Source organism: Drosophila sulfurigaster, chromosome X (assembly GCF_023558435.1).
Source record: "Drosophila sulfurigaster albostrigata strain 15112-1811.04 chromosome X, ASM2355843v2, whole genome shotgun sequence".
Classification (NCBI taxonomy): domain Eukaryota; kingdom Metazoa; phylum Arthropoda; class Insecta; order Diptera; family Drosophilidae; genus Drosophila; species Drosophila sulfurigaster.
Window position 1 is genome coordinate 13,118,642 of NC_084885.1, and position 288,358 is coordinate 13,406,999.

Below are 288,358 nucleotides of genomic sequence, written 5' to 3' on the forward strand. Positions count from 1 at the left end.
AGCGTCGAATGTTGCTACTAAGTAAGTAATCCGACAAAACTCCCGGGAAAGAAATGCCATATATAAATTCGGACCGATCACGTGTGTGTCTCTCCTTCCCCCTTCACCTGGCTTTGGCTCCCCTCTCGCTCTCCCCTCTCTCTGGCTGACATTCTTGTTGTTGCCGTTTGGCGTTGCCATTCAATGCATCATTGCTGTGGTAATTGCTTCCAAATGCTTAAATGCTTTCATTGTTGTTGCTGCGCCTCCGTTTCAATTTGTGGCAGTTGCCTTCGCCTGCCACTCAGTTTCAGTTTCTTTCAAGTTGTTGTCGTTGTTGTTGCTGCTGCTGCTGCTGTTGCTGTTGCATGTCCAACATGTGTCGTCGTCATTGATTTGTCGTTGATGGGCGGCTCTTGTTGCCTTGCCATGGGAGTTGAGTGCGGCGATTGAAGAATGTGTGCTTGTTGCCACAGAGGAAAGAAAGGCAGCCGCTGCTGTTGCTGCTGTTGCTGCTGTTGCTGTTGCTGTTGCAGCACGTTTGCCCCGATGGCCAAGAACACACACACTATTGACATTTGTTTGTCACAACCGCCGCATCCACATTGTACCCCCCCTCCCCACTCTTCTCAAAAAATCCCCATCAAGCGCAGCGTCGTCATTTTTGGGGCGACCCTCGTGTTTTTAAGGGGCGTTGCTCGTAAATTGTGTTGATACTGCCATATGGTGGGTCATAGAGGGGGGGCGAAGAAGAGTATGGGCATGAAAACAATTTGCACATGGAAACCTGGCCTCCAGCTGGAGTGTGAGAGAAAGAGAGAGCGAGAGAGAGAGAGAGACGCTTGCATTCTGGGCCACTCTCGAAGCGTTTTAATTATGAGGCGGCAACTGTTTGCCGTTGTTATTGTTATTGTTCCTCTCGCTGTTGCCGCTGTTGTTGTTATTCTTATTATTATCATTGTTATTGTTAGTTTGTACGTTCTTTGTTTTCTCTCTCTCTCTCTGTCTCTGTCTCTGTCTCTGTCTCAGTCTTTGCAACATCATCTTGAATGTCGTTGCGTCGTCGCTTTGCTTTGCTTTGCTTTGCTTTCATCTTGTTCACAACATGTTTGTGCCAATTTTTGCATGCGCATTTTATTCAAATTCTTTTAGCCTCATTCTCAATCGACAACAACAACAACAACAACAACAACACTGCAAAGAAGAAGATCAACAACTGTGCATTGTCAATATTCAAGTTCCTCGAACCGATTCGAGGGCGTGCTTCATTTGCTCTGCTCTGTCACGGGCTGTGTGAATTAGTCACATCTGCAGAGCTGATCGCAAACTCGCGATCACTGCGAATCACAGTTACGAATCACTGTATTGTATAATAATCACTGTATATACTATATAATACTGTGAAATATTTCCAACACAAAGTTGTATTTCAACTCATTCATTAATAAATTGTGAAATGACATTGTAAAAATAATTATAAAATATTAAATATATTTGAATAAAAAATATGTGAAAAAACCTAAAAAGGCCTTAAGCTAAACGCTCATGAAAATTAATAATTACTACAGATACAAATATCTCCAAGTTTGATACAGTTAATCATAACTACAATATTTATGAATCATAAAAATTTGATTGAGATTGCATAAAAAATTTGAAAGTTGTATAAGAAATTATTTTGTATCGCAAAAAAAATACTCATTAAATACGGGTTTTAGTTGCTTTGGCAGACAATCTGGTATATTTTGCACTCTATGGTATATTTTAAATGTAGTATGTCAATATACCAAATACAGACTTTGGTATATTTTAAATATATAGATATATAAATGTACAAATTTTAGCATTCGGTATATTTTTTAAGTATTTTTGTGGTATATTATTTTGGTATATTTTGAAATTAATACTGGAATTTTTAGCTATCGGGTATCTCATAATCGAGCAAAGTTGTCTGTAGATTTCTTACTTGTTTTATTTGCAATTATGCTTAATTTCTATTTAATTTAATATGTATTTTTTGAAAATAATGTGAATATTAAATGAAAATAATATGTATTATATAAAGCTAATCAAAAAAATTTTTTCTCCTAACCATATATAACAAAAGCATTTAAGGTATTTGTTTTATGAACTTTTTTAAGATGAATCAAGAAAAACGAATTCGTTGCCATCTAAAATGTGGAATAATAATCTTTATTTATAATATTTAATATTTAAAAATATAATAATACTGTGTTAAAGTAAAAGCTGTAAAAGTTCTTTGAGAAATATTCATTTACATTTTTTTAAAATTTAGTTAAAGTTAAAGAAATATACGTAGTTAATGAAATGACTTAAAAAGTCATTAGGCTTACAGCTAGCTATATAAAATTAGCTATATATGTACATATAGAGGAGTTCAATACAGTCTCTAGAAATCGTCAGAGTCATCGCTTTCTTTGGAACAGTTAAGTTAGTGACTTGAACGTTGTGGCTCATCACTGCGATGCGAGTCTTGGGGAATGCTTTCGTATTCTTCTTCGTCTTCAGTCAGCATAAAATATTTGTTCTCTTCCAGTTGTGCCAGTTGCATGCATTTTGTATGCGCCAGAGTTCCCATTCCCATTCCCATATAACACTTTCACAGCGTGCGATCGGCCATCGATGCGGCTTCCCTTCCTCCTCTTCCCCCTCTTGGCTCACACTCTGCAAACACCTTGAAAGCCGAAGTGGAGAGGAGAAGAGGGAGCAAGTTAGCTGGCTGTCACTTTGGACGCTTCCGGCTGCTGTTGCATCTGCTGCCCACCAATCAAGAGCAAATGCGTGGGTGTGTCAAGGGAACGATGTGTGTGCGTGCGTTTTTGTGCGCAAGGGAATGAGGCAGCAACAGCAACAGCAACAGAAGCAGCAACAGCCAGCGTCTGGCTAATTTATGCTTGTATATAATATCACTTAAGCTGACTCGCTGCCGTTGCCGTTGTTGCTGCTGCTGCCGTTGCTGCTGTTGTTGATATTTATGAAGCAGCGCGTCTGTTATTAAGGGGGGACCCTTAACACATTCCAGCTCTCTGTTATCATGTGCTGCTGCTGTTGCTGTTATCCTACTGTTAATGCAATATGCATACACGAGTGAACAACAGCAGACACGAGGGCACGAAGACAACGACCTGGTTTCCCCACATAAAGCAATCGTTGCTGTCGCAGTTCCTCGTACACACACACAAGCAGACGGACGCTCACTCGTTGTCTGTTCGTCTTCGTGTGTTCGGCTTTGTCGTCGTGTCGCGCCTTCGTGTCGTGTCATTTTTAGTACAAATGTTCTGGAGAGCGACAATGCGACGGCGTCGCTATTTTTAGCATCAACTGACGACGCAGCAGCAGCAGCAGCAGCAGAAGCAGAAGCACGCGACGGTTTTTGCCGCTGGGAACAGTTTTTGCTGCGCGTGCCGTTTTGCGCTGTTGCTGTTAACGCCAGCGTCGCAGCCGGCGTCGGCGTCGTCGTTAGTCGCTGCGCTCTTGGACACATAGCACAGCACAGCACAGCAGCGTAGCGTAGCGCGCGCGTTGGAAACAAGTTTTAGTACGTGTTCCGCCGTGTTAGCAAACAGTCGTCGCCCCCCACAAGAAATCCACAAGAAAGCGAGGCCCAAAACACCAAAAACCGTTTTTGGCCACTGCGATTGCGATTGCGATTACGATTACGATTGTGAGGCGAACAACGACAACAACAACAACAACGACGACGACGACGACGACGGCAACGACTATAACTTTTTTGTTGTTTTTTGACTACTACTCAAAAAAGAAAAACAAACGGGAGTGCAGAACGTAAACGGAGGCGTCTCAGACAATTCGACAACAGTTACTACCCCCCGCTCCCCTCCGGTTGACTGCTGCCTGTCTCCCCACCAAAACAAAATACATGATTAATCGCCAGTTATAAAGATCCTATAAACAAAAGCAAACAACAACTCGCTTTTTTCGTTCTTTTTTTTTTGCAAGTGTTTTGTTTTCCTGCTTGTTGTCGTAGGTTCAACAACGGCAACAACAACAACCCAACAACAACAACAACAACATCGCAATCACATATCATATCAAGAAAAGCAAAGGATTTGGTTCCAAGTGAATTTCGTGTCAATTTGCAAAGCAAAGCAAAAATTCTTAAGAAAATTGCTAGACAAATCTGCTATATATATATCCATATCCATATATATAGATGATTATATTTTTTTGTTCTTGTGTGTGCGCGTTTAAGTGCTAAACCAATATACAAAAAGAGAGTGTGCGGTGCTGTGTGTGTGTGTGTGTATGTGTTCGTGCGGTATCAGTGTATGCGTGCAGCTTCCTGTGCAACCGGTCCAAGGCTCAGGCGACAAGTAACAAGCAAGCTCTGCACCTGCAGAAGAAATATAAGAAAAATATTGCTTAAAGAAAAACCCGTTTTGTTGTTATTTCTTTTTTTTTGTTGTATTTCGGGAAGCTGCTAAACTCGAACAAGCAACAAAGCAACAACAACAACTCCAAGCTGAGCCACAGGCAGCCCAAGGCCGCCCAACAACAACTGCAACTGCAACAGCAACAGCACCAACAACAACAACAACAACAACAAGCGGAAAATTGTGTTGTTGTTGTGCGCTTTTCCTTCAACGGTGCTGCTGCTGATTTTTCTTCAGCCTCAACTGTGGACATTTCCTTTATGGTAAGTTATTTATTTTTAAACCTGCCTCAAGCTTAACGTATTAGCAAGCCACGGCCCCACCGGGGGGGGGCGAGGAGAAAGGAGAGGAGGTTTGCATCTAACTCGAATGCAGTTTTAAACAGCTCAAAGTGAGCTGCAAATTTGTTGCGCTCAAAAGTATGCTACACTTTATTTGTCATGCTTTATTTGCACTGTGTGCGTGTGTGTGTGTGTGTGTGTGTGTGTGTGTGTGTGTGTGTGTGTGTGTGTGTGTGTGTTTGCAAATCATTTAGAGTTTTGTTTGATTATCAATCGGCAGAGGGGCATCAATCAGTCAATTAATCAATCAGTGGCAACATCTGCACCAATTAAACCAATTTACAATTTTGCACTTCATTCCACCTCCCTCCCCCTCCTCGCGTGGCATTTTAATCGTTGCGTCGCCCCGAATATCGTACAAACATACAATTTTAATGATTTTATAATCAAGCACAGTGGGCATAAATCTATTAACTATGCAATTCGATTTGCCGAAAGGAAAGCCCATCAAAGGCGCAAAGCAATTTGAACTTTGCCCAAAACCACTCAACGCTTTATTCGATTAACTCGACTAGAATTACTAAGCTCTCTCTCTGTGTGTGTGTGTGTGTGTGTGTGCATGTGTGGGTGTAAGTGCTCTATTAATTGTGGTGCATAACCAATTGGTGTTAATCTCTGATGCATTCTAATTGCCCTTCAAGCCATATTTGATACGCTTATCGGACAACTAATTGGATAATCCCAAGGAATCTATTATTGCCAAATGGAAATGGAATTCCAACTGAGTTACTTTCTCAACAGCAGCAGCAAATGATGGAAATTAATTAGCCAATTTCTTGTTATGTACAATTTTTCACTTGAACATTTCACCAAAGTTCACAAAGCATTTAAGTTGATTTACAATTTTGAGCTGAGTTCTAGTTAAAATATTTTAAGTATGTTCACTGATTTCAGCATTGAGTTATGGAATTTATATTGTATTTATGTTTTACATTACAACTTGTGAAGCATATTAATGCATTCAACTAATGAAATACAAAATTTGTATCTTATAAGTATCTAATTTAAATATTTTCAACATTTCATGCACAACTTTTGAAACATTTTCATTCAGCTATTTAAAAACAGAATTTATGTTTTATTTGCAAAAACATTCTTAAATTATGGTTTTAAAGTTAACTCGCAATTAAAGCTGTTCTGGTGAAATATATTTGTGAAGCTTATTAAGCAACTTCTGATACATTTCAAGTGAATTAACTATGAAAATAATAAACTTCTAAGACATTAACTAATTCCACGCTAATATCATTATTAAAAACAAATAAGAAAGCTGGAGTCGAGTTTGCTCGACTTTGAGATACCCGGTAGCCATATTTAATAAAAACATATTCTAAAAATATATACCAAATTAATATACCGCAAAATACTGAAAGCTATACTTGGTATTTTTAATATAGTACTACATTCAAAAGTTTGCTTGACTGTGAGATACTTTAAATTATACCAAATTAATATACCGCAAAAATACCGAATCCAATATTTGGTATTTTTAATATAGTACTACATTCAAAAGATTGCTGGACTGTGAAATACTTTAAATTATACCAAATTAATATACCTCAAAAATACTGAATCCTATATTTGGTATTTTTAATATAGTACTACATTCAGAAGATTGCTTGACTGTGAGATACTTTAAATTATGCCAAATTAATATACCGCAAAGAATACTAAAATATACCGAAAGTTGTATTTGGTATATTTTTATACAGCTGCATTAAAAATATACCAAAATATACCAGCAATAACCCGATTGTAGTTATTCTTACATAACTTTCTTAACGCAGTTTTATAACTATTGAAATTCATATTCGATTTTTCAAAGGCTTAGATTTTTCATTGTAAGCTCGCATTAATAATAAACTTAAATCTTCTGAGGCAGTGAAGAAAAACTTGTACTTCAAAATGCTGTTCGCATTTTGCTGCTTTTGCTAATCTCTTAAAGTTTATCATGCAAGACAAATATGCCATTTAGGGTGCTAATAAAAAGAGAGAGAGCTTTTTACATCAAAGTGAACTGATATAAATAAGTTAGTAAATGTTGCACATCAAGCTTTGCAACATACAACAATATTTTGACGACTTGAAAACTGAGTTTTTACAGCAGCATTTCATTTTGTTTGCTAGCAATTTTGATGTTCATATATTTCTTTTGACTACTATTTTGTGAATTGGACAGCAAAAGTTGTGTGTGTGTGTGTTGTTTGTCTTTAGCATTGAATGATACAATTTAAACCCGAAGCAAATTGGCCCACTTCTCTCAATGGGAGAGTGTACACGCGTGTGTATTCAAGTGTGTGTGAGTGTGTGTGTATTGAAGTGTGTGTGTGTGTTGGCCAATTGTCAATGACAAAGTTGTTTGTTGTTACTCTTGCTGTTGGCACACTAAAAACGTTGCCAATCAAATTTGCGTGTCTGATATGACTGCCAGCTAACCCCCCTCCAGCTCCCTCCCCCTCTCACTCAGCAATGCTCTCTGTCTCGCTTGCACTAACAAACGCTGTTTTTGGCTTTCAACTATCCGCGTGCAGAATGTGGCTTAGACCACAACAAAGCAGCGCTAGCGGATAAAGAGAGCATGGAGCATGTAGATTGTGATGTGGCGCAATGGAGAGAGAGACAGAAAGAGAGAGGGAGAGAGAGAGAAGAGTGGAGAAGGAAGGTGGAAGCGGCAACCAAAGTGCAAACCTCAAAAAAGCAACGAGGACGAAAAACAGAAAACATTTTGTTTTGGGACCGACGCAGGCTAAAAAGCACTGAAAATGCTTTTCAAGTGCGCCCTCAGCTAGCACACACTTGATAGACAGATACACACACACACACACACACAACCATACATATATATATTTTATATAATATATATAGAGTATAGCAAAGATTTATATAGCAACACAAAAAGCCGTCCAATTGCCGCTGGGTTGATACCAAAAACGAAAAAAATGAAAAAAAAAACGAAAAATATAAAAAACAAGAAGCAAACTTTCGAGTGCTTAAAAAATTTGGAACATTTGCGCTTCATAAATGCGAAAACGGAGCAAAAGATGGCGGCGGAACGGAATGGAATGGAATGAGAACGGAAGGGAATGGAACGGAACAGAGCGAAGAGCGTGGCATGCGAAAACTTTTCTAATCAAATTAACAAGAGAATTTGAATCTGTTGCTGTTGCTGCTGCCTGGGTAACTAGGCAACAACAATAAGTGAAAATTATCAAAGTCAATTATGTAGCCACATAAACCAAGTGCCTAAAGAAGCTCAGCCCACACACACACACACACACACACACACGCGCTCGCTAACAAAGTATAAATAATGCTCATCATTTGTTGGCTGTGTATTTGCGAACGCGCAACGCGGCGAATGGCAAAACTTTTGCCATAGCCCAAGCGATTTAAAGTGCGCCACACACACATACACAGAGATAGACACGCACAGACACGCACAGACATGTACAAACAGAGTGAACTGACCTTGGCAGCTTTGGCCAGGAATCGTGATCTGAGGACCAACGTTCTTGTTGTTGCTGTTGTTGTTGCTGCTGGCATCATATTTATTTATAAATACAAACGCAAAAAGTTCCTGCATAAAACTGAATTACCGGAAATTGGCCAAAAGCAGCAAAAGCAGCAAACGAAATGCGAAATAACAGCGAAAAGTAGGTGGCCGAAAACTTTTTACCTACTTTTTGCCTGCCTCCTTTTTCCCCTCTCTCTCTCTCTCTCTTTCTAGATATATACACAACACATACTACATATGTATGTATATAGCATATATATATTTTTTTATTTAATGTTTTATTCGGCCAACAAAAAAAAAAAAACACCAACTAAAGGCGCAGCGTGTGAAGCAAATAAAAGGCAAGAAACTAGCGCAAAAAACTTTTGTCAAAGCGAGCACAGACAGAGACAGAGCGGGAGTGAGAGCGAGAGAGAGAGAGAGAGAGGGAGAGGGAGACAGGGCATAGAGAATAGAAATAGGAATAGAATGGAGCAGCAGGCACAACAATGCAACCTTAACAAACGACGAGACTCTGTGCAAAAGGCGCATTAAAGCAGGCAACCAAAAAGCGAGCGAGAGAGACAGAGAGTGCATGCTAGAGCGAGACAACAACAATGGGAATTGCAAAAGGCAGCAGGCAGAGAGCTCCACTTGATGCCAGCTCCCAAGCTCCCAAAAAAATACAACAACAACAACAACAAAAATTTAGGTAGCAATGACACAGTTCAGAACACAAGTCGAGGACCGAAGAGAAAGCGGAGAAGGGAGGAAGGGAAGAAGAAGAGGAGGAAGAGGAAGAGGAATGGTTATCTTACATGGATTTCCAATTGCTTTAATTTGTGCTCCACAAATGCCAGGCAAACACTTGTACGCTGTGGCATTTAAAAGTTGCATTGCAAATAAATAAATAATTACTCGAAATCAATTCGGGCAAAAAGCATTCCAAGCACACGAATATCGCATTCATTATAAATGTTACGTTCCTTTTCCCTTTCTTTATCATTTAATCAAATGTGCAATGTCTTTCGCAAGTGAATTTTGATAGCTTAAGGCAATTAAGAAAATTACAAAAACATATTTGTTAAATAAGTTCACTTCATATTTTCTTCTTCATAGTTTCAAAATGAACGAAAGAATATTCAATATACTAAAATCGTATTTGGTATTAATTTAATTTGTTCCTCTTAAAATTTAAAATACTAAAAGCCTATTTGGTATATATTCTTCAAATTTAAAATACGAATCACAATTATAGTATTAATTCATAAAAGTTCAAACTGAACGCATATTTAGTCTTAATTATTAAAATCTTGAATACTAAACGTTCTTCTTTTCCTCAACGCATATTTAGTATTAATTTTATTGTTCTTTTTGCAAGTTTAAAATACTAAAATCGTATTTAGTATATATTGTTGTCGAACTCTTTGGATTTAGTTTTTGTATTATAAGCGATTTTAATTATGAACTTTATTAGCAACATTAAGGATACTTACTTTTCAAAATGAATTCGAAATTTTTCAAATACAAAATTCTATCTTCTTGAAATACTTCTAACAAAGAGATTGAAATTTCGAATGTCAATGAATAAAATACTTCATTATACAAATGAATATTGTCTTAAACAGTTTGATTTTCAATACCCAAAAGAACTATGAAAATCAAAAGTAAAATAGATAAATCAAAAACAAAATGTTGAATGTTTTAAACTTAAATATTTAATTGCAGCAATTGATTCGAATTACTTACAAGAATTCCGAAAATCATAAACAAAATATGCAGATCGAAAAGAACATTTTTTTAATATGCATAAACAAAATATTCTTATTAATATTTGTATTGTTAGAAAAGTTCACTATAATACGTTAGAAGATGTAAAACTAAACTTTATGCAAAACTACTTAATTTCAAGTGATTCCATAAAATAGAATAGAATAAATTTGTTGGAACAATTATACATATATGTATATAAACAATGTGTTAAATGAAAATGTTTATTTTAATGTTTATTTGTATTGCAATTGAGCTCGTTAAGAGTCAACAGCAGCAAAACATGGCTAAAGTATTTAATTTCTTTAACAGTTTTGTTCGCAACTTCTCTGAGAAATCTCCCCCCTCGGAGTCTTTCTCCCATTCTCAGTCGCGTTTCTCTGCAGCTCTCTGTATTGAGTTGTCCATTCGGGCAAGTTGCGGCAAACTCAAATTGAAGTCTTAAGCTGCTCACTTGAGGGTCGAAGCAATGCGAGAGAAGCGGCAAGAACTTGGTTCAGGCAGTTGCAAAAACTCAAATCTCAAGTTATACCGCACACACACACACACACACACACACACACACACACACACACACAGACACACATAGAGAAAGAGAGAAGTGCACTTGCCCCATGCAGCTGCAACTCGAGCTGAGGTTTGAAGTTGCTGCTTTTGCCGGCCAGACAATGTCCCCGAAGCTGACCAAAAACTTTAGCCAGGACTTTACACACACACACCAAGAGACCAAGACACCAACACACAGATACACACAGATACACACAGTTTGTGGGTCAGGGGCTTCAAGTTGCTGGCAACTTTTGCTGCATAGGCGCGTTGGCCATATAAACAATGTCAAGCCAACCAAAACCAAAGCAAAACAGCAACAACGACAAACTTTTCTAATCTAAAAAAGCACAAAGCCAAACACAGCTGAAAAAGTAGCTGAAGGAATAGTCGCAACTCTCGCAGTTCAAGAAATAAGCCAGAAAATGTTAAAACAGAACAAAAAAAAAAAACAAATTGAAAATTATGCCATTAAATTTTCATGTCAATTACAAACTGCGACAAAGCAAAGCAAAAATAAAAATAATAATCATGAAGTGAACTGCAAAAAAAACAAAAGCAAGAACAAAGGAGTTGCGAGTCCGCTCTTTATAGGTGTCAAAAGCAATTGTAAGGAGAAGAGTTAAAGTTTTCAAAACGAAAAATATTGCAACCAATTTTTGTAGCTACCAATTGTAAAAGTAGTTGCAAAACTGCAAAATGCATTTAATTTTAACCTAGCCTTTTATTTAATTTGAAAAAAATATACTTCAAATATATCCAAAATTATATTAAAATAATAATATGATAAAGAGGGCAACCAAAGGCTTGAAAACATTGTAATATTAAAGTAAAAAGTAGCTGCATTATTTATCTTATATATTTATTAGAAAAAATCATTTAATCGTATACTCAACACTAACTTCACCTTAATGATTTTCTTTCATAGTTTGAGGATAAAGAAAAGAAATCATTTTTATTGATTTCAATGTTAAGCATACTTGAAATTTTTTAAAAATATCAATGCAATAAAATATTTGTTACAATTAAAAGAAATCGGAAATGAAAAGAGTTAACTAAGGTCTTGCAAAAATATGTTGTATCAGAAATATTTGCAGCAAATTAAAAAAAAAAAATATTTCAGTTGCTAGTTGAACTTATTTGTTTTCTATTTGGATTTGAACATCAGATTGGTTATTTAAGAAAAATATATGTAAAAGGTTTAAGGAAACTAGAGAAATTCATATTTATTTATAGCTATTTCTTTACAATATTTTTTAAATAAAGAAATAGCTACAACAAATGTGAATTTCAAAACGATTTCTTAAGCCGCATATGTGAAGCTTTTCAATTTTATTTCTTGTCCAAAAATAATTACATTTTGAGCTGTTAAAACAATACCCATGAGGGGATAATACAAGTTTCATGAACAGTTTTATAAATAACTATGAAATACAATTGGGAATGCAAAAGAAAAGCATAATTCTGGCACATTTTCTAATACTAGATTGTAAATGTCTTTGTTCTTTTTTTTTTGATTGGCGTGTGAATGTGAGTGAATGTATTTTTTCACGAGTCATGTCCAAGCACTTGTGATTGATTATTCTCAGCTAAGTGTTTGATACAATATATAGTATACTATATATAGTACAAGTATATGATAGATGGCTATTAAGTGGCCAAGTGCTTAGATACATTTATCGCATATCGCATATCGCATGCGAGAGTTAATTGCAAGTGTGTATTCACTTTTGTTTGGCCAGTTCGAATGGTTAATGATGGTGAAACTATACAAATACAATAAATTGTTTTATAACCAACATTTTGACACGATTTGCCATCAATTCGAAAAGAACATATAATTGAGTTATAGTCTATGATATACCCATTAAACCATATTTTACAAGTATACCAAATATATACTACAAAAATACTAAATTATTCAAAAGACTTCATCAATGCTATGCCAGTTTCTCACTTTCAGTAAAATCAGATTTTATAAATATACCAAATATATACCGCAAAAATACTAAAATATATACCAAAAGCTACAACAATGCTGTATCCATTTCTCATTTTCAATAAAGCCATATTCCATAAATATACCAAATATATACCACAAAAATACTAAAATATACCAAAGGCTATAACAAATCTCTACCCTCCACTCATTTCCAATAAAACCATATTCTAGAAATATATCAAATATATACCGAAAAAAATACTAAATTATACCAAATGGTATACAAATTCTTTACCCTTCACACATTTTCAATAGCACTATATTCTATAATTATACTTAAAAATATACTAATATATACCAAATGATATATTTCGTATATCGATATTGTACTTCATTCGAAATATACCACAGAGCTTAAAATATACCAAAGCAGTTAAGATTATATAAACTTGATGGTATCGGAGATGCCTCCTTCTGCCTTCTGTTACCTACACAACGTTATAATACCCTTCTACCCTTTAGGTAGCGGGTATAAAAATGTTTTAGTTAGCTAGTTAAATATTTACACTTGTGCATATAGTACATAGTATATTTCACTTTATTACACTTAATGTCTGTGCTTCGTCACTTGTTTCCTTATCGCAGCAACAGCTTTAATCAATTAAATGCTTGCCGCAATATTTCGCTTGCCGAAAACCAATTTTGCGCCCATTAAACTTTCAAGCGTTTAAAATCGCGTGTGAAACGCGCGCGCATTTCCTCGATTTTTACTCAAAAACAAAAAAAACAAAAAAAACAGCAAAAAAAAAAATATTTTTGCATTTATGATTAAAGCGATTTGCTATCGTTGTAGCTGCTGCTGCTGTTGCTGTTGCTGCTTAAGCGGCTTAGGCATAAAGTAGCCTTGCCCCTCTCTGCCGATTTCCCCCTCTCCCGCTCTCTTTTACTCCCACTCCTTCAGCTGCTTTCTCTGTCTTTCTCTAGCGCTTTTCACTCTGCTGCTTTATGCTCGCTGCGGCATTACAAATACAATGGCGCACTTTTCATTGTATGTCCTTTAGCTGGACACATTGTTTTGGACGGACGGTGGGGGGTTGGGGGTCTGGTCCTCCTTCTCCACCCTACGAAACTCCCTCTGCCACTTGGCATTCTCATCCAGCGCAACGCTTTGGAACGCATTCTTCTCTGTGCTCAATTTGGCCCCACACTCTATTCGCCTTTACGCTGCGCATTCGAATGACCTGCTCAATGTGTCACGCCCCCACCCACTCACACACACACACACACACACACTAGCACACACACAGACACTCACACTCACTCATACTCACTCGCATACTCATACTACTTAATAATTCAATTCATAGGCTCAGTCACGGGCTGAGCGTCGCATTCGCATTCGCAGTCGCAGTCACGAATACCAAATTTCACTGGAGAATCTTTCACTCTACTTCCTCCCCCTCTGCCTCTCCCACTTTTCTTCATCTCACTTCACAGACTCGTTTCTTGGTTCCTTTGGCCATCTTCGAGTCTTGACTGTCCGTGCACAGGAAGTCGCGTTTTTGGCCAGGACACACACACATACACAGGTAGCTCTGTGTCATCGGAGTGGGTCAGCAGCAGCGGCTAAGGAAACAAACAAAATGAACGCAAAAAAAATACAAAAAAAAAACCACAACACAAAAATTGAGCAAAATTTCTGTTGACTTTTATGTATTCTGTGTGTGTGTTGTTTTTCTTTCTTTTTCGTTTTTGTTGCCGTTTGCCTTCATTTGCATATAAAATTTTTATGTTGCGCCCGAGAGCGTTTATTTGCTTTGGCTCTGGACGCCGAAGCCGAAGCTGATGCTGATGCTGATGTTGATGCTGTGGCAAGTTGCAGCCAGCCGCTATCAGAGACTCTGCTCTACTCTCTTATTGCGCAACGCATTCGCTTGGTTTGACGGACTTGCCACATTCATTTTGCGGTCATGTCTAATACAAATAAACGTGCCACAGACCGACAGAGAAAAAGAGAGAGAGAGAGTAGTTGTAGTTTCGTCAATGTTTGATGTATCTCTCTCTCTCTCTCTCTTTCTCTCGGAACAGGCTCATGTTTTATTTTGCACACATTATGGCAAATCATTTTATTTGATGGCAACAAAACAAAACAAAACGAAGCGAAACGCAACGCAACGCAACGGCAACACAAACAAACATCGAAAAGAAAAGCGCACAACATATAACAGAGCAAATAAAAGAAAATCGTTAATGTCCCAAAATGTTCACACACACTTTATCTCCCTCTCTCTCACTCTCTGTTTGTTGACCTGGCCAACAGAAAAAGCAGTTTCTCAAACTATTAGATCATTTTTTTTATTTTTTCGTTGTTGAAGCACACGTGTTTGCATGACAATTTTGGCATTAAAATACGACAAAGTTTTATTGCATTATTAAGCAAATAATTTATGAGAAATTTTTACTCAGAATATGCTATTTAATGCAAATATTATTTATAAATACATGTTATATATTTAAATATATACATTCAATCTTTTTGTATGTAACATTTCAAAATGAATTCATCGCAATTTGGCAAAGTTGAATCAAGTTTGTTACGTTCTGGTATATTTTATGGTATATATTGAGTGAAACAGTATACCGATATACCAAATATAGCATTTGGTATATGTGTTTGGTATATTTGATATATTTTAATGTATTGACATTTATATTTTTGCTATTTATATTTATAGTTTTATTCATCAGTTGCTTTAGTTTACAACCTCGTAATTTTCTAGTATATTTTATGATATATTTTTCATGTCATAGTATATCTATATACCAAATATATCGTTTAATATATTTAAGTAATTAAGAAGTCGCGCAATTTCAATTATTTATCGCAATTTTTTGGAATTTGGTCAATTTTTGTACTGTAATTAATATGTGGCTCGCTATGAAAATATTTCTATTTGGACAACTTTTTGCTGTTGTGGTTATTATGTGCAATTAAAATGTTGTGCTTTATATTAAGTAGGTCACATATGGTGTGTGTGTGTGTGTGAGTGTGGAGAGTGTATTGATACGATATTTGTGCAGTTTGTCAGCTGCCAAAAGCATATCGCATGAAATATGATTTGCTACGAAAGTTTGTTGCAACTTTTCTTTTGGCAAAGCATGCGAGTCTGTGTACTATATACTAGATGTATTTTTAATGGATTGCAAACTCCGGCAGAATCTAATTACCTAGCCCACACACACATGCACACATACACGGACCACGGTTTTATTCACTTGCTGCGCCCACAACATTATATGTAGCCATTTAATTGGCTTATCAAAAAGTGCTGCATACTTTGCGGCGCACAACATTTTCATTCCGCTTTTATTTAGATATTTGCCGCCCCAACTTGTTGTTGGTGTTGCGGCCATCGCAGCAAATTGCATGTGCACACAGCTTAACTAAGCCACAACCAGCCACGCCCACACACACATAGACACACATGTGAAGGGCGCTGAAAGGTCTTCGCGGAGCCATCGAAAAGCGTCGAATTGGTTTACAACATACAACAAATTAAATTTGCACAAAAATTGTTAAATGCTCCGCCTCCTTGGCAACCACACACACACACGCACACACACACATACTTTGGCATGTTAATTTAGTTATGCTTAAGTATTAAAAAGAGATTTTTGAGCTCATTGAGTCAAAAAACTTTCGGCAAGGCCGTAGCTTAAAAACTTTTTACCACCAACAGCAAAGGCTGAAGCGAGATGGCTGCTGCGGCTGCTTCTTCTTCTGTCAAGCTGTGCAGATAGCTGAAGAAAACTATTTAGGAAATTTGTTTTAAGTTTGATTAAAATTATAACAAGCAAGCAGGCAAGAGCGAACGAGCGAACGAGCTCGCAACTCAGCTCAGCTCAGCCAAAATTAGTTGCCCATGTGGCATTGAAAGAGACGCCTGCATAGTTCAGCTGACAGGCAGACAGAGATTTTAGCTGACCCAGCACGCGGTCTGGCTGACAAACATAGCGCACATATTCACTCATTCATTCAGTCAGTCAGTCAGTCAGTCAGTCAGTCATTCATTCATTTCGTTCATTCGTCCGTTCGTCAGACTTTGTGGTTCGAGTTGTCTGCATTTAAATCAATTTAAGCATTTACAGTCAGTTGAACCTTTTGTGTGCCCCACATTACAGCACACACACACACAGAATACTCACTCACACTCACTCACTCACACTTACACACACACACTTACACGCACACACTCACATACACCCACAAGACTCGCCCACATTCATTGAGGCTGAGCGCGTGAGAATATTTTGGATGCCACATTTAATCTATGCAGCATCCATGTGTGTGTACCCTAGAAAGCTAAGCCCAAGCTAAATGGTAGCTTAAATGGCATCAGCATTAGCTATGAATAGGCGACCGGCATTTCTATTCAATCGATAAATGTATCGATTAATCTCTCTCTGTGTGTAAGCATTTTTTTCTTCTGCTCTAGCTTAGCATAATATTTTTTGAATGTTATTTCTAAAATACGAATAGCTAGCGATACATTTGCTTGAAATTGTAGTATCAGAGCACTTCCGATAAATATATCGATTAATGTTATAGCTTGCCATAGTCTTCAGATGTCCGGGTATATGGTAATCCAATAAATATGTGCTAAGAATTTAGCTGATATCCTCCTAAAATATTTTATTAGTATTTCCGATGAATATATCGATTGATCTAAATGATTATCAATATTTATAATGAAGAATGAAATGTTATAAGTTTTCTCATCCAATAAATAATTGCACAAGATTTTCTTAGAAATGTAATTTGGCTTCTTTCGATAACAAAAACATCGATTAAGCTGCATATAAAAATTTAAGCTGAATGAAATGCTTTTCAATTTTATGTTATAGAACATTTTGTTAAAGATTTCGCTTAATGCTTTTGTGTGTTCTCTTTGTTATACGATGAATATCGCAAACACGAACACGAAGTTTGGCTCATCCCAAGTAGGCAAACAAATTATGCAGACATTTAAATATGCCATAAAATTATTTGAGTTCTGCATCAATTCTTTGGCATTTCATATTACACTCTTGTTTTTTATCTTTCTTTCTCTATACTAAAAAGTTGGTCAGCAGCTGACTGAATGTGTGTGTGTGTGTGTGTAAAAAGGGGCGTTGCTTTTGGTTTTGCTTTTTTATTTATTTGTTTGTTTGTTTGTGTTGTTAGTTTTGCCGCTTTTAGCAGTTGTGTTTATAATAAATTCATATTCATTCGCAATCAGCGTCTGGCTTTTAGTTTTCCTTTTTTTTTTCCCTGCCATTTGCCATTTTGTTTTCAGCTTTTATTCCGACTCCATTCTTGCTCTGTCATTTCACATTTTGCTCACCCTGCAATATGTTTATATAAACATAATTGCATACGCTTCTTTTTTTATTCTTTTTACATAATTATTCGCCCATCTGCTAAAGTTGTAGAAAGTAATCCTTTAGTCGCGAAAATAATTTTCTACTTCTTGTAGGGCAGAGAGATATTATAAGTTTGTTCCGATCCCTTTATCAATCTAGTATATTTTGTACTCTATGGTATATTGAAAATGTAGTACTATAGCAATATACCAAATAAAGCTTTTGGTATATTTTAGTATTTTATATTTCAGCAGACTCGGCTGAACTTAATGGTATATTGTTGTAATATATAAACATACCAAATATAGCTTTTGGTATATTTTAGTATTTTTTCGGTATATTAATTTGGTATATTTAAAGATTAATACCACACGGTTTTGATTTTGCACCATAGAGTACAAAATATACAACCAAACAAATGTAGTTTTTTGTATATATTTTAGTATTTTTTCGGTATATTAATTTGGTATATTTAAAAATAAATACCACACGGTATTGCTTTTGCACCATAGAGTACAAAATATATATTCGGTATATTTTAGTATTTTTTTGGGTATATTAATATGGTATATTCAAGAATAATACCGCATTGAAGCTGGTATCTCACAGTCGACCACACTCGACTGTGGCTTTCTTACTTGTTTCTTTTTGCTGTCATTTGCTGTGCTTCAACTAATCCATTATGAAAATTATAAAGGTAAATGCTTAAAGCTAATGAGTGTCGGTTGCAGTCATAAGGATTGTCAGAAGACAATCCGTTAATCCTTTAAAAGCGTTGCATTTGAGGTATTGTGCACCTCACTTCAAAAAAGCAAATTTTGAAATGAGAAAATATTTATTTCAAAATTGTATTTAACTTGAAATAATAATGCAACTTATATTACCAAAATTGGAGCTCATAAATGTTAAAGTGTTATTTATCACGAAAGATGCGTAATTATATTAAGTGCAATTTTATTTATATTAAACTATATTATTATTCACTTATATTATTAATAACACTGCTTGAGAAAAATAAATTCATAAATGTGGACATCTTTTTCCAAATTTTATTTAACTTGAAAAAATTATGCATATTTATATTTAGTTTAATTTTATTTATATTAAATTATATTATTAAAATGAGTGTAAAAAGAAAACGGTAATTTAATAAGTGTGGAAATGTTTTTCCAAGTTTCTGTTAACTTGAAACAATTATGAAACTTATTTTTATCAATATTTTTGCGCATTTATAATCAGCTTGCTCTCGCTTCTTCTCTTTTGTATTTATCTGCTTAACATTCGCTTAGCTGCACATTTTTTTTTAATCTTAATAGACAAGTAGAAAACACAATTCTCTGGGCAATAACTCTGACAGCTGTTGCGGCCCCTTTGCTGATTGTTGAATGCTGAATGCTGAATGCTGAATGCTTAGTCCTCTGGCAGTTGATGATGTTGTTGACTCTTTTGTGTTTTTTTTTTGTCGTCGTTGCTGTGTGCCACAAAATATGTTGTACATAAAATATACAAATTCATTAAAACAAACCGACAACAACCACAACAGACAACAGTCAAGTTTATTTTCATCAAGCAACAACTATGGCAAATTAAAATTTTGTTGCGGGGCGTAAAACTCGATAGCAACAACAGCAACAAATATGGCAATGTGTTGACACGTTTGTAGTTGTTGTTGTTGTTGTTGTTGCGGCTGCGACGCAGAAAAAAAAAACACACACACAATTGAAATGCAAATAAAGTTTGTATAAAAAAAAAGTATATATAAATAATTGCAACAATAACAACAACAAAATGTGTCAAGCCGCAACAAAAAAAATTAAAGTAAAGAAATGCAAAATTTCAAAAAATTATACAGCAAAAAAAAAAAATGCTGGTAAATTTATTAAAAAAATAAAAAAAGAAATGTTGACGCATTTAAGCAAATAAATGTTTTTCAATTTGTTGCCGCATGCTGCATGGGCGTGGCACAAACTGCCGCCTGGCTGCTGCTGTGTAATAAGCAGCAACAGCAACAGCAGCAGCAGCAACAAAAGAAGCAACAGCACCGGAAATGCGCCATTGTGCACGGCTGGCCGCCTGCGTCCTGCCTCTTGCCACTTGCCACTGCCACTTGCCACATCGTGTGCTGCTGCTGCCTCCATTTTGAGCTGTCGCATAAGCGCGCTTAATATTTTACATGGCCACAGCAATAAAAACTCTATTATTATAAATATTTAACAATTGTGACAATTGTTGTTGGGAACGCGCGACACGCTTAACGCTCATTGTCCTTGTTATCCTCGCTGCCTGCCGGTCTGGCCTTCCTGCCAACCTGCCTCGTCTCCTTGCCCCCCCTGCTCTGTGTGGGGAAAGTGCAACGCGTGCAACGTGCAACAGCAGCTGCAATTTTCACGCTGCACGCTCGTTGCGTTTTAAACGAGTTAATGCGACACTGTGCCACACACTGTTGCACACACACACACACACGCACGCATACACACCTTCAGTCTCGATTACATTTTTGAACTAATTTAAACAATTTGTTAACGCTTCGCTTCAATGAAGCCAAAGAGTTTCAGTTAACAACAATTGTTTGCTATTGCGTGAATCACTCATTTCTTTCTCTCTCTCTCTCTCTCTCTCTCTCTCTCTCTCTCTCTCTTTTGTTTGATGGAGAATCGTAATCATGCATTTGATATATCCGCATATATAGTATATGTATGTGTGTGTATATCACTATAATCCTTATGTATCCATTTTTAATATCATGTTAATGTGCTAGGTAAACCTTTAATAGTCATTACGCATTTTAATTGGCAGCATTAAAGTATCACAATTTGTGGCAAGATGGTCTGGGGCAAATGTGGCAGCTGTTGGCGAGGGGAGCGGGGAAAAAAAAACTGTTGCAAGTTTCACACGACTTCTTAAGCGAATTCAAAAGGGAGGCACTAAGTTTTGTACTAAGCTTAAGCTGCGATAATAATTTATTTATTCAATAATTTAACTTTTTTTTATTATACAGTAATAAATACCATAAAATCAGATATACCAAAATTGTACCAAATCAAATACTAAAAGTAATGCATATAATAAAATTCGGCAAAATTCAATAATAAATATAACAAAATCATATCAAATAAAATATATAATAGTATAAATTCCCAAAATTCTACCAAATAAAATACTACAAATTGTCGAAATTTGAAGTAATATTAATAAGTATATAAAAGTACTATAATTTTAAATATTAAATATACCAACATTTTATCAAATAAAAATACTGCATATAATGAAATAATAGAAAATGAAATATTATTAATGCCAAAATTTTGTCAAGTAAAATACTATAAAAATATACCAACATTATACCAAATAAAATATAAAGAAAATATTTTTATTTAATAAATTTAATAAATACTAATAAAATACTACAACGTGATATACAAGATATACCAACATACTAGCAAAAAATATTACATATGCTGTGATACAAATAAAATACTATATATAACAAGATTATATCCAATAAAATACTACCAAAAATACTACATACCATAATCTACTACCGAATAAAATACTACTTATAACAAAAAATACAAAACTATAACCATATTTTACAATTTCTGTGAAATTCAATGCGAATGTATTTTTTCTCCTTTTTGTAAACTTGAATTTTGTCCATACTCAAGGATAAAATTTGCAGTTTTAGTTTTCGATTATCACAGCCTTGGCTGGATTTTGCATTGCAGATTGAATTGTGTCAAGAGGCGAATGAAGTTTGCTATATATACTATATGCAGATAACTCCTCAACTGGGTCATACATGGGGCGTATGCGCAATTTTTGCGCTTACTCTCGTATCTCGTATCTCGCTGCTTTTGCTCTTTATCGATATACCAATTAAGCCAAAATTGAATCAATGCCTGAGCAGCAAAAGCATCAAAAGCAGCAAAATCTGCATAGGCTGATGGGTCATTGGCTTGGCATATGCTCTGAGTACAAAAACGAGTACTCGCAACTCGCACACTCACGCACTCACACACTCGCATTCATACGAGTATGCATACTTTTAGCCAGGCGAAACAAGATTTTCATTTTCATTATCGTTTTGATTTTCATTGCCGCTTCTCGTGCGTGTGCAGAGCATAAAATGCGATGTGAACCGAAATTGAATTTAATGTGCCTGCATTAATTGCATAGCCAACGAACGTCTCCCCCTCTCCCCTCTGTCTGGCACCTATCGCGTTTGGTCTGGTCATGCAATATGCAAAATGACGGCTGATTATTTTCGTGCGGCTCATCAGAGTCCATTGCAATTTGGCAGCGCTAAGGAATATGCTGCAGGACAATGCAACAACTAACTGAATTGCCATTTCGCCATGATGATGATGATTAATATGCGTGGTGACATCGCTGGGTGTTAGCTGGGGGAGCTGGGGGCGTGGAGGGGGCGTGGCAACGCATCAAATTGAAAACCCCATAAAACACTCAATTTATTTAAATTGCATGTGATTGACAATCGAACGCCATCGCCATCCACATCCACATCCACATCGTCATCGTCATCGCTCTTTTGCCCTCGCTCATTGCAACAATAACAAATTTCGCTGGCTCAGTTGCGTTTCCTCTACTCACTTTTCTTCTTCTTTTTTTTTCAATTGCTCGCGGGTGGTGAATGTGGCACATGGCAAAGTGGGGAGAGAGTGTGGGGAGAGGGGCTGATTAGCCAAGCAGGACACGTAACGCGTGGCAAAGCAAAAGGCGACAAAGGCGACAACAATAAAAAATTGAATATGAATGAGAATCAGAATCAGCATCAGCTTCAGCTTCAGCGTCAAGCAGCGCATCACATACGTCACTTCAATCTAGCCGATGGATTGTATACACTTTCCACTCGCTATACGATACTATTTGCGACAGCTTCAGCTTATGTTCAATTCTTGTCGAGTTTTGGAGTATTTTTGTTTCAATGATGATTCTTAATATTTTAGTTTAGTTTTTTAGTCCTAAATAAGTAATAAATTTGTTATGATTGATATTTATATATGATGATTTTATTTCTTTATTTTTTTTTTTTTTTTGCTTTTCATGCTTTATCGTTGTCATTATTCTTCTTGTCTTATTTGTTTATTCTATATTCCCTTATTGGTTGCCCCAAAAATCATGCTATATTTATTTTCAAATGAGTTAACTACATTAAATTTCGAACTTGGAATATATATTGAAATTTAAATTTATACTATAATCTTTGTATTTTACAATTTTATAATTATTTTTAGTTTTTCTATAAGGATTATGTGTTTTTCTTTAGGTTTTTTTTTTTTAGTTTTTTCATTTATAAGTTTAAAAATAAATATTTTCTAGGCAATTTTATTATATTTATTTATGTTATTATTTTCTTCTTTGTTTTATTTTTACGCTTAATAACAAATATTGTTAAAACGATCGAATTCTGAATATTTTAGTTTAGTTTTTTAGTCCTAAATAAGTGATAAATTTGTTACACCATATGATTTTATTTATTTATTTTGTCGTTGTCATTATTCTTCTTGTCTTATTTAGACAACTAAGGATAAATGTTAGCAAAACCATGTTATTTAAGCATAAATCAGAATAAATCTTTAAAATTTTCTTTACTTTTCAAAATGATCTTATTCTTTTTTTTCACTATGAATCAGAATCTTTAATCACACATGCTTACAAATTAGAACTCCCATGCGCAATCAATAGCTTTTCAAAGTGTTTGGCATAGTGAATGGTCTCTAACGATTGCATATAGTCGAATCAAGAGATATAGCGAGGGAGACAAAGTACTATGAACCGTTTTGGTGGAGGGGGAGTGGGGTATAAAGGAAGGAGGCGTGTTCTGAGCATCATCATCCGCCCCCCAACTGATGTCGCGTGGAGCCGAGCCGAGCCAAGCCGCGCTGCGCATCGCATTTGTCATAAACATAACTCAGCAATTGCCCACGCCCCAATGCGCCCACGTACGCCCATCAATTGTCGTTTTTATCAGCGTTCCATGTCGCGTTCGTAATTTTTTGGCTTCGCTTCGCGTTACGTTGCGTTGCGTTGCGTCGCGTCGCGACGCGTGTTCCGGCGGACAAAGTACCCAAAAAGCGCGCATCTACAGTAGTCTCTCCATATCGTATGCCGTTTTTCGTATTTCGTATTTCGTATTATTGACATCCTCACACTTCTCTTCTCATGAGTTCCATAGTCAGTGCTTAGTCAGCGTATCGCCTCTGCTGCTGCTGCTGCTCTTGGCGTTAGCAGCGCCGCATTAAAATTTTAAAATGCGTACGCAATTTTTGTTGTTACATTCTTTTTTTTCTCTCTCTCGTTCTTTCATTTTGCGCTGTGTTATTTTATTTTATTTTTTTCTTTCTTTTGCTTTAGCTTCATTCGCCGCTTCTTACGTATTACGCCTTCGCTTTTGTTGTTGCCGTTTGCCTTTGTTATAACGGTTGACGTCGTCGTTGTTGTTGTTTTTATTATTCTTGTTGCTGTTGGCGCAACAATTGCCAGGCGAAAGGCATTGCATGCTGAGCAACAACCGAACAACCGACCGAAAGTCGCCTTAAACTTAAAGCTTAAAAAAAATACGCAAGCTTGCGTGGGTAATTAAAGCTCTTCCGCTGTCGCTGCGGTCGCTGTTGCTGTTGCTGTTGCTGTTGTTGTTGTTCTTGTTGTTGTTGCTCTACTCTTCTCTTTGCTTCTCTTCTCTTCTTGTTGACCATGAGACGGCGTCGCTGCAAAGCTTCAAGTTAAATACAAAATGCCAAACACTGTTGCTTTGTTTGTGTTGCTGTGCGTGTGTCGATGCTGCTGCTGCTGCTGCTGCTCACCTAATCTCACTCTCTCTCTCTTTTCTACTATCCTCAAATGTGTATGTGCGTGCGTGCGTGCGTATGTGTGTGTGTGTGTGTGCATAAGTTAAAGTCAAACGATTTCAACTTCAAAGCTTTCGCCGAGTTTTGTTTTTGTTTCATTTGTAGCATTTGCTTATGAGCCCAAGACAAGAGATCAGACAGCAAATATATGTATGTATATGTACTCGTATGTATGTGTGTGAGTTTGTATGTGTTCATGTGAATTTGTCTGCGGATTTACATTGTGCACAGTTAGTTGGTTAGTTGCCTGCTAGCAAGTGTCATAAACAGACAATGATTATTTTTTGATTATTTTCTCTCATACGCATTTAAATCGACAATAATCAAAGCAAAACTTTACGAAATACCATTTATTATCTACACAATAAAATGTAACTATTAGGGAGGCGTATAGGAAATGGTAAAGTCAAGAATTTATAGATTTTCTAAATACTTGAAATTAGTGAAATAATTAAATTTGTTATACTCTTATTAGAGTATTGTTAAAAGTATTATATTTGTTCGTAATTCTTTATTTAATATATGATAATTACATTTATTTGCATTCAAACCTTTTTAATGAATTTGATGCTCTATAATTTATTAAATTTAGAATTACCAAAATCATCTTAAATTTATATGAAATATTAAGCTTTAATTGATTACAAATTTAATATTAAAATTCCAGTTAGTTCAAAAATTTCATAGCTCTTATCAAGCAAGTTTTTTTTGTTGTTGCATAAAAATTCCCAAAATTCTACCAAATAAAATACTACAAATTGTCGAAATTTGAAATAATATTAATAAGTATATAAAAGTACTATAATTTTAAATACCAAATATACCAACATTTTATCAAATAAAAATACTGCATATAATAATGAAAAAATAGAACATGAAATATTATTAATGCCAAAATTCTGTCAAATAAAATACTATAAAAATATACCAAACAATTGATTTTAAATTTAATATTAAAATTCCAGTTAGTTCAAAAATTTCATAGCTCTTATTAAGCAAGTTTTTTTTGTAGTTGTTGCAATTAGATGGTAGCAAACCGCATTTGGACCACATTAAATTGGTAAAAGAGCGGCCCACAATTTTGTAGCTAACAAGGTTAAAGTCTTTTCGCTCCACAGAGCCGTAACAAATTGTGTAACAGTTAAAACATTCGCCAGGATTTTGGCCATTTTCACATTTTAACTTCGAAGTTGCACTTTTCCGGCTTGCTTAATACCCAAAAAGTAATTGACAAATATATATGAGTTTCTGTTTTTTTTTTTTTGGGTTTTGTGGTTGACTACGAAGATGCTGCTGAGGGAGAGGGAGAGTGAAAGAGAGAGAGAGAAAGGTGAATTGCATTTATCGTCTGTGGCAATATGCTTGAGGTTAAGGAGACGTAAAAAGTGCTGGCCATGTATGTATTTGCAACTGTTTTGAGCCATCTTGCTATCGAGTGTGCATTCATTGGCATTTTATATTTGCATTGCTTTATTGGGGCAAAAACTGTCAACTGCAAAAATTGAGCGAGCATGAAAATTTCATTGCCTGCTTTTAGGCCGCCTTCGTCTGCGTCTCCGCCTCTGCCTCCCTCTTTAGCCAAGCACTTTTCAAAACGAATAATGCACACAACATTTTGAGCCAAACACACACACACCCACACACACATACACATACACAGTGAGAGAAGATGGCACACAACCCTCAAAGGGTTGATAAAAGCCAGCCCAGCAAGCAAGCAAACAAACCGGAGCCATTGCCCGGTTGCCCCTTCCATCCCCTTCCGTTCCGTTCCGTTCCGTTTTGGGGCAGCCAACGGAGGCGCATAAATTTGTCGAGCAATCCAAAAAGCATGTGCCTCCGTCCCCCTTCCCTCCCCTCCCACTCGAGAGAGAGAGAGAGAGAGAGAGCATGTTGCTCTATTTGTCAGCTCGTGAAACAATCATAACTTCCTCTGCCGCTTGGCTACTGTTTTTTTGGTTTTTTTGGCAGTCATCCTGCCTGCCTCCATCGTAAACACGCATGTAACACGCCGAGGCAGCAACGTATTGCGTGCTGCATACATTTGTTAGGCTATTTGGTCACGCCCACTCAGCTCAGTTGAGGATGCAGCGCAGTGCTGTGAAAAATTCATTGAATCATGCGAGCCAGCAGCAGCAAGCGCCTAGATACCAACAGCAACAGCAACAGCAACAACAGCAACAACGGCATCGTCATCAACAAGACAACAAACATTTTAGCTTACAGAATGCTAACCAACACACGCCCCCTTCCCTCCCCTCACTTCTCTCTGCTCATCAGTTGTTGGTGCGTGCCTCTTGTGCTGCATTACTTTGTCTGCTGAAATATTGCGTATACGCAACGCATTTGCGTGCCTGGCCAGAATTCCCTAGCTCCAGCTCTTGCTCACTCTGGGCGACAGAAGCGACAACAAAACTAACGACACTGGCACGCCGTTGCCTTATCAGCAGCACTCTATGTGTTGGTGTGCGTGTGTGTCTGTGTGTGTGTGTGTGTGTGTGCAGTAGAAACGAGCGAAACACCACAAACAATTTTGATTTCCTTGGCATGGTCTCAATTATTAATGAGCCACAGATACATAAAATTACTTTGCTAGTGCTCTGGACACAGCTCTCTCTCTATGTGTGTGTGTGTGTGTGTGTGTGTGTGTGTGTGTGTGTGTGTGTGTGTGTGTGTGTGTGTGTTTGTGTTGAGCTAAAATGTTATCCACGCAGTTAATGCTAAGACCAAAACACCAAGCAAAGTAAACGCAAAACGCATATTCTTAAAAAAAAAAAAAAAAAATAGCAAAAAAAAAACCGAAAATGAATGTTATTTTTAGTAGCGAAATATTATTTTTTGAGTCTTAAAAAGAATTGCTTTAATGGAATTGCTTAGTTGGCAATATTTTACCATGTTGAGTGAATTTAATGTGACGCAAAAGAGCTTTTCATTTATTATACGATATTTAGTTAAAAATGATAATAGAGCGTAAAATATTTAATGAAATATTTGAACTTCAAAATTTGTAGCATCAATTAAAACCTTTTTAATAATATATACTACAATAAAGCGCAAAAAAGAATTTAGAGCGTAACAATTCCAGAATTTTCATACAATATTTAGTTAAATGTGTAAAAAAAACGAATTTTGAGAGTAATAATTGAAACTTTTTCTGTAGTCAAATGTGTAAAAAGAATTTCAAAATTTGTAGTAAAGTCTTTTAACATTAAAATTTGTAACATTTATGGAAAATGTGTAAAAAGAATTAAGATCCTAATAAGTTAACCATTTTTTAATATACTTTATTTAGTCAAATGTGTAAAAAAAAGAAGAGAAAACAAAAGAGAAAAATAAAATACAAAAGAAGAGATTTGTAGTAAAGTATTTTAACATTAAAATTTGTAGCATCAATTTTATAATATTTAATAATAATATTTATAATTTAGAGCATAAAATTTGCAGCTTATTTTTTATACTTCCATATATAGTCAAATTTATAAAAAGCATTTACAGAGTAAAATATATATATCTTTTTTATAATAGAATATTTAGTCAAGTGTGTAAAAGAAATTCAGAGTATAATAATTGAAAATTTTTATTTTTATAGGATAGTTAGTCAAATATTTAAAATGATGTTTAGAAGGTAAAAACATGAAGTGAAGTATTTTAACTTTACAATTGATAACAACAATTGAAACTTTTGTTTTATAATACGATATTTAGACAAAGGTGTAAAAAGAATTCAAGGCTAAGTAATTGAAGCCTTAATTTTGTAAATACGATATTTAGTGAAATGTGTAAGAAGCATTTAAAATATATAAGCTTTAAAAGTTGTAAGAACAATTAAACCTTTTTTATTATTATACGATAGTAAAATGTGTAAAAAGAATTTCTACAACAATTGAAACTTATTTCACTTCATTGTATGTGTATAATAACCGTAATCACGTGGAATGTGTTTATAAATAATTTAGTTATTCTATTATGTATAGGAAAATACAAAATTAATTTCAAATTGGGGGGTAATAAAGCATGTTGTTAAATAAATGAACGAAACTAAACTAAACTATAAACTAGATAAAACATTCAAAATTTGGCACAATGTAAACGAATTTTATGGAGTGCACAAAAGATGCAATAAAAAAATAATTTGTAATATAATTTCGAGTTCACAATGCGCATAAATCAATCAAGCAAGTTTTTTTCTGTCGATTTTATTATTATATTTTTGATTGGGCAGATTGGCAGACTTAAAGAGCGAGAGTTTGTCTATTAGACAAAATGCGAGCATCAAAATTAATAATTCATTCGGCAGCAAAAACTTTGGTGACGCCCAACGGCCGTTTGTTTTGGCATTTGTATTCATTAAAATATATTTTCATTGCCTTATTTTCCGCACGGTATTTTTTATTTATCTCTCTCTCTCTCTCTCTCTCTCTCTCTGTGTCTGCTCATTTCACTGGTAGCGACGTGACATAATTAGCTAGGCGTGGCTTGGTGGGCGTCAAATATTAATTTCCACTTAAATGAAAAATAATGTTCAATTTCAGTTAAATTTATGTGGTAAGAACAATGAAATGAATTTTGGCCACAAAATAGAGCATGACCGACTGCCTAGATACCTCTTATATCATTTCTTGGCAATTATGACAATCTTATAACCTGTTTATAATGAGTACAGGGTATCATCGAGAAGGAAAAAAAAAATAATAATGAATGTGTGGGAATATGAAGCGCCGTGAGCAAATAAATTTTTGCACATAAATCTCGAAGCGCTAATAACAATAACAATAATAATCATCAGCCAGAATGGCTAAGGGCGGCGACAAACATTTATGATGATATTAGCCAAGCCCACACAATCTACCAAACTCGCTCTCTCTCGCTCTCGCTCTCACTCTCTCTGGCTCCTCTGGAGAGACGAAACCTGAGGGCTAAAGGAATGCGATTGTGTATGTGTGTGTGTGTGTGTGTGTGTGTGGGGGGGGGGAGGCGGAATTTAGTAATGCACGGCTATCGTTGGGCGATTAAAATTTATTTATTAATTAGATGCACGACGGTGAAATATTTCACAGCTCTTGAAACCTGTGTGTGTGTGTGCTTGAGCTGTTAATGTGTTTGGGATTTGTGCATTTAGAAATGCATTTAAATCACTTACATTTGACATTTAAACGATTGCGAATTGTGATAGGAATTTCAACACAAAAACACAGCATAGATAATCCGGAATAAAAAACTAAATGCATTCATTAAAGTGCAGATAACTGAATTTAAAACTTCCTACTAATGTAATTAATTAAAAAATAAAATTAAGTAAGATTAATCCGACTAAAGTTGTAATCAAGTAAAGGCCCGTAATATTTATTGAATTTAAAATAAAGCTTACGATTAAGTTAAAAGCGCGTATAAGAGCTTTTGATTAATCCAACGAACAATTTACTTTAACTTTCAATCAAGTAATAATATCAGCTATTTAAATTACTTCAAATTAATTAACTGTACCTGAAAAGCTTTCAATAATGAGAATAGTTTCAAAGAGATTAATATATGAGAGCTTAAGATTAATCCGACAAACTATTTATGCTAACTTTTAATCAAATAATAGCTAAAACTATTTGCTTTATTTAAATTTAAAAAATTCACTTAAATAATTGAAAAACTTTCATTATTACGATTAGTTTTAAAGCACATATGTAATCGTGAGATTAATCCGTTATGTTAACTTGTAATCCATTTTTTTAATATATTTTATACTTTAAAATTCAACTTAAACGAAAAGTATTTACAATAAGATTTATTTGAAAGCATATGTCAAAGCTTGCGAACAATTTCATGAAACTGAGCAAAAATAAGACTTAAGCTTTAAAAATTAGAATTAATGCCAATGCACTCATAAAAACTTGAGCACAATTTAATAAGAGTGATTTTTAGGAATAACAGAGAGTCAGAGAGAGGTAAAGAGAGAGAGAGAGAGAGAGATTGAACTAGAGTTATAAATAACTCGAAAGCTTTCAACACTAGGATTAATGCCAAAGCACTCATAAAAGCTTACGCACGATTTGACAAGAGTAATTTTTATTAATAAGAGGAACAGAAAGAAAGAGAAGGAGAGTGAGTGAGTGAGTGAGTGAGGGAGGAGGGAGGAGGGAGGTAAGGGATAGAGATATAACTAGCTACATACACACTCTCTTTGGTTCAGCCAATTAAAGCACATTAATGTGCTTGATGCCATAATTCACAATGCTGAACTTGCACTCACTCCTTCTCCTTGACGCACATCTTTGATTTGTTGTTCTTGTTGTTGTTGTGCTTGAATGTGTGTGTGAGTGTGTGTGTGTGTGTAATTTACATTTGCCTCTGGCTGCTTTTGGCCTGTTTGCATTAAGTTGTCGCCCCACTGACCCAGGTCAAAAAGCACGCCCCACAACCCACGCACCTCATAATCATTATCATTATCATCATCATGGTCATCATCATAGTCATCATCATCATCTGGTGATAGCTGATGCTCATGCTAGCAAACGAATACCCGTAATTGCAATGTGCAAATCATTTCACACTTGCTTTCATACTTGTATTTTTTTTTGTTTCTCTTGTTTTTACAACCACTCAAATTTCTGTAGTACTTCACACTTTACCCTCTGCTCCATATTTGCTTGTCATAATTATTTATTATACTTTTTGGTGAGAAAAGCACAAAATTTTGCGCTGTTTGTGCACTTTTTGAATGCTTGTTGTTCATTAGTTTTGTGTGAATACCCTGTACTCATAAAACGCCAACTAAAGGGAGTGTTAAATTAGCTAATAAAGAGAGAGAGTGAGCAGCATAAAAGTTTAGTTCAATCAACTGAAGTGTATAGCTAATTTATTGCTCAAATAAATATTGTATAAAAATGTTGTGTGCAGAGAAATTCTACAAATTTCATAGAAATCCATAGAACACAAAAAAAAAAAAAAAAAAACTCAGTGCAGTGTTCCGCTGTCGTGCACACTCATACGAGTTGTGACAGTTTTGTCTGTCCGAAAAACATTTGCAATTTTCGTTTTGTATTTTCGCAATTGTCGATGGCAAATTAAATAAATTTTTGGTTTGTCTCTCTCTCTCTCTCGTTTGTATTTTGTGCATTTTGTTGTAATTGCAGGGTTGTCAATTGCTTTGCCAGTTATATTTGAAGTTGGGTAGTTGTATTTTTTTAATACCACTCGCTTTTTGTGTGATGTTTTTTTCGGTTAGTACTTGTGGCAACATTTTTGCCAACCAACTAAACCACCAATATACATATGTATGTGCATTTATAAACATTGATTTTAACCTGATGATTTCTCTCTCTTTACTTTTTTTCCAGGTGAGTTCTTACACACAGTCACAGATCTGGTCACAGATAAGCTCTGGCTATATATACTATGTATGTATGTATTATCTTTATCTGAAATTGAACAAAAATATATGTATATGCTAAAAGTGGTGCAATAAAAAGAAAAAACTTGCAATTGCATTTAATTGAAATCTGATTTCTGAATTGCAACTGACATATTGCATATAGAGATGTTGAATACATTATTATCAAATGGCCAGCGACCGTAAAAAATAGGAAAAGGAAAAAAAACTCTAAAAATAATTCTAGCATTCAATCAATAATTAACAATTGCCTAGCAACAATTTGGTTTTGTTTTTTTTTTGGTTATAATACAAAGTAAATTTCAGATTTTCTTTTGTTGGCTCGACTAATTGCAAATTAATTGAATCCAGTTTTTATAAAGTTTTTGTTTTTTTTTTTTGCTAAGAATTTTCACTCTTTATAGATTTCTCTCCGGTTTTTTTTTTTTGACTGTGGTTCAGAGTAATGGCAAATCATATTTACTATTGTGAGTCAAATGCAGTGTAGGTGAAATTTTAATTAAAGTGCCACGCCCAGAGGCCACAAACTAATAGAAGAGGCGTGGCTGGCAAACCCAATTTCATGGAAAATGCTAACCATCAAGGGGAAGGGGAAGGGGAGGAGAGGAGAGACGACTGTCAAATTCGTACAAAAATTCCATTCGAGTCATCAGCTTGCCACATTTTTTGTTGCACATTTCTTTTGCTGCTGCGTTTTTTCGCCTCTCTTCCCTTACGTTTCGTTTTTTTTTTTTTGTTGTATTTTTGTGGGCCACGGCCCTTTCAAGAACATTCTGAGCGAACCGACGGGAGGAACAGGTGGAGGGAGTGAAAAGGGTTTGCTCATTGAAGCACTTTCTGGCTTAATGCCTTCCTAATTGAAAGTTGCACAAAATTACAGGTGAAAATGCGGATTTGAGCTGGGGCAGCAACTTTGCGCAGCAAACCGCAAATAATAAAGGGTAGAAGAAAATGAACAAGAATGAAATGAAACGAAACGGAGATGAAGTGAGAGAAAGAAGAGGACGAGCCGATAGCAAAAGCAACACCATCAGCAAAAGTTGAAGCACAAAATGCGAGTCTGCTCGACTGCAAAAATACCCGGTAACATACTTTATAATAAATCTTAAAAGTTGCAGCCTCACATATGACACACAAATATACTTTACGAGTACAAGTATATAAGTTAGTTGTATGTATTTTGTTGTCTATGTAATTTTCAGCAAATACCCTTTTGGCTATTTGTGTAACGGGTATAAGGCGCATCGAACAAAGCAGAGAAAAACAGAAAGCTGAACAGGCAAAGGCATTGAAAGCCTATGCTTCAGTCCACTAGTGTCCGTTGGTTCGTTCTATTGACTAGAAAAATGCCAAGGCTACAACGACAACAACAAGTGCAACAAATGTACACACTCTCACACTCGCCTTGCTCTCTTTCTCGCTCGCTCTCTCTCACACTTATTCGTGTCTTCACACACTTGCCTGCCTATTCTCTGACTACTTTTACACGTGCGTATTTGAGTGCTGGCATGGGCTCGTTAAAAGTGCCGAGCATTCGTCGTGCTTTTGGTCATCGTGACACGAATGCACAAGTACAAAGTCTTCAGTCGTGCATCGTGCTGGGCACCAAAAAGGTCACGCGCTCAACTCTGAAGCTTACAGTGACATGCATAAAAGAAGAAGCAGGAGAAATAGAATAAGGAAAGAAGACGGTTTTGCTTTTTGCTTAGTTTGAGCTTCAGTTTTATTTTTGTTGTATTTTTTTTTTTTTGTTTTTCGTTGTTTTGTTTTTGCCTTAGCTTCTTGGGCTTATCTACAGTAAAATGCATTGGGCAGCAGCAGTAGCAGCAACTCATTCAGGTCACTTCAGCATGCGAGCAGCTGCTGGCATAGAGTTGTGCTAGCATTGGGTGTGAGCGAAAGAGAGAGAGAGAGAGAGAGAGATGGTGGAGCAGAAACGTTTTGTGGTTGGGCTTCATCTCAAGGTTAAGTACGAATTAGCCTGGGCATTTAATTAAGTGGGCGTGCCACATTTGGGCTGGCACACACACCGACACACATAGAGACAGACAAACACGAGTTGCTGTTGCTGTTGCTCTTCCCCTCGCTCGCTCCCCCTTCGGCAAGCTATCGCTGACTTGCCGGACAGGCGATGATAATCGAACAATGGCGCATAGCAAAACTATGGCAGCTACTAAATCGAAATTGATTGCGCCAACTGACCCCAAAACACACACACACACTCACACACACGTACACATGCAACGAAGAGTGGGGGAGAGTGATGGGAGAGGGGAAGGAGGAGGAGGTTAGTTTAGCCACACGCACAGTCTTGTCAGCCATTTTGTTGGTTTAGTTGTTTCCGACTGTAGCTTCACATATTGCATGTATTTATTGCTTTTGGCCAGGCTAAAACAAAGCAAAGTGCCAGCAAAACATTCACATCAATTATTAAGCCGATTTTGCACGTGTAAATCGTGTTTGAGCATTCTCCAACTTTTATACATCAACAACAACAACAAAACTAATTAGTTGTCAGCGACACGTCACTACACAAAGCTAGAGCGAGAGCGAGAGCGAAAGAGACAGCCAACAGCTGTCCAAGTAGCGAGTACAGTTTGTTTGCACAACTTTGAACTGTCAGCTTTTCGATTAGCGACAGAGAGAACACAATCAGAACAATCATGAAATTAACTCGAATTCCGTAAGCGTAACCGTAACGTCAACGTAAAGCTAACCGTAATTGTAACGGTAACTGCCAGCCCAGCGGCTATATGAACAGATCAGATCACAGAGCTGCCTGCCAACTGCACGCACTTCTTCTTCTTCTTGCCAATGCTTCACAATTGATTAAAACCCTCAAGCAACGCAAGCTTAAGACGGCAGCTCATTTGCAAATTGCAAAGTCGACAAGTTACATTTCAAACTTGGGAAGTTGTTTTTGTTTTTATTCTTCATCTAGAGAGTAGCCTAGAATAAAAATTGTTTAGTATAAAAATATACTAAAAGCTGCACTGCACATTTATTTCGACCGATTTAACATTATTTTGCAATACGATTTTATCCGATGTTCATCTCAAAATTATTCAAATATTTAGTTAAAATAAAATAATCGTATTTAAAAAATTGATACTTTAAAATATTTGTTCATTTTTTGGAATATTTACATTCTAAACTAAAAACTACATAGTGATTGTTTCTTTTTATTAAACTCACCAATATTATATTTAAGATTTTTACTTGTCATTTGATATTTCACAATCTTACTAGTACAAAAGCAATTTAAAATATTTTACAACAAAATGTATATATCGAAACAATATAATATTTATATATTTTACATTCTTATGTGTTTTCTAACATTTATTTTTATTTAATTACTTTAACTAAATGCATTTGCAATTGAAACTGAAGCAAACTTAAACAAGTATTAAAGAAAAGCGTCGAAATCTTTTAGATGATTCTCAAATTAATTAGTTATATAGTTATTTCCACACACACACACGAGTTCTTTGAAGTGAAGTCTACTAAAGGTAGCTTTCACTAATACCTTTAGCTTGCATTAAGTAATTGTACTTTAATCAGCAAAAAAGGAAAAAAGGAAAAAAAAACATTAAAGGTCTGCTCATCAGCAAATTGCCCATTGATTTTGGTTGACAATCAATGCTAGTGTCTAATGTATTCACCAGTCGAGCCTTTCGTTTTCATCGACCCAACTCACTTAACAAGCGACAGACAGACACAGTCACAGAAAGAGAGAGAGAGAGAGAGAGAGAAAATGTCTCGATATGCCATGGAAGTTTCTTTTTGTCGTTTAACCAGTGATTTTCCTACCTTATCATTGACTTTTCCGGGCACTCTCTCTCAACACTTTCCGTTCTCATTCTTTGGTTGCTAATTAAGCAATTTATTGTTGACACATGCCACACAATTGTTGTTGTTGTTGTTATTATTGATGTTGCTGTTGTTGTTGCTGTTGTTGTTGTGGTGGCAATCAGCTAAGCTAAGCTCATTATTGGGGCAGTCAGTCAGTTGACAGAAAACTTTTCAATTGTCATAATTATTCAAAATGCCAACGAGATTTTCGGCAAAATGTGCGCTAATTGCGCACAGAGTTGGAATGGTGAGGCGATTGTTAAATGCAGGTGAGGAGGAGGGACACAAAGGAGTGTCTATCTGTCTGTCTGTCTGTCTGTCCGTCCGTCTGTCCGTCTGTCCGTCTATCTGTCTGTCTGTCCGTCTGTCCGTCTGTCTGACTGTCGTTTAACCTATTGGCCAGCAGCTGGTTGGTTGTGCAAAAAACACGACTGAGAGTCGCCATCGTGTGGCAAGCAAGTCTCTCAAAATAGACCGAAAGAAATGTGTGTCTGTGTGTGTGAGTGTGTGAGTGTGACCAAAGTGCCTAAAGTGCGTCTGCCATTGATTAATGGGCAACGACACGATGTCGCTCTGCGGCTGCCAATCGACGAGACTGGGGCCCAGCGACATTCCCCACACTCGACTCTGTCGCCCCACCTCTGTCCTCCTCCCTCTCTCCCTCTATCTGTCTCTGTTGGCGCTTTGTTGCCAAGAATTTCACTGTGGCTGCGACAATGAGACAAAAAACAACAACAACCAAAAAAAGTGCCAAAGCCAAAGCCTGTCGCAGATTTTCTTTGCCTTGCTCTAAATTATTTGCACTTGTTGTCATTTTTCCAGTCTACCCTACAAATCGAGTGCTCAAGGAGTTTATGCTGTTGCATTAAAGTATCATATTGTTAAGTATACATCGCAATTTACAATTTAAGTTTTACAGTTTGAAATTAAAGTTTTAAATTTAAAATTTAGCACTAATATAATAATAATAAAAGATTATATTTTATTAGAAATTTTAGCAAAAGTTTCGTATACTTAATATCGACCTATTTATTAGTAAAATTTTGTATTACTTTTGCTACAAATTCGAGCTAAGAAGTAGAAAATTATATTGCTACATTTGAAATTAAAAAACCTACATTTTAAATATACAAATCTATAAAATCTATGTTTATACTTTAAATAAAATAGTACAAAAGTATAGTGCCAAATTTTAAATTGAAAAATCTCAAATTTTTCAACGTTAATTAAAAATTTTGTTCAAGTTCAATATAAAATTGTATTTATACATGGGTCGAAATTTAGTATGCGTCACTTTTGGTTAAATTTCTAAGAAAATCGTACAATATCATATATTATTACTAAATTGTAAATTACAAAACTTAAATTTCAAATTTTAAAATATAAATTCTCATAAAAGTCAATACATAATTGTAGTTATAAATTCAAAATTAAAATATATTAATTTTATTATGTGAATATTATCTTTAATATTGCCTCAAAGATTCGAAATGAAATTCATATGAAAATATGTACAACTACAGGGTAGCGGGCAGTCGATCAGCGCAGCCTCTGTTGTGGCGTCCCTTTGCTCCCTTTGCTGTGCTGCTGAAATATGCAACAGAGCAGCAGACTCTGAGGAATCTGCGGGACGCTTTTGGGGCTGCAGCCAAAGGTAGCTGCCAATTTATTTTGCATTTTCCCCCAACGCCTTTTTCCTTTTAGCCGGTATTTTTGTGCACTCGGCAAGCGCTGCTTTTTATCGTGCTATCTTTGTCTTTACGTGAGTGAGTGTGTGTGTGTGTGTGTGTTGCTCCCATTTTGTCGCTGCATAAATCGCATTGATACGTTTAAAAGTTTTGCTTTGTTTCGCCACGTTTTATGACCGAAAAAAGGCAGCTGCGATTCCGTCTCCAACTGAGACTGAGACTGAAACTGAGGCACGTGATGTGCCCGAAAAATGCCCCAGCTGGGGGCATGGCCCCACAGCATCAACATCAGCATCAGCATCAGCATCACATGCAGCCAAGACGTGCCCGCAGCAGCAGAGGCAACAACTGAGGCAAAGGCAGAGGCAGAGGCAGCGACAGCATCAAGCGCCTGCTCAGCCTTAATGACATATTGAAGTCGCTCGCCTCTCTCTCTCCCTCTCTCTCTCTCTCTGGTCTCTGGCATATGCACATGCATGTGCATGCTTTATAAGTATGTATGTGTGTGTGTGTGTGTGTAAGTAGCATAGCATACCATACTTCGTCTAGGTGGAGTTCGAGTACTCGAAGCACATCCTGGCTGAGTGTCAAAGCAACTTGGAGTTGAGTTGGATTTCAGCTTCATCGATGTTCAAAGACCTTCTTTGCTTTGGCTTTGGCTTTGGCTTGGGCTTCATCTACTTCGTCTTCCCCTCTTCCCCCCTACGCTGCAACGAAATGCCGTTAACTACATAGATATGTGTGTAATCTGCACAACTCGCAGTGGAATATGCGAAGTGAACGCGAGTATTGATGCGGCAAGAAGTGCGATAAATATTTGAGTCGCAGGCAGCACACAACGCAGAGCAGAGCAGAGAGCGGAGAGTAGAGAGTAGAGAGTAGAGCAAAGTGAAGCTCAAACTTAAGCGAGAAGTTCGAGAAGCAAAGGAAGTGGCAGCGAAACGAGAAGTTTGCAAATGATACGCGAATAACATTTAAGTGAAAAGCAAGACCCGAAAAGGGAATATTTGATAGAAGCGACAGCAATCGATGCGATAACTCCAAGGGAACAAATAAATAAAGAGCAGCAATGAAAAAGGATTAACAAATATGGAACGCATAGAAATAAATATCCTAAGGAAGACACGCTACAAAATTTAGAGCGAATCCTAGTGATGCATAGAGAGAAGTCTAAAAAGAAGCCCTAAGAAGACCAAACCGCAAAGTTTAGTGGAAGCCGTAAGAAGAGACGTAAAAGAGGAATAAGGAAAGAAGCCTTGAGAAGACGATGACAAAGTTTAAAACAAATCGTAGCGAAAGATGCGTAAAGAGAAATATGTACTATATATAAAGAAGCCTTGAGAGATTCGCAATGAAAGAAGCATAGAAGAAAGAAGAGAAATAATTGAAGAAGTCTTGAGAAGACAGACGACTGAGGAAATTAAAGCGAATCGTAGTGAAAGAAACACACATAGAAATAGAGAAAGAAGCCTAGCAAAGGACGCAAAAATAGAAGTAAAGAAAGAAACATAGAAAGCAAGCAGTTATAGAGAAGTTAAGAAAGAAAAGAATTTTAGCAAATGAAGCAAAAAGCCGTTAAGAATGAGGCACAAAGAAAAGCAAGAAAGAAGGAAGAGAAGCTTAGAGCGAATCCTAGCGAAAGGAGCTTTGAAATAAAAGAGAAGTAAAGAAAAAGAACAAACCTGAGAAGACAGAAAAAGTTAAGAGCGAATCATAGTAAAAAATAGAGAGAAGTAACATTAGAAAAAAGAAAATAAAAGACATAGAAAAGTAAAAAAGATGCAACAAAAAAAAGCATATAGAAAAGTAAAAGAGAAGTTAAGTTTTCTTCGTATAGCGAAATAACGAAGATGAAAGAAGAAGAAAGTATTAAAAGAAGATAAGAAGGAACTCTTTAAGAAGAGAGACAATAAAGCCTAGACCGAGTCCTAGCTAAAGAAACTTAAAAATAAAAGAGAAGTGAAGAAAGAAAAGACAGACGACAAAGTTTAGAGCGAATTGTAGTGAAAGAAAAGATAAAAATAACGAAGGAAGCATAGAAAAGGTATGTTACATAAGTGAATGAGAAGTAAAGAAAGGATCATACAGAAAAAATAAAGGGAAGTAAAAAAAGACGCATAAAGAAAAGTATAAGAGAAGAAGGGAAGAAGGAGAAAAAGGAGAAGAAGGAGAAGAACAAGAAGAAGAACAAGAAGAAGAACAAGAAGAAGAAGGAGAAGAAGGAGAAGAACAAGAAGAAGAAGAAGGAGAAGAAGGAGAAGAAGGAGAAGAAGGAGAAGAAGGAGAAGAAGGAGAAGAAGAAGAAGAAAAAGAAGAAGAAGAAGAAGAAGAAGAAGAAGGAGGAGGAGAAGAAGAAGAAGAAGAAGAAGAAGAAGGAGAAGAAGAAGGAGAAGTAGAAGAAGAAGAAGAAGAAGTAGAAGAAGAAGAAGAAAAGAAGAAGATGAAGAAGAAGAAGAAGAAGAAGAAGTAGAAGTAGAAGAAGAAGAAACCTTTGAAACGATCAAACCGCAAAGTTAAGAACGATTCGCAACGAAAGAAGCATAGAGAGAGAAGTTTAAGCAAGTTCAAATCCAGTTCATAATCAAAGCAGGTAGCATGTGGCATGTAGTTCAGCTAGAAGCAAGTCGTGGCAAGGAGTTAAGGTGGCAAGCAAGCGATGGGAAAGCGGCAAGTGCGGCAAGTGTAAAGTGTAAAGTGTCGTTTTGAGAGCCGTTGAGCTGTAATGCCGCACAAATCTTTTGCGCACATACTTTATCTCGTTAATGCAACACTTTGCGGCACTTTGCAACACGCTGCCGCACGAAAAACACACACAACACACACACACTGGCCTGCCTACCGACCAAAAAAAAACCCCATTGCTAAAGTATTATTTATTTATTCGTTGTTGGCATTATTAAAGCAATGCTCTTTTATCTTTATCTACTTCCTGCGTTTTTTTTTTTTTTTTTTTGTTTTGTTTTTTTTTTACATCTAGATATGCAGACAAAACGCGCCGCCAACTACAGCGAACAGCTGTCTCGCTCTCGCTCTCAGTGGCTCTCCCTCTCCCTCTCCCACACACACACTAGCTGTCTGTCTTGTTCACACGCTTGCGAGTGTCTCAGTCAATCCGTATTACGATTGAGTGCCAAAATCGCATAATTCAACTTGCTGCGCTCAGCACTTGTTATATAAATGTATATGTTTTGTAAATGTGTGAGAGTCTGTATGTGTGTTAGTGTGTGAGTGCTTGTTGCTTAGTATTTGCCGTTGTTGGTGTTTTATTTTTTATGACTCACGCACTTTTGCGGCTTCCGGCTGGCCATCAAAATGGAGCCATCAACACCTGCTTCGCTCGGTCCAGTGCTGTATAACGCTGTATAACGAAAATATATATTTCCAAAAGCTACTGCTACAGCTGCTTCTTCTTCTTCTTCTTCGTTTTTTGAATGTTGTTCGAAGTTCGCTTTGAGTTATGGCTGCAGTCGCAAACTCAATTTGAATAAATTGCTGCAAACAAAACACAACGGAAAGAAAAAAGAACAACAACAACACACAGACCAAGAGAGCAAAGAGAGAGAGAGAGAGAGCGCAAGTGGATAAAGGCACAGATGGAGAGCAGGAGCAGGAGTAGGTGGAAGTTAAAAGTGGAGGTGGAGCACATACTACACTCTCTCTCTCAAAAGGAAGCGAAAGCAAAAGCGAAGCGTAGAAACAAAGAGCGGCGCCCATAAAGCAGAACAGTCTATCGAGGCCGCCAAAAAACTTTATTCGCGCGCGCCTTTTAAACGAAATTTACAGCAGGCAATACACAACAACAACAAACAAAAACGAAAACGAATACGAAAAAACTTTTTCTTTTTTTTTTTACAATTTTCAGCTTTTCCGCAGCAGTTGTTGAAGCGGTGGTGCGGGGTGAGAAGCGGAGGGGGGAGTGTTGTTGGCATGGCAACTGAAATCCTGCATGTGTGAAGAATCAAGACGCATAAATTGCCAGCTGGCCCAGCAGAGATGCCTTTCCTTACGGCTTTTAAGCTTATTTACTGCTTATATATTTTAACACCCCCCCTCCCTCAGTGTCGACAACAACAACAACAATTGCGATTACATATTTATTTTTTTTGATATTTTTCGAGACAGCACTTCCGGCCCCCCCACCACCCCCCGAAACATGACAAATAGCTGCAAATCGTCTTCCTTTCGCGGCCAACGCGTGTTGACAACCAAAAAAAATGCCAACTGCCTTGTCTTCTCCCTTCTCCCTTCTCCATCTCTTCTGCTCTGTTCAGGTTTTTTTTTTTATCGACATTTTTCATTATTTATTTATGTGACACTTCTGGGCAAAAAAGCGTTCCATATCGTCGCAAGTAAGCAACATAACAAACAATAACAGCTCAGCCTCTAGATTGATATTGAATTAATTGCCTAGTTCAGATCTGTTGGCGTTACAATCAAAAGTTACAAGCGACAAACTCATAAATTATTTGCCAAAGATATATAGATCTTTAAATCTTGCCAAAAATTAGCTGGACTTGGCTTTTTGATTTGAAAATAAATTAGCAATGGATTTTGAAACGTTTAATATTCAATATTTCATGTTCAATACTAAATTATCACTTTATAAATCTTTCTCTTCGATTTCAACTCCACTATTTTGATACTTTAATGTAAGTTGAAAATGGGGAAACATATTTTTTCTATTCTTTTCATTTATTTTCAAATATAAATATTTGATTTTATTAACATGTTCATTTTAAACTATATCAGTAATGTAGTTTGATAATATAAAATGAAAACATTTTGTCATCTATTTCAATTTATTTAAAAATATTAATATTTTTTTCGAAATATTAAAAAAATGAAGTAAAAAAAACTACAGACGAGTGTGCTCGATTGTCATATACCCACTCCCATTTTGAATCAAAGCAAAACAGTGCGGTATTCGTATAATATACTGCCAAAATATACCAAAGGTATATTGACATATTCATTTCGTAAGACATTTAAAATATACCATAGAGTCAGAAATATACCAAAGTAATTATTTCAAAATATACCAAATGAATATAACGCAAAATACCAAAATATACCAAAAATCTATACATATAGTACTACATTCAAAATATACCATAGATTTCAAAATATACCAAATTGTCAACCAAAGTAACTAAAGTATTCCTTTAACAAAACATAAACATTAACATTGAAAATACTAAAAAAAAAAAATATGTGGACCTATTTCGTTATTTAAAACTACATTAATAATGAAATTCATAAAAATGAAAATTGATTTTTCTATCAAGTGTTTATGAAGCATGCATATTTAATACTTAATAATGACATTGTAAACCTTTTTGTATGCAAACAGCACTCGAATTTCATGTGGTAGCAACAAATGCAACCTAAATGTTTAATGCACGACAATCGAGAAGTCTACAAAATTGTTTTCAAAGTTGAAATAAAAAGTGTGCCAAGCAAGGCAAACTTATTAACTAGGACTTTGCCTCGAATTGATTTTAAAAAAGTAATGAACGATGTCAGCATGTCAGCGACAGTCAAACATTCCCACACTCCAATTAAAAAAAAAAAAAACGAAAAAAAAAATCTGTTTTCAATTGCTCGCCGACGAGTGGAAAATGCTTGAGGGGACATTTGATGACGCCGCATAGTTTCTTATCACTGCGACCACCCGCCCCCCAGCCCCGCCCCTTGTCATATAATAACTGCTGTGAAGTGTTCACTTATTTATGCAGCAGTTTCTCGAGTCGTTTTAAAACAGTGAAAAACATTTTTCCATTCCGTCGTCACACGCCATCATCGTTTTGATTTTTATTTTCTTGTATTTTTTTTTATTTGGTCGCTGTTCGAAAAAGCGTTGAAAACTTTCGCTGGCCAAGTTGGAAAATTATTATTGCCAACTTAATTGTCGCAATTAAGTTACGGGCCTCGCCTCGCCTCGCCTCGCCTCGGTCTTGGTTTGAGTTTGGGCCAAGTCTTCTTGGTCTTAGGACTCTTTGCCTGCCGCCTCGCTTTTGGTCATTGTTTGGCACTTGACGTCTTGCGTTTGTTCTATAAATGTTTTAAACATTTTAATTAGTTTTAATAAACGCTTCGTCGTCATCATCATCATCATCATCATCAGCAGCAGCAGCAGCAGCAACAACAACAAAAAAAACCGTTTGAAGTGCCTGACAGTCGACAATTCAGTTTCATTACCCTGCTATCGTCCTCCCACTCACTCCCCCATACTCTGTATTTGCTGTCTCTTTTGAGCACACTCAAGTGGCAGGACAGCTCAGTCTGTGTGTGTGTGTGTGTGTGTGTGTGTGCCAGGCTTTTGACAATGAATTCATGAAAAGGTCGCTCCTCGCGCTTCTCCCCTTCTTGTGAGAGAGTTGCCAGCTGCTGTCGCTGCCGCTGCTTGCTCCCCTTCCACACACACCCCCTTGAGTTTTGGCATATCAGACGATTGTAGTACTTGGTATACTCACCGTTGGAAAAACGCCACCGCATTGCCACATAATACACACAGTTGTGCGGCCAACCGGGCGTATGCGTAATGTTTAGTTGGCGGTCGCCTCTCTCTCCCTCTCTCTCTCTCTGCTTCAGCTGTGTGGGTCGCGGTCGCGCTCTGGGTCGCTGCGGTCGCGCAAGTTTCCCGTCTCTGAACTTAGTGGTTCACTAACAAACCAACCAAGCCAACCAATCTTCCACTTCCACTTCCTCCTCCTCTCTCTCTGGTGTGTGCTATCGCTTAACCCTCGCGGCCATTTGTCGACGCTTCGGCCTTTGGTCCGTTTTGCCTTGTTGCTCGGTTGTTGGTCGCGTGTCGCCAGTGCATTGTTTTTATGTACTCGTGTCACATGTGTGTATAAGTGTATGTGTGTGTGTGTGTGTGTGTGTTGGTGTGTGTCTTGTGGCAAAGTGGCAACAGCTACCACAATGCGGCTTTAAACGAAACTGGCCACAAAAATATATATGTATGTGTATGGTCGAGGAGGATGAGGAAAGGGTGGTGGGGAAGGAGGGGAAGGAGGAGGAGGGGGCCACGTACTTTATACGAATTCCGAATGCCAATTAGAATATCTTTGCTTGCCTTTGGCATCAGTTATTCGCCTTGATTTCATCAACCTTCGTGGAATCCTAGATATGATGTTAATGTCAGCCCCTCAGCTACCTTTCGTTGTTTTCCTTTTCCTTTTCCTTTTCGTTTTCTATTTCTTTTTTTTTTTTTTTTGGTTGCACGCTTTGACCTTCATTATGGCACAGCGTGTAAAGGGTAAAACTGATTCAGATAGACTCAAGAGTGGCACTTCCTTAGCCTGTTATTGTAGCTGTTTAAGATGTCTTTGAGAGCCGCATTTCCATTTCTTAAACTAGCTGGAAGGCACTGCGATTACATTGAATTGCCTTTGCATTAGCTAAATTCGAAAATTTCTTTGGTATTTCGATCGTAATAATGTACTTTCACATAATTAAGCTTTAAGCTGTTTGTTAGTTTTCAATTAAGCTTTAAGCGATTTCTAAGCTTTGCATGTTTAAAGAATTTCATGAATTGAGTAACTTTAAAAGATTAGATCCTAAATAAAGCATATGTTATAGGTCAAGTTTGAGTTTATAACTATTTAATACTATAAACAACAATCTCTTAGCAGATCCGATTTGAATTGAGTGGATAGTGGATGAAAAAGTACAAATATGTTCTATTTATTATTTGTTTAAAAAATCCAAGTTAGAAAGCTAGAGTCAAGTGTGTTCGACTGTGAAATATTCAATTGTATGCGGTTAGCAATCTTAAAATATACCAAATTAATACGCCGAAAAATACTCAAATATACCGTTAGCTATATTTGGTATATCTATAAACTGTAAAATAAAAGAAAATAAAATAAATCCATTTTCAGTGCGGTTAGTAGTCTCAAAATATACCATATTGCTATACTGAAGAAAATGCTAAAATATACCGCAGGCCATATTTGGTATATTTATAAAATGTATAATACGCATAGCCAATTTTCAATAAAATCAAATCAGTGTCAGTTAGTAGTCTTAAAATATACCAAATTATTACACCGAAAATACTGATATATACTGCAAGCTAAATTTAATATATCCCTAAACTGTAAAATTTGTACTTCCCATTTTCAATAAAATCAAAGCAGTGCGGTTAGTGGTCTCAAAATATACCATATTGCTATACTGAAGAAAATACTAAAATATACCGTAGTCCATATTTGGTATATTTATAATTTTCAATTGTCAATTTTCAATAAAATCAAATCAGTACGGTTAGCAATCATATTACCATACCATATTAATATACCAAAATGACAAATTATACTGTAACCTATATTTGGTATACTATTAACGTCAATGATACACACTTACTTTAAAAACATGTTTGAATAACATAAACACATTAAAATTAACATGATTAAGCACATTCAACAACTCTTTCAAGAATATTAAATATCATTATTTGTAGTTTTCCAATTACAATTGAACATATAGAAAAGCCATTTAAAGTGCTTTAAACACTTTCGTGTATTAATTTCATTGATGCTTAAAGTTGTTAAGAAGAATGGTTTGCTGTTAATATTCCCAGACTTTAGCTTCAATCTCATTGGCAATTCGATAGTTGCCTTTAAATATGCGTAAATTTCATTTTATGCACAAGCGATCATTTTTTATTGTTTCGCTTTAAGCGATTTTCCTATTGATTTCTTTTCATCGTTGCCCCTTTTCCGTTTATTTATTTTATTTTTTTCGCTCTTCTTGTTTTTTTTTTTGTTGTTTGCCAAAAGCGTTTCGTTACGTTTCGTTTCCTTTGCCTTGCCATTGCTTTCCTTTCCTTTCCTTTAACTCTGCTCTGCTCTGCTCTGCTTTCCTTTTCGTTTTCGTTTCGTTCGTTGAGTATCTTTCGTTTTTCTCTTCTTTTTTTTTTGGCATTTAATGTGCTGTTTGATGAAAGTTTTCCGGGCGTGCTGATGGCGGTGAGGGGAGAGTCGCATAATATTTCAATAATTTATTGATTAGTTATCTTTGGCGCGCGCTCCTTCAATCAATTTAAATGCATTTTGTCCTTGCGCATGAGTGGACGCCGTCGCTGCAAGGACAACAACAACAACAATAAGAACAAAGCGACATCGTCGATGGCATTTTCGCTGTTATTGGAAATTCAGTAAATAATAGAGAGTGCATCGGCATGTACAATAAATATGTATATATGTCGTATATAAGGCACACACACACACACACACACACACACACACACACACACACACACACACACACACACAGACATCCATATTGCATTGCATATCGGATGAAAAATATAGATAAAGAGAGCGAGAGAGAAAATGGGGCTCCTCTTTGGGTTTTGCTGATACTCTATCTCTCTCTCTCACTCTCTCACTCTTTCGATACATGCGGCTTCATGCGGGCTTTTGCAAATGTCGCGTCGCGATATGCAAACACCACGAAAAGAAAAACAACAAGAGCGAACAAAAAATATGCCAGATATATGAAAAATATAAAAACAGCGAGAGCGAAAGAAAGGCAAAAGAAGAAGGAATACTGAGTGTGTGTGCACTTGAAAAGCAGCCAAATCGATGAGCGAAGCACACACACAGATAAAATTCTCCACGCATCCAATTCAGACAGCAGATAGGCAAAGCGTGAAAGGGAAAGACAGAGAGAGAAAGAGAGAGAGGTAGCTTCTATACAGTGTCAGCCTAAGGCTGATCGATTTATCGTCAGATATTCTTAGAAGACTTGCCACAGCTTTGCAGCCGATTAGCGATTGCTGAGTTATCGATAAGCATCAAGAATAAAAGTCTTATCAAAGATGTTGCTTGAGATCTTCTGCATTATTGAAACGAATTAAGTCAGACTTACTTTCGTTTAAAAATCAGTGTAAAAATAAATAAATAATTCAATTATGGTGATATATTTCAAATATGTAAGCTATTTAATACCACGAAATAGGTAAGAAAATCAATTTCAATTAAATCTTAGTCAAGCTGAATTTAAAAATACACATTATTAAATCGTAATAAGCGAAAAGCAGTCTATGAAATATGTGACAGACGCGACAAATACCAAATTAAAACGTTATACGCAGATTAGAGAAATAACAATAAATAATTTAATTTAAGGCATGCAAAAAAAGGCCAAGGTAGAAAAATGGGTTGTCAGTTTCAATAAAAAAAATTGTAAATAATTTAAATTTAGACAAGTGGACAAAGCTAAAGAAATTTTAAAAATTAAGTTGCCATATTAATGTAATAAAAATAAATCAAATAATCACCTTTTAATCAAAGCTAAATCAGCAGAATTTGAAATTAAAATAAAGCATGAAATTTTAGACGAAGCAATAGTTAGTAAAATTAGTATTATAACATACTAAAATGTAGTCAACAGTATTCGAAAAGAAATATCAAATTAGATATTGCGTATACGCAATACTGCATACAATATGAAATATAGAAATATGCCATTGCAAACTCTACTTTTTTATAGTCCATATATTGTTCTAGAAATTGTATATTATGTTGCTTACAATATTTTGTTAACGCTTCGCTAAGCTGTTTATGTAAAAAGTACAAAATTCTGTTCTGTGCTCTTTTTATGTGCTTCTCTTTACACCACGTAAATAAATTGTTATATCTACAATATTGCTTAACACAAGCTAAACCGTAGCTTATGAAATTTTTATTTATATAAAGCAATCATGAAATGCAACTTCTTGGAACCGTTTGCAAAATCAATCAGCTCGATAAGATTGTAAATGAAAGAATGAACAGCAAGAGGAGCAAAAGTAATTAAGACGTAACAATGCAATATGCATTTGGTGAAACTCATTAAGTAGAAACTGTGCGTATTTACTTCATGTAAACCAATTGTTATTTATGTAGGATGGCACTCAAATTTAATTAAATCAATAGAAGAAAAGCTAACACACACACACACGCAATGGTTGGTTGTGTTGACTCGCAATTGTGTTGCATACTTTAAGGCGTCGTCCGACAAAATGAATTAAATTTCGTTTAATGTGATGTTGAACAAATTTTGAAAATGCAAAAAAAAACAAAAATCATAGAATCGTTATTGAAAAGCACTTTGCTAATTGCAATGAGTATGGCAAATAAATAAAAAATATACTACAAACTAAAGTTGTGTAAATAGTTGCAAAGTTTCACACAATTTAGTGCACATTGTTGCCACTTGTTACCATTGTTGTTGTTGTTGTCGTTGTCATTTCTAATGCGTGTTGTTGTTTCGTATAGTTTTTTACTCCTTTCTTCTCTGTGTTTTTATACCCGATACCAATAGGGTAGAAAGGTATTATAACTTAATACAGTCAGGAAACGTATGTAGCAGACAGAAGAAGGCATCATTGATCCCATATGGTATATTTTGACATCTATGGTATATTTCGAATGTAGAAAATATATAGCAAATATACTAAAATATTTTGGTATATTTTGCTATATTTTAGTATTTTTATGGTATAGTTTTAGATTATTTTCAGAACATGGTTTTATTGAAAATGGGTAGCGCCCATATCTCTGATGTAGTCTTTAGCATATTTCAGTATTTTTGTGGTATACACTTAGTATATTTATAGAATATTGAAACTGTGTAGCATCCCATATGATATATTCTGACCTCCATGGTATATTTCGAAGGCAGCACTATATTGATATACCAAATATAGCCTTTGGTATATTTTAGTATTTTTGTGGTATATTTTTAAAATATTTGCAGAGCATGGTTGTATTGAAAATTGATAGTGTCCATATTTCTGATGTAGCCTTTAGTATATTTTAGTATTTTTGTGATATAAATTTAGTATATTTATAGAATATTATGTTATTAATACTATGTAGTGGGCGTTGCTTTGTTGTATCCTTTAGTATTATATGTTATATATTATTTTAGTATTTTTGAGGTATAAATTTTAGTATATTTTTAAAATATGGTTTTATTGAAAATGTGTAGCAGACACAGATTTGTTGTATCCTTTAGTATATTTTAGAATTTCATGGTATATTTTTAGTATATTTAGAGAATACGGGCTTATTGAAAATGGCTAGCGGGTATCTCACAGTCGAGCACACTCGACTGTAGCTCTTGTAATTTTTTTGTATGTTGTTGTTGTGTTATTGCTGCAAAATTGACTTAACTGCAACAGCAAAAGCAACCACAACAACCTCGCATGCATCTAAACTAAACCTGGCCACGCCCCCTCACCTCGCCTCGCCTCGCCACCCCCCCGTTACTAAGTCTACACATTCCATATATCTGCCCTCCTCCGACAGTAAACGGACTTGGTAAACGTTTTGCCACATACGACGACGCGAATACAACGAACCCCTTTTTCTAGATGGCAACTTTGTGCCCGTTATTGATCCACACACAAAGGCAACCAACAACCAGCAACCAGCAACAAAGTAATGGCAACAATAGCAAAACATATGTGCTACGTTGCTAGTTGTAGGCTGGCCCCTGACACACCTCACTCTCCCTATCTCCCTACCCCCTACCTCTCCCTCTCCCCCTCTCTGTGTGTGTCTGAGTTGTAAGGGCATGCCTAATATGGGTCTTTATTTAATTTAATGCTATTTTGTGTTGCTTTATAGCAGCAGCAAGCCAAAGGCAGCAAAACTCCCCAAAGAAGAAAGGGGAGAAAAAGAAGGAAAAATGTTGCGCTGCAAATGAAAGCGAGACATCGCATAAATTGCATGCTGAATTTTAGCTAATGCATTTACTGTTTTCCTTCTTTGCCTTTGCTCTCGCCTTTGCTATCTAAATTCTCCAACTTATCGTTATTCCATTTTTGGAAGTTGTGCACTTGTTTGTCAGCTTTGCAAAAACGTTCACAGATAATATTGCAGCTTTGCTTTCAACTGACTTCCAACAACGTTTATTAACTTGTGTGTGACTGCACATTCACTTTGGCTGCAACATTCGTAAACGTTGTAAGGTTTCTGTTTACTTTATGTGTTTACTTTATCGCACATATTTGTGTCTCTTTTCTTTTGGGGACTTGTCAGAGTTTTAAGCGTTGCCACTCACTTTTCTAGATAACAACTGTGGCTCGCTCAACGTTTGTGAATTTAATTCACCATTCTTTTTTAGCAACATTCGTAAACGTTTTGACATGCACTTTTGTTTACTTTAGGGTGTCTAGTTTTGACTTTTTTCTAATAGTTTTCTCATCTGCCTCTCTTCTCTATTCCTTCTTCTTATTTTTCGATCTATTTTATCTTGCTTATTTTGGTTACATTCTCTTTCGCTGCAGTATTCGTAAACGTTGCAACGTTTCTTTTTATATACTTTATGTCACATAAAGCGCGTTTTAAACGTTGCATTGACTTCCTCAACGTTTATCAATTTTACTCCATAGTCCATTATTTCGCTTTTCCTTTTGCTTCAGCATTCGTAAATGTTTTGAGTATTTGTTTACTTCTTGACATCTACTTTTGTCTTCTTTCTTCTTGGTATATTCATCGTTTCCTGTCTCTATGCTCACTCTTTATTTCCTTCAGCTTTGTCTTGCCTTGTTTTTTCTACATTCTCTTTTGCTCTGGCCTTCGTAAACGTTTAGATTCTTATAATAGCATGCTTCTTGTTGTTTTCAGTATGCCATTTACTTCTAACTCATTTTCTCAGTTCGTTTTTAGTCAATCTCTTGTGCCTTTGCACTCACTCTTGTTTTTCCATTTTGCTGCCACATCCGTTAACGTTGCGGCAGCGTATTCGCTAGTCTAGTCAAGCAACTTACCTGCATCCCTCATGCATTATCGATGTGTGCCACAACACACACACACACACAAACACACACGAAGAGAAAAAGGTGCACAAATGAGTTTGAAAATTCCCCAAAAGCGACTAGCTACAAATTTCTGGGTTCTGGCAGCAAAAAGGAAATGCAAGCGAAAAGCAAAGCGAGAGCGCAATACCCAAAAGGAAAACCCGAAAAAGGAAAATATAAATAAAACAAAACGAAACAAGAACAAAAAGTGCAGAAACTTTAAACGTTTTAAAAATGTGCAGCGAGGCAAGCAAAGTGATGGCTTCGAGTGGGGCTCCAGTTGGGGAGTTGCATGTGAAGTTGCATGTGTGTGAGTGTGTATGTGTGTCTATTCATGTGCAACAAGGCGCCATCTGCCTAGCAGAGGCAGGACGAAGGCGACGCCATGGCGAAGGGAGGGACAAAGGGAAGAAGGGACGAAGGGACATGTGTTCGCTCCGTTGTTGCAGCTGCATGTGAAATCCAGCACATGTGCAAGAGGAGTCGCCTCTGCTTGCTGCTGTTGCTGTTGCTGTTGCTGCTGCTGCTGCTGCTGCATAATAAACAATTTCTTTTTTAAACACAACTCAGAGCAGCAAACAGCAGCGAAAGATACAACAAAGAGAGAGAGAGAGCAGGAGAAAGAGAAAGAGAGAGAGAGCGAACAAGCGCCATGAAACATGAATGAATGAGGACGCGCAGTCAGCGTTGAATGAATGAATCATTCACGCAGAAATGAATACAAGCGCGACATATGAATACATGTGAGTGTGTGTGTGTGTGTGTGTGTGAGTGCGGCCTGGTTACAAATGAGTGTTGGCACAGCTTGTGAATCAATGAATGTCAACATATTGCCATAATTAAGAAACTCGAAACCAAGATGAATACACGAAGCGAGCGCAAGTGAATACATGCTTTGTATTCATATACAATTCTATATGAATACATTGATTATAGATGCATGAGTACTCAATAATTGAATAAGTTAATGCAAGAAGTAGTTTGCGTAATGGGAATGAATATTTTCTGCGATTTGCAAAGCATTCGTTCATTCATACAATATTTATTCACAATTTCATATTATGAATTTGTTTGCTAAAAATACATTCATTTTTTTTATATGCATTCGCTCATTTATAAATTTATATTTCTACTTACTTCAAATTTAATTTACTAAAAGTACATTCATTCATTTTTTGCTTTCCTTGATTCATATTTATTCACAATATTACATTTTAGCTTGCTTTGCATTTTATTTGCTTAAAATGAATTCATTATTTTCATTCGTTCATTCATTTTTATTCACAAATTTATATTATAACTTCCTATGAATTCCATTTGCTTAAAATACATTCACTCATTCATTAGTTTCACTCGTTTATTCATTTTTATTCACATTTTCATATTATAACTTCCTATGAATCTGTTAGCTAAAAATACAATTATTCATTCATTCATAATTATTCACAATTCCATATAATAATTTGGCAAGAATTTTATTTGCTAAAAATACATTCATTCATTTATTATTCATATTTATTCACAAATTTATATTATAATTCGCTATAAATGTCATTTACTAAAAATACATTCAAGAAACTATTTTGGTACTTTTTTTTTTGCTTGGCACTTAACATTAATTAATTTAAATGGACACAACTCGCAGTGAATATGAATACCTGGGCATGCACTCATACTACTCAAAAAGACTGAAACTGAAACCAAGAATGAAACGACAAAAAACAAAAAAAAAGGAAAAATACAACTACAACTAGAAATTGCGTGTAATAAATGACTCCACACATTCACTCTGAATGAGTGTGTGAATGAGTGCATATGAGTGTTTCGTGAGTGCTGGCGTGTTGTTGTTGTACTACACTGCGTTCTTACATTGTATTCAATTTTGCACTAGCTTTCGCTCTCTCTCTCTCTCTCTCTCTCTCTCTCTCTCTCTCTTTGCTGTTGCTGTCTCGCTCTGCGTTTTTTTCGTTTAATGTTTTTGCATATGACGTTGCCGGCTAAATAACAGACAAGCACCCCCAACTGTCCCCTTAGGGGTGTGCCACGCCCCCTCCCCTATCCCCTCCCCCCGTCCACCTCCGCCCCTCGTCATATGTGTGTGTGGGGCTTTGCTCTGCGGCAGCTCGCAATTAAATCGATAATAACGCGACCAGCGGAGCCTCGCGTCTCGTGAAGCCTAAGCCTGAAGCCCCGTCGAAGCACCTCCCCCTCCCACCCCCTCCCCCGCTTCATCTCTTCTGCTCACCTTTGTCCCGTTGCGCAGCTCAAAGTCTGCCTAATTGCGGATGACATGAAATTGTTTGCGCTATAACAATAAACCAAAGCGTTGCCGACTGCGACGCCAGCAGCGACGTCAGCGTCAACGTCGACTGCGACTATATGTAGTATGTTTATAGCCAACAATAGAAACAACAGCAACAACAACAACAACAACAACAAACTGAGCTCAGCTCAGCTCAGCCAAAGTGCGAGCTGACAAATATTTACCATAGATGGCGCTTAGGTGCAAGGTTTATGTTTGCAAATGCAACCGATAAGAATCATTCGAGGTGAGCTAATAACAATTGCGATGAACTCACCCGATACAACGCTCTATGCAATGCCACGCCCCTTCTCCTATTTCTCCTCCTCCTCTAGCCATAAGCCAAACAGCCACAATGTAAAACTTGGTCGCATTCACACGCCCACTTTATTTCAAATTAATATACTGCAGTTAAACTTAGTATATTTCATGTGGAACTTGGAGCATTTCTCAGTTCATTTCATAAATAAGTTTATTCATTATATTTGCTATATTAAGAAATTAAGCAAGAGAGGCTCAAGCGACATTTATTATATTATTAAATAAATTAATATACTAAATACTGAATATACTGAAAATAATGTTGGTTGCATTTCTTAATTCAATCTTCAATTTCTTAAGCTATTATTGAATAATGAAATGCAGTATTCAGTAGATTTCTGGTATATTTTACTTAAATTCTTAATCTATTTAGACCATTCAATTACTTTATTGAATAATTAAATTCAGTATTAGTAGTGTATTCAGTATATTTCTGGTATATTTTACTTAAATTCTTAATCAATTTAGACCATTCAATTACTTTATTGAATAATTAAATTCAGTTTTAATGTTTTCGGTATATTTCTTGTATATTTTTGACTCGCATTTACTCAATTTTATTGTTACTGCATTGTAATGGTTTGCTTCTAGAGCATTCAGTATATTTATAGTATATTTTTGCTAGCACATACTGCATATACCATATTTTTCATTGTTACTAAGCTTTGTCCGATGCTTGTGCCGATTCAATCTCATCAAAACTTATTATAATTGAATAATTAAATTCATTTTAAATGTTTTTAGTATATTTCTGTTATATTTTTTGTTGTTAACATACTTTATTTTATATTTACTGTGCTTTAATTTCAGCTTCTAGTACATACATAGTACATTTATAGTATATTTTAAAGACATATATTGCATATAACATATTTTATTGAAACTTTTTGCTGCTTGTACCTTTGGAATCTCATAATTAATCAATTTTAAAAGTAGGAGTATTTAATACTACATATATCATAATTCCCAATTCATAGTACTTTCAACTCTATTAACGCTTGAATCAGTATTTTCTTTGGTATTTTTGCTGTTCATCATTCAATGCACTGAAATGCTAAAGTGAATTTTAAGAATAATTCAAACACTCTTTTGATATTTGTTTGTTTTCATAGCAATTGTTTGACTAATATATACCCTTTAAAAAAAGTTCATAAACTTAAAGCTGAATAAAATGTTTAGATAGAAAGATAGAAATATTGAAAGATAGATAGATAGAAAGATAGAGAAATGGAAAGATAGTAAAATAAAAAAAATAGATTGATAGTTAGATATTTTGATAGAAAATTTAAAGATAGAAATATGGAAAGATAGAAAGATAGAAAGATAGAGAGATGGAAAGATAGTAAGATACAAAAATAGATTGATAGTTAGATAGAAAGATAGAATGATATATAAATAAAAAGAAAGAATGATAGAAAGATAGTAAGATAGACAGATAGAAAGATGGAAAGATGGAAAGATGGGAAAAATAGATTGATAGTTAGATATTTAGACAGTTAGATAGACAGATAGATTATAATAAAGAAATATGAATACATTAAGTTGAATACTCGACAAGGATATACCCTGCACATTTATAATAAACGATAACTGCAACATTATATTAAATTATGCTATAAATTGCAATTTATACCCTCTATAAAAATGATTTTGTTCATTTCTTTGGCACATTTAGCCAAGTTGCTCGCCAATAATTGCACGCCATTAAGGTCATTTATTTTGTTTATATTACTTTTTTTTTTGGGTGGTGGATGCATAGTACTTATACATATAGATATATATAGTATATACCCTGTAGTTTGCACATTTTGGTATCGTTTGCACTGATAATTGAATGTAATTAGTGGCATTTCTTTGCTCTGCCTTCGAGTGGGCAATGTTTGCCATTGAGTGCTCTGCTCTACTCCAGCGCAGCTTCCCTTTTGCGCCCTTTTTCTTCATTTCCTCCATTTTCCATTTGCTTTTACTCCCCCTTCCCCCCCCGCATGAAACGGAAGAGCCGTTAGCATTTGCTGCGTTTTGTTTTGTTTATTGTAATTGCAGGCATTGTCAACATTGTTGTTGTTGTTGTTGTTGTAACTAGAAGGTAAGCAATTCTGTTCGCAGTTGTTGTTGCTGTTGTTGTTGTTGTTGTTGTTGCTGCTGTTGTTGTTGTTGTTGTGGCAACGCACGTGCGGAAAATGCCGCCGCAAAAAAGCAACTGCGGCAGCGGCAGCGGAAAAACTGAAACACATGGCACGAAAACGCTAATGACACACAAACACAAACAAACACGCACACTTGCAGTATGTGTGTGTGTGTGTGTGTGTGTGTTCGCTGACTGTCTGCTGGGGGCCTTTGCCTGCTTGTCATGTGTTTATTATCCTTTGGCAGCGGAAGTTTACAACAAAAGTTGAAGGCAAAACCGCAGCACGTTGAGCGACAAAAGATGCTGGCACGCCCCCTCCCCTTTCCCCTTTACCCTTTACCCTTTACCCACTCCCTCCTTGCCCCAGAAGAGTTGATGCTAGAGGCGACTGCTTGTTGCACTGAATAAACAATTAGAAAATCGCATAAACGGCCCATTAAATTGTTTTTCCACACTTTTCCCCAAAAACGAAATTCTAATCAAATTTTCCAACGATTTTTGTTGTTCTTTTATGTGTGTGCGAGTGTGTGCGAGTGTGTGTGTGTGTGTGCCATAAATTAGAGGCACTCTGCCACATGACGCTGACAAGATGTTGGAGGAGGCTAAAGACGTTTTGGAAGAGCTTTTGGGGGGGAGCTTGGGGGCGTGACCCAATAAATTCATCAAGCATTTTCCCAAGACTGCCAAAGCGACAAAACTCTTTTTATACCCGACAATCAAGCGAAAAAATTTAATTTAGGGTTTTATCCACTAAAGAAATTACAAATTAACTTGTTGGACATCAAAAGAAAAGGCGATAAGATCGTATTACAGAGACTCGAATTTTAGTTTAACAACATTCAATAAAAATTCTGAATTTCAATTTAACAACACTCTAAATAAATTCTACATTTTTGTTTAACAGCCTTAAAAAATGATTTCTTAATTTTAGCTTAACAACATTCTATAAAAATTCTGAATTTTTGTTTAACAATATTCTAAATAAATTCTGAATTTTAGTTTAACAGCCTTTAAAATGAATTTTTAATTTTTGTTTCACAACATTCTAAATAAATTCTGAATTTTTGTTTAACAACATTCTAAATTAGCTCTGAATTTTACTTTAAAGACATTTTGAAAAATTTGGCAATTTTAGTTTAACAACATTCTTATTAAATTCTGAAAATTTCACAGTAATCGAATGCTATGAAGAAATTCATTTTATTGCTCAACTTAAAAATAACATAAAATATACTAAATATAAAAAAAAAAAAACTGTTCGTCATAAAAATAGCACTTATCTTTATTTTTAACTTTTCTTGTTGATATACCGAAATTTTTTGTATAATAAATATGCCAAAAACGAATTTCTTATATTATATATGTTCTTTATTAATTTTTTGTTAATTTTTTTGGTTTGCGTATGAATTATTTTTGAATTTATTTTAAGACAGAAAAATAATCTTAAAATCATTCTTAGCCCAAATTAAAGTGGTAATCAAGAGCTATAATATTAATCTTTACTGAAAATAAAAAAATGTTTTAGTATATGTTTTTTTTTTTACTTTATATAGATAATTTCCCAAATAGCACTTCATTTTTATTTTCTACCAATTTTTGTTGATATATCATCAACTTTGTTGTAATAAATCTGCCAAAAACTAGTTTTTTATATATAGAATTTATTTATACCTCAATATAATAATAGTTAAATGAACATATATCATATTATATAGCTCATAGATATAATATGTAATAAACATTTATTTAACTAACAAGTTTTCTATCTCAATAATATTTGAAAGTGTTGCTACGGGTATTTCAGAGTTGAGCATGCTCATCAGTAGTCAGCTTTGTTATATGAGTTTGCCTTAATATTGAAGGAGATGAAGGTGAAGGAGTAGGAGGTGGAGGAGGAGAAGGAGGAGGTGGAGGAGAAGGAGAGAACGACCCTTTAATTGAATATTAATAACAAAATCCTGCATATTATAAGCAGCAGTGCCCAGCGCCGAACGAATAACGAATAACGAAAACCGAATAACGTATAACGAATAAAGAATAACGAATAAAGAAGAGAAAGGATCAGCTAAGCAAAGGTTCGTCTCCGCTTAATATATGCGCATATCCGTGTGTCGTAGCTGCGATTGTATTGGTGTGTGCTGTCTCTTTCCTTTGCCTTTGCCTTTGCCTTTGTGTTTGTGCACACGCGCAGCGAAGAGCGAGAGAGAGATAGAGATAGAGAGAGTTAAGAGAGGGGACGGGCGGGCAAGTGGCAATTGGCAAGGTCCTGCCACTAAAGTTGTATGTCCTGACATGTCAAATGTTAATATCATTATACGCAACTCGATTCCCAGCAATTCAATTCGCCCCAATTCGCCTCAATTCGTCTCAATTCGCTTCAACTCGCTGCGACTGCTGCAACTACAGTTCTAGTGTGTGTGTGTGTGTGTGTGTGTGTGTGTGTGTGTGTGTGTGTGTGTGTGTGTGTGTGTGTGTGTGTGTGTCTGTGTGTGTGTGTGTGCCGCAAACTCTGCAGACTTTAACTCAATTTTCAAGTGGCACGCAGTTGTCCGGACTTCAGTTTTGCAAGCGGAAAACTGTTGCAAAAAAACACACACAAAAATGATAAAAAATAAAAAGAAGAAGAAGAAGGTTGTTTCCATTTGCAGTATCGCCTGCAAAACGCCCATTAAAGCAGTTACTTTATGTGAAATCAAATGACATATATTTAATGAAATCAATTTGCAATTCATCAACTTGATCGCGAATCTTTTACATCCAAGTGCATCAGACTTTAAATTACTAAAAAATCTTATTTCAATTTATGAATGTATGAAAATTATCATCAATTCACAATTGAATTTATGAAATCATGAAAATCATAATTTTTATCTTTTTTATTTTCTTCAATTTCTTATTTCAATTTATGAAAGTATGAAAATCATCAAGTTTGTCTTTAATAATAATAGTAGTAGTAATAAAATTATTATTTCAATTTATGAAATCATGAAAATCATTATTTTTATGTTTTTTATTTTACTTAAAAATTCTTTGTTTGCTTTTCTTAAAATTCTGTTTTTAATTCAAGTAAAAAAAATGGCATTACATTTTAAATTACTAAAATTCTTATAAAAATCATCAAGTTTGTCTTTAATAATAAAAATTGTAGTAATAGTAGTAGTAATGAAAATCATCAACTTAATCTTTTTTTGCTTTTGCCTGAAATTCTGTTTTTAATTCAAGTAAAAAAAATGGCATTACATTTTAAATTACTAAAATTTCTTATTTCAATTTATGGAAGCATGAAAATGATCAACTTTATCTTTATTTTCCTTACTTTAAATTTCTTTGTTTGCTTTTTCTGAAATTCCGATTTTAATTCAAGTAAAAAAATGACATTAAATTGAATGTGGATTAATTGGTAAAGAACAGAACTTTAATCTGTTAGTCATCAACAGCTAATAATAATCGCAATTCTTTCTTAATGATTCCATTATTTTATTAACCAATAACTCGCGATATCTTTGACATTAATTGGCTTTTACACTCGTATGCTTTTTATGCATACTTATTAATTGGCCATAACTATAACGAAAAGTTGAAGCTAATGAGAAGGCGACATCGAGTCTTCTAGGAAGTCGAATGGATGAAATAGGAAGTTGCTCAAAGGAGGGAGGGAGGGAGGAAGGAATGCGTATTGGGAATGGGAATGGGAACGGAAACCCATTGAGCCCAGAATAGAGGTTCAGTTAACTAACCAAAAGACCTAAAGCAGCTAAAAGCAAAAGTTATGTGTGTGTGTGTGTGTGTGTGTGTGTATAAAATCATGTCGAGTCATTTCCTGTACAACTTTTCGCCGCACACACACACACACACACACTCACAGGACTAAGGCCACTAAAAGCAGGCAAAACCAACAAACACACAAAAAATTGAAATAAAATAAACCGAGGAACGCGACGAACGAACGAACAAAAAAAAAGAAGTAGAAGTAGTAGCAGAATAATAAATATATATTTAAGTATATATTAAAATGGTATAAGCTCGAGTCAGACAAGAGAGAGAGAGAGAGAGAGAGAGAGTTTGCTCTCTCTAAGCATGCTGGCCCTTTAATGGTCATAAAAATTTTATTATAATTTTTAATAATTTAGACGAGCATATTGCGGGTGGCACTCCAGTAGGGAGAAGGGGGGGTGTGTGTTTGCTATCACATGCTGGCCAACGCGATGCGAATGCGAATCCAGGTCTGTGGCTTGGCCATAGACGAAGTCCGACTCAGACCGAGACCGGCACGCACACACACAGAGATATATATGTATATATACACGCGAAAGTGCAAATGCCGTAAATCATGGGCCAGGTAAACAAGCAGCAGCAAAAGTGGAAGAAGCAACAACAAACACACACAAAAAGCAAAAAAAAAGGCAACTCAAAATAGAAGCAGCAGCAAAAACGAGAAACAAAAATGAAATGAAATGAAATGAAGGCAAGCGCCACACTTTGAGTGTGTGTGTGTGTGTGTGTGGCAAGGAGGATGTGCCCCAAACTGAATGAGGAGTGGGGGACAGGGGCAGAGGCAGAGGCAGAGGCAGAGAGACAGTTTGCCCGGGTCAGCTGGTGCACAAGCTGGTTGCGATGTCCTTCAGCGTTTTGTGCCGCGACTCGGCGATAACTTGATGAAATCGTTAGCATTACCGTTAGACGTGCCACGTTAACGCCACTGCAACAACACAGTGCAACATATGTTCTTCGCTCTACACCTGTGCATGTGTGTGTGTGTGTGTGTGTGTGTGTGCTAAGTGAGTAAAAGAGTGTGCGAGGTAAAGGAAGAGAGAGGGAGGTGGGACAGCTAACCAAATCAAGTCATGAAAAATGATACAGCAAACGAACCACTTTTGCAGCTCCTCGAGCAGCAGCAGCAGCACCACCTTCCTTCCACACCCACCTCCCCCCTCAATTTTAATGGTGTTTAAGCCATTTTAAAATGTCACCTTGACTAAAACGTAGTACAGAGGCAACTGCTATTTGTATGGCTGAAATATAATCACTAATTGCCTCTCAAAGCGTATACAAATAATTTCGTTTTCGCTAACTTATTTAGTTGCACACCTAATAACACAAACTAACTAAAGTTCGTTATTTAATAAATTCAAATGTGTAACATTTAAATTGAAGCCCAAATGTATGCTACACTTTTGAGTAAACACAACTTGTTAACTGACTGAGTCACTGCCAAGTGTTGTTGTCCAATATGTATAAATATGTACAATGCAAGTCAAGTAAACCATGCCCAAAATAACTACTGTATTTAACCTTTGCGTGCGTGAATGCCAATTCTATGGAACAACTCTACTGGGTCAAAATCGCGTCTCGCGTCTCAAGTACTAATTGATTTCAAGTGGACAGCCCAAAAGTATGCTTTGCTTTTTAATGAAGCAACTGCTTTCACAGCAGGCATGTGCACTGCTTGGACAAGCTGCTTGCCACTGCAGTGTGTGGTTGTGTGTTTATTAAATATCTTTTGTGTGTTTTGATTGACATTAAAAATATATATGCATACACATATTAAAGAAAGCAAAAACAAGTGCTTGCTGCTGCTGCTGTTGCTGCAGTGCGAGTAATAGTCGCAAAAGCCACAAATGCCAAGGCCAAACCACACAGGGCGCACATGACATGTGCTGGGAGAGGGGTAGAGAAGGGGGCAGACCGTGTGTTTTCGAGTGGGTGCAGCTGCAAATGCCCGTGTGGCATGTGACCATGTTGAACTGATGAATCGGACCACTGTGCAAGTGTATGTACGTATGTGTGTGTGTGTTTTCGTGTATATGTTTCAATTTCACGGCGGAACCATTCACAGTTACAGTTACAGTTGCAGTTTCATTTGCTACTTGCCTGCACTTGATTGCTTGACTGACACACACACACACACACGCAGAGATTTCTAGCTGTTATTTGTTTGCATTGCTTGCGCTGCTTTTCACAATTTTCGCGCATTTCCCTTTCATTTGACTAAACTTGACCCACAAATTGTGAGCCAGCAGGCTGGCAGCAATTCAACCAAAATTATTCAGCTGCTGTAGAATTTGACATGCCACAACTTTAACTGCATATTTTACCATTGCAATGGGATAAACAAACAGCAAAAAGAGTGATTAGAAAATTGTGCAAGCGAGAGGGAAAATGCAAGTGCTGTTAAAGCAATTTTAAATGAACTCCATGTGCGCTGCAGCAAGCAGTAACGAAACTGCTTGGCGCAGAACAACTGACAAAGCAGTATACTGCTTGGTAATCGTTCACTACTTGCTTATGGTGTGTGTCCCAGCTAAGCCTGCCAACAACCAACTGTTGGTGAAATTAAATTGGAATTTACTTTTACACCAACTACAGTGAATATTGACTAGTTTAAAACATTAGAGAAAAATCATGAATTTACTTTAAATAAACCGTTTTGTTGTTTCTTTCTACTTGCAGCACGAATAAAGGCGACTTGCAACGCGCCTAATCACGATGTTGCCATATCGTCAGCCCCTGCTGACTCTGCTCCTGCTTGCCACGCTGCTCGTCCTGCCAAATGCCACGCTGGCCAAGTCAAAGAAGGGCAACAAATCGAACCAGAACTCACACTACAGCGACTCCTCCTCCTCCTCGAGTGGCAGCAGCAACAGCAACAACAATGCGGGCAACAGCGACGAAACGACAAAAATCAAAGGACACGGCGATGGAGGCCAACACTTTGCCATGGAGCCACAGGATCAGACCGCTGTCGTCGGCTCACGCGTCACGCTGCCGTGTCGCGTCATGCAAAAGGTCGGTGCACTGCAATGGACCAAGGATGACTTTGGCCTCGGCCAACATCGCAATCTCAGCGGCTTCGAGCGCTACTCGATGGTGGGCAGCGATGAGGAGGGCGATTTCTCGCTCGACATTTATCCGCTGATGCTCGACGACGATGCCAAATACCAATGCCAGGTGGGACCCGGGCCACAGGGTGAGCAGGGCATACGATCGCGATTCGCCAATCTGACGGTCCTTGTGCCACCCGAGGCGCCAAAGATACTACAGGGTGACTATCTGGTGACCACCGAGGATCGTGAAATTGAACTCGAATGCGTGTCGGTGGGCGGCAAACCAGCTGCGGAAATCACCTGGATCGATGGCCTGGGCAATGTCCTCACCGCCGAGAGTTTCTTTGAACCGCTCGCCGATTCCAGACGCGTCACCACCAAATCCGTCCTCAAGCTGGCGCCCAAAAAGAAATATCACAATACGACAATCACGTGTCAGGCGCAAAACACCGCCGATCGCACATATCGCTCAGCCAAGGTGCTGCTTGAGGTGAAGTATGCGCCCAAGGTGTCCGTTTCAGTGGTGGGCGGTGCTCTCGCCGAGGGACGCATCCTGGAGGGCTCTGAGGTCATTCTCGGCTGCCAGGCGGATGCGAATCCGCACGAGGTCAACTATCGCTGGTTCATCAATGACGAGCTCATGACTGGTGACTTTACCACCAAAATGGTAAGTATGTGACTTGAAATTAGGGAATTGGAAATTAAGTCGAGACTGTTAAACGAATATTTCATAAATGATTTGACACCTTTTCTGATATTCCCAATGAAAAGTTCTACATAACTTTATGGGTAGATTGAAAAATTCAATTTCGTTAAATAGAACATTATTGAGCAAATAATTATTTATACAATACCTACATATGTATCTCTTTATGGGGTACTTAATCCATATGATGACATTTTATAAAATATACCATAACAATGAAGTTTAAGTCAAAAATAAAATCATTATATTTGATTTAAATAGAAATGCCGAAAAGTTCTTTAAAGTTTTCTAGAATATCTCTTTATACTTAATTTAATAAAATTTCATTCAAATATATAAAATGAATCTAAATAAAGCTAAACCTGAAATCTAAGAGATTTGATTAAAATGATTCCATTTGAAAGAACATTTTGCAGAAAATTTATTTTTTAACTTAATAATTGAAATATGAATAAAAACCCCGATTTTTCTTTTACATCACTCTATTCCAAAAAGTAATTTAAAGTATAACATTAAAGAAACGAAACTTGATAAAGTTGTAAATTGAATTTAAGCGATTTGATTAATGTGTTACATAATTCAGATTTGATTTAAAGAAAAATGTTCAGACAATTTGTTCATTAACATAAAATTGAAGTATGCCAAAAAAAAAAGCGATTTCTCATTAACTCATTTACGTTCACTCTTTTAAAATTAATAATTTTAAAATATATAAATATCAAAAGTGCAGATAATAATTTAAAGGTTTACAAAACCAAATTGGGATACAATCAATTTTGTTGCAAGGAAAATTTGAATTAAAATTAATGATTTCTTGACAGTAGTCAACAGTTTAGTGAACAAGAAGCTAGCTAAATATTTGTTTTCTCTCCTAATTAATCCCTGTTTGCTTCTTCCATAGATCATACACAATGTAACGCGACAATATGACGAGGCGATCGTCAAATGCGAAGTGGTCAATGCCGTTGGCAAGAGCGAGGAAACCGAAACACTCGACATCAGCTGTAAGTTGGCTGCATTCTTTGACACCTTCAAAAAACCTTTACTAAAGAACTTTCTATTTGTTTGTGCAGATGGTCCCGTGTTTCGACAACGACCCGCCAGCAAGGAGGCGGACTTGGGCGCCACTGTAACGATGCGCTGTGAAGTGGCCGGAAATCCTGCGCCGAAGATCGAATGGATCAGCGAGAACTCCGATCGGGTAAGTTCAATAAAATACCAAGCGATAAACTCGAGCTAAATTCCTCTCTCTCGCTCTCTCTCTTAAGGTTGTGGGAAACTCACCGGAACTGAAGATCAAGGTGAGCAGCAATACGGCGGGACGTTACTTCTGTAAGGCGACGGTCGAGGGTTTTTCCGAGATCGGTGCCGAGGCCACGATCTATGTGAAACGTGCACCGATCATCACCTCACAAAAGGTGCAATTCGGTGCCGTTGGCTCGCGGGCAAAGATCGATTGTCTGGCCTTTAGCATACCGAAGGCAGAGCATATCCTCTGGTCCTTTGAGGGGAAGTTGATTAACATGAGCAGCGCCGATCCGGATATCTACATATTCGAGGAGCATCATCTGCCCGAGGGCGTGCGTGCTGCACTGATCATCAAGGAGAGCCGATCGACGCATTATGGCAAATACAATTGCACCGTACTGAATTCGTATGGCGGTGATTCGCTGATGATTACACTTGTTCCCGAACCGGGCAGCATACCCGTTGTCCTCGTCGTCTTGGGATCGATCTCAACGGTGGCCATTGTGCTGCTGATCGTGATGATTGTGATCGTGTATGGCAAGCGACGCAGTCGCAAGAAGCCAATGCCAGCCGATGTTATACCGGAGGCATCGCGTGGCGGCGATAAGCTCAACGAACTGAAGAGCGAACTGCGCTCCAAGGCCTACGATGTGGAGTACTCCGAGGCGGGCAACGATGGCCTCGCCATCAATCTCACCCAGACGCCAATGCCGGATGTGCAAATGAAGGGCGCCACCTTGGGTGTTCCACTCGCTGGTCCCGTTAAGTTCGACGAACGCTTCTCGGGCGATTATGGCGAGCGTTACAATCGCCAGTGTCACATCAAGAATCTGAAGAATCAACAGGAGCAGGCCTACAAGGAGAGCACCACCAATGGCTATGCGCCGTACTTTGAATACGCTCTCGACTACAGTCCGCCCACCGACAGTGGCAAGCCGAAAGCCGGCGGCGTCGGTGTCGGCGGTGGCGGTGGCGGTGGCATCAACTCAGCCACCTTGCCCCACTATGCAGCCAATGTGGCAACCTCAGCGGCTGGCGGCGGTGGTGTTGTCACATCGACCACCATGGGCGGAAGTGGGGCCAGCTTGCCACGCAATCAGCGTCACGAGCTGCACCAGCAGCAGCCACAGACATCGCAGGCCAACGGATTTCTGGGTAAGTTTCAAAACCAACAAAAGAACTAGTTCATTAAACTAGTTCAACACTGACTACATTCAACTTATAGCCTTGAGAATGATTATTTTCCATAATAGTTTGAATAAGCTTCTTAAATTATCTGTGAAAAAGAATTGCTTCAAAAGAACTAGTTCCATCTCATATTCATATTCTTATATAAAATGCGAAAGCAAGCTTAGGATAGAAAAAAAAACTACCAAAAATAGATTACGAAAAAAACAAATACAGTCAAATTTGGAAATCAGAACTATAAAGAAAATCAAATACAGAAAACGCTCCCAATTCAAAAAAACACTTTGCTTTTAAAGTAATTCTAATTTCCAACAAATATTGAAATATCTTGACAATGTTTTTTACCCAACATGGAAAAAAGCCTTTAAAAAAAATGTTTAATGAAATTTGTGTTTTAATTTTATTTTTGATTTCATTGCATTTAACAAAAATAAGTAACTTAAACTAAACAATTCAGTGCAATACATGTAACACACTCAAAGTACTTAAAAAAAACATAAATTTAATTTTGTGGCATGTTCAAATATTAAAGAATATCAATTCGTTAGCTGCTACTGCGTTTTGTTCTTCAAATAAGTTACCTAAAAGAACTACTTCTTCAACGATTACACTCTTAAGATAACATTAATTAAGATTGTTAAAAAAAAACTAGTTCCAAAACCTGAGTCATTTTTTTGTTTAGGTTTGTTCAACAAATTCCTTTTAAAATATGAGCAAAATAAGCTAAACTAGTTCCAAAACATGAGTCATTTTTATGATATTCAATTAATTAGGTTTGTTTAAGAGATTCCTTTCAATAAGTTAAAATCAAAACATGCCGGAACTAGTTCAAGAACTAGCTTGGCTAATCGTTACAACTAGTTCTTAATTCAACTATGCGAACAAATCGATTAATCATTGTTCTCTTTTCTCCTCGCTCTCTCTCTCTTTTTAGGTCAACCGCTGTTGCAGAACGGCATCGATAGTCGCTTTAGCGCCATCTACGGCAATCCGTATCTACGCACAAATTCATCCATTTTGCCACCGCTACCGCCGCCGAGCACCGCCAATCCAGCGGCCACGCCCGCCCCACCGCCCTACCATGCTGCCCGGCATGCCAACAGCAACGGGGGCCTGAAGCACTTCATTGGCAGCGGCTACGGGGCGAGTGCCAGCCTCAGCATGGGTTCTGCAACCGGAACCGGAGTCGGCGGTGGAGTTGGAGTTGGAGTCGGTGGCGGAGTTGGAGCTGGGAGCAGTGCGAGTGGCGGACCTGGCAGCGTCAGTGGCAGCAGCTCCAATTTGACGGCGAGCAGTAATACGCTGGCGGCCACGCCTCTCACACAGCCCTCGCTCTGCGGTGGCCCCTTAGGAGGCGTGGGCGTGGCTGGGTCACAGCAGAGTGCACAAAGTCCCTCCGGGCAGTTCATACTGCCCACCAATGGCAAGGGCGTTACACAAAAGGGGCCGCTGGCCACGCATGTTTAAGCGAGTAGCGGAGCCGGAACTGGAACTGGAACTCGAGACGGAGCCGGAACCGGAACCGGAACTGCAATTGGAGCTCGCATTAGCCGAGTGTAGCGCATATTTATTCGATCTGTATTTGTATTTGTAATGTCTAGACTCTAGACTCCCCCTAGGAAACTAAGCGCAGTTCTAATGTGTGTGTAATATTTTTTTTTTGTTTTTTTTTCGAACATAATTCGATCATATATAAAAAAAACCGTATTGTGATTTATAGCGTTAATTATTTTATGGCAAACTCAAGCAAAGAAAACATTTAACAAGAAAATGCAACAAAAAAAAAGAAACGAAAAAAAAAACAAATCGAATGAAAACGAATATGAAAATGAAAAGAGAAAAACAGAAAAAAAAAAAAACAGTCAGTAAGGCAAATATATATATATATATATATAGTGCAAATTTTAAGATCGATGAGATTATCGATTGAACAAATGAAATGAAATCTATATCAATTATCGAAAACGTATCGAAATGCGAAACTTGAAAAGTTCATTTTAACCGCGAGTTGAAAGCAAAACCACAAAACATTGCAAACTATTCACAAAACAAAAACGAAAAACAAATTATAATATGAAAAAAAAATAAATAAATAAATGAACATAAATAATAATATTGCCTGTAGTTAGTTCCAAAGTAAAACGCAGCAGCATCCGCAACATTTTCTAAGCCAAAATTTATTACATTTTTAGACTTACAAAACGGACTAAAATACATGCTAGAAAATACTTCAAAACGACTGCGGCAAAAGCCGTTGTTATTATTACAATTTGGTCAAGTTACGGCACTGTATAAAATGAACTAGTTCCAAGTCAAATATAATCCAACACAAAAAAAATAAGAATCTTGTAAGGATCTAAATTAATTATTTCACTGCCCAATATCTTTATTTTTTTTCTTTATGTTTACGTATATTATCCGATTGTTATACAATTTTCGACAAAAAGGTCTCTTAACTACCACCCAAATTCATTACAGGGTATACAGTGTATCAGCTTGACCGAATTGCGATAGCACAGCGTCAATGTGAAACCATTTCAATTTTAGCCACTAAGACATAAAACCTAAAATAAATTATGTATTTATATGTAAATTACAAATTGATATATTACATATCTATATACGTATATATATCATAATGTATATGGATCGTATATATATATAGCGCATTTGTGTATGTAGGCCAGATGGTTTAACGCTTAACTTAATTTACTAAATAGCTGTAAAAGAAAAGTAATGAAATATTTAATCGTAATTCGATATACATACGAGTATAAGTAGTACATAAAAAAGAAAACAAAATTATATATATATATATACATATATATCTACATAAAAGCAAGTGTAATACACTGCAATTTTTTTTTCTGCATAGTAAAAATACACAAAAAAGTAAAATTAGAATAAGAATTTAAACATTTTAAACATAATCTAGAAACCGAAATGAAAACAAAACAGCTTAGCGAAATTTGTAAAACATATTTGAGAGATCTACCAAAAAAGGAAAACAACAAAAGAAACCAAAAAAAAAAAAAAATATGAAAAACATCAACAACTGAAATTATTGTAAAAACAAATTTTAAAGCATAAAAATGAAAACAAACAAAAAAATATATAATGAAAGAAAAAAACGAAATGCTGCCTTATGATTCCTTGTGAAATTTGTTGGGTTCTTAAATTACTTGTGTATTTAAGCCAATACTAATTAAATTTTTTTTATTAAATATATATTAATATATAGAAATATATTAATACAAGTCTAGTGAATGAAAGTCGCTTTAAACGTTTATTGTTTAAACTTTTTAACTAGATGACGATGCTATTTGATTTTTGTTGTGCTATTTGCAGAGCTTTTACGTAAGTTCATAAGGAGGTAATGAATCGAAAAGTTTAAATAAAAAAAGAAGAAAATTAAAAAATTAACATTAATAAAAAGTAAAAGAAACTTTTGGGTAAAATGTCAAGCGATTCAATTAAAAGTTCAATTAAGTGCAGAGAAAGAAATACAATTACAAAATAATAAACGTCAAATGAAAAAAAAAATATATCGAAAAGAAATCCTATTAAGCCAAGTAAATATGATAATTATACATTACGAAATATGCATGTGAAATGCAAGTAAAGTTAAAGCAAATAGCAAATGATAAGAATGAGATGCAAAAAGTTTGTAGAACAACAAAGCAGAAGAACTAAGCAAAGTGTGAAATTTCGTGTAATATGAAAATTAATTCAATTAAAACCTAAGTCAACAAACTCAAATTAGTTGAAATAAAAACCTAAAATGAAATAAAACTCAAGCTATTGGTAATTTTACGCAATTACATTACAGGGTATGTACGGGTCGAATATTAAACAACTGCTTCGTAACAGGGTATTTGCAAGTCGACTTCGAGTATCGTCCACCGAAAATGATTGCGAAACCAATGTTTGATTGGGATTATCCATTTTATGTGATCTACAGAGTTCCCTAGTGACTGAACCAGTTCAGTAGTTCAAGCGTGAACTTGTTCTGAACTAAACGACAACAATTTTAGCTGTCATAGCCGGAGCAGATCGTCGCACCGTCGCGCAATGAAAAAAGGAAAAAACAAGTATTTAATTTTTGCAGCCATTTTGAAATTGAAAAGAAATAACGACACAGCCAACATCAACAACAACTACAACAACAGCAGCAACAACAAGAATGCAAGCCAGCCCAGCGACGCAGGCGCAGTAGCTGTCGCTGAGAGCACGATCTGCGCTCTCTAAGGAGCACCACCAAAAAGTAAAGAGTAATGTTTGTTCGCTCAATCAAACAGGTTAGTAAAATGCTTTATTGTACTGAGTGGTTAAGTCAATGGGTTTCAAAATATGTTTTCAGTAGCAATTCTGTATTTTCTAAATTTGAAGTAAGTATAATTTAAATGTGAATTAAATTAATATTAATTCCTGACTCTGAACGTTGCAACTTGCAAGCGACACTGTAATATGTTGCTTACAGTGTCCCAACGCGGCGCGCATTAACTTAAGCAGCGAGCATATTACTGCTCTATCATACACTACTGTGTTTGCTCTCACTTATGAGCGCGCGTTGAGCGTCCGGTTTGCAAATGGATCTCGGCTCACTGTGGCCTGTTCGGAGAGCGCAAAAGAGCGCGAAATAAGAGAGCGTGAGCGCAAGAGCGTAAAGAGGAGAGAGCCGGTTATCATCGTCGTTGTCGTTGTCTTTTTCCGGGGTTCAGGCAAAGCGACGCTCGTGAGCGCGGCTCAAAGTGTTGCGAGTCGTGAAACGAAACGGATATCGAGGCGGACAGTCTGCATGAGCAGTCAGCACAAATTGCAATTGCATGGGATATTTTTTTTTTGTTTGAGTGCCTCGCTTCAATTGTGTGTGTGCATGTCTGTGCGTCTATGTGTATGTGAAGTGCAAAAGCGACGCAAAATTTAACTCGCACCACAGGCAAAGAAACGAAAACAACAACAACAGCATCGAGAGCAATTCAAAGAGGCAACAACAATATGGCGTTTAATGCCGCCGCATGCGAAAATGTGCAGCATGCGAATGCGTTGCGGCGACTAATATAATAATCGCTATCGCGTTCGGTATCGGTATCGTCTAACGCTCATCGTCATCGAAATATTCAAATATTCTTTTTTTGATTATTTTTTTTGTCCACGTTGTGTGGTGTCCTCTGTGTTTTTGTGTTCGTTCTGTGCATGTGCAAACAAATCAAGTAAAAGCTAATTTCGCGATAGTGAGATAGAGAAAAGCACAGAAACAACAGCAGCAACAACAACAACAACGCGACTCCAATACGCATTTGCGTATATGTGTTTAAGTGTCAGTGTGTGTATGTGAGCAAAGGAAGCAACGCGTTCTGTCTTTGTCTTCTACAGTCGATCAATTTCAAAGTTAGTTGCGGTTGCGCGTGGAAATGTCGCCGTCGCCAGCGTCGACGTCGGCGTCGCTGCATACAACCAACGGCAACGGGCGGCCCTTAATTGTTCTATTCGCTTGGCTGCAAAATACATAAAAGTGCATTAGGAATTACACAAGAAAATATAAAAGAGAAAAGAAACAAAAATAAAAACCCCAAAGTCAAAGTGAGACAACAACAACAAAACTGCATACATAAAAATTACAACACATACTTCTACACAACTACCATAACAAAATCAACGACTAGCAAAAAAAAACTCAAATCATAAAAACGCAAATCTTAAACTGGATTACAATGCAGTTACAGCGCAGCAGACGTCGCTGTCGCGTCGCCGCACACAGAATTTGGATTAACGAAATGCTTGCGGGCGTCGCGCTGCTGCTGCTGGCGCTTGCTAACTTAAGCTGCGCACAAGCGACGGGTAAGTGTAATATTAAAAACAAAAAAAAAAACGCAAAGTACATGCATTCTAAATGCAAAACAAAGAATAAAGCATAAAACAATAATCGAATCAAATACAATAATATTTTTTATATTTTTTTTTTTGCATGCATTTTGAATTCGTCTGCATTTTCGTTCACTCGTTTTCGTTTCCCTTTCTATTTGCCTCTCGTATTCCTTTTCGCCTCGCTGTTCGTTGCTGTCGCTCCTGTGTGCGCCTGCTTGCCATGCCTTGCCTGCGCTCTCAGAGCACGGACAGGTGGTCGCTGGATCGCTCTCTCTCTCTGGGCTGCGCACGCTCTTTCGCTCGCATTGTGCATGCTTGCCCTCTCTCTGTCTGCCTTGCTCAGATTTCTGTGTGCGCAGCTTGAGCATATTTTTGTTGTTGTATTTGTATTGTATTTTACCGTCGGCAGCCTTTCGTTTCGTTTCATGCCATTTTGTCTCATTGCGATATGTACACACGGTTTGCTGTGCTCTGCTGTGCTGTATGTGTGTGTATGACAGTTGACACTGTTATACTTGCTAGCATATTATTTCTTTTGTCAACTTCCTGTAGTTCAGCTCTCGATGTCGATGTCGATGTCACTGCTGTCTCTGTCTTTGGGCTTTTGTGTGTGGACCCCCAATAATAATTAGTCTCACTTGTCAAACTTTTGTGCGTCGCTATTTGCACTCACAACACAAAGAGAGCGAGACACAGAGAGAGAGAGAGAGGAACAACTTCACTCCAAATCGAGCTCTAGAGGGTCTGGGTCTGGGGGTCTGTAGAATATGCAGACATCATGCATGAAAATACAATATTTGCATATGCGCCCCTTGTCTAATCATTGTGTCAACAGTCGTCTTCTTACTTATACACATACAAAGTGTGTGTACTTAGGTGTAGGTGTTGTAGTTGTATCTACTCTCATTGCCCTTACAAACTTGTTAAACTTTCCAGGAATTATAAAAAAAAAACACCTTATTTTTCACTGGAATACATAAAAAAAAAGAAACGAAGGTAATATTATCGGCCATTAGACGACGTTCCTTTTTTTATGGACACAGCGCGATATGTGAATTAAGCAGAAATATCTTTAATCTAATGATGCCTTACGTTGAAAGCTAAATTAATCATTCCCAGCTCAGTTTAAATGCCACAAACCCGATAGCTCTGACTTGCTGTGGCAAATCTAGTTTTTTGTTGTTGTTGTTACATTTTGCATCATATTTGTCGCTTTTAGCGATTTCCTCGACTCGGTTTCCTTCATTAGCCCCCGTTCACCTAGCGACCGATCGTCTATGATATTGACAGCGCTGAACGTTTTGCATATCAGATCCGCTCTCCATTAAGGCGCCATTAAATGCTGCGACAAATTAGTGGCAACCAAAAGGAGCAAGACAACAGATGAAAAAAAAAGGTAGACGTAAAGCGACTTTCCCATTCATTTTCATTCACATTGACATTTAAGCTCGGCTGTTTAATATTATGCATAATCGACAACAACCACAACAAGTTGGTAACATTTGCATGCATTTTAATAATTTACGCCCGGCATTGAAGCAGAAGAGAACCACGCCCCGTTGGCGCAGCATCTTGGAGAGCATTCAACTTTCGCTTGGCGTCTCTCAGATTTTTTGTTGCTTGGTGCTGCTGCAGCTGACAAATCATGTTGCTTCCCCCCTCACCAGTTTGGAGCCTGCTGGACTTGAGCGTAACGGTTTTTCTGTAGCGAGCGGCTGCAACCACCGAAACAGCAAAAAAAAATATATATATATAATGAAAAGGAAAAAAACCACCGAGCGAAAAGCGACAGCTGCCATACAGAGTTAGAGGGATCTCAACAACAACAACAAGAACAACAACAACAAACGACACTCTGCTGTGTTCCTGTGTGTGTGCAACTGCAACCCCTAAGCATATTGCACAGGCGCGTCCTTTTTACTGTTTGCTCTGCTGATCAAATTACGGATAAACAGCAGGGCGAACAAAACAGAGACAGCTACAGACAGAGAGCGAGAGAGTGAGCGGGATAACACATGCTACCTCTCTACCTAGGCACATACACGAGACACGACGATCCGCACCGAAGCGATCCGAAGTCGAGCCGAACCTCGCTCGCAGCCACAAAACAAGTTCTCCGTCTACTTTTGTATCGCGTCGTTCGTATTTTCAATGTCGCGCATTCTCCCTGTTGTGCCTGCACTTTTAGCCAGCAACTGCAAAAGTATTTCCTGTCTGCTGCTGCCTTTTCTCTCTTCTCTGCTCTTCTCTGCTCTGCTTCTGCTTCTCCTCTATCCTTATCCTTAGCCGAACTGTGCGCACCCTAAAAAACATTCAACATTTCTTGACTCTGCCCCGAAATGTGCTCTTCCCGAAAATTATTGTAAGTCACGCACATACAAAACTGGCTGCTAGATCTTCTCCTTAATTATCCCAGTTTGCCGTTGATTTCGGCATATGGGAATTATAAATAACGATAGTGTCTTGCCCATAGGAAAATCATATATGTACACGTAATTCCAATGCGACCCGTAGAGTGCAAAATTAGCTAAGGGATCGTTAATGATGCCCCAGTAATCGTAATAACAGCTATAAGATTAAGGAAAGCAGTTTCATATATTTTGAGATTAAAGTAAACTTGATTTCCATTCTTTAATTAAAGAGGAAGTTTAGATGAAGCTATAAGAATGAATAAGCAAACTGTAGAACTGTATAAAGAAATATTTAGGTTTTTAAAATCTAGAAAATACATTTTGTATTGCAACATTGTTGCCAAAAAAGAAAAGCATCAAAATGCTTGCTGATTAAGTTCTTGATACCCAACACATGTCAACACTTTGACTTGCTTGAAATCGAGTAAAGCTTATAATATGTAGATGAAAGTAAAGCAGGTAAAAAACAATGTCGAGGCCAAGAAAGAAAGAAAGAAAGAAGACATAAGTGTTTTAAGCCTTTCTTTTGATTCACACAATTAGTCTGGATATAATTAAGTGCCTTCCGGCGATAACCGAGTCTCAACGCAACACAGGAGCGCAATGGAGCAATGTCAACTTGTGTGAAAGTTGTTGCCCAATTGAAGCCTGTCCGTCTTTTTGGCCGTCTTGTTGCCTGCTTGAATATCATCAGCAGCAAAGGCGATGGAGTTGTTGTTGTCCGTTCCCCCCCTCCTCGAGACTTCTTCTCTCTTTGCTTTGGGTGCCTGTTTTTTTTCATACGGGGCACTTATCGCCCATTTGCTGTCACATTTATTAATTAATCGATGCCGCCTTTTGGTAACTTTCTCAGCACTTAAGCGATTGGTAACTTAAGACTTAATTAAAAAAAACGGAATATGTAAGCTTGCTAATTTTGTGATGCGTTAAATCTGAAACAAATACCGAAAGTCGATCGGAAAGAACAAAAAAAACTAAAATAAAAAGAAGTAGAAGAAAATGGTAGCAAAGTGTTGTGTAGTGAAGTGAAGTAAAGTAAATGCAGCAGTTGGTCTGAACCGAAAACGAAATAAACCCGTTTAAAGGAATGCTTGCATATTGATTATAATGCTGTGTTACTTGATACCACCTCAAGATGATGATGATGATCATCATCATCATTGTGTTGATGTTGCAGAGCAGTTCCGTTTAGACAGGCGATCCTGTTTTTGTTTGCAAAAAAATACACACACACACACAGCTCTTTATAACGTAGAGAAGAGAGTGAGAAAAATTTGGATTTATTTTTTTTGGTTTGGTTTGGCAGGTAGAATTTTGCGATGCTCCGGAAATCACAGACAGTAAAGTAATGCTGTTGATGATGTTAATGCTTTTGGCGGGGGGTGGGGTGCGGAGTGGGGGGCAACATAGAATGCAAGTTGTAACATTAGTAGTTGCAAGTCGCTTTCCCATCACATCAGACGGAGCGAGCGAGAGACTCGAGACTCGAGACTCGATTGGATGGACATATTGGACATTGCATAAACATGACTCTCTGTCATTGTTCCCATCATCAACAACATCAACAGCAGCATCAGTATCTATCAACAACAACAACAACAATAACAACGACAACAACAGGAGAGTTGGCATTGCCATAGATGAGCTTGGTCCAAACAACTTTCCAAGGCGGTTGCTGCTGCGATGCTGAGATGCTGGGAAAATGCCGCAAATGGTTAGACAAAACTGTTTGGAATCAGTTGGGGAAGTTGGGATGCATGTTTCCAGCTCAATTTGGCTTAAACTAATTATGAAAGCAGCTAGCTAGCCAAACCAATCGCTCAATCCTTCACTTCTATTGTAGCTTCGCTTTGCTTCATTTTTTCATTCGTTTTTCTTTCGTTTTTTTTTGGTGTTTGCTGTAATTAAATCTCGAAAAAATCAACGATTAGGCCAAGAAGTTGCTGCAGTCTGTTTATTGACTTTTAATGATGGTCAGGCGAATTAGTGCGCACACACACACACACACACACACACACGCACGCATTCACCTCTCTGGTTTTTGTTGTCTTTACCCTTTGTTCTCTTTCCTTAGACTTGGCTTAGCCCATCAACTTTTGCCTCGAACAACTTGGCCAACGACTTGGTCTTCTACTTCTTGCCTGACTTGCTGCCTGTTTAATGAGTTTTCTTTATGGCCAGGGCGCAGCACACACACACACACACACACACACAAACACATACACATAGAGAGATACTCTCACACAGAGAAGTATCTGCTGTCTGATACGCACTGACCGAACAAGTTTTTAGTATTTTTTTCATCTTTCTTCTTCTTTTTCTTCTGTGTTGTGTTTCTCTTCTCTTTGCTGCTGCTCGGTTTTCGTGCTAAGTGTGTGTGTGTGTGTGTTTGTAGTTGTTGTTTTCTTCTGTTCTCTGCTTTGTGTGTCTTATTCTTATAACCACTTCATGGCCTGGGCCCGGCTTGGGCTTGGGCTTGGGTCCAAAAAGGCTGACAACCTCGGCTAAAGAAAACGACAAACGACGACGACGAAGACGAGAACAAATGAACGGGGCAAAACAGCTCTTCGGTGTCTTCTTCGGGCCTTCTTTTGCCTCTCGGACTTGAGACTCGGTTTCGGTCTCGGTCTCGATCTGTGATTCGGCTTCGGGTTCGGAGTACAACAATTTTTATAGATATTACCCAAAGTGTCTTGTCTTGTCTTGTCTGGTGTGTTGTGTTGTGTTGTGTTTTGTTGTGTTGTGTGTTGTCTTCTGTTTTCTTGATGTATGTGTGTGTGTGTATTTGTTGTCTTTGCTGCTGTCTCTTGGCCACGGCCAGGCCCAGACCCGATACCAACCAAGCCCAAGCCCAAGCCCAGGCCCAGGGGCCGCATTGCACGCGATGCTAGAGCGAGACAAGCAGCCATATAGCGCTGCTATTGCTGTCGCACTCGCACGCAGGCAGACAGACAGACGGACGGAGAAAACTCGCTTGAATGCTGCCTGCCAACTCATTCAGCTGGACATAGAAATTCTTTCTAAGTTTCAAACTTACAACAAAATGTGGCAAGTTCTCGAACTCTGTCTGTATGCATGGGTGTATGTGTGTGTGTGCGTGTGTGTGTGTGTTTGTGTGCAATGAGAAATGACAATCATCATTATGTACACTTGAGCGATGCGACGGCGATCAAACGGATCGCATATTGAGCAGAGACTCGTATTTTGCCTCAAGTTGAAACTGAAATCGACGAGTCTTCATCTTCTTCTTCGCTTGGGTGTGAGAATCCAGCTGCTGTGTAAGTAGATCAGCCCAAGATCAACAACACACACACACACACACACACACACTTGTGAAGAGATAAAAAATGCTTTGGAGTAGATAAAAAGTCATAAAATAGATAAAAATACATATACAATGGATGTCTTTAATTACACAGATCTCTAGAGAGATGGCCAAACAAGGAGCATTATTATAGAATATTGAGTGTATATTTTGAACAAGGAAGTCAAATGTAGTCAAATAGATGCAAAAGTATCTGCATCATTATCGTGGCATTAACATCGCACAAATTCATTTATAACAATCACTTTTTTTTTTCTCGAGCAGCTTCAAACTAATTAATGCATCGGTTAATGATCGTTGTGATCTTTGAAGTATCTTTTTCATTTTTCGAATCCATTAAAATCGAATGCAAAACATATTGGAAAATGCAGTTACACATTTATGATCGATCAAACCAGCTCTTAACTATGAGTGTGTGTGAGTGAGTGTGAGTGTGTTGACTGTTTGCATTTGCATTTGGAATGTCAAGTTAACGGCTAAAATGAGCTACCAGTTAGCTGCCCTCAAAGATCACTTAGCAACCAAGATCGAAACGAGACGAGACGAGACGAGAAACTCTCTATTTTGTATGTTATCGACAGGTGGCGCCACATTGATGTTGTCTCCAGCTTTTGTGGCATCAATTAACAATGCGCAGCCAGCTCCTCTCTGGTTGCAAAGAGCAAAAAAGCCCTAAATCCTCGTTTAAACTTGACGCTAATCTAAACATTCACACGCTGTCGAATGTTTAAGAGTAGCTTTCGTATTGTTGTTGTTGTCTGCCGGAAGTGTTAAATGCTTCACTTTATTTAAAGTACACACAACGACAACGACAGACAGAGAAAGGGAGAGGGAGAGAGAGAGAGCAAGGCATAATATCACTCATATGCCACATTATTATTATGGTCTTTAAACTTCATGCAACTTTATGTATAAAGCAACCCTTTCTGCTTACACTGTGTATGTGTGAGTGTTCGTGTACATGTGCATGTGTGTGTGTGTGTGTGTGTGTGTGTGTAGTTTGTGCGTCTGCGCAGCCATTTGCCTTTCGTCGTTGGCTTTGGCGCGCATTTGTCGACGACCTCATGAGGGTGTCTTCTCTCTGTTCTCTCTGTTCCCACGTTCACACAGCGTCGCTCTCTCCCTCTCTCTCTCTCTCTCTCTCTCTCGCTCTCTTCTGTCCTTGCAGGGTTGCTGCTCTTGGGGTTGGGGGTGTTGATGATGCCATGTAAAGTGTCGCATGTGTTTTCAAGTGCACTCTTCAATTACCCAAAACCGGGGCAACGGGAAGGAAGGAAGGAATGAAAAACCTCCCGACTTCAACGCATTACCAACTACTCGGCAGCTGGCCCATTTGAGCCCGTTTACTTTATCATTTATATTATGTTATTCTTGTTGTTGTTGCGGTTATCATTCGCTCAATTACGTAGCATTTCATTAAGGGCGCCTTAGGGTAGGTCTTGCATACGGACGGACAGACAGAAAGACAGAAAGATAAACGCACACAGATGCACACTCAACATATGCTCTGTCAAATGATTTGTGATCAAAATAAGATGCATAAGAGTCCAGGGGTAAAAACAGTTTAAAATAGATCTATGTAGATCTACAAAAGGAAAGAAAACCTCAAACAGATGCATGACTAAACAAGTTTCTAGCGAGTTGAATTTTAAAGTCAGTCTTTATAATTTGTAATTACAAGTTAGTTCCTTGCTTTAATAGGAAAGAAAGTTTTATTGGAGTTGAAATTATTTCATTATTAGAAATTCAAAGTAAGTTCTTCCTTGCTTGATTAGCTCAAGATTAAGATCTTATAGTATGTGTTTGTTTGGCATTATTTGAAGAGTTAATTGAAAACGAAGCTTGGCACATTTAACAACTGAGCTGAGCTGCTTATCAATTTGTAACCAAAATGAATAAGAAAGAGAGAAGAGCGGAGAAAAGCAAGTAAAGAATGTAACCACAAAAACCACAACATCCTCCCCGAAATTTGCTGCGCCACCCAACCGTTGATCCAATTACTGAGTACGAGTATTTCGAGTGCTGCTGCTCCATCAACTGACAGATAGATAGAGTCGAGACAAGTCAAGTCAAGTCGACTCGACGAGACCGATTACCGATTAACCGACTCGAGTCGAGTCGAGTCGAGTCGAGTTGAGTTGAGTTGAGAACGCTTCTTGGGCGGCTTAGATATCGCTGGCTGGCAGTAAGTTGACTGTGGCCTATTAATCTATCAGTCAGGCGACGTCGAAATCGGTGGAAGCTAACATACATGTACAATACTATATAAGACAAGAGACCGCAAAAGATGCACACGACAGAGAGACAGAAGAGAGAGAGAGAGAGAGAAAGAGATGTAACCTAAAAATCTACAGAAATCAAATGGAAGAAGAAGAAGAAGGCAAAAACCGAACCAAAAACCAAAAAACCGAACCGAACCGTTGCGATCTGTTGAACGTTCCCACACTCGTTTTTCGTTTTACAACAAGAGACAGAGAGAGACGGAACAAGAGAGAGAGAGAGAGGGAGAGACACGGAGCAGACAGAGGCACTTGGAGCTACTTTTTCATTAACACTTTACAATCTTTCCGCATTTTGTTGCCCCCACCCCTCGACTGTTATTACAACGTTCACGTTTACTGGACGACGCCTCTGCAGCGAGAAGTGTCTTTTGTTGTTGTTCGTCGTTCGTTCGTTTCGTTTTCTATTTGCCATTACACATTATTTATGGGGCGACTATTTATTTTTATTTAGCTTTTCATTGTTGTAGCTGCGGCTGCGGCACGGTGCGCTGTGTTGTGTTGTGTTGTGCCACCTCCACACCACAGCAAACGACTTGCCACCGCCCCCGCAACAATTTGTCAGCACTTGCCTGGCCTGTGAAACAGTTTGAAGAGCTCTCCCATTGGCATCTCGTCGGCTCGGCGACTTATCAAACAAACACACACTGAACACAGAAGACAGAAGAGAGACAAAGAACACAGGCAGAGGAAAGATACGCCAGAAGAAGCTGAACACAAAAAAAGAGAGCGAAGGAAGAATTCATGCAACAACATTTGCGTCGCAATTTGCAAGCCAAAGTTTTCTGCCTCCTCCTCCTATTTTATCAAACTTGCAAAGTGCAGCGCCGCAGCAGATAATCGGAAATTGGAGCTGCAAGCAGCGAGCGAACTGAACTTTGAAGAAGATTGATCTTGAGCTCTTAATTTGTAGATTAACTTAAGTGCGAACAAGAAGAAGAAGAAGAAGAGACAAGATGCAGCAGGAGGATTACTTCCTCCTCCAAAGATCGAAGACCGAAATTTGTTGCTGTTGCTGTTGCTGTGATTTGCAAAACATGATGAAATGTTTCTGCTGCTGCTGTTCCAGATAAAGCTCTCGCATGGGACAATTTTGAACATGCTGAAACATGCACATTGCTGTCGCGTTGTGTTATGTTTTTGTTTATTTATTTATTTATTTATTCATATGCTCGCACGATTAAAGCCTGAGAACAACGAACGTCAGCGTATCGAAGTTTTCGGTAGCAGAATTTATGACGCTGACTGAACAAACGATAAGTTTGTAAGATTATTCAATGAGTGGGATAGAGAGAGACAGAGAGAGAGAGAGATGTGTGCCACTGCCACACGAGGCAAGTTTGCTATGCCACTCACACACACACACACACACATTGCTATTGTTGGGGGCAGATAAAAACTGAATGGAAACGAAAGGAGGCAACATCACACACAGCAGACACTTTGCATGACTTTGCCCGGCTGTATGTGTGTGTGTGTGTGTGTGTGTGTGGCAAGTTAACGACTTAAATGCATTTTATGATAGAAGAATTGGGTTTTCCTCAGCAACAACAAAAAATTTGCAAGCGCATTCGGATTCGGATTGCATGACTGCCAGATGCCCTGTAAACACGCAAAGTTGAATTTCTAAATGAATTAAGCTATGCAACATCATTCAACTTGTCTTGTTGCCTAATTAACAAATTGAGGGCGCCTCACTTAGTTCATTGATTATTATTATTTTTTTTTTTTATTATTCCGATCGCTAATCCAGGATATCAACATCTCCTTTACTCTATTTTTGCGTCTCTCTCTCTCTATCTCTCTCTCTCTCTCTCTCTCTTTCTGCCGCTTCAAAGCTTCATTGCTGACTGATTTTATTTTTTTTGGGGCAATCGTTGGCATTATTTTTTCTTTATAAATTGTTATTTTATGATGTGTTTTTTGTTGTTGTTGTTGCTGTTGCTGTTGCTGTTGCTTTATATCTGCGCTATGAACAACTTTGCGGTTATTTTTTGATAGTTTTATACATTTTTATACACATTTATATATACATAGATGTATGTCTGTATGTATGTATATATTTACTTATTTTGTGCGCTGTTGTGTGGTGGAGAAAAGCGTGAGAAATTTTTGGCCGTGGTTTGTTGTTTTTTGTTGTTGTTCAGCTTGTTGTAGTTGTTGTTGTTGCTGTTTTACTTGTCGCTGTCGACGTTGTTTGTTGTTGTTTTTAGTTGTTTTTTTTTTTTGCCTTTGTTTTAGTTTCAGTTTCGTCAATGTTGTTGTTGTTATTGCTGTTGTTGCTGTGTTGCTTATTATGCTGATAGCGTTTTTGGGTGGCTTTTGTTTGTGGTTCGCTCTCTGTCCACTTGTCTCTGTATATATGTGTGTGTGTATGTCTGTGTAAGTAATGCGAAAAATTTAAATTCGATAAGCGCCATTTATAACGGCCAGTGACATTTGTCTGCACCTACTTGCCGCACACACACGCCCCCTTCCACTTCACGTTGAGCGGTAGTTAAAAAAAAAAGACATTACAAATTATCATAGAGTTTGGAAAATTTTACGACCTGAACATGTACAAACCACAAAAACTGTAAAATATATGTCAAAATTGCCGTGTTTGAAATATTGAATTATTTTTGAGTATTACTGCTTCTCATTTATTGTGACTTAAATTTTAAATTTAATATAGAAATCGCATTTAAAAACATATTTATTTTTGGTTTTTATTATTTCACTTTAATCTTTATTTTTCATGTCTATTATAACAATAAAAAATGTATTACACAAACAAATAAGAAAAATCAAGCTTGCTCAACTGTCCAATATTCCAAATAAATATACTGCAAATTTACTAAAATACAGCAGAGTGTAAATTTAATATATTAATATACTATTACGTTCAACATTTACTATAGACTACAAAATATACTAGATTCGACATAATATTACATTCAAAATATACCACAGATTACACTATATACTATTACATTCATAATATACTAAAAACTAGACAACATATTGGTTTAAATATATACAAAATATACTATGGACTACGAAATATACTGGATTATACATTCGAAATATTTTTATAGATTACAAAATATACCCGATTTGGTATAACTACATTCAAAAATATACTAAAGCCTACAAAATATACTAGATTTTCAACTAAAACAACTAAAAACCAACTGATCATTACTTAGACAATCTTGTGATATCAGCTCAAAAAATCTGTTCAACTTGCGCCTACTTAGTAACAGTTTAGCAGCGCATTAAATGACTTGGCTAATTAACAGCTCATTTGTCTAAACAACACGTCGAAGCTCATGTAAAAGCACTCGGAGGAGGCGAACTCAATTGCGAGGGTGATCTTCACGTTACACTTGCCTGCATCGGCAAGCGTCCGACTAAACGCCGTACCAAAAAAAAAAAAGGAAAAATGAAAAAATACCTCAACAGATTTGTACAGCAAGTTTTTGTTGTTCATTGTGCGGTAAATCACACGCAATAAAAAGAGGAAAATTGAAAAAGAAAAAAAAAAACTAAGCGAAAAATGAAAAACTGAAAACTAAAAGCGTTCACGCTCTGTTGATGAAGCGTTGAATCGCCAAGCGCGCTGCTGTTAATTCATTTAAGCCACGCCCACAGCGCCCAACTTGCCGAATTAACAGAAGGTGGAAAACCCAACTTAGACAAGTTGACAAGTTTTTTTTTGGGCCAACAGAAGCTGGAATAGAACTGAAATAGGTATTAATTATGTTTATTACATTTTACGAGACAGCTGTCTGCAATTAAACTAACGATTTCAAAAGCTTACCCGAAATCTTTGAAACCTTGATTTATGGTCTGTGAATAAAATTGAAAAGTTGTATTTTATTTGTATTTATTTTTGTTGTGTTTACCGCCCGCAATTGAATTTGCAATTTCAGCTCGTGTCATTTGAGTTCGCTTTAACAAATTATTATTGCTTACTTGTGAGAGATTGTTCGTATAAAAGACGACGACGATAATGTGGTTAAAAGACACATATATTCGCACACTTTATTTTGAAGTATACTTAATATTCGTAAGCGCAGAGTTGTTTGTTCTTTCGGAGAATCGCAGAATCGAACCGCACCTTAACAAAAGCGAATAAACATTTTTTATAGTAGTTTATAATGTTGTTGTTGTTATTATTGCCTTTTTATTTTATTTCATTTCATTTTGTTGTTTCTGTTGCTGTTGCTTTATGCGCTGCACTAATTGAGGTCAATTAGTTTACACACAGTCCGCAGGAGAGGCGATCGAGTGGGAGATTGAAAGAGCAAGAGAGCAAGAGTGGGAGAGCGGGAGACGGAGAGGGAGAGGGAGAGGGCAAAGGCGCAAGCAGGCAACGCAGCTGGCGACATAAAATGTTGCAAAAAATTAAGACAATCAGCAAAATGTATAGCAACATGTTGCTCTTGTTATTGCCGTTGTTGCTGTGTCGCATATTGCTTTTGCTTTTGCTTTGCTCGCATAAATTTCGCAATATTATGCATACGCCGTGTATGACTCAACACAACGCAAACTCAAACTCAAACTCGACTTGATTGTCTGCTTTGCAGATATGTACATATGCATGTTTGTTTGTTTGTGTCTCCATCGCCATCGCCTCGACTCCATCTATATTTCAGCGAAAGATTTATGCCCATCGATCATTTAAATGCTAAATTTATGTTTGCGCGATACGCGATAATTTCGCAGTTGCATTTGCTTATTTCGAATGCCGCGCGCGCAACGCACAACTCGCAACACACAACGAATGCCCATTGAAATCAAATGAAAAGGGTGGCCAAAAACTCCAACGAAAGGGGGGCTAAAAAATACAACAACAAAAAAAAAGTGTCATAGCCATAGAGATATTACTTTTATACGACGCGCAACGGGCAACGAGTCTCTCGCTTTGCGAAGACAAAGCTATTTATTTATTGTGCTGGGCAATCAAAACTTATTGTCGCCGTCTGCGGTCGTCTTCGCCCCTTCCCCTCTTCCCGTTCCCCACTTACCCTGCACATCTCCTTTTTCCCCCCTTCTCCCGTTGACGGGCAGGAAATCGCCACACGCCCAATTAGCAAACATTGGGGCGCTTTGGCGCGCGGCTCGTTTGTTTAATTTGTGTGCCATTTTTACAATGAAAAAAAAAAAAAAACAGAAAAAAAAAGAAATAAGCATATTCCGAGTTTTATTCATATACATACATTTATGTCTTTTTTTCCTTCGCTTGTTGCTTTCTCGCGATTTCGCTTTTTGCTCGTAGCAAATTGCACAAGTTTGTATATTGTTATTGTTATTGTAGTTTTGAATTCTTCTTTTTTTTTTTTTTGGCGCCCCTTTATCTGCAGTGCTGGACAGTTCAAGTGCACTGAACTTTATTCGTTGTAGCTGTGACTGTTAGTGTTGCTTTTTGCTTGCTTTGATATGCCGACCGAGCGCCCTTAAAATCAACACTGAATTCACGCATAGAATGTGTAACTGGATATAGAGATCTATCCGTCAGATGACGGTGATGATCAAATCAGTAGCAGCTTCAAATGATTGCTGATGTATAGTATTTTAAAGCTCAGCAATATCATGAATATTAAATTACCAGTTGAACGCATTGAACTCAAGCGATAATTGAATTAGATTCACCCGTATTTGATTGGATCGTACTATATATGCGAAAATATACTGAAAATGTCTAACAAAAATATACTGAAAGTATGTAACGAAAATATACTGAAAGTATGTAACGAAAATATACTAAAAGTATATAATGAAAATATACTGAAAGTATATAATGAAAATATACCGAAAGTGTGTGACAGAACCATACTGAAAGTATAGCACGAAAATCTACTGAAAGTATGTAACGAAAATATACTAAAAGTATATAATGAAAATATACTGAAAGTTTATAAGGAAAATATACTGAAAGTATATAATGAAAATATGTTCTGAAAATATACTAAAAGTATATAACAAAAATGTATTGAAAGTGTATGACAAAAATATACTGAAAGTATGTAACGAAAATATACTTGTAGCATGTAACGAGAATATACTTGTAGTATATAATAAAAATATACTGAAAACATATAACAAAAGTATATTGAAATATGTAACGAAAATATACTCAATACATTTTTATATTATTTCTCCATCCATTTACTATATTACTATGAATATTTATAGCAGCTACATTTAATGAATATTTATTAACACCTCTTTTTGCATATTTACAGAAACTGGCGTCGCTTTGGCGGTCTCCTGCACCACAATCGGTTGCAAGAATGGCGGCACATGCATCACACAGTCCAATGGCAAATCCTACTGCTCGTAAGTACAACCAAAGTCCAAAAACTCTTGAAACACACATCCCAAAATTGATATGCAAATGTCAAAACAAATTAGACATGTGTAAACTAGTCCATATGGGAGAATGTGATTAGGAAACCAGTTTATGGAGCGGAAGGAAGCATTCATTAATTGGGCCCCAGCTTACAACATTTTGGGCTCTCATCGCTGTCGCAGCCGCAGTCGCTGTCTCTGTCTCTGCCTCTCTAGAGGCCTGTCAATTTATGCAAATTGATTCAACTTGCCGCCAAAGTAGTGCTGTGTATTGTGTTGTGTGTGTGTGTGGTGAGGAGGGAAGGGGAGGAGAGGGCACAAATATTTGCCATAAACTTGAATTGATTTACTCAATTATTAGCATAAGTTTTGGGCTGCCGAAAATGACAGCAGCCAGCAGCGAAATTTGCATATGTCAATCAATTGCCTGCCTGCCCAGTGGCAAAATATCATTTCCAAGGACACACACACACGCACACAAATGTACTCTTCAAGAAATATCTGGCGACTGCATTCACAATACTCGAATGCGGTTTAGCTTGAAATTTGTCTAGACAGACAACGATGAGAGATGATGAAAGAAAGAGGAGGAGGACGGCAAGAAAGATTCACAAAACGCAGTTCTCTCAAATCAGAATTTCATTTAAGACGCACAGAGACAATAGCGCCCGCACAATTCTTTTTGGCAAAAAGATGCCTGCTTTTTGTTGTTGCAGCAGCTGAAGAGAACTCAGCTTGTTGTTGGCAAATCTTGTCAAACGATGACGAACGACTCTGGTTCGTGTCTTTGGTTCGGTTTACCGATTTTTTCTTGCAGATTTCGTTTAGATTTTTCCCGTGCCGTGCGGCTTTCCTCTTTTCGTTTCGGTTTTTTTTTTTTTGTCTATTTTGAGTTGTTGGCATTGTTTTTATTGCATTGCGGTGCTGGTCTTTCTTTGTAATAAATCAAATGCGAATGCGGCTCAAACGAATGGCACGTACGCAACGCATAACTTTGACTGAGTTATGATACGATGATGATGATGCGACGAGCGTACTTGTGTTCCAAGTACTCGCACTCGCAATCGAAGTGGCTTTATTTTTGACAGAGTCTGTCAAAATTTTACGAGTCTGCTGCGAGTTGGCCATTGAAGCGAACGTGGCATAATTAAAAAGTCTTGCGGGGCGTGCATTTGAAAGCGAGGCAAGATCGTTAGAAGATCACATTGCAGCAGTCGAAGTTTACACAACTTTGTCTCTCTTTTTCTCTCTCTTTCTCGCTCTTGAGCTGCTGCAGCCGTGATGATCAATGATCTGGGCATCAGTGTGATCTACGGCACGATCGAGGACGCGCTTTCATTCAAGAGCTACGTAGCTCTGATCTTTAGCCCAGACATTGATGCTATTGCTGCAGCGATCATTTCGAATTTCTGGCATTTTTTCATCACATTTTTAGCCCACATATAAGGTTGTTGTTTTTTTTTATGTTTTTTGTTTCCTCTTGATCGTGAGTGATCTATGGTAGCTTCAACTACCAATCAACGGTAGCCAGTTGACACACACTCACACACACACACACACACTAGCTGGCTAAACTCAGTTTAGTTGCTATCACTATCTTTAGCAGGCAATTACATAAAAGCGCTTTAGCTTTTAGCCTAAAAATGCGACCGCTTTTTTTTTTTATTTTGTCGTTGTCGCTGTGGCTTTTACGACATTTTCTCTGGACTAACTGCTGCGATCGTTTTGCTGATGATCAAGCCATGTGGCAGGCAGCATAGCACAGCATTTGCCTCGTCTCGTCTCGTCTTGTCTCGACTCTTTGTCTATATTGGCACTCAAATGTGCTCAACGAGCCAACGAGAGCTGCCCCCGGTTGCCTCTGATCATCAACGGCACGATCAAGCTATAGAGGCCTGCTCCATTGCAGTCTTTACATATGTAAGCAAGCATCTCTCTCTCTCTCTCTCTCTCTCTCGCTCTCTTTTAGTTAGTTGCCCTCTCTTTTTGAATGTGCGATAACATCGCTTGAACTTTGTCAGCCAAAACAGACTCGGAAATGGTAACTGTAGCTAAAAGTTTTGTGGTTGCTGCTGCTTCTGCTGCTGCAACTCTGGAGATCTCAGCTCTGAGGCGGAGTCGAAGTCGAAGTCAAAGACGGAGTCGAAGTCGGAGTCGGGAGGCTGAGCTATTTTGTTGGTGGTGATCGCGCGTAGCTTAGCTCTAAGTTTTGTCTTGATTTCGAATTTGGTGCAGAGCGCCGCGCTCAGTGATTATTTTGCAAATTTGAAAATTTCACGAGTGCTTTTTTTCATTCTGTTTTTGGTTTTTTGGTTTTCCAAACTGTGTTTACCGATCAATTCGATACGATCAGCAATCTTTGCTTTTGGCTCTGTGAGCCCTCGATGCACTCGCGTCTTGTTGTTTGTTTAATTGACTTGATTGCCAGACTTTGATGGCCTGTGCAGGACACGACAACGAAAAAAGAGATCTCTCTCTCTCTCTCCTTCTCTCTGTCTCAAAGTTTATGTCAGGCAAACCTCGATTCGCTTTGACTTTGCTTGATCTGCTTTGGATTGTCTGCTTTTTTCCTACAACTCCAACTCCTCCTCCTCCTCCCACTTCAATGGCCATGTCAAATGTCATGTTTTGTAAAGAAGTCCATTTTTGGGCTGAATGCATCGCCCACTACTGGCGGAGGCTTCTGCAATTATGCACTTGAACACTGGCCCCCAAACAGAACAATGAATTTGATTTACAATCAGGCTTGTGGATCAATAAAAGTCGCGTTCGCTTTGGCTCCTAACTGTCTTTTTTGTGGTCAAAAAGTTTTGCTCTCCGCTTTTGCCATAAATTGTTTCTTCATTTTTATTATAGTATTTGGCTCTGTTTTTTTTATAGGCAACAACAAAAGCGCTTTTTACTTGCGGTTTATGACATGTTAATGAGCAGCTGAAACGTCTCCCACCACAAAAAAAAAAAATCAACAAAAAACAAGAAATAAACAAAAAGCAAATCAACAAAAAGTAAAACAAAATTGACATTGCCAGCAGATGCGGCACATTGAAAAGTTTACTTTGAAGTGCGAGCGATCAGCAATCTTTCTCAAAAAAAAGAAAAAACTGAAAGAAAAAGAAAAAACTCAAAACTGCGTGATGATGGGTTGATGTTCATGCCGATGCTGATGAGTCATCTAACTGCCGGCCAATTCTCTTACTGTACCAAGTATTTGGCAACAACACAAAAAATTTATGATTTTCGAAATCAAAGCCTCAACAAAAAGCACAAAAAACAATAATAATAAACTGGGTGGGGAGGAAAGCAAACTGACTTTGCATGCAGCGGCAACGTTGCAATTTGTCAATTGAGGTTTGGGAACGAAGACTCTCGACTGGCAGCGTATCGTATTTCGATAGTTACTTCCTACATAACAGCAGCACAGCTGTTTTAGTTGCTGATGATGTGAACTACTTTCGTAAGAGCAAATAATTCAAATATTTTGTCGTGTTGGGAAAGCATTAACGAGTAAAAAGTGAGATACCTTCTACCCATTGCGAAGAAAAGCAAAACAATGTGGTGTTATTCAAATACACCGAGTCAATGTACAACAAAAATACTAAAAAACATACCAAATAACTAAATATACCGAATATATATATTGGTATATTCACACCATAATGAGCAAAATATACTATAGAGTACAAAAAATACTATAGAGTACAAAATATACCAGATTGTGTTCCGAAGCAGACGTTTTTCTCCATACAAAAGTATTTATTGAAACACTTAATTTTTCATCTTCATTTTTTAACTGATCGCAACCAAATTTTCATTTATTTTTCATGCACCTAATAGAATGAATTTCTAGAAATTTTTCACAATTTGTTTAAACACATTTTCGAAAGCTTTTTTATTGCAGTTCAATTCTGCGCTGTGCTTAACAAGTGGCGATAAACAGTGACAGTTCCTTTGCAGAGTCACTGAATTTGCTGACCCGAATCAAAGAATTTTGTTGGTTTATTTTTCTTTTTGTATTTTGCTTTTCTTCGTCTGATTGTCGTTGTTGTTGTCGTTGTTGTTGTTATTTTGAAAGCCCTTGGCAAGTTCGTTGCCTAAGTCTTTTGTTTGTGGGGACGTCAGTTCATTGTTTCACACACAGCCAAAAGAGCACACACATGTGTGTATGTGTGTGTGTGTGTGTGTATGTTGTTTAATACCCATGTTGTATATTTCCATTTAATTTCATTTCCCCACACACACACACACACACTCACACACGGCCAGCAAGAACAGAAGAGAGCCAAGAGACAGAGAGAAGACAACTTTGGTTTTTATTTCAACTCTCGGCTCACACGCTTTGCACTTGAAATGTTCTTTTTGGCTTTCCTTCTGCCTTTTGTATTCAGTTTAGCTCGCGTTCTCTGCGTCTTACCTGAGTCTTAGCCTTGCTGCTAGCTGCTTACCTGCTGCTGCTTTTGCTGCTGTTGCTGTTGCTTCTTGTGTTTTGCTGCCACGACGAAAAAAGTGAAAAATTTCAAGCTCTCTGTGCAATTACTTTAATTAACTCATCATTAAGCACGACAGCAGCAAAACAGTCGGGTGCCCAGCCAACACATGGGTGTAGCTCTCCATGTGTGTGTGTGTTGTGTGTTGTGTGTGTGTGTCTAATGCTGGGCTGGGCCAAAAGGAAATGACAATGAAAATGCCCAACAGCTAAAGAAAAACACATCACGTCAAAAAGCAAATGCCGCGGCGCTAATCTCTTAAGCGTCTCAAGACTTGTATGTTATTTCTTTCTTTTTTTTGTTATGCTTGGTCCAGTTACAGTTAGCAGACACTGTGATGATGATGACACATTTAGTTGAGCGTCGTCGTTGTCGTCGTCAGCTGGCGGCCATTTTGTGGCGCATCCTTCGATTTTTATCTCCTCGCCCAGGGCCCAGGCTGAGCTTGAGAGATTCAGAGTTTCCCCCTTTGCCAGATCTCAATCCGCAGTCGGAAACTTGTTTGCAACCTGCTTTGATTGCTTTTCTGTGTTGCTGCTACTCCGGCTGCTGATTTGTTATAGCAACAGCAGTGGCAGTCCCCCTCTCCCTGTCTCCCCGTCTCCCCTTGTCCGCTGCTGCAGCTGAGCTGAGCTGCCCATTCCCAAAGCCAAAGTGCGCGGATCGGTCGCCGCCTCAGCGAGCGTAGCGAATGTTTATTGTGCATTCCGCTTGCATTTTACATTCTTGCCTTATACAGCAAACAGCAATGGCCATAAATTGTTGCTACACACACACACACACACTCTCGCACACACACACACGCACAGTTGAAGCCTGAACCTGAATCCCAATCGCAAACCCTTCTGCTCCTCATTTTGCGCGCCCTTTTTTGCGGCCAAGGCGTTGGCGTACAAAATTCCTTTAAGCAAGCTTTTTTTTTTTTTTTGTGTTGCTATGTTTACCTTCCTTTTTTTCTTCTTATATTATTTCATCTCGAAGTCGCCCGATTTCATTTCGTTTTATTCCGTTGCGTTCGCGTTCGCTTCTCTCGTCAAAATTAAAACGTTTTATTGAAACTCAATTAAGTTGGGCATTCTCACGACTCACGCGACGAGGACAACGACAACCACAACAACAACAACAACAGCAACAACAACTGCCACACCAAAATTTTAATTATGACTCTCGGTCTCAGTCAGACTTGGAATCTGTAGCTGTATCTGTATCTGTATCTTTTTTAGTTTCTTGTGACGAAGTCGAAGTTGAAACTAAAGTCACAGGCAGCGCATCACATTACATAAATCTAGCATTGTTTTGGGCCATGTCATAACTCCCTTCATCATATGAGAGACGACGACGACGATGACGACGACGATGATGATGACAGCAGCTGCTTGCCAGCCTGCCATCTTTCCCATGCTATATTACACTTTATGCTGCGGTCTTCGTGGTGGTTTATTGCACTTCTTTGGCATTTTAATGATGATGACAACGACAATACAATACAATTCATTCATTCTTCCAATTAGTAGTTTTGTTGCACATTGATTTGCATAATATATATTGAATGATGCAAGCAACAAGTGCAAGCTTCAATTTGCAATCGACTTTAGATTGTGAGCTAATTAATTTCTGAAGTCGATAGCTAATAACTTTATGAAGTCTGAAAACAATGTTCGATAGATTTCAATATAAATGGAGATCGTTTTTTTGGGGATTATAATATGTAAAGTTTCAAATCTGTTGTGCCTCATAATTAACCAGATATCGTTCGATAAGTTAAAGCTCCTTGGCAACAATGTTGCGCAACATGTCGAGTGTTGACAACTGATCGCTGAATGAATACAACGACGGATCGATCGATCGCTGGATGGATCGATGGATGGGTGCATTGTAAATAAAGGTCGCTGCATATTTACCTGTAAAGCATTTGACGAGCCGGTGTCGATATATTGGAATTGAGATTGGGATGAGAGCGTAAAATATGCTGTTTTTTCTGTTACCTGCTTCTCTCTCTCTTCCCCCAGACAAAGAAAAGCAAACGAAACGAAATGAAAACGCACAGCTGAAAATGTGGCATGGCATGTAACTCATACGTTGCTTAGATGGATGAATAGATGCCTGACTGAATGAGTGACTGACAACAAAAACAAAAAGCGGAAAGAAATTTGGTGTAAAATTTGTAGTTGAGCCGTGGGGTCACGCATTTGTCGGTCGCTGACGAAAAACAAAAAAAACACTAAAGAGAAAAATAATAAAAATAGAAATAAAACGGGTCTCAGAGTTGAAGTCGTAGCTGAAGCTGAGTTGAGCTCAGCTCTCTGGTTCAGCTGCTAAGCAAATACCAAGTACATAAATACATAAATGCCTGCGGTGAAATGCAGAGGCAAAGGCGGACAGTCGGAGACGGACGGACGGACGGACAGACGGACAGCTAGCTAGTTTGCTAGAAAGATAGAGATAGCGAGAAGCAAAAGAGTCTTTTCACTGACGAAGGGAGGTGACTCAAAATGGCACATTGACATAGTACGACAACAACAACGTCGACAACTCTGTTTTCTGTTTTGGCTGTTGCTGTTGCACCTGCCCAACTCCAGCTCTCCAGGTTTATGTAGAATGTCCGCCGCTTTGGCTTTTCACGTGAAAGACACGACAGCAGAACAGAACAGAACAGAACTGAACAGAACAAGCAAAACCAAGCTGCCACGTTGGTAATGCGAGAAGTGTGCGCTGTTTACCCAAGAAACTGAAAAATCAACAGACATCTTAGAACTGCATTTGTGGCATCGTGGCTGTGATTCAACCAAAACAGATCATGGATCAGCGGTTGACAACAGACAATTGCGTCTCATTCATTCTCAGTTGATAAGCCACAATTTAGTTTGACTTATCACAAGCTATAGCTAAATAGGTTTTGCCCTCTGACATTTGGCATTTGGCAAAGTTAATTATCATTGGCAAGTGCGCTCTTTTGAACTGTATTTCCCCGAATGAATAGCTCAGCTTTGTTATTGCATAAAATGTGTGCAACAATGTTACGCACTTGTGTCATTCGACTACAAAACTGCAGCTCATCAGTTGCAATGCATTGATCGTTATCAATTTCCCCCCGAGAAAACACGAGAGTTGTCGTTGTCGTCGTCGTCTTTGTCGTTGTTGTTGTTATTGTTGTTGTTGTTGTTGTTTTTCGGCCAAATACAAGAGAATTATGCTTTAATTGGGCGCTTTTGTCAACGACGACAACGACGACGATCCTCTCGACTTCGAACCGAGCCTTTAATTGCAGCCTCAGACATTGACAGCGATGTTAACTGGGCGATAAGCACATTTTGTTTTGTTTTTTTTTTTTTTTGGCACTGCTCCCCCAGGCTTCCCTCTCTCTCTCTCTCTCTCTGTCTCTGGCTGCAATCTTGATATTTGCCAGCTGTGCGAGACTGCAGCGTGTGAATTGCATTGCTCGGCAGAAATTAGATATCCAGAGAGGCGTTGTACACAGCAACTGTGCACACAACATGATCGTAGAAGCCATAGACTGAGAGCTGAGAGTTGAGAGCGACTACTAGAGAACTAGTGACTGATCATCGCTTGCCGAAGACATTAAATCATTCGCAATGTTACCAATACCACATTTGATATGGCCCCAAGTGGAAGATGCTACCGATGTCGATGCTGATGTCGATGTTGATGTTGATGTTGATGCTGTGGTTACACGCTCGTGAGAAGAAGCCAAGCTAAAGTTTTATAAAGTTATGATTATGAGCATTTCACTCGCTCAACCGCAAATTGAAATCGCAGACAGACAGTCGGACAAATAGAATGGATAGACAGTCGGTCAGTCAACTAGATGGATGGGGATGGGGAGAACAAAATGTTCTCACACACTGTGGAAGGCGACCCCGGTTAATTTTTGTTGTTGTTGTTGTTGTTGCTGTATTTGCACAGCGATATTTAGATTAGTTCGAAATAGTCAACGTCATATAGATCGTGAGATGATCATTTCAAATGTGCAGCGTTTAATTGAAGCAGAGCAAGGGAGTGAGGGAAGTCTGTCAACTCACCACAGCGAGCGAGCGCGTGTTGAGTTTGGAGCTTGGAGTTTGGAGCTTTGGAGCGTGACTCACGCTAACGCCGTTCTCACGCGGTCATCTCTAGCCAGCAGCATAAGGCTTAAACACACCCTGTCCAAGCTGCCGCTGGATACTTTGCTTTATTTGCCAATGCGAGTCACGTTTTCATTTATTTTTTTCCTCCTCGTCGTCGTCGTCTCTCCTGTGTTGTTTTTTTTTTTTTTTTTTTTTTCTTCTGTTTGTTGTTTCCCCAACAATTTTTCTGTGTCTCTCGCGAGCGCGAGTTTCATTTGAAAACACAACACGAAACAAGTTACCAACCGAAGCAGGCAAAACTCTCAGCTCACTACCAACTACGTTGGTAACTGGGCTCAGTTCAGTTCAACTGGCTCGTGTATAATTTATATTACATTAATTTTTCAAGCACTGCAACGGTGCAAGTCAAATGTGCTCGACTTTTAAGTACCCAAAAATTGCAATCTCCAAAATAATCAGGAATTTCAAAGAATAGAAATTTAACAAAATTTCAATAATCGATCACAAGTTACTTGTATCTTGTATTAAGCAACTATTTCGTTTTACATTAAACGAGCATACCCTTTCCGTTCTTTGCCTGGCCGGGTATACGAAAAAAAAAACATAGAAAAACGGCTGACACCTCATTTGAATGGGGAGTTTTGCTGTCTTATCAGCCACATCGCCACTGGCCGTCCACTTGGTTTGTTTCAGTTTTGTTCGGGGCCCCAACTTCTCTACTTACCCCTTCTCCTTCTCCCCTCAACACTCGGCTCACTTGCAACGCAGCAGCCGATCAGCAGCAAAACATCGATTTCTCAAGCAGCATCCGAGCAGCAGCAACAACAAGATGTTGCTAACTGTTTTGCCTACCGCCATTTAATTTTCCCAATGGCTTCGATTACGATCAACAATCGGCAGCAGCAACACACACACACACATATGTACGTACAAAGAGTTGAAAAGTGAGGTTAGGTTGGGCATTTAGTGAGGTTATGTGTGTTACAAATTAATGCTAAATCTAAAGCATTTTCACACACTTGTAACGGTATGTGGCAAAGCCGCAGTCGAAGCCAAAGAAAAGCCGTTCCGATCAAGTCTTCTCTCTATTTCTTCTTCTCCCTCTCTCTCTCTCTCGCTCTTTTGTCTCTATGGAGCTAGCCGTTGGCCAAAGAAGTCGCGCCTTAATGATTATTCATTGCTTCTGCGTCTTCATCTCTCATCGCTGTTGTTGTTGTTGTTGCTGATGCTGATGCTGCAGTTGCTGCCGCCTGTTGATGTTGCTGTTGCAATGCGTGTAATTTTCTCATTGCTGGCTTTGACTTTGGCTTCGATGAAAATTTAATATGCAATCAAGATCGCGCACAAATTACCGTACATAAAAATTGTTTTCTCAAGGGAAAACAACAATGTGCAAGTTGTCGTTCGACTTTAGCTCCAAGTCGGGAGTCATCATCAGCAACCACTACATACAACAGCAACCAGTCAACACCAACCAAACTTGACAAAACATCATCATCATCATCACAACGTCATCGGCATCGTCATCGTCATCGTCATCGACATCAACATCGGCAATCGAAGTGCGCCGCATTCGATGACTGCAATTACTTTGCTAATTTGCTGTTGTTGCAGTATTATGTTTGCTCTATCATTGTTGTTGTTGTTGTACTATGCTTATTGGTTTTTTAATGAGACGAAAAACGCATTAATTGATCGACTCGAGTTGAGCTTACCTATGTCAAGGATATGAAACACTTTAAGAGACTTTTTGATTGATAATGTGTTCGACTGAAGTATTTTAATTATGAAAACGTTGATTGATTTAACAAGTAAATAGAAATCTGCTTAGCAATGCCAAGTTATTAACTTTATCCCAGGCTTGACTATTGACACACTTTTTTTTCTGTGGCAGCTTTATCTTTTGTCGATTTGCATCTCGGCGAGCTGTGAAAGCTCCAAAGTTGTTTGGCCGGAGCAGCTTGTCGCCTGTCTTTGTCTTTGGCGGAAATGAGGCAAGTTTGTCAGTTAGTGTCAGGCGCTTTTCGCACTTTTGCCGCGCTTATCGTTAGACACAAATCTGCCGCCGATTGCATTTGCTGTGCCAGAGCGTGTGTCCATAAACTAGATATTTGTTTCGTGTAATGCGCGTTGTTCATTATCGGCAACGCGATCGCCAATCGCCGATCGCCGATCACAAAATGTATCTCATAGTTTTTGAAACCCGTATGAATCTAAATATGTATCTCATATGCATCTTTATTTTTTTTTGTTTCGTTGCAGTTGTTATACGCGTTTCGTTGGCGACTACTGTGAACATCGGAATCCATGTCTGACGGGCCATGGACGCTGCCAGAATGGTGGCACCTGTCAGGTGGCCTTTCGGAATGGACGGCCGAGCATCTCGTGCCTGTGTCCGCTCGGCTTTGAGGAGTCGCTCTGCGAGATTGCTGTGGCCAATGCCTGCGATCAGACGCGTTGCTTCAACGGCGGCACTTGCCAGCTGAAAACGTTGCAAGAATACACCTGCATCTGTGCCAATGGCTATACGGGTAAGTAAATCTAGTCTTCTTGATTGCTAATCGCGTTTAACGAACGCTTCTCTTCTCTTTTCTCTTCTCTTCTCTCTTTTATTCGTTACACAGGCGATCACTGCCAGACACAGAATCTCTGCGCCAGTTCCCCATGTCGCAATGGCGGCACCTGCTCCGCCTTGGCTGGCAGCAGCAGCTTTAGTTGCAACTGCCCGCCTGGCTTCACCGGTCACACTTGCTCCGAGGATGTCGAGGAATGCCAATCGAATCCCTGCCAATACGGCGGCACCTGTGTGAACACGCATGGCTCCTATCAGTAAGTATTTTTTGTATTTGATTTATCACACCGTTGCAACTTAATTCACAAAGTCTGATTGACGCCAGCCAATTGAGATGAAAGCGCGGATAACTGAAGCTGTCTTTGAGCCATGAGATCAAATTGATTAAGTTGCTTATTTTAGAGCAAAAGTATTGTAGAACTAGTTGATGTTATTTTAGAATATTTTAGCAGGAGAAAACTTTGCTAATATCTAAAGGTTTATCAAAAGACTACAAATTAGTTAAGCACTTTATCCTCAGCTTACTTTACTTAATGGAGTTTTTCATATTAGAATTGAAAAGTGCATAAAATGAACTATTAAACAAACAGCAAAATGGGAAAAGTATTATTACAATTCGTTGGTTTTCTTTGGGAAGTTTGAGAAAGATGGAAATTTAGTTGATCACTTGATCTGCTCCACAAATTGTTTCTCAGTTTACTTCTATTAGAATTTAAATATATATTATATATTAATAATCCTCTATTAAACGAACAGTAAAAATGGTATAAAGATTTATTAGCCATGCAACTGCTTTAGAAATATTTCAATAAAACTAAGATTGTATGGAAAAGGAGCACAAAAGTTTGATCAAGTTACCCACCTTAACATCTATTAGACGAACATCAAAAAAAGAATAAAGATGTGAAATATTTTAGAGAACTATGAATATATGAAAAAGTATCAAATGTAGTACTTTAAGTTTTAATAAGAATGAGAACTATAGTTGTAAGTCAGAATTAAAGTATCTATGAAACTACAGGAAAACCTTATCTATACAAAGGACTAAAAGTTGGCTAAGCACTAAATCTTCCTCGCTGTTTCTCACCTTGACTTCGACTGCTCTCAAAAGTTTACTCATCACTTTAAGCTGGTGCCATTTGTTGAATCTAGTTCATATTTCAACGCATGACAAGTGCAAATTTGGCCGCTTGTTCGACAAAAGATCAGACACATTCCGATTGATGAGCTTGTCTCGAAGAGATGAGAGAGAGGGGGAGGAGGAGGGGAGAAAAACGGTTGACGGAGAAGAAAACAAATCGTTAGATTTGCATATTTATCTAATTTATCGAAAAACTGTTTGCGGCTGTGCGCCAAATTAATGACAATTTAAAACTAATAATTTATAAAATCGAATTCGGTCTCCATTGTTGCGGTGCTCGAATGGATCGTTACTAAATATTTGCATATGAAATCGATTAAGATTGTTTATGGATTTTTGTTCATTTTTTTTTTTTCGTTTTTGCTCAAACACTGGTCAACAAATTGGCAATTGGCCAAGTTACCAAGTCAGCAGCGACAACAACGCAACGTTTCCACTCTAATTAAAATATACAAAAAACAGTCAAACGAAAACTATTCAAAATAAATCACACACAACTGATCATTCAATAGACTCCGCCTGTTGCCTTTTGCCTTTTGCTGCCCCCGCGTTTCGTTTTCTCCCCCCTTCCCCATCAACGAATGAACGAACGAACGAAGCCAACTGAAATTTCCGGCGCTTTGTGTTTGCGTCTCCGGCTCTGAACTGGTCACAAAGTAAATTAAATTATTTCGTTGGCATCATTTGCATTTTTAATTTGAAATACACAAATTACCAAGAGGCTTGGCAGAGGCGGCCAGCGTTTGAGGGGAGGCGAAGGTATTTAACTCTTTTGTTAAGCTTAAACGGCAACTTCTAACAACCCAAATACAAAACACAAAAAAAATAATAATGACTAAAATCCGAACTGAAAAGTGCGAGGTGAACATGTGTTGCGATCGATAATTAGCATATGCTGCGATCGCTAACTAATTGATAATTTGTTGAATTGTCGCGCTGTTGAATTACTGCTTTGAAAGTCTTTACTGATTATGCCAAATGAAAGCAAACATCCTGCAAAGTTAAACTCTTCACTACTTCCGTTTGCCTAAACTCATAAATTGCAATTAGAATTTGAATACGAATCGCATTTGAGTACTCGTTAAATTGACGTTTTAATGCCTTTTGAGTATCGATATCGATATCGAATCGATCGATATTCAGTATTCTTTGCATTTTCTGAATGGGATTCAGTTTTTTGGATTTCAGTTTAATGTCTGCCACTGTTGATAAATTCGCATTAATTTCCCATTCAATGGCTGATTTTGATTGTGTTTATGCGTAAATAAAACGTTATTTAAATTTTCGCCAAATAAAATTGTTAATTTAGTGGACTCGATCGATCGATGCGAAGCGATAGATACAGATACAGATACAGATACTGCCAGCCGATACACTAGCTTAGTCATGCTCGATGCCACAATGAATATGAATGAGTGAGTGAATGCTGCATATGAATAACATTAGATTAGATTCTAAGCTTGTCAGTTTGGCAATATTTACGGCTGCAAACAACATGAATAGCTCAATGAATACATTTCGTGTTCTTTCGATTTATGTGTTAGACAATATGAGTGTATTCATGAGTCTCAAGTGAGAGTCAAAATTGTATTACTTTTTTTGTGAAGTGAGTGTATTCATGAGTATCAAGTGCGAGTCAAAATTGTACTCCTTTTAGAATACAGTAGGAGTACAAATTGTATAGCAAAGTGAGTGTATTCATGAGTATAAAGTGATAGGTAGAATAGTATTCCTTTTAGCTTAGTGAGTGTATTCATCAAGATTAAGTGAGAGTAGAAATTGTATTTCTTTCACCCAAGTCAGATTATTCAGTAAGTATCAAGTGGAACTAAAAATTGTATTCACTTTAGTGAAGTGAGTGTATTCATGAGTATCAAGTGAGAGTGGGAATTGTAGTCCTTTTATAATTAAGTTGGAGTACCAAGTGAGTGTATTCATGAGTATCAAGTTAGAGTAGAAATTGCATTTCTTTTACCCAAGTGAGTGTATTCATGAATATCAAGTGAGCCTTAAAAAGGGGGGTTTCTCTTAGCCAACTGAGTGTATTCATGAATAGTGATGTATTTGCAACCATTTGCTAATCATCTTCAGCAGCTTCGAATACACTCGTGAATAAATTAATACTTATGAATACATTGAGTCACACGTTCGAGTATACTCAATTGGCCGGACTCTAACGATTATCGCACACGCGATCCGAGGTGATGCGATGCGATGCGATGCGATCCAATCCGATCCGATCCGATGAGTGCATTCACTACGTGAACTTAATGATCCAACAACGATCATCGGCCCTTTACCTTCGCCTTTACCTTTGCGGTGGGTCTGATCTTCTGCTTCTCTCTTCCGCCATGAACAACCCAACACAACGAAAAACGAAAAATGAGGGGGAAAAAAAAGCAAATGCCGGGTATAAAAATGTTTGGCCCGCGGCCATTTGCCCGCTGAGTTTCACATGTCAATCAAAAATCAATTTTGAATTTCGTTCGTTAGTTTTGCCCAAAGCGAAGGTGAAGCAATTTTCGATGTGTAATTTGGTCAGCAAAGCCGCTAAGGCGGCTAAGGGGGCAAAGAGAGTGAGAGAGGGGGGATGTAAGGTAGTTCGGTTCATTGGCCAGAGTTACACAGGTCCCTAAAGACTATTGCGGCACTCGAGGCCTGTTGCCTATTTAAGCGTTTTTGTGCCATTTAATTGTTTAATTTAATTAAATGCGTTTAATGGTCTTAATTAGCCGCTGTCTACCGTGAGACGAGGGAGAGCACGACGAGGAGGAGGAGGAGAGGGAGGTGGAAGCTAAATAGCAGCTGCCTTTTATGGTCAAAGTGCACACACAAACACAACACCACCACCACCACCACCACTGTGCACAGTGGGCCAAAAACAAGAGCCAAGCAAACCAGTTCTCGAATTCTCAAGAAATTCTCTTTACCAGTAAATTAAGTTTTCATATAATAAACATAAACAATTAGAGGAATTGTGTCCAACAAAAAACAAAAATCAATGTACACTCACACACACACCAAAAAAGAGGACAGCGAGAGAAAGAGAGAGAAAAATACTAATAAAAATACAAATACAAAATGGGAAAAAAATGAAAAACTAGCTACCAACATTGTTATGGCCCTCTTTGTAGTTTACCCAGCCCCAAAGAACCGGTTAATGCCTGCCTAGCTCAAAGCAATTGTAACAGGCAACAAACCGAAATAGAGAGGGAAGAATGAGTGAGCGAGAGAGAGAGAGACTAAGAAAGAGAGTGAGTGATAGAGAGGAGGCCAAAGTATAGATCAGACTCTGATCCAACACAGCAGCAGCAGCTGTGTCGGATGAGGCGCATGCCATGTCCATCCATCAGCATTTCGCTTCAAACGGAAGTTGCACGTTGCGCGTTGCACGTTGCAATTAACTTATTCGTGTGATGCTGCTGTTGCTGTTGCCGTTGCCACCAAAATTCCCGTTGCTAATATTATTGCTATTCTTGATAACTCATTGCAGATGCATGTGCCCCGCTGGCTACACTGGCAAGGATTGCGATACCAAGTACAAGCCCTGCTCCCCCTCGCCCTGCCAAAATGGTGGCACATGTCGGGCCAACGGACTCACCTACGACTGCAAGTGTCCCCGTGGTAAGTGTACATTTTTATTGCTCCGATTTGCAACTATCGATAAGCGTAGAACAACTACAAACATTCTTGAATGTTATTTCTAAACTCTACATATTTACTACTATAATATCAAGTCTTACATTTCTATCGATGGATTGATCAGTGTGTTATCGATCAACGGTAAACAGCAGTTAATATGGAAACAAGATATTCTTACTATACTATTATATTATAACAATATTTCGAACTCAGATATTTGTCATATTCCCTACAATTAGATCTCAGTTTCTATCGTTTTTATCGATCAGTGTGTTATCGATCAACGGTAAACAGCAGTTAATATGCAAACAAGATATTCTTACTATACTATTATATTATAACAATATTTTGTACTCAGATATGTTATTGATCTGCGCAAAGCAACAGACACTATTCAAGCAAGATGTTCTTAAAATGTATTTATTACTTTTGTATTTAGGAGATTATGCATAATCAGTATAAGAAACACAAAATGATCGATATGTTAGTTGTCGCTATACTTAATATATCGATCGATATAAATAGTCAGCTTTTGTTTTCGAAGTCAGTGTCAATGGTTGGTTAATGTGACATCTGCCGCTGTTTAATAACAAATGTTCTGTCCTCCCCCTCATCTGCTGCTCCACTCCACACATTTGATGTCAATTGTCGCCCCATTCAATTTGAGCATGTAAATTGCCAACATTTACATATATTTATGACTCTGTGTGTGCGTGAGTGTGTGTGTGTGCAATTTAATTCGCTCAATTGATGAAGAGACTTGCGTTGCATTTTCGATGCAATGAGAATGGACGCGACGCGGGGTTAGTTACTATCATAAATTGCAATGGAAAGTCTGAATACAGTTTGAGAGCGATTGAAGCGGGTTTGGCGACGGGGAAGCGGAGGTTTGTTGCTTATTTTAATTGCGCCCAATCAAAAATTCTAATGAGCCGAGCGTGTGAAAGTGTGACCAAAGGCGGCGGCGGCGGCGGCCATTTTGAAGGAATTTTTGCACACAAACACAGACAGAGAGACAGACGGGGAGAATAATGCAATGGCAATGTTATAACGCCTTTTGTGTGCGCCAGTGTTGGGCAACACAAAACAAATTACAGATATAACAAAAGCAAAAGCGACAGCAATAGCAACAGCAACAATAAACGAGTCGAAACTAACAACACAACACAACACAAGACAACACGACACGAAGCGCCCTGTGGACATCACGATGGGAGAGCGCGGGAGACGCCAATGGGAATTTGTTGTTGTAGCCGTTGTTGTTGTGGTTGTTGTTATTGTTGAAGGAGGGGCGGAGTTGCACTCATTATGCAAAACGGGCGGCACAAACCGCAGTCGTCGCAATTGCAACAACAGAAAAAATACTGTTTGCAACTTGTTTCCCAGGTGCCGCCTTCAACCCTTCCACATTCCCTTGGACAGCGGATGACGACGATGACTTCAATCAGGACAAGTCGATGCACAGTCAAAGGCATCAAAATCGAGCTTAATTTGCTCTGCTGCCCAAGCAAATTACAAATAAATCAGCCACGGACCATGAGATGATGTACGATCGACATCGTTGCACGTTGCACGTTGCACGTTGCGATGCTTAAGCGCAGTTACGCCCTAAGGAGGTCATGCCACAAAAGAGCGAGCGAGAAAGCCACAGTGTGTGAGAGAGAGAGAGAAATGTTGAATGCTGTGGAAAATGGGATGCGTTGCTTTTGGGGTAAAAGTTGCAACTTGCAGCTGATGAATGATGCATAATGCAATTGGTAGCAGCAGCAACTTTACTGTGGAAGGGGAGGGTGGGGGGGGGGGGGGGGGGAAAGGGACCGCGACTTTAGCTAGCAAACGAGTTTGACTTCGCGTGGGCAGCAGCAGCAGCAGCAACAAAAGTAAACTTGGACCAGCGCTTGGCTCGTGGCGAGTCATGACTCAGAAGAACAACTCTACACACACACACACACACACACACACTCTCCAACACACAGATAATATATTGCATTAATCGATAACTGTTTTAGCTGGCAATTCATTTGGCAACATTGTTGCTTAACTTTTCAGAATATTTTTTTGTGTATTTGCATGCGGATGGGAAAGGAATTCCATTTGCTCTTAATTGCTTTGCAACATTGTTGCTAAGCTTTTGCCACAGGTCGCCGATTGACCCAACGGACCAACAACTCATGCAAATTGTTGCAAGCCAATTGACTTAAATGGACACACACACACACATACATAAGTACATTTGTGCATGCAACAAAAGAAGAAATGAGCAAATTACATTGTAGCAGGCATTTAATTAAATGTTTGCTCTTTGGCGTGGTTTGAGAGCCACTGGAGCAACTGCTGCTGCTGTTGTTGTTGTTGTCGCTGGCTAGAGAGTTCAAAGTGCCACTAAGTGACTCGGTAACCATCAACGAATGTGGCATGCAACGGACGTATGTATGTATGTATGTATACACACATATACAGATATACATATTTGTAGTTGAAACACATGTGCAACAGATGCTGTTGTTGCCCTGCCTTGGTTTATTTTTAAAAAGTATGCATTGAAAATGCCACTCTCCAATCCACAGGCAACAAGTTGCAGTCTCCCCAGTCAGACACACACACATACACACACACATAATCATAATAATAATAACAACAACAAAATGCCCACAAAAAAAACTGTGCACAGCAACAACAACAAAATCGATCAGCTCCAACAACAATGACAATAACTGGGCTGGTACAACAAGCTCTTCGTATTTATGTATGTCTGTGTGTGTGTGTGTGTGTGTGTATATATGTGTTTTGGGCCCTTCTTTTAAGACCAAAACGAAGCGAAACCCGACCTAGCCAGGCAAAGCCATTAAAATAAGCTGTGGGCGAGCAGCAAGCACTGAGCGCAAAGAGAGAGAAAGAGCCAGTTAACCTAACCAGCAGTTAGAGAGAGTGAGGGCGAGCATATATGTATGTGTGTATGTATGTATGTATGCACGTAAAAGAAGGTGCTTGCGGAGTGCGGAGTGGGGAGGAGGGAGAACAGCGAGCCGTTGAGTGGGGAGAGGTCGACATAAAGTGCGATTTAATTCCTCGAATGAAGCACAAAGTAAAGCGCAATGAACAAAGTCGAAGTCCGAACATAAAAGTAGAAAACTCGATCGAGCCACGAACCACGATCTGAACCAAGCCGAGCGCAGTCGAGCCGAAGTGAGCCGAAGACAAACCGCGCCAAGCCAAGCCGAGCGATGAGGCGTGCCGACAACTGAACGAACGAACGAGCAAACGAAGCAAAGTCGCAGTCGCAGCATAAGCAACATTTCTTGTTGTTGTTGTTGTTGCTCTTGCTGTTATGCTTCCACAAACGCGAGCTCACTCTCTCTCTCGCTTACACTCGCTGTGCTTTGTGGATGGCAAAAGAGGGGAAAACGAGCGCGCTCGTGGACGACGCTCGTTGCGCTCGTTTGCTTGGCGCGCATTCAGATAGCTGCCTGGCCAGATATGAGACCGTGGGAAAGAACAACCAAAGACGTGTTGTACACACACACACACACACACTCGCTCATGTATACATGCATACTTATACACATGCGCATGCGAGCGTCGGTTTTACTTCTTCTTCTTTGCATTTTGTTTGCTCATTCGCTTCGCATGCGCAGCGGCGCGACGGCTTTATTGTTGTTGTTTGTCTGTATGAATGTGAATATGTATGAATATTTTTTGTGTGCGTGTGTGTGTGTATGTATGAACATTGCCGCAGGCGCAACCTTTTGAGAGAGTAAAAGAGCGCCGGCTGTTGTTCTTGGTTTACCTGTCTTCGCTCTTTCAGCTCTCTCTCTCTCTCTTCTTCTATCTCTCTTGGTTGCCTCCCTCATGCTGTGCTCTGTACGCTCACTAAACTCTATCCATCTGGCTGCCTAAACATGTGCAACACAGCTGCATACGCACACATTGTCAGACATACTTATGTATTTGTAGACATATTTTAAGCGTTGTCTGCGCTTTGTGCGCCTTCTTCGCATTGCCTGGCAACCACTTTTTATATCAGCCCTGGCCAGTGGTTGTTGTTGTTATTATTACTGCTGTTGTTGTTGTTGTTGCTGGAAACGTTTTCGTTTATTGAAGCATTTTATGATGCTGTGTGTTGTTGTCCATAAATCTGTTTATGCACTTCATTGAGCACACATACACACATGTCTGACATATCCACACACTCACACATGTGTACCCAACTCCCACATCTCCACATGAAAGTGTGACCCTTTTTTAAGTGGACACTACATACTTTTTGCTAGTATATTTAAGGTTTTTACGCAACTTCAAATTTCAATAGAATTTGTTTTCGGACAACTTTCCCTAGCTTGAAGCGCCAATCCTTATGCGATTACATACATTTTTGTACAGTCAAACGTCTTAAAAACGAACGTTTTCCCTATCCTTCTTATCGCACTGCAAAATCAATGTTTACACATGAACAAGTTGTAAACTCTCCAACTTCAACATCAATTGCATTATCTTGTCTTGCTTATCTCTCCTAGCAGCTTAAGTCTACTAACATGGACTTGGCTTGGACTTCATTTCATGAATTTGCAAACATGAATACATTTTTTGTTATTTTACATTTATTCTCATACTACGTTGTTCATAATAATATAACATATTATTTTAATATGGCTAGCCTTAACAATCTTTTCCAAATTCTTATATGGTCAAGCACATAATTTTCTACTGCGCATGATTAATTGCGTCTTCAGTCGAGCAACGTTGCCAAACTTCACTTAGAATATGTGTCTGCGGCTTTAGTGTAGTTTTTAAGTAATAACTAACATACATATCTTGATTTGAATATTAGACATCTAACAATATGTTCTTTTATTTGCAGGCTTCGAGGGTAAGAACTGTGAACAGAATATCGACGATTGTCCCGGAAATCTGTGTCAAAATGGCGGCACCTGTGTGGACGGTATCAATGATTATCGCTGCAACTGTCCCCCGAATTTCACGGGTCGCTTCTGTGACGTGGATGTGGACGAGTGTGCGATGCGTCCGTCCGTCTGTCAGAATGGAGCCACATGCACGAATGCCCATGGCACCTACAGTTGCATCTGTGTGAATGGTTGGAACGGCAGTGACTGCAGTCAGAACATTGACGATTGCTTGAATGCGGCATGCTTCGATGGTGCCACCTGTATCGATGGCGTTGGCAGCTTCTATTGCCGTTGCCAGGCGGGCAAGACGGGACTGTTGTGCCATCTGGACGATGCCTGCACCTCGAATCCCTGTCACGCCGATGCCATTTGCGACACCAGTCCCATCAATGGCTCCTATGCGTGCTCCTGTGCCACGGGCTACAAGGGAGTCGATTGCTCCGAGGATATCGATGAGTGTGACCAGGGATCGCCGTGCGAACACAACGGCATCTGTGTGAATACGCCGGGCTCGTTCATGTGCAATTGCTCGCAGGGATTCACGGGACCGCGTTGTGAGACAAACATAAATGAGTGCGAATCGCATCCGTGCCAGAATGAAGGCAGTTGTCTGGATGATCCGGGCACGTTTCGTTGCGTCTGCATGCCCGGATTCACGGGTACCCAGTGTGAAATCGATATCGACGAATGCCAGTCGAGTCCGTGCCTGAACGATGGCACCTGTCACGACAAAATCAATGGCTTCAAGTGCAGCTGCGCCCTGGGATTCACGGGTGCCCGTTGCCAGATCAACATCGATGATTGCCAGTCGCAGCCGTGTCGCAACATGGGCATCTGTCATGACTCCATTGCCGGCTACAGTTGTGAGTGTCCCCCGGGTTATACGGGCGCCAGCTGTGAGATCAACATCAACGACTGTGACTCGAGTCCGTGTCATCGGGGCAAGTGCATCGATGGCGACAATAGCTTCAAGTGTCTGTGTGATCGCGGTTTCACCGGCTATCTGTGCCAGAAGCAGATCAACGAATGTGAATCGAATCCCTGTCAGTTTGGTGGCCATTGCGTGGACCGCGTGGGCAGCTACATCTGCCAGTGTCAGCCGGGAACCAGTGGCAAGAACTGTGAGATCAATGTGAACGAATGCCACAGCAATCCGTGCAACAATGGCGCCACCTGTGTGGATGGCATCAACAGCTACGACTGCAAGTGTGTCCCCGGTTTCACCGGTCAGCACTGTGAGCTCAATGTCAATGAGTGTGCGAGCAATCCGTGTGCCAACAACGGCGTCTGCATGGATCTGGTGAATGGCTTCAAGTGCGAGTGTCCCCGGGGCTTCTACGATGCGCGTTGCCTCAGCGATGTCGATGAGTGTGCGTCGAGTCCGTGTGTGAACGATGGACGCTGCGAGGATGGCATCAACGAGTTCATCTGCCACTGTCCGCCCGGCTATGCGGGCAAACGTTGTGAACAGGACATCGATGAGTGCGCTAGCAATCCCTGCCAGCACGGTGGCATCTGTTTCGACAAGCTCAACGCCTTCAGCTGCCAATGCATGCCCGGCTACACGGGTCACAAGTGCGAGACGAACATCGACGATTGTCTGAGCAATCCGTGCGCCAATGGCGGCACTTGCATCGACAAGGTCAATGGATACAAGTGCGTGTGCAAGGTGCCCTACACCGGACTCAATTGTGAGAGCCAGCTGGATCCGTGTGCAAGTAATCGGTGTCGCAACGAAGCCAAGTGCACACCGAGTCCGAATTTCCTGGACTTTTCGTGTACCTGCAAGCTGGGCTATACGGGACGCTACTGTGCCGAGGATATTGATGAGTGCGTCTTCAGCTCGCCGTGTCGCAATGGCGCCACTTGCGTCAATGTGCCCGGCTCCTATCGCTGTGTCTGTACCAAGGGCTACGAGGGACGCGACTGTGCCATCAACACCGACGATTGCGCCTCGTTCCCCTGCCAGAATGGCGGCACCTGTCTGGATGGAATTGGCGATTACGACTGCCTCTGCGTGGATGGATTCGAGGGCAAACACTGCCAGACGGACATCAACGAGTGCCTGAGCATGCCGTGCCAGAATGGAGCCACTTGTCGCCAGTATGTGAACAGCTACACGTGCACGTGTCCGCTCGGCTTTAGCGGCATCAATTGCCAGACGAACGATGAGGATTGCACGGAGAGCTCGTGCCTCAACGGTGGCAGCTGTGTGGATGGCATCAATGGCTACAACTGCAGCTGCTTGGCCGGCTACAGCGGTGCCAATTGTCAGTACAAGCTGAACAAATGCGACTCGGCTCCCTGCTTGAATGGCGGCACTTGCCACGAGCAACGCGACGAATACACTTGCCACTGCCCCAGCGGATTTACGGGCAAACAGTGCTCCGACTATGTGGACTGGTGTGCACAGTCGCCGTGCGAGAATGGCGCCAGTTGCAGCCAGCTGAAGCATCAGTTCAACTGCAAATGCGCCGCTGGGTGGACGGGGAAATTGTGTGATGTGCAGATGATCAGCTGCCAGGATGCGGCACAGCGCAAGGGGATCACAGTGAAGCAGCTGTGTAACAATGGTACGTGCAAGAATCACGGCAACAGTCACGTCTGCTACTGCTCACAAGGATATGCGGGCAGCTACTGTCAGCAGGACATCGATGAGTGCGCCTCGCAGCCGTGCCAGAATGGCGGCACTTGTCGCGATCTGATCGGTGCCTACAAGTGCAGTTGTCGCCAGGGCTTCCAGGGTCAGAACTGTGAACTGAACATCGATGATTGTGCACCGAATCCCTGCCAGAATGGTGGCACCTGTCACGACCTGGTGCAGGGCTTCAGCTGCAGCTGTCCACCGGGTACGCTGGGCATCATTTGTGAGCTGAATCAGGACGATTGCAAGCCGGATGCGTGTCACAACAATGGCAGCTGCATTGATCGTGTCGGTGGCTTTGAGTGCTCGTGTCCGCCTGGATTTGTGGGCGCACGTTGCGAGGGCGACATCAACGAGTGCTTGAGTAATCCCTGCTCCAATGCGGGCACCCTTGATTGCGTGCAACTGGTGAACAACTATCACTGCAATTGCCGACCCGGACACATGGGACGCCACTGTGAGCACAAGGTGAACTTCTGTGCGCAGTCGCCGTGCCAGAATGGCGGCGTCTGTAGCACCAAGCAGAGCGGACATCACTGTGTGTGTGCGGACGGTTATTACGGCAAGAATTGTGAGTTTAGCGGACAGGATTGCGACTCGAATCCGTGTCGCGCCGGCAGCTGCATCATCGACGACGCCGGCGGCTATCGATGCGAATGCGTGCGCGGCACAGCTGGCGAACACTGTGAGCTGGACACGCTGGACGAGTGCCAGCCGAATCCGTGTCTGCAGAATGCCGCCTGCGACAATCTGCTTGGTGACTACGATTGCCTCTGTCCCAGCAATTGGACAGGCAAACGTTGCGAGATCTACGACAAGAACTATGCCGGATGGGCGGGTGGCAGCAGCGGTGGCAACTCGGGTGCAGCCGGCGGTGGCGGCAATGGCATTGGTCCAGCAGGTGCGGGTATCTATGATGCTGATGCTGAGCAACAGCGGGCGATGTGCGAGAAACGCGGCTGTCCGGAGAAGCAGAGCAACGGCGTCTGTAACAACGAGTGCAACACTAAGGCGTGCAACTTTGATGGCAACGACTGTTCGCTGGGCATCAATCCGTGGGCCAATTGCACTGCGCCGCAGTGCTGGCGTGTCTTCATGGACGGACAGTGCAACGAGGAGTGCAACAACGCGGCTTGCCTTTACGATGGACGCGACTGTGAGCAGAAGCTGAAGCGTTGTGCGGCCATCTATGATGCCTACTGTCAGAAGCATTACGGTGATGGGTTCTGTGACTACGGTTGCAACAATGCCGAGTGCAGCTGGGATGGTCTCGACTGTGAGAAGTCGGAGCAATCGCCGCAGCTGGCCGAGGGTGCCATGTCGGTGGTCATGCTGATGGATATACGACAGTTCCGTGCGAAGCAGGCGCAATTCCTGCGCGAGATGAGTCACGTGCTGCGCACCACGGTGCGTGTGAAGAAGAACACCGATGGCAAGGACATGATATTCACCTGGAAGGGCAGCTCACGCATGCCGGATATACAGGACTCGGAGTTTGGACGCAAACACAAGATCATCTACACGGAGAGCAACGGACAGACGGGCATACAAATCTATCTGGAGATTGACAATCGCAAGTGCACCGAGTGCTTCAATCGTGCCACCGAAGCAGCCGAATTCTTGGCCGCATCCGCCGCCAAACATACGTTCGCCAATCGCTATCCCATCTACAGTGTGCGCGGTGTCCAGGACACCGCTGATGTTGACTACGAATCTCCGGCGAATGTCAAGTACGTGATCTCTGGCATTATACTGGTGATCATAGCGCTTGCCTTCGTGGGCATGGTGTTGAGCACGCAGCGCAAGCGTGCTCATGGCGTCACCTGGTTCCCCGAGGGTTTCCGTGCCCCAGCTGCTGCAGTGATGCAACGACGTCGTCGCGATCCCCATGGCCAGGAGATGCGTAACCTCAACAAACAAGTGGGTTTGGCTCAGGCGCAGGCACATCAGCTACCGGGAGGTGTTGGCGGAGGCAGTCACTGGTCGGACGATGAGTCGGACATGCCACAACCGAAGCGTCAGCGCGGCGATCAACTCAACAGCGGCGGACTTGGTGGTCTGGGCGGCTTAGGAGGCGGCAGTGTTGCCGGTCTGACGAGCGTGGGCTATGCCAGCGATCACACCATGGTCAGTGAATACGAGGAGGCGGATCAACGTGTCTGGTCGCAAGCCCATCTCGATGTGGCCGATGTGCGTGCCATTATGACACCGCCGGCACATCAGGATGGCGGCAAACACGACGTGGATGCCCGAGGTCCGTGCGGTCTGACGCCTCTGATGATTGCGGCGGTACGGGGCGGTGGCCTGGACAGCGGCGAGGATGTGGAGAACAATGAGGATAGCACGGCTCAGGTGATCTCGGATCTGTTGGCGCAGGGCGCCGAACTGAATGCCACCATGGACAAGACGGGCGAAACGTCGCTGCATCTGGCCGCTCGCTATGCGCGTGCTGATGCGGCCAAGCGTCTGCTCGATGCCGGCGCCGATGCCAATTGCCAGGACAATACCGGACGTACGCCGCTGCATGCTGCGGTCGCCGCCGATGCCATGGGCGTCTTTCAGATACTGTTGCGCAATCGGGCCACCAATTTGAATGCACGCATGCATGACGGCACCACACCCTTGATACTGGCTGCCCGCTTGGCGATCGAGGGCATGGTCGAGGATCTGATTACAGCGGATGCGGACATCAATGCGGCGGACAATTCGGGCAAGACGGCGTTGCATTGGGCGGCGGCTGTTAACAACACGGAGGCGGTCAACATACTGCTGATGCATCATGCGAATCGCGATGCCCAGGACGATAAGGATGAGACGCCACTGTTTCTGGCCGCACGCGAGGGCAGCTACGAGGCATGCAAGGCGCTGCTCGATAACTTTGCCAATCGCGAGATCACCGATCACATGGATCGCCTGCCACGCGACGTCGCCAGCGAGCGGCTGCATCACGACATTGTCCGGCTGCTGGACGAGCATGTACCGCGTTCGCCGCAAATGATCAGCATGACGCCACAGGCCATGATCGGTTCACCGCCACCTGGCCAACAGCCGCAGTTGATCACACAGCCGACGGTGATTGCGGCTGGCGGTGCTGCGGGTAAACAGAGCAGCCAGGCTGCCAAACAGAAGGCCGCCAAGAAGGCGAAGCTCATCGAAAGCAACAGTCCGGACAATGGACTGGATGTGGCTGGCGGTGGTGGTGCCGCTATGGGAAGTTTGCGTCGCAAGGCAAGTTCAAAAAAAGGCCAACAACAACAGCAGCAACAACAACAACAACAACAATGGCAGCAGTGCGGCCTCAAAAAAAAGGCCATGAACGGCGGCATAAATGCTGCCCAGCTGTTGAGCGCGACGGGACCAACGGTGGGCAATTGCGGGGACCTGGACTCGTCGCCGCCACCGCCACAAGTGCAGGCCGGCAACGGCAGCGCCAATGGCAATCTGGTGAACCTGCCCAGTCCCTACGACACGACCTCCATGTACTCGAATGCGATGGCAGCGCCGCCGAACAACGGGACCAAGCAGCCGCCGAGCTATGAGGATTGCATCAAGGTAAGTTTTTCATTCGCACTGTTATACCATCATACGTTCATTTTCGATTCGTTTGATACGCACATATGTATATCAGTTTGGTGATCAACTAACAAACTGTTATACCCTTCATCCAATACAACTTCTAATGCTGTTTTCCCTTTCCCCACGCACAGAACGCACAGTCACTGCAATCCCTGCCAGCCAACAGCCTGGACATGATCAAGCTGGACACCTACGGCTACTCGATGGGCTCGCCATTTCAGCAAGAAATGCTAAACGGACAGGCGATGGGCCTGAACGGCGGACGCAACACCAATACGCTGTGCGGTCTCGGCGGTGGAGTGCCCAATGGGGGTCACGAGCAGGGACTCAGTCCGCCCTATTCGAATCAATCGCCACCGCATTCGGTGCAGAGCAGTCTGGCGTTATCGCCACACGCCTATCTGGGTAAGTCAATTGTGTGTTGGTTAACTCAACTCAACTGTTATACTAATGTTGTCACTCTTTGTTTCGTTTTATAGGCTCACCATCGCCGGCCAAATCACGGCCCAGTTTGCCAACATCGCCGACGCACATTCAAGCAATGCGGCATGCCACGCAGCAGAAGCAATTCGGCAGCAATCTCAACAGTCTGCTCGGTGGGGGCAACGGTTCGTTGGGGCCGCAAAGCTCACCGGTTAGCCTGGGCATCATCTCGCCCACGGGCAGCGACATGGGCATCATGCTGGCGCCCCAGTCCTCCAACAATGCTAAAGGCAGTGCAATAATGCAGACGTTGTCACCGCAGCTGCAGCAGCAACAACAGCAGCAACAGCAACAACAGCAGCAGCAACAACAGCAGCAGCAGCAGCAGCAACAACAACAGCAGCAGCAACAACAGCAGCAGCAACAGCAACAAGCAATTGGAGGCCTTGAGTTCGGTTCAGCCGGTTTGGACTTGAATGGATTTTGTGGATCTCCGGGTAAGTGAAACGATCAAACTAGAAAGAAAGACAACGAAACTAATGAAACTCCACATTCTATCATTTTGCAGACTCATTTCACTCGGGTCAAATGAATCCGCCTTCAATACAAAGTTCAATGTCGGGTTCCTCGCCATCGACCAACATGCTGTCGCCATCGTCACAGCATAATCAGGCCTTCTATCAGTACCTAACGCCGCCCAGCCAGCATTCGGGCGGCCATACGCCACAGCATCTGGTGCAGACGCTGGACAGCTATCCGACGCCATCGCCTGAATCGCCCGGACACTGGTCCTCATCGTCGCCCCGCAGCAATTCGGATTGGTCCGAGGGCGTACAATCGCCGGCGGCCAACAATTTGTACATCTCCGGCGGACATCAGGCCAACAAGGGGTCCGAGGCCATTTACATTTGACAATGAGGCGATAATAATGGTTCGATAGAATGAAAGACAGCTCCAAGAGCGCCCAAGAACTACAACAACGAGAAGAATGATATCCCAACAACCCAATCACCTCCCTCCCAAAATGAAAATCGAAAAACGAATAACAGACAAGAAACTAAATCCTTTTTTTTTTTGCCTAGAAATTAAGCTTTAATTTAAAAACAAAACAAACGTAATAATTGTAGTAATTTAAATGATTTAATATTAATGTTTGTTGTACAGAGCGCGTTGAAATCGTATATCATAAATGATATATATACATATACGCCAGATATATACTTATATATATTCGTAAGTAGTTAGTGAACTGTTCAGTTTCGCATCCAACCCCCCGCCCCCCCTAAGACAACAATAACAATAACTAATATTTTGCGCGCAAACGTTTTAAACAATTTGATCGATGAGAGATAACGAAATGATAACGAGCGGAACATTTTGCAATCCGTTTCACAGCTTCCAGTTAATGATAAACGAGATGAAAACAATTATAATTAGCGCAAATTATTTTTATTATTATTATTATTATGAATTATTGTAATTGTATCTTGTAATTGTCGGCCAACGTTTTTCTCTAGCGCCCTAAATAAGTTTAATTAAATTCAATTAATTAACAATAGCAATTAGAGCATCGACTACGTTCGTTTTACCGTCTACTATTAAGTTTAAACAAAAACAAAAGACAATTCAATTAACTAATTGCATAATATATTATATCATGTTTAGCTGTTAGTTTCGAAACTGAAGTGCTTATATAAACAAAATTGTTAGCTATACTATATATACATATACGATTACAAACTACGAAACACATTCTGCAAAAAAAAAAACAATATCAATTTTTTTTTATTATTATACATTTACACTTATATTTTTTATGTAATTCTACATATAAATCTATTTAGTTAAGCATAAATTGTAAAAAGATTCTCATAATTGTTTGAATTAAGTTGAAAAACAAATGCAAGAGCAAAAACATGAAAAAAGACAACAAACTATAACAACATTTTCCAACCATTTTTTAGTTAGGCATTAGGCAGACTACAATTTAAGTTTTATTAACTGACAGCGATTTATATGAATATATATATTTCTATTTTTATATATATATTTTCAAAAAATATGCAACAGTTTTTTTTTTGTCATCGCAATTGATTTTGGACATCTGTCAAATTTTAATTTTATTATTATTATTATTATTTTCCTATTTTTTTTGTGTAGTTTTGCTGCGATTCTTTCTTTAATTATAATGTGTAAATTGTAAAATTTTTTGTTGTCCTAACTTAAAACAGCGAATGAAACATGCAAATGCAAATTTTTTTGACATAATAAATATAAAATAATTATTTTAAAAAGAATAAATGTCTTTCAATTATATTTGATATGTGTCACATGAAAAATTACACAGATGATATTATATTGTATCAAAAGGCTTCTCTATTTGCATATCGAAAGTTTTACAAAATGTAATGTGTAACAAATTATATGGAAATGATTCTACACAATTCTATCTGCAACCAATATTCTTTTGTCACTTAAAAATAGCAAAGATTTGGTTAATTTCTCTTATGAGTATGTAATTCCCAAGAACTGATATTTAGAGATAATTCCTAACTGAACAATCTCAGTTGCTAATCACAAATCAAATCAGATTAGTTTATTGCACAATAGTGGGCGAGTCCCTCGCGATAATGACGTTTTTTAGGCACATGCCGCAGATAAATATAATTTCTTTCGGCACGGGGCAATTCCCAATCCATTGACTTCTTGATGGATCATAAATAATATCCTCTAATCGTGAGAAACCCAGAGTAATCGCCACCAATCCAATCGGAACAACTGACCAGCCCAATGCTAAAGAGCTGATAAGATATCTCTAAGCGAATCGCGATTCATATAAAAAGCTGTGCCAACCAACGATTTGACATCACTTGCAGTCTGCAAAGTAACTGGACATAATCCTAAAGCATTCAACATGATGAAGAGCCTTCTGATTGCCTGCTTGGCCATTGCTTTGGCCTCTGCTGCTCCTCATAGCTCCCAGCTGGATGGTCGCATTGTGGGCGGATTGGATGCCGTTGAAGGACAATTCCCTCATCAGGTGTCGTTGCGTCAGCTTACCTCGCACATCTGCGGCGGCAGCATCATTGCACCCCAGATCATTCTTACTGCAGCTCATTGCGTCACCAGCGAAGCTTCCGACGGCTCCCTGAAGGTGTAAGTGATACCCTGAGAGTTAATCGGAGTTCATCAATTGATTTCTCAACCATTATTCCCTTTGTAGTACCTCGGCCAAGCAGCTGAGCATTCGTGCCGGAACCGTGGATCGCAGCAGCGGCGGCGTTGTCGTCAACGTGGCCAAGGTCATTGTCCATGAGAGCTATGGGAACTTCTTGAACGATGTCGCACTCCTGGTGCTCGACCAGCCCCTCACCTACTCCGCCGTGATCAAGGCCATTCCTCTGGCCAGCGTTGATACCGCAGTTGGCAGCGAGGTTATCATCTCTGGCTGGGGTCGTCTCACCACTGGCGGAGCCTCGCCCCGCCTGCTGCAGTACAACACGCTTAGCTCGCTGTCGAAGAATCAGTGCATCAGCTCCACCTTCATGTTCACCAGTAGTTTGATCTGTTTGGCCCACACCGCCGGCAACGGTGCTTGCAACGGCGACTCTGGTGGCCCGGCTATCCAGAATGGTCAACTCGTTGGCATTGCTGGCTTTGTGATTGGCGGCTGTGGCTCCACAAATCCCGATGGCTATGCCAAGGTCTTCTATCATCGCGATTGGATTGTCAAGAATGCCAATTTGTAAGATGGCTGCTATCAACTATTAAAATATCAAGCGAGTAATTCAAGTGCTTCTTCATTTTTTTGTGGGAGGGAAGGCGAGTGGCTCATGAATGAGAGACAATTCGGAGAAGAATGCAATGCAAGCCGAAACTGAGTAGCTGTCAAATGCCCTGACCTAAAATATCATAAAGCGATGACGCTGTCGAAGTTGATGCCGTCTAAACTTGAACTTCATGGAAGCAAGCTGCTGTCTCTTTGGAGGTCAGAGCGTTGGCCGCAGTCGCAGCAAAAACAAATCAAGAAAAAAAACTGCTGACGCTATTGCAAATATTTTGCATAAAATGCGCGAGAGTCGAACAATTGTCAATCAGAAGTGAATCTAGATTACAGAACAGTAGAAAGATGGGTAAGTTGATGGTTAAAGCAAATGCATTGCAGTAAAAACTGATTGTGATAATGGTTTAGCTTGCAACACAACTACACGACTGATGACAGTGCTGCTGGTATTGCTGGCTGCCATTGCCTTGGAGCAGCATGTGGCTGCCAGCAAGTTTGCCTACAAGAAACCCATCTACGGCAAGACCAGCTATGTGAAGGATCGTCGCTACAAGATGCGCACAACAAGCAGCCCGGACACCACAGAGGATGATTGGCCGGCGCCCGTGGAGTTCATTATCAATAGCACGCCCAGAAGCACAGGAACATCGCGATCCACGACAGAGTCAAGCATCAGCAGCACTCCAAGTCCTGCCACGTCCACAACAGAGATGCCAGGCAGCACCAGAACTGTGGCTACTTCAACAGATAGCACCAGCAGCTGCAGCAGTAGTAGCACTAGTACCACAGAGTCGGGATTAGACAACACGTTGCCATCACCACCGACTCCGGGCGCAATTGTTGCAGCCGCAGTGCCATTGAATCAGCCTGTGCCCTGTACCTGCGGCGTATTCCTCTCTTCGCAGATCAAAAATGGTCTCCCCGATACGCCGCTCATCCACAACGAAATGGATCGCATGTATCCCTGCAATGCCATTGGACACAAACAGTGTCAGACGAAGTGCCTGGAGGCGGTGAGTGGCAGCCGCTGAAATTGTGTCAATTGCGAAGTTCGGTTAACATTCCCAATACGATAATTATTTTGCAGATTGTACAGCACTTGCCCAACTCGGCGAACATTGTGTGCGCCACGCTGGGACACAACTGCCACAAGGAGCGGGCCTATCTCTTCATCAAGAACTGTCATAATCAATGGGTGAATACGAATCTGCAGGCTGGTCGTGAGTATTGTTGCAAGGAGGGCGTGCCCTATCGTTGTCCACTGCTTGGCTGAGCGGTATTTGTCATACTATACTTAATAACAGCTATCTGTCCAACTGCAATAAATGAGCGTAATAAAATCAATGTTTGAAAAATGTAAACAAAATCATTTATCGTTATCGAACTGCCTTGGTATTTAAATACTGCGCAATCGTTAGTGACGTCACAGTTGCTCGCAGCCGTATTACCTGTTTAAGCGGAACGATATTTAAAATAGTGAGAAACAAATGTTCGACTTCCTTAAACTAAAGAAAATACCCTGTTTATAAATTGCCACCTGAGTATTAGGCTTTTTATTACAACATATACCAAGATACAAGTTGTAATTATCGGTTTTCCGTATTATAGTATTTTACATATTTATGTGGTCACACCTCAACAACAAACAGCGCCATCTATGCTTCGTTATAGTTATGAATATTCAAATGCAGCTTACAAATATACATAAATTAGAAGCACTTTAATACTGCATTATTCATTTGCATTAATACATCTAAGGATTCATGTGTAATGCATATAAGCTGATTAAAAACCAGTTATAGTTTGGCTATATCCGCATTTTCAAAGGACAAACTTTATCAATTGGCATCAATAATATGGAAACACGCGAAAATCATAACTCAAGAACGACCAAGACGAATTGAATGTCCTTCGGCGTGATGATAGATCTCATCAAAGGTCTTCGATTAATACAGGACCCGCAAAAGTCAGACAGCATTTGACCGAGAAAACCCCAATTTTCATTATTAAAAAATATCGTGTTATCTCGAGTCCAGTAGGAAATATTGGTCTTTTAAGAACCCCAATCAGTTTATCTTTAATAGAAAAATCCTTGTGCCCAAGGACGTCACGATCGTCCTTCAAATAACCGAGATACAGTTGATTATAGAAACTCTAGGCCGTTTTTCTAAACCAACCCCGTGATAAAATTTACGGTAAATTTTATAGGAATATCCTTAAAATCCTTAAGTATCAATCGATAGAGCTAGTTATCCTTATAATACAACAAGAAAGTCCTTGCAAAATAGATTTGAGACAATGATAACAATAAAAACAAAAATTTTTGAATTTTAACGAATTTGTTTATTTTTTGCCGTTTTTTTCTAATTATACCCGCTACCCATAGGGTAGAAGGGTATTATAACTTTGTGCCGGCAGGAAATGTATGTAACAGGTAGAAGGAGGCATCTCCGACCCTATAAAGTATATATATTCTTGATCAGCGTCAACAGCCGAGACGATATAGCCATGTCCGTCTGTCCGTCTGTCCGTCTGTCCGTCTGTGTGTCTGTGTGTCTGTGTGTCTGTCCGTCCGTCCGTATGAACACCTAGATCTCAGAGACTATAAGAGATAGAGCTATAATTTTTTTTCGACAGCATTTGATATGTTTGCACGCAGATCAAGTTTGTTTCAAATTTTAGCCACGCCCACTTCCGCCCCCGCAAATCAAAAAAAACGAATAACAAGTGTAATTTTAAAGCTAGAGCTACGAATTTTGGTATATACAATAATTACTGTAGTAGTTATGATTCCTAAAAATTTGGTTGCGATCAGATAAAAATTGTGGAAGTTATTAAAGAAATACTTTTGTATGGGCAAAAACACCTAATTACTAGGGGTCTGAGTTGCTTTGGGTGACAATCTGGTACATTGTGTCGTCTATGGTATATTTTGAATGGTGTGCTGTATCGATATACCAAACATACCATTTGGTATATTTTTAGTATTTTTTTAGTATTTTCGGTATATTTTGAAAATGATACCGCAATATTTTGCCTTTATTAAAAATGGGTAGCGGGTATCTCACAGTCGAGCACACTCGACTGTAACTTTCTTACTTGTTTTAAATTTGCAACTGGCGCCCAAGTGGATGGCGTCAATAATTTAGTAGGTGACTTGCTGTAGTTTTGCTTGCTTCTGATTTATGTTCGCCTAGTATTTCATTCGCTGGTTAGTCAGTTTTTTGCTGTCATTTGATGCTGTGCTTGGCTAAAAGTACCAAGTGAGCAGACGAAATACCAGGAGAACATAAATCAGTAGCAAGCAGAAATAAAGAAAGTTACTTGCTTATTTGTCGGCTGCCATTTCGCCCCCTAAAGTATGCTGTAAATATATAAAATTTTACAATAATGTTAAACGTTATTTTTCAACTTGAACGGCTGTATTTTTTGTCAGTTGCTTACAATTTTTAAATTTAAGACTGGCGCCAAAGAATTCAATTTTGTATAGCATACTTTGAGGGTACAGCTGGGGTCTTTTTTTGAAAATTGGATATATTGTGGCCATATCCTGTGGGATTTTCAAAGGACCCGTATTGTCAGAATCGCAAGGACCTCCTCCATCGATTGGCATCAACAAATTATGGGATTTTCTAAGGATCCAAGATTTGGAATTTTTTGGTCCAAGGGCCAAAGGATAACTCGAGAACTACAAGGATAATTACAATGTCCTTTGGTCCCTTGATAGGGCTTATTAATACCCAACGACTGATATATCGCTTGCCAGGACATACGCAAGGACATTACGCTCGTCCTTTAAACGATTACTTTTGATTTTTGACGGATTTGTTTTGAATTTTGTCGGTTACTTTCAAATTTTTAATTTTAAATTGGCGCCCACTTGGATGGCGTCACTAATTTAGTAGGTGTCTTGCTGTAGTTTTGCTTGCTTCTGATTTATGTTCTCCTAGTCTTTCATTCGCTGACTGGTCAGTTTTTGCCGTCATTTGATGATGTTCTTGGCCACTTGAAGCAGACGCGAGTACCAAGTGAGCAGATGAAATACCAGGCGAACATAAATCAGTAGCAAGTAGAAATACAGAAAATCACTTGCTTATTAGTGGCAGCTACTTTCACTCCTAAAAGTATGCTACACTATTTTAACAGTATTGCGCGCAAATTTCAAATAACGCATGCCCAACAAATAATTGTAGTATACTTTCAGACTGCACAAATTTAACTACTCATTGCGTCAACGAACCATAGATGGCGCTATTAAGCAGTTGCTGACGAGGCTACAAATTACAATTGAATCTTTATATTTAGTGCTTGTGTTGGATCAGTTTGTGTTTGTAAGAGCAATTTTTGTGTTAAAGGACATAGCGATCATCCTTCCTGACCGAGATGCAGTGCCTTATTGAAATTGTTGACCATTTTTCTATACCAATCCTTAACGACTTGGCAGACATTTGGCAAAAACAAAATTAATCAGACAAAAAATAATTTTTGTGTTTCAAGGGTTTCCTTTTCTTGCCGCTGAGCGCGAAGACCTATTTCAATACAGTTGAAAGAGAACACAGCAATATTTCGTTTTATGAAATGTATTTATTTAGTTGTTGTTTTCATAAATATGCAAGCTTTATTACAATTTGCTAAATTGAAAAAATACTTGTGGGTGAGCGAATTGAGAACAATTTGCCAGAGCAGCTGATGTCGTAAGAGGTATTAGCTATGCCGGGGCTGGCGTCTCGGGCGCCTGTTCCTGTAACAGAACCAGAACCAGAACCGTATAAGTGGATCGATGGACCGATTCGAACGACATTCGTCATGGCCAGGTGCTCAGATTGTTGAGACGGTGTGCTGCGATGATGATGATATCGCAAGTGCAGTGCAAAACGATGTCTAAAGGAATCTCAGCAAAGAAACAAATGCGTGTAAGCGTGCCCAAGGAACTGCAAACTGTGCTCAACTATGGATTACGCGCTACAATAAATGTGCCACAATAAAATAAAATGTAAATTGATAGTGTGGAAAACTAAAAGACATTATTCCGAAGTTCGTGATTTCGTATTTGAAAAACATGCCAGACTTGAGATACTTGAACGAAAAGAATTTTACTTTTAAACTGTTGACAACAGCTTTTATATCGAAATCGACATCGACATCGACAAGAACTGAAAAGAAGGTATACGACGGGCGATTCTTTTTTTTGTAATTTAGTTTAATTTACATTAAAAAATAGAATTTGTAATTAATGAAATATAATAAAAAATAATTCATCAAATCGTTCAGATGTTTGAATGTTGTTTGAATCCTTGACTTGAATTATTTGTAGCTGGTGTTTTTTTTTTGTAATGTTTTCTGATTAAGCTGTAGCGGTTGTTTATTTCATATGTACACACCCAAATATATAGATATATAAAGATATGTATGCCATATATCTGCGTTGTACATAGTTATAACATATATAGATATATATATAGTGAGAATATATACACGTATATTGATTGATAGTATTTTGCTTCAGATAATATTGTTGTGAATATTTTTTGTTGAATTATTATTTTGTTTAGGGCGGGAGTCACGGGTTCAGTGGACACTACTGGACGTAGACACTTAAGCTTCGGCCTCAACCTCCTCCTTTACCTTGGCATCGCCGGGCTTGCCCTTGGACCAGTCGGGTTTCTTCTGCAGAGTTCAAAATCATCATCCAGCAGCAAGCAGCAGATGCAGCACCACATGAAAGTAAAACGAAGGCATTAGTGAATGATCCTCAAATTGGGGCTTAACATTTAACCAGAACATTCCGGATTCAACTGTGCTGGGCACTACGACGACAACTACATTCTACATATAATATTCTACTATACTAAAGTGTGTGTGTGTATTACAGATAAACAACATGTGATCAAAAAATACATAAAAGTACATTGAGACAGAAAGAAAGAAAGAGAGAAAGAGAGAGACAGAGAGTGACGAAAGAGAGGACACTTGGTGCTTAACATAAACACACATTACACATTCTTACACTTTTTGGCTGTTTTTAGAGTAGCGGCATCTTTTATCTTTTTCTATAGAGCGTTTGCGCCGATTTTATATTGCGTTTGAAGATTGATTGCAGTATGGATAGATATATAGCAGATCAATTATAAAGTTTAAGTTCACATTCGGCTAGTTTATTCACTAGTCGTTGCATTTCGTTTACTTAATATTGCGTATACGTAATCGTAGTTCTAATCAAGATTATTAACGCATCACTTACCTCCTTCTCTTCCTCCTCCAATGTGAACTCCTTCTTCTTGACCACCTTAAGTTGGTTGCGGAAGTTGAATTCAGCAGCCTTCTTCTGCAGCTTGGCGAATTTGTTTTCGTATTTGGAGACCTTCTTCAAGGCTGGCTTAACGCTGCACAAAAGATGAAAATCAAATTCAAATTCAAATTAGATTCTAATTCGAGATGCAAAATGTTGTGGATTAAACTTACAATTTGCCACGAAGATCGTTAACTTGGGCATTGAGATCGTTGATCTATGGTTGATCGCAGCGTGTGTGTGAGAGAGAGAGAGAGAATTGAAGAGGAAGAGAGAAATACATCAAGTTAATTATGAATATAAAATGCATCTAAAGTTCAAACTATTTGGTTCAATTGACATATAATCTAAATTGTGGCAAACTACTTGAATATCAAAATCAAAATCAATATAAGCATGCATCATAGCGTGGGTTTTGCAACATTTAGTTGTTGTTTTATTTCTAGTTCTCGAGGAAAACAAGATGCAAGCGGGAGCAAGCGGGGGGAGTTAAACTTACAGCTATCTCTAAAATTAAGACTAAAACTAAAACATTCAAGTGCAGATTCAGATCATTTATACTAGATTGCGAGTTAGAGCATGCGAAAGAACGAGCTAGATTAAGTTACGAGGCACAATTTGCAATTTTATTTTGATTTATTTGATTTAATTTGTTGCTTGTTGGTATAACGGTTGTTTTGAACGGGACATCGGAGGAGCGTTGGTTCTAAGGTCGGTTTCTTTCTTTTTGACTGGTTTGGTTTTCTTATTTTATTTGTTTGGTTTTTGTTTTTTTGTTTTTTGTTTTTGTCGATTGAACAGCATAACATCCAAATGTCGATTTCTCTTCATAATTCTTAATTTTCTTTTGCTTTTTTGTTTCGTTTTCGTTTTCATTTTCATTTTGCTTTTTCTTATCATTCATTGCTTTAAACAGCATTTCATTTATTTTATATACGATATTATTGCGTTGACAAATTTTGTGACCTATTATTTATTATGGATCGGTACCTAACACACCTGAGCGTACGGATCTGGGGCCTGAGGTACTGCACAGCATGCCACATACATTACAAACATTGACTACTGACTGAATTACAACTAATAATATTGTACACAAAAATATATATCAAATTGTCGATCAATATTTTTCTGCATTTTGTGATGTGTTTCTTTTCATTTGCTTCTTCATGTCTTTCATTTGTTTGTTAAGCTTTTTTATTATATATATTTAATTTTTTTTTAATTTTGTTGGAGCAACACTCGGGTTCAATATAACAGAACGTGTTATCGGTATCGGTAGTAGAACGGTGAATCGGTAAATCGGTAGAACGGTAACGGTAACATTTAGTAGACAGCGGTGGCAATGATTAGCGGTAGCTGGTTAAAGCGAACCGACACTTGGACACAAATCAGCCCCTATTTCCCCCTTCCATTATTATCATTATTACTCTTTTCATTTGTATTTCTTTCTTTTGTGGTTGTGAAATCAAGTTAAGAACTTAAGAAAATCGACGCTTGGCTTTTATGCTCTTCAATTGCTTGGATTTTACGCTTTTCTCAATTATAATAATAATTAATGTTGCTTTGCTGTTTGTTTTCTCTTTTTTTTTCTTTTCTTCTTTTTTTTTTAGTTAAGGCGAGCGTCAGATAGAAAGAGAGCGAGCTAGTTAAACGAACGATACAATGTTTTTGTTTAATTGTCATTACACACATTACATTATTTACAATGAAGTGCGTGCGGTTGAGGTCGAAGTGGATTTGAAACTTTTTTTGGTTGATAGGTTCCAGCGCACAGGTTCTGTTTGTTGTAAAGTTGGGCTTGCCCCTTATTTGTTTGTTCTTGCTGCTTTCATTGTTGCAAAGGGGGGGCAAAGGTTGTGTACACGTTGTTGTTGTTGTTATTTAATTATTGTCTGTGGTTTTGCTGTTGACTACTTGTGTGTGTGTGTGTGTGTGTGTGTTTGTGTTTGTGTGTGTGCCATTGCTGCTGTTTTTGACAAGTGCACATGCAGAACTTTTAATAAAATAACCATTGCCTACATTTGTGCGCGCGCGTGCTTTAATTGAATTGTTGTTGTTGTAAGATTGTATATTACTTTGTCTGTTTCTGATTGTGTCGAAATTAGTGTGTCAACGTGTCTTGTGTGGGTGTGTGCTCGTGCTTGTGTTGTTGTTGTTGTTGTTGTTGTCAACGGACGCACAGACAGAGGCAACAAAAGTAGGTGCAGATGACGCGTCAGCGAAACAAACAAATTATCACAGAATGAAAAACACAATTAAACAAAACTTAGATATATATATTTCATATATATATATATAACATTATTAAGAAGAAGTAGCGAAGAAGAAAACACAAAACAATGTCAGAAATTTTGGTGTGCAACAATTTGAAAATTTTCAAAAGAAATAACAGATCTAGTGAATATCAAGAACAAAAGATTTTTTTTGTTTTTCGTTTTTTTGCAGTGTTTTTGTCGTGTACAATGTGCAATGTGAGTGCTTCGATTGCCAAATGGAATGTGCAGTAAATCGCAAGAATCTCAATCTAAATCTAAACAGCCTCAAAATGCAGTCAAAGTCGATTTTTGTTTTTTTTTTCTTTTTTAAGTCGTAGACTGAAGAAACTAACCTCACTTTGGCCAATATAATAATATTATATATCTAAATCTCTTTATAAAGATTGTGCATTTTAACTGTACGTAGCGTGAGGCGATAAACTTGTCTTTTTGTTATGAAGTTTGTTCGATTGATTGATTGACTGATTGACTGATTGATGGCGTCTGTTGCTGCAGTTCTCTATGGCAATTTTCAACTCACACTTATTAACTTTTTTTTTTTTTTTTTTTTCTTTTTAGTTTGGTTGTTGATTGGATTGTGTTTCCGTTTTGAATTTGTTGTTTTTTTTTTTAAATTAAAGGTAACATGAGATTAAGAACGGCATTAAAAACTTGAAAATCGAACAAAGAGTAGTAAGAATAATAAAGAACCATTTATATGTTGTACATAATATGTATAAATACGTATTTGAGTTGTTTTTTTTTTTTTGGTTTGAATGTGAACAATTAAGGAAACAGATACAAGAAAGAGACACAATAATTTAATAAAGAAAAAAAATATTCAAGAACTTTTGTTTGAACATGACATGAGCGCATACCGGAAAATTAAACATGGTACTAACAAAATTTGATGTTGCATTTGTCTGTTTTGTTTTTTTCTTTTGTATTTAGAGTTTGTATTTTTTTTTTTGAGATATGTTTGGTTCATATATATTGTAAACATATATATATGGATATTTGTTTTAAATTGAATTGAATTGAAAATTGTTGCAGTACCTCCCAGTCTTTTTTCCTGACTTCGTATTCCAGATCCCATTTCTGGCCTTCACAAATATACATACGCTCGTAATACTCTTCGCAAATCTCTTGCAATTCGCCTGTAAAAACATATTTTTGGGGTATTTGTTTTGTTTTTGTTTTTTTTTCTTTTTTGGTTTGTCGTTGTTTCGACGTTTTTACATTATTTTTTTAAGATTTAATTGTATTTTTTTGGTACGGTTTACTTTGTCACTACGAATCTTAAAGAACTAGAAATAACTTTCATGTTTTGTTTATATTGTTTTTATAAAATTATATCTATCATATATGTATATGCAAATATCATAATTATATAATCAGTTGATTTCTTTTATCGTTTTGTTTTCATTCTTTTCTTTTTTTTTTAGCATTTGATGCAGCTTCATTAGATGTTATGTGTTCGGTAAGTTTTCTTTCATTTCGAGAATTGATTTGAATTGAAAAATAGATTTGAGTTTCGGGTGAACCTTTTTTTTTATATATAGTATTTGGAATGGGGGCGCAACGTTCGGGTCTGAGAAATGTCTTTATACTGTTGTTGTTGGTTATGGTATTTGGTATATGTTATAATTGTGGTTTGAAAATTGATCATTTGAGCGAAAAATACTCCATAGTCGGACAAAATAGAATTTGATAGAATAACGGAGAAATATAGATAGAGAGAGAGAGAGAAAGAGATAGACTCATTCGGCAGGTTTAGTTGATAGTCACTATTAATTGAAGTTTTTTTTAAGTATCTGCATTAACTTTAGCTTCGAGCCAAAGCCGAAGTCTGTTGTAATGAGAGAGACAACCTCCGAGAGAGAGAGAGAGAGAGAGTCCAGGATCAATAGTTAGCTCTCGTTTTGTTTAGATATCAAATTGAAAATCCTGATCAACGTTTCTCCGGAGGGGGTCTCCCGATTTGCAGAGTTCAAAGCTCGCGCCGATTTGCTTAGTATCGTGCGCCTTATATATTTATATATATGTATTTATATATGCAAATATTAAATAAGAAATTTTGTTTTATTTTTTTTTTTTTTGTATGGTTGTACTTTGTTTTTAAAGTTTAGAGCAGTTAAAAACAATATCAAAAATTAGGTTTCAAGAAGAAAGAAAAAGAATGAACTAAAAAATTATTATTAAGAAATATTCAGATAAAAAATTAAATATCAAGGGCAAAAAAAAAAATAGAATAGTTATTATTATTATTATAATTATGATTATTATAGTGATTATTATTATTGCTGTAGTTGTTGTTGTTGCTGTTTTGTTGTAGTTGCTGTTGTTGCTTTTTATATATTATAATAGTATAATAATTGTTGAATTCAATTGTAATAATAATAATTAAGAAAAAAAAAACATTCGCATTTTGGTTGCTCATTTGTTTTGGTATTTGCTTGTTGGTAATTCGGTATTTTGTGTTTAAATATTTTTTTTTTTTTTTTTTTTTTGGTTTGGCATATTTGTATATTGTTTTCTTGAATTGATATTTTTGTTTTTTTTGGGTGCAAGGCAAAATTTGTTTGGAATTTACCTCTTGTGCTTTGACTTTCTGCACGTGCTCTAAATCAAATTTATCGCCCTCCAAATTGTAAACGCGTTGCCAATATTGTTTGCATATTGTTTGCAGTTCGGCTGTGGTATCGGTAAAGTAATCGGTAATCGTTATCGGTATCGTTATCGGTATGCGTAACGTAAATAGTCCGAGTTGACGTAACCGCGTTACGTTCAATCGCAAAACGATAATCAAGTTCGAGTGTGCGTGTGTGAGTGTGTTGGTGAGAGAGTGTGTGAGAAAGAGAGAGAGTGTGTGTGTGTGTTTGTGTGTGTGTGTGTGTAAGTGTGTATTGTCATAGTCATTGCAGTGTAAATGTATGTGCAAAAAGTTACGCATATTGATGCGGATATAAGAAAAAGACAGATAGTTATATAAAGAGAAAAGTGTGTGAAAGAGAGAGAGAGAGAGAGGAAGAGAGACAAATAGTTGTTTATGTTGAATGAAAGTTGTATTATGCGAGAGATTTCGGGTGATAGTGAAAGAGGGATATAGAAAAAGAGAGAAAGATAGAGAGTGAAAGAAAGAGAGAGAGAGAGAGACAGTGAGACAGTGATCGATAGATTTTGATTTTGTGAAGGAGTGACAGAGACGACGCACATGTTACGCGCGTTGTTCGGCGCGTGTCAGAGAAAGAGAAGGAATACAAGATTAATATCAAAGTCAGTTATTGAACTTTATCCTTAGCTCTATTCACCTATTCATACGAATTGCATATACATAAATACATAATAATGTGCTTTGGCATTATCATTATCATTGGCTTTATCATATTCATTTTCATTTTCATTTTCATATTGATTTTCATTGTCATTATTATTGTCATTACGTTTCTTATTTTCTTTGTACTTTATTTTTCTGTTTTTTTTTTTTTTTTTTTTTTTGTTGTGTAGTGCGCTACATTTTGTTTCGTGTGTGTTTTCATGAGGTGTCTGTTGTTGTGGTACTTGTTGTTGTTGTTGTGGTTGTTGCTATTGTATTGGTTGTTGTTGTTGTTGTTGTTGTGCTTGTGCTTGTGGCTGAGGCAGTGGTTGTGTCTGTGCTTGAGGTGGATAAGTGATAGACCCTGCTTAACAACTAAATGGTAGACCCCGTTTACTCATAGCTGGTTTCTTAGTTACTCGTTACTCGTTACTCATTACTCGTTACTCGTTATTCGTAATTCGTTGTTCGTTGTAATTGGGTTTTAGTAAAAGCTGTATACAAAATACAAAATAACAACAGCCTCTACGTGTTCTACGACAAAAAAAGACACACACAGATTTATAACTAAAAACTTGTTAAATTGCTTAATCTAAATGGCGGCACATCAATCAAAAAAAAACAAAATCATGATGGCCAGCCAAAAAAAGTAGCGAGTAGCCAAGCTCAAAAAGCAAAATAGCTGGTCACATGACGAAAAGTTCTGTCAAGGTTGTCAGCTGTTGTTTTATTTTTTCGGAGATGTTTTAGTAAAAGCAGCGAGTTATCTTCGGTCGACCCATATATTATTATTTAATTGGGGATCGAGTCGTGACCTCAAGCTGATAGAGTTAACTTTGGGTTAATGGCAGAAAGGATACTCTTTATTTATTTATTTTTTTTTTTTGGTTTGGTTTGGTCTGGTTTTATTTACTTGAATAGTTTTTGGCGTTTTCGTTTGTCGGGTTTTTGTTCACCAAAATTCAAAGAGGGATATCAAATTTTGAAAGTGCGCTCTCTTGATGGCTTTTTTGATTCAAAACTTGCATTGCTCTCATCCAAAATACAAAAATAATCAATGGACAAAAATACTATTGTGGGTTAACTACTACTATGCTCAAAAAAATCAATGTGATCTACAGCTACAGGATGCCCCAGTCGAATACACACACACGTTGAGTGAGAGACACAAACAAAAAAGAGAGAGAGAGAGAGATTGAAGAGGGGATGGCCGCCAGATGGCGCTTTGGTGCCGGCATCTTTGAAATATTTGCATATATTTTTTCAGGTGCATCGGGAGTAAATTTTGTACTACGATCCAAAATGTGTGTGTGTGTGTCGGAGTGTCTGTGTGTGTGTGGAGCATTTTACGAGTGGTTATTAACAGTTTTCCACAAAAAAAAAAAAACGTAATTATTCTACGAGACTACGGCAAGAAAAAATAGAGTACGACTCAAGTTCTCTGTTTGGTTTTGATTCTGAATTCTTTTTTTTTGTTGGTTGTTGTTTTCTAGAAAACAAGAGAATTGCAACAAATATATTGAGTGAATCGGGTGCAACGCTTGCCTCATAATCCTTTCTGGCTACCTCGTGCTCCACATCGTATTTCTCAGACTCCAATTTCAGTATCTTACTGTAATAATCCTGACAAACTTTCTGTAGTGTATCTGCGAATGTTCAAAAACGAGTGAGTCGCGAGATTTCTCAACAACGACGCCAACTTGTGTGTTTGTGTGTGTCGGGGAGGTGTGGAGGTGTCGAGGTGTGTGTGAGTGTTGGGTGTGAAACAAAGGGTGTAAAACGGGTGTAGATCAAGTGTTGCTTTTGGGGTGTTTTGTTTTGTTTTGTTTTTTGGTTGTGTGGTTTTTGTTGCATATGATACGACTTCCCAGAGACAGAGACGGAGACGGAGACAAAGAGTGAAAGACAGAGAGAGAGAGAATGGACGGGATAGAGAGCGCGACGAGAGCTAAAAGAGTTTTTTGGTAATACTGAGATCATTAAGTTGGGTTAAAGATACGATATATATTTCCATATATACAAGGGACTTTTGTTGTTGTTGTTGTTGTTGATCAGTTGTTGGTTAAATTTTTGGCTTGAGAATTAAGAGTGTATTATACAAGAGTGAGTAGACAGCAATTATACATATAAGTATGTTGTAATTGAGATTTTAGAATTAGCTGCAGAATATAGAGATAAATATAGATATATATATGTATGTATAAAGAGAGACAGAGAGAGAGAGAGAGAGAGAGAGAGAGAAGGTGTTTGCTGCTTTTGCTTTAGCCATTTAGCTATTGCTCTTATGATTGTAGTTGTAAGTGTTAAGTTAAGTAGTTTTGATTTTGATATATAGTATGTGAAACGAATGCGATTCGCACTCATAGATATACTCTATATATATATAGATAGGTAGATATGTATGTATGATTGTTTGTGTGTACCTCAACATCCTTGCGCTTAACAACATACTCAAGATCATATTTCTGGTCCTCCAATTTATTAATCCTGTCATAGTGTTGCTTAATCAGGGTTTTCAGTGTATCTGCAGCCCAGATACACGGATACAATTGCAAATAGATATATTTGTGTGTGTGTGTGTGTGTGTGTGTGTGTGTTTGTGTTTGTGTTGGGATAGATACATATAACAATCATTGTGGACATGGGCGTGATTGTGTATTTGTATGTGTGTGTTTTGGGAATACGGGACACAGGGAAATATAGATTGGAGAGAGAGAGAGAGAGAGAGAGAGAAAAATAGACATATTTAAATACATATCAAATGCTTTTCTTGTGTACGAGTATCTATGTTTAGGTGTATGTGTGTGTGTGTGCTTGTGCTTGTGTGTGTCTGTGTGTGTGTGGAGCGCAACTTGTTCTTTTCTTTACAATTTTCATCGGTTTTATTCCAGTGTGCATGTGTAAGTGTGTGTGTGTTTGATGATAGATGACACTTTGTAGAATTTAATGTTTATGCATCTTTTTTTTCGTTTTTTTGATTTTTCTTTTGCATTGCTTTTCTTTTTAGATATGATGAGGAAAACAGCAAAAGCAAATTCAAAGTTGCCTTCAATTTACTTCTGCTGTTCACTCTTCATTTTTCTTTTACGCATTTTTTATATTCATTTCTATGCTTTTCTCGATTATTATTTCATAGTTCTATAAAAAGTTTGATTTACGCCATTTCTTTTTTTTTTTTTTTTTTTTGGTATTTCAATTCAAAATTTGCTGGATTTGATTCGCTTGGACCGCAGAGACTTACCTTCGCTGGCATCACTGAGATTCCTTGGGCTGCCGCAACGTTCTTCAATGATGCGTCTACGTTCAGCCGCTTTGCGTTCCTGTTCTTTCTTCAATTCCTCAGCGGCTTTCTTGCGCAGCAACAACTGCAAGCAGAATGAATAATGATAAGTGGATAAATCAAGATGCGACAAAGCATTGGACACTTACCCGGAGTTTCTTCTTCCTTTCTGGGGTCATGAAACCCTTCTTGGCCTTCTTGGCCTTGGAGGCTTCCTCCATACGCTTGCGCACCTCAGCACGCTTGCGCTCGATCTCAGCCTGTTTAGCCTTCTTAGCCTGCAAAAAGGGGGGAAGGGAAGAATAACAATCAATCAATCAACGCTGATGCTGATGCTGATGCTTGTAGCATAACATTTAGATGGCACACGCATAATGGTGATAATATCGTTGGAGATATACGATTCGTTGAACAATTGGAAACGAGGGGGAGGGAGGAGTGGCGAGATCACAACTTGTTTGGACGCTGAGGCGATTGCCGATTGCCGATTGCTTAAGGCACGGCTACACGTACACCAGTGTACCTCCTCGGCCTTCACTTTCGGATCGTTGGGATCCTTGGGGGGCCCGGCGGGCGCTGCTGCCGCCGCTTTGCCATTGGCCGCCGGCGCCGCTGCCGCTTTGCCATTAGCAGCTGGAGCCGCTGCAGCTTTACCATTGGCAGCTGGTGCAGCTGCAGCTGCAGCTGGAGCTGGAGCTGGCGCCGCTGCTGCTGCCTTTTTCTGCAATCACAAAGAGAGAGAGAGAAAACAGGGTATAAATATCATTTGAAATGGAATCTAATAAATCATAAAAAGACATTGTAGACAGCACAACAAGACAAGACAAAACAGGACAAACGACAAACAATCGCATAGACATTGATCACTTGGCGACTGTTTCCCCTGTTATCGCGTCTGCTGAGCTCTCTTGTCTCTTGTTTCTAGTCTCTGCAAGCAAATCTGTGAAAGCAAAAAAGGGAACTAGTTGCAGCGTGAGAAAGCCTTAGACTAAGTTAGTGTTAAGCTTGGGCATAGATTATGCATCTCTTACTCACCTCAACAGTTGTGACTCCCTCGGCGCAGCAGAGTTCGATTCTCCAAAATGATCACACACACACAATTTTTGCACTTTTAACACTGTTAACTGCGAAAAGGAAGTCGAGTTAGTTAAGTCTATGTCTAGGCAAAGCTGGTTTGCTGTTCAGCGATACTTACCTCACCTCATCATCAGCCATTTTGATTTGTGTTTTTAGTTACTGCAAGTAGAGAAAGAGTCGAGCACAACGGTTGAATGATTAGTGAATGCAACTGACACAAGCTGTGATGTTGATGCTGATGTTGCATGACATCATCACGACACACATACACACACACACACCCACACACACACTCAGAGAGAGAGAGAGAGAGAGGGGGTGGGGGTGTGTGGGTGAAGCGACAGGCTGTCGCTTAATTGGCTTGTACAAAATGTTCCATAAATCCAAAATAATAGCCTGATTTCTACTGCTGCTGCTGATTCTACATCGACATACATACACGCACACACACATCCATGTGGCGGGGGCGAACACACAGTGCGTATGCGCAATGCATATAGATAAACAGATTACGTATACGCCAGCGTTGCCGCACCGTATATGGGGGGCCGCCTGCTGATCGCACGCTCGCTCTCGCACTCTCTCGCTCTCACTGCTGCCACTCTGCTGGCAGGTGCGAGCGAGATGGCCTACACACACACACACACAATTAATATTTTTTTTTTGCCTATCGATATCCAATTACAAAAGGTGAGAATGAGAATGAGAACGAGAACGAGAGCGAAAACGAAAGCTCGTTACGCACAACAGAAAAGCTCGCTCACGCGAAAGCTATGTGAAAGCTAATGCAACCACCGAAGCGAGTGATTGATCAAGTCCATTGATTAGCCAGATACTAGATGATTATGCTCTCTCGTTCATGGCATTGCTGAACTTGTAGCTGCCAAACCTTAACGACAGCTGAACCACGACAAGTCAAGCCAAATGGGTCAACTAAATAGAGTATTTACTATATTAGTAATTTCACTGAAGGACGCGTCGAAAAAGCTTAAAAGTGCCAAAGCTTTGCCTTGACGCAATAACAATAACAAAAGCTTTGCAAATTCTAAATGGAATTCGAAAATATATATATAGAAATAATCTCAGATATTGAATGCTATCTATACACCGAAAATATACTCGAATATATAGTATGTATGTATGTAGTAAAGTTATGCTTTCTATAAAGTTAAAGTTCTATACTTTTTCGAACTGATCGTAAGCATTATAACCAACAACTTTATGGCTAAAGTAGTTGAGTTTCGAAATTTCCAAGTTCAGCGCGAAGTCCATCGATTCAATTTCAAATCTTTTTTTCTATATATTCATAGTATATATGCGTATATATATCTGCGTACGAATATGCATATATATATATATATATATACATATGTATATGTGTGTGTGTGTGTGTTAGTGTGTATACAATGGCACATTTCTATTTTGGGGCAGTTGCCGCTGTCGCTGTTGCTGTTGTTGTTGCTGCTGACTTGGCTTTTGGCTTATTCGCTGCTAGCTGCTCGCATCTGTATCTGTATATGTATTTGTATTTGTATCTGTGTGGCTGTCTCTTGTATCTGACAGCTACATTTTTAGCTTTTGCACGCACACACACACACACACGCACACATACAACACACACACACACAGAGAGATAGATGCCTGTGCGCATATGTATCACACTTCTTACATAATCGTTGCGAATTATGAATCGAACATTTCAAAAATTCGAAAATTCGAAAATCAAATTCGTATTCAATTTCAAAAACAAAATCAAATCTCTTTTGATGAAAGCGCATTTTTGCTTTGTTAATCCTTGGCTACGCTTTTGCTGTCGTACTTTTTGAGCACTTGAAAAAAATATTGTAAAAAAAAATACGCAAAAAAAAGTAACTAGAAAAAAAAATGTGTTGAGTTATATCCATGATATATAGAGATATGGAGGATATATAGTAAAGTCGTTAGATTGTCACACGCACGCGTTGTTCATTCAAAAGTTTTCTTGTTCTTTTGTTTTTGTTCGTTGCACACAATTTGTTGTTGGTTTTTTTTTTGCATTGTTGTTGAATGTCGATTGAAATTTTTTTTTGGGTTTTTTTTTTTTTGCAGTCGATGCAGCTGCAGTTTTTCTTTTTCTTTCTCGTTTTCTCTTGTTTTCTTTTTGCTGATCATGATTATTATTTTGGAACAAGTATGGATTTGCTTTGATCTTTGCATATTTTGTTGCATTTCTTTTGTGCCAGAGAAAAAAAACTTGTGGCCAGAGCAGCAACCCACACTCACCTTCAAGGAATTAGAAAAAAAAGAAAAAAAATTGAGCGATGCTGTCGATCACACGAATCGGATGGTACTGAACGACACAAAAAGACTGAACGGTCCGACGATCCACGGCAGACTATATTCTAGTGGCTGCCAACCGATGGATACAGATACCGATTCGGAATCCGATTCAGATTCGGATTCGCCACACACACGCACACACACACACATACACGCATCGATATCTATCCGCCCACCTGCCCGTCCTTCGACTGTATTTTGGACGCTTGCTCTCGCTGTGCTGAGAGAGGGAGAGAGAGAGAGAGAGCTAGAGTGGGAGAGTGGGAGTGAGCGAGAAGGCAAACGTGTGTGAGAGAGCGAGAGGGACGAACGTGCACATGTATTTGTGGCCTATGTGTCTGTATCTGGGCGCACATCCTAAAAATAGACGGCGCTGGCAACCCAAATCGAAATGGATACCGAAAAATGTGTTGCCCACGTTTTCATGGTGTTGGTGTTGCTTCTCTTGTTGTTCTTGTTGTTTCTCTAGTTGTTGTTGTTGCTGGCGCTGCGCTCTGCGATCTCTGCGATCAGCCAGTGGCCAACGACTCGACTCTATGCTGCCTGCTGCCTGCTGCAAGGCACTTGGAGAAACCAGCCAAAGCAAATGTGTGTGCGTGTGTATGTGTGTGTGTGTGTATCACATAATATGCGTGTGTGTGTGTGTGTTGGCTATGTAAGCGGAGCCGCTTGGAATTCAATGCATGTATAAAAATAAGTTTGCTCCAGTTGAGCGGTTCAGTTGAGTGGGCCAGCGATACGATTCTCTCATCGACGTCGTCGTCGTTGTTGTTGTTGATGGCGGCCTCCATATGCAATTAACCAGGCATGCAAACAATAGCGAAAGCCAAACAATTTGACAAACGTTGTGACTGCAACCCTGGTACCCTGCTACCCCAAAAGATACCCCAAAAAGAAATCAAAGGAACTTTCATCATTGAAATTACGAATAAAATTCCTAATCATAATACAGATTATGAAAGAAGATACTGTCAGAAAATGAATCGAAATCAGTCAGAAATCAAGCAAAGAAATTGCATTATCTTAACTTGAATGCTCATTTAATTATTCATTCATTCAAAGTGTAACAATAATTCGGTCTGTCTTCTATTCCCATTTTAATCGCCTTTGTTTATTTTTACTCTCTCTAGTCTCCACTCGAAATTATGAACTTAATCTGCAGCCAAAGGCACTTCAGATACATTTTGTATGTATCTATGTATGCGCACTATTTTCAGATGCTATGAAATGACCTATTTACTGAGAGGACGCGAACTCGGTTCGCAGCACAGCACATAAAAAAAAAAATCAAAATCAAAATCAAGTCAAACAAGAAGTGAAACGATTTCAAGAGCAACAAACTTAACACAAATTTGGATTTATGTAATCGCCAAATATTATATATTGCAATTTACTTGCGAAACATATTTTGGTTGAAATCAAATAAGAGACAACAACAAGAAAATTGTGGCAAACAATCAATTAAGTGCGGAAATCTTGCCCTAAAACTACGAAACGAATCATACATAATATATATATATGGTATATATAGTATATGTGTGTATATAGTATATATATATCTATACATAGATTGTATGATTTGGCAAAGTGTGTGTCGATGACGCTGCAACGCGTCGTATGCGCAATCTGCCAAAGGCAAACAATCAGCAAAACACAAATCAGACAAAACAGACAGTTGCACACGTCGATTCAGAATCAGAATCAGAATCCGATTCAGATACAGATACAGATACAGATACAGACACACAGATATATTATCTTTAGGCAGCTGCCTTGCAAGCTCAGTGCTAATGTGCAAAAAATTTCCTAAAAATTCCCCAACACAAAATTGTTAATGTTGATGTTGTTGTTGCTGTTGTTGTTGTCTTTGAAGCAATTTTCGTTTCAATCACGTCTGATTATTTGCGTATGTGTGGGTGTGTGTGTGGGTGTGAGTGTGTGGGCGTGCATTACCATATAGCCAGCATTTAATTTGTAGATATGTATAATATATACACTTCTTTCTCTATATACATATATACATACATGTATGTATCTCTCTGTAAACTTTCGTGTTGAAAACAACAAAGAATTCTTCAGCTTCTTCAAAATTTCTACACATTGAAATTTCGAAATTATTGTTGTTGCTGCTATTTTGTGTGTTTTGTTTTTCATTTTTGAGAAAAAATTTTGAATTTTCTATTTCTTGGTCGGGTCGGGCGTGTTTTGTTTGTCTTGTATTTAGAAATAGAACATTTTGTAGGCAGCAGCAGCAAAATCAGCATCAGCAGCGAACGATTCATGTAGCGCAGCGAGCATCTCTGATCTTCTTTATTCTATCTTCTATCCATGAGATACACGCTGCGTTTAACACACTCGATTCCGCAGCACCAAATGTAAATAAATAACATACATATTCGAGCAAAAATACATGTGTAATCATCAATATTACTATTTGCGATATTGTTGAATTCCATTAAAGATACTATTTTGAAATGCTGAAACTTCGTTGTTCAATTTTTGATTTTTTATTTATTTTGTAATCTCTTTATTTAGAATATTAACATAGATTAACCTTTTCATTTTCTCAATTCTTTTGCAATCTTTTGAATTGGAATATTAATTTAAATATATATGTTTAATTCAAAATTTGTAAATGATAAATATTGTGGAAAATACTTTGATTGATTTTTTTTATACTATATTCAGCAATTTTCAATTCTTGTGCGAAAAAAAATATTTTTCGAATTTTTGTGTTTTAAATTCGAATTTTTTAATATTTTATCTAAATTTGAAGGTTTATTATATTAATTTTTATATGAATTCAACCAAAACTAAAATTGGCGTAGATTTATATACTTAATTAGTATTTCAATATTTGAAACATTTTAATGTTTTAAACAAATTTTAAATTGGCTTATTAATTTCATTCAAACAAAACTTAATTTGGTTTACAATTTTAATGTTAACCAATTTCAATAGCATTTATTATTGGTACTTTATAAATATAGTAAAAAGTTAACAAAATTGTACAGCATATTTTTACATATAATGTAATGTAGTAAGTTTAAAAAATATGTATAAGTTAAGAAAATACTTTTTTATTGCGTATAAAATAGAAAATTATGGAGATGTTATTATGAATTAAAAAAACCAATTAATAACAAATTAAAAGATTACATTAAAATGAATTCATTTGTATAAGAATCACAATTAATTTATATATTTTGTATTTCTTAAATTGTGTGCAAGAATTTAACATGTAATTATATATTAATAATGTAGACAAATAAGAAATCAACAAATTTAATTAGAATGAAGTAATTTGCATTGAAAATCACATTTTAAAATACCAAATCCAATAGATATTTTAAATTTTTGAAAATGAAGTATTCACGATTTTGCAATGTATTAAATGTGTGAATCCATTTTAAGCATATTTAAATTTGGCCTTGAATATGTTATTGAATGTTATTCAAAGCAAATATCTTATACTACAATAAACAAAGGTAGCTGATAATGTAATTCGTCTATGCCCAATACTTGAAAATTTGACAGCTTCGTCTGCTTCATTTTCTTCTGTTTCTGTTTCTGCTTCGTCTTCGTCTTCTTCTTCTCGCCAATGCTTCTATTTTTATGCTGAAAGCCGTTTGAAACAGTTTTGAGCAGCATTTTCAGTAAATGGCCAACACAATTTATGATGCTCGATATTGTTTTCTCTACGCCCCTATATGTGTGTGTGTGTGTGTGAGAGTTGCTGTTTTGCTTTTGGTCAAGTTTTTTTGTGTGTGCTATTTTGGGACTTTGGCAAACAGGAAACTGCGGGCGGGCAAGGCAAAGGCAAAGGCAAAAAGCAAAAGGCAAAAGGCAAGGCAAGGTAAGTACTAAAGGTCCACACACACACACACACACACACACACACACACACACACACACACACACACACTCACACACACACATTCGAGTGTTGTAGCACTTGGAATGCGTCAAAGCAAAACAAACGTCATAACGTCATAAGTGTGTGGCTGCTGCTGCTGTTGTTGCTGTTGTTGCTTCTGTTGTTGCTGCTGCCCTTAGCCAGCAACAAGAACAGGCTGCAACCCCTTTTTGGCCTTGTGCTGTGCGTTGCGAACTACCTGATAACAATTTGATGCCGCCGCCACCTGCGTCTGCCGCCGTCGCCTTGCCGCCGCTTCTCTGACCCATATAAGGCTTTACAGCTACAGATACAAATGCAGATAGAGATGCGAGATAGAAACGCATGCAGATACGGATAGAGAGAGAGCGAGATGCATGTGCAGCGGCAGTTACAGCTACAGATAAGCACAACAAATACGGAATCACACACACACACACACACACACACACACACACACACATATATATATATATATGCTCTCTCTCTCGTTCACACACATTTGCATGGCTAAGAGTTGCAGGGAAGCTGCAACAACTTGCACTAGTTTCACGTTGCACGTCACTGACAACCGGCAATGACGTCATTAACCATGCTGCCTTGCAACGCTGCCATGCTGCCATGCTGCCACGCGGTGGCATGCAACAGCCATGTGGCGCCCAATTGATGGATGCACAATGCCAGCAATAGAAGCAGCAGCCTAGCAGCTCAACTCACACAGTTTAACTGTGCCAAATCCCGGTTAACAGTTTTAACCACTTTACTGTGCGTCCCTTTGTTTTTTTGTCTTTTGCTGACTTGCTGACTTGACTTGACTGCTTCAGCCCTGTTTTGTTCGGCTTTGGCTGCTGCTGCTGCTGCTTCGACTTTGGCTGCTGCTGGGTCATGCCACTTCGAAGGTCGCTCTGACTGCATGTGTGCTGATTCGGTTTATTCGCTTTTGTCGGTCTGACGTTAGCAACTGCCGGCCTCCGCTTCACTTCCCCCCCTTGCAACGCCTTGATCTCCTCTCAGTTGCCAAGCTCCTCTCCTCTCCTCTTCTCTCCTCTTCTCTACTCTTCACTCCTCTACTGGGGTTCGCCTTGAACCAACTCTGCTCTCTTGCAGTTTTGTGAATGAAAATTTTGTGCGCCCTGCACGCGTCATCAATGGCACACACACACACACACACACACACTCGATAACAATGTGTGTATACATGGAATGTGCTGAACGAGAGTGAACGAGAGTGAACGAGACCCAAACCCAGACCCAGACCCAGATCATGAAAACCCAGACCCAGACGTCATCTGTTTTGTTATTGAGAAATGCATTTGCTGCAACACCAAATGCAACATCCAAATTTGGATTGCGAATGCATTGCTTCACAACAATATACAAATTACAAACACTAGCAACACTTTCAGAAATTATACCCGCAAAAAAAAACACTAAGAAATATTTAAATTCTATATAAGCAATTAAGATAGCTACTAGATACTAGATAATGAAAGCAAAATGCAAAGCAATGCGATATTATACTTAAAATATACCAAATACCACGCAAAATTCTATATTTGGTATATTGATATAATACTATACTATTTTAGATAGAGCGCAGAATATACCAAAACAACTAAGACCCGTAGTAAGTAGGCGTTTTTTTTTTTTTTCAAAATATTACCTCAATAACTTCTACAATTCTGATCGCAATCAAATTTTCGGGAATCATAAAAACTTAGTTAATACAACAATAATAATAATAAATACAGATAGAAGCGTATGTAATATAACCACAAATTCTATACATACCTACTTATGTATATTTTCGATCGGGGCCAACAGACAAGACGATATAGCCATGTCCGATTGTCCTTTCCTATGTCGGTCCGTCTTTCTGTCTGTCTGTCCGTCCATCCGTATGAACACCTTGATCTCAGAGACTATAAGAGATAGAGATAAACATTTTTCGACAGCCCATGGTATGTTTGCACGCAGTTCAAGTTTGCTTCTAATTTTTGCACTTCCCGTAAATCGATAAAAAATGAATAAAAAACGTAGATTTGAAGCTAGAGTTATGGTATATTTTGATATAAATACACCTGGCCCTCGCTTAACACGGGGGTTACGTTCCTATAAATCTTCGTGTTAAGCGAAAAATGGATTCAGTACAAAATAAGGGGTTACGTTCGCAAAATTCAAAATTGGCAGCAAAAAAAATTTTTTATTGTACCTATTTGGTTTGTTTTTATTAAAGTTTCATACATTTGTTCAAAATTTGCCAAAAGTTATTATATTCGAGTATATGCCTTTAATAAATGCATAACATTCATTTTTTAAAAATTAAAAGACGGTTCATATAATTAATTAACAGGTTAAAATTTATAGAAACTTAAAAATGTTAAAAAGTAAGGAGATCATATGTTTCTATATGATTTATAGTTTAAGCCAGTTTGCTTCAACATGTTTTCACTTTTGGTGACTCCTTATCAAAAAAATCGTGTAAAAACGAGGTTTTTAGCGTGTTAAAAGGGAGATGGGAGCAAATTTGTAACCGTGTAAGACCGAGTTCGTGCTAAATGAGTCCGAGTTAAGTGAGGGCCAGGTGTATATCAAATATAGCCTTAAGTATATTTTTAGTATATTTGTGGTATATTAATTTGGTATATTTTAAAATTAATACCATTTAATTGAATTCAATGTGGGTAGCGGTGTACACTCGCATGTAGTTTTCCTACTTGTTTTATTTTCACAAGTGTAACAACAAAATATAACTTATTCATATTTTTGCAATTAAATGACAGATTGTTTACGTGCAGCTAATTAGATCGAATGTCAACGGAAATTATGTGAGAATCAAAATGCACAAAATGTTTAATAACATTGCAAAATTAATTGCATTGCGCATTATGAGCAAACAACAGTTTCAGTTCACTGCTTCTGTAACTCATTAATTCCCTTTTAATGAAACTGAAACTGAAACTGAAACTGAAACTTTTCATTTACTTTAAACAAATGTCAAATTGCATTTGACCACAGCTCAAGGGCTAAGCTAAAGAAATATCCATACGTAATTCACTTCTTGTCGAAAATGCGTTGTAAACAATAAACATTTGTTGTCATTCTCTTTATGCTAAAAATAAATAAATATATATTTCAAAAATATATATATTTCAAGTAGTTGACCGATTTGTTTCGTTTTCCAATGCGTAGAAAAACAAAAAGACAATTTTTGAAAACAAATTCTAAGATTGACACATAAAAAGCGAATCTTCATTTAATGTAGTTGATAATTATATTAAATAATGATTGTTATACCTTTTTCTTTAAATACAAAAATGCAAGAATTTACGCAATTTTTCAATGTTTTAGCATGATTTTAAAATCAACTTTCAAACACATTAAAATAGCAGCAGTATATTGCTTGTCATTAAATACGGAACGACTTGAACGCAATATTATTGCTATAATGCAGCCACGTAAAAGCAAAAAGACCAGAAAACTCTGCTGTCAGCTTGGAACCAATTCGCTTTACAAATATTACGTATACGCACGCATATGTCAAACTAGTTGCCAGCAATTTAGTTTGCGCTTTATGAAGTATTCGCAAAATTTAATGACTGTATGCATAAAAAGGAAAAATAATTCATCTTCAGAATTTTAGTTATCTAACAAATATACTTGTAAAAATATTTCAATACCAAAACCTCATTTTTGAAAACTTAAAATGAACAATAAAAATTAAAAACAAGTCAGAAAGCTACAGTCTAATGTGGGAATAAGTGAAACAATGCTGTATTTTTCCAATAAAATTATTAAAATAAAGTAAAAAAAAGCCTTAAATATTAAATGCTTACTAAGAAATTTATATTATTTAGTCATATCACCATCATATGTTAACAAAGTAAAACAAATAAGTATAAAATGAATAATACAAAATGTATTTTAAAAGTTTTTTTCAAAGAAGCAATCGAATTTATTATTGAGATTTTTTGCTATAGTTTTTGTAATCTTCATTCAAGAAAGTCTAATTCTAGAATTAAATTCTTCCTAATCTATGAAGTTATGCTCTCAATTTTATTTTAAATAAAAATATGATGCTGATGAAACCGACGCAACTTTGCTTTAAAAGTATCTTTGGCTATTTTCATATTGTGCTTAATCTATTTAGTGTAAGTAATAAATTAAGCTTCAAGACTGCAAAGATAATTGCTTGCGGAAATCAGCGAAAATCTGTGTGTACTTAGTGATTTTGCGAAAAATGTAAATTGCATTCTGTGGTACGTAAAGTGGAACTGAGACTCGGACTTGCTTGAGGTAAAGCGTTCACTCTCTGTCGGTGGCATGCACTTGCAGCAAAGCTGCGCAAATTGCGTCCAGTTACTTGTCATGCTCAGCCAATAAGTTTGCCGGCAATCTGTTCTATGGGACAAACTGAAGATGCTAACAACTCAGGTGGCTTCTGAGTCCAGGTTGTTTGCTACTTGAGTCAAGCGGCTGCGATAATTTATTAAATGATTTACATAAACCGCATAATATCAGCTAATTAAGTTGATAGTCTCAGTTTGAAGTACGGCTCATAATGTTTTTCAAATGAATGGAAATATGCGCGAACATTGTAAAGTCAAATAATAATAAAAATTCATTTCACCTCAAGAGCTTGACGACGTTTAAATTTGAGGCTTACCAAAAGCTACTAAAGCTGCTATCATTATTTTGCTTAAAAAGATTGTTTTATAGTTTGAGGCTTATCAAAAATTATTTAAAAAAAAAAAATCTGCTATTATTCTGCTCCTCAAAATGTTATCGTTATTTTTCTATTTTTCAATTGATTATATTTTATTCCAATTGAATACCACAGCCTGTTTTTTCATGTTTCAAATAAATCACAATTTCGTGTTCATTTTCGTTTTCATTTATGGAATGTATTTCAATAAATATTCTTTTAGCGCGCTGAGACAAAAACATCTGGTATAAATACTCATGCTCATACACACACATACATTGCATATATATGCCTATATATTTTTATATATGTAACACATCGCTCAATAAGTCCCCGGCCTGACATAAAGGGGGCAGTAGTAAGCAAACATCGATATTTTTTATGGATAGTGTCAATTATCAAAAGCTCTGTGTAAAAATTTTACAACTCTGCGACTACGTGCTTTTAAATTACAATTTTTAAAGTGAAACAACCTTTGAGTTTTTCTACAATATGGAAAAAAGGGAATTTCGTGTCCTCATTAAACACTGTATTTTGATGGGAAAGAATACGGTAGAAGCCGAAATTTGGCTTGATAGGCATTACCCGGATTCTTCTCTAGGAAAATCAACCATTTAGGATTGGTATAATGAATTTAAACGTGGTCGTGTGGTCACCGAAGACGCTGAGCGTAGCGGACGCCCAAAAACAGCAGTTAGGCCAGAAAATTTCGCAAAAATGTGAAAAATGGTATTGGCCGATCGCAAATTAAAATTAAAGGAGATAGCTGATGCCTCAAAGATATCAGAAGGCTGTTTGTTTACGATTTTGCATAAACATTTGGATACGAAAAAACTCTACTCAAAGTGGCTGCCGCGATTGCTAGCACCGGACCAATAGCAACAAAGTATCGATGCTTTCGAGGCGTGTTTAAGCATGTTGAAGCGCAAAAGAACCGATTTTTTTCGCCGTTACGTAACCATGGACGAAACATGGATACACTACTATACTCCAGAATCCAGTCGTCAATCTTCTGAGTGGGTGGTAGCCGGTGAAAGCCGTCCGAAGCGTCCCAAAACACAAATATCGTCGGGTAAGGTTATGGCGTCCATATTTTGGGATGCATATGGGATTTTGATTATAGACTACCTGGAGAAAGGTAAAACAATCAACAACGAATATTATATAAAGCTGTCAGATCGACTGGGCCAAGCGATTTAGAAAAAACGTCCACATATGGCAAAGAAGAAACCGCGGTTTCATCAGGATAATGCACCGTGTGACAAGTCTATGGCAAGAATGCTGAAATTAAGCGAATTGAGGTTCGAACTAGTGCCACACCCATCCTACTCTCCAGATTTGGCCCCCAGCGACTACTGGCTTTTTGCAGATCTCAAAAAGCACCTCCAAGGCGAGAGATATCGATCAAATGAGGAGGTGATTGCCGATACTGAGGGCTATTTTGAGGGTAAAAGTTCATCCTTCTATAAAAATGTCATCGAAAGGTTTGAGAAGCGCTGGACTGACTGTATAGCCTTAGATGGAAACTAAATTGATGAATAAAAGTAAATTTTTAGAAAAAAATGTGTTTTTCCCTCTCAGGCCGGGAACTTATTGAGTGGTGTGTTATGTATATTTTTGTAGACTCACAATGTTCGCAGTCTATATAGTAAACGCTCGTTGCTTGCTACACAATTGCCTGCAGATTGTTTTATTTTGTCACCCCAAAAGTCTGATGCAAATAATAGTGCAATGATTTCTTCTGGTACAATTCATAGATACTTTCAATGAAGTCAACACAACAAATTATCATTATAAGGATATCACATAAAACCTGAATCCAACAATGAAGCTCAGATAATTGAAATTTGTAGTTGCATTTATATGTATTATAGATATTATAATATATATAATTTGTAATTGTGGTATTATTTTATAATGTTTCCTTAAAAAAATATACTCAAAATAAATAAGAAAGAAAATAGACCCACAGTAAATGTTCCTATAATGTGTTTTTATGGTATTATTTTATACCATTTCCTTAAAAATACTAAAAATACAGACGAAAGAAAAAAGAACCATAATAAGTTTTCCTCTAATGTATTATTATGGTATTATTTTATACTAAAAAATACCACACATAAAAAAGAATGAAAAAAGAGTCAGAATAAGTATTCCTATAATATGTTGTTATGGTATTATTTTATACTAAAAATAAAAAAAAAAACTTGATGAGTGAATTTCAATTTAGGATTTTCATTTAAGCTATGTAATAAGCAGCTAACGATCAAGGGTATCGAATTTGCAGTAATTGAGCTGAAAATGATTGCTGTTCGAAATCCATGCAACAATTCGTGGCAATAATAGCGTATAAACGAGACCAACTACCTAAATATATGTGTTATATATGTTTGTATATTTAGCCTGAGTATAGACACATATTGATATATATAGACATATAATATATATAGTAAGTAGCAAGAGAGAGCGAGAGAGTGAGTGAGAGAGAGATGGCAAATCATCGTCTGCTTTCTATATAGAAAGAATGAAGATAGAATGAAGCACGCCTCTACAATGCATATGCGGCACAATAAAAATACATTTCGTTCGCCGCCCGAAAAGTGCCTCAGGCTGTTCATGGCACATTGCCGTCTCCCACCCCCGTCTCCCCCCTCCACCCTCCTCTCTCTCTCTTCCTAATCACCGAGCTGAACCGTCCGTCTGCCTGCCATATTTTGGCTATTGCCTATGTCGGCCATATAAACAGTCCGACAATCGAGTGCAAATGCAAATGCAATTGAAATCGACAAACAATTTCCTCTGCCCAAACTCTGATGAAGAGGGGGCGGAGGGCAGGGGGGAGGGGGCACGTTGCAGCATTGGCAAAGTTGTTGTGCTGCTCGACTGGCGCTGACCCCGTTTATATTTAGAAAACGCACTAAAAAATAAATGCGAAGGTCGTTGCAACGCCCGACGACGTCGTTGTCGGGTGTGCCAAACTGGATTCCATGCCCCCGTCCCTTCCCTGTCCCTTCCCTGTCCCTTCCCTGTCCCTCACCTTGCCCTTTCCCTACCACTATTCCTACGACTTTTTCTGCCTCTTTGCCTGACCCTTTGCGTGCCTCTTTCTCTGTCCTTTTCCTTGCCCACCTTCCCAGTACCTTTCTCTGTCTGTCTCTCTCTCTCCCTCTCTCTCTCTCTTTCTCTCCCTCTCTCTCTCTCTGGCCCTTTCTTCCACTTTCTCTGCTGCTTACGCGACTTCTTTCCCCATCCCCCCTTCCCAGGCCCTTTCTCTGCCCCCTTCCTTACCCCTTACTCTTTTCCACTTTCCATTTCCCTGCCCCTTTCCCCACTACCACTTTGCCCTGCCTCTTTCCCTATCCTCTTTCCCTACCCTCCCATTCCCTGCTCTGTCGCGTCTTGAAGCTGCTGCATAAGGTCAAAGTGTCAAACACACATCGCAAAAAAACCTTCCATGGCTTCATTCATATGCCAGTGAAGGCGAGTGGAGGTGGCACGTTCGGGAGGTGCGCAGGGGGCATGCACCATGTATGACGTGAGGCGTTGCAATGCCAAACAGGTGTCGACGTCATTGCAGGCTGCAAGCTGCGCAGATCTCTACTCTGATGTTCCCCCCCCGGCCCCCGCCCCCGCCCCCCTCTCTTCTGGACTTGTGCTGTGGCTTGCAACCTCCGCTGCTGCCGATGCTGCTGCTGCTTGAGGCGCATTCACCATTTTGTTTCGATAGGAAAAATCATTCACAGCAGAATCATTCTTGCTCTCTGCCATCGCCATCGCCATCGCCTTTGCTTTCGTCATCGTCATCGTCTGCCCAAGTGTTGAGAGGTGAGACTGTGTGTGTGTGTGTGTGTGTGTGTGTGTGTGTGTGTGTGTGTGTCGAGGCATCGATTGGTTGCCTGCCTGGCTGCTTGTCTGGCCGTCTGCTGCTATGATGCTGCTAACACAGTGACCTAGTGGCGAGGCCGCAGCCGAAGCTGAAGCCGAAAAGCCGAGCGCGATGTGGCCAAAGCGAAAGCGAAAGCGAAAGTCAAAAGTCTGGTGACGTCATAGCTGGCATTCATTCACAGGATATGAGGGCAGTAGGCAGAAGGCAGCAGGCAGCAGGCAGCAGGATTTCTGCAGCCAGGCAGCAGCAGCAGCAGCGGCAGCGGCAGGCAAAAGGTGCGGCCCCAAAAAAAACATCGCAACAGAGTGCGGCACGCACAGCAGCAGCAGCAGCAGCAGAAGCAGAAGGACATGCAATTTCATTGAGAAAAAGAGTCAGCAACAACAGCAACAACAGCAGCAACAGCAACAGCAGCGACAACGAACACCGAGCAGCATCCAATGTTGCCAAAGGACAATCCGTGCGACAGCAAAACTCAGTCGCAGTCGCAGTCGCAGTCGACGTCGTTGTTGCGCCTGGTTGGGGTTTACATTTTGAAGCTGGCACATTTGGTAACATCAGTCGGAAATTCATCTCCAAGCCAGCCAGTTCATCAATCCGCACATCCGCAACATTGCGAACCTATTCAAAAAACAATCCAAACTCTCTCTCTTAATAAATATCTTTAACAAAAAACAGTTACAATTTTTTTTACAACTTTTTTTTGGCGTGTGCTGTTGAACGCAAATGCGTGTTGCAAGTGTTGAACATTTTTTTGGTGCAAGTGTTTTATAAACTACAAATAAAAATTCAAATACAAAAATTCACTGGGTAAGTTTGGCTTTAAAGTCGGGAGGCGAACTTGTCATCCGTGCGAGTTCCACTAATCAAGTTTTGGGCGTATTTGAAATTCAAAAACTTGACACGTTGAGCTCGTATGTGTGGCAGTAACAACACTTGCCCCAACCTTAAAGCCTAAAGCGACACAAACTTAAAGAAAGTTTGAAATCAATTTCTCAAAATTCACTTTGTTTCAAATACTTTCCTTTAATCTAACACTTAATTCAAATTTGTAATTAAAGATTCATTTCATGCCGAAGCTTTGAACTATCTTTGCGTATTTCAACTTACTAAAATTTATATAAAAAAAAACTAAAAAAAAAAATACATTTTTCAAGTGTTTTTCGTGAATAATTTGAAGCCTAATAAAATTTATTTTCTCTTTCGTTCAATTTTATTTTCTATTTTCATTTATCGCATCAACTTGAGATTCAATCCGAATATATTCCCCATAATATGTTCTTATGTTCTTGTTCAATTACTTCATAAATCTTTAAATTATTAAGCAAACATTTATCACAACAAACTAGTTTTCTTTTTCTTTTTAACAAGCTTAAAAGAACTCTACTGATCTCTACAAATTTATTGAAAATTGTCAAGTCAGCAATCACTAGACTTATTGTTAACAGCAATAAATAAATTAGCATAATCATATTATATAATACAATACAAAATTGAATTGCACATTGAGAATTTTGCAGCTTAAATATTGTAAACTAAAAGTTAAAAAAATACAAAGTAAATGAAATATTGATTTTAAAAATTAAATGATTTTCACAATTCCTATAAATTCAAAATTTGTAATCTAACAAGTTGAGCTAATTTAATTCACATTGCAATAAATAAATTAAGGTTAACATCAAGTAAAGCTGGGCAGACAAAAAAAAAGTAACACACTCGGCATGTTAAAAAAGCAGTTAATTTTTCAATTTTTATACCCGTTACGAATAGGGTAAAGGAAGTAAATGAAATAGGCAGAATGTGTCATCATAAAGTATATATATATTCTTGATCAGCTTCAACAGCCAAGAAGATATAGCCATGTCTGTCTGACCTTTTGTCCAAATGAACACCTAGATCTCAGATACCATAAGAAATATAATCTTATTTATTATTAGTTCGAATATGTTTATTTAATGTGTTGTTATGTTACTGCTTAAATCGCTCAATCTCAATCTTTATACCTAAAAAACAAATTATTGAAGTTTTTCAATTAATAATAGTACTTTATTTTATATATCAAAATGTGTGTATTTTAACGAATGTATCAATATAACCATAATTATTATTATTATGACGACTGACTTTAAATAAATAAATATTGATGCACTACAAAATTGACAATCATCGTAATATGTAGTGTTTAATACAATTTTTAAATTCTTTATTACCAGTAATATAAGTTTCTAATCACAGAAACTACTAAATTGCTTACAAAATGAATCAAATTCAAAATCTTGGTCGCTTCATATACTATTTTTGTATTTACAACGTTTACTATCTGAGTTCAAACAATGTTATATTACACTATTTTTGTATTATAAATTTATTTATTTACATGTTAATTATTATATAGAATAATGTAATAACTAAAACAAGGGAGTGCTAGCAACTAAGGCCATCGCCTAACTCAATTTTTTTTAAGTTTATCTTTCCTTGAAAAATTTAGGAATAAGAATTCAGTAACAACAAAAAAAACGTTGCCTGCTTTCAGGCGCGACCAATAAATGTGAGTGCTTTGTAAGAGTGTGTTTGTGCGTGTGTGTGTGTGTGTGTGTGTGTGTGTGTGTGTTGTGACTGCGTGCGCCAGCAACATGTGACTTGCTGGCAGAGGCCATTTACCCGCCAAGCTGCTGACGTCATTGTCATCATCTGTGGCAACGCACTGAGGCCAAGCCCAGGTCAGGAGCAGCATCGGCATCGACATCGACATCGACATCGGCAGCAGCACAGTAACCCAGTGCCGTGAGATGACGAGCAGAAACGAATCGAAACGAAGCGAAACGAAGCGAAGTCAAAGGCCACCGAAAGCCACAATGAACTAAAAAACCAAAATACCGAACAACAACAACAACAGTCTGCAACGTCATCAACGATGCTGCCAAGTGGGCAGCAAGGGGCAAAGGCAAAGGACACAAGAGGCGCAAAGAGGATGGCAAGAGAGGAGGAGGAGAAAGGGAAAGACAAGGAGAAGCTGTAGCCGAGCCCACAATGTTGGTTGTCCTAGATTTTGGTTAACATTACATTATTATTTGCTTCTCTTTTTTTTTACTCTTAACACTGCTCAGATGCGAGTGCATGTAATTATGCGCAACTTCCTCCCCTTTCCCCCCTCCCTTCTACCCATCTACCCTTTCCCCTCTTCCCTTCTGCTGCCCTGCCCGATTGCGTGACGTTACAACAATGAAGGTTGAATTTGGTTGTTGTTGTTGCATTTGTTGCGCGCTGCGTCGCGTCTCTGACGTCCATTTGGTTGCATTGGCATATGGCCTCGCAATTTTGTGGTCGCCTCCTGCAAAGGACACGTTTGACGTGCGCTTCCCACAACGCCAGCCAGCCAAAGGACAGCCAGCCAAAGGACAGCCCATCGCAGAGCAATGCAATGCAACGCAGCTCAAGTCAAGTAAAAGGCATTTATGCTGTCAGTAACTGATACTCAGGTGTGTGTGTGTGTGTGCGTGTGTGTGTGTGTGTGTGTGTGTGTGTGTGTGTGTGTGAGTGTGTGTACAATGTGGTTTCTTTGTGTATATGTGTGTGTGTGTGTGTGTACTTGTGGACATTTAATTACAATGTTATTTCGTGAATATTGATTGAAATTGAATGTGACAGTTTGATGAGGAAACGCAAAACGCATTATTTTACCTGCACACATCACGTTTATGCGATGCAACTTATTGCGATAACTCTACTTGATTCCTCAATTTGCTCAACCGTATATCAAAAGCTAAAATCATACAAAATAATTGACAAGAAAGAAGATTATTAAAAAGCTTCATTCAATTTACGTAATGGACACTAACAATTTACAATATAATAAAATATAATGAAATACTAAATCTAAGATAAGAAAGAATGAAATAAAGAGGAAGAAAGAAAGAAGAAGGTGAAATAAGAATAAGAAAGAAGAAAAGGAAAGAATAAGACCATATCAATGTTTTTGCTACGTAAGAAGATACATTTTAAAGTATTTAAACTCCCTTCAATGAATACGAATTTTGTTATTTTCTAACATAAAAGAACAAATATTTAAGCAAAAGTAAGTTAAAGAAAAAACTTCCAGTTCATTTCAAATACACAAATCCAGCTAATCAATAAAGAAAGAAATCAATAATTAAGCTAAAATCACAGACATTTTCAGGCAAGAAGATTAAAGAAATCCAAATGTATTTAAAACAAGTAAGAAAGCTACAGTCAAAAATAAAAGCTATATTTGATGTATTAATATAGTATATTAATATAGTACTACATTCAAAATATACTATAGAATAGTAAACAGAAAAGATTGTCAGCTAAGAGGAAGTAAATAACTTCTACAATCACAAATACTGTAGATATTATTTTATGTACTAAAAATTATTTAAATTACAAGCTTGTTATTTAGTAAAAGAAAAACAAATAAATAATTACTAAAAGTGAGATCTAATCAGAATAAGAAGATTAATGAAAAATCCCAATGGACAGTTATTGACAGAAAATGAAGTAAACCAATCTTAAAGAAGATAAACTATCCCTAACATAGATAGAACATTACATTACCTAATATTGCATTGAAAAGAAAACACAAATCTGTCACATTAATAACAATAAATTGAACTTTAAGTTAGCATTTGTTTAATTGAAAAGTGTCAATAGCAAATGATTGCAGCTGATGTTATTTGCCACACGCCACACGCCACACGCCACATGCCACAAACTCAAAACAAAAAGCGGTACAGAGAAAAACAAGAACAAGTTCTAACAATTAAAGCGGTAAATGACGCATATGTTAAAACTACATTTAAGTTATTCCAAATTGAAAATGACATTCAAATGCCAAATTCGATGGGCTCGAATTTAATTTGCCGGAATACTTATTTATGTATTTTGAGTATAAACTCAAATGCCAACTGCCTTTCTGGCTGAAACTGAAAACTGTTGCAAGTCCTTTTGCAATTGGCAACACACACACACACACACACACACACACACACATACACACACGTGGGTGCAACATAGTTGCGCAGTTGAAGTCAATTATGTGGCTTCTTCTTGTCTAGCGTGTTGAATTGCACTACAGTTGAACAAAGGAAACGCATTAAGCACTTATTCAACTAATTACTAATGTTGACCTAATCCAACTTGCATTCACAGCTTGTCACAAGCGAAGGCAAATGTTACACATTAATTTACCATTTAAATATTATTTTAGAAATACAACCTAGATGGCATATTTACGAAAAGGTAAATGTTAATTTATGTAAATAACAAAATATAATTAACAAAAAGTGAAGTTAAATATCATAAATTGCATTAAAACTGCGAAGACAATTCAAATCAGTTCAGAAATATAATTTGGAATTCATTTCAACAAAATAATTTTGTTTACTATTGAAGATACAAACATAAAGAAAAATATATAAAATATATCTATATATATATATATAAATTCGAATTTTAAACTGACTGTAATTCGGCTCTCCAAAAATATAATATTAAGCATATCAAAATATTGATTTTAATTGACGCAATAATTTCGGTATCCTTTTTTTTAATGAAAATTAAGTTTTGAAAACAATAGAACAAGAATTCAAATAATAATACATAAATATTATTATTAGTTTGGCCAGCTAATGTCGACTTATTTGTATAAATTACTTAAATTTCACAAATTCAATTCATTCATCTCGATATACAATCAGTTTATTCACAATTTAGGAACAAATACGAGTATTTCAAATTTAATAAGAATTACCTAAATTGTTGAAAATGTATTTGCATAAACATTCGAAATCAGCTTTCCCTGCAAAATTATATATTTTCTATAATTTAAAATATAAAATAAATCGTAAATGACAATCGGTCCCTTTTCACTTAGATAAATTAAAAATATATCATTAAAGTAAATCTTTTATATTCATTTTCTTCAGTTTAATCACTAATCTGTTTAATTTGGAAATGCTTTAGTCCTTACACTTTATTTTGAATTATGATTTCACACCTACTTTAAATATTAGATAAATATTTGTTGAAAATAATTAATTATGTGGATAATTCTCTATCGAAAATCTAAAGTGAAAAAAAGATATAACGAAACATTTTTTATTTTTTGAGTAAATATAAATCTTATACATCTTAATTAGCACCTTAAATGTAGCTAAGAATGGTTTTTGCAATTATTTGTCGGTTGTAAAAATGAACAAATTCGTACGCAAAGCAAAACAAATATCGTAAAATAGAAAAATCTCCTAAAATTAATCTTACCTCTAATCCAGAGCTATAAAAACAACCTTCACTTATTTTTAAAATTGGTTATGTTCATATTTGTTCACTTTAAATAGTGTCGCATGAAACCAATTCCGACAGAGAATTAAAAAAAACTATTACCGAAAAGATTTGAAATTTAAAGAGTTGATAGACCTTGGCTTAAAGGGTAAAAGAGGTAAAAAGGATGATGTCCTGTTTTAAGAAGACTTACAGTGAATAACAACACATAGAAAAATTGAAAAATCGAATGAAAAAATATTGTTGTTCAATTGAAAATCAATAGTTATCGAAAGTGTTTAGTAATTGTAAAATATTGTAAATTGTTGCTTGATAAAAGTTGCACTTTACTCGTATTTTGAACAACTCAGTTTGTCGATTCTGTGATTCCCCGATTTGATATGGAAACTTAAAAACTTAAAAAAAAAGTAAAAAAAAAGGAAGAAAAAACTGTGCGAAGAAGTAGAAATGCAAGCGATGGAAACATACGCAAATAACAGAAAGAAGGTGTCAAAAAGCGTTGCAACTACAAATATGCATGTGTGTGAGTGTATCTATGAATGTAGGTGTGTGCGATTGTGTGTGTGTGTGTGTGTGTGTGTGTGTGCGAATGCGTTTAGCTGCCGTCCGCTTTGAAAATTATGGTTTCACAAGAGCAACAACAGCTCGACGCTGTGCGGACAACAACGTTCTTGTCTGCTGTGTGTTGTGTTGTCTGCATTGTATGTATGTGTGTGTGTGTGTGTGTGTGTGCGTGTGTGTGTGCGTGTGTGTGGGTGTGTGTTGCTGTCCAATGTGGAGCTGTTGGCCTCTTTGCCGCAGACAATCTGTCACTTGATACTCGCCATTTTCGCTAAGCGCCGCTGTCCGCTGTCCGCTGTCCTCCCCGCCCCGCCCCGCTCACCTTGCGTTGCCACTTTAAGCTCCTGATGGTTGTTACCTTGTTGAGATTCCCAACACACGGGGACAGGCCCCGTTATACGGGCGCAGCGCAGCGAAGCATTCCAAACGGCGAGATGCCATACAAGTGATCGGTCAGCGGAGCGAGCACCGCCGAATGCATGACTGCGGGGGGGTGACTGCGGGGGGAAGGGGGTGAACGGTGTCACATGCATGCAGAGGAACAATGTTATTTAATTTTCGTAACGCCCTCGCATGGAATACGGCACCACATTTCCACTGATTGTGGCCCCCCAACCCCCACAACCCCCGCGACTTCTCTTCACCCTCCTCGAAATGCAGCCGAAGAAAAAGAAAGAAGGAAAAAAAACAACCCTATATGGAATCGGAATAGGAATCGGAATCGGAATAGGGAATTGGTATTGTTGCAAAGTGGAGTTGCAATTGCATAGCTCGAGGCGGCATCATATTTCCTCACTTTCCTCACTCCCTTCTCTCCGCGCTCGCGGTTTCCTCTCTCTCTCTCGCTGGCGTTGGGCTTCTTCTTTAAAGCCTGCCTCAATGATTTTTTTTTCTGCTACGCTCTCATTCAAATGTGTCGCATTGTTGTTCTTGCTGTTTTTTTCTATTTTTTTGTTTTTTTTAATTGCCTGCTGTAAGCGTGCAATCCACTAGCACCTAAAAGTAGGCAGCGACTTTTAGTTTAGCACTCACACACACACACACACACACACACACACACAGACACACACACACACATGCAGGCGGTCTGTGTCCGGTCAAGGCATGCAATATAGTGGGGCTTTCACACACTAATACCGTCTAATAATATTACAAAGTCGCAAGCACACACACGCACACATGTGGGACTTCGCAACGATGCGTGCATCTGTATGTATGCGAGCGTGTGTGTGTGCGTGTGTGTGTGTGCGTGTGTGGGTGTGGGTGTCTTCGATGCGGTGCGCCGCACAGAAGGCAGTTCAAAACTTGACTACAGCGGCAACTACGATATATATGTGTGTGTGTGTGTGTTATACTATCGTATCGTAGCTTGAGGGATGCGACGCCTACGGCAACGCTGACCGCGACGTTGACGCCGACGTCGACGTCAACGTTGACGTTGACGCCATTGTGGTTCACCTGCAACTATAAAAGCTGGCTGGTGGCCTGAACATTGTCTCAGTTAAACATTGTTAATTAAGCGATAACAGCAACGAGCAGCAGCAAATCCATCTAAATACAACAATACAAATACTATGTAACAACCAAAGCCAGCGTCAACAAAGTAAAAACTAATTTTTTTTTTTAAGTGCATTAACTACATACAACATCGTTGCATGGATCACAACGAAACAAGGATACCGAGATTGTCCCGATGCAACATTTTTTTTGAAAAGAATTTTTTTTTCCAACTCTGTGGTTGTCAGTGCAAATTATGTTTCAAAAACTATGGAACAAGAATTCAATTAAGAGGCGAATGTGCAATTTTCTATTGCATACTTTTGGGTGCAACGTTCAATGTAAAATCCTTGCCTGCTTTTAGGCGGCAAGGAGAAATGCAAATTACTAAAGCGCAGCGCTGGCATTCGTTTTGGGACAAATTATTGATGCATTCGTTATTTATGGAGCTTGGAAATGGTTTCAATTGGAAATCAATAAAGGATCGAACTGAACAACTCAGTATAAAAAACAACAAAATTGTAAACAGTCGCAACAACAACAACAACAACAACAGCAATCAGTAAGAAATCAAATATTCAAAACAGTGCCCAAGAGCCCTAGGACAAAACACTTTGGAATTGTGAACCAGAACATATGTTGGTTCTGTTTCTCATCATTAATTCAAAACTAACGAAATCGCATCAAATATGCCAATAGAATGGAGTCCGAGGAGTCCTTCAATCTGTCAACACCCACAAAAAAAAAAAAAAACAAAACAAATTACCAAATACCAATAGTTTGGCGACCAGTCGAAAGTGTTTAGTGATGCAGTACAGTGCAAAATGTGCAAATGATAACGAGTATAAAAATATAATAGAAAAACAACGAATCGAGAGGTGCTTATTGCAGCTGCTGGCCACTGCACAAGATTAGACTCAAGACTCTTGTGCGTGTGACAGCGGCTATTGTAAGAGACCGTAAATACAGCACAGAATCTACAGCGACGAATCCGAACATCGAAAATAACTATTTTTCTTACTGATATGTAAAATTTATGTATTTAAAGCGCAATCTATTAATATTTTATCCTCTCCATTATTAGCTTAAATAAGCGATCTTACTCTCTTTTACAACAAATTCCAAAATTATGAATGGCGATAATTAATTAAATTATCATTTAAATTCAAATGGAAAGCGCGTTTCGAGCGCATGCCCATGAAGTTGGCTGCACGCAAAAATGCCTCCGACGTGAAGTTGGCGGTGCGCAAATTTTGTCTCACATGACGTTTTTTTATTTAGAAACCGATAAGAAAATTCATTTCCGAGAGTAATTTTGGCTAGGTTGGCAGGCTGGCGCTCTAAACAGCTGACACAATATTTTGAAACAGGTAAACAATATTATAAATTTCGCAAAAACCTACAAAATGAGCCAACTGCCAACGCAAGCGCCACATCCACCAACGGGAACACAACAGCCATTGCAGCCGCCACCACCAATGGGCCAGAACATTGCACCCACTGGCGCCTTTCCAGGTAAATCGATTGACGAAGCCACATGCACCACGTATGAGAGACCGAATTGAATTTCTCTTTTCAATAGGTTCACTAACACCCGGCTGGAACGATCCGCCACCAATTTCTGCGGAAGCGGCCAGCAATCTGAACTCCCGAAGACCCCGACTAGATCTGCGGAAACGCGTGGCATATCCAATGGATCAGCCACCGCTGCAGCCACAGCCGCAGCCACCACTTTGACTTAGACAAGGAGGCGATATCAAAATTTCTGATTTCTAGAATTTCTTCTTTTTTTTTTTTTTAATAAGCACCAGCTAAATATACAATATACAAAGCTTCAACAAAAATATATATACTTTGTATAGTTAGTATATACATACATACAGTACATTCATACATAGATGAGTACGTGTGCTTTGCACTTACCAGGGCAGTTGAGCACCATCGTATTGATAGAAGCCACCGTTGTGAGACTCATTCAACTTGCAAATAGTCTCAACGATTTGGTCGGTGCTTGTGGTCACATCTAGAGGCGCATTGCCACCTCCCATGTCCGTGCGCACCCAACCCGGATGCAGGCTGATGCAGAGTATCTTCTGGTCACGCAGATCGATACTCATCGATTTGGTGGCCGCATTTAGGGCAGCCTTCGAAGTGCGATACGCATACATGCCGCCCTCCACATTCGACTGTATCGAACCAAGTATTGAGCTCATATTGATGATGGCCGCCCGTCCCACGCCCATTTTTTGCTGCTCATTGGCCTGCGAGGCCTTCTTCAAGAGCGGCAAGCACGCCTTGCTCAGCATTATGGGCGCCACAGTGTTCGTCTGAAGCGTGTCGAGCAGATCCTGCTGCTTGGTGGCACCAAGACGCACCGACTTTGTGGCAACACCAGCATTGTTGAAGAGCACATTGAGACCAGCATCTTTGGTAACATCAGCAATTTGACCCACCAGTTTGTCATAGTCGTCAAAGTTTTTTAAGTCTGCCATTAAACAAACACATTATAAAGGTCAAACGCAAAATCAATAAACGAATTTGCTTACCAATCTCAAGCACATGTATGTTCGAATGCTTTTTGGCCAGTTCAGTAAGCTCCTAAAAAATTCATACATTAACATTTATGAATTTAATTAATCAGTGATTTTAGTTGATTATAACTAGTATTACAAATAAATCCCAACTCCTTTGACATCCACGTTTTCATATAAAGATTGCAGTATTCTAGCATTTACCGTTTGAGCTATAATACCGTCTGATACATATTTAAAAATTCAAAACTCATCATGCGCCAAAAACTGTAGGACCTCAATATCGATATATATCGATAGCGCCATTAACTGTGCTTCAGTGCGTCCGTTTTATGCTTTTCCAAGAAGAATACCAAAAAGTTAATTTTTGGTATATTCTGAAATTGAACTCGCGATCACTTATACAATGTCAATTCGTTAAACAAGTTTTGGTAATCACTTAGTGCTAATTTGCTAAACTGTATTTGATTTCTGTTTATAAAGCAATTTAAAACTAATAAAATGTAACCAAAACTATTTAAATAGCGACATATTTGATATATTCCGCCAAGTAAAACAGTATATTAGTGGAAGTTTTATGATGCGGTCACGCTGCTGTGCTTTCCATAACTGGAAGCGAACGAGCGAACGAACGAATGAACGAACAAAGCGTCGTGAGCCGACAGAAAACATAAAAGCAATTGCAAAAAGTTTACCGCTTATTTCGCATTTGCGTTCGCTGTGCGAGTGTTCGAGAGTGTGACGCGGAGTAAAATTAACGTGCTGCTTACTGTTATTTTTGTGTCTGTGTTCTATTGCACTTCCGTATAACAAGAGAGTGTTTTTCATCTGCGACTGAATCCCAAACAAGAAAATTAATTAGCATTATTTGGAAATATCTGCTGATCCTATTTGTTAGTCTAAAACACTTGCCCAAACTGCAAAATATGGCGCCCGTCGATAAAGGTGAGTTTAGTTTTACTCTCTCACACTCGTTTCTGGATTGTTATTTTTTGTGTTGACCTTTTAAAATATTCGAGTAGTTTCGATATGTGATGTGATGTCTTTGACAAAATGGTCGTGGATGACTCATCATCGAGTAGTAATATTAGTAGTAATTATAATTGCGCGTCATAACTTACTGTGGCCTGCTCTAAATTGCGGCAGGTGGTAAAAAGATGCTGCGGCGGATCCGGCAACGAGTTAAACGCCTTGACGAGGCCCAAGCCGAGGCCTCGATTGCAGCCGGTTATCAAAATCGATTTCATCCTATTCCCGTTTGCGTTCCTACTGAATTGTTGTGATTGTCACTAGTTTTTTAACACTCGAATTTCGTCACGAAATCTAATCGTGTGTGTATTTATACTTGAGATTAAGTAATTGAGCACAGAGCGAACGCACACACCATAAAAAAAAAGTTACGTTAAAGTGGAAGCTTTACAACTGACACTTGCTAACTGTTAACTGTGCTGGTCTGCTCCTTGAGCATGAGTCGATGTGGTTGTGGTTGGAGTGAAGTGCGTTAAATGCGCGTTTATCGCTAAACGTTGCCGTCGTCGTGTATTCGCTTTTTCTTTTTATTAGTATTAGACAAGAAGCAAAAAGAGCTGAAAGCAAAGCGCAAAGCAAGCAGCGGCCGGCGACGGCAGCTGACAGAGTTGCCAACTGAGAGCAAAATCAGAATGACATCAGTTGAGAACATGTGGCAACTCTTGCCAAAAAACCAACTGTTGCGCATTTCTATTGTGTTAAGTATATATGCTAATGATGCCGATTATATTATTTTCTTCTGTTAAGCATAACGTGTTTCCATTTCTACGAAAGCTAACTTGGCGACTCTGTTGCTGCCGACTTCTTCAACGCGCATTCTCTTTTCATCGCGCATTCGCATTCAACCGCTCTGCCGCTGTTACGTAGTTGAGCGTCAGCGCTGCTTTCCAATAAATCGTTCCAAGTGTTGCCGCGCTTGCTTGACGACGTCGCGTATTTTTTTGTATGCTTGCCTCTCCGTCTCTGTCTGCATCAAATATATTTTGCACATTGTAGGAAACGCGCAGCGCAGAGTAGTAAACAATTTATTAAAAAACAATAATAATAGAAAATCGTATTTAACTATCTTGTGCTGCAAAAAAGAACGTGCTGTAAAATCAAATCAACGAAAATATGTCGCTGACACTTTGGAATTCGAGATTTTCCGTAACGTTATTGCGCCAGCACACGACGATATTTACGTCAGCTGCTCCAATAACAGCTGCGCATAGTTTACACTACAACTACACGTTCAGTACGAATTCGAAATCACAACAACGGAGAAATCTAGCAACAACAACAAGTATGAAACCAACAAATCAAGGTGGTGCTGAGCGGGGCGGCAATCGCAACTCTAGTTTAGTATCGGGGGGTCGCAATACTCGCAACATTCCGCAGGGTCACACTTCGCTCGACAGCTCGGCAAGTGATACTGGAGTGCCGCCATTTAATCATCCCCATTGCGATCGACAGGCTCAGTATCAACAGCCAGTGCGCAAGGTGAAGCCCCTTCGAGGTAAGAAGCAGCAGTAGGCAGGTGAAGCCCCAAAGCGTGCAGACAGAGAGTCGCAATCATCGCAATCGCGTTTCAGCTGTAAATCGATCAGTATTTTGCAAAGTCAGTTGGCAACGCGAGCGATAAACCGCAATGGCTGCTCTTATTCTTGTTACTTTATTGTTGCTCAACATGCAAACCCAAACACACTCATACACGCACATATTTGCATACTCACATTGTACATCCATAGAGATATATACTTATGTATGTATGTTTGTTATGCAATAACTGTTGTTAAGCGGCTCGCGCTTTTACGCACGTACCTGCGAATCTTACTTATCGAATTTCATTTTGGCTTTTGCCGGCTCTTTTGCTTGTGTTACACATTTTACCTATAGGCAAAAAAATTCGCACCGTCACGATCATAACAATGTAGTATGTTCGTTGTCGGGGGAAGGGAAGTGGGCGAGACGATAGGGCCCATGTAGTGCGTAGAGTGTGTGTTTGAAAGCAACTTTCTAACTGTTATGCTGCCCACTCTGTCTGCCTATCAGTCTGTCTTTCTGTCTGCTGATTTCAAATCTCACTTCAGCCTTATTGTGTGCGAAAAAACGTGATAGATAAATAATCATTATTTTTGGGTTTTATAATGATTACCGTCTAAAAAGTATGAAATTACTGCAGCAAAGCATTGAAAATTAAGAGGTTCAATTCATTTCAAGTCTATTCTAAGTAAGATATTAACCAAAAAATACCATAAACAATTATTATTTTCGGTTTCACAACAAATATGTATATGCATTTAACTCGAACTAATGAATATTCGAGAATTTCTTGACATATGTATTTCAGAAGCACAAAACAAAGCGCATCTCCCACCTGATTGCTTATCTAGTAGTACTGGCAATTGATTACGTCATCCGCCATCGTCATTATTATCATGATGATGACGATCTTCATTAACACTTTCGTCATCGTGAATGGCAAAGTGCCATCGTGACTTGTTTGTTCTTTGCCCTTCATAGGGATCACAAAGATCGTTTATTGCAATGTCATCGTCAACTAGTTACGAATTAATCCAATTACACCTTGATTGTAATTAGGCAAATTTAGTAACTAACTATATTAACTATTAGATATTCGATAGACACATATTGTATTTCTGTCACGATCCTCTCCCAAATTATTTGCATTCATTTGCGGTCGTAATAAGTTGATAAGGCTGTTTTATGGTTTCCTTAATTAAGTTTTACGAAATGAGATTTGCGCTTATCGGCGACAAACTTTCTGTGCCATGTGGTTCAAAAAAGGCCCTTTTGGACCGTTCCCCGTTTATTAGACTTTTATGCCCACTAACCAAGGTTTACTTCAAGTACACTAAGCAGAAAAAGTCTGCGTACAAACTTAACGCGCAACTTTGAGTTTAAATAAAAATAGTTGTATTGAAGATATTGACTTCATTTTTTTTTTAAATTAACAACATATCTTTTATGAAAAAATATAACCAGTCTTCATTTATTTCCATCAGGAACTTTTTTAATTAAAATCAAAAAACCAAAAATACATCTGTTTTCGAATCAGAAAAAGTCTGCGTACAAACTTAAATTAGTTTAAAAAAAAGCCATTTATTGATAAAATATTACAAAAATTAGTACGAGGTAGGATAAATAGGAAGGTTTATTGTGCCAATCAAGCGTTTTGGCATTGATTAAACCAATTTTTGGTGAATTCTGGTGGTATTTCGATCCACTCATCCAAAATGGCTCCCGAGGGAGGAAACCGTTCGTCAAACTGGACCAAAAAGGGAAATCTCAGCGGGAAATTGTCGAATTTGTTTTTAAAACGCATTCTATGATTAAAAAAGTCCAAAAAAATTGGAATCAAACCGGCACAGTTCAATCAAAGCCACATTCTGGTAGGCCTCCAAAGCTGACCGTTCGAGAAGAGCGGGAGATTTTGATGTCGGTGAGGCGTAATCCTGGGTCAACTGCCGCAAAAATTGGTCAGGACATAAAGAAGAACTATAAGAAGGATTTACATGATAAAACAATCCGAAAAATTTCCAAAAAATTTCCAAAAAGTATGACTTTCATGCCTGTGTTGCTCACGCTGCCACCACCGTACTTAACTGCTGGCGCAAGGTTATGCACATCAAGGGCTGTGCCAGGTTTGCGCCACTCAAATTTTCGCCCTTTTATGTCAAATTGCTCCAATAATTGAAAATAACTTTGTTCCAAAAGGCTAAAGGCTCTTGGATGCATTTCAAAGCGCTTCGCTTTACTGACGGGTGATATGAGAATCTTCTTCAGCGCAACACAGGCATGAAAGTCCTACTTTTTGGAAATTTTTTGGAAATTTTTCGGATTGTTTTATCATGTAAATCCTTCTTATAGTTCTTCTTTATGTCCTGACCAATTTTTGCGGCAGTTGACCCAGGATTACGCCTCACCGACATCAAAATCTCCCGCTCTTCTCGATCGGTCAGCTTTGGAGGCCTACCAGAATGTGGCTTTGATTGAACTGTGCCGGTTTGATTCCAATTTTTTTGGACTTTTTTAATCATAGAATGCGTTTTAAAACAAATTCGACAATTTCCGCTGAGATTTCCCTTTTTGGTCCAGTTTGACGAACGGTTTCCTCCCTCGGGAGCCATTTTGGATGAGTGGATCGAAATACCACCAGAATTCACCAAAAATTGGTTTAATCAATGCCAAAACGCTTGATTGGCACAATAAACCTTCCTATTTATCCTACCTCGTACTAATTTTTGTAATATTTTATCAATAAATGGCTTTTTTTTAAACTAATTTAAGTTTGTACGCAGACTTTTTCTGATTCGAAAACAGATGTATTTTTTGTTTTTTGATTTTAATTAAAAAAGTTCCTGATGGAAATAAATGAAGACTGGTTATATTTTTTCATAAAAGATATGTTGTTAATTTAAAAAAAAAATGAAGTCAATATCTTCAATACAACTATTTTTATTTAAACTCAAAGTTGCGCGTTAAGTTTGTACGCAGACTTTTTCTGCTTAGTGTATATAATTGTATATAATTGAAGACTGTGCAGTTGTCTTTAAGATCTACAAGTCAGGCACTATCAAAGTTGTGGACCCATTAATAACATAGTCTCAATGATTATGCTTATTAATTGATTGCGATCGCATAATAAATTTGCCAGTTACTATAATCACTTTTATGGTCGCTCACCAAATATTTGTGGAATTTCTAGAAATGTGTAGCTCCAGTATCTGAACGTCGAGCACATTCTACAGTAGCTGCCCTCTTAGTTGTTTCGTGGTTTGTTGTTATAATAATAACCAACTATTCGCACTCTATCGCTGGCAATTGGCTTATCAATTGCCCTTATAATGCGTCATAATTAGATGCCTAAACCAAACTCTCGGCTAATGACGCAACACTAACGGTCCAACAATACGGTTTTCTGATACCGACTTTGATGTGAAGCACATTTGATTAGGTTTGCATGCTTCATGAGAAATTGCGCTCCGCCTCAGGTGTTGCTCTCCGCTGCTCTTTGCTCAACCCTCCCCAACTACTATAGTACTATGTGTAATCCAACACCCAAAAAACTTCGTATAATCGTCGTGCCATCAGTAGAAAATCGTAACCATGGCAAGCGTATTGGGTCAAAGCAAACCACCAGTCAAGGCGGGGCTCTGATGATTGCTCCAGTTTGATTTGCACAGCGACACACATGTTCAATTGTTACCAACTACAACGACAACATTGACAACATCGTCGTCGTCGTCGTCGTTGTCGTTGTCGAGTGCTAGGACAACAAGAAGAAGGCGTGCCGCGAGAAGCCTCAGTTGTGGCGCAAGTTGCTGGCCAAATGCATCTGTTCGAGTTTGTGCCCGCTTCGCTGGCTGATGAGCAGCCCTCGCAGGGTCGCAGCATTTATCGTTCCGCCTATTTGGACATACGATTGCGTCCCCAAATGGAGCAGGGTAGCATCCTCAAGCATCAAGCAGCGCACAGAATTGAATAACGCTTTCGACTTGCATTGGTTTTAATTCCTATTTGTGTTCTTTGCATATTCGCAGGTAACTATGATTACGATCTGGTTGTGATTGGTGGCGGTTCCGGTGGCTTGGCCTGCGCCAAGGAGGCTGTGGCCAATGGCGCTCGTGTTGCCTGCCTGGACTTTGTCAAGCCGACGCCAACGGGTACCAAATGGGGTATTGGCGGCACCTGTGTCAATGTCGGTTGCATACCAAAGAAGCTGATGCATCAGGCTTCGCTGCTGGGCGAGTCTGTGCATGAGGCTGCCGCTTATGGCTGGAATGTGGATGAGAAGATCAAGCCCGATTGGAACAAACTGGTCACCTCGGTGCAAAATCACATCAAGTCTGTCAACTGGGTGACTCGCATCGATATGCGTGACAAGTAAGTATTTGAAAAGTTGCCTTCTTTAAGGAGAGTCACTCAACTAATTTAATTTGAATTGTGTTATAGGAAAGTGGAGTACATCAATGGCTTGGGCTCCTTTGTGGACTCACACACACTGTCCGCTAAACTGAAGAGCGGCGATCGCACAATCACCGCCCAGACCTTTGTGATTGCTGTGGGCGGTCGTCCACGCTACCCCAATATTCCCGGCGCCGTTGAGTATGGCATCACCAGCGATGATATCTTCAGTCTGGACCACGAGCCCGGCAAGACACTTGTCGTGGGCGCTGGCTGTAAGTTTCACCCCTAAACCGCAACACTCCCTCGAATGCAATTGTTAATGATAACTTTATAACTCGTTACAGACATCGGCCTGGAGTGCGCTGGCTTCCTGAAGGGTCTGGGCTATGAGCCCACTGTGATGGTCCGTTCGATTGTGCTGCGTGGCTTCGATCAGCAAATGGCCGGTCTGGTTGCCGCCTCCATGGAGGAGCGTGGCATCCCATTCTTGCACAAAACCGTGCCTCTGTCCGTGGAGAAGCAAGCCGATGGCCGCCTGCTGGTCAAGTACGAGAACACAGAGACTGGCGAGGTGGCCAGCGATGTCTTCGATACGGTGCTGTGGGCCATTGGCCGCAAGGGTCTTGTCGAGGATCTCAATCTGCAGAATGCCGGCGTCTTGGTGCAAAAGGACAAGATTCCCGTGGACAGCGAAGAGACAACCAATGTGCCCCACATCTATGCTGTTGGTGATATTATCTATGGCAAGCCCGAGCTGACCCCCGTCGCTGTGTTGGCCGGTCGCCTGTTGGCGCGTCGTCTCTACGGCGACTCTGATCTGCGCATGGACTATGCCGATGTGGCAACCACTGTGTTTACGCCCCTCGAGTATGCCTGCGTCGGCCTGAGCGAGGAGGATGCCGTTAAGGCGCACGGTGCCGATGAAATCGAAGTGTTCCACGGCTACTACAAGCCCACGGAGTTCTTCATTCCCCAGAAGAGCGTGCGCTATTGCTATGTGAAGGCGGTGGCCCAACGCTCTGGCGAGCAGCGTGTCTATGGCCTGCACTATCTGGGCCCCGTGGCCGGTGAGGTTATCCAGGGCTTTGCGGCCGCACTCAAGTCTGGCTTGACCATTCCCACGCTGATGAACACGGTGGGCATCCACCCAACCACCGCGGAGGAGTTTACACGTCTGAGCATCACCAAGCGCTCTGGCTTGGACCCCACACCAGCCAGCTGCTGCAGCTAAACACTTCGAGTGCCCCACCCCATCAATCTAAACGTATTGTCCCTTTCTCCCCCTTCAAAAAGAACAAAACAAAAATGAAACCAATCAACACAGAACACAATACTACACGACAAAGATTGTCACCAACGAATTAGAAGAGCCGTTTTTATTTAGATTCGATAGAACACAACACACTCCTTTTCCACACACCAACACAGACACACACACACACTTACACTTACAAAATAGCTCAGTTATTGCACAGACAGGCGAGTTGAAAGGGCAAGACTGTTGTGACAACTCCAGTCGAACTGGAGCAGCACGCACGTGAAACGTCTGACGAGGAAAAGGGAGAATGCAGGCCTTGTTTTCAACACAACCACAACAATGTCGTCCGTTGATGTTGGATATTGTCGTTGCCGTTGCTTCCTCTGCCTCTGCCTCTGTGCGGCATGCACTCAAAATTACGAAATTATCTTACATGTGAATACAAAATATGAATAAAAATAAACTAAACCTGTATTTTTACGGTCGAAAAATAGAATTTTTCACCCACATACAAAAATTGCAATGTCGTTTTTTTTGTTTTGTTTTAAATATTTATTATGGGATAAAAAAGGCAAAAGGCTTGCTTTGGATTCAGTGGAGCTTGGAACTTTGAAGCTTGTATAATCAGAAGCTATTGCTTTATATCAACTGGATAACTTAAATTGAACATAATTCCGTAAGTAATAAGAAGCCATACATGAAAATGTAAACGGGATCCTGTCAAGCAGTTAGTCTGTCTTGGAGTTATTACGAAAAGCAACTAGACTAAGTAAATGAAGTCATGAACACTCTTGGCATCATTAACTGGAAAAGGCCTCTGTCCGATAAGGTTAGGTAGTAACTAATATTAAGTGCCACGTAAACGTAAAAACCTATTTTTGGGAAGTATATTTTTTATATAAAAAGACAGATGAAGACATATCCGATTCTATAAAGTATATACATATGGTATGTACATTATAAATGAAAGTATGTTGATGCGACATACCTACCAAGTATATGTATATGAACACTTGCATATATATATCTGATCTGTCTGTTCATATGCATGAACTGAGACTATCAAAGCTAGGCGCTCTATGTGGGTCGAGTTTACTTTAAATTTTAGATGCCACGCCTGCTTCTGCTTCATTTTAAGAAAATCCTAAACAACTTATGTATTTTTAAAAGAGCAATTATGTATAACTTGCAAATATTCGAAAGTTGCAATGTAGAGTTCTATACCTTAAAACTGAAAGTCTAAGGGGCGGATTTTTTAATCTCTCAATAAATCTTTTTATTCGAATAAGGAGAATCTCATTTCTTCAATGTCGCAATAGCGCTATATCAGCTATAAGCGCTATAAGAAACATTTCCTGCACTTTATTGCCAAATAGATGCTTAATATACCCTGTAATTTTGGTATAAATTCAACAAACAGAACAAAAGATATTTGAAGAGCAATATATAATGATTTAAAAGATGTGCTAAGGTAAAATATTATGTCATAAACTATAATATTATTATACCTTATTCTAAACGAGAAACTTTATGGCAATCTTGCATTAAAATCCAACGTCGATATAATTTCTATATCTGGCAAACATTAACTTTGTGTGTCTTGAATTCTTCCCTCTATAATGAAGTAATTGTTTCTTGTGATTTCCTTTCTAATGTTACTAAACTAATGAATTGCTGTTGTACAGTTGCAAATCAGAGTGCTGTATGCACATGAGCATAATTCAGAGCGAGATGGAGATATGCTGCTATCTATAGTATATCAAGTATACGACTAGTCGCCCAAGCAATGACATATGCGAAAGCAGTCGAAAATAAATATTTTGGCTATTTTTTCTATTTCACGTTTATTTGCGTTTTAAGTATTTTGTTTTTGTTTTTCTCCTAATTTCGTATTGTATAATTGTTTGTTTTGAACAAAAAATCAATGACATTTACAAACTGCTCGGTGCCCGCTCAATAAATGTATCTTTTAAATAGCTTCTTCTGCATTCTCTGTCGCTCTTCACGCTCCTGTCTGTCGCTTGTCCGACGCTTGTTGCCTGTTGACCGCTGGCTGCTGTTGTTTGCTTAAAGTTTTGAGTAGAATAGCAATAATCGAAGACAAGATACAATAATTAAAAAAAAAAAAAAAAAATTCAACATTAATTATTTAATATTTATGTTATATCATCAGATCAGAGTTGAAGCGTTATTCGGCATTTAAATCGCTGCGCTCTGCTTGGCCTCCTCATTCTGTCGCTGCTGCTTGTTGACCGCCGATATGCACTTGGCCATGGTGGGCGAGGCGCGTGAAATGGCATCGGTCATGAAGTAGTCGCGCAGCTCCTTGAGCTTCACATCGATGGCACCGCCGCTGATGGATTTGTTCTATGCACCACAAAACAAAAGCAATTAGCTACATGATAAGCAATTCTTTCAACTGAAACTTACGGGTGTTGTCTGTGCGCTCGCTTCGCTGTTGCTTGCAGGCACCAACTCGCCGAGACGCGTCAAATGTGGGGCAATATCGTCGAGACGCGAACGCAGCTCATCGAGTGTGTCATAGGCCAGTGGTTTGCCCACAATCTCGGACAGAGCGCGCAATATCTTCCAGTCCTCGCGTGCCATGCCTGGTGGCGAGACGCCTGGCAAAGTCTGCTGTGCGCGACCCTCTGTGTTCACATAGATCGCCTGCTTCTCGGTGTACGCAGCGCCAGGTAGCACCGCATCAGCGATCGAGGCACCATTGTCACCATGCGAGCCAATGTACACAACAAAACAGTCCTTGGGCAACTGATCGCGGGTCAATTTACCAGAATCGGCATTCAGCAGGAACAGCACCTTTGGCTGTCCTTGCAACGCACGCTGCAAACCCGGCTGGTAGCCCACATCGAAGGCGCCCACCTGAGAGGCACTGTTATGCAACACATTGAAGGCATTCCAATCCTGCAGTAGTTAATAAACATGGTAGTAAAGTGACCGCAACAATACGGAAAAGGAGCATTCTACTCACGGGTTTCTTCAGCTTCTGACAGTACTCGGAGATGGTGGCATGAATGGCAGCGCCATCGGGACGCGCCAGCAGATCGGCGCCAATGATAATGGCCGGTTTCTTGGCACCCTCCAGCACCTTGGAGAAGGCATGCGAACCGCTGCACACATCCTTGATGAGGCTGGCATCGGCACCCAAGTTCTCATGCTGATATGACAAATCAATGTTGGGACCAATCGATGCAATCTGCAGCTCATTGTGCACATAGGCCTTGCGCAGACGGGTATTGATCAGCGGGGCCTCATAACGTGGATTGGTGCCCACCAGCAGCACAGCATCAGCTGTCTCCAGACCTGTGACAAAAATACACACAAGCTAGAAATAGGTAAATTGTAAATGTTTGAAGCGACTTACCAGCAATGGTGCTGTTGAGCAGATAGCTGGAACGCACATCGATGCCGCTGCCCTTGATGAAGTCCTGCTCGGTCACCAGATTCTCGCCGCCCAAACGATTAACTAGATCCTTGAGAGCCACCATGGCTTCCACATCGGCCAGTTGACCGGCAACACCAGCAACCTGTCCGTTGGCATTCTTCACCGCCTTGGCCACCGCAATGAGTGCACCTTCCCATTCCACAGACTGTAGCTCACCATTTGGCATGCGGACCATGGGTGCAATGAGACGCTGACGCTTCAGACCGTCGCAGGCAAAGCGCGACTTGTCAGCCAACCATTCCTCGTTGACGTCTTCGTTCTCACGGGGCAGAATGCGCAACACTTCGTTGGTGCGTGTGCTGACCACAATGTTGCTGCCAACGGCATCGAGCACATCGATGCTGCTCACTTTGCGAATCTCCCAGGGACGTGCCACAAAGCTGTAGGGTTTGTTGGTCAACGCGCCGACGGGGCACAAATCAATCACATTGCCCGACAGCTCGGTGAGGAACAGTTTCTCCACATAGGTGCCAATTTGCATATCATTGCCGCGTCCCGTGGTGCCCAGATCATCGACGCCAGCAATTTCGGATGCGAAGCGTACACAGCGGGTGCAGTGAATGCAACGTGTCATCACGGTCTTCACCAGTGGTCCAATGTCCTTATCCTCCACAGCACTGAAGTAGACACAATAAAATTATTTCATTTGAAATGGGAATCGTTTTTTGTTGCATCCTTACCGCTTGCCCGTGTAGTTGATGTCGGTGAAACGCGAACGATCTGATCCAAAGGCCATGGCCTGATCCTGCAGATCGCATTCGCCGCCCTGATCACAAATGGGGCAATCGAGAGGATGATTCATGAGCAGGAACTCCATAACACCCTCGCGTGCCTTGCGTGTCAAGTCGGAATTGGTCTTGATACGCCAACCCTTCATCACGGGCATAGCGCAAGCGGCGACAGGCTTGGGCGACTTCTCCACCTCGACGAGACACATGCGACAATTGCCGGCGACGGCCAAGCGCTCGTGATAGCAGAAACGTGGGATTTCCACGCCAATTTCAGCAGCAGCCTGCAAAGGGAATAGCAGGGATGATACACTTACACAGAGAGAGAGAAAGAGGGATGAGGAGGAACTTACCTGCAGCACTGTGGTGCCGGGCAAAACCTTGACGGGAATATCATCGACAAACACTTCGATTTTCTCAGGCGCCTTGGCCGGTGTTTGGGCCACAACGGCGCTGGTGCGCACTGCTCGGCTGGCTATTTGGTGTGTGGGTGAGCCGAGTGCGCCCAGCGCCTTCACTAGCGGTGCACGTATCATATTTTCTACAATCAAATCCAATGGATGGACAACAACATTAAAACTTTACCTATGCCAATTACATAAGTTGCAAGCAGGCCAAGCAGACACACAGACAACACGCTCTTTGCTGCCCCGTATTGATTTATCGTTTTATTGTGCAGCTTGCAACGTCAGCTTAACGTTTTCTTCTTTGGCATCGAAAGCAAAACAAAAACTTACCAGGAAAATATTTTGCAGCGCTACACAAAAATTTCTAATGCCGAGCAGACAACTTTTTTTTATCGCTTTTGACAGTCGCACTGTGTAACAGTGTGCAGGGCTGCCAACTTGTTTTAGCATGACAGCTGGTCTGGCCAAATTGCGCGCTCCATTCAAACATCTAGAAACAAATTACAGGTATTTCAAGTGTTTTAATTTTCACAAGACTCGATTTCATAATTATTGCAAGCACTTCTTACATATTTTGCTTATTTTAAATTAACTTATTTTTTAAAATTCGAACTCATGCAGCCCTGCTGGATATAATTAACATCTGGCAATGCTGTTCATAACAGCTGTTATTGCGGTTTGTTTACTTCTTTTGCAGCAGCTGCCATTCACATGTTGCCGTTAATGCGTATACGCAACAATGTTTGATGTGCAATCTCTCGAATTCAAATTGTAGTTTCGAATCAGAATGGAAGTGTGGGTCAGACAACAAGACATGGACAAATGCAACAGCAACAGTAACAACAATGCAATGTTGGCGCCACTGGGGCAACACACACGCCGGCGCCACAAGTGAGATCTGTTGATTAGAGGAGATCACGCGAAAACAACAACAATCAAGTAGCAAGGATGATGAACATGATTGTGTGCATGTGTGTGTGCCAACGCACGATTTGTGCATAGTCTGTCTCTGTAGTGCTGTCTGTTTGCCTAGTAATCAGATAAAAATATATTATGACGTACCAGACTGACTTTTCATTGTTAATTGAGCGGCGTTGGCGGCAGCCGCAAAACAAAACAAAACACAAAAAAACCTTTCTGGCAACGTCTGACCAACAAAACCCCGGCCCTGAATGATTCGAGATTGAGACGTGCTTGATATCTGTTGGCATCAGCAGCTCAATCTCACTGTCGTCGTCTCCGCTGTCTACTGTGGCGTTGGCGGCGATGCTGCGTCGCCGTTTGTGCCTGGCGTCTGTTTGCTGTCGCGTCGCATCTCTTATCTTGTATCTCTGTTGGTGTTGTAGTAGTATTTGTATGTTTACCCGCTAACCAGTTAAGTACAAAGGGTATTTTAATGATGTGGCTAGCAGCATTTTAATTATTGTGCCCAACTAAATGGCTAATTTAATTTAAGTCCCATGTATAGATAGGTATTCAAATAATATGCTAGCTAAAGGGATATTTTAATGGTGTGCCAGCAGAACAGGGTATTTTAATGTGGTGTTAGTACATACATTTGTATATGTATATGTATGTATGTATGGAAACAGTAAAGTGCTAAGGAGAAGGGATATTTTCAAATTGGGCCCAGCGAAATGCGAGCAGCAACGCTCTGGTCACACTTTGACAGCAACAGGTATTTTGGAGTCGCGCAAACTCGCTTGTTATTGTCGCTGATGTTGCTGCCACACGCTCTCCAGCTCTAGCTGCACACAGCGCAGACGTGTCGCCACAATTTGCCGCCGCCGCCGCGCTTGGCGCCTAAAAATCAAACGGGGCGCCACATTGTTTTTTTCGCCTCGCTTTTTTTTTTTGAAAAATAACGTGCAACAACGCCGACGCCGACGGCGGCGACTTGAACTAATAATGTGATTTGTTCTCGTGTGGCTATTTTTGCGCAGCCGGAGTGCATTGTTAATGATCTTCTCCTGCTCTCGGACTTCACTCGACTCTGATTTGTGGCGTCTGGCGTCTGCACTTTTTACAATGTGATAATTTTCAACAATTTACTCCCCTTTTTTTCGCCGGCGGCGGCGGCGTTTAACGGTGTCGTCCTTGATGTACCAACAACAACAGCAACAAGACGAACTGTGGAATCGACGGCGCCGCCGAGAAGACGATAACGCAGCAATTTCTGCGCATCATGATATGATGATGATAATTATATGTATGTACGGCAAACAGTCGCAATCGTTGATAGCGACACGCACAACAACGCCAACAACAGCAACTAATACAACACGCAGACACAGTCAAATGATGACAATGCTGATAATGGACTAGCGACAGGGTCACTGCCAACCGCAGCAGCAGCGACGTCGACAGAAGCAGAACTCAGTCGCAGTTGCATTTCCTTTTGCAGGGAATTCGCTGGGGGTCACAATGCAGCTGGCGCGGCAGCAAGACGCCGCAGCAGCAGCAGCTCCATTCAGAGTGACGTCGCTGCCATCAGCAATTTCATTGTAACAGCTGTGCTGTCGCCGTCGCCGTCGCACAACAGCAACAACAACAACAACATCTCGACATCAACAATGCTCGTAAGAGCGAGAACGACGCGTCGTGATCGCTCGTTTATTCATTCGTGAGTTCGGTTTGGTTCAATTCGGTTCGTTTCGTTCGTTTGCACATCGTGTTCGTTCGGCCGGCACTTGTTCGGCTCTTTGGGCTCCGGCTTTGGCTCTGACTGCGGCTGCCGTTGCTGTTGCTGCTGCTGCTGCTGACTTTGGCTATGTCTGTCGTCTGTCGTCTCTGGTTGGCGGCGGCAGTGGGCTCCCCAATCTTTCCTTCAAATAAAACCAGTGCCCGCTTGCAATTTTCACTTAGTTTGAGTCTGAACGGCGACTGCGCCGGCGTGTCCGTGTGTGTGCGTGAGTGTGTGTGTGTATGTGTGTAAGATGCGCGTGCGTGAGTAAGAAGCGTATGCACAATAAGATCGCGATACGAATCACTTGAAACTGAAACTGCAATTGCAATCGATAAACAGTAATCGGTGAACGTGCGCGCCAAACTAATTATTTGTAGAATTCGTCCTATCGATTTGTAAGCTTCTTTGTTGTTGCTTTCTTTTGCGCGTGTGCTGCGCATGCGCAACAATAACAAAAGCTTAAGAAAGAACGGAAACTCGAAACGAAAACCGAAACGGAAACTAAAGCTGAAGCTGAAAATAAAACTAATCAAAATCTAAAATCGCTTAGTCATTGCCGGCGCATAGATTGTTGTTGTTATTTAGTGTGTGTGTGTGTGTGTGTTTTTTTTTACAATTTTTTTTTGTGACTGTGTTTTACTGTGCAACTCTGACGACAACATACAACACTTACCTGACATCATCCCATTATCTTAACGTCGTAATCATAGCACTATAATCATTACCATCAGCGCCATCATAATTATAAGCAGCAACAGCGCTGTCGGCATTTGCGGTTGACATCTTTACGGGCTTCATTCAGAGCAAAATAACCAAAACAAACACAAACACAGCAACGGCAACGCAGTCGGATCGGCAACAACAACAACAACAACATCACGAACCGCGGCATTATTTTGGTGAGTAGCGAGTACGATATATCTAATATCTTATATCTTAAGACTGTCTCTTCACGGGGGAAACATATAATATTTGGCGATCTTTATAGTAAAGATTTTAACATAGTTTTTATTTGTAGGCAATCTTGAATCGATCGCCTATCATCGAAACTTATCGTTTAATCAAATTATTCACATTTTTGTTGTTCAAAATGCCAATTTTCTGTGATTAACAATTGTTTTGTTTCTTTGCTTCTGTTGTTAGATCTTAAAAGGCTCCGATACTGAATTATTTAGTATAATATTATGATCATGCCGCTATGCTGGTTGGGCTCGTGATTTTGATCACTGATCGTCGAGTTAAGGCCAGCACCATTTTTTTGGAACGGCGGGTCTAAGGAGAGGGCGCTCTTTGTTTTTCTCAAGAAACTGGGGGAATAGCAAAAACCTAAAGAAAAAACCCACAAAAAAAAAATAGACAGTTGTTTTTTTTCCAATTTGCTATTTCAAAGCTCAGGCTATTTTCAGTTGTTTCTCTTTTTTTTTTTGTGGATTGCTTGTTGTTGCCTTTCGGGCAAAACAGTAGCCATATATTAAGCTAATTTCCTGTGTGATCTCAGCCAGCGCACATACACACAAACAGTCGGAGACAGAGTGAAACACACACACACACACACACTTGCACACATTCGTATCTGAGAGATACACAAACAAAGCCAGGCGAGCTAAATGAACGCCAAAAGCAACTCCCAAAAATGGTCAAAATAAGCGCGGCGCATGTTTTTGGCCAAAACAAAAAGCAACAACGCCACAACACTGTATGCGGCACCAAAACAAATCAAATCAAAACGAATTAAATGATTTGTTATAACATATTTTGTAGGCTGCAGCAGTGCGTCCAAAACTTCATCCATCCGTCTGTCCGTCGGTCCATCCATCCCAATTGTCTATATCCGTCTCTTTTGTGACGATCCGCGGCCATCCCAAGAAACGTCTGTGCAAAATTTATGGCCTGCATTTTGTTGTACTACAACAAGAAGCTGGAGTCGCAGCTCCAGAGAGAGAGAGAGAGAGGGAGAGAGAGAGAGAGACAGAGAGAGGGAGAAACAAAAAAGTAAAAGAAAAATAAAAAATCAAAACGACGTCGCCATAAAAAATACATTTTCGGCCCACATGCGATGCGAACCGACGCGGAGACGCCCGCCACTAAAGAAATTAAAATATGCCTCGAGACGGCAACACAGAGAAAAAACATAATAAAAGAAAAAAACAAGAACAACAACAACATGTATGTGAGTGTATCTTTGGAGTTACGTGCGATCTGGACAGACCTCGCCTCGCTCTCCACCCCTGGCCCCCCCCTCAGTTGCTCCTCTAAGAGCGTTAGTCGTTCCGCGTTTTACGTTAAAAGTTTCATTTCATTCATAAAAATAAAAACTGTGACTGTGCGAGTGTGTGTGTGTGTGTGTGTGCGACGACTTGGGTGTGTGTAAGTGTGTGCTTGTGTATGTGTGTGTGTGTGTGGCTCAATGAAACTACAACGCATGAATGAAAAATATGTGAATGAAGCTTCGACAATGGGAGTTTAGTCTTGGCGGGTAGGCGTACAAATTGCTTTGGTTTCGTCTCCGGCTCGCTTCAAGTGAAATCTTTCAAAGCCTCAAATGTTCAGCCCCTTCCTCTCACCTCTTCCCATTCCCATTTATGCTACGCTTTGTTGCAGACTCGTAGATCATTTTTCTCTCAGCGTTTTTGCCATTTTCACGTTCGCTTTATGGCCTGGCCATATGTTGCTGTATTGCTCTTTGCTCTTTGCTCTTTGCTGTTGGTGGGCAGAAGATCCTCATCCAGCATAGATCGAGATACTCTGCATTTGCATGCAAGGCGATCATCCGAAATAAATGATCAGCAATCAGTTGATCAGAGATAAGGAACCGAAAATCCAATTTATCTTATATATTAATTTACAAAATTCAAGCATATGTTAACAAGTTGAGCAAAACGTTTCACCAAGGTAGGAAAACAATATTAAAATAATAAATAAAAACACAAAATTATTGGGGATACATTTCTTTTAATATAGATTTCACATATTTAACTTATTTTAAAACGATTTGGCATACTTGAATATTTCTTGTTTTAAAAATCAAATCAGTCGTATCTTTTAATTCAGAATTTGTTTTGTAATAGAAAATTATGCTTTTTAAGTGTTTAATGCACTTTTTATTTTTTGTATTATTGAATTTCCTTTTTTGATAGTCTTTAACATTTTTTGTGATCTCCATTATATTTCGATGATCCCTTATTATAATAACATAAGAAATTTTAATACTGAAAAAAATAATAATAATAAGCTGACGATCGTCAAAGATATGCCATCATATTTGTCAACGAAATACTTGAACCAAATTAAAAGAATATTTTATATTCATCGTTATGCCATTAATGTTCAACCTTATATAGATCACAACGATTGTCTTGGTATATCTATGAATCATCTAGAATATATTCAGAACTGTGCAGGGTATCCAAAAATTTTCTGCTTTACGTGATTCCATTTTGCGGTTGCGTTTGCGTTCCTTCTTAGGCATGGCGTATTTTTCATTTTTCTGGGAATTTTTTTTTTTTTTTTGATTTTGTTTTTTTCTCCATTTTTTTTTTTGTGTCTTGGGTCGCATTATTTGCATACAAAGTCGAGATGATCTAAGAGTAGAGCTCAGTTTGTCGCCCATGTCGCAAATGATGACGATGTTGATGATCATTATCGTGAGATGATGATGTGATCGACCAGCCAAATGTAAAGCGACAACAAAACGTGGCTAATAAATTAGGCAAAGCGTCAACAAAGCTGTTGACAAATGTCAATTTTTGAACACCAACGCCAAACAGCCGAACAGCCAAACAGCCAAACAGACAGCAAGCAAAAGCCAAATGCAAATACGAATACAAATTCCGAATACAAAATCAATATGGACGATGTGTAGAGGATGACGATGATGATGATGAGTATCGTTGCAGTGAAATTTTTGTCGATTTTAGCTTTGTTTTTTTCTTTTTGGCAATTGATGGTTATTGAGGATAAAAGAGCCCAGTTAGGAGAGAGAAACTAACATACACATGGTTTGTGAGATCATTCAACACGTGGGTTCTTTACACAGCTCGAAAGAAAATAAGCATTTGGCGATTAGATAAATCAGTTAACCTAATGCCTAATGATTGAATGACTTACGACTTGAACATGTCGGAACCGACTGAATTTCCGACTGAATGAATGAATGAACGAAAGCTCCTCGCGGAGAGTTCATCAATCAGCTTTGGCTGCAATTGCAATTGGCAGCCAACGAAGCATGGCCAACTCTGATCAGCAGACAAAATCATTGATCAATGCTCTCTGCGGATGTGGATGCGCGTCTGCGACTGCGACAGCAAATGGAAGAGCGAGAGGGAATAAAGAGGAAACTGGTATTTGCTGTCTGCCAAATGAAAATTCAATCAATTGCCCTGACATTTAATGGAGGGAGCCGTCAAATGTGATTGATTGATAATTAAAAGTGGCGCCTGCCAGTCGACGCAGTGCAGCATAATGAACAGCGCCAATGGCCAACTCAGTCAGTCAGTCAGTCAGAGACTGGAACACGAGTTGATACACAGACACTGAGACTGGGGACTGTGTATGGGGGAATGGAGACTGAGACTGAGACTGGGTTTGAGACTGGACTCGACATCGACTTCGACTTGATTCGACGCAACGTTTAACATATGATAATGTGGCGCTTGCTAATTTCGTGCGATTCTTTCAAGTTTCGCCGCTATTGCAAATGAGAATAGCTCGCGGCTCAGGATGGGACGATAGACAACAGGACAGATAGACGGACAGACAGACAGCCTGACAGACTGACTGACTGATGGAGAGACTGTCTCTGGACTCTGGAAGTCGAGCTAAATCATCATTTTATTGTCAACATTATGCTCACGATGGGGTTTTTAATTTTTTTATTTTGCATTGCATTTGAATTTAAATTAAAACGGCGCCTGCTAAAGGCGCCAACAGAATCTGTGATGTCTTCGCTTTCAATACGCTCTCCTTGCGAGTCTGCTCATCCGATCATCTGCTTTGGCTGCTCATTAACGGAAGGTCTGGACTCTAGAGTGCTTTGACTTATTTATAGTATCTTAAATTTGTCAGAAATACTTATGAATAATAATAAAATATATAATAATATTGATAATAATTTAAATTTAGAGTAACATTTTGAGGTACAAAGTGTAGTCATTTAATTTTATGCATATATCACATTATTTTTTGTGTGTTGTTAGCAGATCGTAAAAATATTATACCTTTTTAATCCGTTTCGGTCGTAAATAAGGACTTCAAATCATCATTAACTGTAGACAAGATTATCGCAAAGCAATTGCAAAAAATACTGACAAACAAAAAGCAAACTCGTCTTTATAATACTATTTCAATGATACACTTTCAAATATTGTAAGATAATAGCGTTATTATCACTTAAATATACCAAAATAAAATACCTGAAATATACCAACAGTTATATTTCGTATATCGATATACCACTACATGCTATTTTATTTTCAAATATAGTAAGATTTGTGCGGTATTATCATAAAATACTAAAATCTACCAGTGTGATATTATAGTTCAAATATACTGAAAAAAATACTGAAATATAACAACATAATACTGAATAATAATGAAAAATATATACTTCGTATATAAATCTATGAATTTAATATACCAAAAAATACTGAAATGATCCAACAATTGTATTTCGATATACTAATACATACATGCAAAATATACCATATTCAAATATAGTGCGGTATTATATTATCATTCAAATATACCAAATTAAAATACATAAAAAATATTGTAAAATACCAACATTTATATTTCGTATATAGATAAAATAGGACATGCAAAATATACCAACTAAAGCAATTAAGTTTAAAATTATTTCTTAACCAACTTCTACGATTTTTATTTGCTAGCAACTTTTCAAAATGAGACATTTATTTATTTTTTATCTTTCTGGGAAAGAGTATTTAGAACACATTGTAGCTGACTGAAGACTGAAGTCACTCACTCATGTGATTTGTATATTTTTTGGGCACGTTTCGCGCTTTGCAAAATTTAAAAGAAAAGATTTTTTAATTTGTTTCCAAGCTAATGAGCTTTGTTTAATTTTATTAATGGAATTGCCAACATTTATCATAAATTACAAATCGTGATCGTGATAACAGCGCCAGTGCCCCCAGAACAACACCAACAACAACAGCAGCAACAACAACAACAACAAGTTGCCCGAGTCAGTTCTCAGTTTGTGTTTGAAGCTTCAGTTCCCAGTTTCATTTGATCTCCCAACTTGACTTCGTCATCTGCTCATCTGATGAATAATTAAGTTGTCGTGTGTTGCTTTGATAATAAGAACAACAATGCTGCTGTTGCTGCTCTTGTTGTTGTTGTAGTTCTTGCTAGAAACATTGTTGTTGTTGTTGCTGTTGGTGCTGTTGCTGCTGTTGCTGCTGTGTGGTTTTTGTGTTTCTCTTTCAAGCGCCGCATTCAAATTATTTGCTTAATTTTATTGCTCGTGTATCTGGCAACCAAACATCGTTGCTCACTGTCTCACTCGCACTTTTTGGGAACTGCCCAAAAAACAAAAACATCATTGGCAACTTAATTTTCCCATTTACTAAAAGCAAATCAGCTTTTATTTGTTGTCCAGCAATAGTTGTCGTTGACATTGTGGTTGTTGTTGTTGCATATTTTCGTAGAAATTTGTGCCATAATTGTTGCAAGTTGGCATAGTTGATGTCCTGCCTCGTCAATTGTCAATTGTGGAGCTCAGAGTGGCGCCACACAGCGCAGCAGCAATAATTTGCTACCTCATCAGCAATAATAACAGCAACAACTGTTGCAACAGCAACAACAACAACAACAGGCAATAATCTTGATGAAATGCGCACAATTGAAATTCAATCTCATTGCAGTGGCAACAATCTTAGCCTAAAGCGACGCCAACACTGCGCTGTGGTTACTCGATTTCGCTATTGCTGTTGTTGTTGTTGTTGTAGCTGTTGTTGTTGTTGTTGCTGTTGTTGTGTCGAGTGACTTGAATGTGGCATTAATCTTGGATTAATCTTATAAATGCAGCATTTCATTCGAGCTTAACGCGTCCAATTTGCTTAAATCCATTCATCTCGCAGCAATTAAACTTGTTCCATCTTAATGGGCTTTCAAAACCTGTCAAATTATTACATTAATCTTGGATTAATCAGTATGTAAGTCACATGAATAATACAATACACAACAATACACATCAAACTTAATTACTCTTGAACAATGCAAATGAGTTCGTCCCATGCTCTTCTCAAAGCTCTTCCTGCTGTTTTAAATTCAAATGTGAATTAACTAATTATTGCATTTCCTACATTGCAAATCTTTTAATTGCTAGCTAATCTTTGCTAAATGTATTTGTATATTTTAGATTAATAAACAGATGTTCTCTTAATGCGACAATAAAGAAAAAATATGACTTAAATGCGATGCTAAGTATTTATTTAATATTCAAATAAAGTTGTCAAGTTATCACTTTTGTTTTATAGATATATACAAGTATTTGCGATCTGTGCTCTACTTTTAAACTTCTGATAATAATATGTTACAGCTGTTTTTATGTCATTCTCATTTTACAAAAACATTTCGTGAGAAAACAAATAGATTTGCCTCTTTCAAATGGAATTTCAATATTCAAAATGCTCATTGTATCAAAAGTGCTGAATGTGCAAAGTGAGGAATGCAAAAACAATCGCAACATATGATAAAAGATGTAATACATAATATGTTGGAGCTTCATACAAATGGTTTTACAATTTTATAATATGTTATTTGGTTTGAAATTGGTGCAGCATAAAACCTGAAAATTAGTTCCAATTTAAATTTAATTTGTATACTCGCTATCCATAGAGTAGAAGTGTATTAGAATTTTGTACCAACAAGTAAAATGAGGCATCTTCGATCCCTTAAATTATATATATTTTTGATTATCATCACGAACAAATACAAATCGTAATTTTGAAGATAAAGTTAATTGTAGTAAAAGAGTAACAATAACTATAGTATTTATGATTCCTGTGAATTTAGTTAAGATCTGATGAAGTTATTTCAGAATTACGTTTTTAAGATTGCCTACTGCAATCGGATCTTAAAAGCAGTTAAGGCTGACAATCTGGGATATTTTGACATCTGTAGTATATTTCGAATGTAGTACCAGATATATAATGGAAAGCGGGTATCTTTCTAAACTTGCTGTATTTAAATTCATTGTTTGCTTTTGGCGAATCTAAAAGTCTCGTTAAATCTGATCTACTTCTGAGCTAAGCTTTAACTTTTGCGGTTCTCGCGTTTTGTATAATACACTTGAAATCTTATTCTGTGGCTAGTCTATACCAAGAATAAGATGAATTCAAATCGAAATGAAATCAAACCTTTAATCTATTTGCCTTACAGCTGTCGCCCAGTTGGAGATATAATGCAATCGCTGCCATGTGCCCGCTAATTGCCAAGCTGCTGAGACGCATCGATAACGGCTAAGAGACAGAGATTCCCCCTAAACAAAACTCATTGAGAGAATCCCAGAAAGAGAGACAGAGAGAGAGAGAAAGATAAGGAAAGAAAGTAAGAGAGAGAGTAAGAAAATATATAGAGGAGAGTCACACACAAAGTATTTGCAAGTATGAAGTGCCTCTATTTGAGCACTCTGCTCTGCCTGTGGTTCAGCTCTGGCGGCAGCCTCAAGCTTTATGGCCTGCACACCGATGAGCTGCTCGAGGGCGAGGGACAGCTGGTGGTGCCACGGCGTGTGCACGCCGATGGTGCATTCATGACACACACACTCGTCTATGCCCACGATCGGGATCATCGGCGGCATCGTCGCAGCACTGACCATCAGCATCAGCAGCCAGAGCTGCATTTCGAGCTGCCGCTGGCCAACGAGACGTTGCATCTGGAGCTGACGTAAGTGCCACCTCACGAAATGTCTGCACTCCTCAAGTATTCTAATGCCTTGCCACTTCCACTTCCACTTCCACTTGCAGGCCAAATAGCTATTTCCTGGCGCCGCATCTCATTGTGGAGCGTCATCGTCGCGATCTGAGAACTCGTGCGCCTCCAGCAGCGCATCAGCTCAATTGCCATTTCCATGGCAAGGTGCGTGGCCAGCCGTCGGCCAACGTCGCCATATCCACCTGCTCCGGTCTGGTAAGTCAAGATACAACCGAATTCATATTTCAAAGAAACTTTGATTTATTTTCTCTTTAAATATAAGACAAATTGCACAACAAATTAATAGAAAATTTTATATTTCATGTTTTGTTGCAATAACTCCAATAATTCTAAATTGTTTAAAATATTTTACCACTTTAAATACAAATGTTTTTCTACTACATTCGTTATTTTTAGCTATCCAAGAATGTCAATAATAATCTCAATTAATAATGTGTTTAATCATTTTAATTGCTCGTCAAAAGTGCCACACAAAATTATTCAGAATTTTCCATCATGCTTACGAAAGCTGTTGCTAGTATTTTTGCTTATGGTGAAATAAATTGTTTTCACAGAATTTTGCGTATAATTGGGCCTTATTAGAATTTTCGAAGAAAATATATGTACATACGAGTATATATGTTAAGCTAGTAAATACTGATAGTATATTGTATATATACTTATATTGATAGTATATAGTATATACTTATATTGATAGTATATAGTACATACTTATAATAGATTGTATATAGTATATACTTATATTGATGATATATTGATATATACTTATTAATTCTAATTACATCACCAAGTTTGTTGCCTAAGTCTTTTGTTTTGAATCACTATTTCTTACTTTTTTTTCAATGACAGGTGGGACATGTGAAGACGGCCAGCAATGAGTATTATATAGAGCCGTCCAAGCAGTATGCGGCACATCCTATCAATGGGCATCCACATGTGGTGTTCCAGCGCTCCTCGGTGATGCCCAAGCAAAAGGTAAGTCATTTAGATGTGCTTTACAATATAGTTTCTCATGGTTGATTCGCTTAGGCGACACAACAACGACGTCGCCACAAGCGAAAGCGTAAGGAACAGCGCCAAAAGGGTCACATCAGCAATTGTGGCACACGCGAGCCACGACGACGCATGGAGACGCGTCTCGAGTGGCAGTCACGTGGCAAGTTTAAGATACAAGGTGGTCGCAAAGTGCGTCGCCATCATCAGCATCATCAGCATCATCAGCAGCAACAGCAGCAGCAGCAGCATACGCAACATCATTTGCCTGCACGTCATCATCATTACCATCAGCAGCCACACACAAAGTTCAAGTACGACACACAGCCCGAGGAGCCACAGACGGGGCCACGCAGCAGACGCTCGATTAGCAGTCCCCGGCATGTGGAGACACTGATTGTGGCCGATGCCACAATGTCGGCATTTCACAAGGATGTCGTCAAATATCTGCTGACCATTATGAATATGGTGTCTGCTCTGTATAAGGATCCCAGCATTGGAAATGCCATCGAAATTGTTGTGGTCAAGATTATCGAACTGCAGGAGAACGATACGGCACCCGAACTAAATTTAACCCAGAATGCGCAAAAGAATCTCGATCGATTCTGCAGGTAAATCAAAATCGATGATCATCCCGTCAGTTGCGAATCACAAAGTTATTATCTCGTATGTTTCAGCTGGCAGCACAAGCAGAACTCGGCCAACGAGAATGATCCGAATCATCATGATGTTGCCATACTGATCACGCGCAAAAACATTTGCGGCAACAATTGCATGTGAGTAGAAAATGATGAACTTATTTACTACTAGCTTAGTGACGAACGGAAATTTTAAAAGTTAAAGTAAAGAGCTGGACAACATTTACTAAGTTCTCAAAAAAATAAATGTATTTTAAATGCAATACTACAATTTGTGGTGTATATGTTATTAAAAGCCAATACACTAAATACTAACACAAACAGTGCTAATAATAAACAAATAATACCAAATTAATATTTGATTTAAAATAAATTTAATTTTATTGAACTACTTTTTCTACTTAGAACGTTTTCTCATTGCGATCGCAAATTTAAATTTCGTATATTATCATTTTATAAATTTCTTAAAAATATATTTATATTAAACTAAATACTATAATCTTCAATATATATTATTGTAAGCACATATTGTATGATTTCAAAGAATTTAACTACAATCGTTAGTTTATTAAGCTACAATTATTAGGTTCCACAAAATAGAAATTTACTTTAAATGAAATACTACAAACTTCAGCATATTATTATAAATACATATTGCATGTTTTCTGCGAATTTCATTACGATCGAAGGTTTGTTCAGAAACAATAGTTTCTACAATCTTCAGAATATATTATTTTAAACACAGACACTGTAGGATTTCGAAGAATTTCATTGTGATCACAAGTTAATTAAGCAACAATTATAAAGTGCGAATATCACATTCATTGTTTTTAAATCTATTCTAGAATGCATAAGGTGCAAACGTCTTTCTTATGTATTTTCAATTTATTCTTCTTTTTGTTTTTGTTGCAGGACTCTGGGACTGGCGAATGTGGGCGGCATGTGCAAGCCGAGGCAATCGTGCAGCGTCAACGAGGACAACGGCATCATGCTCTCCCACACGATCACGCACGAATTGGGGCACAAGTAAGTCGGCACTTCCGTCAGTTTAGCGGCGCCTTGCATTCGCAGTTGCAGTCGCATTTGCAACATGCAACATTCAACCCATAGAAGAGACAGAGAGTGAGAGAGAGAGAGAGACACACACAGTATGCTAGTTGGCCAACATCGAAATGCACTTTCAGGCCAGTCACTTGTGGCCAGCGGCAAGTGGCAAGTGGCAGGCAGCCAACGCAATGCAAATGCATCAATTGATCGCAGCCAAAGATTTATGTGCAGCCCAATTCGTTTAATGAATGAATCAAAGCAACAACCACAACCATAACAACAACAACAACAACAACAACAACAACAACTGCAACAGCAGCAACTGAAAATTAATGAATTGCTGCCTCTAAGTGGACGCGACGGATGCTTTTGACACCTGCGTGTGTTGTGTGACAATGATCGCCTGCGTTCCACGCCCACAGTTTCTTTTTAGCATCAAGCAAAACAGTTGCCACCACAGTTGCCTCCTCTCCACACTTGACACTCTCCCTCTTCGTGCCTTGCCCCTTCCCCTTGGCGGCTGCCGCTTCCTCCGCCATTCAAACTCAATTAGTCGCAGACTCAGCGACAAAAACACACACTCACTCATTACCCACTGCTAGGGATGCACAATCAGTTAAATGTTCCGTCACTTTTAGGTTTTAACTCAGTCTCTTGTTGTATTTTGAAGCACATTAAATCGTTACTTGAGTGCACAACATATTAAGCATTTAGGTGCACATTCATGAGCTTTTTTACATTGTTTTTAACGAGCTTTTATGACAAGCAAAATTCATGTTTAGCTGTTTTATAGTTTGGGCTATTCTTAGCGTGTGTTGTTTCTGTTTCAAATCACATTAAAATAAATATGTAAGTGAGCCTTTTTCTTAATTGTATTTATCAAGTTTTTATTTTCTTTATATGGGACATATTTAGATGTTCTATAGTTTGTGTTTAAACGCGCATTAAACTGTTGCTTGACTATTTTGTATATTGCATATTAATGAGCTTAATTGAATTGTTTTTAATGAGCTTTCGTTTTGAGCAATTTTTCATATTAAGCACGCTTTTAATCAATGCATTATAATAGGTAGGTAACTTTGGCATATTTCAGCTTATAAGCTTTTTTATGGTTTACGAATTTCGAATTTGTGGTTTATTACTTTTATTTGTGCGAATTATTGAGACGTTGAAACCTCTAACATTTAATTCAAACACTTGACTTGCAACGTCAACAGTTTATTTTGTATTTAGTAAATTCCGTTCATGCAAAAAATGTTAATTTAATTAACTTGTCTGTGGCGCTAACTGCTGCTAAAAATCAATATATTGGAAAGTTCATTTTTTGAAGTCAAGTCGCAGTTTAGTGCAACCCTGGCGCAAGTTGGCAAAGAGAGTGAGAGGGGAAGTAGGCGGCAATTTGGTAGCCAGTGTTGCTGTTGTTGTCGTTGTTGTTGTTGGTGTCGCAGTTGCTGCAGTTGTCGGTTGTCCGGTTTCGTAGGCTTATCTCGTTTCGTGTTCGTGCCAAGTGGATTTTTGTAAAACGCCTTATAAGCGCAGCCAAGTGCCCGTCAGTCTGGCGTGTTCCGATTGAGTCAACCCAGCCAGGCAGCCAGCCAGCCAGCCAGCCAACGGATCACCAGTTCACCAGCTCAGCTCAGCTCAGCACCCAGCTCTGTCATCACAACACTCAGACACACACACACACGCACACACATAGACACCTCCGACACCTGTTGTTGTTGTTGTTGTTGGGCAATTTAGGTTTGATTGTCGCTGGGTCGAACGGTCATCGTCAGGTGGCAGCTACCGTCCAAACAACGATATGCTTATTCACACTCTGTGTTTGTGTGCCTGTGTGTGTTATTGTTGCTGTTGCTGTTGTTGTTCTTAATTTAAGCACTATTCTAATAATCAGGTTTTTGACTCGCTTTTGGCTAGTCGCACAGCGTGGCATAAATTGCTTGTCGCGTTTGTTGCTGTTGCTTTGCTTCTCCAAAGACAATACAAATAATAAATCTCGTCTCATTTTGCCACTGGCAACTGTCCGAGCGAATGGAGGGGGCGAGCGAAGGGAGGGGAATTTTACTTTACGCTGTCGTGCAGTCGCAACAATGTTGATCGAGTTTAACCCTTGTGGCGCAACTGTGCACAGTTTGCACATTTGTTTTTAACTTACAACGCTTGCAGCGTTGCAAGGCAGCACTAGATTGATCTGCGACTATTTCAATAAATAAATATGAAAGTATTTTTATATAGATGCAATACTTTTGTAATTCGATTTAATAATATGTTGTTGACTTAGGCTTAGAATGCTTTTCTTATTCGATAGTTGTGGAAAAGAATGTATTTGTTTTATATACCCGGTATTTAAAAAGCAAAAGTATAACTTTATGTCTGCAGGAAATGTATGTAACTGACAGAATTTGGTATATTCTTAACTCTATGGTATATTTTAAATGTAGTACTACATCGTTATACCAAATACAGCCTGTGGTATATTTTAGTTTTTTTCTGCATATTAATTTTGTATATTTGTATAATATGGTTTAATTGAAAATGGGTAGCGAGTATCTCACAGTCGAGCCCATCAATGTGTAGCTTTCTTACTTATTTTTCTTTTTTTTTACAATAAATTTTTAGGTACAAGCTGTATACTATTTGTAGTACCAAAGAAAATAAATATTGCTTTTAGTTTACTATCCTAAATACTTAGGGAACCTAAAGTTAATTTAGGGTACAGATTACTTTATGTATTCATATACAATTTTATATATCCATACAAAAACTAGTATACAGTCAAATTTTCTTTAAGAGTTATATTAGGTTTGCTATGACAGAGTAAGCATTGCGTCTCTAAGCGTCCAAAAAGCTTGATTTTTATCGTCGTTTTTCTCAGTCTGATTGCTTATCCCTCTTCTGGAAAACCAATGTACACACAACCGATAACCGATTTATATTGTTGAATATCTTTTATTGTTTTTAGTTTTTTTTTTCTAATTTATTTTTAGTTTTTTGTTTTGTTATTTGTACTATATTTATTATTGTATTGTTTTGGGTCACCCCAATTTAATTATTTTTTCAGTTAAATGACATTTTCTTAGTCATTGAATATATACAGGGTCTCTTAGAGTCATGGGGACTCAGCTATAACTACTTTTGTTTGTAATCCAACCTAATGCTTGTATCTTGCAGCTTTGGCATGTTCCACGACACTGCAAAAATCGGCTGCCATCCGCGAGTGGGCTCCATAGTGCACATCATGACGCCGACCTTTGGGGCGGACACGCTGCAAGTTTGCTGGTCGAACTGCAGTCGCAAGTACATCACACACTTTTTGGAGTAAGTACAAAAAAGAGTAAGAAATTAAATGATCTTAATAACGAACCAATTTTTGCATTACAGCCAGGGATTGGGCGAATGTCTGGACGATTCGCCGACCACGATTAAGGAATACAATTATCCGGAGACGCTGCCGGGTGAGGCATACAACGCCAAGCGGCAGTGCCGCATGCAATTCAACCTGACCACAGATAGCGATGTGGGCGCCTGCTCATCGCCACATGAGTTCTGCTCGACGCTGTGGTGTCGCGTCAATGGCGAATGTGTGACAAACATGCGACCCACGGCCCCGGGCACCACGTGTGGCAAGAACAAATGGTGCCAGAATGGCAAATGTGTGCGCATGGAGGAGCTGACGCCCATCAACGGGGGGCTGGGGCAATTGGAGCGAGTGGAGCGAATGTTCGCGCAGCTGCGGCGGTGGCGTCTCCACGCAGCAGCGCGAATGCGATTCACCATTGCCCGCCAATGGCGGCGTCTTCTGCATTGGTGAGCGCAAGCGCTACAAAATCTGTCGCAAGCGGCCGTGTCCCGAACACGAGCCCAGCTTCCGGGCCCAGCAGTGTGCGCGCTACGACAATGTCAGCTATCAGGGTGCCACCTACAAGTGGCTGCCCTTCTTCGATAAGAGTAAGTTTGGGAAATTTGAAGACATTTACGGTATAATGTCGATATCTTTTCTAAATTGTGCATTCAAGATAATTGCGAATCAAAGTTAGTTGCATAGCATTTAAATTATGCATTGCACATCCAAGTTAATTGTATAAAATCCAATGTTGATCGCATAAAGCAGCTCATCTTTTAACTTAAGTGCACTGCACATTGGTGCACATTTTGCATTATTGTGAAATTTAAAGCCATTAAAATTGTTTGTTATATATGCAAAATTTGCAGGTCCATATACTACAAATAAAAATGCAGATAATTGCAAATCCATTTCCTACACAACAAATTATGCAATTATCTGCAAAATATAGTACATTCAAAATGCATATATTTTGAGGTGTTCATTCAAAATTAAAATACATATATTTGCAAACCCATCTGTTATTTATTTTTATTTTAATCGCACATGGCTTAGCAATAACACGAAATGTGCCCTTATATGTAATGGCATTAAAGTTAAAAGATTTCAAGCTTATTCACTAACAATTGTATGCAATTATATTGGATCTATAATGAAATGTAGTTGAAATTATGGAGATTAGTAGTCGAAAAACCAACAATAAATTTACTTCAAATAAAAATTGCATATAATTGCAACATTTTTGTGTGCAATTAACGATATTATACTACAGTAGTGTACTTCCCTGCTAATGAACTCTCTCTTTCGGTTGTTTTGCAGACAATCCCTGTCGACTGTTCTGCAGCGATGTGGATGACACAATCATCGCCAACTGGGGCGAAACGGTGCTCGATGGAACTCCCTGCACGCTGGGCACGAATAACATGTGCATCGATGGCATCTGCAAGGTAAGTTCGGGTATAAACAGCGCACACTTGTTTCACGGCGAGATCAATTAAACGTGTATTTCATTCAGAAAGTTGGTTGCGATTGGATCGTTGACTCGGACATGCAGGACGATCGTTGCGGTGTCTGTGGCGGTGCTGGTGATCAATGCAAGCCCATAAAGGAAACCTTCATCGAACCCTTCAATGTCAGTGACGGTGTCTACGTTGATATCGTCAGCATCCCAGCGCGTGCTCGTCACATACTCATCCGAGAGTTGGGTAATTCACCTCATTTCCTTGCCATCGGACGGGGTGGATCGGGTGCGTTCTATTTGAATGGCGACAGCTTGATCTCGATGCCAGGGGAATTGGAAATTGCCGGCGTCGAGAGTCTCTACGATCGCCAGGATGAACAGGAGACTATCAAAATACCTCAGCCCATACAGCATTCCATAGTGCTATACGTAAGTTGTATGAAGACTAGTATCCTGGCATTATTTAAGCTAGACTATGAGTCCTACATATATCTATTGCTCTTGTGTGCTAATTGTCTAGACTTCTGATCTTGTAGAAGTGTATTCTTAGACTAGAAGTCTAAAACTCTATCTTCTTATCTAAGATTCTTCTTTAGTCTCTGATTCTTTTCTTCTTCTATAAGATTCTTCTCTAGTCTCTGATTCTTTTCGTCTTATATAAGATTCTTCTCTAGTCTCTGATTCTTTTCTTCTTCTATAAGATTCTTCTCTAGTCTCTGATTCTTTTCTTCTTAACTAAGATTCTTCTCTATATATAAGATTCTTCTCTAGTCTCTGATTCTTTTCTTCTTCTATAAGATTCTTCTCTAGTCTCTGATTCTTTTCTTCTTAACTAAGATTCTTCTCTAGTCTCTGATTCTTTTCTTCTTCTATAAGATTCTTCTCTAGTCACTGATTCGTTTCGTCTTCTGATTCTTTTCTTCTTATATAAGATTCTTTCCTAGTCTCTGATTCTTTAGCACTCTAGTTGCTTATTCCTACTCAACTTTTAATCTAATCTCTTTCCACTTGCAGGCGATCGTGCGCGGCAATGAGAGCAATCCGGGCATCTACTATGAGTTCACATTGCCCGCCATGAATGTGAGCGCTGGGCGACAGCATCAGTGGCGTCTCAGCAACTGGACAGCCTGCTCCGTCAGCTGTGGCGGCGGTGTTCAGCATCGTGAGCCCATTTGCCATGAGAATGGTAAAGGTAAAGAATTGACTATGATTTAAAAGTCCTCATTCCTTTATGTACTCATTAATTATTTCTTATCAACAGTGTTGTCTGATAAGTTGCCTTGCTGGACGCATGCGAAGAACAAACGTCCGTTGCGACAGACCCGTGCCTGTGGCGAGCAACAGTGTCCGGCTCACTGGTGGCCCGGACCTTGGCAATTCTGCCCGGTTACTTGTAGGCAACCGGGTGCTCCGATGCCCCAGCGACGTCGCTCCGTTGTCTGTCTCGATCAGCACGATGTCGTTGTGACGGATGCCCAATGCAGCGCGCTGCCTCGGTTGCCCGAAACGGAGCCCTGCGAGGCTACGCTGCCCGAGTGCAGAGCAAAGCCCTGAGGCCAAACAGGAGATGGAAACTATTTATTTGCTACTAATAAATCTAAAGCTAATGTAAGTGAGAGCTGCAAATACTAAATCCCAGTTAGACAGTCAAGCTACATAATTTATTATACAATTCGGTTCAATTTGTGCCGTGGCGCCATCTAGCGTTCAGACATGGCATGCAAATTATGTAAGCCCCTTAATTCTAGTTTGTAATATTGTAATATTGTATTGTACGTATGTGAACTCAGTTCTTGGTAAATTTCCGCAATATTCTTTCATTGATTGTAATGATGTTTGTTTTTTTTTTCGAAAATCGATCAGTGAAACTATTGGCATAAAATGCTTTCGATCTGTCCATTATAAACTTGATTTCCTTGCTCTTGATTATGTGCAATGTCCAGAACATATTTAATAAACAAAACTAATTTCATACCATGATTAGTAGAAAATTTTTAAAAATATATATAAAATGACAAAAAAGAAAAGAATGCCTAAAAATTTGCACTTAAATGAAATACCTGACAAAAGTATTGTTGATCAACGTTTAATATACATATATATTTTTTTTATAAATAATTTTCGAAAAAGCTAACTATTCTAATAGTTATACAGTTAACTTTGGGCACATGAGCGTATGAACATATCGTGCTTAAAGCGATACATTTACATTTGATATATCTAATTCGATCCGAATGCATGCCGGGCATATAACAAATTGTACTTAAAAAGAAAAAAGAAAAAAAAAACAAAATATATATTTAGAAAAGGCAATTAATATTAGCATTACTTAATGAGAAACATTATAGATTCTAATGATGTATGTAGTATTATCTATGATCGATCTATAAATTGTATTGTATTTTTTTAAAATAAGCCGATAAACATAATCATAATAATAATAATAATAATAATAATAATACACAGTTATATGATGGCGTGATTGTTTAACTAGAAGCGCGTGTTGTCCGGCATTTTGCGGAAGTAGGCAACCTTATCCTTGGGCACTCGATAGCCATGCATCCAGCGGCTGCCCTTGCGCAGTGATCCATCGATGCCATCCTTCCACACGCCCTGCGGCAAATACACTGTAAGAAATGATAATTAAATTAGTGAATCGTGTGAGTGATTAACGGAAGTGTATTACCTTCGCGTTCCTCGCGACCTGCATCGAGAATGGGCGCCACAATGAGCTCCTCGCCCACGGAGAACTCATCGCTGACAATGAGACAGGCGGGATCATGGGGATCCAACATCCACAGCGGACGCACCAGGGGCAGACCCTCCGTCATCGATGAGTGCAAATACTTGTTGAGCAACTTGATCACCACCGTTTGTCGCACATTCTTCAGCTCCTGGGCAACGCGGGTCACCAGCTTGCTCTGGTATTCATCGGGCAGATGACTGAACTGCATCACAGGCAAAAACGTGGCCAGCTGCAGCCAGCGTATGAAGAGCTCCATGTCGGGCAGCGGCGGTTGAGCCAACGAGTAGAATGAAACCATTTTGGTGAGCGGTCGCTGAAGCAGATAATCGCCACCAATGGCGCCGGGCAAGACAAACGGATAACCGATGACGCCGTAGTTGAGCACAGCCGCGAGCGTTTCGCGGAGTCCCTCCCACGTTGAGTTCGCCGGCGGAGTGCTGACAAATGTCGGTGGCTTGGGCACCACACTTGCCGTCGACACCGCCATGAGTCCGGCACTCTCCAGGCTCTGGGTCAGCTTACGTGCATACTGATCGGGATTGTCGAGTGGCTGGCGGCATTGATAGTAATGCGGCAGATTGTAGCCGGTGCCCAGATCCAAATAGAAACTCTTGACACCGTACTCATCCTTTAGCCGCTGCAGCTTCTCCAGCAGCCAGGGCACCGACGCATTGTTCGTGATGTCCAGCACACCAGCGCTGGAGCTGCTCTTGTAGCGGGTGAGCGCCGGGATGCTGCGCTCCGAGTGGCGTTCATAGATGAGCAGCTTGCGTGCGACGGCATCCTTGAAGTTGGGACTGTCGGTGCTGATGAACGGCTGGATAGTGAAGACCACCTTAAAGCCACGGCGATGCAGCACAGCGATGGTGTCGTTCAGCGTGGGAAATCTCGAGCGATCGACGGTGAAGTCACCGATATTTTCCTGCCAAAACTCATTGATCACAATGTGCCCCAAACCGATGGCAATCGCATTCTCCGAATAGTCGCAAATGATCGATTCATTAAGTGAGTCACGATGCGCCTGATGTGGTATCTGCCACACTGGCTCCGCAAGCAACGGCTCCAGCTCCTCGGTGACGCCATTAAACAGCGGCTGCTGTGTCATCAGCATGTGCAGACTCCGCATATCTTCCGTCGTGCAAATCTTGTAGTCCAGCTGCGGCAATTCGGTCAAACGATTTACGAATGTGAAATCATCGTTGGCCGCCCGCAAACAAAACTGATTCTCGGTGCGATTGATGCCAAGCTGCAGTGGAGTGCGTTCATTCACCTGCATCGCCACGCCAATGGAGTTGATGAAATACCGTTTGACCGCATTGCCAAACTGATGCACCTTGTGATCGCCACTGGCATAGGGCATAAAGTCAAAGTTGGCATAGCTCAGCGACCACTCCTGACCCTTGGTAATGCCGCCTCCAAACCACAAGCCATTGTCCCGCTTCAGCTCATAGCAATCGGTGGGCAGCAGGCCGGGAGTCAACGCCTGCCACTGCAGCGTGTAGCAGCGAAAGACTTTCTTGTCCTCGAAGTTCATGTGGAGCCTCGCTATTCCGTTCCATTCGATGCACACGCTGCCATCACTGCGCCGATGATCCTCGAGGCAGTGAAACGGCGCCGTATCGCTGCCCAGCGTCACTCCCAGATGGCCCATGATCACCTCCTTGTCCTCGTGGCTGAGTATGCGAAAGATGCGATCCTTTGAATTAAACTTGATCTTCTGGAAGTAGCTCTTCGTCAGCACCTGCTGATGGTAGGCGACATAAGCGTAGCCAATCTGCAAGCCACAAAGGTTATTGCTCATTAATCTTAATATAATACGAGAGTATTATTAAGTAACTCACCAGAAAGATGATGATGAAGAACATCATGATCACAAAGATCTTAATCTTGTAGTCCTTTGTCTCCCGCTTCTTCTTGCGAATCAATTGTGGAAAGGCCTTTGGGAAGAACAGACAACGATAAGTTAACTAGTGTAATCACATTGTGTGTGTTTTTATTTCAGCATTATTTGGAATTTCTCTAACATTTTTTCTGCCCATCGTTTTATACATTCCTTATCTTCTTTCTCACGCGTTTACTTTCTTTCTTGTCTCAAGGCTTTTATCACCTTTTGTACACCTAATTAGCTCGCCATATCAGTGTAGTTGCCTTTCTTCTGCCTTTTTATCATTTTTTTGCTAGGTACACCTATTCTTTACTTTTCTCTCCCATTTTGAATTCACTTTATTGATCAGTTTCCTATTTATGTTATTCATTCTTCTATGCATTCTTCTGACATTTCATGACGTAACTCTTTATATATCTTTCTCTACTTTCACTTATCTCTCGTATCATTTCACTCTTTTTATTTTCTTAACTTAGTTGTCGGAAACTTATTTACTTATTCCATGAATTTTTTCAATCTTCTGACTTCACCCCATTTTTTCTCCGATACACCTTTCTATACATTATACGAGTACTTTTTTATTTCTTCTGATTTCTTCTGATTTTTCAATACTTTTTAGCTAATCTCTCTTTGCTTTACATTTCAATCCACTGTCCTTTTCTTTCTCTATCATATCCATAAGTATTCTCCTCTTAGTTTTGATGGCATCTAATTAAATTTGTTATTCTTTCTATTTTTATTTATTTCTTATTCTAATTTATTGCTTTACCTCTTCTATTTTGCTGTCTTTCACATTCTCTCACTTTTTTTGTATAATTATGAATTTAATATTTCATTCTTATTGACTTTACTTTCTATATCTCTGTGTTTTTCCATTTCCCATAAATTTTCCCCAACTTTTTTTGCTCACCTGCATTTTCTCGCGCAACAAACTAGCCAAGGAGTTGACGCTGGTGATGGAGGCCTGGTTGCTTGCCACGCTGTGGGTGTCGAAATCACTTGCCAGCATCTCCTTGCTGTTAAGTCGCAGGGCGGGCAGCGGGGCGATGGAAGCGCGTCTTCGGCTGCGAAAGCGATCGCTAAGAAAAAAAAAAAAAAACAATAAGAAAAGTAAATACAATTTTCTTGTCGGTGAATGCCCAATAAAAAAAACTCTTTTGACTATCTCTGAGTTGTGGTAATGTTTACGATCATGATCGTATTGCTGATAAACGATATTCCCCAGTGATATTCACCTATCAAAGTGCTGACAAACGTCTTATAAATAATGAATTATGCGACTCAGATATGAGTAGTAAAGACAAAAGCACATAAATATTATTAGATGCTCTTCCAAGACAAGTATTTTTTTTCGTTTTTGTGACAGTTGTCTATTCTCGTATCTCAACTGTCGATTTCAGAGCACTAAAATAATATTATATATGACTTCAAGTATTGACGTATAATGAATGTATCTTTGTGACGCTTGAGACAAATGTTGAAACCTATTGGATCATTAGGTATACATTTTATTTTCTCTAAGAAATATATAGATCTCTTAAATTTTAGACTTGCAAATAATAAATAAACTGACTGCTCTTGAAAAGTAAAGTAAAAATACTTTAAGCATGAAAATATAAACAAAAAAAATATTGTTGCGAAACTTGTAAATTTTAACGAGGCGTGAGATTTGTTTCAATTCTTATTTAGCCTGCGATTAGGTGTAGTTAAGAGCTGTTCTTATCGTGCTCACTTATCTCTGATTGTACACAAAAAAGAATAGTCTCTATGGTAGTCGACTAAATGATACCCTGCAAAGCATTGGATTCGAGTAGGGAAATTTCGATGAAAGCCTGTTTAATGTTGATCGTTGCGGCGTATTAAAACAGAAGGTTGAATGGATTATTTGTTCATTCAAAAGCCTTGGCGAAAAGCAACTTGATGACCCATTTTGCGTATTGTTTTCTTTGTAGAGTGTGAGTTTGTTACTTGGGGCTTATCTTTATGGCGACTTTATGCAAATGCGAAAAGTTCGTGGCACAAAACAGAACCGTTAATGGATCGTAATAAACATGCTCGTAATTGATAAAGGCCTCTTTAAGCTTCGATGTGTGTACAATAAGTATAAGTATTTATATTCGTATAAACATATAAATATTTGCATTTACTCGTATTTATTCTCGCATCCACAGATCTCTCAATGTGCAACGTGTTCGCGATAAGGCCATAAATAAATGTTGTGTGTTGCCCCACAAAATTAGCACATTTGGCGAGCAGAATATATACATATAGTTAACACAAAGACGACAACAAGTACGAATGTTACCTGTGTAACAAGTAATTATAGTAGTATTATAACTTCTTATATATGTATTTATTTTATTGCAATCGAGTCGAGAAATGTGCCTGTTGTGTGTTGCTTTCTCTCCGTTGTTATCACGCCTAATCTCAACTATCTACTGAGCTGGGAAGCTACTTTAAGATATTAAAATCCCGACATCTCAGTTATGTACTTATGTACATCTCCGTAGAATAACACACACACGCCTCACATCAGTTCAGTGCTATCTCCATACAAGTACATGTACATTACATTTATTCGTTGTTGCAATCAACAACGTTTTCATGCACGCCAACACATCAACAACAACGCTTGATTGTGTGTGTGTGTGTGTGTGTGTATTTCTGCCTTTCATTTACTTATCAACAACGAGCGAGATTTGCGTTTACCTTCATCTCCGCTCCCCTCCAACACCACCCACTGCCATCGCTATGACATTAATTCGCTTAAACTGCAAAATTACTCACAAGCACGCACAAACACACAAGCACGCACACACACACACATACACACACACGTACGGTTTTAAAAGCTATCTGCTCGAAACTTTTGTTGGGGGTTGAAAGCGCAAGCGCAACATCTGTTAAAGCTCACTGTTTGCTGTTAACTGTGCATCCGACTGTTACTGCACTGCTATTGCGCTGTTAGTTAACAGTCGACTGTTAAACGGTTTTCAATGTGCAATGTAATCAACTTTGGCTGCTTATTAATTCAAATATTCATTGGGTTTTTTATTGCATTGCAATGAATTTGATTTATTTAATTAATTTTTTTGCTGATGTATCAGATAACAGCGTCTTACACTTGCACAAACCGGTTATTTCTATAGGAAATAAATTTCATATTTTGTCCAACTATATTTTTGAATGGCCAAACCTTAATAATTTCGGCGCAAGCTTTGTATTTGACAACTTTTCACTGTCTGGACACCGATTAACAACAAACTTGTGCTTCAACGTCCGTTTGACTGCATTTTAACTGTAAATTCAAGGTGGGAACAGATTTTGCTGTGGCTGGTATGTTAAAAAAGACACGTTCAAAAATATTCACATACCACCGACCCTTTTTTCCCATGCACAACATTAAATTTGAAGCCAACTGGCGTGTCGTTAATGTAGTTTAAACAGAGTGAGTACAACTACAAAACAAAATTAAATTAATTAATTTAATTGCAAGCTGAACTTTGGCATGAGGCGAGCAATGATCACTGTCTGGCAACGTATGAATAATTACAACGGGAAATGCTACAAAATACCCAACATTTAATAATAGGGTATGAAAAGCATATATTACGTTGGCAAAGCAATCGACTTCTGGATACCCTGTACAAAATGCTGAAGCATGCAGAAAAAGAAAAAGTTTTTGCATTTTCTACAAATGAATTTAATGAAGCTAAAGTGTTCGAATCTGAAAAGTATTAAGAACACTTTCTTAGCAGGGCATTTGACAGTCTAGTAAGCTCTCCTGGTAAACTCTGACTAATTAACACTTGTATGTCAAGTGTTATTGAAAAATCTTAACTGAACTCAGAAAACTGAAACTGAAACTGAACTGAAGGTTTTCGAAGGTAAAGAATTCCGTGAATGTTCGTTGGATAACTCACCGATAAACTGGCTTCTTGGCATTGCCAAACTCATCGCTGCTATCGTCGTCGTCGCCGTTGTTGCCGTCATCCTTGTGATTGCCATTTGCATTCCCTGAATCGGGCGTCAGATTTACCGCTGTGGGCGTGCCCATGCTCGAGGCGGAAACATCGTCGACAATCTGCATAAAATTAGCAACGCATAAAACACGATTATTATCAGCAACAGCAGCAGCAGCAGCAATTCATTTTATTATTTTGGTCAGATATCTTGCAGAATGAGGCGAGGCGAGGCAACGTGACGTATACGTAATATATCAGCAGCCTGTCATATGACGCCTCCTGCCTGTTGTTTTCTTTGCGGTAATCACTTGAGATGCAACAAAAAAAAAACCAAAACCAGTGCAATCCAGCGACAGAACCAATATTGATCAGTTCGCATCCAGCAGAGATCGGTTCGATTTGGATTTAGTAGTACCTGCCTTGACCGCGATTAGTTGAGATGTTGCATCCTCTTCATCTGCACTCAAGCGGTCACTGCGATTCGGCGAACTCATCGCCAGGAGCACAACTCACAAACTTAACAAAAATAAAAAAAAAAGATCACTGACTCCAGAACACAGTTCGTCTGCTGCCTTTGCCGGCTGCTTGATAATTGCTCGAATATTGTATTAGAAGTGTCGGTCGGCTTTGCTTGAATTTGCTATCTATGTGTGTCTCTGTGTGCGAATGTGTGAATGTGTGTTGGTTTAATCACTCGACGTCGAGCTTCACAGCAACAGCTACTACGAATACAAACGAGCTTCTCTATGACGAACTCGAAAGGGAAGTAAATAATTATCGGTTGTAACACCACAAATTGAAAAGAGATGCCGTGTGTGGTTCATCAAAGGCAAGCTTCACTGTGCGCGTTCCTGAGTAATTAATTACATCGCTGCAGCTTCAGCTTCGGCTTCGCATTTCTCACAATTTCATTGAGACTTTTGCCAACCGCGCGCGGCTTTTCTATTGCAATGGAGGGCAGCACAAGAAAGAATGAATTAAATACACAAAGAAATAATGAAAGAAATATTGTACATATATATTTTTCGGTATATTATATATTCTAAACTTCGATCAGTTATCGTGTAAAATAATCAACGTATTTCCCGCAACACTCAAATATTTTAGGGTATGCCATTTATTTTTATTGCTCATCCATCAAAGCGCGACGTATACATCAAATATGGTAAGTATTATTATTTATTTCGACGCAAAACACTCGCGAGACAAAAAAAGATTTGCTTTTGGTTTATTTAGGGCCATTGGCTAAACATGCTAATTGGTTAAGTGCTTATCCAGGAGAAACACAGGCACACACAAATACTTTTACTTACCAAATTATGTTCAACAACAAAAAAATGAATGAGTTGTCCGAGTTGGGGATTTACTCTTAATATATGTAATATATATATAAATAATAATCACATTACTTTTGCAACTTGCTCGGCAACTTATTGAGCACACCTCGCGGCAACCACACATCGACTCTCGCCATGGAATTTTGATTTTGATATGTGGCGAGAAATTGCCGTGGCAGACTCATAAATTACTCAGCTCAGTTGACTTTGGCGTGCTTTATAATTGCAGCCGACTAGATTTAGCATTTAATCTAAACTACTTCCCATAAATTACAGTCTATCGGGTCTTGGACATTGTTCTCATCGCTGTGTGTGTGTTCCCGCAGGTGTAAAATATGCCATCAACTATCTCTGATATCTGCTGACAATTTAATTATCTTTTATAAACCATCCCGCATTCGATAACATCAATCAAGGGGCAATTCTTTTAGTTTTTAGAAGTGTTTAATCAATATTAAAAAAAAAAAAAACAGTTTTTGCTAAATATAAATTGAAATTTCTTCAACTGAAAATCAAGCAAATATTTGCAGCTTGCAAGCAGAACATTTGTAATTAAATTTGCAAAATGTTCATTTCAATTTAGCTGACAAATTAATTTACTGGCTTTGTTTTAATTGCCCGACTGCAAACGCTTGGATTTATCATTTGTCTGTTGTGTTGCATTATATTTGAAATTTTAATTGCCGCTGGTTGAGGCGTCTAATAAAATTCAAATTTCGTTGCATACTTTTAGGCTGCCGCACTTCGGATATAAGTCGAGCTTATTAAGTGCATTCCATATGTTATAGCAAACCCGGAATTGCAAAATTTCAATTTTCTTAGCTACAAAAATTACTTGTTTTGTGATATAGAAAATATTTACTTTCTGGTATTGAAAATACTTGTTGTCTGACATAGAAAAAATAAAAGTTGTAATTTCAAAATTTGCTTCGAATTAGAAATGCACGTTTCAAAAATGGTGATATTCTTCTTTAAGTGAAAATGTAAATAAAAACAAGTCAAGCATCAAGTATACCAGATTGTCAACCAAAGCAACTAAGACACTTCTAAACAAGCTTTATTTTTTTTGCATAGGAAACCATTTCCTACATTTTCTTTAGGCACAAATTTATAATACTCTTTTCCTCTATGGGCAACCTGTATAAAAACGTCTAAATATAACAACCAAATGCAAGTTTTATCACATTAAGGAATAACAAAAGTTGATAAAAAGGAAAAACATTTTGAACATTATCCACATTAACCATTGGTTATTTAATCATCAATCAAATCATCAATCACTATAGAATTATAACTATTATATTCTTATGATGTTTTTTATATTAATTTTTTTGCAGAATAATACCGCACTGTTTTGCTTATATTCAAAATGAGTAGCGGGTATCTCATAGTCGCGCACACTCGACTGTAGCTTTCTTACTTGTTTTTAATTCTAAAAGAGTGCTCTAATTAAATAAAAAAAATAATAAAAGATCTGCAATCACTTTAAATTTCAATAGACCATTAACAACGCTTACTTACACTAAACAATTGTAGTCTTGACTTTGTTGCATAGTGTAATTATCGTAACGCAATATTCCATTGTGTATTTATACTCTAGAATAGAAACTGCAAGCGGCATGCATTACTTAAAGAAGTTCAGATGCAAGTTTTATAGTTTTAGGCAACTAAACTTCAATTAAATGAACACGCATAAAAATAATAATCTGAAGATCTGGCTAATCTGATTGCAATAAGGAATTGTGTTCGTTATTATCAGAGTTTAATCTTATCAATTGGCTATTATCATTTTCTGAATAAGAATTAATGAATACCAATAATTTGAATAAATAAAACGCAGCTTATAGCATTTGTAATTGATATTGAATTTTTATAATTTCGAAACACAACTTGAAAATTTCGCAACGCAATCTTGCCTTGAGTTCAAATCTTCCAACTGAAGTCACTAATTGAGCATTGCGTAAATATTGCAGGGTAATAAATAAATCATACATGTCGTAGACAAACAAAACTTTTCGCTGACTATTTGCAATTCACATTAATTACAGTCGAAGTGTAAACACAGGTGAAAAGAGAACAACAACAACCACAACAACAAGAGCCACAACAACAATAATAGCATTAGAATAGATCAAATGCGTCTCACTGATCGGCTGATGACATGATGAGAGGATGAGCTGATGGCATGATGAAATAATGCATTGATGATGATTTGAATATGGCTGGAAAAGTGTTTCAGTTGCGTGTTGCGTTGAGTTGAGTTGACTTAAGTTGTTTCCAACTCAAATTGAATTGGCGAATTACTGTTTTTTTGAGGGGGTAAACTACACTCACACACTGTGGCAGAGATAACACTTAATGAGCGTTTTATGATTACTTATTTTTATACTTTTAATGATGCCAACGATGATTGCTCAACACTTTTGGCGACTGTGCGAAAAACCCGTTTGCAAGATATAACATTTCAGTTCAGCTCAGCTTAGTTCAGCTCTGTTCGGTTCGGTTGACGCTGCGACTTGAGTTCAGTGAGAACAATTGACAGCTACATTTCGACTACACTACTCACACTTTCCGTTTGGCTCTCCTCGTGCAGCGCCTCCTGCGCCTGCAGCTGATGCCGTCGCCTCATCGCCTCCAACTCTAGCGAATTGATGCCCGATGGCATCGAGATGGAGTTGCGTCGCAATCCCGGACCAAAGTGTTCACGCTCTCGCTCCTTTTCGTTGGCCGGCGGCGAAGGTGAAGGCGTTGGCGATGGCGATGGCGTTGGTGCTGTGCTTGGCTGAGCGGGCAACTCGTTGATCACCAGCAAACGCGGCAAATCCACATTGCGTCGCTGCCCCAACGAAGGTTTCCGCGAGAGGCGCGTCTCTATCGCAGTCGCTGGCAGCAACGGCTGTTGCTCCTTCTCCTTCTCCTTCGTCTGCTCATCATCTTCATCCGCGTAGGGCAACTCCAAGGGTAGCCCATGCTGAGCGTTAAGCGCCTGCGCAGCCAACAGCGACTGCGGCTTCGACTGCGGCATCCTGCGAGCAAGGAACACACACGATATGGAATGGATCCAGACACCGACACCGACACCGACACTCTGACACGTGCGCACGCGAACGCAAACCGAAACGAAATGAACCCAAAACCCGTCAACAGCGTTGAGAGCGCGACGTTGAGCTCAGCACTGAGGGCAACTATGGTGGAGAGGGAAAGGAAGGGAAGGGGAGGCGGGCGGGCGGGGGGACTACTTGTAGAGGGTGGCAATAGGTAATAGGGTTATGAGCCATAAAGCCGCCGTCGATTTGCCTTTTAATCATCATCGTTATACTATACTTATCATTATCATCCCATTCCGTTGTGGGCAACGATTATCGCCAGCACTGATTACGTATGCGACGCGTTGTACGCATCGCTTTTAACTGGGCCGCCACACACACACACACACACACGCACACACAGTTCATTTTTGTTCCCCCCGCTTTTGTTTGCCAAATAACATTGTTTATTGTTTATTGATTTTGTTAATTAAATTCATTTTTCGCCCCACAAAACAAGCTCTGATCGCTCTGTTTTGTCCACCTAATTACCCAATATCCCTATCGCTCTCTCACTCTTCTCTCTCTCTCTCTCTCTCTCGCTCTTCTGCTGCTCACTATCTTCCTCATTCGCCCTCGATCGCTTAACGTCTACGGTTTTAGGCTGTTATCAGTGCACATAAAACGCTAAATCGCGCCAATTGATCAAATAATACGAACAACCTACAAGCCTCAAAGGTTGTCTATACTCTAACGAGTTAAACATTCACACTTCAATGAACTTCTTCGATATATTTTTGTTGAATTTTATTAGGTTAAAGGTTACAAAATTACTTTTAAACTGTCTTCGAAACAATTTTGAACTTTGTAGGTATCTTTTTCTTTGTTGGTCACAAGTTTATGATCTTTGCTTTCTTTCAAACAAAACTTTAACTTATATCTTTTGACTTGTGGCTTATTAATTTATTCTTTTAAACTGTCTTAGCAACAACTTTGATATTCTTCAGGCAAAACTTTAAACTTTTAAGCAGGGACCGTAAACAGTGATTATTCATGTGATTTTTTGTATGCAAAAATCAAAAATTTAGAAATTAAATATAATATGATATTTTTAATAATCTATGCATGTGCACCATGATTTGGAAATTTTTAAAATCGATTAATAAAAACAAATTAAAATCTTTATACATGATTTGATATATTTTTATATATTTATATATTATATAATATATATATTATATTTTTTACTTACCAAAAATTATGCAATAGTTACTTTTATTTTGTTAAAAACTACTAGAAAATAAATTGTTATTAATGATGAAAATCAAAAAAAATCAACTACAATATAATCATTATTCCGTGATTTTTAATGATTTCGGTCTCTGCTTTTAAGTACTAGGAAGCATAACAATAACAAAATGTCTTCTGCAAAATTATTGTACATTTCAAAATGTATACTCAATAATAGTTAATGTAGCACTCTATTAACAAATTTTTAGAAAGCGTCTTAATAACAACTCAATTAACTCAATTGCTGTTGATAACAGGGACTTTGCTATCCTAAACATTATGCAATAAATTCACTTAACAACTGTTAACTAGATAAGTATTGTACTACTTGACTTTAAAAAATTTAGAATGTTTCAATGTTTTAGAATGTTTTAAACTCAAATTTGATTGAGTTTTAAATGTAAGCCCAACAATTTTTTAATGATGCAAAATTGAAAAGCTTATTTTCCAAATACAAATACAAATGGAATTTTTGACTATTACCTTATTACCTTATATACATAACTTACTTATATGAAAATATAATATTCACTTTGTAATCGTTCTTTTATAAAAACTTTTTTACCGTTAAACATTGAATCTATTAATCTAAAAGTTTTCGCTTACAACTAAAGGGTATCTAACATTCGGTGCGATTTTTGCGTTTTTTGTTTTGTTAAATAATAACATGTGTTAACGCTTGGCCAAGAGCGGAACAAGGGACCGCGGCTTTCCCTGATAAGTTGATTAGCGTAGCTCTTTACATATAAGCCAATCGAGCGGGGCTATAAAACGAATTCGCAATATTGTGCTAATAAATTCCTGACTAATAATTCTGCGCAGTGAATTGAATTGGATTGAAAATAGATTGTAATATGGATTATGGCTATCTCAAACCACATCAGATTCATGAACATACATACTAAGTTACTTATGTACAATGGGCATGGGCTGTAAGCGCAAATTTTGTAACCAAACCGCAAAATTTCATTTTGAGAAGACAATTGTATTTTTAACAAAAATGTAGTGAGCTATGAATGCTAAGCGAAAATGGTTGGCTTACAAATTGTTCATTTAAAAATTAATTGTAAATTGTAATTGGAAATAAATGTAAAAATTTGAGTTCAACAAAGAACTCAGAGAACACGCAACTCTGCGGACTTAAATATTGCAAATGGTGGATGATCAATCAATTAGAGCTCTTCCTAGCAACTCTAGCAATGCGTATCCTGTGAAAATGCGGAAGAATAAATCAGCAGCAATTAGATCTCCAGTAGTCACCTACAGAATTAGTGGGGCTATCCCCTTTAAAATTGAAAGTAGAAAGTAACTGAGAAGAAAATAAATAAATCTGTTAAAATTCAAAAATAATTTGTTTTAATATCCTCTTTGTTTTTTATTTTGCCTTACCTCTGCAAAATCCTTAAGTATCTTGCAAGGATTGACCTATTTGTAATCAGGATAACTAACTTTATTGATTGTCATTCAAGGACGTTGAGGATATTCCTGTAAAATTAACCATCAATTTTTTTAAGGGGTTGGTATAGAAAAATGGCCAAATAGTATAATATATCAATAATCCACTGTATCTTGGTCATTTGAAGGGCGATCTTCCTATCCATGCTATATTTGGCACAAGGATTTGTCTTATGACGACAAACAGAGTAGTATCCTAAATAGGACGAAAGTTCTTACAGGACTCGAGATATAACAACATTTTTGAATACAGAGAAATGCGTCTTAAGCGGCCATATACTGTCTGATCAATGCGGGCCCTATGTCAAACGAAGTCCTTTGATGAAGACTATTGTCGTGCCAAAGGACATTTAAATCGTCCTGGTGGTTCTCATGTTTTTCTAGGCCTACGAACTTAAAAATTGCAAATGTTGGATCCTTAGATGACGCCACATTTTTTTTAATGTCAATCGATAGATATGGTTCTATCGATCCTAGCAATATGTGCTCTTGAAAGATTCGCCAGAATTTGGCCAAATTAGGATCATTATTCCAATAATCAGCATGCAGAAAATATTTCTGTTGCATACTTCTAAGCTTTTTTAGCTCCTGCTTCTATTAGTACTTACCATGTGATTTCATGTCTTTATTAAAAGACGTTTCGTCTCGTCTTTGATTCAGTTTATTAATAAGTTTATCTATTACATTTCAAATCAAGAAACAATAAAAGCACAAATACTACCAAAAAGATGTGGGAGCTAATCCTGCGCCTTGATGATAGGCAACATTTATTTTATAAAGTCTTAAATCTTATTAATTGAAATCTGAAAATGTAACCTCGTGTTTTGTAAGCTTCTCCAAGAAACGGGTTCCCTCATCTCACAAGTGCCAAGAGGTATTAAGTGCAGTTTTTATAATCTATAAAAATAAATGAATTATTTTTTAAATGAACTTCAAGACTGATAAAAAATAATAATAATAATAATAATAGACCATGAAAAACCATTTTATTTTCGAAGCTCTAAATTTCAAAACATTAATATTAAAAATATTTAATATTATTTAAAGGAATTAATAACAATCAATTTAAAGAATTCGAGACATAAGGCAAGAAGCTGCACTAATAAAACCCAGAAAAGAGCAACTCGATATTTTGAAAAGGGGAAAAATGCAATCTTTATTTTCAATAAATTGGTAATTTGTTTAGTTTATTTTTTTGTTTTGTTCTCCACGGCTTCTTTGCGTTTCGTTTCGTCTCATTTGTTGTTGTATTTTGTATGTTTGTCTTCTACAATTTGTTTCTATCTCTTGTGTTTGTTTGTTAGCTTGCATTAAATTGTTTCGTTTGTTTTTTTCAGTTTCAGTTTCACATTTTACTTTACATTTTAACTCGCAGACTGCTGGCGGGAGGTTGTTTTTGTTTTGTGTGTATGTGTGTTGCTTAATTTGGATACTGACTGTACAGTAGATGCTCGATATATGGCTCTTGAGACGCCGTCCAGCGATTGCGTTGAGCGTAACTTGTTAATTATTGAATTAGGCGCATATTTTTGGTTTTTTTTTTATTTGTATTTTGATGTTTATTTCATTATCCATTTATGTTTATTAAATATGTAAGAAAACATTTGATATTCATTTTTATATGACGCTTTGCTTTTGTTTCAATCGATTTTTAAGGAATGTTTTTTTTTGTTTGCTTGTTTCTTTCATTCATTTTTTTAATGTGTGAATTTTTCTTTTAATTTGTATTTATTTATTTTATTTTGTTAGCATATTTCATGATTTTTGCTTTTCGATTTAATATTTAGAAATAAGTATATGCATATGTTTGTTGCTTCACTCCGCTATCTCCGTTTTTATGTTTTTGCAAATGCAAAAACCACTTTGAAGCCTTTGCTTATGTATTTAATTAATGTGTTAACATTTTTGTTTCTTGTTGTTTTCTTTTTCATATTTTTTGTTCAATTGTTGCCGATCTACATATCTTTTCTAACAAAACAAATACAAGTACAATTACAATTACAATGGAAAAAAAAAAGAACTTAGGGAGAAATAGATAATAAACATATAATAATATGGAATATACATAATTAATTAGTTGTACAACTAAGAACGTAAAACGTTGCTACAGTAAATGGCCAAAGAGCGTTGCGATGCGTTGCGTCTAATTGTGATTTCTCAATCTGCTTTCATCATTTTCTTGTTTTTTGTGGTTTTTTTGGTTTTTACTTTACTAGACGCAAGTTTTGTGACAAAAAATTTTGTTATGGTTTTTGGTTTTGTTTTGTTTTACACATTACATATTACAATATGCCTTATGCTTGCTTAGATAATTCGAATAAATAACTTTGATACAGAAATACAAAGCGTTTTGCACTACAAATACAATTATACAAACGAAAAGAAATGAAAACAAGTGAAAATCATATATAGTGAGTTAGAGAGAGAGAGAAACCATAGAAGACAGCCAAAAAGAGAATGACAGAATGAGAATATTCTCGTACATACATAATAATCATATCATAGTGGTAAATATAATCATAATAATAATTGTGTAAATTGTAAATATCACAAGCAGACGTCACTTGCATCGTTGATAAATGTAAATATACATACATATATGTATCTATGCGTGTGTGTGAGTGTATATATATGTATATATGTAAGTGTGTGTGTATGTAGAAATATAATTATGTGTATGTGTATGCTTATGTAGCTGTAGCTGTCTCGCCGTGTCTCTAAAGTGTGTTCAATTTTGCATTTTCTTGTTTTCGAGTTACAATTCAAATTTAGCTTGTGCCTAAGTACTATGTGAGTGTGTGGGTGAGTGAGTGTGCTTCGTGTGTGTGTGTGTGTTTGTATGGACACTAAACTACATTGCCATCAGATTCAAGTGTTACTTCAATTGCAATCACACACACAGAAATACACTCTTGCATATATGTATTAACGGCTCTTAAATGGTTACTAACATTTTCTATTAGAAAATTAGAATGAGTACATAATGTCAACATGTTGTATCGCTTTACAAATCATATTCCTATTCAATATATATGTATGCACTAGTATATATGTATATCAATGTTCATCTATATTAAGTTCTATTAAAATTGACTTTTTACAATTTCATTTTGCATGTTCAACGAGCACAAAAAAATTACACAAAAAAAAACCACATACATATTACTAATTTGTAATGATTTTTGCTATTTGCTTACAATTTACATATGTGTATGTGTGTGTGTATATTTATTTATTATAATTATTTTATGTGATTTTGCGATTTTTCATAATTTGTTTTGAATGAGAATCGTTGCAGCATTTACTAACTTGGTGCCATGCTGTATTGCTGTGTGTGTCTGTGTGAGTATCATGTGTGTGTGTGTGTGTTACCACTTGTTCGCTTTCTTTCTAACACTAACTGGCTATCTCTATGTGTGTATGTGCTAAAGTGCTTGCTGAACTATTTGAAACATTCTTCTTTTTTTCCGTTGTTAACATTTGTTTTTTCTTGAACTCAACTTCTGCTTTCTACTTTCTCCGTTATTGCTGTCGATTAACCCATGTTCGCCCGTCTATGCATCATTTACAAGTATCGTATTTGATATATTTTACAATATAAGACATACTCTTAAATAATATTATCTCGTGTGTTCTCAATTTCTACGACTAAGCGTGAAATATTGTAAAGCACACACACACATGCACACATACACATACGCATACACAAACACACGCACACAACTTTGTGATACAAGAAAATTGTACATACAACAGAATTTCGATAAACAAAAACAAAACACAAAACATAACTGAGAATTTGCAAGTGTGTGTGTGTGTGTGTGTGTGTGTGTGTGACTGTAAATGTGAATGTATGAGTGTGTGTGTTTATGACTAAGACTGCCTTGGAGCCACTTTGCTGTGATGGTGTGTTGATGATGATGTTGATCTTGAGATGATTGAGTTGCTTTATCGAATTAATCAATGCGCTTGATGAGCCTCCTCCTCGTCCTCCTCCACGTTCTTCTCCTCCTCCTCCTCCTCCTGCTTGCATCGCCTTGCTTAGTTGCCTCTTAATCGCCACTATCCTCCCATTTGCGCTCCTCCATGATGCGATCAAAGCAGTCCGCAAGGAATGCGTGCTAAAATAGAGAATAAACTCAATTCGACATATTCATAGAGTTGAAGCATTTGATTTTACATATGGCGTGTAGACTTTGACCCAACGTGCTGGCTTATCTGGACGATTGTACTGAAAGCAGAATGACATGGACTCCTCGTCGCTCTCCGAACGCGTTATGCTGTCCCATGTCAGCTCGACCATTTGCGCCTCCAGCGAGCCATCCTCGCGGCAAGCGTGCAGACGAAAGCTCTTCATTCCTGCAATAGAACAAAATAGAACTATTTAATAAAATTTCAATCATATACAAAAAAGAAAACTACAGTCGAGTGTGCTACCCATTATGAATAAAAGTGCCGTATTAATATACCAATTGCTGTACATTCTACAATTCTACAAATATACCAAAGGCAATTCTTGTTATACAGATACAGTACTACATTCAAAATATACCATAGAGTGCAAAATATACAAGATTGTCAGTCAATACAAAAGTATTTCCTTAATAACTACCAAAATTGTTGTGTGATCGAAACCAAATTTGTATATCTCTATCTCTGGTCAAGAATATATATACTTTATATACTTTATAGGGTCCGAGATGCATCTGCATCTTCTGCACTTCCTGCCGTCACAAAATTATATAATAATTCTCTTCTATTTAAAATACTTGCAGCTAACTTTCAAATTTTGTTAATCTTTTTTTTAATAATGCTATTACATTAAATACCTGCTCTAAAGTATTTCAATAATTTGTGTTTATCTCTGCTCGCTCTCTTTCTCTGCCATCTCTTTCATTCAGATGTTTTCAGCCTATTTTCACCTTGATAGTCACCAACTTTGTCTACAATTAGCTTAACCTTGACTTTCACCTATTCTAACAGCACCTATCATAAATCTTCTTCTTCGTGGAGCACTTACCAACGGCGGGTACAACATGTCCCTCCTTGCGACTATCACAGGAGCAGTGTGGAAAGACGACATCACCGTATCCGGGCAGTGTGCGTGCCAGGGCCAAATAATCGTTGGCCTTCTTGGCATCCTGCAGAGCCTTTAACTCATAGAGCCGACCATCGGCACGTATATTGCCACGATTGACCTCATCGACAGCCTGATAGAAGATGAAACGCGATGCCTGCTCGCCATCTGGTAGCGTCAGCTCCTTGGGGACCGAGAAGAGCCAGCGTCGCACACAGAGGCATGTCGATGAGGCGGTGCTGTAGTTCTGCACATAGAGTTGATGGGGAATCTCGTGTGGTTGCAATTTACGCTCAAAATTGTATTCAACAATCTCAAAGAGATAGAAATATTGTTGCGTATAGGCGGTGAGATTGGCGCGCTGCACCAAAATCTCCCATACGACCTGAGCATTTGATGATTTCTTCACCGAAACGCTGGTGACCTCGTGATCGGGCAGCATCACCTTAATGTCCACCGGCGATGCGGAGATATCATCCTCGGTGTCAGTCAAAAAGTCCTGCACAGCATCGCTCTCGGCAATCACCCGGACAGCGCAAACCTTCTCCAAATACTGTTCGAGGCCGCGGCGACGTGTGTCCAGCTGCTGTTCGCTCAGCTGAAATGGCCATTTGCCCGGCAGTTTGGGGAATGTGAAGCCGCTGAACTCTTTGCGCAGCATCGAATGCAGATTGGCAAACTCCCGATATCGACGCGAGCACAACTGCCGCCCGGCCATGTGTATGTTGAAGACAATGTAGCGTTCGCCATTCCGATTCACGATGCTGTAGTCGGGTATGCTGCAAAGAAATGGGGGAAATGCAAAGCGATAAGTTCAGCACAATCAGCGAAATAACAAAAAGAGAGACTCACCTAATGGGCAAGGAACGCTTGTCGGAGTAATCAATGTAGGAGTAGCCGCTTTGATCCTCCTGCGGCTCCAGTCTATCGGCCTCCTGTTGTGTCACTGATATGACCGTTAGGGTCAAGCAATCGCCACCAGATTTAATCAGATCCACCACCTGTTTGTGTGTGGCGCCCTCCACGCTGACGCCATTGCTGCAAAAGAGGAGAAACATTGGAAAAGCACAATTAGTCAGATTCGTATTTTGTGGCAAAGGATTCTAGCTTAACGCACCGCAAACAGCGACGCTCCAAGGCGGTCAACTGGGCAAAGTGCACGCCATGGAATGGCAACATTTTTTCAGATCGCGATCAGATCAGAGTTGCAGGCAACTCGATAGTCAGTTGACAATTGTCGAGCTGTTTGGCACGCACCGATCATTTTAAGAATCAACAAATATAACATCAAAATCGCAAACAGAGCGTAGAAGCAAGAGAGAGAGAGAGAGAGATAGAAAGAGAGCGAGTAGTTGATCAACAGAGCTCTTGTCGTCAATGCACTGATAAGCCGGTCGTCGCCAGCTGCAACTCAAGTCCCAGACGGACGTGATTCGGGTCAAGTTGAATTGGTTTATGATAAACACACAAGTTGTTGAACTGATCCATGGCGCAGCTACTTCTCAACTGAATTGTGTGACAAGCAACACAACAACTTGAACAAGAGCTACATGAATCAACAACGAAATCATACAAATATATCCTTTAAATGCAAAATAATTTATAACAATTTACCACTGTATTTTGTTTATTTTAAATACACGATACCCTAGCCAGAGAGGTATTATAACTTTGTGCCTAGAGGGAATGTAGATCCCATAAAATATATACATCTATTCTAAATCAGCGTCAACAGCAGAGAGCAAATAGACATGTCTGTTGGTCTAACATTGCTAAACAATCTGGTATATTTTGTAATTTATGGTATATTTTCAATGTAGTTGTGTATCGATATACCATATATTCATGGTATATTTTAAGAATAATATCACACTGTTTTGCTTTCATTCCAAATGGGTGTAGTTTCCTTACTTGTTTTTTTTATATTTTGAATGTAATAGTATATCGATATACCACACATAGCATTCGGTACACTTAAGTATTTTTTCGGTATATGAATTTGATATATATTAAGAATAATACCGAACTCTTTTGTGTTTTATTGACACTGGTTAACAGGTATGTCATAGTCGACCCTTCGCGACTATAGTTTTCTTACTTGTTCTAGATAAGCATAAACAGATGAGTTAATTTAGCCATGTTTGCTTCAGCAATTTTTAAGAGTCACAGCGAGCTACTGTTATTGATCTGCATGAACTAAGAGACTTCGCTTAATACTCTTATTGATCGTATTCAAATCAAGTTTATATTTTGAATTTGTAACGCACTCTTTAAACTTGCTAACGTCATTTTAAAGGTATGCCTATTACAAATTTTGCATTAACGTTGTTGGATAGTTTTTCAAGTTATTTATTGGAATCTCATTCAAGAACAAACTTTAATTAATCCTATACATATTGATCAACAACTGGTGACGTAGCTTATGCAAATTTTTGAAATTTGTAGACAAACAACCGTTGCACCTTTCTTCCATGATGATCGCTCCACATTGTTCGTTGCATTATTCACCGTATCAAATGATCAGAATTCGCTTTGAAATTCAGTGAATAACCGCAAAATACCGCGTTGATCTCCTTGATCGACAGCCACACATATCGATAATGACGTAAGTGCATATGCAAATTTTTGCATTCGCAGACCACGTAGCAACGATGAATGCATCGCGATTCGTCATTCGTGAAAATGTGACGTTAGTTCGCCATAACAAATGATTACCCTACAATTGATTCTCAATCGACTAAAGACTTTAGTTGTGTATTATCCTGTGTTTTGGTAAGCGGATTAGTAACAACGTCATTAGTACAAATTTGAGTAAAACTAATTGCGCCAATCGTAAGTCGCAACAATTGTAAGCGCCTCAAGAAACCCCCTAAAGGAAAGTGTGAGACCCGAGGGCACTTCTGATAAGCAATTGAAAGGTCTCTAATTTGATTACGTGCTCGTATTTCACTTTATTTTTATACCTCGCTTAACGTTCACTCTGCATTGGTTTTTCGGCACATTTTTTTAACTTAATCGTAACATAAAAATCCTATATAAAATATCTATCGAACCCAATATAATTTTATTTACAATTCCAAAAAACAAAACAAAACAAAATGTTGCAAGTAACTCACAGTCGATAACGCTTGCATATTTGTCTCTTTCTTATTGCAGTTGCATTGAAACCGGAAAATTGGATGGCGAACTTTGAGGTCTGCGTGCTGTTGTTGGCTGGCTTCTTGGCCTGTCCCCAGTGGGAGCCACCTTGAGCCTAGGCCAGTTCCACATTTACTACATGGTTTGCTTCTATTTCACCTCATGTTGGACTGTCTCTTTCGTACACTCTCTCTCTCTCTCTCTTTCTCTCTTAGTCTTTGTGCGTCTTTCCGGTTTGACTTTTGCCACCGCAGCACAAATAAATAAATCGCAGCTATCGTGTGTTTGTCGTGTTGTTGGTGACGCACAGGCACAACAACAACAACAACAACAGCAACAGAGACGATAACAACAACAAACAATAACATGACTCAGAGACAACATACCTAGCATATTTTTACATTCTACATAATAACTCCTCTGGCATGTTTCTTCCTTATGCATGACAGCAAAAAGACGACGTGGGCAACGTGATCGACGAGTTCGATACTCTGCCCTCAAATAAATATGAACTAATTTAAGCATTATTTCATAATATTATTTTTATTGAATATACACATATTTAACCTTTAATATTACCTTGTTAATTTTGTAAGATAATATCGCTAATGCTTATCAAATCACTTTTCAATTAGATAACATCTTAGCTTAACATTAACAACAAAGCTTCAACTGCAAGGCAGCCAAAGTTGGCATGCAAACCTTACTTGCTTCTTTATAAAGATATGAAAAAGAAAACATATATAATGCGTTGATTTTTGATAAAGTAGAAAACAATGGAACGCTAAATATGAATATTCATTCACAAATTGGTAATTTACAATATCACTAGCTACTCTTTATATATGAATAATATAATTTAATATTACAATATTGTATCAACAGCAAATTTATGAAGCTGGCAGAAGATCAAGGAATCCAGAATTATTAATTATAACTAACTATACTCTAAATAAATACAAACAAAAAAAAAACAAATTTGATTAAAATCTAACCTGGAATTAGCTTTAATACTTAATCATAATTACGTTTAAATAGATTAATTCTAGAAAGCTTTAATCACGAATCAGCTTTTTCTAAGCTTTTGCCATTCACAGTCGCAGCACTGCAAACAAAAGCAAAAAGGTACAACACTATTTTTAAAGCTTAGTGAAGACTTGGCACGCAAATTGTAATTAATGAATTTATAGAAATAAAGAAAAAACTTTTAAAAAGTTAGTCATAGCGCGAAATCAAGTTGCGCAAACCTTTCTTGTGCACAATTTTCAGCCTCCTCGTATTTACCGTTTGACGCTGTGCGTTGATGGTTCAGCCAACCAGCATAAAGAACAAAGAAAAGTGTAAAAGTTGAGCTTACACTGAGCTAAAGATTGTGATTGTAAGACAAAGACGCGGTGGAAAGAAACCAGTTTCAAAAGTTTCCAAATAAATACTAGAAATCAATTTACAACAACAGCAGCAATAATCAAACTGTAGAGGGCGCTGTTGTTGCATGTTGATGATCATTAAATATTATGAATTTCAGCATAACAACGATGCAAACAATTTATTTTGTTTATGGATTTGCCAAATGCATAAATAAAAGAGTACGCATAAATATTTATATAAACTGGCATAAATATAAACGAGCGAAAGCTAAAATTATTTATGATTTTCGAATACCCTCAAAATGTGTAGAATTATAGAGTGGTGCAGGTATTTGCTAGTCGAGCACATTTTGTGCACTCTTAGTCGCAATGCGTTGCAATTTTTGCATATCAGCCTCCCTCTCTCTCTTTCCTTTTCACTTCTCATTCGCTGATAAAAACAGCAAAAGTTGTTTACACACACAAAACATGTGTAAATTTACAAACACACACACACACACACATACATAAACCTAATGCACTGATCGCCGATGCTCTGTGTGCGCAAGAAAGAGAGACTGAGAGAGTCATAGAAAAGCTGTAAAGGCGGATTAAGGTTTATCAATCAAGAGCAAGAGCGAGAGCGAGAGAGGTTTGTGAGCTTTAGTGGCTCTCCTTGCACTCATTTGTGGCGCAGAAAGTAATGGGCCTCGCCAGTTGAAGGGTATCTAAGACACATGACCAGGAACGCAACATACATAAATCAATCAAATTAATTCGTTCACGATAAAGCGGCTTTCAGATACCATAGCGTGTGCAACTTCAACACACCTTCTAGCTAAAGCATGACAATAAAATATTAATACCACAGTGTTGTTATGTGACCTTAATGCCAAGGGAAATTTCACAAGATATCAAATAACTGCACATATGAATTTAATGGCTATAAATTCTAAAAACTTTGTTCATCATCGCTGCCCACTTGCTGGCAATGGGCTGCCAACTTATCGTACTGAGAATTAAGTTGTATGTGAACTGCCAATGAATATTACAGAGTATCTAAAAAGAGACATGCCCCTAAAAATCCATCTGGTTTCGTTCACATGACTAGACTTTTAGTAATTTCAATATATCTGAGTATTTACATAATTGCTGTGCTCATAATGTTTCTATTTTATTATGATCTAAGGTTTATTTTGGGGGTCTATTGTATAGCTCATTGTGTGTGATGATTTAATACTTGGAAATAATCCAAAAGAATTTGCAAAAACAATTTTGCTATAAAACACACATGCAATTCAATGTTTCACAAAACTATTTCAACGATTTAAAAAATAATATCTATTAATTTTCTCACGAACAACATACTGACTTTTATAGTACTATCTCAACTGGGATTAACCAGCTGTTTCCGAACTGTCCATCATCGACTCATTCACACACACACACAAGCAACAATGCAAAGAAATTGAGGGAAAGAAACTAGCTGAGGCAAATTTATGGACGTTAACTTGCCCACAACGCAACAAAACGCAACACAACACAGAGAGCGATGGGGGTCAGGCAAATTTTCCATTTAATGGTCTTAAATAAACAATAATTTGATGTATGTGTATTTTGTGTGTTCACACAAACATAAATTACTAATATTTATACACCAATATGCCATATATCAATGGGGAGAGCAACTGGTTCAAAACTAGTTCATTCAATTAGTTCCGCTTTGAAGTTTTGCTGCCTGTTCTATTCTATTCTATTCTATTCTATCGTCAAGGTCGCAGCTAGTTTCTATGTAAATGCAATTTATATTTTTCTTTGTCATTAATGACGGTGCAAAGAGTCATTTTAATGAGATTCCCTTTTATTTATATGTGTGTGTGTTCACTTAAGTGATGAAATTTATTGACGATAATTCATAACACAGATGAAATACAAGCAGGATAAACAATGTTTCTAAAGGTATTAAAAGCTTCAACTTTGCTGTATACATTGTTTGATCTTGTGTTGTGGCAAGTGTCTATTTCTGGATTATGCATAACGCAGCCAAATAAATCTACATCCAAGGCACAACCGAAACCTCAACCTTCTTCCCCCTTTCTCTCTCTCTCTGATTTTCGCTTTCGGTCTCTCTCAGCTAACCCAACCCAATCTAAACTCAGGCCCAAGTCCGAACTCAACCCAAGCAGTGAGTGACGCAAATCTATTGATTATTCTGGGGCATATGCCGCAAAAGCAACAATAATAATAACAACAACAAAGAGAGCATTAATAACATGAACAACAGTAGAACATGGGCACAAAACCACAAAACACAAATTTCGTGGCAGCATAAAATAAAATTAAAACATGAAAGCAAACAAAGCAAACTTCAACGAATGCCCAAGACCCTTGACAACATATTAAGGGTAGCTTTTAGGTTGCAAATTGTATTATAAGTGCATTAGTATAATGGAAAAACTGTTTATAGATCCACAAAAGACAGAAGTTTCTAAAAATATGTAAAATTAAATTCATCTAATAATTGATAAAAATAAACATAAAGACTGTGATACGGAAAAAATGTTTACTCTTTTTTATAATGTAAAAAGCAAACTTTAAGGTCCGAATAAAATTTTTTCTGTCATGAACTTTTCAATTTAAAAATTCTCAATGTGTTTGAAAGTAAAATATAATAATCCAATGGTTATCTTATCTTATATAATATATAAATTTTAAAGCAAAATTATAGCTTCAAATAATGTTTTTGACCTCAAAGTTGATACAAAAAAAAAAACATTTCATTATAATATTAATATTGTAACTATTATCTTGTGGAATAAAAAATTCGTTTATAATATTTTATAGCTACCTCTAAGCTCGAAATAATATTTTTTCTGTACTCTAATCTGGCCTAAAAAAAATCCTTATTCTTTTTGAAAACAAAATACAATATTGTAATTTTTTGCAACTATTTTTTCGTGAAAAAAATTAAATTCTTTTTTAATATATGAATTTTAATATATATATTAATTATAAAGCAAATTTAAATGTGCCAAAAATATTTGTTTTTCGCTTCAAATCTAGCCTAAAAGAATAAAAGTAATATTTTTGAAAGCAGAACATATTAAGGTAATTGTTTTTATATCAACTTTCTTGTAGATCAACAAATTTAATGAACATTCTAAAATTTAAATTCTTAATAAAAAAAACTTTTCAATACATTCACAATCTGTTGCATACTTTATGGCTGCGTGGCAGTATCCTTGGTCAGTTCATTAGAAAGAGTATTTTGCGGGGTTTCCCCCAAAGAGCCAAAAATACACTTATAAAGAACCAACTATTGGTTTTTATTGTTGTCATTGCTTTTTCTGCATTTGTGTATTATTTTTTGTTAGTTTATTTGTTATTTTTATTGTTGCTGTCGCTCTTGTGGCGCTGCGACAGCAAAATAGTTGCTATTGTTATTGTTATTCTTGCTATTTGCCTGGGCATTGTTGTCGTAAATGTTTTAACGAGCAGTACGTCGAGCAAAGAATTGAAAATAGTTCATAATCCTCATTGATTGCATCGCAACCTTCCCCCAGATTCCCCAAGAACAGCAGCAACAATGCAATGTTAAGTGGCAAGTGCAGCAACAGCAACAATAAAATAACGTGCAACTCGCAACCGATGAAGACGAAGAGAAGCAGACGCCAACGACGCACAGCACAACAACAAGTGAAAGCCTTATTGAATGCAACACCCACTCACACACACACACACAGTTCTTCATATTCAAATTGTAGTTTTCCATTGTAGTTTTCCTCTCATTTCATTTCCACTTTTACGCTTCTCTTGCATAGACAGAAGACATTCAGAATACGCAATGAACGAGAAACATAGTTGAAACTATAAGATCTCCATTTTTGCATTAAATATTATTGCGAACCAAATAGGAATAAGCAACTTGCTATAAGTTGAAGATATTCAGCAGAGTACTAATCATAGCTTTTCATTCAATTTACAACGAAACCAGCTAATAAATACCAAAATTTTTTAAAATATGGGCACACTTTTGAAAACAACAAAGAGTTGTAGCGAATTACGTATATAATTCTATATGTGAATAAATAGTAATTAATAAAAAGTAATGCATTTATAAAAAAAATATCAAGCAAGCCCATGAATTTAGCTTATTAACTACGAAATACCTAATATTATGGGCACACTGCTCCATAAAACAATAAGTTATAGCGATCTGGGTATGTAATTATTATTTAAAAATATCAAGCACACCACGTAATTGATTTTGTTTATTGAATTCATTCCATTTAGAACAAAAACAGCTAATAAATCCCTAATTTTATGCAAATATGGGCATACTATTCAATAAACTTGTAGCTATTTAGGTTTGTGATTCATGTACATCAATAATTAACATGAGAAAAATAATGAATTTGTAAGAAAATATGAAACCCAACCTGAAATTCATTTTGTTAATTGAATTTAAGAAACGAAAAGAGGAAAACACAAACAGCTGTTCGTCGATAAGTATCAGTAATCAGTATCATGTATCATTCATTATATTTGATTGATACTAAAAATTGATGGTACTGAGTAATCACGTAACATGCTTACTAATCGAAGCTACTACCTCTCCAAGTTGGAATTAGCATTTAAATTAGCAAAACATTTATTCAAATAAAGCAAGCAACAAATATGTAGAGTATTTCAATGGTCACTGCAACTTCGCCTATCACTTTTCAATCGGCTTAAATGACAAGAGAGAGAGAGAGAGAGATTCTAGATATGTATGTGTGTTTGTGTGTGTGTGTTTGTGGTAATCAAAGCCATGTTAAACAATGGAACTTGAACAATAGAGCTATCGATGCAATGCAACTGGCCAATTTTTGGACGAGCCACTTGACAAAGTGTTTAATCTAATCGAAAAGCTGCTTGGCTTCTTCAAATGAAATGAAATGAAATGCCCCAAAAGCAAATGACACTTGCGACAGTTGACAAGATGAAGGCCATAAAGCAAATGCTGCTCGGATTAATAATATTGTTCCAGCTGCTCCAACTTGGACATGGATTAGAGTGCTATGCCTGCGATTCGGCCGAGGATGCGGAGTGTGCCACAAATCCGGGCCAACAGCTGGAGGTGGAAGAGTGCTCGGTGGCCAATGATGTGTGTGTCACCTCGATTACGGCGGGATTAACGCGACGCGGCTGCCTGCGTCGCCTCTATCCGAATGCCTATTGTGCCGAGCCCTGCGATCGGTGCAGCACAAGTCTCTGCAATCGTCATGTCTATCCCGTGGATCGTCTGCGTTGCTATCAATGCAGCGGCGCCGACTGCATCGATGTCAGTCAACGGCCACAGCTCCTGTTGCCGTGTCCCGTCTACAATGCAGACGATCGTTGCTACACCAATGTGTTGCATCTGAGTAACACACAACGCGGTTGCGAGCACACAAATCTGCCAGACGGTTGTCCCCATGTCTGCCTCAAGTGCAACTACAATGGCTGCAACGCAGAGTTGACAGTTGGCGAGAGTCGCTGTTTGCAGTGTACACACAATCGGCTCTCGCCGAACCCCGATTGTCAGCGGAATCAGCAGCCAGAGACGGAGGCGGAGGCGGAGCAGAAATGTGCCCTCAACAATGCCACAGTGACGCAGTGCGTCAACAAGGTAATGTACGGACATCGCGAACGCTGCTACACGCATCTCAATACCCAAACGGATGTCCTGCAACGCGGCTGCTCCACCACAATGGGCTTCTTTCCCACCGGCGAGCTGAGCGAATGCTACGGCGACAACTGCAACTCGCAGTGCCAGAACATTGCCTGTGCCACCTGCAACTCCACCAGCGATGCCAATTGCCGTGGGGGGCAACGCCTTGAGTAGCAAACAGTGCGTCGATGGCACCAATGCCTGCTTCTCCTGCGAGCAAGGTTAGGGTGAGTGGGGATTAAAGGATTAAGTATTGATAAAGTAGCAATGATAAACAAATATAATAAACACTATTTGATTCGGAAATTCATTTCGCTAGAAGTAATCGCTTTGTTCACAAATCTATCTGCAACGTGTACTAAACATTTGCTGAGATACAAAAGATAAAAAAGTAACTGCATTTTCAATTTATCAGCTAATTTTGTTAGAAATAAACACAGCAAATCAAAGGCTTTGTTGGCAGTCTATGTTTATTATTTTTTAACAAAGATGGCAAATCTAATTGCTACAAATGTTGAGCATTCATTGAAGTAGAAAAGAAATAAAAAGGAGAAATTAAAATTATTGCATATATTCATTATTTGAAACAATAAGATTGCAAATCTATCTGCAACGCATATTAATCATATCTCAACAACAAAGATATTAAAGTATCTTCAATTCATCAGAAATAGTACATGACTTTAAAACTAATTTAAGGGGTTTTTTTGGCAATGTATCTTTAATATCTTTTAACATGGATTGCAACGATATCTGCAACACAGGTTTAACATTTGTTGAGATAGAAAAGAAAGAAAAGCAAATAAAGTAAAATAATATTTAATTTATGAACTACATTGTAATTGTTCTACTTGACTTTCAAGTTCAATAGTTATATAGCATCGAAAAAGGCTTTATTGACGATCTAAATTTACTCTTTTTTCACAATCTTTCAAAAAGGTTTGACAATATATCTCAAAACCATTTTTAGAGATAGAAAATACTATTTAAAAAAAAATTTTAAATATATTTAAAATGTTCAGACAAGTAAATAATAATAGTTCTAATTAGTTAGAAATAATTACCAGACAAACTTAAAGACAATGTTCTAAAGTCTTTAGCTTTATCTTTGAGCTAAAATTAGAAGAGCCGTCAGAGCCCGAAGCTCATTAATTTGTTTAGGTATAATATGAAACGATGAATAAACAATTCTGATTTATTCTGCAATTTCATATGAAATTTTAGCCTTGACAATCTAAGGTTATTATCTTTTAACAAAGATTACAAAAATGTATTGATAAGAGAAAGCGAAATATCTTTACAATAATCTAAATATTTGTTACTGCACAAAAGACATGAAAGTAGTTAAAGAAATGCATTTAAATTGTTGTAAACAATTCCAGTTCTAATTCTGTAAGTAATTTTCTAGAAAATCACGAACTCACGAACTAAGCTGATTATCGTTCTTTATTGAAAAGAAAAACAGATTATATAAACAACTTTGTAAGCATAATTCAAGCTCCTTTGGTTCACAAAATAATTGCTAAATAAATGAAGGAACACGAAGTGTAAAACTTTGTAGTGAACAACTTACTAAACGACAATGCAAGTTACTTTGTAACAATTTCTTATTAGAAATGTTCCAACAGCAAAGTGAAATAAATGAAAATCGACTGTGGCTTTGAAAATAGTGGAAAATTAATTTCCCTACTGCAGCAAATGGACGTGACAGCGTTAATTAAAAGTGTTTCATTTACAATTTAACCATAAATAATAGATGCCATTTGAATTGACAGTTGCAGGAAAATTGCCATATGCAACATATTTGTGTCGAATCACATTAAAATGGGAAACGAAAATGAGAATGAGTAACACTCATTATTATCTATCAATTATGAGAGTTTATACACACCTATTTATTAGCCAAAAAAAACGATTAGATTTAAAGTTGTGTTGTTCTCCGGAAGTGGAAATCACAGTACACAACAGCAGTATAAATATTACTAACATTATCGAATTTTGTTCGCTTTTTTTATCACATTACAGACACGCTCTTACGTCGCGGCTGTGCGGATGCAAGTTTTGTGCCCGGGGGGGAAGGCGAGACGTGTCAGTTGTGCCGCAGCGGCGACAATTGCAATCGCTGGTCGGTGCGCAGTTGCTACCGATGCAATTCATTGGAATCGGACGAGGATTGCGCCCAAATGCTGAATCCCAATGCGATGAGTGTCAGCAATTGCAGCCATGCAACCGAATTGTGCGTCAGCACCGTTATCAGTCGCCTCCAAATGGTGCACACAGTCCGGGGATGTGCCGGCGAGGTGCCCGAGTGCACCGCCAATGATCCCTACTGTGTGCGTTGCAATGGCAGCTTGTGCAACGTGGCGCCCACATTGTGGGCGACACAGCAAGAAGCGCTGCAGCTGCAACTGCAACTGCAACAGCGGCTAGCAACAACGCCCACAAGACGACAACGACAACGACAACGAGAACGTAGCCAATGGCCAATGCAACTGCTCGACTATCTGTGGCCCAATCTGCTAAGCAATTAGCCAAACTGTTTGTGGGGAGGGCGAGACAACAAAAGCAATTATTTGAAAGCTTCGTAGATGAATAAACAATAAGCTGCAACAACAGCAGCAACAACAACAATGTCTTTCCACCCACCCGAAAATAAAAACAAAACAAATACAGCAAAAACATTGATAAGACGGAGGATGTGGAGTGATGTTTGTGGCATTTATTTCAGACAGTTGCCAACCGACACATGCAACGCCCCTCAAAAGCGAAAGAGCGAACGAGTCATCAGCGCAGGGCTGACAAAAACTAAGGGCTGCATCAGTTTGAATGCTCCAAAGAAATTGTTTGTCAAATAACTTTAATTAATTGTTATGCAATAAAATTGATTTAAGCTTATGAAGCATCAATTTTTAAATTTATATGAATCAGCGAACTAGTTCACACCTGAAGTAACTGTTTGAGCGCAGTTTTGAACTAGTTCAGAGAGCGAGAGAGAGAGTGCGAGTGAGTCATCGGCGCAGGGCTGACAAAAACTAAGGGCTGCAATTGCTTAAAATTTTCAAAAATGTCAATTAACTTTAATTAATAACTATACAATAAAATGTATTTACGATTATCATCAGCGAACTAGTTCACACCTGAAGTAACTGTTTGAGTGCAGGTTTGAACTAGTTGGCAGTGCGAGAGAGTCATCAGCGCAGGGCGGACAAATACTAAGGGCTGTAATTATATGAATTCTTAAAAAAGGCCAGTTAACATTTTTTTATTCTATAAAAATCATTTAAGATTATTAAGGAAATTTGTATGAATCAGCGAACTAGCTCGCAGCTGAAGAAACTCTTTTAGCGCAGCTTTGAAAAAGTTAAGAGTGCTTTAGCACTGCCTGACTAGCACATACCTCGCAATTAACTCAAATATGTATTCCATAAATATACCCCGCTTGACTTAATTTAAAGCAGGGTATAAAACTTTGTCATTAGCGAAGATAAATTACTCTCGGTATCAGCACAATAAAAATTAGTTAAATATTTGCTTATAAACTCGTATTTCTGAAATTGAATTGATTTAATCAACATACAGTTTTGCCTGTTGCATATTATTATTGTCGTTATGTGTTTATGCAAGCTGTGAATGAATTTCTTGAACGGGTTTCATTTCAAACAACAACAAAGTTGCCAAAGATCGATCGTGATCGAGGCGTAAGTGTATATTTTAATCATCACAAATTCAAAAACAAAATATACACCAAAAAAAAACTATTCTATCTAAATACATAAGTAGATATGTATTATGAATGTAGGTGTATATCTTTCGTGTTTGTTTGCGTTTTGCAGTTGCTTTGTTTGCTCACGCTCCGACAAATTACCGCTGTTGTTATTCATGTTGTTGTTGTTGTTGTTTCAGTTGATAATCAAATGATGGGCGCTATAAAGCAAGAGCAACAACAACAAGAGGAACTAACTTCCAGCTGGCCCCAGAGAATGCACTCGACGAAAAAGTGCGAAAAATAAAAATGTGGAGAAAACAAATTCATTCGCCTGCTTCTGGCGTGTGACGTTAACGTTGGAGAGTGGGAGAGTGGGAGAGTGGGAGAGCGGGACAGTTAACGAAGTGTGGTGTGTGGAGAAGATGATGGAGGAGGAGAGGAGTGATAGAGGACGAGCTTCGTTTGCTGCCGACGATAATTAAGTTGTTAGACGCAGCGCGCCATGCCGCGCAATGAAACTGTTGCTAAATTTATTAATTGAATTTGTGCGCAGGTTTTCGTTTTCGTTTTATTTGTTTTCTTCCATTTCTTTTCATTCCCAGGAAAGGTTATCACAACGTTGGCGCCCGCAAAACTCAATTAAAATGCAACGTGTTTTGATTGATAGCATAAGCATAGTAATAGCATGGCCAGCTAATGCAAGTGCGAGCGGGAGAACAACAACAACATTTTGGCATACAAAATGTCAAAATGTGTACAACGATGCAAGCTACAAAAGCTACACGAAGAGTGAAGTTGAAAGACAGAGACAGAAAGAGAGTGGAGAGTGGAGCGATGGACGAGAGCATAAAAACCCAGCGCGTGTACACGACTGGAGGAGAGATGGAGTGAAAGAGAGAGGAGAGGAGGAGAGTGTAAGGGGAGTAACGGGCAGACCGGCGAGGTGGGTTGCTCTGCTAGGGGGCATTTTAATTAGCTTGTGCTCTACATGTCGGCTATCCATGTATGTGTGTGAGTAATAGTAGTTGTAGTTGTAGTAGTAGGTGGCGAGTCTAAATGTGAGTGTGACCAAACAATGGCATAAACATTACGCCATACCTAAAACAAAAGCAACAACAACATCGCCAGCGAAAATGAGAAATATAATCTGCTCGAAACTGTTACCAGCCATTACAACAGCAAAGTTCAGTAACAACCCTCTTGTACTCTCTCTGTCGCACGTACACAACGTACACAGACACACACACATACAGAGCAGCATAACATTATTGATTCCCAGCCAGGACTTCAGCAGCAAAGCCGCACACTGAATACTGAACACAACTCAGTTTTAAGTTACTTTTTCCATTTCGAGTGGAGCAATTCAGTGGGTGGGCTACTCTCTTACACTCTCTCGCTTGCTCTCTTACTCTCTGTCACTCATTGTCGCTGCTGTTGGGAACATGAACATGGCACAGGGACAGGGCGGGGCAGTTGGCAAGCAGGTCAAACACGAATGCCGCGTAAAAAGGAAGCTTTTTTGTACATATGTATGTATGTATATTTGTGACATTCACGATGCTCGTTGTTGTTGGCAATTGTTATCGGTTATTGGTTATTGTATATCGTTCTACTATTTATTTGTATGTAAGGAATATATATTTTACACTTACACCTCGAGTATGCGATCGCCTTTCTTGATCCCCGCCTTCTCGGCGGCGCCGTTCTCCAGCACTGCACTGACATGCTGCAGGGGGGCATAAAGTTCGCCATTGATGGATCGCAGTTGGCCGCCTTCGGACACCTGTCCGCGCACATTGAAACCGAATCCAGTTTCCGTCTTGTAGATGGTAACAACACGCGGTCCATTGGCGGCTGTGATGGTGGTGTTGTTGCTGCTGCTGCCGTTGTTCTCGCTCATTTCTCTGCTGCGCTGCGCTGCCGGTTCGCGACGCGCTGCGTCCGCTCACACTACACACACACACTCTCACGAGTGCACACTCAGACAAACAGACACAGACAGAGACACGGCACTGTTGTTGCGGTTGTTGTTGTTATTTTACACAATTTTGCTGTTGCTGTGAATTTGCGTAACTTTTGTGTATTTTTTGCAACTTCTTTTGCACTCAAACATTCGCGCGCACACACACACCACAACAATAACGTCGTAACCGAAACATGAATTTAAATACAAATACACACTTACATACACACACAGGTTAGTTGTTGGCAGCGGCCACTTTTACTTTCCGCAATACCAAAACCAAAAAAAAAAAAACTCGAAACTCCAAGCTCCGGTATTGAATCACACTTGGATTTGATAAGTGACTTTGTGTGTGTTGGTGTTGGTAGGCTTGGTTGTGTGTATGTGTGTGTTATGGATATGCGATTCCAACGGAGGATATGCTTTTCATTGCGTCCGTACACGTATAACGTTTTAATCCAAGAAAGCAAACAACGTGTGCGTATGCACCGCACTTTTAATTTTGCATATTGCTTCTCCGCTTTGCTTAATTCACTTTTGCTTTTGCATTTGCTCTTGCTTCTCTTGCTCTTGCCTTTGCCACTCGCCCAACAACTGCTGCTAGGCGCTAGTGTTGGGTTTGTCCATTAAGTGAATGTTTAATGAACTGAACTGAACAAGTGAGCGACTGCTTCCTGGTCGTTCACATTTCGGAGCGCTCACGAGTGAACAACAACATAGTGTTGTAAACGGCGATGTGGCAACGCTGAATGCACAAAGTCTGCTTATTACATTAAAAAATGTATAAACGAAGTATATGAGGCTAGCACATTTTAGCAAATATTTCATTGTATGTATAATATATAAATTGCAAATGTACATTTACAACGTATTTGCTAGACAACTCAAATACCATATGTTTACCAACACTTAATGAACCAGTTATCGATTGCAATCAGCTGTTTACCACGCTCAGTCAGTTGCGGCGGTTATATTTGAAATTACCATCGATATTGTATTTTAAAAATTTTCAATTTCTTTATCGAAATCTGAAAATAAAATCTACAAAATTTTGATATTTGCCCAAGCCACCGAGATGTATGACGATTAGGTAATTAAAATAAAATAACATTTTAACATTATTATCTGTTGCTTTATCGAATAATTTAACATTTCATTAAAAATAATGTGATTAATAAATAGCGAATGATGATTCAGCATCGACACCCTTTCAGTAATACACAATATTTAAAACAACTGTGACGATTTTTAAAGTCCCCACATTTGCGCAACCACCAAGAATATAGGTTTATTATCATCGTATATGTATTAATACATGGATATTTTTAATTCAATTTTGTTTAATGAAAATTCAAATAAGATAAGAAAAACGATATTATAAAAGGCAAGAAATTACCACTGCTTGGCTAACGACCTACATACGTATATAAATAAATACTATATGTATTGGAAAGTTACAGTATTTAACTGACCTGCAATTTAAGTATGATTTACTTTAGAATCCTGCATTCGAAATCTAGACAAAATTATAAAGCGGCGTGACAAAACTCTCTAAACACAAAAAAAGAGCTTAAATGCATTTACTTAGAATTAAACAGGAGAAAATAAAAATAATTGCAAATATAGGGTGCTGCAAAAATAGAAGAAACAGGAGAGAACAAAATGGGGGCTGTGTGTACTCAGGGGCACATTCATAGCATACATAGACGCCTCTGTTGCGGCGCCATTGCCTCAGTTGTGGGGGGCGTGGCAGCCGCGATGGGCGATTTCTAGAGGGGTGAGAGGACAAAACAAACAGCAAAAAAAAAATTGCAATCTAAACAATAGAGAAAATACAGCTAAAGACACGTAGAAAGAAAGCAATTCGATTTGTTTTATTTCAGTTGCAGCTAAACAAAAACGAAAATTGGAGCTGCTTATGTTTTTTTTCTTGTCGAAGATGTCTTGGAGCTTTTGAATGCGTTTAATACAATAATATAATTAAATTAAATTAGATTGTTTAGAATCGAGGCCACTGTCACGGCACACACACACACACACACTCTCACACCCACAATCAACGCACACACACACACACACACACACACGTTAGAGAAAAAAAGTAAACTTCTTGATGGGAGACTTTTCGTTAAAACAGATTATTTTTCTTTATAGATATAAATGTGTATGGGTGGTTTGTGTGTGTGTGTGTGTAAAATGTTGCTGAAATTGTTACAAATGAATACGCCTAGCAAAATTAAAAGGAAAAAAACCATTATGTATTAAAACTGAATCACATTAATTCTAATAATTAATCAAAAAAAAAAAAAAAAAATGTTTAGAACAAAATACATTTTTCTCGCCTACACAAATATTTTGTTTATGTCGAAATCATTTTTGCTAAATAAAATAAAATATGAATATTTGTGTCTATTCGCTTTACTTAAAATCAATGCCAATATCGTATGTTATATTTGAAAACCTTATAAACAAAATACATTAATCATAAATTTATGAATGTGTTTTGGTGAGTGTAGATGTGTGTGTGTGTGTTGTGTATGTGTGAGTGTGTGTTCTAAGTGCGCGCTGCGACATTAAAAATAATTCGTTAGACAATAGAAAAAAATTGGTTTAATTTAAAATAAGCATTTTTCTTGCTGCATGTTAATTGTATGCTTAATAATTAATGCATTAATTAATTACGTTATCATTTAATTAACATATGTGGTGTACACACATATGGCTTAAAAGGCTTTCAAACTGAAGGTAAAGACAAATGTGTTGTTGTTGTTGTTAAAGTTATTGTTGTTGTTTGCTTCTCCTCTTTTTACTTACTTGGCTAATACAGTTTACAGTTACTTTTGGGGAGTTACTCACTAAATCTTCACTTTAGGCTAAACGACTAAAAAATGTTTGTGTGTGTGTGTGTGTGTTATTAAGACCTACAAATTGTTTATGCATTTTGTTGTTTGTTTTTCCTAACATTACTAGTATAACTAATTTCCATATTCTGGTACTTTTGTTGTTGTTGTTGCGGTTGTTGGTTGCTGCTGCAACAGCAATTACCGTTAATATTATTAGCATTACTATCAACAGTATCAATTATTGTTTAATTTAGCCTATAAACTACATAAATACATCCCCAAGTTGTAACGCTCTCTCTCTCTTCTCTTCTCTTGCTCATACTTTTCCCTTCACATTAATTTCATTATTTACAGCTGTACTACATGTTGTTGTTGGTGTTGAGTGTATGTGTGTGTGTTGTTGTTGTTGTTGTGTGGAATTTGTGGAAAATCACTTTTCCGCTACTAGCTAAACTCTCATCTCTATATAAAATTAATGCTAACTCTTGTTTAAGTTTAGTGTTGTTGTTGCTGTTTCTTGTTGTTGTTGGTTGTTTGTTGTTGTTGTTGACATCACAGACATGTTGCGTGGTGTGGTTGCTGGTGCTGTTGCTGCTGGTTGCACGCTCAATTCCACAGCAGCCAACGTTAACTCTTTGTGATCTCGTCGAGCTGCTGCTGCTTCTGATCCCACCATTCCTGTATGCTGGACACCATCTTGTGGCGTCGGAATCGCATCGATTCACTGACGCACATGTCTACGAAATCCGATTTCATCTCCTGATCGCCCTTGATCAAATTCAAATGCTCCAACAATTGACTGTAATCGCGTCCAGGTCGCCGTATATCACGAAAGATTTGCAGACGCAGGTCGACATTGTGTTTCCGTGCCGCCTCCCTTTGCTCCTCCGTTAAGCCACGTTCCGGCGTTGTCACCACCGACATGTCTCCTCCATTATTGTTATTGTTGTTGTTGTTGTGCGTTGGCGATGCTTTGGGCTCTAGCTTGGGGCTGCCATTGTTGTAGCTTCGATGGCAATTGTTGTTGCCAATGTTATTGCTATTGCTATTACTATTAACATTATTATTACTACTATTATTGTTGTTGCTGTTGTTGGTGTTGCTGTTGCTGCTGCTGCTGCCGCTGCTGTTGTTGTTGCTGTTGTTGTGGTGGTTAAGTCCGCTGCCCCAGTAAATATGCGGCGTACTATTCGCCGCCAAACCGCCGCCCGCTGTGCGCTTCAGTGCATCAAAGCTGTTGGCCAAGAGATCCACTTCCATGTCATTGCCATTTCCCTCGCTGGCATTGCCATTGAGTGTGCTGCTGCTGCTGTTGTTGCCACCGGTGCTGTTGCTGTTGTTATTGCTGCTGCTGTTGCCGCCTCCACTGATGCTGCTGCTGCTGCTGCCGCTGCTGTTGTTGCTGCTGCTGCCACTGTTGCCATTGTGGCACGTCTGCAGTATGCGCGAGATCTCCGAGGCATCGTTAATATCATTGTGACTGAAATAAGTGCTTGGTGTTGTGCTCGATGTTGCTGGCGTGCTGCTGTTAGCTGACCCCGATGTTGCTGCACCCGCTGCTGCTGTTGTGGTTGCTGTCGCTGCCGCCAATGCTGCTGTGCTGCTTGCCGCACCCGATGCTGCTGCAGCACCGCCCAATCCACTGCCAGCTGCTGCCGCCGCCAATGTGGCTGCTGCCGTTGTGGTTGCTGCCGCTGCCGGCGGCGACAACATCGCCCCATGATGACTCGCATAGCCATTGGGCACCAGCATCAGTGGCGGCATTGCTGTTGCCCCGCCAGCTCCCGTCTTATTCATCGCCGTTGTGGCTGGCATCATCAGCATCGCGCTGTCGCTGGCATTGCTGCTGTAGGCAGCATGCTGAATGGTCAGGCCATTGAGTGGCACATACAAGATGTCGTTCACATGATTGTGGCAATTGTTGCTCATGTGGCTGCTCATGTGGCTGCTCATGTTGCTGCCGTAAGCGTCATTGTTGGTGCCATTGCTGGTTGTTGCTGCCACTGCGGCTGCTGCTGCTGCTGCTGCCGAAGATGTTGCTGTTGCAGCTATTATTGTGCTTGTCGCTGTGCTCAAACTGCTGCTCGGCGTTGCCACATCGGGTTGCAGTCGGGCAGCAATGTTTAGCGGCGATGTTGCCGTCGCCGTTGCAGCTGTCGCAACAACTGTGCTGTTGCTGCCAACTCCGCTGCTGCTGTTAATGCTGTTGTTGCTCGTGGTGCTGCTGCTGGCGTTGCCAACACCACTGCTGCTGCTGCTGCTGTTGCTGCTGCTGATGATGATGCTATTGGCGCTGCCACTTGTGCTGTTGGCGCTGCCAACTCCGCTGCTGCCTGCCCCGACGCTATTGCTACTATTGCTGCCGTTGTCCGCATCATGAGAGCTGAGCGCCTCCTCGCTGATGCCATTGATGAAGTTGTGCACGTAGCCATTGAGCGAGGTCTCCTGCTCGCTGGCCTCCTCCTCGCTGAAGTCAAAGCTCAGACGCTCCGACAGCCCTGAATCGTTGTTGTTGCTGTTACTGATGATGCCGCTGCTGCTGCTGCTGATGCTGCTGTTGCTCGCAATGCTCGATGTCTCCGACGGCGCATAGCTGCTGCTGCTGATGTTGCTATCCTCATCCATCAGCATCAGTTCACCCACAACGCTGCTGTTGCTGCTGCTCCCACTGGCGCCGCCAACACCAACGCCAACGCCACTGCCACAGGTGACGCTCGCCGGTGAGCTGGGCGAACTGTTGCTGATGCTGCTACAGGTGCTGCTGCTGCTGTTGCTGCGCAGCGAATCCGTGGAGATGCGTCGAAACTCAAAGGCACGCGGCAATGGTCCCGCCTTGCGTTTGCGTCCACGCGACGTTCCGTCCATTAGCTTCTTGGCATTCGGTCCGCCCATCGGACCGCCAACGTTGCCACCGTTATTACCACCGCCACCGCCACCGCCGAGCATCAGCACCGACATGCCAGCACCAACGGGTCCACCCATGCCACCAGGGTTGCCGCCACCATTGCCACTGGAGGAGGGGGAGACGCCGCCGGCGCCGCCGTTGCCATTGGGTGATTTCATGGGCGCCACATCGCTGAGATCAGCCTCATCCACCATGACCATGTGCTTGTCCTTCTTGTAGGGATTGCCGAACATGTGCTGGCGCACATTGGTCGGTTCGATTTCGCGCAACGGATTATCCTTGTTCTTCAGATACTCCTGATAGTTGCCCATCTCGGCAATGGGCAGACAGTGACCCGAATCCTTGGCCACAAAGCTCGTGGGTCGCAGAAACGTTTCGCGCATGCGCACAATCTCATCGACCAGATCCCGACGCGGTATATCGAAGGGATTGCGATAGGATTTCGCCGACGATTGATGCGACAATTGCGGCACCACAATCGTATAGTTCTCCACCGGCTCGATCTCGGCATGCAGCTTGGCGAACGTGTCCCGCAACAACGGATGCCGCACCAGATCCCGACGCAGTGCAGCGCCGGTGCAGAGCTTTGCGGTTTCGACCTGTCGATACGGGGGCTTCGGTTGCTTCAGCTGCTTGTAGACCTTGAGACAGAGATTCTCCTGATCCTGTTTGGCCGTGTTCTTGATGTGCTTCAGCTGATTGGCAATCGTTGGCGACAGATAGTTGTCGACATTCTCGGGCAGCAGGAACTGCAGCAACTGATACGGCACATTGATGTTGACCAGCGACTTGCGCAAGAATGGACAATAATACGGCGGTATCGAGCGCACATACGCATTGAACTTGTACATGAGATCATTGGGTGGACTCATATTGTACTTGTGGATGAGGTCGTGGAGCAGCGGCAACAACGCCGGATAGTTGTAGGCCAGCACATAGAGATGCACCTGGTTGAAGCTCGGCGATGCCTTCAAATAGCCAAAGGGCAGCTCGAAGCCATGCATCCCATTGGTGACAATCACCTGCCAGCATTTGTTCATCTCCCGCTTGTTGAGTATCTGCAGCGTCAGGGGACATCCCTCGATCTCGTATTTGTCCACCGGAAAACTGCGCACCAGCTGCGGCTCATCGACGGCGGGTGTCAGTATCTTGAGCTTGGGATGGGCGTCGCGGGGCGGCAATGTGATGGCCTTGGAGTCGGGCCAATACGGCTCGGGCAGTGGCCAATAGCCAATGGGGAAGGTCTTTTGTGTGATGTGCTTCTGCACGTAGATCATCTTCTTGATCGGCTGGAAGACAATGTCGGGCGTCGGCTCGTTACTGGATGCGCCCGTGGATGATGCCGCCGATGAGGAGGATGTTGTGTTCGCTGTCCCGCCAACGCTAGCGCCTGAGCCACCACCTCCTGTTGCTCCTCCTCCGCCAACGCCAGCGTTGCCGCCTCCGCCGCCGGTGCCGCCAACGCTGCTGTTGCCCGTCTCCTTGGGCAGCATGGGCTCAAATTGCAACACGACGCCGGGCTGCACCTTTTGCACCAGACTCTCGATGCACTGATTGAGCACATAGTGGCTGCGCACACGATACGACCGACCGCCGGTCACCTCGCACATGCGTTCGATGGGCGAATCATCGTGCGGCACTTTGCCCTCGACGCGTTCGTCGATCTTGTTGCCGGGCATACGGAGCACCAGCGAGAAGAGGCGTTGATCCCAGCGAAAGGGCTCTTTGGTGAACTTGGTGCCGGGTATTTGATTACTCAGCGGCAGTATGATCTCCTGATGGACGCCATTGCGATACGAGTAGCGACCGCCGTCTGTGATCACAATGATCACCGATGGCTCCAAATAGAATGGACATCGACCCTGGCCATAGGTATCGATGCCCGATTGCATGCGATTCAAATTGAGCAAATCGAAGGCATTGCGCAACGATTCGCCCATTGAGGTGAGGCCATGACTCTGCAGATTCTTCAGTTCATTCATAAAGGTGGCATGATTCTCCTTCCAGCCGGCCTTCACATTTGCCGGCGGCTCCTCGAACGTGAGCAGCATATACCGATCACCCAGACAGTCCTGTGTGCGCTGCCGGTATTTGAGAAACGTTTCGACGGCCCCCTTGGCAATGTCCAGATATGTCTTTTGCACGCCATTCACATACGCCTTCTGGCACATGGACGACGAGGTGTCCACCAGAAAGAGTATGATTGTCATGGCTGCTCCTCTCCAGCCACCTGATGAGTGAGCTAACTCTCTTTCTTCCTCTTCCTCTCTCTATGTTTCGTGTTGCCAAACTCTACAATCACAAACAAAAAATACAATACATGTAAAACACGTACACACACACACACACAGGCACAGAAACAACACACATAGACGATGTGATTTGCGAGAGCGAAGATAATTTACCGTTTTCTTTAGTGTTGCTGTTTGCTTCTTGCGATAGCTTTTTATTTTTGAGCGCAGTTGAAAGCGGTGCAAGAGAACAAGATGGAAAGAGTGTGTGTCTCCTTTCTACTCCTGTTCTAGCAACTCTTTTTCCTTGCTCCTTCACTGTTATACGGTGTTGTTGTAGTACGATACTGTTATAGCTTTATGGTTTATTAGTGTTGTTGTTGATTTTGTATTTTCTGCTCTCTCTCTCACTCTTTCTCTTTATTTTGATGCTGTTGCTCTTCTTTGCTGCTTGCTAGCAGCGTGCTTCGGCTTTTTGTTGTCCTGGACTGAAGCAATTTGCTCTTTTTCTTCGTTTTACTGTGCCGCTTTTATAGTACATGTTGCGTGAAACAGCTGACATTTGGATTTATCAACACAACCAATCAACTCTGCAATGAAATAAAACGAGACAAGAACAATTAATGTAATCCACGATAACGATTTGCATCATGTTGCGCATTCGCACTGTGTGCCATCCACACAACAAAAACAATACTATTCGCTGATTTTGTAATACATTCACAACTCACACACACACAAACGCATGTGCTGCGAGAGAGCGGTGGTGCTGAGAGAGAGAGAGAAGATATGCACATGCATGCATATGTTTGTACATCTATAGTCATCGTAATCACTGATAATGCGCAAGCAAACACAAACGCTGCTCACAAACACACACACACAGCAGACTTGGGCACAAAAAAAACACGCACAATTTGGACAATAAATGTGCTAATTTTGATCGCTAAGCTTTTAACTGCGCGACTTAAAACACTCTCTCGCTCTTTCTACCTCTCTTTCAGGCATCTCGTGTCTTGGTAATATGCACATACAAACATCCACAACTCTTTTGGCTATGGGAAAAAATATAGGTTTGACATCAATTCAAATGGCAGGCCAACCACCATAGAGACAATGACTCCAATGCGGCTGTGAACATGCTCCACAAAAGTTATTCATTGAGTCAAAACACGAGCACTGAACAGTACTTTTGCTCACCGCTGCCATTAGAGATGAGTGTGCGTGATTTTTGTGAGAAGGCTGCACGATAGTGCGTGTTCACTTAATTTTTTTTTTAATTTTTGGTATCTTAATTTTAATGCAAGAAAAGGAAAAACAAAATAACAAAAAAAATTACACTTTAAACACTCATTGCTCCGTTTTGACTTGCAAGCACGTGTGGAGATTTATTATTTGTTCACGACAAAAAAAAATATATATATACATATCACGATCGTTTCGCTTACAGTCACGCACTCATCTCTAATTGGCAGCAACAACTGACCAACGCAGGAAAATGCAAAAAAAATATGTAAATCAAAAAATGATTTAATTAAAATTGTGCGTTGGCAAAAACTATTTGACAATAATTTCGGTAAAAAATACCCACAACGTATTTATTTGATGCGAATGTAAAATGACGCGCGGTATAACCAAAATTCCTCTTATCGGAGCGCTTGCATTTAACGTTGTCATCGCTGCCGCCGCCTTCTGGCGACTAATTGACTGAGTTTTGAGTACAAAGCACTCAATTTCTATTTGAATAGGAGCACACACACACACACACACATGTGCGCACGCACATACAGACATGCATGCGTGTATTAAATTCACGCTCAACAGCGCAGCAAAGCGTTGCCAGATGTCACATAAAATGCACAATATACAGCAAAACGAAAACGTTGCTTGCAGTAAGCCAACTACGGCACGTGGATATAATTTTGAACTGGGATAATATCCAAAATTTGAATGGCCCAATCCCATTATGTGCGCAAACACTATAATATTTGCTTAGCACACAGTGAAATTCGCTTTCCAATGTAGTGGCAACGCTGCAACAAGGTAACAAAACATTGGGGGAAGGTGATTCCTATACCATACACGCTCCTGCTGTTTCACATTTCAAAAAGACAATAACAACAACTGGCGATTGTATGATTTAACTCTTTTTTTCCAACATGCATAAGCGGTAACAGCTCAATTACTGAAATCAGCTGAGTGTTTGACAGCACAGCAACAACTTAATATATGCAACGACCTTGCCTTTTACACAGGATCGCAAATAAAGTTTTTAGATGTTTGTTGTTGTTGCCATGTTCGTGTGTGTGTGTGTTTGTGTTTGGAGGAGTGCTCATTATTTGACAAACAGCACGATTAGTGTGACCTTAATTTTAAATGCGACATGGGCACGAACAAGAACTAATTTGCATGTGGCAGTGGGTTGTGTGTAGCTGAGGGGCTAGCTTATCGGTCTCACTCTCATAGTACAAATCGACTATCGAACGATAAACATTTGCAGTGTTGCATTCGATTAAAGAGAGAGCGAGCGCGCCAAACGTTTAAGCGTTATCGTGTGTCTACGATTTGCAGCTGATTGTGGGTGGATGCATTGTTGTTGTTATTTGTTCCTTCCGAATTATTATAACTTTATAACAATAATTATAGCAGTGCTTGCAACGTCACAAACACGCATTTACACTCACATACTCACTCACGCACAGCTTCATCATCATCATCATCAGCTTTAACATCAGTGAGAGTTGTGTGTTAAGACAAAAAAAGAAGAAAAAAAAACATAAGCTGTGCTATTTTACTATTAGACTGGCAACTATTCGGCAATTGGAGCAGTAAGAAACAGAGAGAGAGAGAGGGACAAGCGTGAGCCGTTTAATAATACGAGGATAGTAATAAACCAATGAAATAATTCATAATTTTAATAATCAGAAAAATATTTGTTTTACTGTTGCAGAATTTTCGATTAGACGGACGATATGGGGGAAGGGGGTACTCATTGAGTTTTGGGTTTTTTTTGGTTTTGAGCGATTTTTTATTCTGTTATATTTTTACTTTGTGCCAACAAAAAATTTATCACCACCTCCGCCGCCGAGCGCGCACAGACCGACGACGACCACAGCCACGCACTCACACAATTATAGGCACACACACACTCGCGAAGAAAAACACGCATACGACGTATGTATGTGGATGTATTAAGGTGCATAGCCCGTAAGCACACAAACAACAATCTTTATACCGCGCGCGCTCGCTCTCACGCTCTCACTGCTCACTATACTCCTCTCTCTCTTGGCGTTCAGCACAGCTCGCTCATCCAAGCAGCCGCCCCCGCCGCCCCACCGACCGTTGCGCACAACCCCCATCCATCCTTCCATACAACCAACCAATCCACTCGCCAACTGACTGACTGACTGTCGAGTGCGATGATGACGACGACACGACAACGACAAAGCGACCGACCGACCGACTGACGGCCGAAGCGACACGACCACGATACAACCGACCAGTGGTGGCATGTACGTATGTATGTAGTATATGTATGTATGTAGTTATTTGTATGTTTACTTGTAGTATCTCAGCAGGCGGGTAAGTTTCTTTCACACACACACACACCACACTGTTGTGCCCGTCACTCTGGTTGCGTCTCGAATTTGTCGCCTCTGCCTTTTCTATTGCTATTGCTTCTTCTTCTTCAATTCTGGCGCCGCTGGCCAACCAACCTCTCTGTTCAAAAGTGAAAAACTAACTGAGACGCTGCGATTGTTGTTAATTTTGTTGGATATCGATAACTCGATAGCCAGACAGGGGTGTCATCACATCTCGATTGCTACTATGTCGATTGTCGCACAGAGTTGGCTTGATTGAGGGAAACAATTTCAAATCGCGACTATATAATCTTGCAAGTGCATAACGAATTAATTTCTACAGACTGCCATTTTTAATTTATTTTACATACTTAGATGAGAATGTGTTGCATTGTTAAATAGTGAATATTTTTTGGCTTATCAGTTTTAAAATTAAGGTGGTCTATCGCTATCGCGCGTACAATCGTTATGACACAGGGTCGTTTAACATTCGAACACATGTTGTTATTTCTGTAGCTTTGGCGCGCGAACACACAGCATACTGAACTAAAAGTGAAGAGAGGCAAACACAACAAGCATATTCCGAATTGATAATATTTAAATAGTGTATTCACAATAAAAAGCTTGCGCAATGCCGGAGAGTATCATTGCCGGCATTCCGGTGCATTTCCCCTTCGAGCCCTACGAGGTGCAACGTGCCTACATGGAGAAGGTGATAATCTGTTTGCGTGACGGCACAAACGGTGTATTGGAGTCGCCCACCGGTACGGGCAAAACGCTGAGTTTACTGTGCTCCTCGCTCGCCTGGTTGCGCACACGTCAATCCGAGGTGGAGAAGGATAAACAAAAGATTAAAATGGAACCCAATTCGACGGCTGCTTCAGTGCTCAGCAATGAGATTATGGCGGCCATGGGCAAATCCAACAATTGGGGTGTACCCAAGGTGATCTATGCTTCACGCACACACTCTCAGTTGAATCAGGCGATGCGTGAGTTAAAACGTTCGGCGTATGCGAATATGCGATCTGTTGTCCTAGGCTCTCGGGATCAGTTGTGCATACACACGGATGTGATGCGGGAACAGGGCAATTCCAACAAGGTCAACATGTGCAAGCTTAAGGTGCATTCGAAGACTTGCTCTTTTCAGCTACGCGTCGAATCCAAAAAGGATCATCCGGATTTCCGTGGCCCCACAATAATGGACATTGAGGATCTGGTCAAGGTGGGACAACGTCTCAAAATGTGTCCATACTATGCGTCCAAGGAGCTGGTCAAGGATGCGGATATCACATTTATGCCGTACAATTATCTGCTCGATCCCAAGGCACGTAAAGCCAATAAAATTGAGCTCAACAATACGATTGTCATACTGGACGAGGCGCATAATATTGAGAAGATTTGTGAAGAGTCCGCATCGGTGCAGATACGCTCCTCGGATGTGGCTATGGCCATGGAGGACCTTACACACATCATGAAAATCTTCACGAGCGGCGAAACCCTCGATGCAGGAAGCGATGAACCCAAAGATTTCACCCTCGACGACCTGACACTGCTCAAGGAGATGTTGATCGATCTGGAGAAGGCTGTCGATGAGATTGTGGTGGAAAACAAGACCGATGGACAAACATATCCCGCATCGTTCATCTATGAACTGCTTGCCAAAGGCAATGTAAGTGCACAATTGCTGCAATATGCATCCGTTAATCTCTATTTTGATTTCTATAACAGTTTACCTATGGCAACTGTGCCACCATCGTCGGCTTGCTGGACAAACTGGTGCAATATTTAATGGTTGCCTCACAACATTCCATGCTGCGAAAGGGCGGCAGCTTTATGTTGCTCTCCGATTTGCTAAACATTGTGTTTGCCAACAAAGAGGATATCATGGGCAAGGTGCATGTTAGCTTCAAGGTTCATGTGGAGATCGAGGAGAGCAAACAAACCAAGCAGACGGCCTCAAGCAAAGCCAACAACAGTGGCTGGCTGGGCAAGGGCAACAATACGTCGACAACCACCAAGACAGCCAAGGTTATCAATTTTTGGTGTTTCAATCCCGGTTTTGGCATGGAACAGTTGCTCAATACAAATGTGCGCAGCGTGATCTTAACCAGCGGCACATTGGCACCCCTTAAGCCGTTGATTGCCGAGCTGGCGATTCCTGTGGCTCACTATCTGGAGAATCCGCACATTGTCGATCAGAGTCAGGTGTATGTCAAGATCATTGGCACGGGACCCGATCGCGAGCAGCTCATATCCAACTACAAAAATCGGTATGTTGCTGAGATCAGCTTATTTCTAAAATTTGATTTTGATTAATGGGTATTCTGTTGAGAGAGAGAGAGGAATGGTGAGAAAGAGAGGATCAGAATTGGTGATTCACATTATTCATAAGAACTAAAAGTGTTTGATGATGTGATTGTATTTCATCAGATCAAACAATATTCGGGGGCAATAATAATATAATAATATCGAAATTATAACTTAATAAGCTTGATCACATAAGGATTCGTTAAATTGGTATTTTAAAATCGAAAAAGAAATATTAACAAGCTTATAAATTAAATAATTGGTATTGTAGAGAGTAATATCAATAATTGTATAAGATTGTGTGCAGTTTGCTTGATCCAAGTTCATTGGTTAAATGCAGTGTGAATTTGGGATTATTGCATAATTTTTGATCTATCTGAATTTGTGGGATATTTGAAATATTTGCAGCAAAGGATATTACATAATAATTATAAAGCGGTAATTCTCACCAAAATACTCTATCTGAAGTGGAAAAAACAAATATCAAAACATTTTTTTATTATCATAGCTAGGGATTAGTACTTTAAGTAGAGCTAAGAATAATCTATTTTTATGTTTTAAGATAATTGCAAACATGAACGAATTCGTACTCAAAAATGAAAGAATTTGTATAACTTATCATAGCACAGAATAAGTTCCTATAATCAATCCTAGCTTGAAATATATTGCTAGAAGAGCTTTACTTATTTTTAAAATTGTTTCAGTCTTTTTTCACATGAAATCAGTCAGAAAAATATCCATATATGAAAAGAGTTTCCGTAAATTTGAGTTTTTACAATGTTAGGAACAAAATATACGATCATTTAAAGGAAAAGGTAATTACAAAATGTATACGATTGCAGCTACATTTATATATCGGTTTGTACGATCCAAAGAATGTTAGTCTGCATCTCATTTAAAAGAAAAGTAAACCCAACAATATTCATTATTTTAATTGCATTCCTTTGAAACAAATATATTTTTGTTTTTAACTTCTTTTGTTTACTTTTAAATTTAAAGCAAACATAAAATAGATAAATTGACGGTTAGTGACATAAATATGATAGCAAGGGTTTTTCAAAACGATGTTCAAGGAAAATAACTAACATTCCACAAGAAAATATACTAATCTGTAATGTATCCACAGTGATAACCCCAAGTACATTCGATCGCTGGGCCAGACCATACTCAATGTATCGCGGATCGTGCCCGATGGTTTGTTGGTCTTCTTTCCCTCGTATCCCATGATGAATGCCTGCGTGGACTCTTGGCAAGCCAGCGGCCTGTGGGCGGATATTTCGAGTCGTAAACCCATTTTCCTGGAGCCGCGTGGCAAGGATCAGTTCACCAGCACCATGGAGGAGTTCTATCAAGCGATACGTGATTCAAAGGGCGCTTGTTTTATGGCCGTCTGTCGTGGCAAAGTGTCCGAGGGTTTGGATTTTGCCGATCGCAATGGACGTGCGGTGATCATAACTGGTTTGCCATTTCCCCCGCTCAAGGATCCAAAGGTGATACTGAAGCGTCGCTATCTGGAATCGAATCGCACGAAGGAAAATCAGCTGCTGAGTGGCCAGGAATGGTATAGCTTGGAGGCGACACGTGCGGTCAATCAGGCCATCGGTCGTGTCATACGACATCGCAACGACTATGGCGCCATACTGCTGTGCGATTCGCGTTTCCAGGATGCCTCTCAGGTGCAGCAGCTGTCCAAATGGGTGCGCGGACATTTGGGAGCGAGACCGCAGAGCACACCGTTTGGTCCCATTGTGCGTGAGCTGCGACAGTTCTTCAAGCACGCCGAGGCGACGATGGTGAAGCCCGATGAGCGTGCCGAGGAACCTTTGCTGCAGAGCGTCTTCAAGCAGGAGACATCGCCCGACAGCAAGCCACACTTTGAGACCGCCAGCAAGATTATCAACAACAAATCTCGCATAGCCCTCAATATGGCAACGTAAGTGTGAAATGCAAAGGAAATTGAAAATGTACACTAAATGAATTTACAATTTTAGGAAAGTTGAGCAAGTGTATTCCGTGGAGAAGTGGACGCCCGAAGAGTATGCCAAAGCCGCCGGCGGCGGGGCACAAGGTGCCAAATCAACTCCCATGGATTTCATAAGTCGCCTCAACACGAATGCCACTGTAAGCATTAGTTGATAATGGTTTTGCTTTATTCACTTCTACTATAAATTATGAATTTTGTTATACATTTTGCAGAGCATTGACTTCAATAGCGATAACACCGGACTAGTGAAGATTCACAAGCGAGAGCGCAGTTCGCCCACAACAAGCGATTCCTTGGCCTCACAGCCAAATATTAAAAAGCGTTACAAGCTGGTGAATGCGGCTGATATTAAGAGCGAACCCTTCGCCTCAACTAGCCAAAGCCAAAGTCAAAGTAATTTAACAAACCCGCCATCAGAATCCCAGTCAAGTGATTTGCACGAATCCCGCACGGATTTCTTGCGACAGGTTTGTCTTCAACACACACACACACACACAGAGTATAGTATAACTAAATAATTTATAAATTTTGCAAACAGGTGCGCGGTGCCATCAACACCGATCAGTTTCGTAAATTTGGCAGTGCGCTGCTCGCCTACAAAACTGGTGGATATGAGAGCTTCGATAGCTTAATGCTGATTCTACTGGACTTGTTGGGCACGCCAGAGTTGCGACATCTTTTGCATATGATGCGTCGCTATCTGAAGAATGAGCACAAGGAGGAATTCGATGTGCGCATAGCCAGCTTGTAGCAGAGCTCGATCGTTCCTTAGAATTAGTTGTAGCATAATTTTATATCAACAATTGTGTGATGCATTTGAAAAAGTTGTACAGTGATTGTTTCTAATAAGGAATTTAGATTCAAACACTTCTTTTAAGGTTGCTTCTGAACAATTATATCTAAGTACAACTACTGTGAATCCTTTTTGTTAAATTGTGATTTGAAAAGAATTAAAATTTACTTTGATTAACAAACAAATTTGTATTTTTAGTCTTACATTATTCCTTTGCAATTTTTTTTTTTTGATTTTGCAAAATAGAGAAATACCTATTTAAAATACCACAAATGTAATTAAAATTGTGGCATTGAAATAGTTCAATATTCAAAAACATTCCCAAAGCAAACAAATTTTGAAATTTCTCATGTAATTCTACACTTTTGCCTTTCCACACTTGACGTTTACCCGAATTATGAAATAAATAGAAAATCTGTCATTCAATTTTCATACATTCTTTAAGTTTTATTAAAAAAAAAAAAAATAAAAACACTTAAACTAACTGCTTAAAATAGATACCAAATTAAATGGATTTAATTATATAATTACTTGTATTGTATGTATATTTGTTGTATGCTTATGGTTTTTCCTTGCTTGTTAATTAATGTACACTTAATGATTACATTTTAATTCGATTTAAGTTACAATTGGTTGTTTAACGTATTCAATTTACGTTACATCTCCGCATCGTCGTCTGGTATTGCCCATTCATGTTTTTTGTTTTGGTTTTATCTTGAAAATTTTCATGTAAGATTTATATATGTATTTCATTTGCTTTTCTTTAGCCTTTTTGGTTTTTTTTTTTGGTTTTTGTATGATTTGGTTAAGCGACAGAACGGGCGGGTGGAGCGCCGGGCGTCAAGCAGGGGCTGCAGCGGAAAGACGTGAAGAAACCGAACCAGCAGCCTCAATTGCAGTCCAAGCAATATCGCCACTGACAGTTGGCATCTAAGCGATCCGCCCACACCGAACCATTGATTATTATCGTATTCAATTAACGTTTACTTGCTACGGTGCACGCTCGCAAATTAGAACTCTATTTTGCTCCATGCCTTTCAAATTAGCAAAAGGTTATACTCATCTTGAGGTGTTTGTGTATCATACAACATATTTTTTAAATAGGAAACTTTCATAATTTGTTTGAAGACTCTCTTTTAAAACACTTTAGGTATAATTGTAATATCTTAATCTTCAGCAATATTGTATATCTACAAAGAAGTTAAAGCAATTCGAATAAATGAGTCACTAAATAAATGTTGTATGATCTTCTTGAAATAATGTTGTTTTTCCTCTTTTCAAATATAGGGCAGTTCTGTGGAACATTTGAAGGGTTCTAGCTAGCGTTTCAGCGCACAGTCACATTGCATAGTTTTGAACTATTTGCTATCGTATATTGCATATGGTTATATGGTTATGTATGTGCTCCATGGATATGTGATACTATTTTGTTCAAAATTTGTGTAACTATTGCTAGAGTTGATTTGGGGGAGATTATGATGAAGATGCTAACGCCAGACCGATCGAAGACAATTACTGAGCCGCAGATATGTCCGCTCTCACTCTCATTCTGATTCACTCACTCTCGTGTTGTTTGTTTCTCTCTCTTCTTTTTTCTTTCATTCGCTGTCGCAGTCGAACTCGAGCCCATTTGTCTCTCGTTCGATTTCTTTAATTTTTATTTTGTGGGTATAAAGCGCGCCTTGACCGTTTGGCCCATTGGCAGATGAAGATGTTGCTGCTGCTGCTGCTGTTGTTGTTGCTGCTGTTGCTGTTGTTGTTGCTGCTGCTGTTGCGCCTGCATGTGCTGATTGATCTGCTGCTGTATGGAAAGGCCACTGGCACTGCTGATAATATGCTGACTGTGCAACGGCTCATTGATCTCGATCTTAATTGCCGTGGCTGCCAATGTGGCTTTCTTGTTTTTGGGCGGTCGACCACCTGTTCAATGGAAAATGGAATCAAAATGTAAATCAATTGTGGCATCGAACAAATTGGTTAAGTAATGCATTGCTTACGCTGCCCCGTCGTGTGTTGCAACGATAGCGGCTGTCCAATCATGGCGAGCGGTTGCTGTGGCGATTGCAGTGTGATCGTCTTTTTGGAGCGCTTCGGTGGCGGCAGCTCGTGATGCGAGTGATTGGTGAGCAAATGCTTGGATAGATGCTGTCGCACCGCAAACGATTCGGCACAATTGGCCACCGGGCAGTTCAAGTAGCGACCCTCCACATGACGCTGCACATGCTTCTTGAGCAGCGACTCCTGATTAAAGCTACTGGGGCAAATGTCGCATTTGAATTTGAACTCATCGTGCATCTTCAAATGCTGATCGAGATGCGATTGTTGCAGAAATTTCTCATCGCATTTACTGCACTCATATGGAAACGCCAGTCCATGTGTCTTCATGTGCGTATGCAGCTGCGATTGTAGCTTAAAGTTCTTCTCCGGACATCGAGGACAATAATAGCCGGTGACGCCGGCATGCGCTTGCAGATGCTGATTGAGTGAGGTGACCTGTGTGAACTTCTTGCTGCACACGTTGCAGCAGTATTGCTGGACCTTGTGGTGTGACTTCATGTGATTGTTCAGATTGGTAACCTGCAACACAAAAATTATTAGTGTCAATGATTCAGTTCTATTAAACGACAATATATAGTGTATAGTGTTGCCAATTTAGTCATATTTCCGAATTTCTAATTAAAACAATTTGTTTTTATCAATTTAAAAACAACCTATGGATTAATTACTATCATTTTTCTGCCTGTGGCTTTTCTTCCAATTATAATTTACTAAATAAATTTGAATAATTTAAAAGTGCAAACGAAGTTATACTATGATAACAAAAGATTAATAGCTTAAGATAACGATTTTCTTAAAGAAAACATAATGTTTTGGCGAAGAGTAAATAGAAAAAAAACCCCACTTATTATTTTAGGTACATAAATTGTTGAACGTTTTTAATAAAAACTTTTTTTTTATCGATATCAGTAGTTATATGAATGCTCAGCTCTTCAAGTCGTTATCAATAACGTGCAGTTGCTATCATTTTATCGATTATTTAATTATTGGGCTCTTGATCAATGCAATAAATTTTATGAAAAGCTATCAAGCTTGTACCACTTGTATGATTTTTGTTTATAAGTTCGCGGGGGTTTTAAACATTTTTGAAACCTTTACCTCTAAATACAATGTTATGTTTATGATAAGCTATATACGTTTAGGCTTAATTGGCTTCTGTATCACATGAATTAATATTGCAAACAAGATTTGACTTTTAGCAGTTTGGCAACACTCATTCTCAACTAGATTGCTCGATACTTAACCTGGGCAAAGCTTCGTCCACATTCCGGCTCATTGCATACAAAGGGTCTTTCGCCCGTATGCAATCGTCGGTGATTGTTCAAATTTGTGATTTGGGTAAACGTTTTGCCGCAATCGACGCACTGATATGGTCGATCATTTGTGTGTATGCGCTCGTGGTTGCGCAAATTTGCTGCCTGCGTAAAGCCTGCAAGATAAAGCAAAAATGAATAACTTGCAATTGCCAAAAAAAAAATAAACAAAAAAAAAAAAAAATACATAGTAAATACACAACAAAATATAAAGTGCAGGGATCTTTTAAACATTGAACCGATATCGATGACATGTTTAAAATATCAAATTATCGCATTTGCACTGTGTATCGACCACGCCTCCATCCTTAAAACATATACATACATATGTATACAATATGATTGTATGCACATACATATGTTGCATATCATACCTTTGTGGCAATAGCTGCAGACAAACTTGCGCTCCGCTGAATGATTTCGTATGTGCGTCATGAGCGAGGATTTGCGCGAGAAGGTCTTGTTGCACAGCGGGCAGGAGCCCTCCTCGTTGAATATCAGATCCACCTATGTATAATGAGAGCGGCAGAGGCAGCGGCAGTGGGAGCGAGACAGAAAGAGAATTAGAGTTGCATTTTTGCGGGAGCTTTTGCGGCTTTACTAATTGCTACTATCACACTCACACACACACACACACACACTCGCGTGGCATCAACGCACGCACGCACAATCAACTTACGCTAAACACGCTGGCGGCCAAAATTTTGTAAATTTCAATTATTCGGTGCGCAAATTCTTTGCAAAATTTTTTAAGATTTGTTTAATGGAAATGTACTTTTTATGTGTCGTTTTTTTTTTTTTTTGATAAATTGTGTATTGCTGCTTATTTTTTTTGCGTGCCACGCACACCCACACAAAAGCGTCAACTGAAAATGAATTTTTTTCGCTTTACACAGCGCACAAAACGTCGTGCAGTCGACGTTGGCGTCGCTGTTGCTTCTGACGTTGCTATCGTTGTTGTTGTTTCTTCTGCTGCCGTCGTGAAAAGCAAAGCAAGAAAAAGGCAAGCAAACAGCGCAGATATTAATGAAAAAAAAAAAAACAAAACAAAATAAAAATAAAGGAAAAAAAAGAAGAAAAGGAAATAAAATATCGGCAAGGCGAATACTGAATACTCTACAATTACCATTTGCTTCTGTTTTCCTCTGCTAAGCAATGCGAAATATTATTAATATCTAAATGTTGAATCTACAATATTGTATATAATAAATAATAAAAACTATTCAACTTAACTATCATACTTTCATATGTAGTAATATATGTATACAAATATTCGGTTACATATAACTTCAATGACTTGCTATGCTTTAAAATGCGCAGCGGAGAAGATTAGGGCATTTGCGTTGTTGTTGTTATTGCTGCTGTTGCTGTTGCCAATATTCTCAGTGCAGCGGTGTGAAAAAGAAAGGCACAAGCAAGCTAAAGAAAAAGGAAACGAACTATGAATGTACATACATACATACATATGTATAATAACACACACATAGTATGCATGTACATATGAGTGTAATCTGCAGTTATATACGTAAATACATATATATGTACATATGTATATGTATACAACAACAATAAATAAGACAACAACGAACAAGTGCAGCGCCGTCAGGAGCTGCAGTTAATCCATTTGCGTGTGTGTGAGTGTGTGTGCGTGCGTCGTTTGCCAACACTATTCGGTCGCTGTAAAATTCTATTAGTGTATGCACACGGTCTCTCTTTCACACTCTCACTTACATCTTCTGAATCGTCCTGCGATTGGAGATTCTCGGAAGAACTCGATGATTGCAATTGTTGCTGTTGCTGCTGTTGTTGTTGTTGCTGCTGCTGCTGTTGTTGTTGCTGTTGCTGTAATTGCAGAACAGCAGCAACAGCACTGCCATTTGTCAACTGCGCTGCCACCGCATCGGTGGCGTCATTTGCTGCCGTCGAGGCAGCAGCGGCAGCGGCTACTGCAACGGCCGCCACAGAAGCAGCGGCGCCTGCATCCTGCACTCCTCGCACCGTTTGATGGAAGTTTGAATTGCTTGTCAACTGTTCCGAGCAGCGCACGCACGTTGGTATGCTATAGCCGGGCACTTGGAATAACTGTAAACACACAGAGAGAGAGAGAGAGAGAGATAAAAAGAAGCAGTGTGAGAGAGATTAAAAAATGGCAACAGATCATCAATATTTGAAACTTAAAATTGGCATGCGCAATGTTGAAGGAAAACCAACAAAATAAAAAGAAAGTGTGTTGGTAAAAATAATCTTAAAAAAAAACGAAAAGAAGAAAAAAAAGTGATACATAATAACGCTTGTTTTTCGGGAGAGACTCCACACTCCCCTTCCCCCACCGTCGCCTCCTAATAATAACAAACCAAGGAGCTCTTACACTCATCACACACACATGCACTCACGAATACATACACACGTGTACCCAAAATGCCAGCACTGAACAATAACAACAACAAGTAGAAAACTACAAAGTAGGGTGCGCTCGACTTGCAGATACCCAAGACATGTTCTTCCATAATTTTGTAATTGTTTATTGCGTATTTTTTAAATTTTTTTGTCAAACGCCAGCAAGAATTGTTGATATTTAAACATTTATTTAAACATAAAATTGATTTGCCTGCGTTAAACATTAATGCTTATAGTCTGGAAAACTAACAGACGACCCCTCTACCATATGAATGTCTCGGGTATAAATAAAAACAACAACCACACAGCGACCGAATACAGCGTTGGTTCGTTTGTTGTTTTCATTTCATGTTATTTTTTTCTTTCTCTATAGCGTTGTTATTCTTTCGTTTTTGTTTTGTTTTGCTGGCACAGTGGCGTCGTTGCGCAGGGGGCCGAAATAAAAATGTGACAAAGCAAAGCTGCGCTTACAGTAATTATTATTTTTGTCTTCTCACAAACACATATGTATGTACATATGTATGTGGACGAGCTTGTATACATATATATGTGGACCTGTGTGTGTGCGTTAAAGCTTGGCTTATGCTGCGATCCTCTTCCCCATCCTATTCGCTGTGTTGTGACCCCTTGCTGCGCACACCGCTGTTGTTGCTGCTGCTGCCTTTGGCGGAATTTTTGTCAATTCGTTTTTTTTGTGCTCTTTTGTTGAAAAGGAGTAGGAATGAAATGTAAAAATATTATTTATTTTGATTTTGTCTGTTTTTTTTTCTCTCGTATATTTTCAAGCTAGCGGCTTGAGCAACTTTGGCTGAGTTGGCTAAAAATAAACCCCAGCAATAGTTTGTTGGATGGAGAGAGGGAAAGGGGGCAGGGGTCTACAAAAACACCACAAACACATTGTATGTATGTATTGAAATAAATGTATGTGTGTATACCTGTTTAGATACATTTGTGAGTATGTGTGTACAATGTGTGCATGTGCGTGTGAGCGAGCCAAACTTTTGCCTTTTGGGGTCGACGACGAGATGTGCGCGCGCTTTTCAACCCCCACCCAACTGATGAAGACGATGCAGCAACGGCAGAACAAGAAGAAGAAATGGCAGCAGCCTCAGCAGTAGTGCAAAATCGGCGCACAAATTCAATTGTTGTGCTTTTTCCCCCGTAAAAATAAGAGACAACATACAAAAAAAAAAAATCAATAAAAATAACAAAATACACAATATTTGTAGCTTGTTGCTTTGTGTTTTAATAAAGGCTTTAATTTTTCTTATATATTAAATATTGTTTATTGGGATAAATAACTTACCGTCGCTGTCTGAAAACACAGCCTACAAATAGTGTCCATGATGCTGCTCCAGATTGATAGAGGCGGCGGGGGCAGGACAACGTGTTCACAGCGTCTTTTAGTATTATTATTATTTTTGATATTATTGGTGTTATTGTTTACTACGTCTCGTGCTTACTGTTGCACATGCAGCATCCGAGACGCGGTGGAAGTGCAAAAGGAAGAGGTCGAAGACACAGCGGGATTGGCGGCTAACTTTTTTTTACCGGTTACGATTTACACGCATCCAAAAAGCTTCAATTGCCTTGTGTTCTTTTTTTAACCAATGCAATAACAACACAGTACTACACACATATACGCACACATACACACGGGCACACTGATCCGCGTTTGTTTAGTTGTTCTTGCTGCTGGCGCTGCCGTTGTTTATGTTTGCCACTTGCACTTGCTTTACCGTGTTGTTTTTGTTGTTTAATTTCTTTGCATTTTTTTTTGTTTTTTTTTTATTTTGGCGTAGGGTTAAAACTGCACTTTATTTTTTTTTCTTTTTTTTCATTTACCATTCACGACGAAGTTTTTGGTCCGTCGTTGTCGGTCGCGAGCGAACGAGCGTTTTTGGGGCCCCCGATGTTATTGTTTGGGTGTGTGTGTGTGTACGCGTATGTGCTGAAAAAATATTGTTTTGAATTACGCATATAGTCGTGCTGCTCTAACACATGCATAGTGGTTGTAACTTGTCAAACAGGTGCTGTCTCCCTTTGCAGAACGTTCAAAATACACAATTGCCGTTGCCCAGCACTGATTTGCAGTGAGCTAAAATCATGGCGCAAAATTACAAAGTTTTAAATTCCAAATGGAAAATCGATTAATAAATCTAGTTAGCTAATTAAAATTATATTTAACATATAAAAAAAATGTAAAGGAAAATTGACTCAACCTAGATCTATTGTGGCTGCAACATCACAACAAATGTGGTGACAGTGGAGAGTTAAGAATGTGCTTGCTGCTTTGCTTTTTAAAGTGAACATTATGTTTGCCTCACAAATTAATCAATTAATTCAAAAATTAGTTGCTAAAGTGCACACTCAGATACAGTCACTATAGATGGATAAACATCGTTGGCGCATCCGTTGTATTTAAATTGATTTTGTATGTCTATATCGATGGTCTTTCAAATGATGATTTTTTTTTTTTTATTTGAATAATTTATTTCGAGAATTTGTACATATTATCGACCAAAAAATATAATATCATCCCTATAATATCATCCCTATATCCCTATTATAATTATAATAATTTAATTTGTGCTTGAGTTTTTTGAAAGTGGCAACGCCAGCGCAGCCATTTAACCATTCACTGGGAATGATACAGTTTTAAAGTTCATGAACTGTGCTATAGATGGTGATTTACAGAATAGTAAAATGCCACATCACTAGATGGCGCTATTTATTTGAAAATGAAATATTCTGTATTGTAACGTCTTGTTGTATCAACAAAAAATTCAATCTAGCAATCCTTGACTTCTCGGCTGAGAGCTAACATTGTACGAGTATATCGGAAAAATATTCAGTTTCTCTCCAGTCTCAGTTCGACCAGCATTAAAAATTATCAAAAACAAAATTTTTTTTATATTTTTCCAAATTTTGTACAAAAATTATTTTCGATCCCCTTTTTTAATTGTTTTAAATTAAAAATGTGTTCTCCTTGTGGACCCTGCAGCCCCTGCGACCCCTGCTGTGGGCCCTTCGAGTGCTCTCCCAAGTGCTACAATGCCGCGCAATTGGAAGCCTTGCCGCAGTGTGCTCCTCGCATTCCGCCTCCTTTCCCCAAGTGCATAACTGTGCAGCAGCCTCCGCGTCTCATATGCAAGAAGCGGGTTGTCTTCACAGAGAAGATCGTGCCCGAGCCCATGGTTGTCAATCGCTGCAGACAGATCACTGTGCCGAAAGTTGTGGATGCCACGCGAGTTATCAAAGTGCCAAAGCTAATTTGGGTCTCACAAATGGTTCGGGAGCCCCGTGTCATATACTATCCATCCATGATACCGGATCCCTATGTCGTCTGCTATCCGAAGCGAGTTTGCGAGCCCAGAGAAGTATGCCAATCAATACTGTGCCAACCCAAGCCACAGACCATAGACATCCCGCCGCCGCGCGAGTATTGCTGCTATCCAAATGGGCCCATCAACTACAAGCCCAGTGCCGCTTGCCCACCATGTCCAATAGGACCATGTGCTCCAGGTGGCGCATGTTGTCCACTGCCCTGCTTCTCCACCAATCAGTATCCAGTGTGCGAGACTCGTTGTGGCCCCTGTGGACCACCTTGTGGTCCCTGTGGACCCTGTGGACCTGCTGGTCCTTGTGGACCGCCACGGTGTGGGCCCTGTGGACCCTGTGGACCGGGACGCTGTGGACCATGCGCAGTACCAAACTGTGGACCTTGTGGCTTGACAATGCCATCTGGACCGTACATTCCCGCACCTTGTGGACCATGTGGAACCGGTTGTGGTCCCTTGAGCAATGGACCTTGCGGACCCTGTGGACCATGTGGACCTTGTTCGCCGCCTTGTCCATATGAGTCGCCAGAGTGTGGACCTTGTTATCCTTGTGCACCTACGCCTTGGAACACACACTGTGGACCAGTCGGCCCGTGTGGCCCCCAAGTTCCATGTGGACCCTGTGGACCTTGTTGAGCTTCTCGTAAAACTCTTATTAAATTGCAAGTATGATGAGTCGGACAAATCTATTTATAATAAATAATCATTGTCTATAAGTATAGAAAGTCTTTAAATTGAAATAGTCAGGATTTCACTGCTTTAAATTCCCTGTTCTCAAATTATCCTTTCATTAAAAAGGAAGCCTCCTTTTGTATCATATTCATTAAACTTATATTTTACCCTGAGTCAGGGTCAGCAAGTTATATTACTAAAGGAAGTGCACACAATAAAAAAATTTCCAAATACCAAATGCAAAATCGTTGAATAAATTTAATCAAACATAAAAATATCTTAACAAAAAATAAAAAGAAATAAAAACGAAAATTGATTCAAATACAATAGACAAATGTCCAGAAAAACATATTAAAGACCAAAAAGGCCAAGGGAAACATGAAGCGAGCGCGTCTATCAATCCAAATGGCAATCTCCTGGGGTGTTAACGTTGTCCACCCGTTATTGGCAATCTCCTCCTTGTGGTCGATCTCCTCGGCTGTGTTATTGTTGAACACACTAATATCGGGCACATCAATGCTGGGCACACTTGATGCTGAAGCAAAAGAAGCAGCCGAACCCGAAGTTGGGGCAGTATTTAAAGCACTCTCCACAAAGGTGACATCCAGTTTGCGATTCGTGCTGCTGAGCATATGAAGACTGGGTCGACGACTGGGCACTGCGGGTCGAACTAAGACTTGTCCCTCCGGTATGGTTTGAATGGGCAAATTGACGGTTAGATAGTTATTGAATGGCAAATTGCCACCCAGTGAACTGGTGTCCATCGGGCGTCCACTGCCCGAGAAGGATCTGGATCTGGCGTGGCTGCGACGACGCAGCAAATGTGGCGATAGTGTGGACTTGAGGATGTGCTTGCTGTTTAGCTTCTTGATGGGCACATTGTGTTTGCGCCGCCAAATGCTGTTCACAAATGCAAACTCCACCATGCTGCCAAAGATGAAAATGGTGCAGCCCAAAAACCACACTTCCGACACCTTAATGTAACTGACCTTTGGCAGCGTTTTGCCTAGAGTGCGAAAATTCATGACACATTACATATTCGAGGAGATTTCTTACATATGTGTTGTGTTTCTCTAACTCACCCTGAGCCGAGGCAAGTGTGATGAATGTTAAAAGCGTGCTGGTGCCAAGTGTGATGCGTGGCGGCGCCTGATCCGCTTGCAGCCAAAACGATACCCACGAAATGGCCACAATCAACATGGATGGCAGAAAGTAATCCATCAGATAGAAGCCTACGACACGGGTTAAATGCACAGTGAAGCTCAACGAACTGTAATTGCCGGCAAAGGCGCCGTGACGCAAATCGCTGAGATCGGCATTGATGACGGTCTCATTTGACCACGATTGCTTCAGCAGAAATTCGGTAAGGTGCAGTTCGGGATCGTAGGTAATGGGACGCTTTTGTTCCCAATGCAGAACGAGTTCCGATGTGTTGTACATCCAGCTTTCGAGCACGGTGGAGCAATGTTGCTCATCAAAGGGAAATTTCTTCAGATTTAGCCAGCAATAGAGCGTGGCTTTAATGCGCGTGGAGACAATGACAGTGCCATCCGGCGATATAGATGTGAGTATATCCTTTTCCGATGTACCTACATACATATGTACATTAATAGTTTCTTATGGCAATGTGGGAATGTGGGAATCTGCTTACCCAGTATGCTGGAGTCGCGCTCATTGGCGAGAAATATGTGCGGCATCCAGAGTGAGTCGCGCAGCTGTTGCTCACCGAGTATGGGTTGCAAACGTTTAGGCGACACATGACGAAAATTGAGACGAGGATCCAGATAGCGCATCTGCAGCAGCGCAAAGATCTTGAACTGCAGATCGTGTGCCTCCAGATTCTGCATGAAATATATGTACGCACGCATATACACGTCCACGGGCAAACGTGATCCATCCTGGGTGTAGGTTAGCGGACGCTCCAATCTATCGTAGCGACAGCCGTGTGTGAGGCGATCGAGCAACTGCGTCTGCGACAGACTGTCGCCATTGTCGAGTGTCGGACAATCGTCGATTAGTGCTGCGGTGTGCACAGTGCGGCACCACACACTATTTAATAATATTGCAATAATTAATGACCACATTGCGAAATCTAATGATGAAAAAACAGAACAAACAAAGAAAAACACGCAATTAAAAAATGAGTTTGCAAAATACAGACATCAGGCGGCGACTAACTATAACGGTTAAAAAAGCGCCCACTAGGGATGGGTTGAAAGGGTTGGCGCGATCGTTTATTCTTATCGATTTTCTGTGGCATATATCGATGTTTTTCGAAAGATATATTATTTAGTATATTTTATTTAAACATTTTATGGAACGAACAATTTAACGTAAAAAATTCAAATAATAATATTATTTTAATTATTATTGTTTTTCTTTTTAATACATGTGCATAATAAAATATAAATATGAACAGATGATAATACATTTATGGATTTCAAAAGTATATGCCAGATTCTCGTAAGCTTAGTTTTTAATATTTTTAAATGTGAAAATGTTCCTCTATTTATAAATTTGTTTGTAATAACACCGGATAAACGTAAAAATTATTCATTGCTTTTAAATATGCAAGGTTTTTATAATTAAGATTATTTTTAAAATTAATTTTTTTAAAGTTATTCTTGAAAAAAACGAGCTAAAGCAATTTAATATTTTTAATCGATTGTTGCATCTCCAATTATGAATGTCAAATGTTCATATGAGGTGGCAACGCTTTGTATGAGACAGCTGTTTTTCGCTGACATGTGGCAGCTTCAAATTTAACATAACTGGCCGCACTCTTTCTAAACTTTAGAATCTAAAGTGCCAGCCGAAACACTAATCCATTCACTGCGAATGGCACTTATTTTAGCTTTATAAACTGTGCAATAGATGGCGCTTGTAGAATAGTATTATGCCACATTTAGATGGCGCTATTAATTTGAAAATGAAATAATCTGTATTGTAACCACGGTTGCCATTCCAAAAAAAATGTTGTGTACCAAAATTTTGAAAAAATGCACCAATTTTAGCAAAAATGTACCACATTTTTTTTCGGTATTTTTTAATACTATATTTTGTTAACGTTTTTTTTTTAAAATTATCTTTTATTATTTCATATTTCATTTTTTTAGTATAGTATTTACTATAAAAAAGAAAACAAAAACAGAAATTTCATTTAATCAATTATACTTTTCAAACATAATGAAAAACAACAAAACTTGAATAGTATTATGCCACATTTAGATGGCGCTATTAATTTGAAAATGAAATAATCTGTATTGTAACCACGGTTGCCATTCCAAAAAAATTTTAAAATATCTTAGTTAATTGTTAAAAATGAACAGTCTTTTGTAGACCAAACATAGTGAAGGTCTTTACAATCAATCAATTCCTTGCAATACATTATGTTATGTCTTTACAATCAATCAATTCCTTGCAATACATTATGTTATTTAGTGTCTTAAATTCAAATTTATTTGGCAATTTAGTTTTCATTACCGAAATTTTTAAAAACTTTCGCTCTGCAGCACCAGAGTTGTGTGGCAACGAAATCAAGTTGTTTATGAATTCTATTAAGCTCCTGAATAGCGGTTCGTCAACGCCGTTTTTTACTTTCAATGTCTGTCCAAAATTTACGTATATCTTTTTTTTCCCTGATTTAAAGAAAGTCGGAGTTGGTTCCATTGGGATATTATATCATTAGGATCACCATTGTATAAATTTTCAAAGGTTTTCATTAGAAAGCAAGTTAGAAGGCATGTTCTTCTTCACTTAGAAATTTGGCTGAATCACAAATTGTGATTCACAATCTATAACTGTTTACGTAGTGGGCCTTACATTGGCGCATACATATTTTCTCAATTAACACTGTATGCGTTACTTTCCAGTGCTAGTCATGGTTAAATTTCTAACTGATACAAAATTTATATCTGGTGGATATGGTGGTGGTGTTTGGTACATTTTTGCTCCAAATTTTTTGGGTACAAAACTTTTTTTTGGAATGGCGACCGTGCCTATGTGTGTTTTGAAAATTCGGAAGGATATGCCCGAGATATTGCTTGTTTTCGAAAAAAACGCCCTTGTTGCCCTCTCAAAGTATGGGAAGTGTCGAATTTTTAAACGTAAGTACATATTGGTGTAAACATTTTATAATATAAACTCCGCAGGTGTCCGTAATATTAAATTTTTTCAGATTTTTGTGGGCGGACATAGCAGACTGACTGACATAGCGGACACATGGCGGACATGGCGGACATGGGGGACACAGCGGACAGAGCGGACACAGCGGACATAGCGGACAGACCAGACTGACTGACAAAAATTACAAATGTTGATATCTTAGATGACCCCACATTTTGTTGATCTTGATCGATAGAGTTCGTCCTTGCGATCCTATGTGTGCTTTGAAAATTCGGAGGGTTATGCCCGAGATATTGCTTGTTTTCGAAAAAACGCCCTTGTTGCACCCTCAAAGTATGGAGAACAATTTTCATCTTTGGAAAGGATTTTGAAAATGAAGTTAGCATAAGTGAGTAATAACTTCAACTGTATGTTGTAGTGTTATCAATTCTTAATCCGTCAATAGTTGTCTTTTTCTGCATTTTCCGCACAACTGGCGCAATTCCCATATTTTTTTTTCAAATAACCTAATACCGATTTGTGCTCTGCAGGAAATAGAGAGAAGGACCGTCTGAATCAATGTTTTGTGAATAACTTCCATCTTTTTGATCCTAGCACATTCGGGCTAGGATTTATATTATGTCTACCAATAATGAGGTCTTTTTCTCTAAAATTGCTCAAAATATACAATTTTTTCAAAATTTTGAGGGCGGAAGGGGCGGGGAAAAATTGTAATGGGCGTGTCGAATTTTGAAACGTAAGTACATATTGGTGTAAAAATTTGATAATACTAACTCCACAATATAGCGGACATGGCGGACACAGCGGACATGGCGGACAGAGCGGACATGGCGGACATAGCGGACATGGCGGACATGGCGGACACAGCGGACATGGCGGACATGGCGGACATGGCGGACATGGCGGACATGGCGGACATGGCGGACATGGCGGACATGGCGGACAGAGCGGACATGGCGGACATAGCGGACAAGACGGACACAGCGGACATGGCGGACAGAGCGGACATGGCGGACATGGCGGACATGGCGGACATGGCGGACATGGCGGACATGGCGGACATGGCGGACAGAGCGGACATGGCGGACATGGCGGACAGAGCGGACATGGCGGACATGGCGGACACAGCGGACATGGCGGACATAGCGGACATGGCGGACATGGCGGACATGGCGGACATGGCGGACATGGCGGACATGGCGGACATAGCGGACATGGCGGACATGGCGGACATGGCGGACATGGCGGACATAGCGGACAGAGCGGACATGGCGGACATAGCGGACAAGACGGACACAGCGGACATGGCGGACAGAGCGGACATGGCGGACATGGCGGACATGGCGGACATGGCGGACAGAGCGGACATGGCGGACATGGCGGACACAGCGGACATGGCGGACATAGCGGACATGGCGGACAGAGCGGACATGGCGGACATAGCGGACAAGGCGGACATGGCGGACATAGCGGACAGACCAGACTGACTGACAAAAATTACAAATGTTGATATCTTAGATGACCCCACATTTTGTTGATCTTGATCGATAGAGTTCGTCCTTGCGATCCTATGTGTGCTTTTAAAATTCGGAGGGTTATGCCCGAGATATTGCTTGTTTTCGAAAAAACGCCCTTGTTGCACCCTCAAAGTATGGAGAACAATTTTCATCTTTGGAAAGGATTTTGAAAATGAAGTTAGCATAAGTGAGTAATAACTTCAACTGTATGTTGTAGTGTTATCAATTCTTAATCCGTCAATAGTTGTCTTTTTCTGCATTTTCCGCACAACTGGCGCAATTCCCATATTTTTTTTTCAAATAACCTAATACCGATTTGTGCTCTGCAGGAAATAGAGAGAAGGACCGTCTGAATCAATGTTTTGTGAATAACTTCCATCTTTTTGATCCTAGCACATTCGGGCTAGGATTTATATTATGTCTACCAATAATGAGGTCTTTTTCTCTAAAATTGCTCAAAATATACAATTTTTTCAAAATTTTGAGGGCGGAAGGGGCGGGGAAAAATTGTAATGGGCGTGTCGAATTTTGAAACGTAAGTACATATTGGTGTAAAAATTTGATAATACTAACTCCACAATATAGCGGACATGGCGGACACAGCGGACATGGCGGACAGAGCGGACATGGCGGACATAGCGGACATGGCGGACATGGCGGACACAGCGGACATGGCGGACATAGCGGACATGGCGGACATGGCGGACATGGCGGACATGGCGGACATAGCGGACAGAGCGGACATGGCGGACATAGCGGACAAGACGGACACAGCGGACATGGCGGACAGAGCGGACATGGCGGACATGGCGGACATGGCGGACACAGCGGACATGGCGGACATGGCGGACATGGCGGACATGGCGGACATGGCGGACATGGCGGACATAGCGGACAAGACGGACACAGCGGACATGGCGGACAGAGCGGACATGGCGGACATGGCGGACATGGCGGACATGGCGGACATGGCGGACATGGCGGACAGAGCGGACATGGCGGACATGGCGGACATGGCGGACATGGCGGACATGGCGGACATGGCGGACATGGCGGACATGGCGGACATGGCGGACAGAGCGGACATGGCGGACATGGCGGACATGGCGGACATGGCGGACAGAGCGGACATGGCGGACATGGCGGACACAGCGGACATGGCGGACATAGCGGACATGGCGGACAGAGCGGACATGGCGGACATAGCGGACAAGGCGGACATGGCGGACATAGCGGACAGACCAGACTGACTGACAAAAATTACAAATGTTGATATCTTAGATGACCCCACATTTTGTTGATCTTGATCGATAGAGTTCGTCCTTGCGATCCTATGTGTGCTTTTAAAATTCGGAGGGTTATGCCCGAGATATTGCTTGTTTTCGAAAAAACGCCCTTGTTGCACCCTCAAAGTATGGAGAACAATTTTCATCTTTGGAAAGGATTTTGAAAATGAAGTTAGCATAAGTGAGTAATAACTTCAACTGTATGTTGTAGTGTTATCAATTCTTAATCCGTCAATAGTTGTCTTTTCTGCATTTTCCGCACAACTGGCGCAATTCCCATATTTTTTTCAAATAACCTAATACCGATTTGTGCTCTGCAGGAAATAGAGAAGGACCGTCTGAATCAATGTTTTGTGAATAACTTCCATCTTTTTGATCCTAGCACATTCGGGCTAGGATTTATATTATGTCTACCAATAATGAGGTCTTTTTCTCTTAACTTGCTCAAAATATACAATTTTTCAAAATTTTGAGGGCGGAAGGGGCGGGGAAAAATTGTAATGGGCGTGTCGAATTTTGAAACGTAAGTACATATTGGTGTAAAAATTTGATAATACTAACTCCACAATATAGCGGACATGGCGGACACAGCGGACATGGCGGACAGAGCGGACATGGCGGACATAGCGGACATGGCGGACATGGCGGACACAGCGGACATGGCGGACATAGCGGACATGGCGGACATGGCGGACATGGCGGACATGGCGGACATAGCGGACAGAGCGGACATGGCGGACATAGCGGACAAGACGGACACAGCGGACATGGCGGACAGAGCGGACATGGCGGACATGGCGGACACAGCGGACATGGCGGACATGGCGGACATGGCGGACATGGCGGACATGGCGGACATGGCGGACATAGCGGACAGAGCGGACAGAGCGGACATGGCGGACATAGCGGACAAGACGGACACAGCGGACATGGCGGACAGGGCGGACATGGCGGACATGGCGGACATGGCGGACACAGCGGACATGGCGGACATAGCGGACATGGCGGACATGGCGGACATAGCGGACATGGCGGACATGGCGGACATGGCGGACATGGCGGACATGGCGGACATGGCGGACATGGCGGACATAGCGGACAGAGCGGACATGGCGGACAAGACGGACACAGCGGACATGGCGGACAGAGCGGACATGGCGGACATGGCGGACATGGCGGACATGGCGGACACAGCGGACATGGCGGACATAGCGGACATGGCGGACATGGCGGACATGGCGGACACAGCGGACATGGCGGACATAGCGGACATGGCGGACATAGCGGACATGGCGGACATGGCGGACATGGCGGACATAGCGGACATGGCGGACATGGCGGACATGGCGGACATGGCGGACATAGCGGACAGAGCGGACATGGCGGACATAGCGGACAAGACGGACACAGCGGACATGGCGGACAGAGCGGACATGGCGGACATGGCGGACATTTTCTTCAAGCAACTTAAAATAAGGGACATTCTTCTTGGTCAATAGAATATCATAGACGCACTTGGACAAAATATTGAAAAAAAAACCTACTTATTCGCCTCGCGATTTATTCGCGCGCGCGATTGGCCCCGCGGTTTATTCGTGAGCCGCGATTATACTTCAATACTTTAATTATTATATTCAAATATTTTAAAAATATAACATAAGTGTTTTCAAACATTCGCCCGCGATTATTCGCGATTCGCCTGCGATTCACCCGCGATTCGCTGGCGATTCACCCGCGATTCGCCGGCGATATGCTCGCGATCCGCGTGCGATCCGCGTGCGATCCGCCTTCGATCCGCGTGCGATCCGCGTGCGATCCGCTTGCGATCCGCGTGCGATCCGCGTGCGATCCGCGTGCGATCCGCTTGCGATCCGCGTGCGATCCGCCTTCGATCCGCGTGCGATCCGCGTGCGATCCGCGTGCGATCCGCGTGCGATCCTCGTGCGATCCGCGTGCGATCCGCCTGCGATCCGCGTGCGATCCGCTTGCGATCCGCGTGCGATCCGCCTTCGATCCGCCTGCGATCCGCCTGCGATCCGCGTGCGATCCGCGTGCGATCCGCTTGCGATCCGCGTGCGATCCGCGTGCGATCCGCGTGCGATCCGCTTGCGATCCGCGTGCGATCCGCCTTCGATCGCGTGCGATCGCGTGCGATCCGCGTGCGATCCGCTTGCGATCCGCGTGCGATCGCGTGCGATCGCGTGCGATCCGCTTGCGATCCGCGTGCGATCCGCCTTCGATCCGCGTGCGATCCGCGTGCGATCCGCGTGCGATCCGCGTGCGATCCGCCTTCGATCCGCGTGCGATCCGCCTGCGATCCGCGTGCGATCCGCCTGCGATCCGCCTGCGATCCGCCTACGATCCGCCTGCGATCCGCCTGCGATCCGCGTGCGATCCGCGTGCGATCCGCTTGTGATCCGCGTGCGATCCGCGTGCGATCCGCTTGCGATCCGCGTGCGATCCGCGTGCGATCCGCTTGCGATCCGCGTGCGATCCGCGTGCGATCCGCGTGCGATCCGCCTTCGATCCGCCTTCGATCCGCGTGCGATCCGCCTTCGATCCGCGTGCGATCCGCTTACGATCCGCCTGCGATCCGCTTGCGATCCGCCTGCGATCCGCTTGCGATCCGCTTGCGATCCGCGTGTGATCCGCGATTGAAGTATTATTAAATAACTAATAATACTTCAATTATAATATTCAAATATTTTAAAAATATAACATAACATAACATAAATCGCAAGGCGAATCGCAGGCTCCGCGATTTATTCTATTTTTTTATTAATTTAGTTTAAATAATTTTTTAATTATTCAAAATATTTTAAAAACATAACATAAGTTGTGTTTTCAAACATTTTCTTCAAGCAACTTAAAATAAACTGCAACACTGAGTTGTATTGTATAGATAAACAAACTCAAGTGGACGTGAAATACGATCACCCACTTCTGCGATTATACTTCAATACTTTAATTATTATATTCAAATATTTTAAAAATATAACATAAGTGTTTTCAAACATTCGCCCGCGATTATTCGCGATTCGCCTGCGATTCACCCGCGATTCGCTCGCGATTCACCCGCGATTCGCCTGCGATATGCTCGCGATCCGCTTGCGATCCGCGTGCGATCCGCCTGCGATCCGCGTGCGATCCGCGTGCGATCCGCGTGCGATCCGCGTGCGATCCGCGTGCGATCCGCCTTCGATCCGCCTGCGATCCGCCTTCGATCCGCGTGCGATCCGCGTGCGATCCTCGTGCGATCCTCGTGCGATCCGCGTGCGATCCGCCTGCGATCCGCCTGCGATCCGCGTGCGATCCGCCTTCGATCCGCCTGCGATCCGCGTGCGATCCGCGTGCGATCCGCCTGCGATCCGCGTGCGATCCGCGTGCGATCCGCGTGCGATCCGCGTGCGATCCGCGTGCGATCCGCGTGCGATCCGCCTGCGATCCGCGTGCGATCCGCTTGCGATCCGCGTGCGATCCGCTTGCGATCCGCGAGTGATCGCGTGCGATCCGCGTGCGATCCGCGTGCGATCCGCGCGCGATCCGCGTGCGATCCGCGTGCGATCCGCGTGCGATCCGCTTGCGATCCGCGTGCGATCCGCGTGCGATCCTCGTGCGATCCGCCTGCGATCCGCGTGCGATCCGCCTGCGATCCGCCTGCGATCCGCGTGCGATCCGCCTTCGATCCGCCTGCGATCCGCGTGCGATCCGCGTGCGATCCGCCTGCGATCCGCGTGCGATCCGCGTGCGATCCGCGTGCGATCCGCGTGCGATCCGCCTGCGATCCGCGTGCGATCCGCTTGCGATCCGCGTGCGATCCGCTTGCGATCCGCGAGTGATCCGCGTGCGATCCGCGTGCGATCCGCGTGCGATCCGCCTGCGATCCGCGTGCGATCCGCGTGCGATCCGCGTGCGATCCGCCTGCGATCCGCGTGCGATTCGCGTGCGATCCGCTTGCGATCCGCGTGCGATCCGCTTGCGATCCGCGTGTGATCCGCCTGCGATCCGCGTGCGATCCGCGTGCGATCCGCCTGCGATCCGCCTGCGATCCGCGTGCGATCCGCCTGCGATCCGCGTGCGATCCGCCTGCGATCCGCGTGCGATCCGCCTGCGATCCGCGTGCGATCCGCGTGCGATCCGCCTGCGATCCGCCTGCGATCCGCCTGCGATCCGCGTGCGAACCGCCTGCGATCCGCCTACGATCCGCCTGCGATCCGCCTGCGATCCGCTTGCGATCCGCGTGCGATCCGCCTGCGATCCGCTTGCGATCCGCCTGCGATCCGCCTGCGATCCGCGTGCGATCCGCCTGCGATCCGCCTACGATCCGCCTGCGATCCGCCTGCGATCCGCGTGCGATCCGCTTGCGATCCGCCTGCGATCCGCCTGCGATCCGCCTACGATCCGCCTGCGATCCGCGTGCGATCCGCTTGCGATCCGCCTGCGATCCGCCTGCGATCCGCCTACGATCCGCCTGCGATCCGCCTGCGATCCGCTTGCGATCCGCCTGCGATCCGCCTGCGATCCGCGTGCGATCCGCCTGCGATCCGCCTACGATCCGCGTGCGATCCGCCTGCGATCCGCCTGCGATCCGCGTGCGATCCGCCTGCGATCCGCGTGCGATCCGCGTGCGATCCGCGTGCGATCCGCCTGCGATCCGCCTGCGATCCGCCTGCGATCCGCCTACGATCCGCCTGCGATCCGCGTGCGATCCGCGTGCGATTCACCCGCGATTCGCCTGCGATATGCTCGCGATCCGCGTGCGATCCGCCTGCGATCCGCGTGCGATCCGCCTGCGATCCGCCTTCGATCCGCCTGCGATCCGCGATTGAAGTATTATTAAATAACTAATAATACTTCAATTATAATATTCAAATATTTTAAAAATATAACATAACATAACATAAAGCGCAAGGCGAATCACAGGCTTTGCGATTTATTCTATTTTTTTTTTATTAATTTAGTGTAAATAATTTTGTGGTTTTTAGTTAAATAAAGCTGTGTTTTCAAACATTTTCTTCAAGCAACTTAAAATAAACAGCAACACTGAGTTGCATTGTATAGATAAACAAACTCAAGTGGACGTGAAATACGATCACCCACTTCTGCTGCACGCTGGGACAGCACTCGAGCTAAGTCAGCATTCCCATGCTGACCACTTACAATATATATACATATGTATATGCCCATAAGACTCTCTCTCCAGAACATAGTATATAAGATACATATTTGAGTTCGTCCTTGCGATCCTATGTGTGCTTTTAAAATTCGGAGGGTTATGCCCGAGATATTGCTTGTTTTCGAAAAAACGCCCTTGTTGCACCCTCAAAGTATGGAGAACAATTTTCATCTTTGGAAAGGATTTTGAAAATGAAGTTAGCATAAGTGAGTAATAACTTCAACTGTATGTTGTAGTGTTATCAATTCTTAATCCGTCAATAGTTGTCTTTTTCTGCATTTTCCGCACAACTGGCGCAATTCCCATATTTTTTTTTCAAATAACCTAATACCGATTTGTGCTCTGCAGGAAATAGAGAGAAGGACCGTCTGAATCAATGTTTTGTGAATAACTTCCATCTTTTTGATCCTAGCACATTCGGGCTAGGATTTATATTATGTCTACCAATAATGAGGTCTTTTTCTCTAAAATTGCTCAAAATATACAATTTTTTCAAAATTTTGAGGGCGGAAGGGGCGGGGAAAAATTGTAATGGGCGTGTCGAATTTTGAAACGTAAGTACATATTGGTGTAAAAATTTGATAATACTAACTCCACAATATAGCGGACATGGCGGACACAGCGGACATGGCGGACAGAGCGGACATGGCGGACATAGCGGACATGGCGGACATGACGGACATGGCGGACATGGCGGACACAGCGGACATGGCGGACATAGCGGACATGGCGGACATGGCGGACACAGCGGACATGGCGGACATAGCGGACATGGCGGACATGGCGGACATGGCGGACATGGCGGACATGGCGGACATGGCGGACATAGCGGACATGGCGGACATAGCGGACAAGACGGACATGGCGGACATGGCGGACACAGCGGACATGGCGGACATAGCGGACATGGCGGACATAGCGGACATGGCGGACATGGCGGACATGGCGGACACAGCGGACATGGCGGACATAGCGGACATGGCGGACATAGCGGACAAGGCGGACATGGCGGACATAGCGGACAGACCAGACTGACTAACAAAAATTACAAATGTTGAGATCTTAGATGACCAAACATTTTGATGATCTTGATAGATAGAGTTCGTCCTTGCGATCCTATGTGTGCTTTGCAAATTCGGAAGGATATGATCGAGATATTGCTTGTTTTCGAAAAAACGCCCTTGTTGCACCCTCAAAGTATGGTATAAAAATTATATTTCATTGGCGCCAAATTTAAAATTTGAAAGCAAACGAGAAATAGCGTGTCTACTAACTTTTGAAAATAACGAACGAAACAAGACAGACCGGACATAGCGGACAGACAAAAATTACAAATGCTGAGATCTTAGATGACCCCACATTTTGTTGATCTTGGTCGATAGAGTTCGTACGAGTATGTGCACGGTTGCCACTTTTGGTACAAATGTACCAAAACTGGTACATTTTTTATGCGTTGGAACATTGGATCACTTTTTTACATTTTGGTACATTTTTAATATGCCTGTTTTAGTATGTCGGAGAGTAAGTAATGTAGATTCAGCACATTGTCACTGCGCAGCTGTGCGTGCGTCTCGGCACATTGACGCTGCGTAGTTGTAGGTGCACTTTGGCATTTTGGCAATGCGTAGTTGCTTGTGCGTTTCGGCACATTGGCATTGCGTAATTAAGAGTGTGCATGTTAGATTGCATCATTCTTTATTTGCGCTTTGTTGGTTGTCCGCATTTTGTCGCTTAGCCAAGTACAGTTATTGCGGGGCGACAGCGTCGAGACGCTGTCGCTGAGTGTGGTTCGATGGCTATGGCGTAGGCAGTAAAAGGATCGAGCGGGCAGTGTGCTCGTAGAATCGCCTGTGAGAGCATCGAAACTCGCTTCGCGATAATGAATAAACAGACTTCGGTAGAACAGACTCCGACAAGTATTTAAATTTTTCATAACATTTTATGTTCACATATATTATTTTAACAAATGGCTCTGTTCCACCATACACAAATTTTGTATCAGTTAGAAATTGAACCACGACTAACACTGGAAAATATCGCATACAGTCGATTTGCGATAATTGAGAAAATATGTATGCTCCAATGTAAGGCCCACTACGTAAACAGTTATTTCGTGTGGTATATTTTTGCTAAAACTGGTAAATTGGTAAATCACAATTTGTGAATCACCATTTGGGAAATACAATCTTTCGTGAAAAATGTTTGGTACATTTTTGCTAAAATTGGTAAATTTTTTCCAAATTTTGGAAAAAAAAGGTTTTTAGGAATACCAACCGACCGTGATTGTAACGTCTTTCCAGCTTGTTGTACCAAAAAAAAAAATCTAGTAATCCTTGACTTCCCGGCCGAGAGCTAACATTGTGCGAGTATCTCGGAAAAATATTCAGTTTCTCTCCAGTCTCAGTTCGACCAGCATTACAAATTATCAAAAACTAAATTTGTTTTATATTTTTCCAAATTTTGTACAAAAATTATTTTCGATTCCTTTTTTTAATTGTTGTAAATTTACAATGTGCTCTCCTTGTGGACCCTGCAGCCCCTGCGACCCCTGCTGTGGGCCCTTCGAGTGCTCTCCCAAGTGCTACAATGCCGCGCAATTGGAAGCCTTGCCGCAGTGTGCTCCTCGCATTCCGCCTCCTTTCCCCAAGTGCATAACTGTGCAGCAGCCTCCGCGTCTCATATGCAAGAAGCGGGTTGTCTTCACAGAGAAGATCGTGCCCGAGCCCATGGTTGTCAATCGCTGCAGACAGATCACTGTGCCGAAAGTTGTGGATGCCACGCGAGTTATCAAAGTGCCAAAGCTAATTTGGGTCTCACAAATGGTTCGGGAGCCCCGTGTCATATACTATCCATCCATGATACCGGATCCCTATGTCGTCTGCTATCCGAAGCGAGTTTGCGAGCCCAGAGAAGTATGCCAATCAATACTGTGCCAACCCAAGCCACAGACCATAGACATCCCGCCGCCGCGCGAGTATTGCTGCTATCCAAATGGGCCCATCAACTACAAGCCCAGTGCCGCTTGCCCACCATGTCCAATAGGACCATGTGCTCCAGGTGGCGCATGTTGTCCTCTGCCCTGCTTCTCCACCAATCAGTATCCAGTGTGCGAGACTCGTTGTGGCCCCTGTGGACCACCTTGTGGTCCCTGTGGACCTGCTGGTCCTTGTGGACCGCCACGGTGTGGACCCTGTGGGCCCTGTGGACCCTGTGGACCGGGGCGCTGTGGACCATGCGCAGTACCAAACTGTGGACCTTGTGGCTTGACAATGCCATCTGGACCGTACATTCCCGCACCTTGTGGACCATGTGGAACCGGTTGTGGTCCCTTGAGCAATGGACCTTGCGGACCCTGTGGACCATGTGGACCTTGTTCGCCGCCTTGTCCATATGAGTCGCCAGAGTGTGGACCTTGTTATCCTTGTGCACCTACGCCTTGGAACACACACTGTGGACCAGTGGGCCCGTGTGGCCCCCAAGTTCCATGTGGACCCTGTGGACCTTGTTGAGCTTCTCGTTAAACTCTTATTAAATTGCAAGTATGATGAGTCGGACAAAACTATTTATAATAAACAGTCACTGTCATAAGTACATATAGTCTTTAAATTCGAATAGTCAACATAGTTTTGCAACAAGGTTCATATGGTAGCAGAATTAGTTTTTAAGTCGAGATTGGACCGACAGCCTACATGAAATTCAAATTTCAAGATTTAAATATGCGTGTTTATAGAATCGGGAGATCACGATCAGAACATATACTTGAGAATTTTCTTCTGGAACTGTCCTAAAAGTCCCAAAATGATCATCTAAATTATCCGCTTGATTCCGTTCTTCAGAACTTCCCCCTTCCGTCTTATAAATCCTAGAAAATATAACATATTTTCAGCAACATATTTTGCAAAAAGTTAAGCAAACCTTCTATTGAAAGAATCTTACTGCTTACTTGATTTAGAAACCAGAGGCCTTTAAATTAAAGGCAAATTTTGTTAAGACCCTGATTGATAACTTTATTGAAATTCTCTATAAGATGTTATACTATAACAGATCTGTGTGAATTCTCTTCCTGAAAGTGAGTAGCACTTCGATGGTTTTCTAATATTCTAATTTGACTATTTGATTGACTAACTCTTTGACTAAAATATTAAACCCTGTTGATTTTTATAAATCCATCGATTTCAGACCCAAAATAATGTCGCAGAGATGACTATTCTTGTGATGAATGACGCTCAGAAAATTTCTCTGAACGTACTGGTGAGCCCACATATCAAGAGTAATACTTTCTTGCTTTATGTAGCTTGCACTCACTTTTCTTGTTTCCTCGTCATCTTTTTGGGTTTTCCGACTGGGAAACATTACATCGTCATCTACGCTTTCCTCATAAGTGGCACAAATTTCGATGGAACACTGTACCATGGTTGTAAATCGAGACCTATTTATCGATGATAATGATTGGCAGTCACGTACATCCCATTCGCTGCATTTTTCCAACGCATCGTTTTTGTTTTTATCAGAAATTTTGCAGCTTCCTTTGGTTGCCTAAATGACATGCAACATTTATGACGAGGCAAGTTGAAAGATGGATTTCTGGTATATTTTAGAACCTTTCGTCATGTGCTGCTCATCCACATTTTCGTTCAATAAAACAAACATCCTTTAGAACCCTATAGCCTTCATGGCAATACCGCAAGGAAGGCGTTTGCAAATATTGAGCTATTGGCGTCGATTTTAGATTTCGATCAAAATTTGTTCGAAAGACAAAACTATTTTGATGGCCATATCTTGTGAGTTTGCAATAAATACTGCAAAATTTCAAGATTTTTGTGCAACGATTGCCAAACTCTATATAGCAAAATATACATTGTATGCCATGTCATCAACAATACACAACATTTTAATACATGGAGCACAGATAATACATAGAATCTTCTGTAGAGCCTGTCGGCTGCCTGGGAGAAAGGGCATAACAAGGCGCTTCGCAAAATATGGGCGGTAAGTATAGTGTCATAGGCTAACTCCGTGGTTTGATTATTGTTAGGTATTTATTTAGAAGAAGCAGCTGAGGTGGCGCTCCAACGATCAAAATGTCTCTGGTCTTTTACAATATTTTTAAGTCTGAGTAAGGCTAAGTCTCGTAGCTGCGCTGCCGCAGGCGGCGGCAGAGAGACGGCTATGTACTTATGTATAAAGGAATATAATAATATACGTTGTTATGCACTCTCAAGTGGAGGCGCGAGGGGTATGCATATGCTGACCATTTGTTACGATTATGCTGACACTAGCACTTTCTGTGTGCGGGCTAAGCCATAACGATCGGTTCATATTTCGGCCACTTAGGGTTTATGACCGGGCTTTGGATTATGTAAACACTGCAACAAAGTGTTACAGTGCGCACCCTTTAAGTACTCTCGGTACAGTGGGTATTCAATATATGTGCATACTAATCGCTAAATTATCTAAGACTGCCACAGCCATTAAGTTTTATTCCTACTTGATCAAGTCCCGTTGTTTTGCTTCTACAGCAAAAAAAAAATGGGTAGACAAATGATGAAATACATAAATAACACCAGTTGTTAAATGTATTTTCCTTTTCCGAGCGTCCGTCTTATTTGCTCAGCGATTAAGACTGACCGAATAGCTCAAAATTATATATTTGGCAGCACAATGTCTTAACAGAGATGAGAGAGTATAAAGAGAGCATCATTAACAACACGAGTGAATTGTTAGAATAGTTGATAGAGCGTAAAGTGATTCTATGTATGTATATACATATGTATGTGTAGGCACTCAAATATTGGTAATGCAAATTGCATTTTTATACCCGCTACCCAAAGAGTAGAAGGGTATTATAACTTTGTGCCGGCAGCAAATGTATGTAACAGGTAGAAGGAGGCATCTCCGACCCTATAAAGTATATATATTATTAATCAGCATCAACAGCCGAGACGATCTAGCCATGTCCGTCTGCCCGTCCGTATGAAACACTGGATCTCAGAGACTATAAGAGATAGAGCTATAATTTTTTTTCGACAGCATTTGTTATGTTTGCGCGCAGATCAAGTTTGTTTCAAATTTTTGCCACTCCCCCTTCCGCCATATAAAAATTACTTTAAAAACTATTTCAATATTTATGACAACGATTTATTATAAATAGTTTTGTCCGACTCATCATACTTGCAATTTAATAGAGTTTTACGAGAAGCTCAACAAGGTCCACAGGGCCCACATGGAACTTGGGGGCCACACGGGCCGACTGGTCCACAGTGTGTGTTCCAAGGCGTAGGTGCACAAGGATAACAAGGTCCACACTCTGGCGACTCATATGGACAAGGCGGCGAACAAGGTCCACATGGTCCACAGGGTCCGCAAGGTCCATTGCTCAAGGGACCACAACCGGTTCCACATGGTCCACAAGGTGCGGGAATGTACGGTCCAGATGGCATTGTCAAGCCACAAGGTCCACAGTTTGGTACTGCGCATGGTCCACAGCGTCCCGGTCCACAGGGTCCACAGGGTCCACAGGGCCCACAGGGTCCACACCGTGGCGGTCCACAAGGACCAGCAGGTCCACAGGGACCACAAGGTGGTCCACAGGGGCCACAACGAGTCTCGCACACTGGATACTGATTGGTGGAGAAGCAGGGCAGTGGACAACATGCGCCACCTGGAGCACATGGTCCTATTGGACATGGTGGGCAAGCGGCACTGGGCTTGTAGTTGATGGGCCCATTTGGATAGCAGCAATACTCGCGCGGCGGCGGGATGTCTATGGTCTGTGGCTTGGGTTGGCACAGTATTGATTGGCATACTTCTCTGGGCTCGCAAACTCGCTTCGGATAGCAGACGACATAGGGATCCGGTATCATGGATGGATAGTATATGACACGGGGCTCCCGAACCATTTGTGAGACCCAAATTAGCTTTGGCACTTTGATAACTCGCGTGGCATCCACAACTTTCGGCACAGTGATCTGTCTGCAGCGATTGACAACCATGGGCTCGGGCACGATCTTCTCTGTGAAGACAACCCGCTTCTTGCATATGAGACGCGGAGGCTGCTGCACAGTTATGCACTTGGGGAAAGGAGGCGGAATGCGAGGAGCACACTGCGGCAAGGCTTCCAATTGCGCGGCATTGTAGCACTTGGGAGAGCACTCGAAGGGCCCACAGCAGGGGTCGCAGGGGCTGCAGGGTCCACAAGGAGAGCACATTGTTAATTTTTAACCCGAAATAAAAAAAGTGAAGCGTAAAATTTTGTAGATTTAAAATTTTGTATTTTTTTTTTATTACTTTTAGATGATGCTCGAATGGAGACTAATGCGAGACTGAATGTGCTTCGAGAGATTGCCATAATGTTTGCTCTCTGAACAAAGCAGAGCATACTATGTTATATAAAATATATTATCTTTTCAATTTGTAAGTTCTAGATAGTAGTAGGCAATGATCATAAAAATGTGTGCAAAGTTATGCAAATCGCAATACTGATTATTATATAGTAAACCATTCTGCATCAATCATTTTATCGCTTACTTATTTATAATTTAGCGGATAAACTTTTTTACATTCTAGGCACTTGTTTTGGGTCATTCAAAATTTACCGATGGGATTCGGGATGGGTTGGTTCAATGTTGTCATAGATACACAAAAGTAAATCAAGTATAACATATGTTGCTATAAGATTTTGATATTATTAGAGATATAATGGATCGCTAATTCAACCATTCAGTTGTAAGGTTAAATTGATTTATTTGCAAGTAAACAATTTGTCGCCCAACTAGTTAACTATTGTGTTAACTTATTAGAGATTTGTACGTCTGTATAACTGAAATTAGTTGATTAATCTTGTTCATGCTACGAGCAGTCGCAACGACGATAACACTAACGAAATACTTACTGCGAGAGTCCAAGAAAACAATTTAATTTAAAGTTTTCTTGTTATGAGAGAGTGCAACAAATGCACAGAAGTCTTGACTGCATTTGCCGGCGTCCATGCGGTAAGCGTAAGCGTGAGAAGGGATTTCGAGGGGGACATGGGGCAATGGGGAATGAGCATGGCAAACGACATACAACATGCAATTTGTTATCTCAAGTATGCAAAAATATGAAAGTTTATTTAAAAGTTGCGTCGCTGCGCTGCGCTGAGCTGAGCTGAGCTGAGCTGTGCTGTGCTGTACTTTGCTTTGCTTTGGTGGGCAGTAAACGCCGCCACGGACGCTGGATAATAATTGTGTCGCCTTCGCGCCAAATGCAAACGGGCGCAAAAGCCACATAGAAATATAAGTACATATAAACATTGGGGCACGCTTTGAGCCACTGGCAAATAATTCATGTTAGCAGGAGACAATTTATTACTTTTACAATATAACTTGGCAAATTGCTATATAAATTCTCAAAAGCAAGAAAGAGACAGAGACAGAGAGAGAGTGAGAGTGAGAGAGAGACGGCGAGAGCGAGCGACAGTAATATAATAATAAGTCAACTTTTTCGCATTGAGCGAGTTCGACTTCAAAATACCCAATGCACAATCTAAATACATATATGTACATATTATATATTAAAATAAAAATTATTATTAATAACTGTCATAGAATCAAGATTAATCCTAATTTTATTAAATTGAATTAAATTAAATAATAAATTATTTATATATACAGTGTAAGCCATTAATAGTATATTTAAACTTAATCTTGAAACAAAAATGTTCATCAAGTTAATACACAAACACAAACTTTGCGAATTCTTATTCTACATGAGGTACAGAACTTAGTAAAAACTGAAAATGTAATATATTTAATTTAAATATGTAACAGCCAGATGAAGCCACATATTCTAAAACAGTTTCAACATATAGTCAACTTTATTTTCCCACCTGTCGGACACCTACACATAAGATACCATGCAAAATATTTTTGTTCCAGCTTTCCATAGAGTAAAAGGGTATTATAACTTTGTGTCGGCAGGAAATGTATGTAACAGGCATAATAAGGTGCCATCTCCGACCCTATAAAGTATATATATTTTTAATCAGCGTCAACATCCGAGACGATCTAGCCATGTCCGTCTGTCTGACTGTCTGTCTGCCCGTCTGCCCGTTTTTTCGACAGCATTTGGTATGTTTGCACGCAGATCAAGTTTGTTGCAAATTTTTGCCACGCCCACTTCCGCCCCACAAATTGACAAAACTCGAATAACAAGAGTAAATTTAGTATATACGATAGTAACTATAATCTTAGTGATTCCTGAAAATTTGGTTGCGTTCAGAGAAAAATTGGCGAAGTAATTAATGAAATATTTTTGTATGGGCGTTCTGATATATTTTGTACTGAATGGTATATTTAAAATTCTATATCGATATTCCAAATATAATCGTCGACATGTTTTAATAATTTCTCGGTGTATTTTTGGTATATTTGTAGAGTATGCTTCTATTAACTATTAACATTTATGGGTAGTGGGTATCTCATAGTCCAGCACACTCGGCTATAGCTTTTTATTGTTTAATGATAATACTTGCATTTAGACTAAGCTAGAGTTGAATTTGTTAAATATTTTGAAAGTAATACAAACTCGATATATATATTTGATATATTTTGAGTACATATATTTGCAATATATTAATCTGATGAATTTTAGCAATCAATTTTTTTTTTCATTGAAAGTATTTTGTTTTAATATAAATTAGTAGCGCGTTTCTTAATGTCGAGTCCACTCAATTGATCTTTACTTTTACTTTTACCTCCCCCTATCGCTTCAGTTATTGCCAATACTGTCGCCAAATATTCGAAAATAAATTTGGAGTCCCATGCGCCATTTAAAACCTAATTTGTGTAAGTGTTGATCAGTAAAGTTGTCACCCTAGCGTGCCTTCATTATTATAGTTAAACTACTCTTCTCATTATTTTTGTTATTATTATTTAACAACGTTAAGGGGTCCTTTAGTTTTTAGAGTGTGTTCAATAATAACATATGCACAAAATTCGATGTATAATTTCAGGGAAATGCAAATGTTGATTATATACACCTTACATATACACCTTACATACATGTGTGTATATAGTGTATATATGTCTGTTAATTAGTAAAGTAAGGTATTTCAATATATTTTCATGTTATTAACTTAAACTATAAACTAATTGAGATTGGACCAATTTCAGTTGTTTTAGAAAAAAAAGGAAGTATACAATTTAAAATCAATATGATATGCCAAAATGTGGAGTACAGCATCAGAGCTCCAAGCACTTAAGGGGGCAAAGGGGCAGACAATCGGTCATTGTTTAATTCATAAAAATACCACCAATTTGTATTTATTTTTTTCTATATTCAATAAAGTTTTTTCTTTATGTAATAAAATTTAAATTGGGGGAATTTATGTTAACCAGTTGTTTTTCGTAACATTTTTTTAGCGGTAGAATTTTAAAAAGTGAGGCTATTTTTAATTTCACAGCTGTATAAAACATAAACTAAAATAATTTTAAAAATAAGGGAAGATTATTCTTAAAGCTTTGGATTAGCACTATTTTTAAAGCTAAGATTGATTGTAGAAACTTGTTCTGTTTTACGATAAAATATATAAATTCGTTCATTTTTTTTGGTTTTGCGTACGAATTTGTTAATTTTTGCCATTATCAGAACAGGAAACAAAACAGAAAGAAGATTCCAAAACCATTCTTAGCTCTAATTAAAGTACTTATATAGAGCTATTAAAATTACCTTTTCTTATTTTTAAAATTGTTTCACGTTATGTTTATTTTGTTAACTGAAAAGATGGTCGCACGCGGCATCCCTCAGAGAATTATCCATATAGTATATGCATATTCGTAAGAGTGACATCTCTCTTTCAAATGGGCCAGAAAACGAAATGCGAACACTACATAGAGTTCGTTCCGCAGGATTTGGCAAATATACTCTTTGGGACGTTGATTTGGCGCCTGGCATTTCCGTCCAAAATTTGTTGGCTTTGTCGGCAAAAGTTTTGTGCAGCAGCTCCAGATACATGCATATGTTCCGGTTAAGTGGTTTTTGTGGCTAAAAAGCGGAAAACTCATTAAAGTTTATTTCAAACACCAACAAAAAGAAAAGGCAGCAGAATGAAGATAGGCGGATGGGCGATGGGCATCCTTCTTCTCCTTCGTCTTCCCAGTCGCTCCAGAATGTGCGCTCAAAAGTTTTGGTCAAAAATTGAGACATATGCACTTGCCATTTGTTTTACTTACACATGCACACAAACACACACTCACACACACACACATACTGTACTACATATATGTATATTTTTCAAGCCATGTCCATATACGAATAGTAAAGTATTTGCCTCTCTATTGACATTCAGTTCGATTGTATGCAGCAAACATTAAGGCCGCTGCCACTTTTGCTGCGGTTTTTTGCAAAGTTTCAGCATCGAAACTTAATGTGTCTGCAAATTTAATGTGGCTTCAATTAGATGCTAACAAGTAAATAAGCCAAAAATGTACTGCAAACAACTGCATTCTCTATATCAAAATATATAATGCAAAAGGAGACCTTTAAAGTGAGTTTAAACATCAAAGAAACAAGTTATTCCCATTATATTATATATTGAAAGGTGTAGAAATTATTGGTATATTCATCCAATATATTTAACATAATTAATGGTATTTTGTTTTAATAGAGATGAAGGTATCTCCGATTAATTTAAGAAATAATTTTCCATTGTAAGACACCCGCTACTTCATAAAATATACCAAATAATATACCTTTAAGTTACTAATACATACCAAAAGCTATATTTAGTGAATCCGTGAAGCATTACACATGAAATATACCATAAAGGTCAAAATATACCAAATTCTCGGCACAAAGTTATAATACCCGTATAACCTATTAGTAGCTGGTATAAAACGGGACTGCTGCCGAAGGACCTTAGCGACTTTGGATGATAATCTGTTATATTTTTACTTTCTGGTATATTTTTAATGTATGCAATAGTATGTTGATATACCAAATATAGTCTTAGGTATATTGTATTATTCCTTATGATATATTCTAAATATGTTATGGTATATTGATATACCAAATTTAGCCTTAGGTATATTTTAGTATTCTTTCTACATTCTGATTTGGTATATTTTAAAAATATTACTAACTCTTGCCCTCTTTCGTGTTTTCTTTTATATGAGACAATTTGCATGCGGTCAGCTTAGTAAGAACGCACATAATAAATATGTTCCTGATTGCCTTGTGAATTGTTCCCTATTCGAAAAGCACGTGCTTATAAATTCATAATCACAAAGAGACCAAGGACTGCAAAAGCATGCACACCTTTCGTAGGATACTCCTATAGAGTAGTACTACTATATGCACATCTGAACACTTTAATTAACTGCAGCAACCTCACGTAAATGGTATTTTCACATCTTTTTTTTATGCTTAATGTCTCCGACTCCAACTCCAACTCCGTCTCCGTCTGTGTGTGTATAGTTAAATATACTACGAGTATGTTGCAGCTTGTGCCCACGAGCAATGCGAGGGCAGCGTTAAAAATTGCCAACAGTCAAATAAAGTTTACTGACTGCACGCTAGTTTATCTAATAAAGAAGTGGTAGAAATATTTCAAAAACCAATTGGGAAACACATAACATAAATCGTATATAAATAGTACAAGCATTGAGTTTATTCAGTTTGGTGCATCTCAATTTCAATTGTTAACTTATGTTATCATCAAATCTGAAATCTCATTAAATAAAATGTAAGATCCGATAGCAAACTTGGTGTATTGTGTTTTTATAACAAGCCTCGAAGATCAATCCACATAAGCAAACAGAGGGATGGAGTAATGAATTTCATTGTAGATCGCATTGAACAATGCAACTTATTCATAAAACAAATTTCAGTTTGTTGCCCACAAACGAGTTTTTATTTTTGTTTTTTTTTTTTTTTATGTATTTATTTCATTTATTATATTATTGTCATATTATTCTCAGTTAAATGTACGAATTGCAGCTTTCTCAATCGTTTGGAAATGCACATGAGATTTATTTAGTTTTAAGCTATTTTAAAAGATGATTTTTATTAATTTGCCTGCCCTAAAGGCTTACGTTACAGTCAGACCAGTTTTACCCGTGTGCTGTGCTCTGTGTTTTGGTTTTTTTTTTTTTGCTTTTTGGAGCAATTGTATTGCTCTCCTGCCCATAATGTGAACAGCAGACGGCGGCAGCTGTCGCCTTATGATTTAATAAAGTTGTAAGTGTGCGCATCCTCCTCGCATTTCAATGTAAGAGTCGTTTCATATTATGAACGACCGCGTTTTCATCTTGGTCCTCATCATCGGTATCAGTCCTTTGCTCCTCCTCCTCTCTCTCTCTCTCCCGCTTATCCTCTTTCCATCTCTTCCTGCATCGCATCGCATCGCATCGCATGGCATCGCATCGCCTTGTTTCCCAGCCAGCCAAGCCATATCATCTGGCTCCGTTTGGATGTTATCGCAGAATGTTGTCGTTGCTGGGCCGTTGCCATTCTCGTTGGCCTCATCGTCGCCGGGTCATATAAAATTGTGTTAAAACACTTGCGCCATGCATGTCACCACCGCTTCTCCGCCTCCCGCTTCTCTGCCGCTTCTTTTCCGCTCTCTGGCGTTATTTTGCTCATCGCAATGACTCGAATTTGGCCACGTAACTCGTTTTTGGCTGTAACCCCTACCATTTCATTAAAGTTGCTATTTTATTTTTTGTTAGGCATTTATGTACTTGATACCCGTTATAGAAATTCAAAATTAAAGTCTCAAACTATTTACATATTAATAGCAATTTGATGTATATTAATATTTCAGTTATACTCCATAACTTTTAAAAAATTATATTCTTTGCATCAAATAAATTGTAATTATTTCGGCTTATCTCTTAACTTTTGACAACATTTTATTTGAATATCTCCATTTTGTTGTTGTCAAAGTTTACACTGCTAACTACAAGTTATTGCCTGTTGGACAACTCCAACTAAATACTTTAATGTACTCAAAGGGAAAAAATGTAGAATGTTTTTGTTTCTGCATGAGTGAGAAGCACAATACAGTTCCTCTAATTAAAAGCTGCACTCGAAAAATTTCAATAACACCCATAAATCAGGCAAATGGTCATCAGGGGAGCTCGCCATAAAAAAATCCATACACTGGCATGTTCTTTTACACACGTATGTATGGATGTATGCACATATGTACGTGTGAGCAAATTTACAGGTATTGGAAAATGGTTTTCATATGACATATACTCCTTCTCCACGGTTTTGCCCTGAACATATAACAATTTTTTAATCTAGACTACGAGATATGCACAAATTCATAGCTTATCCATTGAAATGAATGAAAAAAAATACCTTAATTAATTATTGATTCTGAACAAGAATGAAGAAGATGTTATCCGGAACATTAATTGATGGAACATTTAGTTTCCTTTGTAATAAATAATTGTATTATTTAAAAAGTGTAGAGGAAGAATTAAATGATTCTTTGAAAACAAGTTAGAAAGTTACAGTCGGGTGTGTTTGACAGCAACAAAATTCAGTATTATCATTGAAATATCCTAAATCCACAAAAAAAAAATATTGAAATATACTGAAGTGCATGTTTGGTGTTCTTTTTTATAACAATTGAATTAAAATTAAAAAACCAAATCAATATACACAAAAAATAATACTGAATTATACCGAAATATATATTTGGTATATTGATGATGACTCTATCTTTCTTATGCTCAATATCGTCTCGACGCTGACGCTGATCAAGAAATTGTAAGCAGATAGAAATAGAGACACATGTGAATAAAGTAACTCATCTCTTTATAAAAAACTGAAGACCGCCTTAAAATTGAACAATCCATCACACATGATATTTGATGGGTAATCGTAGCAAAGTGCTCATTTTTGTTGATGTTCAAGTAAGTTACAGTTAGAGTGTTATATATGTATATTGAAAAAAGAATTGTCTGCTTGTTTTTGCTTTTAGCTGTAATTTTTCAAATTATATTTTAAGGCGAGAGTAAAAGCGTCTTATTTGATTCCCGTACCACGCAGCAATTTAAAAATGCATTCAATTAAATTGAAAGAAAAAAGCCATTGAAAGGTTGACGAATGACAATTTAAAGATGTCGAAAGGAGCTGGAAAATGAGTGTCATAAATTAATAAGAGCGAGACACACGATGAATTGAATGACGCATTGTGATTGCATTGAATTTCACTGAATTGCATTCTTGATTCATTTATAGTACAACTTTACTTTGGAAGCATATCAATTGACTCAATTCCTTGGGATGTTCTTTCCCGCTGTGGTGCTGTATTGTGGTAGCCTTTTTTTTGTGCCCTTTTTGCTGCCGCTTCAATGAGTGTAAAGAGTGCAATGTGCAGCAACAACAGCATCGATTTTATATCTACGTTTTCTTTTTTTTTGTGTGTGTGTGTGTGATGAGAGAGAACTTACCCAAGGCCCCCAATTGAATCAACTCCTACCAACGCCGTCTTTGGCACAGCAGCAAACAGCAAATCCCAATCTGAGCATAAACGTGACAATACTATAAATCGGCAGATTGTCGCCCTTCAATGCTGAATTCTAGTCTGACGGTCTCTCTCATAGTCATCATTAGCGTCGATAACACCTACGTTGTCATTTAACTTAATGCAGCATGCGGCGACAGCATAAAAAAGCGTTTTGAGTCTTGGATTACAAATGCAACAATGACCGAGACTTGTGTAGTTGCTCGCTTGTTATGAAAATGATAAAAAAGAAAGTGAACTAGGGATCGATTTACTAGTAAACACTAAGACAACAAAGTTGGCACAGAACTGTCAATATATACGAGAATATATTTAAATATATAAATACTTGATTCAGTTGCTTGCAGTGATGCAAGTGCTAGTAAATTCCAATACATTTCGGTGATAAAGTTATCAAACACGTAGTTTATTTCGACAATTTATATAAATAATCGAAAAATAACAAGTATTTTTACTACGGTCAAGTATGCCCGACTGTAAGATATCCGCTACGTATATTTAATGAAATCAAGACTGTGTGGTATTTTTCTTAGTATTAATGTACTACTACTTTCAAAATATACCATGGAGTGCTAAATATACTAGATTGTCGTGTGCGATAGCTACTAACCATATTGAATACAAACAAAATAGTACGGTATTATTATAAGTATTGATATACTACTTCTTTCAAAATATACCATACGGTAAAATATACCAGATTATCCTGTGAGATAGCCACTGCCCACTATAAAAAAAACAGTGAGGTATTATTCTTAGTATTAAATATAGCATACAGTACAAAATATACAACATATAAAGCAAAACCATGCGGTAATATTATTAGTATTAGTATACTACTAGTTTTAAAATATACTAGATTGTAAACCAAAGCAATGAAATCACGATATCAGCAGTCGTGCTTATCCCTTCTACCCAATAGATAGCATATACAACAACTTGTTTTTTTTTTAAGTCTTTTGTTCACTGAGCTGGTGTTGTCATCACAACAATTTCATCAATTGGCCAGCTATTTTTGTGCACTTAATACCTGCATTTTGTAAAGCAAAAACTGATTTTATTTTTTCACCAGTCACTGTTCAATTAAATGTATACATATTACATATTAATAAATCGGTAACATTTCAGAAACCTGCAATTATTTACTCAATACAAAAATAATTTTAAATAGCAAATCTCTACTTTATATTGGTTAAACCGTATGTTTAATAAGCATTAAATAAAACTAATACTCACATACTAATTATTATTTTATGATTTCGTATTGTAAAATAATAATAATTTTTTCTTGAACGAATTTATATATCAAAAAATAATTATTATTTTGTAATATTTATTATAACTCTTACTATGATTATAGTCCCTGAGCAATTTAAATGTGATATATGAATTTTTGTCAACAACTTTTTCATAGAAATTTGAGAATGGGACAAACTAACTGGCCGACTGTGCGAATAAAATTGCACAACTGTGAAGAAAAGAATACGATTTGTGCTTTTCAGTGTGCATATTTATGCGGCAGCAAAAACACAGTAAATATTTGCATTTAACATTTATTTAAATCAGCGGCGAATATGTAAACCAAAAAGGAAAAGCAGACTGTGACAAAGCTGCATAGGGCATGGTACATATAAAAATGCAGTGTCGAAGGTGGTGAAATTTAATTTCATTTACTTTGACTCACTATTCTTCATAAACAAGTTTCTGCAATCTAGATGTTGAAAATTCTTTGTAAACCTCTTTGAGAAGATTTTGTTATGCTAAAGTCACTCGACATTTGAACAAGTTTTGTGCGTTGCAAATGCATATGAATGCATATATTTATATATACATATATATATCATATTATAACAGTTATGCGACTAATTAAATTATATTTGGGTTCCGCATACATGCATAGAAAATTTAATTTTCATTTCAAGTTGGCCTGGTCCACAAAACTCATATTAATTTCCATGTACTTTATTTGAGCAGACAAACATTTTATATGCGAAAATCGAGTGTTCGTCTGTGTGTTTGTACACAAACAAGTTAATAAATAAAATCTCACAGGCATTACACTTTAATTAAAGTGCAGCAACTTCACGTCAATGAAGTTTTTAGTTTTTTTTTTCTTTTTTCTCTTTTTTTTTGTACTTAGTGTCTCCGTTCGTATGCTGAGCTAATAAAACATGCAAAATATTTATTTCGGCATGTGCCTTGGCTATGTTTGAACACGTGCAAACGCACATACATACATACATACTTACATACATATGTATGTAAGTGTATACATATATGAACAGCCATACATAGTTGGACGAATACGTACATTTTGATATCTGTGTGTAATTTGGCACATTTCATATGAAAAGTTGTCTTGTTTTTGGCCACACGCAAAAGTTTTGCCCATCAGTGCAATACGATGCATTCACAAAGCACAGTGGTACACAATGATTGAAAACAGACTTGAAATTCTTTGTCCTAATATCTAGTTGTTGATGCTTCTTCGTTGATAAATTTGCTCCTGCAAAACAAAAAACGTTTATAATTTTTTTAAGAAATTTTGTAAAATAAGTCAATTTTGAAAGTTGTATAATACAAATTTGTATATATTTAATAGTCTTTAATGCTATTTTCTTTTTAAATATTTACAATTTTATCATTAAACTTAACATAAACATATGTATACTAAAATTGTCCTTTTCTCCTTTATTTATTGATCTCTTTATTATTACTTTAGTCACAAAATTTGTAAAGTAACAAAAATTATTTTTAATTTTTATCATACACATTTCATTAAAAAAGATTTTTATAAAAGATATTTTAAAAATAAATAACGAGTTAAAAAAAGGAGAAAAGAAAAATTTGTTAAGTATACAAATTTTAATAAAAGTTTTTAATAAATATCAATAATTCAAATTTGATTTTTAAATTATAATTATTTTTCTCTAAGATATTAATTTTGATTTTAAACATGCAAATTTAAATAAATGATTTAAATAAATGTCTATAAACCCCATTTCTTTACATTACTACATTTCTAAATTTTTATATACACAAAAATTAAGGTATTTTTAATTTAAGTGATTTTTGTTTCAAATAATATGTAAACACAATTATCTCATATCTTCTTTCTTGATTTTATAACTAATTAATTTTATTTGCGGTTTGATTTCAGATGGAATCATGTTTATGCTCAGCATATGTAATGTTTTTCAATAGTCATTGAATGTTGTTTGAAAACCAAAACCCAGTCGCTAGTCACTAAAAATATTAATCACTTTCCGAGGCGTTGCAATTATGTCGCAATTGTGAGCGCACCACAGTGGCAAGAAAAGTTTCTTACGGTAAAGATTAACAACGCATAAGCATCGCCAAAGCGAGCGTGCATGCTCATGTAAATATGTACATGCATACACCCACACACACACACATACAGGCGATAGTGTGTGTTGTTGCTGAGTGTGCTTGGGGTGTATGTTTGGCAATGTGGTAAACCAAATTATGTGCTTAGGAACTTGCCTGTGCAGCTTCTCGCTTCTCGTTTCTCGCTTCTCGCTTGCCGTTTGCCGCTTTCTGCTTGCCGCTTTCCACTTTCCGCTTACCACGCCACCACTAGACGCATTTTGTTCGCCTTACAACTGCATTTACATAGCAACCGCCTATAGACCACACCACAACACACGTCTTCCCTTCCCTCCACCTCCTCATCATCATCCTCATCGTCATCCTTCTTCTGCACTTCTTGAGGTGGCGGGTTTTGTGTGTTAACGCTTTCCAATGCAGGTGTTTAATGTCTTATGTTAAATTTCATATACATACATATAACATATGTTTTAACTATGAATCGGTAAACTTCGATATGTGTGCCCTCGAACAATTGTTGAAAAATTGCAGCTACTTAGGACGAGACATTGATAGTTGAATGAGAAGAACACAAGAAAGTTATAGTTAAGTGAGATTGACTAGAAATAAAATATTTATAGATATATCTTCGTGTTATTACAATTTATTAATAAATAATAGTTGTCAGTCCACCGCAACTAATTATCAACTGGGAATTGCTTAAGCTACGAATCATAAATATATTAGCTGTGTTTGTGGCTTGTGTGACAATTAACACTGAAATAGTTGTTCTTTAAAAAACCAAATGATTTGGTGGCATGTAAATCAAATAGTGATTTAAATGAGAATAGAAATAATCATATTTTTCAACTAAAATGTAAAATTTTGCATAAACTTTGTTCATTTAAAAGTATCCCGCAGAAAACTCAGATGACTTTGAAAAAAAAAACTAACCCGAACCATACAAATGTTTTTCAATTATTAACAAATTAAAATCGAGTTTATTTTTAAGGCCTCTTAACAGCTGACAGTTGCTTATTTAAATTTCATTCAAGTACTAATGTAGATAGTTTTTAATTAAGGTATAAGTAATGATTATTATATATGAACATTGAAATGAAATTACAAAACAAAGCTTGTATGTGAGCATTTTCTGATCATGTCATAGCAGAGTAAATGTTTCTCTGTTTTTGAGATTTTGCTGATATGTCAAAAGTCTGTTCGCCTCTGTCTGACTTGTTGCTGGGCTTCTGCTGTTGTAAAAATGTTATAGTATTATGGCTTCGATTTGAAATGTAGATGTGTCGCAGCTGCCGTTTGAATAAAGTAATCAACAAAGTTTTACTTTGTTACTAGCAGCCATCGTCGCCAGTGAAGCTGAAGCTCAATTAATGTTTAGCAACATGGCCACATGACCAGTTAACAACCAAATGCCAGTAACTTGTTTACAGAATTTATTAAATCTAGAAAAATAAAAATACTTTTGTTAATTAGTTTTTTATATTGCGAAACTATAGTAAATTAATTTAAATTTTTGGTAAAGTTAAGTAAACCCTAACACTTTTAAGTAAAGGGTTTAGTGAAGGGTTTTATATCGGACAAACTATAGTTAAGTAGCTCTTAACATTAACAACTTCAAAATGTATATAAACAAAAATAAACTTCGGTATATTTTAGTATTTTTGCGGTATATTAACTTGGAGTAATTTGAGAATAATACCGTACAGTTTTGCTCTCATTAATAATGGATCGCAGATATCTCACAGTCGAGCACACTCGACTTTCAACTTGGTTTTTTCTACTTCAAAGGCTCAAAATAAATTGTAGGTTGTATTACATAAACCTTTTAAATGGAGCGTTTTTACTTGTTCATATAAATATTATATAATTTGAATGAAATGTTTGATTTGAGTGCTAGGGATACTGAATTAAATTGTCTGTTGATGCGGTTGAACAATATAGATATGCACTTTATTTGATCAAAAACGCCATCAAATACCCGTTTCTGTCTTTTTTTGTGTCGTTGCATTTATTTAATATGTAAAATTGCACCGCTGTAATAACGTATAATGAACAGGAAATTGTGCGAGGGCGGTGGCTTGTATGTTGAAGTTTGTGTCACAAAGAGAGACAAAACAGTCGCAAATTTTACGCGTTTTGTTTATTCCCTTTTGCACATTCATTCTGCTCACAATTGTTTGCTCTGTTCGTATCTTCACCCAGTATGTTTGACCAAAACAAAAAAAAAAAAAAAAAGAAAACGGACAAACAACTTTAGCGACAAATTAAAAAAATATTTGTTGCCCCCTCAGGAGTCTGCTTGAACGCCATATCATACTGCGTGCCACCTCCGATACGTATGCATGTAGAATATACATATATACAAACTGAAAAACTAAAAAAACTATTACCGCCGTGGCAACACTAAAAGTAGTATTTTCAAGCTTGGTTTCCCAAGCTAATGTTTGGTAAAATTCGCAAATTCAAGAATCAAACATATCGCTCTCTGACTGGAATATTTAAATTGCGTATCAACAAGAATCAACCTTGCTTTTGGTACATCAAGAAGAATACCTTGCAGGAACACAAATAACGTGTCTTATAAATATATATGTAAACTGCTAACCACGTAAATATAAAGTTATTTATTTTAGCTAGCTTAACAGTACGAAGAGGAATTAAAGTACAATTATTATTTATCTGTTATTTAACTAGTTTCAACTACTGTTGAAAATTGTTTAATTGAATTCGATAAAATTACATATTTTGTCTTTTGTTTGTTTTTATATTTCTTTTTTTTAAGTACATATACATGTAAATATTGCAACTGTCTCCTCACT

The 288,358-nt window shown here is 39.2% G+C and overlaps 20 protein-coding genes and 1 long non-coding RNA gene across 44 annotated transcripts; 12 read left to right on the forward strand and 9 right to left on the reverse strand.

Annotated features, from left to right (window-relative positions):
- Nucleotides 1-3,549: 3,549 nt before the first annotated feature.
- LOC133849392 (irregular chiasm C-roughest protein) lies at nucleotides 3,550-69,182 on the forward strand. Its single transcript, XM_062285438.1, has 6 exons — nucleotides 3,550-4,657; nucleotides 62,685-63,725; nucleotides 64,666-64,768; nucleotides 64,838-64,965; nucleotides 65,033-66,167; nucleotides 67,135-69,182. Exons 2-6 carry the CDS (start codon nucleotides 62,721-62,723, stop codon nucleotides 67,665-67,667), a joined length of 2,904 nt encoding a protein of 967 aa, XP_062141422.1. The 5' UTR covers nucleotides 3,550-4,657; nucleotides 62,685-62,720; the 3' UTR covers nucleotides 67,668-69,182.
- A 1,756-nt stretch (nucleotides 69,183-70,938) lies between these two features.
- On the forward strand, nucleotides 70,939-115,662 carry LOC133849391 (neurogenic locus Notch protein). Its single transcript, XM_062285437.1, has 9 exons — nucleotides 70,939-72,041; nucleotides 86,314-86,407; nucleotides 97,251-97,519; nucleotides 97,613-97,817; nucleotides 102,195-102,325; nucleotides 107,202-113,443; nucleotides 113,599-113,872; nucleotides 113,947-114,387; nucleotides 114,459-115,662. Exons 1-9 carry the CDS (start codon nucleotides 71,915-71,917, stop codon nucleotides 114,800-114,802), a joined length of 8,127 nt encoding a protein of 2,708 aa, XP_062141421.1. The 5' UTR covers nucleotides 70,939-71,914; the 3' UTR covers nucleotides 114,803-115,662.
- A 1,038-nt stretch (nucleotides 115,663-116,700) lies between these two features.
- LOC133849394 (serine protease SP24D-like) lies at nucleotides 116,701-117,757 on the forward strand. The gene is made up of 2 exons (XM_062285440.1): nucleotides 116,701-117,046; nucleotides 117,114-117,757. The coding sequence occupies exons 1-2, from the start codon at nucleotides 116,805-116,807 to the stop codon at nucleotides 117,637-117,639; spliced, it is 768 nt and encodes a 255-aa protein (XP_062141424.1). The 5' UTR covers nucleotides 116,701-116,804; the 3' UTR covers nucleotides 117,640-117,757.
- Nucleotides 117,758-117,872: 115 nt separating this feature from the next.
- LOC133849393 (follicle cell protein 3C-1) lies at nucleotides 117,873-119,040 on the forward strand. The gene is made up of 3 exons (XM_062285439.1): nucleotides 117,873-118,023; nucleotides 118,083-118,687; nucleotides 118,762-119,040. The coding sequence occupies exons 1-3, from the start codon at nucleotides 118,020-118,022 to the stop codon at nucleotides 118,945-118,947; spliced, it is 795 nt and encodes a 264-aa protein (XP_062141423.1). The 5' UTR covers nucleotides 117,873-118,019; the 3' UTR covers nucleotides 118,948-119,040.
- Nucleotides 119,041-122,853: 3,813 nt separating this feature from the next.
- On the reverse strand, nucleotides 122,854-136,302 carry LOC133847487 (troponin I). 10 transcript variants are annotated; one of them, XM_062282572.1, is made up of 10 exons: nucleotides 136,157-136,302; nucleotides 134,018-134,053; nucleotides 133,341-133,538; nucleotides 132,967-133,095; nucleotides 132,779-132,902; nucleotides 127,278-127,378; nucleotides 124,137-124,180; nucleotides 123,916-124,057; nucleotides 123,682-123,724; nucleotides 122,854-123,341 (listed from the first exon to the last, which is right to left on the reverse strand). In XM_062282572.1, coding segments are annotated over exons 2-10 (798 nt in total). In that variant the 5' UTR covers nucleotides 134,033-134,053; nucleotides 136,157-136,302; the 3' UTR covers nucleotides 122,854-123,339. The 10 variants fall into 10 exon arrangements, with proteins under 10 accessions (XP_062138556.1, XP_062138555.1, XP_062138554.1 ...); XM_062282571.1 differs by lacking the exons at nucleotides 123,682-123,724; nucleotides 127,278-127,378 and adding an exon at nucleotides 128,815-128,915; XM_062282570.1 differs by lacking the exons at nucleotides 123,682-123,724; nucleotides 127,278-127,378 and adding an exon at nucleotides 131,083-131,183.
- A 22,083-nt stretch (nucleotides 136,303-158,385) lies between these two features.
- LOC133847249 (C-signal) lies at nucleotides 158,386-161,216 on the reverse strand. Its single transcript, XM_062282153.1, has 3 exons — nucleotides 160,710-161,216; nucleotides 159,604-159,655; nucleotides 158,386-159,542 (listed from the first exon to the last, which is right to left on the reverse strand). Exons 1-3 carry the CDS (start codon nucleotides 160,833-160,835, stop codon nucleotides 158,977-158,979), a joined length of 744 nt encoding a protein of 247 aa, XP_062138137.1. The 5' UTR covers nucleotides 160,836-161,216; the 3' UTR covers nucleotides 158,386-158,976.
- On the forward strand, nucleotides 158,437-158,901 carry LOC133847250 (uncharacterized). The gene is made up of 2 exons (XM_062282154.1): nucleotides 158,437-158,572; nucleotides 158,640-158,901. The coding sequence occupies exons 1-2, from the start codon at nucleotides 158,464-158,466 to the stop codon at nucleotides 158,792-158,794; spliced, it is 264 nt and encodes an 87-aa protein (XP_062138138.1). The 5' UTR covers nucleotides 158,437-158,463; the 3' UTR covers nucleotides 158,795-158,901.
- On the forward strand, nucleotides 160,296-168,302 carry LOC133847248 (thioredoxin reductase 1, mitochondrial). Of its 2 annotated transcripts, none has more exons than XM_062282152.1 (4): nucleotides 160,296-160,533; nucleotides 166,161-166,503; nucleotides 166,573-166,799; nucleotides 166,872-168,302. In XM_062282152.1, exons 1-4 carry the CDS (start codon nucleotides 160,515-160,517, stop codon nucleotides 167,756-167,758), a joined length of 1,476 nt encoding a protein of 491 aa, XP_062138136.1. In that variant the 5' UTR covers nucleotides 160,296-160,514; the 3' UTR covers nucleotides 167,759-168,302. The 2 variants fall into 2 exon arrangements, with proteins under 2 accessions (XP_062138136.1, XP_062138135.1); XM_062282151.1 differs by lacking the exon at nucleotides 160,296-160,533 and adding an exon at nucleotides 161,651-161,899.
- A 1,617-nt stretch (nucleotides 168,303-169,919) lies between these two features.
- Nucleotides 169,920-172,855, reverse strand: LOC133847683 (NADH-ubiquinone oxidoreductase 75 kDa subunit, mitochondrial). Its single transcript, XM_062282864.1, has 7 exons — nucleotides 172,717-172,855; nucleotides 172,333-172,520; nucleotides 171,932-172,263; nucleotides 171,171-171,868; nucleotides 170,778-171,109; nucleotides 170,216-170,710; nucleotides 169,920-170,152 (listed from the first exon to the last, which is right to left on the reverse strand). Exons 2-7 carry the CDS (start codon nucleotides 172,513-172,515, stop codon nucleotides 169,985-169,987), a joined length of 2,208 nt encoding a protein of 735 aa, XP_062138848.1. The 5' UTR covers nucleotides 172,516-172,520; nucleotides 172,717-172,855; the 3' UTR covers nucleotides 169,920-169,984.
- On the forward strand, nucleotides 172,760-173,622 carry LOC133847684 (uncharacterized). Of its 2 annotated transcripts, none has more exons than XR_009895183.1 (2): nucleotides 172,760-172,893; nucleotides 173,052-173,622. It is a non-coding gene; the product is annotated as an uncharacterized LOC133847684 (long non-coding RNA). The 2 variants fall into 2 exon arrangements; XR_009895182.1 differs by having other exon boundaries at nucleotides 172,777-172,893; nucleotides 173,008-173,622.
- Nucleotides 173,623-182,231: 8,609 nt separating this feature from the next.
- LOC133848506 (A disintegrin and metalloproteinase with thrombospondin motifs 12) lies at nucleotides 182,232-193,781 on the forward strand. Its single transcript, XM_062284116.1, is given in 14 exon segments — nucleotides 182,232-182,250; nucleotides 183,479-183,985; nucleotides 184,066-184,228; nucleotides 184,883-185,008; nucleotides 185,063-185,637; nucleotides 185,704-185,802; nucleotides 186,577-186,690; nucleotides 189,886-190,032; nucleotides 190,096-190,399; nucleotides 190,401-190,662; nucleotides 191,378-191,505; nucleotides 191,574-191,948; nucleotides 192,534-192,711; nucleotides 192,781-193,781. Coding segments are annotated over 13 exon segments (3,045 nt in total). The 5' UTR covers nucleotides 182,232-182,250; nucleotides 183,479-183,704; the 3' UTR covers nucleotides 193,074-193,781.
- On the reverse strand, nucleotides 193,590-204,565 carry LOC133848508 (myogenesis-regulating glycosidase). Of its 5 annotated transcripts, none has more exons than XM_062284118.1 (6): nucleotides 204,019-204,565; nucleotides 200,074-200,234; nucleotides 197,061-197,229; nucleotides 196,107-196,202; nucleotides 194,206-196,039; nucleotides 193,590-194,146 (listed from the first exon to the last, which is right to left on the reverse strand). In XM_062284118.1, the coding sequence occupies exons 1-6, from the start codon at nucleotides 204,475-204,477 to the stop codon at nucleotides 194,010-194,012; spliced, it is 2,856 nt and encodes a 951-aa protein (XP_062140102.1). In that variant the 5' UTR covers nucleotides 204,478-204,565; the 3' UTR covers nucleotides 193,590-194,009. The 5 variants fall into 5 exon arrangements, with proteins under 5 accessions (XP_062140102.1, XP_062140103.1, XP_062140104.1 ...); XM_062284119.1 differs by lacking the exon at nucleotides 204,019-204,565 and adding an exon at nucleotides 200,535-200,627; XM_062284120.1 differs by lacking the exon at nucleotides 204,019-204,565 and adding an exon at nucleotides 200,531-200,548.
- A 6,594-nt stretch (nucleotides 204,566-211,159) lies between these two features.
- On the reverse strand, nucleotides 211,160-228,855 carry LOC133848511 (sorting nexin-27). Of its 2 annotated transcripts, none has more exons than XM_062284123.1 (5): nucleotides 227,835-228,855; nucleotides 213,153-213,338; nucleotides 212,244-213,079; nucleotides 211,404-211,582; nucleotides 211,160-211,344 (listed from the first exon to the last, which is right to left on the reverse strand). In XM_062284123.1, exons 1-5 carry the CDS (start codon nucleotides 228,080-228,082, stop codon nucleotides 211,276-211,278), a joined length of 1,518 nt encoding a protein of 505 aa, XP_062140107.1. In that variant the 5' UTR covers nucleotides 228,083-228,855; the 3' UTR covers nucleotides 211,160-211,275. The 2 variants fall into 2 exon arrangements, with proteins under 2 accessions (XP_062140107.1, XP_062140108.1); XM_062284124.1 differs by lacking the exon at nucleotides 227,835-228,855 and adding an exon at nucleotides 213,418-213,557.
- Nucleotides 221,741-222,736, forward strand: LOC133848716 (uncharacterized). Its single transcript, XM_062284373.1, is given in 2 exon segments — nucleotides 221,741-222,641; nucleotides 222,643-222,736. Coding segments are annotated over 2 exon segments (960 nt in total). The 5' UTR covers nucleotide 221,741; the 3' UTR covers nucleotides 222,703-222,736.
- Nucleotides 228,856-230,549: 1,694 nt separating the features above from the next.
- LOC133848505 (integrator complex subunit 6) lies at nucleotides 230,550-239,846 on the reverse strand. 7 transcript variants are annotated; one of them, XM_062284108.1, is made up of 3 exons: nucleotides 239,686-239,846; nucleotides 236,299-236,714; nucleotides 230,550-236,185 (listed from the first exon to the last, which is right to left on the reverse strand). In XM_062284108.1, the coding sequence occupies exon 3, from the start codon at nucleotides 236,101-236,103 to the stop codon at nucleotides 231,616-231,618; it is 4,488 nt and encodes a 1,495-aa protein (XP_062140092.1). In that variant the 5' UTR covers nucleotides 236,104-236,185; nucleotides 236,299-236,714; nucleotides 239,686-239,846; the 3' UTR covers nucleotides 230,550-231,615. The 7 variants fall into 7 exon arrangements, with proteins under 7 accessions (XP_062140092.1, XP_062140099.1, XP_062140095.1 ...); XM_062284115.1 differs by lacking the exon at nucleotides 239,686-239,846 and adding an exon at nucleotides 238,817-238,835; XM_062284111.1 differs by lacking the exon at nucleotides 239,686-239,846 and adding an exon at nucleotides 238,809-238,826.
- Nucleotides 239,847-239,990: 144 nt separating this feature from the next.
- On the forward strand, nucleotides 239,991-244,936 carry LOC133848507 (regulator of telomere elongation helicase 1 homolog). The gene is made up of 6 exons (XM_062284117.1): nucleotides 239,991-241,374; nucleotides 241,434-241,975; nucleotides 243,139-243,945; nucleotides 244,004-244,133; nucleotides 244,209-244,463; nucleotides 244,535-244,936. The coding sequence occupies exons 1-6, from the start codon at nucleotides 240,337-240,339 to the stop codon at nucleotides 244,745-244,747; spliced, it is 2,985 nt and encodes a 994-aa protein (XP_062140101.1). The 5' UTR covers nucleotides 239,991-240,336; the 3' UTR covers nucleotides 244,748-244,936.
- A 642-nt stretch (nucleotides 244,937-245,578) lies between these two features.
- LOC133847795 (zinc finger protein 239) lies at nucleotides 245,579-252,473 on the reverse strand. 2 transcript variants are annotated; one of them, XM_062283020.1, is made up of 6 exons: nucleotides 251,864-252,473; nucleotides 249,892-250,242; nucleotides 248,535-248,667; nucleotides 248,092-248,276; nucleotides 246,787-247,366; nucleotides 245,579-246,709 (listed from the first exon to the last, which is right to left on the reverse strand). In XM_062283020.1, the coding sequence occupies exons 1-6, from the start codon at nucleotides 251,900-251,902 to the stop codon at nucleotides 246,447-246,449; spliced, it is 1,551 nt and encodes a 516-aa protein (XP_062139004.1). In that variant the 5' UTR covers nucleotides 251,903-252,473; the 3' UTR covers nucleotides 245,579-246,446. The 2 variants fall into 2 exon arrangements, with proteins under 2 accessions (XP_062139004.1, XP_062139005.1); XM_062283021.1 differs by lacking the exons at nucleotides 249,892-250,242; nucleotides 251,864-252,473 and adding an exon at nucleotides 248,840-249,008.
- A 947-nt stretch (nucleotides 252,474-253,420) lies between these two features.
- Nucleotides 253,421-254,609, forward strand: LOC133847725 (DBF4-type zinc finger-containing protein 2 homolog). The gene has a single exon (XM_062282919.1). The coding sequence runs from the start codon at nucleotides 253,536-253,538 to the stop codon at nucleotides 254,532-254,534; it is 999 nt and encodes a 332-aa protein (XP_062138903.1). The 5' UTR covers nucleotides 253,421-253,535; the 3' UTR covers nucleotides 254,535-254,609.
- A 192-nt stretch (nucleotides 254,610-254,801) lies between these two features.
- Nucleotides 254,802-256,758, reverse strand: LOC133847724 (pH-sensitive chloride channel 2). The gene is made up of 3 exons (XM_062282918.1): nucleotides 256,222-256,758; nucleotides 255,653-256,159; nucleotides 254,802-255,576 (listed from the first exon to the last, which is right to left on the reverse strand). The coding sequence occupies exons 1-3, from the start codon at nucleotides 256,652-256,654 to the stop codon at nucleotides 254,888-254,890; spliced, it is 1,629 nt and encodes a 542-aa protein (XP_062138902.1). The 5' UTR covers nucleotides 256,655-256,758; the 3' UTR covers nucleotides 254,802-254,887.
- Nucleotides 256,759-269,055: 12,297 nt separating this feature from the next.
- Nucleotides 269,056-270,265, forward strand: LOC133847726 (DBF4-type zinc finger-containing protein 2 homolog). The gene has a single exon (XM_062282920.1). The coding sequence runs from the start codon at nucleotides 269,185-269,187 to the stop codon at nucleotides 270,181-270,183; it is 999 nt and encodes a 332-aa protein (XP_062138904.1). The 5' UTR covers nucleotides 269,056-269,184; the 3' UTR covers nucleotides 270,184-270,265.
- A 2,523-nt stretch (nucleotides 270,266-272,788) lies between these two features.
- On the reverse strand, nucleotides 272,789-273,990 carry LOC133848460 (DBF4-type zinc finger-containing protein 2 homolog). The gene has a single exon (XM_062284024.1). The coding sequence runs from the start codon at nucleotides 273,880-273,882 to the stop codon at nucleotides 272,875-272,877; it is 1,008 nt and encodes a 335-aa protein (XP_062140008.1). The 5' UTR covers nucleotides 273,883-273,990; the 3' UTR covers nucleotides 272,789-272,874.
- Between the last annotated feature and the right edge of the window lie 14,368 nt (nucleotides 273,991-288,358).

Bases quoted from the DNA above. Each gene is read 5' to 3' on its own strand.
- LOC133849392 (XM_062285438.1), top strand. From the start codon at position 62,721: ATGTTGCCATATCGTCAGCCCCTGCTGACTCTGCTCCTGCTTGCCACG. The intron at 63,726-64,665 runs GTAAGTATGTGA...CTTCTTCCATAG, and splicing joins GTGACTTTACCACCAAAATG to ATCATACACAATGTAACGCG. The intron at 64,966-65,032 runs GTAAGTTCAATA...CTCTCTCTTAAG, and splicing joins TCAGCGAGAACTCCGATCGG to GTTGTGGGAAACTCACCGGA.
- LOC133849391 (XM_062285437.1), top strand. From the start codon at position 71,915: ATGCAGTTACAGCGCAGCAGACGTCGCTGTCGCGTCGCCGCACACAGA. The intron at 102,326-107,201 runs GTAAGTGTACAT...TTTTATTTGCAG, and splicing joins CGACTGCAAGTGTCCCCGTG to GCTTCGAGGGTAAGAACTGT. The intron at 113,873-113,946 runs GTAAGTCAATTG...TTCGTTTTATAG, and splicing joins ATCGCCACACGCCTATCTGG to GCTCACCATCGCCGGCCAAA.
- LOC133849394 (XM_062285440.1), top strand. From the start codon at position 116,805: ATGATGAAGAGCCTTCTGATTGCCTGCTTGGCCATTGCTTTGGCCTCT. The intron at 117,047-117,113 runs GTAAGTGATACC...TTCCCTTTGTAG, and splicing joins TCCGACGGCTCCCTGAAGGT to TACCTCGGCCAAGCAGCTGA.
- LOC133849393 (XM_062285439.1), top strand. The intron at 118,688-118,761 runs GTGAGTGGCAGC...ATTATTTTGCAG, and splicing joins AGACGAAGTGCCTGGAGGCG to ATTGTACAGCACTTGCCCAA.
- LOC133847487 (XM_062282571.1), bottom strand. The intron at 128,916-132,778 runs GTAAGTCTCTGC...CCGATACCACAG, and splicing joins TCTCAGTGATGCCAGCGAAG to CCGAACTGCAAACAATATGC. The intron at 123,342-123,915 runs GTAAGTGATGCG...TGAACTCTGCAG, and splicing joins TGGAGGAGGAAGAGAAGGAG to AAGAAACCCGACTGGTCCAA.
- LOC133847250 (XM_062282154.1), top strand. From the start codon at position 158,464: ATGAGCCAACTGCCAACGCAAGCGCCACATCCACCAACGGGAACACAA. The intron at 158,573-158,639 runs GTAAATCGATTG...TCTTTTCAATAG, and splicing joins ACCCACTGGCGCCTTTCCAG to GTTCACTAACACCCGGCTGG.
- LOC133847249 (XM_062282153.1), bottom strand. From the start codon at position 160,835: ATGAAATCGATTTTGATAACCGGCTGCAATCGAGGCCTCGGCTTGGGC. The intron at 159,656-160,709 runs GTAAGTTATGAC...TGAATTTTTTAG, and splicing joins GCAATTTAGAGCAGGCCACA to GAGCTTACTGAACTGGCCAA. The intron at 159,543-159,603 runs GTAAGCAAATTC...GTTTAATGGCAG, and splicing joins CATACATGTGCTTGAGATTG to ACTTAAAAAACTTTGACGAC.
- LOC133847248 (XM_062282151.1), top strand. From the start codon at position 161,731: ATGTCGCTGACACTTTGGAATTCGAGATTTTCCGTAACGTTATTGCGC. The intron at 161,900-166,160 runs GTATGAAACCAA...GCATATTCGCAG, and splicing joins AAATCTAGCAACAACAACAA to GTAACTATGATTACGATCTG. The intron at 166,800-166,871 runs GTAAGTTTCACC...AACTCGTTACAG, and splicing joins ACTTGTCGTGGGCGCTGGCT to ACATCGGCCTGGAGTGCGCT.
- LOC133847683 (XM_062282864.1), bottom strand. From the start codon at position 172,515: ATGATACGTGCACCGCTAGTGAAGGCGCTGGGCGCACTCGGCTCACCC. The intron at 171,869-171,931 runs GTAAGGATGCAA...TGTCTACTTCAG, and splicing joins ATCAACTACACGGGCAAGCG to TGCTGTGGAGGATAAGGACA. The intron at 170,711-170,777 runs GTGAGTAGAATG...TAACTACTGCAG, and splicing joins GTCAGAAGCTGAAGAAACCC to GATTGGAATGCCTTCAATGT.
- LOC133848508 (XM_062284118.1), bottom strand. From the start codon at position 204,477: ATGCCGCAGTCGAAGCCGCAGTCGCTGTTGGCTGCGCAGGCGCTTAAC. The intron at 196,203-197,060 runs GTGAGCAAAAAA...TTCTTCCCAAAG, and splicing joins TGTTGCGCGAGAAAATGCAG to GCCTTTCCACAATTGATTCG. The intron at 196,040-196,106 runs GTGAGTTACTTA...TGTGGCTTGCAG, and splicing joins TCTTCATCATCATCTTTCTG to ATTGGCTACGCTTATGTCGC.
- LOC133848511 (XM_062284123.1), bottom strand. From the start codon at position 228,082: ATGAGCGAGAACAACGGCAGCAGCAGCAACAACACCACCATCACAGCC. The intron at 211,583-212,243 runs GTAAGTGCTCCA...GTTCTATTGCAG, and splicing joins ACATGTTGTACCCGCCGTTG to GAATGAAGAGCTTTCGTCTG. The intron at 211,345-211,403 runs GTAAAATCAAAT...TCTCTATTTTAG, and splicing joins TCAAAGTCTACACGCCATAT to CACGCATTCCTTGCGGACTG.
- LOC133848505 (XM_062284108.1), bottom strand. From the start codon at position 236,103: ATGACAATCATACTCTTTCTGGTGGACACCTCGTCGTCCATGTGCCAG.
- LOC133848507 (XM_062284117.1), top strand. From the start codon at position 240,337: ATGCCGGAGAGTATCATTGCCGGCATTCCGGTGCATTTCCCCTTCGAG. The intron at 241,375-241,433 runs GTAAGTGCACAA...TTTCTATAACAG, and splicing joins AACTGCTTGCCAAAGGCAAT to TTTACCTATGGCAACTGTGC. The intron at 244,134-244,208 runs GTAAGCATTAGT...TACATTTTGCAG, and splicing joins GCCTCAACACGAATGCCACT to AGCATTGACTTCAATAGCGA.
- LOC133847795 (XM_062283020.1), bottom strand. From the start codon at position 251,902: ATGGACACTATTTGTAGGCTGTGTTTTCAGACAGCGACG. The intron at 248,668-249,891 runs GTAAGTGAGAGT...CATTATACATAG, and splicing joins CGCAGGACGATTCAGAAGAT to GTGGATCTGATATTCAACGA. The intron at 248,277-248,534 runs GTATGATATGCA...TTTATCTTGCAG, and splicing joins CTGCAGCTATTGCCACAAAG to GCTTTACGCAGGCAGCAAAT.
- LOC133847725 (XM_062282919.1), top strand. From the start codon at position 253,536: ATGTGTTCTCCTTGTGGACCCTGCAGCCCCTGCGACCCCTGCTGTGGG.
- LOC133847724 (XM_062282918.1), bottom strand. From the start codon at position 256,654: ATGTGGTCATTAATTATTGCAATATTATTAAATAGTGTGTGGTGCCGC. The intron at 256,160-256,221 runs GTAAGCAGATTC...ATATGTATGTAG, and splicing joins GCGCGACTCCAGCATACTGG to GTACATCGGAAAAGGATATA. The intron at 255,577-255,652 runs GTGAGTTAGAGA...TTCGCACTCTAG, and splicing joins CACACTTGCCTCGGCTCAGG to GCAAAACGCTGCCAAAGGTC.
- LOC133847726 (XM_062282920.1), top strand. From the start codon at position 269,185: ATGTGCTCTCCTTGTGGACCCTGCAGCCCCTGCGACCCCTGCTGTGGG.
- LOC133848460 (XM_062284024.1), bottom strand. From the start codon at position 273,882: ATGTGCTCTCCTTGTGGACCCTGCAGCCCCTGCGACCCCTGCTGTGGG.